At 33.5% G+C, this 229,876-nt stretch overlaps 17 protein-coding genes and 1 long non-coding RNA gene across 30 annotated transcripts; 10 read left to right on the top strand and 8 right to left on the bottom strand.

The window, feature by feature from the left end:
• Window positions 1-1,184: 1,184 nt before the first annotated feature.
• LOC105343258 (F-box only protein 28) lies at window positions 1,185-4,755 on the bottom strand. The gene is made up of 4 exons (XM_011450555.4): window positions 4,567-4,755; window positions 3,976-4,224; window positions 3,567-3,777; window positions 1,185-3,257 (listed from the first exon to the last, which is right to left on the bottom strand). Exons 1-4 carry the CDS (start codon window positions 4,723-4,725, stop codon window positions 2,725-2,727), a joined length of 1,152 nt encoding a protein of 383 aa, XP_011448857.2. The 5' UTR covers window positions 4,726-4,755; the 3' UTR covers window positions 1,185-2,724.
• Window positions 4,756-8,777: 4,022 nt separating this feature from the next.
• Window positions 8,778-20,756, top strand: LOC105343256 (thioredoxin-related transmembrane protein 1). 2 transcript variants are annotated; one of them, XM_011450552.4, is made up of 8 exons: window positions 8,778-8,930; window positions 13,002-13,117; window positions 14,776-14,821; window positions 16,409-16,537; window positions 16,721-16,766; window positions 16,960-17,061; window positions 17,662-17,760; window positions 17,931-20,756. In XM_011450552.4, exons 1-8 carry the CDS (start codon window positions 8,809-8,811, stop codon window positions 18,045-18,047), a joined length of 777 nt encoding a protein of 258 aa, XP_011448854.2. In that variant the 5' UTR covers window positions 8,778-8,808; the 3' UTR covers window positions 18,048-20,756. The 2 variants fall into 2 exon arrangements, with proteins under 2 accessions (XP_011448854.2, XP_011448855.2); XM_011450553.4 differs by lacking the exon at window positions 14,776-14,821 and adding an exon at window positions 14,265-14,310.
• A 73-nt stretch (window positions 20,757-20,829) lies between these two features.
• Window positions 20,830-29,844, top strand: LOC105343255 (uncharacterized). Its single transcript, XM_066086536.1, has 7 exons — window positions 20,830-20,968; window positions 21,875-23,460; window positions 23,899-24,018; window positions 24,297-24,732; window positions 25,090-25,332; window positions 28,082-28,224; window positions 28,607-29,844. Exons 2-7 carry the CDS (start codon window positions 21,894-21,896, stop codon window positions 28,678-28,680), a joined length of 2,583 nt encoding a protein of 860 aa, XP_065942608.1. The 5' UTR covers window positions 20,830-20,968; window positions 21,875-21,893; the 3' UTR covers window positions 28,681-29,844.
• Window position 29,845: 1 nt separating this feature from the next.
• On the bottom strand, window positions 29,846-32,051 carry LOC109620589 (tripartite motif-containing protein 3). The gene is made up of 2 exons (XM_020073338.3): window positions 31,799-32,051; window positions 29,846-31,550 (listed from the first exon to the last, which is right to left on the bottom strand). Exon 2 carries the CDS (start codon window positions 31,544-31,546, stop codon window positions 29,861-29,863), a length of 1,686 nt encoding a protein of 561 aa, XP_019928897.3. The 5' UTR covers window positions 31,547-31,550; window positions 31,799-32,051; the 3' UTR covers window positions 29,846-29,860.
• Window positions 32,052-35,085: 3,034 nt separating this feature from the next.
• Window positions 35,086-49,686, top strand: LOC105343269 (lysophosphatidylserine lipase ABHD12). 3 transcript variants are annotated; one of them, XM_034470092.2, is made up of 12 exons: window positions 35,086-35,176; window positions 44,083-44,212; window positions 44,364-44,475; window positions 44,588-44,704; window positions 45,226-45,302; window positions 45,774-45,903; window positions 46,523-46,560; window positions 46,684-46,763; window positions 47,107-47,189; window positions 47,288-47,366; window positions 47,999-48,126; window positions 48,687-49,686. In XM_034470092.2, exons 1-12 carry the CDS (start codon window positions 35,108-35,110, stop codon window positions 48,712-48,714), a joined length of 1,071 nt encoding a protein of 356 aa, XP_034325983.2. In that variant the 5' UTR covers window positions 35,086-35,107; the 3' UTR covers window positions 48,715-49,686. The 3 variants fall into 3 exon arrangements, with proteins under 3 accessions (XP_034325983.2, XP_034325984.2, XP_065944847.1); XM_034470093.2 differs by lacking the exon at window positions 35,086-35,176 and adding an exon at window positions 41,814-41,946; XM_066088775.1 differs by lacking the exon at window positions 35,086-35,176 and adding an exon at window positions 42,306-42,458.
• Window positions 49,687-49,865: 179 nt separating this feature from the next.
• On the top strand, window positions 49,866-56,830 carry LOC105347679 (lysophosphatidylserine lipase ABHD12). Its single transcript, XM_034470095.2, has 12 exons — window positions 49,866-50,044; window positions 50,725-50,855; window positions 51,117-51,222; window positions 51,412-51,519; window positions 51,934-52,010; window positions 52,503-52,632; window positions 53,115-53,152; window positions 53,393-53,472; window positions 53,627-53,709; window positions 54,351-54,429; window positions 54,738-54,865; window positions 55,121-56,830. The coding sequence occupies exons 1-12, from the start codon at window positions 49,941-49,943 to the stop codon at window positions 55,149-55,151; spliced, it is 1,095 nt and encodes a 364-aa protein (XP_034325986.1). The 5' UTR covers window positions 49,866-49,940; the 3' UTR covers window positions 55,152-56,830.
• A 1,219-nt stretch (window positions 56,831-58,049) lies between these two features.
• Window positions 58,050-74,425, bottom strand: LOC105347677 (bromo adjacent homology domain-containing 1 protein). 2 transcript variants are annotated; one of them, XM_011456845.4, is made up of 6 exons: window positions 74,266-74,425; window positions 66,182-67,577; window positions 64,223-64,722; window positions 62,210-62,375; window positions 61,655-61,823; window positions 58,050-61,240 (listed from the first exon to the last, which is right to left on the bottom strand). In XM_011456845.4, the coding sequence occupies exons 1-6, from the start codon at window positions 74,329-74,331 to the stop codon at window positions 61,060-61,062; spliced, it is 2,478 nt and encodes an 825-aa protein (XP_011455147.3). In that variant the 5' UTR covers window positions 74,332-74,425; the 3' UTR covers window positions 58,050-61,059. The 2 variants fall into 2 exon arrangements, with proteins under 2 accessions (XP_011455147.3, XP_034325982.2); XM_034470091.2 differs by lacking the exon at window positions 74,266-74,425 and adding an exon at window positions 67,666-67,713.
• A 2,930-nt stretch (window positions 74,426-77,355) lies between these two features.
• On the top strand, window positions 77,356-92,091 carry LOC105347675 (adenylyltransferase and sulfurtransferase MOCS3). Its single transcript, XM_011456841.4, has 12 exons — window positions 77,356-77,570; window positions 79,006-79,126; window positions 79,657-79,749; window positions 80,117-80,237; window positions 82,636-82,710; window positions 83,280-83,397; window positions 84,526-84,634; window positions 86,482-86,544; window positions 88,219-88,382; window positions 88,954-89,001; window positions 89,953-90,052; window positions 90,717-92,091. The coding sequence occupies exons 1-12, from the start codon at window positions 77,493-77,495 to the stop codon at window positions 90,965-90,967; spliced, it is 1,341 nt and encodes a 446-aa protein (XP_011455143.3). The 5' UTR covers window positions 77,356-77,492; the 3' UTR covers window positions 90,968-92,091.
• Window positions 90,994-93,356, bottom strand: LOC105347676 (uncharacterized). Its single transcript, XR_010715028.1, has 4 exons — window positions 93,317-93,356; window positions 92,570-92,682; window positions 91,841-92,080; window positions 90,994-91,262 (listed from the first exon to the last, which is right to left on the bottom strand). It is a non-coding gene; the product is annotated as an uncharacterized lncRNA (long non-coding RNA).
• A 678-nt stretch (window positions 93,357-94,034) lies between these two features.
• LOC105347674 (uncharacterized transmembrane protein DDB_G0289901) lies at window positions 94,035-95,841 on the bottom strand. The gene is made up of 3 exons (XM_011456840.4): window positions 95,690-95,841; window positions 94,264-95,322; window positions 94,035-94,140 (listed from the first exon to the last, which is right to left on the bottom strand). The coding sequence occupies exons 1-3, from the start codon at window positions 95,730-95,732 to the stop codon at window positions 94,127-94,129; spliced, it is 1,116 nt and encodes a 371-aa protein (XP_011455142.2). The 5' UTR covers window positions 95,733-95,841; the 3' UTR covers window positions 94,035-94,126.
• Window positions 95,842-108,707: 12,866 nt separating this feature from the next.
• Window positions 108,708-113,225, bottom strand: LOC105338975 (uncharacterized). Its single transcript, XM_011444331.4, has 2 exons — window positions 113,075-113,225; window positions 108,708-110,776 (listed from the first exon to the last, which is right to left on the bottom strand). Exon 2 carries the CDS (start codon window positions 110,759-110,761, stop codon window positions 109,127-109,129), a length of 1,635 nt encoding a protein of 544 aa, XP_011442633.3. The 5' UTR covers window positions 110,762-110,776; window positions 113,075-113,225; the 3' UTR covers window positions 108,708-109,126.
• Window positions 113,226-115,430: 2,205 nt separating this feature from the next.
• LOC105338991 (circularly permutated Ras protein 1) lies at window positions 115,431-128,393 on the top strand. 3 transcript variants are annotated; one of them, XM_011444360.4, is made up of 16 exons: window positions 115,431-115,548; window positions 116,011-116,133; window positions 116,564-116,749; window positions 117,421-117,603; window positions 118,023-118,182; window positions 118,693-119,086; window positions 119,566-119,804; window positions 121,246-121,333; window positions 121,552-121,758; window positions 122,093-122,288; window positions 123,422-123,667; window positions 124,247-124,363; window positions 125,041-125,136; window positions 125,813-125,904; window positions 126,014-126,137; window positions 127,073-128,393. In XM_011444360.4, exons 2-16 carry the CDS (start codon window positions 116,017-116,019, stop codon window positions 127,250-127,252), a joined length of 2,625 nt encoding a protein of 874 aa, XP_011442662.3. In that variant the 5' UTR covers window positions 115,431-115,548; window positions 116,011-116,016; the 3' UTR covers window positions 127,253-128,393. The 3 variants fall into 3 exon arrangements, with proteins under 3 accessions (XP_011442662.3, XP_065944940.1, XP_011442652.3); XM_066088868.1 differs by having other exon boundaries at window positions 115,456-115,548; window positions 115,987-116,133; window positions 118,023-118,174; window positions 118,694-119,086; XM_011444350.4 differs by having other exon boundaries at window positions 115,456-115,548; window positions 115,987-116,133.
• Window positions 128,394-129,221: 828 nt separating this feature from the next.
• On the bottom strand, window positions 129,222-146,537 carry LOC105339012 (codanin-1). The gene is made up of 26 exons (XM_011444393.4): window positions 146,355-146,537; window positions 145,284-146,062; window positions 144,712-145,038; window positions 144,232-144,416; window positions 143,957-144,055; window positions 143,641-143,719; window positions 143,085-143,205; window positions 142,763-142,875; window positions 142,324-142,489; window positions 141,938-142,035; window positions 141,576-141,735; window positions 141,397-141,453; window positions 141,073-141,216; window positions 140,488-140,654; window positions 140,085-140,160; window positions 139,869-139,964; window positions 139,656-139,710; window positions 139,257-139,384; window positions 138,852-139,052; window positions 134,963-135,045; window positions 134,353-134,498; window positions 132,868-133,160; window positions 132,575-132,638; window positions 130,703-130,848; window positions 130,350-130,457; window positions 129,222-130,041 (listed from the first exon to the last, which is right to left on the bottom strand). Exons 1-26 carry the CDS (start codon window positions 146,454-146,456, stop codon window positions 129,586-129,588), a joined length of 4,449 nt encoding a protein of 1,482 aa, XP_011442695.3. The 5' UTR covers window positions 146,457-146,537; the 3' UTR covers window positions 129,222-129,585.
• Window positions 135,233-136,590, top strand: LOC136276556 (uncharacterized). Its single transcript, XM_066088867.1, has 2 exons — window positions 135,233-135,799; window positions 136,073-136,590. The coding sequence occupies exons 1-2, from the start codon at window positions 135,706-135,708 to the stop codon at window positions 136,375-136,377; spliced, it is 399 nt and encodes a 132-aa protein (XP_065944939.1). The 5' UTR covers window positions 135,233-135,705; the 3' UTR covers window positions 136,378-136,590.
• A 202-nt stretch (window positions 146,538-146,739) lies between the features above and the next one.
• Window positions 146,740-155,718, top strand: LOC105324260 (nuclear nucleic acid-binding protein C1D). Its single transcript, XM_034470098.2, has 5 exons — window positions 146,740-147,013; window positions 150,188-150,254; window positions 152,118-152,173; window positions 152,565-152,745; window positions 154,000-155,718. Exons 1-5 carry the CDS (start codon window positions 146,828-146,830, stop codon window positions 154,074-154,076), a joined length of 567 nt encoding a protein of 188 aa, XP_034325989.2. The 5' UTR covers window positions 146,740-146,827; the 3' UTR covers window positions 154,077-155,718.
• Window positions 155,719-156,160: 442 nt separating this feature from the next.
• Window positions 156,161-167,458, bottom strand: LOC105324261 (cilia- and flagella-associated protein 36). Its single transcript, XM_034470097.2, has 8 exons — window positions 167,301-167,458; window positions 165,503-165,567; window positions 164,841-164,951; window positions 160,925-161,166; window positions 160,545-160,701; window positions 160,045-160,185; window positions 157,453-157,695; window positions 156,161-157,145 (listed from the first exon to the last, which is right to left on the bottom strand). Exons 1-8 carry the CDS (start codon window positions 167,401-167,403, stop codon window positions 156,861-156,863), a joined length of 1,347 nt encoding a protein of 448 aa, XP_034325988.2. The 5' UTR covers window positions 167,404-167,458; the 3' UTR covers window positions 156,161-156,860.
• Window positions 167,459-168,296: 838 nt separating this feature from the next.
• On the top strand, window positions 168,297-204,443 carry LOC105342606 (protein unc-79 homolog). Of its 7 annotated transcripts, none has more exons than XM_066086640.1 (51): window positions 168,297-168,452; window positions 170,238-170,358; window positions 170,987-171,147; window positions 171,496-171,666; window positions 171,970-172,056; window positions 172,469-172,524; window positions 172,904-173,033; window positions 173,315-173,379; window positions 173,972-174,130; window positions 174,611-174,825; window positions 175,077-175,257; window positions 176,044-176,110; window positions 176,854-176,891; window positions 177,005-177,108; window positions 177,425-177,512; window positions 177,585-177,673; window positions 177,782-177,911; window positions 178,154-178,456; window positions 178,647-178,944; window positions 179,110-179,228; window positions 179,484-179,632; window positions 179,781-179,938; window positions 180,513-180,694; window positions 180,997-181,177; window positions 184,876-185,049; window positions 187,096-187,137; window positions 189,617-189,730; window positions 190,171-190,292; window positions 191,577-191,630; window positions 193,846-193,928; window positions 194,243-194,285; window positions 194,542-194,724; window positions 194,968-195,112; window positions 195,418-195,710; window positions 195,869-196,319; window positions 196,435-196,588; window positions 196,789-197,022; window positions 197,301-197,339; window positions 197,558-197,673; window positions 197,767-197,852; window positions 198,022-198,261; window positions 198,428-198,538; window positions 198,644-198,748; window positions 199,523-199,702; window positions 200,114-200,289; window positions 200,476-200,665; window positions 201,243-201,293; window positions 201,983-202,123; window positions 202,493-202,513; window positions 202,887-203,009; window positions 203,330-204,443. In XM_066086640.1, exons 1-51 carry the CDS (start codon window positions 168,431-168,433, stop codon window positions 203,501-203,503), a joined length of 7,119 nt encoding a protein of 2,372 aa, XP_065942712.1. In that variant the 5' UTR covers window positions 168,297-168,430; the 3' UTR covers window positions 203,504-204,443. The 7 variants fall into 7 exon arrangements, with proteins under 7 accessions (XP_065942712.1, XP_065942710.1, XP_065942709.1 ...); XM_066086638.1 differs by having other exon boundaries at window positions 180,997-181,198; window positions 194,968-195,106; XM_066086637.1 differs by having other exon boundaries at window positions 180,997-181,198.
• A 17,303-nt stretch (window positions 204,444-221,746) lies between these two features.
• On the top strand, window positions 221,747-223,393 carry LOC136276345 (uncharacterized). Its single transcript, XM_066088214.1, has one exon. It carries the CDS (start codon window positions 221,747-221,749, stop codon window positions 223,391-223,393), a length of 1,647 nt encoding a protein of 548 aa, XP_065944286.1.
• The last annotated feature ends 6,483 nt before the right edge of the window (window positions 223,394-229,876 follow it).

Raw genomic sequence — 229,876 nt, 5'->3', positions numbered from 1 at the left:
CGCCAGAGTTAAATATAGTCTCGTTCAACTCGACGCTCGGCTGTCTCCGTAAATCCTTGTCGGAGATTTACGGTGTCAGCCGAGCGTTTGGTTGAACGAGACTAGAGTTCAATATTGCTTGGATCCATACAATTTTCGAGAAATATTTCAATCACTAATACATAGTTTGAATGAATTAATTTTATCTTTAAATATTATTTAACATTATTCATATGGGGGTTTTCTCGACATTCTTGTCGAAAAAGTCCAAAAATTCATATTATAAAAATGTATGTACTTCAAATTAGAAAATACATGTACTTGTCATGCAAAATAACATATCATTGATTTTAAAATAAATAAACATCGACAAAATCAACTCCCGTCAGTTCTTCAGTACTTTGATTTGATTTGTCATTTTGCTGACTAACAGCAAAAACAGGCATAAGACGTGCAACATCTTGTATTCTTTAACCCCAAATATATCACCTGCCTGGATCTTGTTTAATAGAGAACAAAAGTTAATTTTTTTATGTATTCTTCAATGGCATGCCAAAAAAATGTCTGACTTATAAAAGAGACTCAAGTGCACAAAAAAACAAGATTTAAAGGGTGACCAAGGATGGAGAAAATAAACAGACTACCTTCCTTTCAATCATTGAAAGGAAATTTCTGACCCCCATGAGTGAGAATGGCGATTGAATAATTTAATTGCCAGAGCAAGATAAAGTTATCACATTTATACTTGTTTGATGTTCCAAAGTATCTGATGTTTTTCCTGGTTTTTTGAACGATTTTGATATTTTATTATAATATTTATGGAGGCATCTACCTAAACTGTGAAATTTCTAGCAAGTAACCATGCCTTTAGTTTTTCTCAAATATATATGGGAGTAGAGATGACGATTTTCCAGGATTTAATACATTTTCACTATATGGCCTATTGGCCAAACTCAAGGACCTGAATCCCAGGCCCAGGGGTCATGATTTTCACAATTTTGATAGAGGGATTCATGGACATCATAATCATGCATTTACATGTAGTTTTCCTCCACACACTCCTTACATAATCCTGTAGATGTTCAGTACTTAGTTTGCCTCGTATGATAGGTAAGAAAATCTTAAAAGTAAATGCGTATATTATTGTACATGACCAATGTAATACCCCCTCCCCACTTCTCCCAGTAACTCAGCTGACCCAAAAATCAAAACAACTCAAATAATTTTATTTCACATTTGCAATTTGGCAACATACAAGTACACAAAATTATACATTCTTAAAAACTAAAATGCAAGAAATCAATTGATAATTAACTGCAAAAGACACAAAATGGGGAACTACTTATTTAGTTTTTTAGTACACACATTATTAAATATTCAAATGCATTGCTACTGTAATGTTTTAATCAATCAACCAAAACTATGTACATGTGACATGCCTTTAAACACATGTATCTTAATAATGTCTTAATAATGTCACTATCTGGGGCCAAAAAAAATATATTCTGATCAATATCAAATGAACTAAAGTTACTGTTAAAAATGTGTACATTAATACTTCTAGGAAAAATAATATCATAATGTATTAAATAATGGGAAAATGAATTGACAATAGAATATAAACTGATCTACATGTACTTTAACAACCTACATCAACAAATACATGTACATGAATTTGCAATGATGAAAGGGTAAATCAAGATATATACTATGGAGTGGATGGGTTGATCATCAGCTATCTATTCTTCTGTTCTAAGTTATCATTTATCAAAACAAAAAGAATGAAGCTCAACAAGACTAATACAAAAACAAAAAACACACACACATATTATACTGTAGATTCCTTATTTTACGCAAGTTCAGTGTATTTAATTCCATGATTCAGCCGTTTTTTATTAAATTGCAAGAATATTAAATCCTGAGCGCCACGTTTTTGTTAAAATTTCATATAGATCACAAATGCTGAACAATAAAAGCGAGATTTAAAAATCTGCAATGCTTCTGCCAATTTTACGAGGGTATTAATTCCACAGTACCACGTAAGACTACAATATGAGAACAATTGCATATAAATGTACGTGTAAGACTTATAAACAAATAAATGAGTTACTTTGATTAACAAAATATCTAAATCAACAACAACAAATGCTTCATTCTTACGTATTAAACATGCTTCCCTTTAAATTATTCATTTATCACATACTATGCCACAGTAGCACACGAATAAGTACAAGTTTTGGCAATTTCCATCAGGCCTCTTCTTGTCTTTGAAATCTTCAAAATTTGTCCATTTCACACACTCTATCTACCAAATGTTTACTTTTACAACAAATTACAAAACAGCAGGCAGTTTACATGCTTTCAAGGTCTGTACTATATGATGCTGAAGAATACATATTGTTTATCCTATAATGCAATCACAGCGAACATTTTTTTTTCTATCACCACATGACATTTAAAATAAAGATTTAAAAAATCATAAACAGACATTTTTATTTGTACTAATTGAAATGACAAACCTTTAACACAGTTTTTATCAACGATTTTCTGAAAGTCTATTATGCATTCATGCACACAGATTCTGCATCAGAATGTTCATTTTAGTCAAATTTATAGAGAAGTAAAAACTAGAAAGTTTCACTCCACAGATAAAACGCTTTGGTGAAAAAAAGATATATATGTACGTTATATAAATTTGATTCTAGTATACAATATTCATCCTCTTTTCAATCTATCTCACTCTATTCAAAATTTTCTCTGTTTCTTACACAATTCACCACTTCCATCCCGTAGAGATCTCCTTTTCAGCGAGTCTCTTTTTTCCTTACTCTCCAATCCCAGTTCATCAATACTGCTATTAGTGCATGCCGCCAGGATCGATGCATTCGAGGACTGTGAACTCAAACAGCTGTCACTATCACCTTTAAGTCTAGTCAGCTCCGAGTACACATCCGCAAACTTCTGATCGAATTCCAGAATCTTTTTGCTCAGATCACTAATTGTCTGGCTCTGTTCCGATATCAGCGCATGCTGACTGTGCAGCTTCTGCTCATGTTCCATTACAGTTTTGCCCTGGATCTGTAACTTCCTCTCCAACTCCACCACTTTTTTGCGCTGTTCCACACTGCGAACTTTTGTGTCTGTGAGCTCTTTTCTCTGTTGTTGTAAATTCGCTTGAAGTCCTCTAACTTGGTTTGTTAGTCTTGACAGTTCATGCCTCACAGAGTTTCCTCTAAATGCCCCAGCATCATTTATTGTGACCACTTTCACAGACGGACCTATAAAAAAAAAGACAAGCTATTTCATATGTTTGTTTTTTATAACTGGTATATCATATATTAAAATTTAATTTCTTTTTGAACTAAAAAAATCAGAATAACAATCACTATCATAAGACTGTTGCAGATGAAAGTACACAAAAATATAACTTGGAAAATATATACATGTATATCAATCATCTCTAAATCATTATATTAAGGATACACAGCAACCAAATAACATCATGATCATGCAATTTAATCAATGATATAATCAGAAAGTACTCTCTCTAACAAAAAAAAATAATAAAATAAAATCTATTACATTACCTGGACTTTGTTCTCTGCTTGAACAATCAGAAAATGGATATGGAAGTGTGACAGCAGGCATTTTAGTCTTAAGTGATGGAGCAATTTTTTCCTCAAAATGCTCCATGGCCATTGAAGAAATGTCTCTAAGTTCTTGTAAAAATTCGTGGGCTCTAGGGGGTTGTTGAGGGTATTTCAATGTGTTTAGAATTCTCAGCAATTCATCAAGAACCTGTTGAAAAATTTTCAGTAAACATGTATTTAAGATTATCCGATTATGTCCCTCTGATTTTGTTTACATTTCAATAAATCTTTTCTTCTTCGAACCCCTCTCTAAAAAACTTATATTCAAGCATATTTTCAAAGAAAATCACAAAGTTTTACCAACTGAAATTTCTGTTCTTGTATGAGCAAAAATATGCCATTTTACCTTGCCAGGAATGAAACAACAAAGACCCATGTCAATGTATCTCATATAAGTCATTCCAAGTAGAGATAACCGTGTTTCAATGGCAGACAAAATGTCAACATGTCGAGCTAAAGGATGATTCCGCCTTTCTGATTCTCGCCTTGGTAGCTGACTTTTCACCTGCTTCTGTATCTGAGCATGAAGTTTGTCTATCTTTGAGAATCCAGAGTTCAAGAGTTGCTCACAACATTTGTTGAAAATCTGGCAAACCTGGAATATTGAAGATTGATTCACTTTTAGGAAAAACAAATTTGGCTATTTAATTCTTTCTTTTTTGTTACACATCTCTAATCATTGCCAACCATTAGCTGACAATAACCATATTCTTTTCCAGAGAGAGAGAGAGATCGAGAGCATAAATTCCAGTTAAAAATTAAATCAACAAAATAAACTCCTCTAAAAATGAATTTGAGTTAGTTTTATTAGGCTGTACCATAACCTTTCCTCCTGTCATAAACTATAAAGTCATATAAAAGTGACATTAGATTTAGCGATATGTTGATCAGCTGTTGGCAAAATGTCAATCACCAGGAAGTTTATATGGAGACTTACGCCGCGTATTTCTGCCAAATCGTTGTAAGACAGCGAGGTTAGAATTTTCTCAATTATTTCCTCTGGTAACTGCGTCAAAATAATGACTTGTTTCTCGTTTTCCTCTACGCGTTCCATTTTCTCCTCATATGTTTCATCTGAAAAGAGGTTGGATGCCATTTTGACGGAACTAAAACCCGCAAAGGGTATAAGTAGTAGGCAATTTTGAAGAATAAAATGCAGAAAAATCGCCTTCATCGACTTGAACATTTAAATTTTAGTTATATAAATATTAACTAGATTAAGCATAAGATGATTTAGTTTTTATAAATATTTGTGATGGAATTACTGAATATTGTAAGAAAAGTATAACGTGTTAGTAAAGGCCTAATGTAAAAATTCTTTTTTATAATCATTTTTTAAACTGGTCATACTAATTACTTTATTCATGGAATTTAAAGAGCAAAAACAATATCAAGAGATAAAAGCAATTTGTAACATTTTATCAAATAACTTTAACATATTTTTGTTAAAACAAGTTGAAATATTTAGATCGGGATAGTTGTTCCTTTTAATCTAAACCCATTGCAGTAGGAAAGGAAGGAATGCTGGTGAACCCGGCACCTGGTAAACCCGGCACCTGGTAAACTCGGCACCGAGAATAGTGAACTCGGCATCCAGTAAACTCGGCACCTGGTAAACTTGGCACCTGGTAAACTCGGCATCTGGTGAATTCGGCATTTGCATAGTATTCATTTATCTCTTTGTTTCTAGACACACATTTTTTAAAAAAAATTGATTACACAATGTATACGACTGTATCTTTATCATGGAAATGTCTGTTTATGAAGAAAGATGAGTTTTTCAATGTAACTTATTACTTACGACCACATTACGAAATAATTCACTTGCTACTGGCTTAACATATATTTTGAATTGATATAATTTATGTAAGAATTTATCTTTCTAAATATGAAAATTTTATGAACATTTGCACATTTGGTTGTTATATGACCAGTTTAGTTTCATCTTGGCGCGATGTTCTTCACATTCGAGAATATCAGAGGCGCTCCCAAGCTAATTACGGTCGGAGAAAATAGGCCTAGTTAAAAGATGAATTGAGACAATTAATCCATATAACCATATTGCTAAATGTAGTAAAAATACTTACAATAATTACTATAGGCAGAAATAATTAAAGGAGACAGATTGAATATCAGAAATGATTATTTTGTGGTTTTTTAAATCATTTACTTATCATGTCCTTAATTTCTTGCATTGTAGGATGTTTACTACATTTATTTTACCATTAAAGAGCAAATTTTTCACTTGCCACTGAAATTATTGATACTGTGTGAACTATAATATTGCTTGTAGCTGTATATTCAATTAACTCTTTTTGCAATTTTGTCTAATTTAATTCATTAAAATCCTTTCAAGAACAACAACGATTATTATATTCTTAGCTACATCCATCTTTTTATTCATTATGAACATAGGCCCAACGAATAACAAAAACAGTAATAGCAATTTTGATTAAAAAAACTAAATAAAACAAAACAAGATATTTTATTTTATAAGTTAAAGACATTTTTACATTACAAGATGAACATTTCACGAAGGGGGGCACAGCTGTCGATATCACGATATCTGAACGAATCACATGTTCAAAGCTGGTGGTCCATAAATAGAAGCACAGCCAGTTAACAGTTCACTCGCATTGATCGATCTTTCACAGTAGTTGTTCCAAAGCTTGAAGACACGACCTTCCACCTGTAATGTCCTCTTCCTTTGGAACCTCTGCATCTTCCCTTCAGATACCATCTTCATCTGCACTGTGATGTTTGTCGCTTCCCGATGCAGAACAAGAAGAAGATGGTAAAAGGGACCGATCCCCTGGTGACAACACTGGTGTTTAGGCGGTTGTGCCACCCCCCCCCCCCCCCACATCATTGTTCGTCCGGATGGACGTCATGAACACACTCCAGTGATGGATCTTGAAGATTGAAGAACGGATCCACGTCCTGTAGACATAGTCCATCACTGGAGCAAGAACCTCTGGTGCACGCCCATCCAGACGTAGGAAGGTCTCTCAAACTACAATTGCATGAAAATATAAATACTTTTATTTCTAATTTATATTCAAGATACTGGCAGATTTGAATAGTCACAAATCTAATTATTTTTGTTGAAAACATTTTGCTTATTTTTATTTATTTTATATATCTAGTTCATCCTTGCATACATGTAATACTACATGTAATATTAGATAACATTAACTTTCTTAAAATTACTACATTTATCAAATATCTACATACTGGTGTAATTTTAGCCTGAATGTCATTACACTTGCTAAAATTCTATACATACAACTATATATATATACACTATAAATGTGATTATTTAGAAAGAAAGAAGCATTTGTACACTTGTTTTTAAGGAAGACACAAAAAAATTATATAAAACTATACTTATGATATGAACTGCCAGTTTTTCTTTCAGGGAAAATATCCAATCATGGAAATCATTTGCAGGCAATTAAAGGATATGTTGTTTGGTACTTACGTTGGATAACTTGTAAAATGCTTTTTCAGGTGTAAACAGAATTCAATATGGTATCTTATTGTTACAGTACATTTTCAGGAATTTAAACAATAGCCTTTGTGAATTTACATTTTAACTTAATGCCACATTCTATATGTGTTTTCATTTATAATTATCAGAGAGAGAGAGAGGGGGTGGTGGGGGGGGGGGGGGGAGGGAGAGAGAGCAAGAGTTCAAAGCAGTCTTGCTTTAATCAGAGATAAAATACATTCTTAGAATTTATACTTTGACAAGTGTTTTTGTGTTGCAGCACAAGTATCAAGACAAAGGTTAACTTCCTAGATAGAAGATTGAGAATCAGTTGTTTTCAACATATTTTCATTGATTGTTGAATAGTTTTGAAATTTCATGTATTTTTCCAAAAGTGTAATTGATTGTAGAAAGTTAATACAATGTATTACAAGACGTGTAAATTCAGTAGCATTGAAAGTTGGGTTATACAGTGTAAATTTATATATTTTCCTATTTTTAGTGATCTTAAACTAGTTATATTGCATAGTGCCTTGATCATATAATTAAAATATTTAAATATTTTATAAATACTCAATAAATAGTAAGAATCTATTGGTGATGTCTTAATAAGTCTCATATTAATCGTACATGTAGATATGGGAATCAAGTATAAACTTTATATTTAAAATTGTATATATTTAAAGTATATAAACTCTTTTTTATTTAATATACTCTATTTTAATAAATGTCATCTATTTAAAAATAATCAATTGATGTGGTGCCTTGATCATAAAATTAAAATATTTCATAAATATTCCATAAATAGTCAGAGTCTAATGGTAATATCTTAATTAGTTTCATAATTATGCATGTAGATATTATTTTATAGGGGATTCAAGTGAACTTTATAAATCTACAAACAATTAATATATGCATAGTTATTATATATTTACTTTCTTTTCAAATTTGTTATTTTAAATCTATGTGTTTATAATGTAAAAAATATATTTTACTTACCACCCGTTGCTGTTGTCTTCTTGAAGAAAAGCAAGAAAAGGTGACATTGGGAAGCCCATGTGTTGACAGGGTCTCTTCATTAACCTCCTCATAATTAGTATCTCACCCCTTCTATGTGTACGGGTAATACACCGTCTAATAGCACCTGGTAGCCCCTTCCATGTATACTAGGAATACCCCGCTGTCATCTTGTTGTTTTAGCAATTTAAACAAGGTACACACTGGATAACACATGCTTAAGTACAGTACCTTTGATGTTGTGTATACGTAATTATATTACTGTTCTATATAGGAAATAAATATGTTTACAAATTTACCTTATTTCTTCGTTTTTATATTTAGTTATTATATTAATCATGTATATCCTCTTTATAGTTAGTTGTTTTTAACTGCTTTTATTCACGGAATACGTGAAATTTTTATTTGTCACAATTGCATCATGGTTTTGTGTTTCTTTGTTGTTGTTTTTTATATCTGAGTTATGATAACAAAAAAAATTTCTTCTATGTTTATTTAAAGTTATGATAAGAAAAAAATATCGAGGTGCCGAGTTCACCAGATTCCTGATGCCGAGTTTACCAGGTGCCGAGTTTACCAGGTGCCGACTTCACTATTTACGCAGGTGCCAAATTCACCAGGTGCCGAGTTCACTTGTTACCAAAGGAAGCGCGAGCACACGAATCAGGAAAAATGTTTCACGTTTTGTTTGTTTCTGTTACAATCCTGTTCTTCTCACAAACACAGTGTAAACCAATTGAAGTGACGGAAGATAATTGGTCCGATGTTCTCGAAGGAGAGTGGATGTTGGAATTGTAAGTCTGTGTAATGGATTTGTTGAACTTGTTGAAACCCATGAACACAAGAACACGTCATAGATAATTGTCAAGAATGTTTTTTTTTTTTTTATATATATATATTTTGACAGTTGTTCTTAGCCATTTAACAACATTTCTGTACAGTACCGATATTTCAAAACAGGGACGTATAAACATACAGAAAAGCAACTCTCGCAGTTTTCTAGTCGTTTCGGCCTTTCCCCCGTTCGACGCAAGATATGTTCGGACCCTAGTAGTTTCGGCCCTAGTCGTTTCGGCCTATGTTTATTATATATGTTTTGTTAAAGAGACATTACCTCTATTTTCGGATGTTTTATATATTATAAACAATGTGGGGTCCTGTGAGATTATCAAACAATTTCACCTTGTGGAATCCCACATAAAGGGGGCCGTGATCGTGTAACACGGGGGCCATGATTTTGAAGCAGTGAAAGTAGGTCATCAAGTATTCACAGACTTATTACATTTAATTAAAACCAAAAGTATCGCACAGAAGACAGATTATTGATAAACTACCTCTTGTAACATGGCCGGGAGTTGAGATATCTCTGGAAAAGCTCAAACTCAAAACAATATGCAGGTGGGGAAGGCGCCACATATTATTTTCAGGGTATTTAATTAAAAATTTCGAATCCCACCGCAGAACTTCCAAGTTTTTTTCATCCAAAATCATTCCATGTGAATAGAGAATCTACATTTATAAAAGAAAACCAACTCACGTGTGAATTGAGGAGTATTTGATCGAAAACCCGATGTGGTGTAGGGGGCTTTGATCGTGTAGCGAATTTCTTAAGAGATTTTCTACTGATTCACCACTTTACTTGCCTCAAACATTTTCCTAAACACCCTAACCAACCTCGGAAAGTGAATTTTGTTAAATTCATGTCAGGATCAAGAGTCACCATCTTTGATAACAAAAAAAAACGAATGCTGGAGAAAATGTACCCAGGAGAAAACGTACCCAGGAGAAAACGTACCCAATTTATAGGGTACGTTTTCTCCAGGAGGAGAAAACGTACCCGGGTACGTTTTCTCCAAGAGAAAATGTACCTTATGGAAATAATAAATAATGGTTTTCATAGATATTCTTAAATGAAATAAAATATACAATGAACATTTGTATCATTTGTTGCTTTAGATTTTAAATGCATAGTCACCATTAAATGAGAGTCAACATCTTCCTAGGTTTATATCTTTAATAATAAGGATGACTGATACCTGAAATATATATATACATAGTACATTAGTAAATGATTAGTTATCTCCTCCCCCGGGGACAAGTTTTTTTGTATACGAAAAAAAAAAACTTAAACAAATAAAGTCAAGTCTATTAGAAAATAAATCTTCAGGAATGTTCTGTTAAAGTCTTCCGGACGCGAACAAGATTAAACGTATGATGTCCTTTCACAATTTTAAACGCAAAGTCTCTAGATTCACTTATTAATGTCTATGCATAATTCATTAATCAGTTCCTGATTCATCAATGTTATGTTCTGTTGTGTTGCGGCGGGGCGGTCTTCGTGGTGTCAATAGTTCCTTTTCTCCAGCTTTATTGTGTGGCTGAAGACGGGATAGAGCACGTGGTATCCTAGACTTAGAAGGTACATCTGGTTCAGGGGTGTGGTGGAATGACTGGTCCAAATCTATTTGTGTAGGCTGTTGAATTGTCTGAGTCTGAGTCGCCTGTTTTTGAGTGGGGACTATAATAGGTGCCTCATTCAATGCAGCTGGTTGACTTAAGATTCTTGTTGGTGATAAAGACGCTGGAATCTTGGGCACTTGTGGCTGTGTCGTCTTGGATGTAGTTGGAGAGCTCAAGATCACTTCTTGATGTTGAACTGCAGTTGGTGCCATCAAAGTACCTTGTGTTTGGTTGGTTTGAAAAGGAGTGAACTTTCGTAAGTGTTGGCGGTTGCGGATAGTTACTCGGCCTGTGCCATCTACACGTATAACATACTGGTGGTATTGGCGTACTTCAACAACTGTTCCTGTACGTTCCCATCTCCTGGGATGGTTGCCTACCAAGTTTTGAATGTATACATGATCTCCAACCTGTAGTGTTGGCAGGTGATGAGTGTGTTCATTCCACCGTTCATGTTCCCTTGAATGACGTTTGGCAAGAGCCATCTCTCGATGAGACATTAACTCAGTCCATGTTTCATGTGGAGAATATCTACCCATCAGTATGGGAATGGCATCACGAATGGGTCGTCCAAACAGAATCAATGCTGGTGATGCTTTTGTCTCTGGGTCAATCGAATTTCTGTACATCAGTAAAGCTCTCTGGAATTTGTCAACATCCAGAGATCCAACAGCAGAAATGTTGTCCACCAGCATGCGTTTTACTGTCTTTACCGCAATCTCAGCCCTGCAGTTAGCGTGTGGGTTTGCAATTGATGAAAGTCTATGACGAACTCCCCAGGCTTTTAAAAACTCTTGAGTCTTCCCTGCTGTAAACTGTGGACCTCCATCAGACGTCAACTCCTCTGGGATGCCAAATGTCACGAAAGTCTCACGAAGTCTCTTGACAAGTCCTTCTGCACCTGATTCAGACTTGTATACCATTGGCCAGTTTGAATACCTGTCAACAATAACTACATAGTCATTACTGTTATATGTGAAGTAGTCGCTGCAAATCATCTGGAATGGATAATCTGGAGGTGTTATGTCAGATGGTGGCTGCATAGGGTTTGACTTGGCCATCTGATGGCAGTGAACACACTGGTCTCTCACCCTGGCAATATCTACTGTGATCTCAGGCCAATATACAGAGTCCATAGCCCTTGCACGCATAGCGCTGACTCCTTGGTGGGCTGCGTGTAAAGCATCGAGTACTGGTGCAAGAGCTTGGTTTGGGCTTATAAACCAAGGAGCATATGCATTTGCCATGGCAAGACAAATGAAACCTTTTCGTGCTCTTTTGAAACCATCCACAACATTCTGCTGGACAAATGAATTAGATGAAGTATTTCACAAATCTAAAGAGATCATTATTCAGGAGATGAAGGACGGTGTTCGAGAGTAAAGTTGAAAACCGAAAACCGAAAGGGACAAAATGAGATGATAACGTGAATTAAGTTATTAACACACCAAGTATCAGTCATAAATGAGAGTCAACATCTTCCTAGGTTTATATCTTTAATAATAAGGATGACTGATACCTGAAATATATATATACACAGTACATTAGTAAATGATTAGTTAACCATGGTCACGTATACTTAGATTATTAAGACAATAATTTGTAACATACACATACACGAACGTGGCCTGAGCAGTTTAATTAGTCGACAATTAATCCGCCATAAACGAAACCGTTAAATAATTAGTTTTTATTGCAATCTCATTTGGAGAACTAAATGATGAGTATCTCCAGAAGTCGATATCGCGTTTTTTAAAACATTTTTTTGAAAATTATCTATAAAACAAAGTTGCTTAATAAAACCAAGTCCAAGTCTTTTAAATATTTGTTTGATTCATATATATGGAAAATACTACGAGATGTAACATTCAACAGTCAAAATTATAAAGTATTAAATTTATTTATCTATGAATTTCTTACATTTTTGTATATTTATTATGCAAAATAGTATTTAAAAGTATTAAAAACTATTAAGTAGTATAATTATGATTTTCATAGGGTACGTTTTCTCCTGGAGAAAACAAACCCTAGAGTTTGGGTACGTTTTCTCCTGGGTACGTTTTCTCCTGATACCAAAAAACCCACACCAATACACTTTACTGGACTGGTGAAAGTGTTTCAGAGATACCCAGAGGCAAGTAAAGTAATGACATCTTAACTGAAATATCTCGGAAATATTCGGCAATAAAATATTATAAATTCCTGATATAGTTTAGTTTGTCCCAAACAGTGGGCAACCTTTTTGTGTGCAATAAATATATACAGTATATTGTATGAATTAAACTATATTTACAGCTCCTTGGTCCATCAACCCAAATTTCCCATGGAGATACAATTCTGCAGCTAACAGCCTAACAATCATTGTTGAATGAAGATGTGCTTTTCAATTTATTTTTATTTCCTAGTATGGCTCCTTGGTGTCCAGCTTGCAGAGGATTTGTAGAAACATGGGACAAATTTTCTGACTGGAGTAAAGATTTGGATATTAAAGTAGGAGTAGTGGATGTAACAGAAAACCCAGGCCAGTATTTGATTGTTGTTTATCAGGTTTGACACAGCCCGACCGTTTGGAGGTTTTACTTGAATATGGTGGTAAATTGCCTGTATGGTACCCGTTCTTTGCCAAACAAACATGATTAAAAAATTGAGCACCTGATGTACATCTTTGAAAATCATTATTTATCATTCAATGGCTCTAATGAGTGTAAATTTGTTTTTCACATAATTGAATGAAAGTGATCAAAAGTAGAGAATCTCAAGAAAGAGGCTATGCCTGATTTAAAATTAAGTCAGTCCTTTTGAGAAAAAAATTGGATTGATAATTTGGAAGTTTACAGATGTATACACATTTTATCTTTTTTGAATGCCTTGGTGCAAAAATTAATCCATCAGATTTTTTAAAAAGGAAGATTAATTTATGAAGTACACATGCCTTGTTAATTGACATGATGCACTTTTTTCCTAAAAAAATGAAACTTAAATGAAGGGTACCTTGCAGGAGATTGTCCACCAACAAGGATTAAAACATCACATTGGTGAGCTGTGCCCAACCTGTGAATACTTTGAAAAAGTTGGACACGTACCTTTTCCTTTCAGTGATGTAACTCCCATAAGTTGAGTTTGCGCACAGGAAATTTACACATTTAAAATTATTTAAAAAGGGTTTTGATTTAAGAAGTAAATTTAAGATTATATTATAGAAATATAGAGTTATTGCATTAATTGAATTAATGCACAAGATTTTTCTGCTTTTTGGTCAGTAGAAAATATGTTTGACATTGGTTAATGGTCATCAAATGGGAGATTAATCTCTGAAAAGGAGGGTATGTCCAACCTATTGTGTGCAGAGTCAGTTTGGAAAACAAAAAATGGGTCGATTAAACAAATTCTCTCCTAAGTTGAAATGCTACTGTCATATCAATTTGTAATAGATATCAATAGAGACAATAAATAGCTTCAGTTGCTATTTGAAGAATTTATCTGATTTTGTAAAAAGCAAATGTCTCCAAGGCAATATTTATCAAATGCATTTATAAATCTTTCTGTTTTGACTCAAATTGGAATGGAAAAATTCTAAAAGATATGAAGTAGAACTTTTGAACTGGTCTACAAGTGAGAACAAAAGGAGTGTCTTTAAGAGTGGAGGAAATCTCTCGCTTCAATTACAGGTTTGCTTGGAAGATTTTTGACTGCATCTTTACCGTCAATTTACCAGTAAGTTTGGATAGGTAGTGAGTGCAATAATGAGGTTTAATTTACATATATTGTACCTTTTTCTTTCATTACTTTTGACTTTTTTGTGCCGTTTTACATATTTTTGTGGCTTTTATTAATAATTTTGACATGAGTATCAAATCAGAAGTAGAAAAAAAAACCCATACATTCCATTAGAATTGAATGTAATTTTGATCAAGATTTTAAGCTGTTCTTCATTTGATAGTCATGTCAGCAATGCATTTAATTTTACAATATATGGAAGCCTTTAAAACATTATTCTACAAAACATGAAGATAATTATATACCTACTTGTCAGGTGTGGAAAAATATATCTTCATGAAATGTATATGTTTACAAAGGTTTGCATTTCATGCTTACACTAATCTGTATGTCTTGCCAGGAACAATGTGCATGTGACACTGTTCTATGTTCAACATTTTGACCTTTGCCCTCTATTTTTAGGTCTCAGTGGGAGATTCCTGGTTTCATCCCTCCCTTCTCTATATCAGTAAGTCAACATCTGTCCTGTGCTCCAAATTGCATGAAAATTGTTTACCATAGAAGTTCTCTATGCCCCCAAAGAGTATTAATATTGTGAAATTTAAAGTACTTCTTTCTGTGTATTTTCTCGTTAGATGAATAACAGGACCGGTACTTTTCAACACTTTCACATTTTAAACAGTAAAAGGTTTTGATATCTCTTAGCTGGATATGACCTAAGCTAACACTAAGATAACACACATTTTCACTTTTGGACTTTGTAGTAGCTAATCTTCCTGTATAAAGTACAATTAGTGGATTATCTTCTTACTCTATAAAGTACACTTGTTTTTAATTTATACTATTTTATCATCATTATAAAAATTGGTCTCTTTTTTTAAGATTAAAAAAAATGAGGGCAAAGGTCAACAAATCACTCTTTCTTTCTATTTGTTTGTTCTGTGTGGACTAGCTGTTTCTGGTTTTTGCTTAAATACAAAAGTAGTAGGCAATCAACATACCTGTATTTCATTTTATAGATGCTTAAATAATAAAACAAATGTATTTAAGGTAACTCCATACTCTTAAAACTATCTGATGAAAGTTGAAAAACAGAACTGATTTCAATTTAATAGACTTAAATTTCATCAATTATTAGAAAAAATATACATGTCATCACACTTTTTGAGATGTCAGATAAACATGAACTAAAGCATGATTTAGCATCAGAAAACCGTATTTTTTTGTTTAAAGTGAAATATTTGTAGGCAGAAACTTGTTTATCTAGTTTAATTTTATTGTCTACGGTGTCAGAAAGGTATAACCACAAACATATTTTAAAATTAATTGTTGGGATGAGAAAAATTATAGCATTTAGACATACAACTAAGAGAAAGGTCAGAAAAAGAGTTATTTCCCCTTAGCAAAGATAAAATATATAAAAATTTAATATTTAGGATGAAATCAAGCTGCGAAAATATCTTGAACTTAACAGTAATTCTAGTTACTTCCATGTGATTCTATTCACATAAAATATATAAAACTATCTTGCACAAATTTTTAAGAATTCAAAGTTTTACGATAAAGTATGACATCACAGAACACTGGATCTACTTTAACTGTAATCTTATTGTATGCACTGTCAAAAAGCAGTAGATATACATGTATTCAATGAGTATTTGTATAGATTATATACCAACCAGCAGCATATATCATTGTACAAAATTGTTGATGAGTCAAAGTCCAAGTCCATTGTTCCCTTAGAATATATATGTTTTTCTTACTTTGAAGATTGTACACTAAAAGGATATTTACACAACAATACCTAAGCCAGTACAATATATACAGCGTAGCGCTTCTAATATGTTTTAATGATCTAATATTAATATCTAACTATATATTATAACGTAATCTCGTCGTAAAATAAGTCTAAAAAGTACAACATAAACATGTATTAGTAATTTTTATTATCAAATGTAAAATGCCATGTTTTATGATCAGTGTATACTAATTAAAAATAAAACAAACCTTTCATATTATAGAAAAATTGATTATATTTGTGTCAGATTTCACATTGAATTCCACAACTAGCATCCCCCTCTTTCTTTCTCTGTAGCATTAAGAATGGGCAGTTCCGTCAGTACAAGGGCGGGAGAAAAGAAACAGAACTGGTCAGTTTTGTAGACGACAAGAAATGGGAGGAGTTGGACCCCATCCCATGGTACTTCTCCCCAGCTTCTGTGCAGTAAGTACATTTCAGTTTGTTTTCTAACCTTCTTTGAATTGTTTCTTTTTATGCATTATAAAGATTATTGCCTCTTTATATTACATTCAAATGTTACTGATCCACTAAATGTATATTTCCTGACATTATGCTAATGTTATGTGATGTTACAGTGTAATACAGCAGATAGCTTCTCTCTTTCAGAATGGCTGCTCTGGGTCAGTTCTTCAAAGCTGCAATGGCTGTCAGGGTAAGGTTTAATGGCTTTCTACTGATACAAATACAGGTAGTTGATATTGATACATGTACTTCTTATGGATCATGTAACTGGAAAAATGTAATGATTTAGCAACGTGGGCATTTAAAAAGAAATATTTTAGAGTGAACAGAGATCCACAATTGTTTGTGTGGTTATTGTGACATGTACGTGTTTCTCTTTGCAGGATATTTACAATATGATGACGAAAGAGTATGGGATACCTGAATGGGCCTGTTATGTCATCTTTGCCATAGCAACCATTCTACTTGGACTCATTCTTGGTTTGGTAAGCATTTATGTGGGATATTTAGTTTTACCTACAAAGAAAGTACAGAATTTTATTAAGTATTTTTATCACCCCCAAAGACCAAAGATTTGGGACTTATTGTAATGCTTTAGTCCTTTCTGTCATTCAGTCTACCAAAGGTGGAATGCTAAACTAAAATCCTGTCCTAAGGGCATTCTTAGAGTGTCTATTTTGAAATATTGTTTCATTATTCAGACAACTTTATGCTGTTTCTTATCAATTCAGTTTAATTTTTAAGTATTTTTTCTCCATAAAATAGAGAAGTTCAATAAAAACTTTTATCCATTTTTCCATTAACAAAATTCACCAATGTTCATGTGGCTCCTATTAATTATATAATGAATACATAATTGTAAAAGGTCTACTTGGTTTGGATAACACATTACATACATGTAGATATAAAGGGTTCACACTGGCTCAAAAAATAAAAAAGATCTACTAAACTAGCAGTTTTTCTTGGGGTAGATAAGAGTTTTTGAATATAATTAGATATTTGATTGACCATGTAATAACATTGCATTCTTTGAATGACCCACAAGAAGTGATTATTACTTGACTTATTTTTATGTACACTTTCAGTTAATTGTGCTCTGCTGCGACATGATGCTCCCATCCAAATATGTCCCAAATCCCAAAGAGAAACTCCAGCCAAGGCCCCCAGCAGAAGGGGTGCAAAAGGTAAAGTTTCTCCTGATCAAGACAAGAGATGCATAATTATACAAATATATTGATGTACATAAAAGTGCATTCCAAGGTCCTTGTATTTAGAGGGTAATAAAATTCTTCAAGTAGCAAAATAACCCTGTGAATAAATTTGATTATATTCCCTCCTTGTTTCTTCTTTTCAGGAGGATGAAGATGCTGATGGAGAGGAATCGGAAACAGACATTATTGATGACACAAAAACTACAGAGAAAGATGGCGACTCCAAACCAAGAAGAAGGAGAGTGAAGAAAGCAGATTGAGCATTAGAGACATTAGATTATTTTAAATTGTGACACTGGTCTTTATTTTGAAAGGAGTTTGTATGTGTTTAGAAGGCAGGGAGGGAGGATGGGGTTCTAGTAATTTGCGATTGCTTTGAACTTCTTGTGTGAGGACTGAAATGTGTGTAATGCATTTGTATGTGATGATTTTATCGTTTTACTTCATATTCTACAAGTTCCAGATAGTCAAATTTCTGTGTTTTAGGAAAAAAGATTTACAGTGTAGCAGTCGAAATTTTAGGGTCATTTCATTGATATTTTAATTTCTGTTTATTTTTTTTTTAATGAGTGAGTGTGCCAAACATGAAACAGTGTTGATTTTAAATGCATGTTACACCCCTGCGAATGTTATTGTCATTTAAATTTTAGACCACGTGCTTTTATTTGACCCTTTCAGTTTCGCAGTAAAAATGGTACCTCGTGTTTATAGTCTAGTTCATAGAATCTATAGGTACTATAGTAGTCAGATATTAAATCTAGAGGTTTATTGATTTTAAACTTTATCTTTATTAATTGGTGAATAAAATGTGTTCTAGAAATAAATGTGACAATACAAAAAATAGTTTTTGTCAGCTGTTCCAACAATTAACATGCTAAGTAGAGATCCCCCCTAAGGATTAATTTTCGATCCGCGCCTGACCTAGTAATAGCATCAATAGGAAAACAGACTATACAATTTTATGCAGAATGTTCCTTGAAAATGACTCGATATACTAAGTTTTTATGCAAAACAGACATCCATTATTTTTTTTAAAACATGGTATTGCACACCACAAGCATCAAACATGGATATGATTTTATTAAGGCACGCAATGTTTATATTTTCAACCACACAACACGTGGTTGAACACGAACGATAACTCTGTTCTAAATATTAACGTTTAATATAAAAAAACCCTAAATGGTGAAATAAGACGAACTTATTAAAAGAATTTCATGTTTTAACATAAACCAAAGTAGGATACGATATGAAAAACGACCAGTACTTACGTATTTTGAGAATATAATCCGAACACTTATACTTCCGCTCGAAATTTCACAGGAACTGAACAAATCTTGGTGAAGTCTCGTGAACTTTCATTCGAGCACCTCTGGATTTATTACATACTTAGCAACGATGAAGAAAACATTCCGAACACATTCGCAGGGGTGTGTTAACTTGTAGTAAGTTGGCTCAATACATGCTACCATGTGTATTTTAAAAGCAGATATGAGAAGACTTAATTGAATCAGTTTTCTGTGGGTTTTTTTTTTTTAACTTCTAGACACTTTACATGTATTTGTGCTGCTGAATATTTTAGTTCACTTCCATCTTTTAATTTATTATTAAAATACACAATTTATAGAAAAGAAAAATTGACATCATCTTTCAATTATTTAACAGGTTATTTTATAAATGCATACATGCATTTGTGTACAATTGTAGCCATATTTTTGAAAATGTGTAAAATGTGTGTGTAAAATATAGAGTGTTTGTATTTTGGTTTTGACTAACTTGGGGTTTTTTTCCATCCTGGTATATGTCTATGTTCTTGTTTAAAAGGGTTTTTTCAGGCAAGGATGACTGTAATTGTTTTCAATTGGGAAATATTATAAGAAACATAGGCATTGTAAAGATAATAAAACAATTTATCGATTGGCTCAGACAAGATCAATTGCAGAAGAAGAGAAGGAAAGGTCATTGGTTATTGTATTGTTTCTCTATGGAAGTCCAATGTTAATTAAGTCTAATTGAATTTTTATTTTAAAAATACTTGATAGATTGAAGTGGTTTCTGTTTGATTTTTTTGCATTGATTTACCCTGCTATTTTCTTATTGCATAAGGTCATTTTTTTATTTTGATGATTTAGCGAAAGAAATACCAAAATACAAATCTTTTTTAATAAAACATTAATGAAAGATGTCTTTTTGGATAAAATATTAATGAAAGAAATACCAAAATACAAATCTTTTTGAATAAAACATTAATAAAACATTGCTCAATGGCTGGAGAAGAATGTTGTTTTTAATAAGATATCCCACTTTATCAAATTATAGTTCAACTTAAATTCAAATGGTTCATAGTTTTTTTTCATTTGACTGTGATATCACAATTACCGTACATGTAGGCATACATATATGAATTTAATAGTTTTATTCCATCTTAGAAATGTACTCGTTTTACTAGTATGAATTCATGAATAACCATTCCTTTGAGTGTTCTGCTACTGTTTATACATGAAGAAAATTTTTAAAAGGTGATCATGAACATATGTATTGTGTCATAAATATACTGTTAGTATATACGTCCCTGATGACTTCTTTAAGAAATATTTTACATTTTTTCCTACATTCTACCAGAGGCATAGATAACAATGTTAATTATGTCTCTGATTCTGCAATTAAGATTTATTTTCTTTTATTTCCATGGAGTTAGATTATTAAACTGAAGTGGATTAATTTTTATGTTCAACTGATACAGCATATGCCAACCAAATAAGCTTGTCATTTTTAACAATGGGAAATATTGTACATAGATATTTAATGCATTTTATACTAATTAACATGTCATTGTGTACCTGTAAATACAATTAAACAATTCATTTTGTTTTCAGTTCTTTATTAATTTTTTTTAGATGAAACAAATAACAAGCATTAACAATTTTTTTTTATTTTTTTCTATGCAAGATTCAATAAAATTACGAAGTTTCGTGTCTTTAAAAGTGTCGTATTTTGAGAAATCCCCCAGTAAAAAATGATCTTCTGTGATTGGAGGAGGAAACGGTACTATATGCAAGTTTTTACGCAGTGAATATGGTGAAGATGGTACAAAATCGGATGTCACAAGTTTGGAATCAAATAGAATTATTTAAATGATTTATACAAGTATCACTTTGATTGCTCCCATGCGAATTCAGATGTAAGTGTGTCCAGAGACATATCTCTGGTGTGTTTGAATACCAATCAAGGTTTCCGTTTATATCGATCTCGACATAACTTTGGTCAAGTGATCTATATATATTGCATGGTGTATGCTAATGAGATATAATTGCATATAGTTCATCATCAAATACACGTGCTGCTGACGATAATTAGGCATTATGAACGGTAATTACACCAATGAATTGCAGACAGTGGTGTAACGCTGTTTAAAAGAGTTGCGACCCTTGATCAAGACGGTTGATACAAGAAAGGAATTGTTGTTATAAAACTTGAGATAAATACTGTACCTTTTTCTCAAAACAGAGGGTCTTCAAAAGAATTTGAAGGATTACCTGGAAGCTAACTTTACAGTTCTGTTTGTGTTAAAAAGTTGCAATATATGGCGCACAATTTTTTTTGTCGAACAGATTAAATTCATTTCCACACAAATTATGTGGAAAAAAATTAGTACTGTACTGCTGAATTCTTTACGCAATTTGCTATTGATATCGTCACTTTACTTACCCTAGACTTTCTCTTAAACGAGCTAACTGACCTCTGAAAAGTGTCACAAAAAATGGCTGGGTTCCATATAATTGTAATTGTAATAGCTTGCCTGCTCATACCTTAAAAATTCTTTCACTGGATGCCTGCAAACAAGAAATTATATTGGTGCGGCCTTTCTGTTGTATGATGATTGTTCATGTTATGTAGCATATTGTTAAAACCTTTCTGTTTTAAACACAATGTTAAGAGGTTTAATTATAGTGGTAATTTGAATATCGTCCTTCTATCGGTGCATACTTAGTTACTGACAGTATCAGTAAATCTGTTCTGATATGTTTTAATCAGGGACGACCAGTTATTGTTAGATACCTGGTAATGATATTTTCCTCATTTTCAGGTATGGCTGCTAGATCACAATGGAAGAATCAGTAAAAAACGGCCCATCATCTGCCAAAAAAGCCAAAGTGGAGAAAGAAGGCAATGGATCCGCCGATGAAAACAGCCATGAGAGTGGAGGGTTTGCTCTGTCTGCTGAGGAGGAAAAAAACAATGATTTATTTGACCAAGATACGGAACCCTATGTTATAGAAAGCTGTGAATCCAATGAGAATTTATTTGGTGGAGGAGATGTGGGTCCAACTAACAAAGATGCTGACAGTTCGGTCAGAGAGAGAGCAGAGACACCTGTGGTGGAGCTGGAAGAGAAGGAAGAGAGGGATTCACCATCCAAGGTGAAGAAGATTGAGTCTGTTCTACAGGATGCAAAGTTGATAACGAACATTGTGGATGGTATTGATGTGGAAATGGTGTATGAGAAACTGAAGTCTCAAAGAGGAAATCCTAATAGAGTGGACTTAGTGATTAATGAAGTTCTAGAGGATGTTGAAAAGATGAAGAAGGGAAGAGTTGGAGCAGATTTGAAGGAAGAGGCAGCTTTTGTAGAGGATTTAGTGAAAGTGATTGACAAAGCCACTGCCAATTTATCAAAACTGCCAATGACAGCTGGAGAAATACAGCAGATGTTGAAAGAACATAAAGCCAGGGTGGACAGGGTGGATTATGTGGTCAGTCAGATATTGGTCAAGCATTATAAACGATCAACCAATCAGAAAGAAGAATACATAGATGACATGATGAAGGTATTGTCAAGCGTGCCCTCAGCTGACCCTGGGAAGATTTATGAGCTCATAGAGAAAAACTGTCGCGATACTGATCGAGTTCAAAAAGTCATCGATCATCTTCAAAATAATCATGGTCCATCAGGTTCTTTGAGAAAAGAATCGTCCCTTCCAACAGATCCAAAATATTTGGAAGATCCCCTTTACAGGGACATGAGAATCGTTTGTAAAGTGTTACCTGAAAAGGAGCCAACTGAAATATATGAATTTCTGGCAGCTCATCATGACAAGAAAAATCGTCTCCAAGTTGTGATCGAGGAACTTATGAAATCAGGAACAGACTCACAAAGTTTTCTGGAAAGTGTAGATGCAAATTCACCATCTATTTCAGATGTTATGAGAATTGGGACAAATGGCTCGTTGCCCAAAAATATCCAAGAAGAGGTGGATGAGTTGATGGAAATATTTCCAGATTGTGATCCCAATTATCTGTATGATAAATTAGAGGAGCACACCAATGATAAAGAGAGATTAAAAAATATTGCCATGGAGTTGTTTGAATACAAAAACTACCCCAAATTGAAAGACACTTTAGAAGAGAGGAAAAGACAGGCAAAACATAATCAGATACAGCATCTACAGTTTGAGATGGAGTCCTTTCTAGTTCGATTCCCGGATCCCATGGGCACGTTTTCAAAAGCTGACAAAGAAATGACCCCGTCCTACAAAGATCATGCAATGCAGCAGCTAAGGAGAGAGTATAGGCAGCTCAAAAAATCCTACATCACAAAAGTCCTCGAAACACATAATTATCATTATCACCTCAGCAAAAGAGAGATTGAACAAGACATAGTAAATATTACTGGTGAGTGCACTATTTCCTCATGTCTTTCTGCCATTTTGATATGCAAGTTTTTCAAAAATTTAAAACCTGATTTGATCAGTTGATCAACGTCTTTGGTTAAGGAAATCATAATTGTTTTGATTTACCGAAAATTGCATTGATTTAGTGTTTTACACATCTGTTGATTCCTAATTAAATGGGAGGTGTTAATATTCGTCCAAAATCGAGAGAAACACCAATCGCAGATTTTGAAATCTGGCTTTAATATTTCTCTAGAAGGTGTAAACTATATGAAATTATACCAAACTTTGATGCTCTTGATTTGATATTCCTCATGATTTGACACCAAATGCCGGAACTCTGTACTCGCTTTAAATAAGGAATCTACTGTACAATAGTGTTACAAACATACGTGTATGACCATTGATTGTTATTTAATTGTTTTGATTTTCATTACAGCAAACTCTAGGAAGCTCAGAAAGCAGCCACTCAGTGAGGAGGAGTGTCAGTTACCCAGGGAGCCCGATGAGTTCTTCTACTACGAGAAGCTCTTCTCCGAAAATGAGGAGGAAATCAAAAGTAACAATTGAATTTATAACTAAACCCTACTGGAAAAATGGTTTACGCTGTTGTAAAGTACCATTTTTAGGAGTCGAGCTATAAGGTAGTGATCATTGCATAAAAAATACATAACTGGCTTTAGCAGGTTACGTAAATTTTTTCTGCAATTCGCCACCTTCATATCCTGCATGAATCATAAAAGAAAGCATTTTATTGTTTAAATAAGGGCATTTAACAAGGATAATACAGTATGGTGAAATATAAATAGTAATGATGGCTATTTGCTGTGGTTTTAGGGTACCTGCATGACAAGAAGCAGGTCTATGAACTTCGTCTCCAAGAGGCCCGGGACAATGGAGAACTCATGGAGTGTCAGTGCTGCTTTGATGAGGAGTGCCTCTTCGAAGACATGGCCGCCTGTCCTGAGGGACATCTGTTCTGTAAGACCTGCATCCGAAGATCGTCCGAAGTCGTGATTGGTGAAGGAAAGACTGACTTCAAATGTCTAAATGGATCCTGTTCGGAGAAGTTTTCACTTGCCATTCTACAGCACGTGCTACCAACCAATGTCTTTTCCATTGTGTTGAAGAAGATGCAGGAGGAGGAGATCAAGATGGCGGATATCCCAGATTTAGTGTCCTGTCCTTTCTGTAGTTTTGCCACTATAATGCCGGATCAAAACGATAAAGTGTTCAAATGTTTGAATCCAGATTGTCTAAAGGAGTCTTGCAGGTAAATTTTCTTTGATTGATGAAGCTTTCTGGGACTTTAAATACTGTCTATGCATCTGCTTAATAAAATACAGTTATAGAGAATATAGATTTAAGATTTGTTTATAATATTTTATATCTGGATTACATCAATTGATCTCTTTTACAAATTCAACTTTGATCAATTTATCTAAAGTCTGTCACAAAGATGTGCTGTTTTGAACTACATGTATTAAGATTCTGAAATTTAAATGCTCATAATAAATTTATGAATCATCTTAGAATGCGATTTTGAATGAAATAAATTTTTATGGGAAAAAACCTAAGAAGATTTGTATGGTAAAATTGAGATACAATTGAATATTGGTTTAATTTCCAGATTGTGTAAAGAACCAAATCATGTTCCTTTGCGCTGCGATGAAGTGGAAAAACAAGGGGAGACAAACATGAGGACCTACATCGAGGCGCGACTGACAGAAGCCATGATTCGCCGCTGTCACCGATGTCAGAAAGCCTTTGTAAAGGAGTTCGGCTGTAACAAGATGACCTGTACGTGTGGGGCCAGCAGTTGTTATGTGTGCAGAGCAGAGGATATTGACTATAACCACTTTGGAGATTCTAAGTAGGTGTTAATATTTAGTATATTAAACTATGAATATAGTACCAGTGTTGTATAGCAGTTTTTCCCCCATAGTAGCTTTTCCCCCCGGAAAACCTACTATATAGTGGCCTTTCCCCCAGGGGGGAAAAGCTACTATATAGTAGCTTTTCCCCCATAGTAGGGTTTCTCCCTCACGTTTTTGGTTCAGATTTTATAAAAAATATTTATGGAAATCCAGTAAGGAATAAAATCAATGTATCTACACTCCCAGTTGCATACATGTATATCTGCATTCATCTGTACAGGTTAAGTTTCGTTTTTTCCGATTTATTATTTTTATAGACAATGCTGAAAGTTGAACATGTGTGTAATGGAATTACACATAGAACTTAATTTAGGTAATTTATTGAAAAAAAGTTTTACAAGTTATACACTTATATGCGTAATTCTGTGTTCTGAAATTGTATTAAAGGAGAATGTTTTAAGAATTTCTTGATAAATCTATCAGACTGTTTGTCTGTTTGTGAAAATTTCATCCAGGCTAAACCTCTGTTTTAGAGAAATTTTGTTTCCGATGTTTCAGAGCCCGATTTTATTAAAATCCTATTAAAATAATTATAGTGCATATTCTTTAGGGTCCAATGTCTCATAAACTAGAGATAACCATATCACCATATTTTTATAGTGGCAGTGGTTTACCACTTGAAGATGACTCTGAAAATTTCAGCCCTCAGGGTAGGGGCCCTTGATGTTTCAGGGCCCGATGTTTAAAACCCCATTATAATGATTGAATAGTGTTCTATAAGTGGGGACCCGAATCTCAAATTCTAGAGATGACCAATTAACCATATTTTCACAGTGATAGTGGTATACCACGAGTAGATGACACCGAAAATTTAAGCCCCCATGCAGGGTAGGAGCCTTTGTTGTTTTCGAGCCCGATGTTTGAAATCGAATTATAAAGAATTTTTTAGGGCCCCATATCTCAAAAACTATAGATGACCACATGAACATATTTTTACGGTCATTTAAAAGTAAAAACATCATTTAAAAATAATTAAAATACACAATTACTTATATATTTCTTTATCAAAATGATTGAAAATTACGTTTAATTCTGCTGCTTTTTTTTAAATTCACGAACAAATTTTTTTTAAAAAGGTACGCGGGTAAAATTCATTATTCTTCAAAACATTTAATAAATTCATAAGATGACTAATGATATAATAAATAATTAGATAAATAAATCAATGAATTTTTATTCATAAAAGGAGAAACCGAAAATCAAAAATAAATAACCAACCTAAGCGCATATACGACTTTTTTACTTGTTAGTTGATTAGAAGAACAAGCTTATATTTAAAAAAAAAGGTCAGCTCATCACAATATATGTGTTGGTTGTTTTGGGGGTTTTTTTTGTTTTGTTTTTTTAATTACCCTTGTTTAATTGTTCGAAGAAATAATATGGTACACAAGTAAATCTTTATTGCAAAAATATGAAACAAATTATTATAGTATAATTTTTTTAGGTAATTGAATCGTATATCTTGATTTATATGGCATCGTTTTCAAAATTGTATATTTATAAATCACGTTGCAAACTTAAAAGTGAAAAAATTAGCAAATAGTGAGTGACAATATAAACATAAAGTTATTCAGGCTCCATTTCACATTTTCCAAAGTAACCAGCAAAGATACCGACATTGTTCTGGTTGTGAAGATATTTCATTGCTTTTTTTTAAATGTTTACATCATAATATCTCGCGTTTCGTAGAAATGTGCTTAAAATATGAATATGCGTAACTTTAAAACGAAATGGTAAACATTAACTTTACACATGCTGTTAATACATAATTAAAAAACCCCTTACCCATTATTTAGAACCCCATAAATCAAAGTAAAACTAATACATTTCAGTTTCTCATCATATCATTGCATCCTGTCTCCCGTTTGATCATTAGAAGAAGAAATGTATAATTGTTTTTAAGATCGTCAATTCTAACGGTATTAATTAGGCGTATTTTCACTCAAATGTGTTCTCACGTGTTCATAACGTCGAAGTCAAAACTGAAGATAAGCATCGATTAGATGAAAAAGATTCGAGGTATTCTGAAATTCGTGTAAAAGGTGTTCAAAAAAGCGGTGAGAACAGGTAAATAAACGATGATGACACATGCATGTTATGAAGGCGCATAAAAACCATGTATTTTATTCTATGTATTAATAAATGTCATAATTATCCTTTTTTGTGAGAAATTAATATCTTATCAGTTACTGCAAATTATTGTCACGAATTGTCCGCCATAAACATAGCCGGAAAGTAAAAATGGGGGAAAATCCACTATATAGTAGGTCTTCCGTGGGGGTAATCTGGCTATAAAAAGGGGGAAAGCCCACTATATAGTCAGCTTTCCGTGGGGGAAAAACTGCTATATAGCCATTTTTCCTAGGGGAAGAACTGCTATATAGCCATTTTTCCGGGGGGAAAGATGGCTAGGGGGAAAAGGCACTACCGGTATATAACACCGGTACATGTTCAAGTTTAATGAAGGTAAAGATAAAAAGATGTAATTCAATATGGATGTACATGTTGTATATAATCTAGTCAAACAAATTCCATCCAAATTAAATCTTTGGTAGAATTATCTCTGTGAGCTGCATTTGATTTGGTTACTAGTACTTTTTACTAAATTTTGGATGGATTCTCAAAAATAGTTTTATAAAATTGAAAAGCAGTTAATGGCTTTTTTGTAAAAAAAAAAAATTTCAGCTGTAACGAGGGTGACATGAATAAACTGCACAGGGAAGAGATGCTACAGGCAGCCACCGAGGCCAGGGATAAGTATCTACAGGACCACCCAGAGGCAGCCGAAATCAACCTCAAGTATGACCCCCTGCAGCACATCCAAGAGTGTAAGTACACGGACAGGGCATTCTCAAAATGGTGCAAAATTTCATTTGATTCCTCGTTTTAATATTTCTTTTTAGGAGGTTGGTTGATAAACAGAGTACCTATCAGACTTTTACATTTACCTATATCTTTAACTATAGCCCTTTGTCTCACGGAGATTAAATATAGTCTACAAATGGTCTTAATCATTTTGCCCTCTTAAACTGCATCACGAGATTGATTTAGACAGTCATGTTATATGTGGTAAATAGAACTGTTCCCCAGGGACGAACATCATATCCTGTCTCTTAAGAGATAGGTTGGTTTTTGTGCTGAGGCGATACAAAAACCATTGTTTGATCTTTGTGAATCTTTTATCATATCAAACTTCTTCATCTCTTTCAGTTGAAGGTTTGCAAGAAGGTGGTGATGATGGTCAGGATGAAGAGTATGATGAAGAAGATGATGAAGATTATTAGCATCATCAACAGTTTGATGCAGATTTTACTCCTCAGAATCTGTGACACAATATATTGATATTTAGATTTTTCATATTTGAAAAGCAGTTTGTGTTGTAATAGTATTTATAGTTATCACATGTATTTCATACATGGTCATGTTTGTTAATGTTTTTTTCATGCTCTTTGAATTTTCTTCCTAGATGTTTGAGCGGTATTATCAATTTACTTTATTTCTTGCTGAACTAGAAAGCAATGAGCTTTGTTACGATTCATGTATCATACCGGTTCTTTTTTTTTTTAACTGCTGATATTTTGATGACTTGTCCCTTTTTGATTATGCACAAATTTTATTTAATTTGAATGTGCAATAAACCATATTTTTGTTTCTATAGAAAATAAAAGTTTTCTTTTATATTCTAGATATTGGACACATCTTGGTTCTCATACATGTATTTGAAATTCATTTATTGGGATACCAGTTATTACATAGACCGGTACTTTTTATTTTTACATACATGTTATTGTAATGTACATGCTGTAAAGTTGTAAACTGATGTTAATTTTTTATTTTATGCCAAAGGCTAAGAAAAATTTTTTTTTTATACCCACTACCAATTCATCCAGCCTTTACTATCAAACCAGTTTACAGGTGAAAATTGTCTTATAAATGTTTGTTTAACCCTTTATCTATATATATCTTTATATATTTGTTTTAAGTGTTTGCTTTAAAGGAGAGTGAGTTGCAAAATCCTTGTACCTTATGTCATAAGCTAACATTTGTGATAGTGCATATTAATAAGATCACCACTTTATCATCTGTCAATAAGATGAGAAATGACATCAGACAATGATAACATATCAGTTTAATGAGTCGAAAATCACGTGATCATGCATTATTATACCGGTACACGTGGCTCAACAGTATGCACATTGCAGCCATGTAAACTGGTATTGATTTATAATGGCAATATAATAGCTGTTGGAATTTATGAAGAGATTCTTTTGAATCTCGCTGCTTTGTTTTTCATGGTCAAAAGTATCAGTTTCTTTTTTTATCAGCATTTTCATGAGATCTCAATCATTTTAGTTAGGCAATTAATAAGTTAAAGATATTCAGAGAATAACACATGCACTGTTTTCAACATTTTTTTGTACTAGAAAAATAAATATAAATGAATATTAGTCTGCGATCGATCATTTATTTCATATACTGAATCACTTTCACTTTGCCACTATAGAATTCAGCAACAAACAGTTTGTCGCTTTTATCCAGAGAAATTCCGTATGGGTTTTCTATTCTGCAGTTGTCTATACAACGGAGAAAGCTTCCGGTTGGAGCGATCACGTGGATACAGTTGTTATGGTGATCAGCTGTCAGGATCTGGTGTTTGCTGTCTGTGGTAATGCCTCTGGGCTTGAAAGGTCTAGTTTGAGAGGAAGCAGCATGGCCAGTGTATCTAAATCGAACTTTTCCAAGATGGCTGACCACCACAACAGCCCCGGCTCCCCAATCAGCCACACAAATATCAGAGTTCTTGTTTTCAGTGATGTATTTGATTTTGTTGTTTGCTGAATATATTGGTTTGCCTTCGTCGTCGAATTGAATCGTTTGCTTCTCCGTGGAACCCGTGTAACGGGTTACTTTGGACTGTGTTTCGGCGTCATTGTACATGGTAACCATGATGTCACCCGACGATGTTATGCAGAGATTTAGAGGTTTCCAGTTTTGCAATTTGATCAGTTCTTCGATATATCCATCTGTGAACTTGTTCACTGTTCTGTTTTTGACATCGGTATAGAACAATTCGTTTGTTTTTGCAATAGCTACATCGCAAGCCATTTCTCCCGACTTGGTCCTAAAACTCTTTAATAACGAACCCTTTCTATCGATATTTTTCATTTCACAATTCCAATTTGAAACCCAAAATTCTTCTTCACGAGAGCAAGAGACATTGCGTAGGAAATCGTACCCCGTTTCTACGATACCTTCAACTTTAGGTTCCTCCAAAAGACATTGCTCTGAGAGGACTTCCAGAGGTTTAGATGGTGGCTTACTGCATTTGGGTGCATGTGTGGATTCTACGGCGGTTATAGAGGGCGGAGTAAGACTACAGAACAACTTTCGAAGTTCTCTTCTCTGAACCTTCAATGGTGTGAAAATTGGAAATGTACTTTTGAGCGTCGGTGGAAGCTTTTTGAATTCTGCTAATTTCCCTTCATAATCCAGGGACTTGGATACGTCTCCAGAACTCAGCACTTCTTTGATTTCTTCGATAGCCGAATTGAGGTCATCTATCAGTTTTGTGATACTCTGCAAGTGGGTTTTCAAAACCGTCCTTTGCTTGTTTTTCATCTTTTTGATGTCGGATTTAAGTTTATCTACCATGCAATCGACTTCTTCATGCCAAACTTTTCGCTGTTTATCCACGGCTACGTTAATTTTTCTATACCCTTTCTCCAAATTTGAAATCCGTTTTTCAATTTCGGCAGTCTCGTTTTCGTAAGAGGTGGTCATTTTCTGCAAGCACTCCATTTCATTGGCAATGTTTTCTTTCTTGACGTCCACGAGTTCCAAGATGCTCCGGAAAGCGTGGTGCGCATGCTCCTCAGAATCCACGCAGCTTGGACAGACGGGGCAGTTGCAGTCTATGCAGTCCTTGTCGCAGGTCTCGCCGGAATGTTTAGGACAGGGAGGGTACATTAGAGGAGACTTCTTCTGATCGACCGTCACAATATCATGTGGCGTCGTCTCGTCAGAAATGTGCTCACCAACGCATTCCTTGCAGAGTTGGACGGAACACAATTTACAATTCGCTTTTATTGTCCGCTCTTTGCAAAGATCACATTGTACGGATTCCTCCTGAACTTTTGCGGCGTCGTCCATTCTCCTGAAAGAAGAATTTTTTATCCGTTTTTGAAATAAAATATTTCTTAGATGATTGTTCCAATTCTAATTTGCAAAATTTATGTGACAACCAAATTACTTAAGGGATCGTATTTATTTTTTTTTACCTGCTGTCAAGTTAAAAAAAAAATTTGGCAACTGCTTATCACATTTTACTACAGGGTATATAAAATAGTTTATAATTGAACGATTGGGCTGTAAAAGAAAAAGTTATAGCCACAGTGATACTACCTTGAAACGATCCTGAAAAAGTTCACCGAAGATAGATTTCAAGCTCATCCGTTCATACCCCGGTATATTGTAATACCTTTTTTTTTCACCTACATATTTATACTTATAATCTCACTCTAATCATATCATCCTATTTATTTAATGCAATTGTCAGTCAAGGTTCTCCCAACCTTCAATGAATAATGTAGCCTGAAATGAACTTTCACTGCGATTTCTGATCCGGCATTGTCATGTGGTGACGATATCGTCTGCTGATGCATACTCACTAGCCCCAGATGTCGCACGGTTCACTGTGCTGTGTGTTACATGTACGTACGAGTGATCGATATATTGGAGAGGATATTGGCCGATTTCTGGAGCCGAATTACGAATAAAATGTTTAATAAAGTGTATTTGAAGATCACATGACGATTAAACAATTGACTAGCAATTCTTAACTAGGATTAATACCATCGTAATAGGGAGTTGAAGGACCGAAAGACTGATTGGAGTGAAAGTGGTGTAACCTAAAGTAGAATATAGACATATTATGTACGAGTCCAACTTATCATAAGGTTAATGATCAAAGTTGGGTTTTTTTCAGCTATTACAAATAAGAGAGGAAAGTATATGCTTGCATTATCTCAAGCCACGGTCCGGAGTCTGCAAACTGGATAGTCCTTTAATTTTCTCTTTTAGTCTAAATGTCAAACCAGCTGCAGATGTATGGTCGTGGTTTGCGGCCATAGGGTACATGTGTAGTTTTCGAAATTAAATCTTGATCCAGTTGCTATCATCAAAAAGAGATCCCGTATGAGTATACAAACCAGGCACGTAGCATCGTTTTTGAAAGTTTGGGGGGGGGGCAGACTCATCCCAGAATAAAAAGGAAACGTTACTTTTCAAATCCAGAAAATCCTAATACGTGGGGGGGGGGGGGGGGGGGGGTACATGGTCCCATAAAAGTGGCCCCCCTGATGCTACTAGCCTGCAAGCTAGCTCAAATTCACATCGACAATTAACAGTGGAAGGAATAAATTAACGGTGTCGCCGGTTCGGGTAGCGACGATAGATGTGCATGTAATACTGAATTGAATTTTTATCATGCATGACATTATCTTACACTATCTATTACTTCTTAATAATGGACCAATTCATACATGCAAGTTCGCACTGCATAGGCGTCGGAACCGGGACGCTAGGGGGGAGCTTTGCCCCCCCCCCCACTTTTTTTTTGCAAAGTTAGACCTAACCATTAGGCATATAGCATCATAGAGGTTCAGCACCCCCATACTTTTTTAAAGTTTTATTAAGATTTATTAAAAGATTTATTAAAAGCTGAAATGCGAACATAAAATAAGATGAATTTCAATGAGCATTGCTCCATGCATCGTCGCAAACCAATTCTACTGTCACCTCCCATCTGGCGGATAGGAGGGAGCTATGCAGACACCGGACCCTAGCTTAAGACGATTTGCTTTGTTAAAAATTTCACCTGCTCCGCTTTTTATTCCTCCTTGAGCACCATGGTGAGTACAAAAGCCCATTATGCTCATTTTCGTAGGTAAAAAAATATATCTTTTTTCACGAATAAACGCGAAACTTTCGCGATATAACGCGTAACCTTCGGGAATAAACGCAAACGCGAAGTTTCGCGTTATATCGCGAAAGTAACGCGTTTATTCACAAAAGTTTCGCGTAATATTGCGAAAGTAACGCGTTTATTCGCAAAAGTAACGCGTTTATTTGCAAAAGTTTCGCGTTTATTCGCGAAAAAAATATTTTTATTTACCTACGAAAATGAGCTCAATGGGCTTTCGTAGGCATTAGCTATACCTCGACGAGATATTCGTTGTGACTACTTTTTAGCTCACCCAGACGAAGTTGGGAGAGCTAATGCTATACCCCCGGCGTCGGCGTCAGGACCTGGTTAAATTTTTTGTTGCAGGTTCTGTATCTAAGTTATTACTTATCCTGTCTTCACCAAACGCATCTGGACCTACTTATGGACTTGAAAGACTTGGATGCTGAGTCTGGACAATGAGTTCCAAATGCTATAGGAGGTAAAGGTTTTTGGAGCAGGTGCCCTTTGAAAGCCATTTCTAAGTTACAACTGGTTCTAACTTCACAAAACTTTCATGGATGGTGAGTCTTATGATACTGAAGCACCTGAAAGACTTGAATGCTCAATCTGAGCCTTACGTTTCGGATGCTGAATGATGTTAAGTTGCTTAAGCTGGTTAAAGGTTTTAGATCAGGTGCCCTCTGATGATTATATCTTAGTTATTACTGGTCCTATCTTCACCAAACTTGGATGGATGTGAGTCTTATAATACTTATGCAATGCTGAATCTGAGCCATAGGTTGCGGATGCTGGATGAGGTAAATGGGATTAAGCTGGTTAAAGTTTTTAGAACAGGTGGCATTTGATAGACAAAGTTATTATTGGTTCAATCTTTATCAAATTTGAATTGATGAATATTGTATCCTATGATATCATACAATATTGCCTCATATGAAATATTGTATCATGTGATAACATACGATGTTGTGTAATATTATTTTGTATTATTTAGTATATTATTTTATATTATGAAATTGTATCATATGATATTGTAAAATGTAATATTGTGTTATATAATAATAATGATAATAATATCTATATAGCGCTTTATCTTAAAAAAACAACAACGCTAAAGCGCTTTATACAGAGTACGTCAAAAATACATACTGTGGAATCATAAGATTTCGTGGTGGCTCAATTTTCGTGGAATTCGTGGGTACCTCTCATCCACGAATTAACATCCTACACGGATTGATAAATTGGGTAATAAAATCATATTTCCTTTTGAAGGTATAAGAAAATACACGAAATTACCTCCTCACGAATCTGTAAAATCTAAGCAATCCACGAAAATTGACCCCCATAAATGTTAATGATTCCACAGTAATAAAACAGGACTAGTTTACATAATACCGCTTAAAGAAACCACATTAAATGGATTAAAATTAATTAAGATCAGGACTCCAACTCTAAAAAAGTAGAAAACATGACCGCAACCACCACTTAAAGCATTTTAGTTGTGCTTTAAAAACATTCAAACTGATAACTGTTCGAAGTCCCACTGTAAGCTGATTCCACAGTGTTGGTGCCACCCTGTCAAATCGACGATCGCCGTAGGTTTCTGCTCGGACTCGCGGCACTACTAGTTGGTTTGCCGACTCCGAGCGAAGTGACCTAGCAGGTTTGTGTTCGCAAACTTAGTTTATATTGCTCTCTATACTCTCTATACATCACAGGAAGTGCAAATCAAACAGGATGGGCTAAATATGTTCATGCTTGCTTGTCCTGGTAATAAGACGTGCAGCAGTGTTCTGAACCCTCTGGAGTTTCATTATGTAGGTGCTATTAATGTTGTACAAGATGCTCGGTAAGTGGACGGGAAATTTTTGGTCCCAACACTGAGCCTTGGGGCACTCCAATATCAAGCGGAACCAATTGATATACGTTGCGTTCTTTCACTCATGTAAGATTTGATCCACAAAAGGGCATTATCCGTACGCGTTATACCAAAGGTAGGCTCCAATAGTTTGTGCAGGATGTTATGTCCAGTACATCAAAAGCTGCCGATAAATCCAACATAACAAGAACTGCGCAACTGTTATTGTCCAGCGCAACAGCAATGTCATGATGAACACGAAGAAGGGCTGTTTCAGTGGAATGCTGTTTTTTATATGCAGATTGAAGATTATCATTAAGATGGTTTTGTTTTAAATGACCATCAATTCGAATGGCAATAACTTTTTCCAAAACTTTAGATATGAACGGCAAATTAGAGACAGGTCGGTAATTTTTGAAATTTTCTTTTGAAATTTCTTTATCCAAACCGGATTTTTTGAGCAAAGACTTGACAACTGCCTCCTTGAAACTCGATGGAACAGAACACTCAGATATCGATTTGTTGATGATGTCAGTAATATGAGGTACCAACACTGAGATTTCACAATCTCTAAGTAGATTGGTTGCTAACGGGTCTAAACAACATGCTTTTTGATGCCGAATTTGATAAAAAAAAATTCAAGACTTCCTCACAGGATGTAGGATCAAAATTTGCCAAGAATTGACCATCAAACGGTTTATCAAATGCCATGACATCAGTTTTTCCGTCTCTGCTTTCACTGACCAGCTTAGTTCGTATGTCATTGATTTTATAGCTGAAATATGATCCAAAGTCATTTGCTAATTCCAAATCAGATGTGCAGTCAGGAAGAATTGGAACACTGGATTCCCCAAGTAGTGAATTTGCAATTTTGAAGAGTTTCTCTTGATTTTTACCACAGGAAATTATTTTAGTCAAAAACAAGAGGCCCATGGGCCACATCGCTCACCTGAGGAACAATAGGTATGATAAAATCAGCTCAATGGAGTCATAATACAAACAATCTGGACAATGTACAATAATACATGTAGATCCTGTATAAATAAAATCCATTTTCCCCCCTGGATATTCTTATGTTTATAATCATTAGTCCCTTTTCTAACAGGATGATTTTATAGTCATATCACATGTTGAATATTGCAGTCCTCAAAAAGATCCTTTACAATTGTTTATATATGGGATATTAAGCTACATCAAACTCTGAACCTTCTCGTGAGGCCGAAGAATTGTCCTGGAGCCAAAGTCTTAACAATTAAAAAGAATCATCTGGCTGATTAGTTTACTATTTACTCTAAATATTCCTATGTAAAACTTTAACCCCCCCCCCTCAATGTGGCCTCACCCTACCCCCAGGGATCATGAATTTCACAACTTTGAATCTACACTACCTGAGGATGCTTCCACACAAGTTTCAGCTTTCCTGGCTGATTAGTTTCTGAGAAGAAGATTTTTAAAGATTTACTCTATATATTCCAATGTAAAACTTCGACCCCCCATTGTGGCTCGCCCTACCCCTGAGGGTCATGATTTTCACAACTTTGAATCTACACTGCCTGAGGATGCTTCCACACAAGTTTCAGCTTTCCTGGCTGATTAGTTTCTGAGAAGAAGATTTTTAAAGATTTACTCTATATATTCCTATGTAAAACTTCGACCCCCCATTGTGGCTCGCCCTACCCCTGAGGGTCATGATTTTCACAACTTTGAATCTACACTGCCTGAGGATGCTTCCACACAAGTTTCAGCTTTCCTGGCTGATTAGTTTCTGAGAAGAAGATTTTTAAAGAGGCATTGTCCACACAAGTTTCAGCTTTCCTGGCTGATTAGTTTCTGAGAAGAAGATTTTTAAAGATTTACTCTATATATTCCTATGTAAAACTTCGACCCCCATTGTGGCCCCACCCTACCCCCGGGGGTCATGATTTTCACAACTTTGAATCTACACTACCTGAGGATGCTTCCACACAAGTTTCAGCTTTCCTGGCTGATTAGTTTCTGAGAAGAAGATTTTTAAAGATTTACTCTATATATTCCTATGTAAAACTTCGACCCCCCATTGTGGCTCGCCCTACCCCTGAGGGTCATGATTTTCACAACTTTGAATCTACACTGCCTGAGGATGCTTCCACACAAGTTTCAGCTTTCCTGGCTGATTAGTTTCTGAGAAGAAGATTTTTAAAGAGGCATTGTCCACACAAGTTTCAGCTTTCCTGGCTGATTAGTTTCTGAGAAGAAGATTTTTAAAGATTTACTCTATATATTCCTATGTAAAACTTCGACCCCCATTGTGGCCCCACCCTACCCCCGGGGGTCATGATTTTCACAACTTTGAATCTACACTACCTGAGGATGCTTCCACACAAGTTTCAGCTTTCCTGGCTGATTAGTTTCTGAGAAGAAGATTTTTAAAGATTTACTCTATATATTCCTATGTAAAACTTCGACCCCCATTGTGGCCCCACCCTATTCCCGGGGGTCATGATTTTCACAAATTTGAATCTACACTACCTGAGGATGCTTCCACACAAGTTTCAGCTTTCCTGGCTGATTAGTTTCTGAGAAGAAGATTTTTATAGATTTACTCAATATATTCCTATGTAAAACTTCGACACCCCATTGTGGCCCCACCCTACCCCCGGGGGTCATGAATTTCACAACTTTGAATCTACACTGCCTGAGGATGCTTCCACACAAGTTTCAGCTTTCCTGGCTTTCTGGTTCTTGAGAAGAAGATTTTTGAAAATTTCTCGAAATTTTTCATTAATTTCTAATTATCTCCCCTTGAAAACGAGTGTGGCCCTTAATTTTCACAACTTTGAATACCCTTTGCCTAAGGATGATTTGTGCCAAGTTTGGTTGAAATTGGCCCTGTAGTTCTTGAGAAGATGTTGAAAATGTGAAAAGTTTACGGACAGACAGACAGACGGACGGACGACAGACAAAATGTGATCAGAATAGCTCACTTGAGCTTTCAGCTCAGGTGAGCTAACCAGTCTTGTTTGCTTTTGAGAAGCAGTTTTGTGCTATCCGAGCATTTCTCTTTGTAAATTGAATAATGCACTGACTCTTTCAGCTTTTCTTTTCTCGCGCTTTGCATGGCGTAGGTCTAGGGAGTACCACTTCGTGTTTGGTCTTATTATTATTTCCTTTCTTAATGGAGGCGCATGTGTGTCGACAACATCCCGCATGATAGAATTATAGTTTTCCACGTGGTCTTCAAGTGGTATGTTATTTGAATTCAAGAAACTTAGCGATTTATTGAGTTCGAAACTTAAATACTCTGTATTAACTTTGCGAAATTGTCGGCAACTTAGTTCTTTCTTAGGTTTCTCTGGTATTGAGACATTCAAAACAGAACAGATGACCTTGTGATCTCCGGACATCGAAAATCGCAAAATAAAAGATCCTTCACTACCGGCTAAGATACCAGGTTGGTGTTAGACTCTCTGGTAATAAGCAAATCCAGTGTATGACCCTTGTTGTGGGTTGCGTCAACAACATGTTGTTTTAAACCAAACTCATCAAGAGAATTTAAGAACCTCCGCGTATCCACATTGCTCAGATTGTCGACGTGGATGTTGAAATCGCCTGTGATGAGAAGTTCTTCTGATGTTACAACTAATGTTGCTAAATGTTGAGAAAACTCCTCAATGAACCTGGACATGCTTAATGATGGGGGTCTATGTACTACAGACATTCTGAATTTATAATTATATATGTGAGTACACGACACATCCGATGTGCTCAAATTGAACATTCTCACAGGATTGTTTTTCTTCGACTATTTTCAGATTTAGTCTTGTTATGAGAGCTACACCTCCTCCTTTACGACCTCGTCTGGGTTTGTGATACACTTTGTAGCCGTCGGGGGTCAGTTCGTACAACACTATTTGGTCTGTATCGGTACCAAGCCAAGTCTCCGGTTATGACCATTATATCTACATCATTTGAAGTCTGAAATTGAGACGGTCTTATTTCTCACAGATCTGCAATTTAGGGTAAATAAACTCGATCAATACATCCCTATCTTTTGGTGGTGTCAGACTATTTATGCCTCATGATGATATGTGCATACGTTTTGTTGATATAAGTGGAGAAATGTGTTGGAAATTGTCGACTATTTTCACTTACTAGTACTGTAAATGTTTGACTGATCAAAATCTTGATTTTCTTTGCTGCTCGGTGTTTCACTTGTGTTGGAATTGGAAGAACGTTATATGGTTTGACAGTACTTGTTTCAGAAGGTACAGGACTACGAGAAATCAAAACAAGGTTTTCTAGAATAACACCGAGTTGTTGTTTTGATGATTTGAACTGCTTGACACAGGCTGTATTGATACGTCTGATGAATCTACGACCCGCTTTAGTGCCTCTTCGCATCCGAAAATGATTCTTGCGCTCTACCCCAGGTACTCAGGCGCGTGTTCAACAAAGCAGGTGCACTCGAGCACTTGCCAAAATACCTGCAACACAAATTCTGACATGCGCTCGTGGGCACTCAGTTTGCTGAACACACATCAATTGTTGCCCTTTACTATTTTGAATGTCATTTTTCGTAAACAGTTTTAGCTCTCCTGAGCTGAAAGCTCAAGTGAGCTTTTCTGATCACTTTTTGTCCGGCGTCCGTCTGTAAACTTTTTACATTTTCTACTTCTTCTCCTGAACCACTTGGCCAATTTCAACCAAACCTGGCACAAAGAATCATTGGGTAAAGGGGATTCAAGTTTGTTAAAATAAAGGGACACCCCTATTTTAAGGGGAGATAATTAGGATTTATTTAAAATAACTAAAAGATGGGGCCACAATTGGGGGGGGGTCGAAGTTTTACATAGGAGTATATAGAGTTACTCTTTAAAAGTCTTTTTCTCAAAAACCATTTGGCCAGAAAAGCTGAAACTTGTGTGGAAGCATCCTCAGATGGTGTAGATTCAAGTTTCTTTAAATCATGGTCCCCGTGGGTAAGGTGGGCCCACTATGGGGGGGGGGGGGGGGTCAAAGTTTTACATAGGAGTATATAGAGTTCAAAAAAGCTGAAACTTGTGTGGAAGCATCCTCAGTGTAGATTCAAGTTTGATCAAATCATGGTCCCTTGGGGGCAAGGTGGGGCCACAATGGGGGTCAAATTTTTATATAGGAATATAAAGAGAAATTTTATTTTAAATCTTCTACTCAGAACCTGACTAGCCAGAAAGGTTGTTACTTGTGTAAAGTATCATCAGGTAGGGTAGATTAAAGTTTGGTCAAACTATGATCCCCAGGGGTAGGGTAGGGGCACAATGGGGACCGGTAAAATCTTTACAAAGGAATATATTGAGAAAAATCTTTTTCTATAAAAAAAAATTCTTAGAAAAGGTGCAACATTAGTGAAAGCAACCTTGGATAGTGTAGATTCAAATTCGTCCAAATCATATTTTTCGGGAGTAGGATGGAGCCACATGGGGTGGAGGGTCAATTTTACCAAAAAAAAGTTTAAATTCACCAAAATTCAAATGTTATAATATATGGTTTAACTTATATGCACGCATTTTGACATATTTTTGATTCTTTAAAATTGTTTAAACTTTGACCTCTGGACAATTCTTGGGCTTCACAAGTTTGATGTAGGTTTATATCCCATTTGATTTAGATCTTCTTGAGAACTGTGATGCTCAATATGTGAAATGACTATACTGTGACAAAAGGGATCAATGGTAAACAGAATATCCAGGGAAAATTTGATTTTTTTATATACAGGATCTGTTAGACAACATTGTCCATATTTTTTTAGCATATTTTCCCGTAAAGCTGATTTAATAATATCTCTATTGTTGCTCAGGTGAGCAGTGTGGCCCATAGGCCTCTTGTTATGTATCAATAACATGACGTAACAATGCACAATGCACTGGCGAGAAATGGAACATATATTTTTCATTATTAAATCATTTAAAAACCATTTTAGAAAAACACAAGATGTGATTGAACAATATATTGATAAATGCATATTCATTTACAATTTTTATACATTTCTAAATATTCACAGAACACAGTGATGTAATGATTTATAAACAATGATGACAATGTGTCTACTGTATAATTTTACTTCAGTGGCCAGCACATTTTAAGCACGAGAGTCACCACTATAGAAACATTTCACACACATTTCCCATTCTGTTGAAGAAATCCAATTTGATTTGAGAGTTCTGTACTGTAGTAAAATGAGTACATGAATTTCAGTCCAGAGTTCCTTCAAGAAATAAATAGCAATCTCTTGTATCAAGTATACAATCCAGATCCTTTCTCTGTAGTGTCTTCCTTTTACTTTGTAATGTGCTGTGAACGGCATCCTTCGACAATTCCCATATAAACAATTCTGTGGCTTTAGCTATAGTGATCACTGCTTCTTGGCTTGCTAACGTCACATCAGGGTCACTTTTCATGATCGATTTAATTCTGCTCAACGGCAGCTTCATCAACTTCTCACTATCCTGGTTAGAATTTTTCTCTTTTGTTTTCACAATTTTCTCAGATGAGTTTTCCTTATCATCAGTTTGAGATTCCATTTCTTCCACTCCCGCCATTTTTATCCTACTTTCACTTTAGATTGAAATTAGAGTAATCTTCCTTTGACCGCTCTTCACTAGGGATAATTTCAAAACATAAAATTAAAGTGAATTTCTCGAATCCGGCTTTGTTTCTGCGCGAAGTATCTATCGAAATTATTTTACACAAGTTGATGTAAAAATTGCAAAGGTAAGGGGAGACTTTTATTTATCAATGTTTTCTCTCTTTACTCTAATGCGATCTATATCGCTTGACATATAAAAATGGGTGTTCAATGTTCATGTCAGGTATACCGATGCCGTAGCTTTGCTGCATACATCACATGACAACGACAGTTGGCATATGTAAATTGCCTAAAATTAAGTGACCTCTCAGGAAAGGTGTTTGTTAACATATACAGTGTTCATAATATAAACACGTCTAAACATCTATAAACTGATAAAAGGCTACTTGGTGGAATTGCCTGTTGTTTCCCTCCCCATGCAGATTCTATCATCTAATGAGTAATGCATGTAATTTACATGATTTATGATTAGCTTATATGAAGCACATAAAAAATATTTTTGTAGTAGTTATGAACTGCATCATTGTTCATCATCAGCGCTGGTCTGCTTGGCCATGACTGTACGTCATATTCCTTGGGACAGTAATTCCTGGGGACCCCCCTTGTTAAATGATAATCTCTAAAATCAACATCCAAGGTACTTACTCTAACAGGATTTCTTTAACTTTCAACTTCCAGGGGTTGAGCAAAAAATATTGATGTGTGAAGGATCATTCTCTGGAATAATTTACCTAACCTGTGAAAAGTCACTCAATTGACAGTAAATTATTTGATTATGAAAGATATTATTAACATTTGTAAATGTTATACTTTCATGTTAAAGACTGAAATCTGATTGGTTAAGACGCAGTTCATAATCCGTTCTATATCCCTCAGCGTTAGCAACGCACTTAGCACGGGTAACATTATATAAATATTGCCTGTTTGGGAGGGTAACAGTTGAAATTGACACCCCGAGAAAACCATTGTCAACCGACGCAAAGCGGAGGTTGACAATGGTTTTCGAGGGGTGTCAATTTCAACTGTTATCCTCCCAAACAGGCACTATTTATTTTGTTATACTGAATGTCTTAATTTTTAAGAAAATTTTACAGTACTGTTTTTATATAGGAATAACGTGAATTCTACAGCGAACCGTACGCACATAATTTTCGCGCATGTAACAATTTTTAATGTTACCCGTTGCTAAGTGCGTTGCTAACACTGAGGGTAATAGAACGGATTATGAATTGCGTCTTAACCAATCAGATTTCAGTATTTAACATGAAAGTATAACAATAAAAAATGTTACATGCGCGAAAATTATTCGCGTACGGTTCGCTGAAGAATTCACGTTATTCCTATATAAAAGCAGTAAAATTTTCTTAAAAATTAATACATTCAGTATAACAAAATAAATAGTCCCTGTATGGGAGGATAACAGTTGAAATTGACACCCCTCGAAAACCATTGTCAACCTCCGCTTCGCGTCGGTTGACAATTGTTTTCTCGGGGTGTCAATTTCAACTGTTACCTTCCCAAACAGGCACTATTTATATAATATATGTCAACTAAGTGAAAAATTTGCAGTTTGGGATAAAAAATGAATATCTTAAAACTTTGAACTCGGAACTTGGATTTGAACTCGGGATGTACAGATCGATCACCAGCCAAGCTGACACTTAATCCACCTGGCTTATGATGGCATAAGTTACATGTTAATTGCCATCAATAAAATCTCTTTGATAAAACGATCTGTTGTTTAAATCAGAGATCAGCCATTTTGTGATGATGTTAATCCACCTGAAAGGGAAAAGATCAAAGCCTGAACATCTGTTTCTTTAATGTTTATTGTACTGAGTGATTATATCTCAGATCCTTATAGAGATATCCCAATTATTTTTTGCCCCTCCCCGTCTAATATGTGTTGAAATGATTCTTATATACTATATATATTATACCGGATAATTACATATATATGTTTATCCAGATGCCTCAACATCTTGCATAGTAAACGTATCTTTATACATATAGATATATGGGATTGTTAATGGTATAAAATCATAATTTAACTACAGAAATATATGGAAATTCGGTGAAGTTTAGGGCAATTAGTCTTGCCATTGTCCAAGTCTCTGTCATGTTTAATTTAACTTTCCCTCTTATATGCAGATATTAATGACTGCCAGCCTGATCCTTGTCAAAACAACGGCACATGTACAGACCTGGTCAACTTTTATTTGAAGACATGCTGTAACCTTGATTGTGTACTTTTTTTAAAGATCAGAGTGATGGACCTCTGGGCGGTGTTTGGGTGGACCGGGGGAGGGTTGTGTGCATTGTATGTACTGCTGCCCTTCTTGGTGAGATTTTATCCATGGATTGCTCATCGGATAGTTTTCCTTCACTTTGGTAAGCCATACCCTTTCTCTTTCTCTCTCTCTCATCTCTCTCCCTCTCTCTCTCTCTGAATTTTCAAATTATCTGTCTGTCAGTGAGGAGTATTTTTCTCATTTCTGAGTTAATTCTAGCCATGAATGATGTGTAATATGACATATTTCAGTGGAGCACCCAAAAGTTGTCTTCAAGGACCTGAAGAAGCCAGAGAGTTTTGGTTTGAAGAATACAAGGAATTTCTACCTTGATGTTGATGATGAGAGTACAATTGGAGTTTGGTAAACTATTGATACACCTTGTATGAGATTGAACCCCTTTTAAAAAAAAATTTAAAAAAATCTTTTTGATTATCAATGTTAATTAGGAATATTTTGTATACCTGAATTGCAGGCACACCTTACCTGGAAATGCAGGAGATCAAATTGATGATAATGATGAATTCTGGGAAAAGAAACTACAAGAAGGACAACCCATAATTTTGTATCTTCATGGAAACTCATCTTCTAGGTAGAGTAGCTTCTGGTTACGATATTTTAAAAGCCTTTGCACAACGGTATCTTTAGCTAGCAAGTGATGTTGTAAGAATAAGATTTCTTACAATCTACTGTAGATTCGTAGTTAAACATGATAAATTAATATCCGTGTAAAATCGCAAAAGGCACATCTCGCAGATTTTAACATCTTCTTTTTTTTTGCGGACATATGTAAACTAAATTAAATTATGCTAATAATTCCGTGTTTCCGAATTTATATTCTCGCAATTTGATGCAAACCGGTTGAATCGCGTAATAAAGCACTCGCCAGAATAAGGAATCTACAGTAATTGAAATTGGATGTTTTGCTGTCTGCATCAACTTAGTACCATTTTCTGTTCACTGACAGTAAATGTGCAGCCAGTTGTGTCCAGTGTTCAAAGGCATTTAGTGATCAACATTTTGCAGTGTTCACATGTAGAACATTTTAATTATAATTGTACAAAAAGAACTTTTATTCAAAAGAACTTTCATGAAGTATTTTTATCATTGCAGAGCACAACCACATAGAGTAGAACTCTTGAAGCTACTTAGCAAGCTTAACTACCACGTACTGGCCTTAGACTATAGAGGTACAGTATGAATGAATAATTTATAAATCATGAGTATAATGAAATTTGAATGCATTTAGTTTTAACTTACTTATCAAATGCCCTTTTAGAAATTTCTTCTTCAAAAAATGATCAACTAATTTCGCAGTCTGTTTGCTGCTAATTTCTATTGTATCCATGGTGCATGTCAGGATCGAGATTATGGTTTAATTCAGTCTTTTAGAGTGTTGTTAGTTACCTGGCAATCAACAATTTACGTTATCAAAGATATATATACCACAGTACAAATCGAGTGACTGCATATGTCACTAGCCTTATTTGCTATTTATCAGTTTTGAAAAATGTGAATTAATAATTTATTGATACATTTTAAGCCATCTGAAGTTTTAGCAAGAAATCCAAAATGTACATGTACAATGTATGTATTATTCATATGAAAGCCTGAAAATAATATTATTAAGGTTATAAGCAGATGACATATTTGTTTTATAGGTTTTGGAGATTCCACTGGGTTTCCCTCAGAGGATGGCTGTGTTGCAGATTCTTACTTCCTGTACAAATGGGTCAGGAAACGATCTGCCCAAGTTCCTGTCATAATATGGGGTCACTCCCTAGGAACTGGGTAAGTTGAATACCATAGTTTGAGGCACTCCCATTTGTTCATTGGATTATCCTGATTATACCATCTTTTCCTGTTGGTTGTTACTCCAATAACTTGACAAAATTACCACAAATTTCTGGACTCAAAATAAAAAAATCATGCATTGCCTGTTTCCAATGGAAGAATTAAGTTGTGAAACATAGAAAATGACACCAATCTGACTAGAATAATTCAAGCAATACTGTGGAATCATTCAAATTCCTGGGGACCAATTTTCGTGGATTGTGGGTTTTTTGCTTATTCGTTGGGATGTAGATTCGTAGATATGTCAGTTTTTATTTTCTGTAGGACTAAGATAACTCTTTATAAATTTGTTTCCGTCAAGGATGTAAATTCGTGGGTAAGGGATACCCACGAGTACCATGAAAATTGAGCCACCACGAACTCTAATGATTCCACAGTAATTAAATCATTGGAGCATATACATGTAGGTCGGGGACACTTAGGTAAAAATATTTTCAACCAGTTGTCCAAAATTTTTCTTTAGTTTTAAAAAAATTTTGAATTAAACACTCACAATCGTCCATTCAAATGCAGAGGACACACTTGAAAAACTTATTAATATTGATTTGTTTTTCAGAATTGGGACTAAATTGACCAAGCAACTTTGTGATAATGGTGGGTTGCAATTTTTATTATTCGTTTCATTTCTTGACTTGCTTGAAAGAGAAAGTGGTTAAGAATCTTTCTTTGTTAATTAATAGTAATAGAATTTTTTATTGATTTTATTTTATTGTGTAGGTGAGCCTCCAGATGGACTCGTACTACAAGCACCATTCACAAATCTGAAGCATGTATCAAAATTGCATCCTTTTGCTGCTGTGAGTATTGATTAAAAAATTGGCTATTGTAAAGATCTACCTCTATTCTCTTCCTTCTCAAGTGAAGGACTTTTACCTTTTACTGATATGATATATACTCTCTCTCTCTTTCTCTCTCTCTCTCATAAACATATTTAGTTTTGTAGATGAAAGTGTCTCAGTTCATTCTCAGTTCCACCCAAAACTTGTCAAATGTTGAATATTCCTATTAACAAGTTACCAGGTAATATGGGGTATTAATATCCATACAAAACTGCTGCAGGGAATTGATTTCTCCCATAAAATAAGGCATTTACAGTTGATGTGCATTGCACGTTCATGATTTACAATGTTTCTTTTCCAGTTATTTAGATTTCTTCCTTGGTTTGACTGGGCCATAGTCAGTGCCTTGGATAGAATAGGTCTTCATTTCAAAACAGATGAACAGTAAGTTTTACAGACTCTTCCCTGATATTGTGAAGAAAATTTAGACCTTGGTACTCTTGCAATGATTGTTATTTTTACATGTATTTGTTTATTTATAGCATAGCCAGTGTTACAGTCCCTATTCTGCTCCTCCATGCGGAAGATGATTTTACCGTTCCCCATGAACTCGGTGAACTGGTAAGTACTAGGGCATTTCAGATACTGTAGATTCCTTATTTTATGCGAGTACCAGTACTTAGTTCCATGATTTAACCATCGTGCATCAAATCACAATCAAATAAAATCAAGAATGAAAAATATTTATCACAGTTTCATATTCTTTACATCTGTCCTAAAAATAAAAGCGAGATATTAAAATCTGCAAGATATACTTTGCAATTTTACGCGAACATTAATTGCTCGAGTTCAATTAGGAATCCGAATCTTAAGAATTTTAAGAACAAACTGTATGTTGTAGCCAGGTTTTTCTTTTTTAAACACAAAACATGTAGATTTTTAGTGTCAGATAGAGCATACACTAATCCTAAGCACTTGCTGGTAAATGCTTCTACCAGTTTCAAGAATTTGGTGTATAAATTGATGTTCATCAATATTTATTATAATTAGTAGCTGTAGGTGTGTAGTTCTCAAGGAAAAATTGGAATGACAGAGAGTAGATTATCTTATAAATATGTTATATAAGGAAGACAGTTTTTAAGAAAGGGGGAGGACCCAGAACACGCAGAGAGTCTATCTGGTTAAATAAAAATTTTAAAATTAAAAGATATTTTTGATAGTGTTTGTAAATAATTTTTCTTTATTTGTAATAGCTTCATGCAGAAGCCAAGAGAGTTCGTGACATTACCAGCGGCAATATCCATTTTGTGTCCTTTGACAAGAAGCACAAATATGGTCACAATAACATGTACAGGAGTCCAGAGCTGCCACAGCATATTATGTAAGTACTGACCAGTGAGGTATTAAATAATTTGAAGGTTGGATATTTTTGTTGTCCAGGATGTTATCAACAAGAATTCTGGAAGGTTGAAAATCATGGCAAAATGTTTCTCTCAAAATTTTTAGCCCACCAAATCATAGTTGGGGGTAAGCTTATGCTATACCGGTACCTTCTGCCTCTGTCTCCAGTTTAAGTTTTTTGAGTCATAAAATAGTCATAAATAGAGAAATCCTTAAGAATCTTCTCAAAAAACCATTTGGCCAGAAAGGCTTAAAGTTGTATGGAAGCATCCTTAGTGTAGATTCAATTTAGTTAAGATTATGATCCCCAGGGGTAGATCCACTCTCCATAATTCTTCAGATAATTGGTATTTGATACCATAAAGCAGATTCGACAGAGTTTTATGGCTATTGTTGCTCTGGTGAGTGAGATGTGGCCCATGGGCCTCTTGTTATTTAAAGTAGACATACATTATTCAGTATTAAAAATTTTTGGCTGCTTTAAAGGCAGGCAATTATTAAGTTTCTAAATGACTTTATAAAGGATTATCTTTTTTTCAGAAATTTTGTGGCCTCTTTAAAGAGATGATGATTTCCAAGGATAAATTTATTAAATCCATCCATCAAAAGAAAGAAAGAAAAAGAAGATGATTACTGCTCAATAAAATTATTTGAGTGCTGTCTCTGGATAAGTCATACATGACATATATAAATGTTGTCATTTTCAGTGCATTAAAGGGACATGGTCTCAATTTTGGTCAACAATTTTTTTTTAAATGTTGGTTGCTCATTAGAAATGCATTACTAATTTAAAGCACTGCATATACAATAAACTTGAAAATATAAAATTTGGCAAAAATCGTGACCATACCCCTTAAGAGGGCTGGGTGGATGTGGCCATTTTTAGACTGTCTTGATCTCCTCTAGAAGAAGAGCTATATATACATGTATAAATTAAGATATAGGAAAATACTCAAATTTAAAAGATAAAAATTTATGGATTTCTTTTATGACTGAATAATAGTTTAAAACTTAACAAATTATATCTTAGAATTTAAGATAGAACTGATGGTTAGTTTTGTAGACCACCCAGCCTCCTTAAGCTTTCAACATTTTTATCTTTCTCAGTGCCATCAAATTCTTTGGAATATCTTTTCATCATAATTAAGCTTTTTAGCTAAGCCTTCTCTTTGCTAGCTTAACTTTATGATTTTTTTTAAAGGTATATAGTGCCACATGACATATGATTTCCCCACTCATTATTTTCATTGTTGGTCTATAAAGCAAAAAGCAACTTGGCTCTTGTGTAAAAAAAAATATATTTTATATGCTTAAGGATTTTAAATAGAAATATTTCATTATGTGTTAAACTGAAGTGTTATATGTCTGAAGTCTTACAAATCATCTGAAGTGTAATATACTATAAAAGCCAATCTTTGGTTTCTGTGATGCATATTTGAATGATTTAATTTTTTATTTATTTACACATGGTATAATGTGAATAGACATTTTGATGAACATTTTGTGTATTTTGCTACAATAAAAATATTTTGACAAAGAATTACACTGTTATTGACATTTGTAAGGTTATAATGGAAAGCTGAGTCATCGTATTTATTTAAATTTGTAATAAAAGTTGTTTAAAATAATAAGGATTTCTGACGACTGTATTATGTTTAATACGAATGTGTTTAGGAACAACTTTAAACCTAACCCTTTTTATGAACAAACTAATAAAAATTGTGACTTCCGGTGAAAACTTGGGAGTCCAAAGTCCAAATAAACAAAGCAGACAGATAGTTATACTATTAAAAGATGAATGAAAATATTGCTTCCGAACAATATCAAGGTGCGCCCAGTGTACCAGAGGAGACCACCAAGTCGCCGCAAAAGTTAAGAGCCGGAAAAACTTCGGAGAGGTAAAGTTTTTCTTTCTATAAAATCCACATCATCATGATCATGGCACATGCAAAGAAAATCATTGTATCCTTGTTTATGGATACAACCTTTAGCTATGTCATTTTATTTTGATTTTAATTTTATTCTTTTTAAATTGACAAGTTTGCAATAACATGTCCTGGAGTCATAAGCATGATCAGCATGCAACATTAGGTACAAACTTACCCCCCCCCCCACCCCCTCATAATTGTAATCAACAAACAAACAAACAACATATAATAGTTTGTATGTAATTGGGGGATCAAATCAAACTAGAACACCCAAATTTTTTTTCAGATCAGGAGCTACAGACCTGCAGCTAATTTATGTGGATGATCATGAATAATGCATTGTCAGCAACAATGATAATCTTAATATAAAAAATGGGTGTTGGAATGAAAAATAAAAAATAATGTAAACATCATAACAACAAGGAATAAAGAAACAAGATACAATAATATGTATGAACTTGGGGATCAAATCAAACTATAACACCCCCCCCCCCCACACACACACACACAAAGATGTCAGGTGCTCATAGTCTAGCACTGAACAATGGTCTATGAAGACTGATGTCCGATTCTAGTTCACTTTACACATACCATCAAAATATTTAGCACTGCTTTTGCGTTTATTAAAAATTATATTTTGATCTTTTCAGACCTGTATTTGATGCTGTAGTTAAAACAACTAAATACCTGGTTCTCTCGCTATTCCTCATCTATGTCGTGTTCCCCTCAGTTATGAAAATTTATCCCCGAATTCAGGAAAAACTCATCTTCCTTAATTTTGGTAAGCATTAATATTGATTAGCTGGAGTATTTGATTGTTTTCAATAAACTTGTAGAACTCAGCTCTATTGAAATCAGTATTATTCATAAATCAAAATATTTTCTTAAAAATGAATACATTATGAATTCAGTTTGATCATAGCATTGTTTTTCACAAATAACAATTAACAGTAACGTTGTATTATTCACACATAGAAATGTTACATGCAACTGCGATTAGTACATACGGCTTATTTGTGATGTATCGTTATTAAACTTTTAGTGTGTTGGCCACCATTTATGGATGTTACTAAACCAGATGAACTAGGACTAACTGGAGTTAGGAATTTTTACCTTGATGTAGATGAAGAGATTACAATAGGAGCATGGTAAATTGCAGTGTATTTTGATATGTCTTGATGAAATTAGTTTTATAATATGCATACACTTATCAGTTTTGACATTCATCTTTTCAAACAGTTGAATCATTGTAAGAGTAATTAAACATGTATATTTTTTTTAATTTTCATTCTCATATAAACCTAAAAAATATAAATTGGATGGTGTTTTTTTTTCAGGCATCTTCTTCCAAAATCTTTAATTAGAAATGAAACACTGGATTTTGAATCAAAATTAAGCAGTGGTCATCCCATCTTTTTATACCTGCATGGATCTACAGGAACAAGGTTCGTTAGCTTTAGCTGCAAACATTTTATGGCTTTGTCATGTTCTGAATTAATGCCTATTTTTTTCAGTTTCCTCTTTTATGGCCAATGATTAGAGGAAAGGGTAGGCTGTAATATAAATATGCAATCATAACACTTTCCACACACTACTTGTCACAAGCACTCCTTTGCACTTTAGTTGACTTTCCAATTGCTATTACTAGATTACTGGGTAAAATTTGACTCAATATTGATATAAAGCATGAAAAAAAATATACATGTGATGTACAAGATATCATTTCTTGAAAAAAATTGAAATACTGTATGTCATGTATAGTGTTTAATAGAACTTTAAAGAAAAATCTATTTTAGCTGTGATATTATTCCTACATCTTGTTTGTGATATTTTCACAAGGATTGATTTGTTGTTTGTAGAGGCGGCTGGCACAGAGTTCAGTTAATGAAGTTACTGACATCCCTGGATTTTCATGTTGTTACCATAGATTATAGAGGTAAGGTATATGAAATACAAAGGAGCCGTTATTAGTTATTGTTATACTTTCATGTTTAATACTGAAATCTGATTGGTTAAGACGCAGTTAATAATATTTTATATTACCCTCAGCGTTAGCAACGCACTTGGCAACGGGTAACATCAAAAAATGTTACATGCGCGAAAATTATGCGCGTACGGTTCGCTGTAGAATTCACGTTATTCCTATATAAAAGCAGTAAAATTTTCTTAAAAATTTTAAAAAAGACATTCAGTATAACAGAATAAAGAGTGCCTGTTTGGGAGGATAACAGTTGAAATTGACACCCCGAGAAAACCATTGTCAACCGACGCTTCGCGTCGGTTGACAATGGTTTTCTCGGGGTGTCAATTTCAACTGTTACCCTCCCAAACAGGCACTATTTATATATTACCAAATAAATTCAGAGTGAAACAGATATTTGTGTACTTAACATGAATTTTTTTTTAAAAATCTTTGAACATTTTTTAGGATATGCTGATTCAACTGGTCATCCCTCGGAAGATGGAGTGGTGGATGATAGCCATTTCATGTACCGATGGATCAAAGAGAGAAGTGGGGCCTCTCAAGTGGTGCTGTGGGGACATTCTTTAGGAGCTGCGTATGTTATCTGTCATTGATTTAGTTGTAGTTTTAAAAGATAATATTAGAAGGGGAAGGGAATTGGACAGTTTAACCATAAGATGAGTGGGTTATACTTAAATCAAAGTCTTTTGAGTTGTTGCTACTTGTAATGTTGTATACAAGTAGCTGCATTAAAAGACTTTGATTTTTTTTACTGTAAACCAACTTCATTTGAACATAACAGTCCCCTTTTACTTATATCTGTTTGTGAAAAGAGAAGGGATATCAATCTAATTATTTAATCAGACTGAAGAGCACTTTATCATCAGGAATATGTCTCCTGTGTTTGGGTTTACAGTTTATAGCAAGATTGCTTGGATATTTTTTATTTTAAACTGCACTCTTTTAAGTCGGTCTTTATACATTGTAATAAGGCTTTGTTTTCGTATGTCTATACTAAAATTTGTATTTCGAGGATTTCATCATTGATCAAGCAGTTATCAATCACATCTTTTTCAGAATTACAACCAAGTTAGCTAAACGTTTATGTGAAGAAGGTATGAACCTTAACATTGTGATCAAAGGGAGAAAACTCATTATTTTCTTAAAATAAATTTGGTTTCAATATTTTTGTTTATCATTATTGGAATGATAAAGGATATACAGAAGGAGATAGACAGTATGTTTTATAAATTACATTATGAAAAAATTAACGATGAAAAAAATGACTTGGTTAACAAAAAAAACAGATTTAATATGCAGAATCTCTAAATCATTCTTTATGTTATTTTCTTAAGGAGTTGACCCACATGGAGTTATATTAGAGTCTCCCTTCAACAACATTAGAGATGCTGCCCTCAGCCATCCATTTGCAGCAGTGAGTTTGATAGCCAATGAGTACAGATAATGTTCAATATGATTTCAATTTACATTAAATACAGAACTTCAAGTTGGGCAAATAGCTAAAAGTATTTTCATGTACATGAAAACCTGAAGTTTATTTGTGTATTTTATATGCGTTTTTTTTCCAGCCATTTCAGCATATACCTTTCTATAAAAAGCTCATTTTGGATTCTGTTGCTCAAAACAATGTGTTCTTTACAAGCGATGAAAAGTAAGTAATAATTATGGTATGGTACATGTACTAACTTTCTGACAATTTTTATTAATCAGATATTTTGCATGCTTAGATTTCATTACCACATCTTAAATCAACTAAAGATACTTATATCAGTACATGTATAAGAATTAAGTCCAAAGGGGGCAATATGAGATGGTACATGTATATGAAAAATGGTAAAGTTTATCATATTTATTACTGCTGGATAACATACTCCATTTTAACACACAAATAAAATGGGATTATGAGTTGGAACACACATATAAAATGGGATTATGAGTTGGAACACACATATAAAATGGGATTATGAGTTGGAACACACATATAAAATGGGATTATGAGTTTGAACCAGTAGACTAGTTTATATTATAAACATGAATAAAACAGGACATACGGCAGTTTTAAAAGCAAAAGTTTTTTGAGGAGTGTGAATTGAATTTCATACACATATCCATGAATAATGCTGTTAAGTCTTTAAAATAGTACCATGCAGTAATACCAATTTCTTTATGAATATATAATACCAAGTAACTTTGAGTTACATGCTTTATCAAACCCTTTATGTACTACAGTAATGAAGTGTCAGATTTACAAGGAGTTAAATGTGCTATAAATATACTCAATTTTCACAACAGCATTGCTGCAGTAAAATCCCCAGTGATAATAATGCACGCAGAAGATGATTTAGTTATTCCTTACGATCTTGGACTAAAAGTAAGTACTGCTATTTTAGTTCATTACCATGTACACTGCATGTAGTTCCAGAAATTGCTTATCCATCTGGTTCAAAAATTAGATATATAATTATCATGAACATAGTCAATTTAATTTTTAAAATTCAAGTACATGTGCATGTACCTGTATATACGCATTAAAAATGAAAGTATATGTGTATCATTTTAACTGAACTTTTAGCAGAGTATATTAGCATTAACATTTTTGTCAGCAGTACCATGTAAAACCAATGTGAAACACAACGTTTTATTCTATACTCTCTCACATTTTGAACTTTGTGATTCCAGTTGTATAAATCTGCCCAGCAGAACAGGCCTAAGGGCAGTGGTCCTCTCCAGTTTGTGCCCCTCAAAGCCTCCTTTGGATATGGACATAAACATATATTTCAAGCTCCAGAATTACCAGAAATTATAAAGTGAGTACATGTATTATAATAGTTTGAACTAAAGATAGAGATACACCTGCTGACAGCCCATTCTATGATCAACACTCTTCTTTTGAGAGAGAGAGAGAGAGAGAGAGAGAGAGAGAGAGAGAGAGAGAGAGAGAGAGTATTCAAATGGGCTAAATAATTGTCAGTAAAAAAAAGTATTTGAACTTTGTAGAGTACTGGTATATTTCTCATCAATACAGTAGTTTGATTTTCACAGGTCTTTTTTTCTCTTTTCAGGAATTTTTTAGGGACATGCAAGAGGAAATGATCTTGTAAATCTCTCACATTCATGCTTATATTCCAGCAACTTTGTCTGTCTCTGCTGAACAATCAGAAGTCAATAATAAGTATCAATCTCTTTTAAAGTTTATTTTAAGACTTTTTAAAATGATATTCAAAGATCTGACATTCCTACTTGAAGTTTGTTCAGGGACATGTTTTACCAATGTATTAAATGACGTGATTATTTACAGTGTATTTTGTATCTTCAACTTTTTAGGAGGGCAAATTTTTATATATGAGTTCAATTGCAAACTGTTCACCATTGTCTTTCATGTTTTGGGTTTAGTTGAGTGCTGTTTAATTGCATGGGTGTAAAAAAGATCTGATTGTGTATGTCATTAATACATGTACTGTAAACATGGCTATTTCTGCTTGATGTCAATTACAACAATTTACACTGTAATGGAAACAAAATGATTTCAAGTTTTATTTTATCATTTACCGGTAATATATGGAAATTTCTCGATCTCTTTTTCTCTCTGTTCTTATGATATACTGGTGATTTACATGTAGGTAATACACAGGTGAATACATGCAGTAATGTATGTAAATTCTTTGTATATTTGTGTTAACTGCCATGTACATGAAGATGATTGTTTTTAAAAGTTTGTTTAGAAGTATGTGTATATTCAAGAGTATTTGTTTTTGGTGTGAGTTAATGATTTAGGTATCCAATGTAGATTTTTGTTTGATTTTTGCCATCTTCTTGTATATTTACATTTCTCAATCTGGTCACCCAACCAAACATTTACTTCAATTACCAACTAGTTATCATTAGCTATTAGTATTTTGATCAGTTTGTTGTTTAGAGGATTTTAGTACATTTTGTGGTCATAGATTGAAGATTTTTTTTTATTAGAATAATTATTAATGCTAATATACATGTAAATGTATAATTTTGTATCATATTTTGTTTTTAGTGTTTTCTTTATTTTTCATTATCTGGCTCTTTGATTATTTTCTTATCTTTTATCAATTTGCTAAGGATGCATCAAAGACAATATTTGACAAGTGAATGCATTAAAAACAGTAATATACATATATATCTGTTTCAGTAGTACATGTATTTTCAGGTGACCTGAAACACTCATATATCAAGAGCTCGGTTCTCAAAATGAACTTGAAATCAACATCATTGTACATGTACCAGTAATGTTGAACTGCAATATTCAAATAAAGACTGAATCTAGTTGACAATCATTTATACATTTGGTGTATTGAGGATTGTCCTATCCCATTTGTTTTAAGAATCAAAGTCCAGATAACTATTGTTTTTTTAAGAAGAAAATCTCTCCAATCTCTCTTCTTCTTTTTTTTTTTTTACATACATGCATGCATCAAAATAGTATAGGTTTGCATGATATACATCTGTTTTTTATGTCTGATTTTGTTTAGTTTATTCCTGTGTTTTTATTTTATTATACAGATAATATAGACTTGCAGAGATCTGTTGGTGGATAGTTACATATACTTTGTTAATCTACATGTATACCCCTTTTTATGTGTTATGTTGTGTACAGCAAAAAAAGAAATGTGATATTTGTTAGAAGTTTATTATTTCTTGTTTGTGTATACATGTGTATGAAAAAATTAATATTTGTTCCATGATCAATGCAAAATTCTTAATAAGTCATTTTTGAGTCAACAATAAAATATCCTACAGATTCTTTTTTTTTTTTATTGGAAGAAAGTACTTACATGTACTCATGTATGTCTTAGAAATGAGAAAAAAAATCTTGTATTGAACCCCTGATTTTAATGACTCTGAATTGCCAATGTAATTTCAAGGGTGAAAAATGAAAAATTAAAATAGTACATGGTCATTGTGTAAATATGCTTACCTATAGTTTTAAGATGAATGCATAAAGCAGGCTATAAAAATGTGTATATAATAAAAATAGGATTGTTGTTATGTCCCCTTTGAAGAAAAGGACAATCTAATTTACAAATGGTGGTGATTTGGCAGAACAGATTGTCCATTCAATAACTTGTTAGTCACTTGCTTGAAGATATCATAAAATGGGATGATCACTAAGATATTCAGGTCAAAAGGTCACTTAACATTCATCCACATGCTGGATGATTATCAAATATACCAGAATGCTATGATTAGGGGAATGCCCCTATTGATGCTAAGCCAATCTAAGGTCAAAGGGTTTCAGGAAGCTACCCATGCCACATATTGACCTTAAAGTGCTAGCAGGCCATTCTTTCAAGTTTGTCCAATTTACTTATAGAGTAAGTTTACTATCTGAAACTAGTGCATATTTTAAAACACTTTAGGAAGGCATGCATGTACATGCACCAGATTTACAGTGTTCATTTTGAAGGAAATCAGCTTGAACTTGGCATATGAAATACAGTGTAGTTAAATTCTTAAGTTTGATCAGGTACAGTACATTTTCTTTCACACAAAATTCTATTTTTGTTAAGTTAATAGACTTTTATGCACAAAAAAAATGTACTTGACCAAATGTATAGTTCATAGGTATGTAGGTGGTCAAACCTAATGAGAAAACAAAAGTAGAAAAAGACGATTTTCTTTCACTTATTTATTGTTTAAAGAATTTTCCCAACAAGGACACGATTAAATTCTACCTCAGCACTTTATTGTACAGTATGGCAATTATACATTTATGTGATCTCATCATCTAAAACCTAGGACCTGTCTCTCGTACGCTAATTGACTCTTGTACTTTATCCTCAAAAATGTTCAGAATTTTGTTTTCCCATTTGTGCATATAATTTATGAAAATTAACATGCTAGACTAGCAATGGGTTTACAGTGATAATCTCAGCTTAAAAATACAAGTACTTCACTGTACCTGTCATCTTTCACTTTCAAAATCCCTGATCAGAGAACTGATTCTTCACAGAAAAAATGTACAGACTGATATCGATTTGCTGGCTATGAGAATACTATTACATGTAATTGATGTGCAGAATTTTCAATGTCATGTAGTAAAAGGATTCCTCTTAGTAATTACCGGTAGTTCATATACGTACCTAATCTTACAAGAATGAAAACAATTGGTTGTTGATAACTCTGGTATAATATCAATGTGTTAATTCCTTTGAAATAGCATTGGATAATTATATGATCATTATAATCCATAGGTGACGATGTCACCTTTATATCCATGATTTTGTGTGTAAAAATTGATTACCGTAAGAAATAAAAATTTCCTATTTCTTTTCACATTTTAATAAAGCATCAAATACTCACAAAAAAATTGTGAGTCTCAAACTAATAATAATGTTCTTTGTATTAAAAATTAAAAGTTTTATAAAAGACAAGAACATGGGTTTTGTAGCAAAAGCTACAAATGTTAGCTGTTAACTGTCATTACTAAAAATCAAAATTCCGTACAGTTCATTGCAAACAAATAATTTTGTTTCCTTGTGTAATTTTGGGAATCAAGTACACATGATTTTCAAAAAAGCCTCCACAAAATACATTACAATTCTACATGACTTTCATCTTAACAAATATCAACAACAGTTTTATATTGCACATAAAATTTTCTTTAACCCACATTACAATATTTACATGCAAAAAAACCCTAATGAACAAGGAATGAATTTGGATGAATTAGTATTACATGTATTCTACCAAACCCAGTCAGCAAACTTTGTATGCATGTGCACGAACTAGATTCAAGTACAAATGAACCTCTTAATAAACTACACATTCTATCAGAGTAAATTGTGATTTTACATTGTAAATCATTTTTATAATGGAATGGACAAATTGAAGTCTTCATCATTCCACCCCTCAACAATCACACAGCTTTGAAAGACAAACAACTCTTCATTGTTGAACAAATAACAACAGAACCATACAAGAACAGCAACATCTCCATCTCTCTCTCTCTCTCTCTCTCTCTCTCTCTCTCTCTCTCTCTCTCTCTCTCATGGGACATTTATATCACATAAAAGATCTTATTCTCCTCATAACAAAAAAACAAGTTTGACAAGGGAGTAACATTGACTGCACACTGCATACACAAACATTTTAGCAGCTCTATAACACAAAACAAAGACTAGATAAAGTAGGAATGCAAGTAACTATTGCCCAAGCTACTAGTAAGGCACAAAACACATTAACATTTTACAAACTGCCTATAAAGCTTATAAAAATTTCAACATTTGGACTTTGTTAAAATGGATTTTTTAGTCATATTTAATGACTTCCAAGAACAGAATTAACAGCCTAAGAGCTCTAACAAGAGGAATGGTGACCTTAAAATCAAATGTAAATAAGTTTAAAAAAAAATAATTTAAAGATGAAACAAACATGTAAAGAATAAATCCAAAACTTTTAATGTATCTTTGAAAGTAGTTTCTATGACATTAATTTATGCCTACCATAAATGCAGTTTGTAAAAGGGTTCACAGTATCTTGAAACATGTTGCACATATTTTTTCTATTTTCAAATATTACTGAAAGATTACATTAATTAGGGATATACAATAATATAAAATTGTACTTTCTTTCCTTTAAAAAATATTTACTTTGGTATTAAAATAATTCCTCCTCTTAATGTAATATAAAAGAATATGCATCATAATTAAAATACATTCTAAACTGCAATTTCTTTGATTAATTTAGAAAAGAAGCCACCAAATCTATCACGTTGCATCCAGTAATACCAGACATACCACACGTATATGCAAACCCAACACATGTTAAAAGTTGGCAACAGATGCTTCCAGAGCAGTATGCACATACAGGACAGAAATATAAGGAAACTGAAAAGAAGTTTAAATGTGAAGAGCGGTACATGTTTTTGATAATTATCTATATATATTCTATATACCGGTACATGTACCAGGTAAATATATATGTATGAAAAAAGTTTTTATGCAGATGTGGCAATGACTACTGACCTGGAATTCTATTAATCTAAACAATTATCAAAACCTTTCAAATGAAAATCTCCATAAACACCCAGCTAAGTTTGAAAAAACCAAAACAAGAATTGATATGATCTTTTAAACTCTAAATTCTTGCTTTTCATCGTCCCACTGTAATTAAATTTTACTATAACACAGAAAATCTAGAACATAGCTATAATCTGTTAAATTGATATAATCTTTTAAACTCTAAATACTTGCTTTTCAGCTTCCTAATGTAGTTTAATTTTACTTTAACACAAAAAATCTAGAACATAGCTATAATCTGTTTTCAAAGGACGGATAGACAGATATAGACAGAGACAAATAGGTAAATGCTTCTGGAAGTTTAACAACAAAGGCAAAAGGGGAATTCTCACTCTCATATACACAATCATGCAAATGTACCATAACGCCGCCATTTACCAATAACACAATGAGTAAGGATCCAGTTTACATTACATATTCAATATATTCTTATGGAGATATAAAATGATTACATGGACTAGATCAATTATACTGAGTAACTCTTCGATTGATAAAAGCAAGATATAACACGAGCCCTTTGCAAATAATCAAAACAAAAATTCAACAAACATAATGCATGCTCAGTTTCTGTAATACACACTTATCACAGGCATTATGAATCAATATTTAAAAAATCAGTAAGACTTCTAAAACATTTTCTTCATAAATGAAAGAAATGAATTGATTTGATACATTAGTTTTCAAAATAAAAATTAATACAAATTTTCTCATAATCTATCCATGTTCTCATACATTACCATACTTAATCAAATTGCTTACAGATAAAAAAAACCCAATGAAAATGTATATATACAATGTACCAGTAGATAAACATTTTTTTTTTAGACAGGAATTTCAAGACACCATCAAATTGTTTGAAAAATTATCATGATAAATGCACCATCAATGTATCATGGAATTTTGACTTAAAAAACCCCAAAAGCATGCTCAAAATAACTTTTCAGCCAATGCTAGGATGGATTTTTCAGTATGCGCTTCAACTTAAAGTCATACACTTGACGACACAGGAACACAACACTGGTGTCAGCATCGTCGGCGGGTAGTCGACTAGATCGCAGGTACTCCACAGCTGGCACCACCTTAGATCGAGGAAGTTGATCAGCCTCTTTGCGTAGTCGTTCAGCTCGAAACCTACAGAATAACAATAACTGGTAAATCAAAAATTGAAACTTTATCTCATATCTACAAAATTCTAAATGATGCAAATATAACTCTATAAATAATAAAGTAGTTACTGCTACATTGTATTTATTATCATTTGATGATGTCAATTTAAACAACTTTACTCCAGAGACATAAATATAACTGTTGTTATAATAGAATCATTAATAGTTCCTCCTCAGACAGAAGATGCATTTATGAGGAACACTAAACATCGCAGAAGGCTGACTTCAAAGCCACTGTGCACATTGTACAGAGCTTCACATACACCCCCACACAAAACTGCTAGCTGACACATCACACTATTGTTATCCTCACTTCCCTGCTCATCCTGATCTCTTTATCAGATGATTACTAAATTAAATGTGGCTCTCCTGTTCTCACCTGCAGTATTCATTGTAGGTCAAAACGTAACCCTTGTCATCTATACAAGCCACACTGTTCTCGTCTCGATGTTTCGAGGCGAACAATTCACATGTGGCATGCTGGCTCTTCCTGCCTCCTTCTGTGTGTTCTGGGTGATAGTACCACAATAAACTCATCATCATATCACCTGTAAAACATCAAATGTCTGTTACTTTTCACAGAATGTATCAAAATTAGACACTGCATTAAAGCTGTCACTTATGGCAATTTATGACAAATATCTTATATATGGACTGATAAATTCAATGTATCTGCAACATTTCTGAAAATTTAGGAGTTAAACATTTTTAGATGGCAAACACATAGCAGGGTGTGTTATTAAATATCATTACCATTGATAGAACTTTCAGTTTCCGAGAAGCAAACATGTATTTCGACTACATGAGAATTAGTAAAAACTTGTATACCTTATTATGGATAAATTAAATAACACTCTTGATATACATGTAGTTATATAACCACCGCTATTCCTGTTACTCAGATCAATTAAGTCACTACAAATTAGTTTCTCACCATCTTGGGGATGCTTCCAGAACTGGGTGACTTTGGCCACAAAAGGTATGTCCGTTTTCTTTGGACCTGACCTTAATATTACACAATCCCTGACCTGAATGATGTCTCCATCATCCGAGTGTTTTATTGCTTGGAAACATTGAGCTTCAAAGGAAATCCCCAGAGACTGCAAATAAGAAGAAAAAAATCGTTAGTTATGCATCAAAGAGAAAAAATAGTGTTTTCTTCCTTTAAAAAAAAATATGGTATATATTTTTCATGATTAAGTGTGAACACTGTAAATGAAAAATAAAAGATGAGGCTCAAAGAGATGCCATCTTATAACGCATAGTGATGTATCTTAGACCCATTCTGGACAGAAATGTCATAACCAATGGCTGGGTGCTATGTTGCTGAATTTTAATCAGATAACTATCACTGAGCCATTGAATTTATAGAAATGGTCCTATTTCTAATACATAACAGGTAGTTTCTAACCCCCCACCCCACTGGTTTTGTCCCTAAACTCTCAATGCCCCAGACAAAAATAACATTCAATCAACAACAACAACAAAACAGGTAGAGAAATGATTAGCATGACAAATACATGTATGCTGTTTTTCTCAATTTTACCAATAGTTGCTAGTTTTCAAAAGACCCCCCCCCCCCCCCCCCATATAGAAAATATTGTGCAAGGCCTTGGTAATCTATGAAACAAAAAAGTTCAGGCTGTAATTTACAGTCATAAGCCCCACGTACATGATTGTATAATCTACCAATTTCTTACCCTAGGGTAGCAGATCTTGTCATACACATTCAGTGACTCTTTACAATTACCGTAGTTCTTGAATCATCATATTAATTTAGATACATATGTATATTGCATACATGTGCTAAATATTCCAAAGATGAATCACTAACAAGATATGCTAACAAACCCATCAATTAAGTTACTGTGAGCCAAATTTTGTATTATATATGTGATTTTCTATTTGCAAATAGATGGTTAATCAAGAACTAGTTCACAACAATTAATTACCATGAGCAAGTATAGTCCTTTTATTTTATTTTCAGAAAAGAACATTGGTTTGTGATAATAAATTTCTGTGAGCAGATCTTGCCTTGTGAATAACTATTGCAAAGGAATAATAAGTTATTTGAAGTACTTATACAAGTATATTCCGCTCATTTTCGGTATCATTTTTTCCTGTCTCTGAGAATTAATTATAAGTGCTAAAAAGCTCAATAACAATAATCTATTTTCAACAGTTACAACGGTGATATGGCAGCAAAATCAGTCAGATTCTTTTTCTTGATCTTTTAAATTAATATATACACTGTAGTTTCATAAATACATACATGTAATTGTTGGCATCAATTTTGGAAAAAAAATTCAATGAGATTTTAAGACTTTTCTTACTTTGTTGAGCATTTAAATTCACAGATCACATAAATATAATTAAATGAAAATCTTTGTTTCGGAATTAATATTGAGGAAACTACAGTATTCCGGTTTAAGAATTAAAATGTGATACTTTTCCAAAGCAAAATGCACATCATAATACCTACTGACTTTACAAATGGAGATTGCACAAAAGTTATACACTTCTCTAGCACTCCCCCTTCCATTTTATTATATGATATTCTTGTAAGATGAAATACTTTTCTATCTATTTGCTGCACATAATTCATTTACTTTTCATATAACAGTACATGTATTAACATTACAAATTTTAAACTCAATGGTGAATTTAACCTATTCTTTGAGATCATTATCTGAGTATATAACAGTAATCCCAAACTCTAAAATGACATTTTTACACTTTAATAAGGCCGGGATCATGATCTTAAACAGAAAACACTAAATTAATTTTGGAAAATGACAATCATCTGCTGCAGCATTTCAATCTAAAGGAAATATGGAAGGATTTGGTTTTTAAAGATTAAGTGATTGAAAATACAAGCTCACACATAGAACCACTTTGTGCTCTAATGTACCTCAATTACACAATTTTCAAGTGCCTCTTCACTTACATAGCTGTATATCTTCTTGTTCTCCATAGGCCCATGTAGATTCCATCCATGCACAAAAATTGTTCTGGGAATTTTCGTTTCCTTTTTAGATGAAGTGCTTTTCTTTCTCTCCTTAGTGGCTGTAGGAGACTTGACTTTTGACTCGGTAGAAGATCTTTTTTGTACTTCACTCTTAGACGATTTTTTCTTGGGTTTAGCGACATCTTTTCCACTTGCTGATTTTGATTTGATTTTAGTGACTTGGGAATCCGAACTCTTTTTTCTGATTTTTTCTGCTTTGTTTGTTTTTATGATTTCAGACTGTGGCACAACAGGAAACTCCTCAACCCCGACATCGATAATCTCATCGACAACCTTGGCATCAGGGTCCTCAACATGTTTGTCTTCAATGTGCTGAATACTTATTGGCGGATGTGATAAGATGCAGTGATCTCTGGCAGGCAGTGGCTGATGGGAAATGTTTGTATTGGGCTGGGAGTAGTACAAACACTGTGGACAGGCTGAAAAACCAAAGACACAACACCCTTTTGTCAGAAAATGATTTATCAATCATGATTTGTAAAGGAGTAAATGAATTAGAAGCTTTCTGGGTACACAATCTAGCCTGATTTATTGAATTATTCTATGCTTTAATTGGGCAGTCTCGGGTTCAGTGACAGACATGCACTTGATCCGATCTAATGAGCCCAAATGAATATAAAATCAATACCAATGTGAAATGAGACCATAAATGCTTGGACAGGAATATCAATTGAGATATCACAATATTGTTTTATATCATATTCACTCATTAAGGCTACCAGTTATTCATTTTTTTCTCTTTTGATATAGACTCTTGTAGACTGTAAGGCTTAAACCACTTTATGAAAGCTTAAATATTTGATAACCTTGATATAATATCTCTCAAACACCTTGTAATTTGTTGGTCCAGGCATAAAATCACAGTTGAAAATTAATATGAAATCAATGTAATTGAAAGACAAGTGAAAAGCTGTCAATGTGACAGCAAACCGGATTTTCTTTTATGTGAACTGTTTCCATAATCCATGTCAACCCATATCCAGTGAAATTGTGTACCCTATATGCAATATTTTGCCAAAAAATGACTAAGTTCAAAAGCTGGTACTTTTTTCATAAATTATTAGAAATCAAAATCCTAGCAATATGCACACCTCTGATATATGTACAATTGATCTGCAAAAGAACAACTTCCTATCTTGAAAACTGTAGGAGGAGTTATCCGTACAATGAGGGTACCCTATATGCAATATTTTGCCAAAAAATGACTAAGTTCAAAAGCTGGTATTTTTTTCATAAATTATCGGAAATCAAAATCCTAGCAATATGCACACCTCTGATATATGTACAATTGATCTGCAAAAGAACAACTTCCTATCTTGAAAACTGTAGGAGGAGTTATCCGTACAATGAGGGTACCCTTTTGGCAGCCGCCCGCCCGCCATTTTCACCATTTTAATAGCCAGATTTTCCCTTCGGAAAACCCGGTTAAAAATAAAGGAAAACTATTACTCATTTCCTAATTTAAGGAAGCATGCAATAAAATATACATGAAAAAATAATGCATGGATTAATTCATATATATCTTTAAATCATTTTTTAATAGAATTCACATTCTGCTGAGTATACGCTATATATATGGAACATAAAGAAATATTAATAGTAAATTTTCTTAGCAAAATATCAGTATGCTGTAAAGCAGTTGTGTATATCTATACAAATTTTCAGATATGATTACAAATTCTTGAAAAATTTCCACTTTAACTATGTCAAAAAAACTTCCATGCAGCACATACCATTAAATATTTACCAAAATCTTTATTCCCATTACAGTAAATGAAATCAAGGAGGAAAAAAACATGCAATCACATCTTTATCAGGACTAATTCATGAAATATAATTTTTTCATTGAATGACAAGTAAACGAATTTCAAGACTTACTACAATGGGGTAGAGTGGATGTTCCTGGATAAGGCAGTGGATAGGATCCCCCATAAGCTGGTGGGTAAGGCATCACAGCGGACAGGTTCATAGAACTCAGACTCCCCATCCCACTGAGAGCGTACGTTTGACAGCTGGGCATCAGTCCAGCCGCCTGGGCACACTGGGGACATCGATGTGACGATATGGCAGGGTGCTGCACCATAGAGTTCACGTAAGTAGCACTGTCTATGTGCTGCAGATGAGACAGTGAATATCCAGAGGTGGTCATGTCCATGTTGATGCACGGTTTCACATCCTCCGCCGAGTCGGAGTTGCTGTTTGATCTGGGTATGCTGTCACTGTGGGGCATATCTTTGCTGTTCCAGTAGATAGAACTCTGGTGCTGGCAGGACAAGGGCTGGTAACAAGTGGCACACGTAGATCCTGAACAACAGCGCTTCCTCTTGGGAATCACAATTTCATCAGTTCTTGCCGATTTTTTTGTGTCAATTCTCTTTTTTCTAGGCTTGCTAGGATCTAGAGAATTTTTCTCACTTTCATTTTTAGTTTTCATAGTTTTCTTGGCCTTTTCAAGTTTCTTTTTAGCTTTCAATTTGAGCATTTTCTTATTTAACAGTGAAGATTTTGCTTTCAGAAGTTTCTTGCTGTCTTTTTCCTTCTCACTTTTAAGTGATTTTAAACTTGTCAAATTCTTATTCTTCTGCAATTTCTTTGCAATTTTCCTCTCAACATTCTTTGCTTTTTTGACAACTTTAGGTAAACTTGGACTTTCTTTTTCCTCAACAGGTAGATCAGCTTGGGAAGACCTTCGTTTTTTGGGAGATTTAGGAGCTGGTGGTTCTTTCTCAAATAAAATATTCACCATGGCCATTGCATTTAAGCTGGCCTCTCTTCTTACTCTACGACCCGGCATTGGAGTAGGTTCAGAGTTCTTTCGTTTTCTATGTTTTGGAGAGGTTTTACCTGCTTTTTGGGGGCTGATCTCCTTTTTGGGAGACTTTCTTTCATTTTTCTCCACACTTTCTTGCCTTCTCACTTTCTCCTTTTTAGTCTTTTTACCAGAAGACTCCTTGTCACTCTCAGTCTTTACATTTTTATCTGCTTTTTTGGGCGATTTGGATGCTGATGCCTTGAACCTGTCTGATGAATTGCCAGGTTTTACATAATCAAACAGTTGATCAGTAGAATTCAGAGCATTAGTCGAGTCATTGATCTTCTCTGGAGACCTGCTGCCAGTCACACTATGATATACAGAGTCAGAACTCAAAGAATGGAGAAACGCAGATTCCTTGTAAGTGATTACGTTTTCTGTTGACAGTCTAGAGCCAATGTTATGAAGTCTTTTGTATTCTTCAACTGAGAGACCAGACGGTTTGTCTTTTTCCTTTTCCTCCTACAAGAGACAAATTACATTAAATATAATGTCATTACCTTTCGCTTCTTTGAAGATTTTGAGTGCTTAATTAAAATCAGTGAATTACCATGCACTCATGATTTTCTGCACTCCACTGCATTTTATTAACAACTTGTTTAAAAATATTTAAAAGAAAAGGGTAATTCGACATTGAGATGAACAAGAGGCCCATGGGCCACATCGCTCACCTGAGGAACAATAGGTATAATAAAATCAGCTTAATGGAGTCATAATACAAACTATCTGGACAATGTACAATAATACATGTTGATCCTGTATAAATAAAATCCATTTTCCCCTGGATATTCTTATGTTTATAATCATTAGTCCCTTTTCTAACAGGACGATTTTATAGTCATATCATATGTTGAGTATTGCAGTTCTCAAAAAGATCCTTAACAATTGTTTATATATGGGATATAAACGTACATAAACTCTGAACCTTCTTGTGAGGCCAAAGAATTGTCCTGGGGCCAAAGTCTTAACAATTATAAAGAATCATCTGGCTGATTAGTTTCTGAGAAGAAGATTTTTAAAGATTTACCATATATATTCCTTTGTTAAACTTTGACCCCCCATTGTGGCCCCATCCTACCCCTGGGGATCATGATTTTCACAACTATGAATTTATACTAACTGAGGATGCTTCCACACAAGTTTCAGCTTTCCTGGCTGATTAGTTTCTGAAAGGAAGATTTTTAAAGATTAACTTTATATATTCCTATGTTAAAATTCGACACCCCATTGTGGCCCCACCCTACCCCCGGGGGTCATGATTTTCACAACTTTGAATCTACACTACCTGAGGATGCTTCCACATAAGTTTCAGCTTTACTGGCTGATTAGTTTCTGAGAGGAAGATTTTTAAAGATTTACTCTATATATTCCTATGTAAAACTTCGATCCCCCATTGTGGCCCCACCCTGCCCCCGGGGGTCATGATTTTCACAACTTTGAATCTACACTACCTGAGGATGCTTTCACACAGGTTTCAGCTTTCCTGGCTGATTAGTTTCTGAGAGGAAGATTTTAAAAGATTTACTCTATATATTCCTATGTAAAACTTCGACCACCCATTGTGGCCCCACCCTACCCCCGGGGATCATGATTTTCACAACTTTGAATCTACACTACCTGAGGATGCTTCCATACAAGTTTCAGCTTTACTGGTCTTATGGTTCATGAGAAGAAGATTTTCAAAGATTTACTCTGTATATTCCTATGTAAAACTTCGACACCCCATTGTGGCCCCATCCTACCCCCGGGGGTCATGATTTTCACAACTTTGAATCTACACTACCTAAGGATGCTTCCATACAAGTTTCAGCTTTACTGGTCTTATGGTTCATGAGAAGAAAATTTTTAAAGATTTACTCTATATATTCCTATGTTAAATTTCGACCCTCCATTGTGGCCCCACCCTACCCTCGGGGGTCATGATTTTCACAAATTAGAATCTACACTACCTGAGGATGCTTCCACACAAGTTTCAGCTTTCCTGGTCTTATGGTTCATGAGAAGAAGATTTTCAAAGATTTACTCTGTATATTCCTATGTAAAACTTCGACCCCCCATGGTGGCCCCACCCTACCCCCGGGGGTCATGATTTTCACAAATTAGAATCTACACTACCTGATGATGCTTCCACACAAGTTTCAGCTTTCCTGGTCTTATGGTTCATGAGAAGAAGATTTTTAAAGATTTACTCTATATATTCCTATGTTAAATTTCGACCCCCCCATTGTGGCCCCACCCTACCCCCGGGGGTCATGATTTTCACAAATTAGAATCTACACTACCTGATGATGCTTCCACACAAGTTTCAGCTTTCCTGGTCTTATGGTTCATGAGAAGAAGATTTTTGAAAATTTCTCGAAAATTTTCATAAATTCCTTATTATCTCCCTTTGCAAAAGGGCGTGATCCTTAATTTTCACAAATTTAAATCCCCTTAGGCTAAGGATGCTTTGTGCCAAGTTTGGTTGAAATTGGCCCAGTGGTTCTTGAGAAGATGTTGAAAATGTGAAAAGTTTACAGACAGACGGACAGACGGACAGACGGACAGACGGACGGACAGACAGACAGACAGACGGACGACAGACAAAATGTGATCAGAATAGCTCACTTGAGCTTTCAGCTCGGTGAGCTAATAAAAAAGCACAAATCAGAGCTCCAATTCAGTTGAAGAATAGTTTCATTCTTAGTCATAATCCTGACAGGAAATCAAATAATATTGAGAAAAAAGGGACAGATACAATCATATACTTGTAGGTGAAAACCTATGACAGGTAACAAGTTAAAATTTTGCATTTTGATAAAGCACAAAATTCAAAATTAACCATTTCATATACTGAGGTTGAGTACTGTATTATAAAGAGTTTTAAAATAACTCGTGTAACCCAGCGATACTCAATACATGTAGGATCCTCATTTTGTTCCTAAACTGTCACATTACTAGACACGTCTTACACATCCTTGTTCTGTATGTACTTTAACATATACAGTAAATATCCTCTCACTACACAAATCTCACAGGAGTGCACATTTAGCATATAAACCGCCAATAAAAATCTTAGAGGTTTCAATCACAAAATGTGTTGCAGTTTAAAAAATAAAAGGTGAGCATGACAATCGGGGTTAGGCAGTGAAAACAGCTGTTCAGTCTTTGTTTATCTCTCTAAATTATGCAACTACATTCGTATTAAACAAAGCTGCAATTCATTACTTGTAGAATGAATGTAGGTATAGATATAAAACTGTATATCCCACAACATATATATTTTTTCCTGAATCCTATTGGTGCTTACAAGTCTAAATAACTTTTCAAAAACAAAGCACTTGAAATGAACTAATTCTGTAACACAAAACTAAAATAAAGCAAAAACACTCAATGCATGGTTGTTATGGATCAATTAATACAAAGTTACTTTGCGATGAATTTTACATGAATACGCCAACTGTTAATTTAATAATAATATTCACGTAACTCATCTTGAGCAATATGATATTAGCAAAAACACTCACTGGTATTAAAGATTCATAAAAATAAAAAGTTTCAAAGGATTGGCATCTCCCATGTCTGTGTTAAAAACACATTAAAAACAACTACCGTACACACAAACATGCAATCATCAAGGAATATGTGCATGTTTCTATGTCCAAATATTTTTTATCAATTCAATTAAATAGACCTCTGATATCTTAGAACTACACTTAATTGCTACAAAATCTCTTTTAACATTGAAATAACAACACTGATTCACCCAAGTCTGTGAAATTCACATAAAAATCTAATTTTTTTTATACGTGTACCACCCTATTGGCCTATATAATGATAGAACTTGTTGAAAAGATCAAAATAATTCAATACCTGGGGATAAAAACCAGCTAGTACCGCTTATTTCATATGATTTTGCTAGAGATGTTATGTATGATTTCTGACCTTGAGAATGACCATGCCTGTTCTATTTCATAATTAAAATTGAACCTCATCATTTATTTAAAGGCAACAGCTTGTAAAATCATCACAGATTTCAAATTACATCAAGAGTAAATATATCAGAGAGTACGCTATATAGAAACATTACCCATAATCTGAGAACACCAAATTTTTAAAGGACACCAGGTATGTGACTTAGGGTAAACACAATGACTTGTTTAAAGCCTTGACAATAAATCAAGTTTCATTTTCCTTGTTAACAGTACGCTCTCTGTGTTGAATTACGGCTAAATCTTCACATTACCTGACAAAATTTTTCAAAAAATATATATATTTTTTTGAAAATGAAATACCTAACAATCCAATGAAGAGAGTGAAAATAAAGCACCTGTTGTGTTAAAGCACCACTTCCTAGTAAATCACTCAGTCCATCAAACAGAGCACTGATTAAACTTCTTCCTGTTTTGCCAACTCCTGGATGAGGTCACAATAATAAGAGAAGGAAGAACTGAATGTGAGCAGTGTTCTTTACTTGAGAGAACTGTGGGACGTGATAACTGATGAAGCTTATGGCTCTGTTGGTAATGAAAGCCTAGAACCAATAGGATTGGTAGCCCAGCTCTCATTGAATAAAATCAATATCTGTCATCCGCCTCAGCAGCAGTTTCGTGGCTAAGACAATACTGTATATATTCATTGCTGCATTATCTAATACATTGTACACACATGCTGCATGTAGGTGGAAGTCATTCAAGCATTTTATTGGCAAGAAACAAGATGTATGGTATTTATTAGACTGCGCATGTACTTTATTTGGATTCTAAGGTATTTTTTGGACAGTGAAAGTATTTGAAAAAAATCAAAGTTTATAAAAGGACCAAAAGATTTTAGAAGTAAAATGATAAAAAGATGTTTCTTCCTGAACAAATGTCAGTCATGATATTTTGACTGTCAAATTGTCATTTTAAAATGTGTGCATCTTAATTCTATTAACTCATACTGACCATGAGAAAATGCATAAACAGGTCTCTTCAGCCTTGCATGATATGCACCAACCAATTCTTTATTTACTTCTCAAGATCACAATATGTATTAAATCAATTAATAGCTGTTTATCAGTTAAAAATTTAATCCATTTCTGAAAAAATAAATACCTTGCCATATTTCTTTACCAAAAAGAAAAAAATTACTTTTTTTTCCTTTCATTAAAAAATTTAAAGGGCAAAAAAAAAAAAAACCACAACAGATAAAACAAAAATTGTTGCATAATTCTGCTAAATAAATTGCTCCAAAGAGCTGAGAAATATCAAAGGATAAAATTAATCCAAATTCCTTTAACAAATAACTACAGAACTTGCTATGAATTACATGTACAATCAATAAGACCAGAGGTGTCCCTTTGAGGCATAAGGGTTACACAGTTCAACATTGTGCCAGTATCAATGAGCTTGAACAGAAATATCTATGCAGGTTTGATTAAAATGATGTTTATATTTCACTCTAAAATCTCTTGGTTGTTATAAATGTGTTTTGGCAACTCGTCTGTGATTTGACACTTTATCATGTCAATCATTTTAGAATCTACAATTTTTTCTACATCTAAAATCTTGTAGAAGGGAAATCTCAACCAAAAAAGTCTTCAGCTGAAACCAAGTTCCTGAAATAAGGACCTAGAGCTCCATTACATTAATTCAATGGTGAAAAAAACGTGACATTAAAGAAAATATAAACATATTGAGTACAAAACCGCCACCAAAATTTCAAAATCACTCAACTCAGACCTCAACTTAAATCCTCAAAAGAGAAATGCATAAATATGAGGTCAATACTCAGACTTGAGACATGACTTTAGGAAAGTTGGTGATGCTGGAGCCAGGTATACAAAACAGCATTTGTGAACTAAACCACTTCTGTTAATTAAAACTATCATAAGAAATAAGCAAGCATATTAAGACTGTGGAATCATTTCATATATATTTCAAATCTTAAATGTAACTGTAACAACAGCAGGAGGTGAAGCCCTTCTTCATAATGCATGGTAATAATTACATGACTCACTGTCACAAAATATTAATACATGTACTTTTGTGTACTGTAGATATGGTAATTCATGTTGGGTAACATGCTCTTTAACAATGTTCTCACAGAGAGAGAGAGAGAGAGAGAGAGAGAGAGAGAGAGAGAGAGAGAGAGAGCGAGAGCAAAGTCATGATAAACAGCGGAACAATACATATTTTAAAATAATACATGAATTTTAGAGAATACTTAGGAAGATATAGATCATTTAGGGATTTGGAAAACATAACAAAAGATGAACAAAATAATGCATTATTCAGATACATTCTGAGAAAAAAGAGAAATATCTACAATCATGTCATGTCATAGTTGGTCTTTAACTGATAAATAAATCTACTTCTTCCTACTTGAAACCTTATATAAAACTAATGACTTCCCTTTTTTATGTGGAAAATCCACTTTTAAATTATAGAAGGTAAATCCAATATCATTTTCCTCCTTAAAATTTCTGACACAGTATCAATAATTAACATTATATAAATAATTTGCCCAAGGTAAAAATATATATTTCCCTGAATTTGATCATTAAAATATCAGTCATTCTCTGAAAATCATAAATACTGTTTCAATAAAATCTTTATAGCATTCAATGGCATTCAAAAGAGGTCGAGGTCATTAAAGACCACACTATTATATATAGAGAGGTTTAGTATAAATACGTATCTTAATGACATTTCTGTATGCTTTTGCTAGGCCTATATAAAAATCAACATGTCAATTTGTCATCATAGAAACATGATAAACTGATAGTATAGTCACTAAAAAAGATAAGAACAAGACAAAAATTTGCATATTACAAGTACCTTTAGGTGCAAATGTAGTCATTAGCGACACGCTAAACTGCACGCACGTGCTGTGAATACACACTGACACCAGAAGGGTAACGCTACAGTCTATTTCACGCCGTTTTCAATATCGCAAAAAGTGAATAAATTGTTTCCATTGCAAAAGTGTGCTTCTTTAAACTCTGAACGGGGCAATAAACAGGCTATTTACCACTAAAGTATATTGCAACGATAAAACCCCACACAGGATGTAAACAAACCAAGCATCGCTAGTCTATCTGTAACGCCCTTCATTAAATGCAATTTAAAAAGAATCCAAAATATGTTCAGCTATACCTTGCTTTGTATAAAAGTAATTTGTTACTTACTTCTTCTTTGGAATCCTTGATAAGTGTTGTTTTATCATTTCCTTCACTCTCCACGTAAGTCGCCATTGATTTATCTAAGGTTGCACTAATGACCCGTAAAGTGTCTACTCGTCACATTTGCAAGTTCTTTTTATAGAATTAGCCGATTGTGTATTTTTAGATCTTACTAAATATAAAAATAATTAATGTGCATTGCAAAACAAACCAATCATCTAAATAAAATTCATTTTAAAAAGCATTTCTTTTTTTAAATAAGATAATTGATAGATTTTTTTATAAGTTTTTTAAAATTGACGCCATATGAATAATATTCAAGGTTCAGATAATGACCTAAATCAGCACTTGTCTTTTTAATATTTGAAAATATAGTTAATGTTATTTAAAACGTAGTTAAAACAAAAAATTATATTTAATTTGAAAATCCAGCTATATACACTTTCTTTAAAAGCGTAAACTCCTGCAAGTATATATTAATGTAAATTGCACAGGACACTTAACACTTATGACAACTGATGTGACAAACACACACACACACACACACACACACACACACACACACACACACACACACACACACACACACACACACACACACACACACACACACACACACACACACACACACACACACACACACACACACACACACACTATTGTATCGATGAATCATTTTGCATATGGTTAGTAATGTGGTCCTGGTCATTCTTTGCTATTATTTCATTTATTATTTGTTATACTCAATCTTAAAAAAAATATTTTTTTAAATACATATATATATATATATGCCCCATGAAGGCCCTTGATTAGTGAATAAACATAGTTACTTTAAACATAGACATATAACGAATGCTTTAATCACGTAACAATTGTCTATTAATTAAGATCAACAGAAGTTGTGTTGCAGCTTACAAGTACATGCACCATTCGTTCCATCCTGCTACCATGATATATAAGTTTAAAATACATGAATGTCTATATAGGTTCGCGTTGCTTATCAAAATTTTAATATTATACCATGTATCAATACCGGTATGCCACTGCATGGGTTGTAAATAAAATAGCAAATAAAAATATATATACTCCGCCAAATTTTATAAATCCAGTTGATAAAGTATCAGCAGGCTTTTTGGTACATATTGAAATATCGGTTCTAAACTTATATATATATTCATGTAAATATAGGTCTCTGGGGTCGCAGTTCTACTTAGATAATTTTTTCAAGCAAACGCAATATACCGGTAAAAGTTTTCATTCTTCTTTAAAATCGAGAATATAGTCCCTTTTTCCTCTTATTCTAAGTGCTAGCTGCATATCTTTGGGTAAAATTGTGACTCTTTTCCCATGCAAGGCGCAGAGGTTCGTGTCCGCCAAAACGTTGACAATAAAATCTTCACAAGCCTCCTGAAATATGAGATTAAAATAAAAGATGTGAATTGAAAAAAAAAATGAATTCTCTATCAAAACGTTTTAGGTTCACCACTAATCTTTAAATCTATGTTCGTTTTAATATTTTCTTGATGTATACTTAATGGACTGCCTTTGGTTAAACAATGACACTAATTGACTTTCTAAATATTTTCCGTCTCTTGAAAAGATTTTTAAAGCAAAGTTCATCTATAATGAAAACCATTATATTCCAAACTACATTTCAATCTCGCATATTGCAGAAACAAAGAGGTCGTACTAAGTCACAATTTCTTTTGTAAAATGCGGTGCAAATGAGAGAGAACTCATATGACAAAATCAAATTATAATCTCAGAAGTTTTAATTTTAATTTTTTCACGTGAATGAATATAACAGTACATGTACATGCATTTCCGGAACTTTTTAAAAAATCCTCAAAAGAGTTATTGAGTACTTATGATAGATCATAATGCGTACATTTAAGGAATAGGGCTTTATGATAGATTTGATAACGTCCCGACCAAAATTATCACCTCATAATATTCAAAGAATGATTTCTTATTATATACTTATTTATACAATTTTCAGTAGTGATAAGTATGCGAACCCCAATTGCGCCCCCAACCATACGTCATTTGTGTTGGACTGTTACAATGAATGAATAATGTAAATATTGTCGTATAAAATACAAAAACAAAATACATTGCGTGGATTATTTCGTAATAGGCCGAAGCTATACTAATGGGTTTATGCATTTTTTTTTTACGCTACCTTCATTCCCGAATGAATTGTTTAAATTGAATTTTAAATAGTCTTTAGATGAAAACAAGCATATATATCAATGAAATGTTCATGAATAGTCATCTGAAATTTTACAAGCTTAGGCTTTTAGGTCTACTTCGCTAAGCAGGGATTGGAGTGGATCAAACACTACACTTACGTTAGCTCTTTGTAAAGTTGTATCATTGTACACACTACTATAAATGATCACAAAAAGATGTACACATTTATAATTTTACAAAAAACTTAAACACTCACCTAAAAAAAAACCATAAGTCGGTCAAATCCACATACTGTCGCGGATATTTATAATGTTAGGCCTACCTGTAAAGCAAATCAGGAAGGAGTTTTTTCCGCCGGATAAATTTCTCAGATTTAAGTCCATATTCTTTACACTGAGACTCACATTCTACTCTGGGGGTGGGAGGGGGGGGGGGTAGCCAATGTAAACAAAACTATCAAATATGTACATACTGTGAAACGTATATGTTGAATATGTTATACATGTAGGGAGGGGGGGGGGCGAATCTTAAGAGTTTTTTATAATTTGTGCCCAATCCATAATACAATAAAATATGTTGAACAGTTCAGATCAAATACCTGTAAAGCATGTAATGCCGATGTCTGAAATCTTATTCCCTCAAACCGTTCATTCGTGAGAGATTTAACAATCCTCTGAAAAGAAAGTTTTGGGATCAGCAAGTTGGTTGTTCTCTGGTACCTCCTGATTTCCAAGAGAGCACTTGAGCTCGGTCTCCAATTCCGTGGTTCTTTTATCCCTCCAGTTACCTTAGACTGCAGTTGAAGCTTATGTAAGGCGTTAAAAGTTTTAGAGATATTAACAATTGTATTTCCTTTAGGTGCCAGATGATTAGGTTTTCTTTGAACTTGCTTCATACGTGCCATTTGGAGAACACATTTATCGTCTGCAAGACGTAAACAAAAAGTAGAACTCTTCTTTATCGGAGGGCCGAAGAAGATTCATTTCCGTGATAAACAACGTGCACGATGTCAGACAGTTTATAGCATCTTCGGTATTGTAATGGAGAAAGAAATACAGTCTTTGAGATTGCAACTTGAACAAATAGATCAAGAAAACAAGAGATTAAGAGACCTTTTGGTAAACTTGTCTAAAGATAACTCTGTAGTGAAGTCAACTTATGTGCAATGCAATTATTCTTACAATGCTCCTATATAGACATGATAGAGGAAACTCGAATTTTGATTCTTGTGAGACCTCGAGCCGTTTTAACAAGAGCTTGAACTATGGACAGTACGTGACAAACTCCAGTTTTATGAACGGGGGGTCTGCTCATGGTAATATGTCCAGTCATTGGCTAATAGACATGGGTATATTGAACTCCCCGCAATGACACTCGTCTGCCTTTATAGAGGGCTGTATATTTCATTGAAACCGCATCAATTTACACAACAGAGCAGAAACTGAGGAAAAATATTCCGTTTTTACAGTCTATGAATATAAATGAGCTTCTCTTCAGGAATTAGAAAAAAGGAAGTCATTATTTGTTAGCTAGTTTTGATGAGCAAACTAGATAGTAACATCCCACTAAAGTCCAAGTTATTGTTGAAACGGCTTTATTTATATGGGCGAAGGTCTTGATATTAATGAGGTCAAATTTCAACGGACTTTACTTTTTGTTTACATTCTCTCAGGAAATTTTGATACTGTGAGAGACTAGCAATCAACTGCATGCATGACCATCACATTTCGCGCCCTCTCCCTAAATGTTCTTTGGCCTACAAAATCGTCCCAGGCTCTTCCACTGGCAGGAGTTAACCTGTCAGTTCAAGAGGGGTTGGCACAGTACCAAATGGTTGAAACAAGTATTTGATTTGCATGTGATATCATTGGTTAATAGTTCCATGTTAATATGATGCAAAAGCATTATACATGCAATAAAACATGATATTAAGTAGGATATATCGCACTGTTTTGTTAATTTCCAACACAGCAAGGAATGAATCAACTTTACTCTTAGTAAACTTCCTATTAAAGTATTTACGTATTTAAAAAAAAATGTGGTTTGGATCATCTTGTAGCTTTATAAATGTTTTAATCTTAAGGAAAATGCATAACAATTATGTTTTTAGTAATCTACTTGTTATTAAAGATTTACATGAAGCTGTCTCTCAGACTCTGCATAGTAAACAGAGTAGTGCAAGGCGCAGTGTGTGCGCAAATAGTAAAATTTGCCAGATGCCTCATACTCACACAACTGTGAACGGCTTTAATTATTCTAGAATAGGATTTGAACCTGGGTCCCTTGAATCTCTAGTCAAGTGCTTTACCAACTAAGCTATCAGTTGCTGGTATTCTAACTAGTCTGACCAACACATTTTAATTGTATTGGTTATAAATTCCCTCAAATTGAAGTTAAGCAGACTGTAAATGTAGATACTTTTAGGAATACAATATCTCTCAGCAGGCTATCGTTTGTCCTGTAGGATGATCGGCAACTTTGCCAACCTGTTTACTACATAACTGTTACACATGATTATATTCAAGTTATCACCAAGCAGGTTTCCTCTTGTAGAAAATTCAAGATACTGACCCACATGTAGTTAATGATAAATTGGAACCAAGGTCTTCACTATCAAATGCAGAAATAGGGAGATACAGCAGACAGTTGATTCTTCCAGAAATCGGAGTACAAGGTATGTGGACCGAATCCTGGTGGTTTCACTCAAAGTACATCACGGTATGCAAGGTATACTTTGGTTACTTGTTTACACTGAGTGGTTTTGCTGCAAATGTTTGTTTATGGTTGTTTGGTCAGTGAAGTGATTAGATTAATGATTACAAATGTTAACTTTATTGACCTTAACGATTTGCTAATCTTTACCAAATTATTTTTATGTAAATGATGAATATATTATTAGGTTTTACAACTGTGGAGGCTTTCATTACTGATTTATAATTCAAGCACTTTTTATATCCCTGTCCAAAGGAGAGGGAGTATACTGTTTTTACCCTTGTATGTCTGTCTGTCTGCCCGGACCATTTCTGTTGCATTTTTTCTCCGCCACATGAAGTGGCAGAGGTATACCATATATCATATACCCGGTATATGGGATTCATTTTTGTACCAATCAGACATCAACTTCCTGTCAAATAACGATTTCAAAATATTTCATATACATGTATAATGATACATTTTGAAAATATGAATTTAAACTAATTTAAGGGCAGCTGAAGTTGGCTAACACATCTGTATTGGTGGTTGGTGCTGGGGGCCTAGGTTGTCCTGCTGGGATATATTTGGCAGCAGCTGGAGTAGGTAAGCAGTTTCCTGGTATGGAATGGTTGAGCAGTACCAGTATTCAGATTCAAATCTTTAGGAAACATCTTCTACATTGACTGTTCTGATAAGGACTTAAATATTTGAAATAAAGAAGGAAGCAAGCAATTACACATTGTTTACATGTATACAGAAATTCTAAGTCTGTTTTATAAGCTTAGTAACAAATGTATTTTGCAGTAAAAAGTTCTTCACTAATTTAGAGTTGGAGTCTTATTATTCTTTGCCAAGACAGTTATAACATCATCTCAATTGTATTTTAATTTTTTTTTTCAATCTGATTACTGGGTAATAATATAATTGTTTAATGAAATAAGGCTCTTTTATTGATAATTTTGGTTTCCAGGTAGAATAGGTTTCATAGACTATGACGCAGTAGAACTGTCCAACCTCCATCGCCAGATTCTTCACTCGGAGGGAAAAGTGGGCGTGGCAAAATCTTCTTCAGCAGCCTCTGCTTGCAGTCAGTAAGTGATTCTTAATTACAACAACAAAACACTTGTCCACTCCTAATTGAAAGTTGATTGGAAAACACTTCAGAAAGGGGCAATACTGTGGTTTCATCAGTTTTCGTTGAATACCAATTTTCCTGAATTTTATTGTTGAGTTGATCCATGAAATCAATTGTTCATTAAAGCGAATATTTTATGTTATTGATCAATTTCCAATTGACAGTACATTTGAAAGTCACAAATAGTTGTACATGTATGTGTATGCCAATTTTGAGTTTATCATCTCAAAAATAAAGCCAAACAATTATATATATATAAAGGATGTGAAATAAAGTTCCTAGTAAATTGGCAAAAAATAAATTTCGGAAATTTCTCTTTTCAGTGTACATGTACTTAATCTTCGATATATGTACTCTTATAAAATCCCTTTTCTTTCCCAAGAAAAAACAATAACATGGGAGATATAAATCATTATTTATGGTAGAGGTACACTGTTTACATTCAATCTCTTTTAGCTCCACCCCACATTTTAAAGCCTTTAAAATATACGAGTGCAATTAGGTACATTTTTCTCCATCAATTGGTCAATGTAACTTCTCAAAATCTATCTATATATAAAAGGAGAAAAATGTACCTCACTGCGCTCATATGTAACTACATGTATTATAAAATGCTGAAGTCCATTGGGTCTTCCCCATTACAAACTGATGTTGTTTATCTGGTGTGAACTCCCTTAACCTTTCATGTAACTCATCTGTGCCACACTTGTCATGTGACATAGATTTCAGTAAGTGTGTTCGACATGACTTGATATGCCATTTACATTCATTTATGAAAATACATTATCTGTAATTTTTTTTATCAACAGATTTCATTTTTGATCCTTAAGCTTCCCCCCCTCCCCAACTGGTAAGAATTTGGTGATACTGGTAAATAAAGTCATGTACGTGATAGTATGTAATGTTAAAAACTCTTTTCCGCTCTGCTCAATTCCTTCATATACATATCATCTGTTGTACCAAGATCTACCCATTCAATTTATTTTTATTCATTGGAAGGGCAGGATCATATCCCAGAACGAATTTCGTTGTTACAGGGTGTACAAAATCATCAGTAATGCATCAATCATTACAATAAAAACGATCAACACTATCAACACTTAAGCAGGATGTGTCATATTCATTCACTTTTGTTTTAATATGATCAAAAGATTGGTAGTTTTTATACAATTTATTGTTAGTTTTATACAATTTATTGTATAAAAAGGGGTTGCTATTATATGTTTAAGGGATATCATCCTTTAAACAGAGTTTGATGATTTGATCCGCGAGGCATAAAACCCCTGATACTGTGATATGAGCAAAACTTAATGGACATGTGTCTTTTAAATACAGATCAGTTTGTTGTGAAATATTAAAGAAAAAAATAAAGCAAGTTAATTGAGACTCACCAAAAATAGATTGCAGATAATTAATTATAAATACAAATACAACAGTTACTACCCTTAACACAACTGATGACTATATTTTTAGAGTTACTGTCCTTTGTACAGTGCTTCCAAAAGTTAAAATAACTATTCTTGTTGCATTTTAGATTTGTTCAAACATCTACTGCTTTTTTGGGAATATGACATTTTTAGTAGTTACCTGTAATTCTACATTAAAAAAAAAGAAAGAAAATTAACTTTTAATTAGTTATTAATGAGGGTATGTATCAATTTATTCTCATAGAATTTTCAGATCACCTTTCAGTTTCTTTTGAAATTAGTATCAATTATGCATTATCATATTGCTCTATGTCAATCCCTTTGCAGTAGAGTTTATGGAGCTGCACTATAAAAAAATCATACAAATTTCTCTGGTGAAAACATGCATACTTTACTGTTAGTTAATCTTTCTTGAATTTCAAAACAAATATTGGTTTTAATTAGCAGTCATACTAAGAACACAAACACATTATTTTGTAGTATTAAACACATTCAGTATTGACACCCCAATTGATTTAATCCAAAGTTAGCACTCAACTACATAAAACATCAAATGACCAATTGCATCATTTGCAAACATAAAAAAGGAGTGGGGGTTTCTTAATGTGAAAATGTCTAAAAACCTTTTATATATATACATGTACCTTGTTTGTGCAATAATCATAAATAAACACGTACACCAGAATTTGACTTTTATGTCGGAATTGTTATTATGTTAACACTGCGTTTATTCTTGCAAGGGTCAATTAAATCATGGCGCTGTTTAATTAAGGTAATGACAGTCAAACCTGTTTACTCCCACAGAAAACTGAATAACCCACTTAAGACCCACCATAAAGAGATGACTGTTTTAATATACTTCTAGCCGTAAATGTAACTGTCATTCATTGTGCATCCATTCTCATTGCTGTTGTTGTTGTTGTGCAGGTTGAACTCTCATGTGCAATGTGTTCCGCACCACGTACAACTTGACAGCTCAAACGCACTGCAGATCATTAAGAAGTATCCTTTGTACTCATTTATATGACGTACATCTCATACCCTTGGACCAAAATGCCTGCAAGAAATATGGGAACCAACGGAAACCTGTTCCCTTGGATTGTCATAACTGTTACTCTATAAGTAAACAGGAGAGAAGTGTGAAATGTGTCAGTTATATATGCATGTTAATCTGCTATTCATATAATCATGACAAAAGGTGACACTGATAAATCTATCAATATACATGTATGTTTAATAACTACATTTATCAAATACACATGCATTTCTCTGCATAAACTTAATAATTCATATTTGGTTTTCTTGCAATTGCTTGGAAGGTATTGAATTAACAAGAGTAATTGAAAAATTATTATTAAAAGAACACATTTGGGTATTTACATTGTGTACTAATTTTTCATACAGCACAAATAAAAAATGCATTGCATATAACACCAGCTTATTTTAATGTTCAAACTACAGTTTAGGTTTACATTAGTTTGAACATTGTTTGATTTCTTTTATTCAATGCAGTTAAGTCATGGTTTGTACAATGAAATGTTATAAATTGAGTTTTCCTTAATGATTTTAAGTTATGATATTGTTTTGGATGCCAGTGATAATGTAGCCACACGCTACCTGCTAAATGATGCTTGCATTCTATCCCAGAAACCTCTGGTGTCAGGAAGTGCTCTTAGGTTTGAAGGGCAGGTATGGTATAGTATATGATTATATGAAACCAAACTTCTTTCAATGTACAGTATATGTAATAATGATAGTCAAAGTTTTAGCTGACAAAATTTTGCAGGAAGCCTTTTTGTCAAATATATGAGGGAATATTTATATATATTATCTTATTTTTGTTGTACAATTACAATGACTTGTCTTACTATAACAGATCATTATCAATAGATTTCTGTCATGTCATTGCGTTCTTTCCATAGATCAATCCTCTCGTATTTTCGTTTGAGTGTGATGTCACCGTAACTCGTACATAGATCAATTATTTCCTGAAATGATTGCGATCATCCATTCAGTGAAGTATTCAATATGTCAGCCTACAGGACGGTGGTGTCTTCCGTCTCTGTGTGGTAAAATGGTGTGAGTTTTACGACTGTGAATATTTGCTGTAATGCTTCTTATTCATCATTAATAGGCAGGTGTGCACCACAGTGATATATAAACCTTTATTGTGACCAAAAATAGTCGGTTTACATAAATCAAAGATTTAACCACTTTGGTACTTGAGCGCTAGCTCCTGTACAAGGATCATTCACTCTCTTAAACTTTGGGTAGAAATATTTATACATACTCCCAGTACCCATACATGTATGGACTATAAGCATCCGTAAGCAATTTCAAAGTTTACTTTTCTTCATATTTAATACACACACAAAAATTGTTTTGATACTCATGGAATAGGTCACATTTTTGTAGAACAGTAGATGTTTTAAGGAGGGTACTGTAGATTTCTTATTTTAAGCGAGTACATCAACTTCTGCGAATCAACCTTTTTGCAACTATTGGGGAGAATATAAAATCACGAATGCCAAATTTTTTATCCTAGTTTTAGTTTTCCTCTCTCAGAAAAATAGAAGTGAGATTATAAAAGACGCGAAATGTGCTTCTTGCAATTTTACGGGGATATTTATTCCTTGCTTTTGATTAGGAATTTACAGCATTTTTTTACTTTTATTGTTCAATTGCAAGATATTACACATTCCAACAAAATATACAAATAAGTAGGAAAAGGTTATGTTGTAGAAGAAAATACATGTATTTTTAATTTGGTGAAAATTTTAAGCAAGACATTTCATATTTTTTATTCATCTTCCACAGTTGACAGTGTATGGTTATAAAGATGGACCCTGCTACAGATGTCTGTACCCCAAACCCCCTCCCCCAGAGACTGTCACCAACTGCTCTGATGGGGGTGTGCTGGGAGTCAGTAAGTTTAAATTGTCAGATATATGTACAATTGTATCAGTGCTGGAGAGTTGAATTCCCCGATTGATTCCTCTATGCAATCAGATGTAGAAAAATTTGGAGGCCGATAAATTTTTTTGTGCCTGCGTAATATAATCATCAAATATTCCTTGAAAGATACATTAATAAATTGCAGCGATTATAAACTTACCGGTAGTTTAACAAACTACCAATAACTTTAAAAATATTGTTACAACTATCGTTACATGTACATGTAACTTCTTAGATAAGGCTACACCAATACAATTTCTTGTTCATCGCAGATCCAGAGAAAATCAGGCGAGCAATTAAATAATAAAATTATTATTTTTTGTTGCCAAAATTTTTACATAAATACTTAGATCTGTGCAACGGTCATATTTTTTCTTCTTCTTTCTGATTAATAAATTAAAACTATCTGAAAAATAAAGCGGAAATACAACAGAAAACAGTGCAGAATTTCCTGGATGCGAGAAATTAAAAATAATATTATTCATAGAAGTTTTATTTAAATTTGAGCGCGCGGGTTCCGATGAACAAGAAATTATATTGGTGTGGCCCAAGACCATATTTTTTTCTTAGTTTGTTTTATCTAATGAAGTCTTTTCCCCCAAATCAAATTTTATTGCTGATTTTATTAATACATGTACATGTAAATATGATGGGTTTGTTTAATTCATTCATCTGACTCCACAGACTGAATTTTGTATACTGTTTTCAAATTCTAGAATTTAGGTCAGTCAATCTTGAAAAACAACTACCCTGATAATAAAAAAAGTGGCATTAAAACAGTTTTTGGTTTCATTTAGGAGTTACGATTTTCAGAAAATCTTGTCAAAGCATGCACAAAATATATTTACCTTTAGATACTTATTACATATATGTATAAATTATGCCAGCTAATGTAAATCTAATGTTATGGTCAATGACCGGTTGCCCGAAATAGTAGTGTTATGTGTATTTTAGAGCATTTCTTGCATAGAAATGTAATACTGTACAGGCATTAATTAACATACTGGCCAAAGTCACAAGGACTTTCAACTTGGCTAATACTTGGATATGCCATGACTAAATGCCCTTTTAGGAGTATTTATTCTATGTGTCTCTGAACACCAGAGGATAGTTTATATTTTGATTTTTTTTTCATTTCAAATCATGTATACACATGACAGTATATACATATACATGTAATGTGTTTTTACCTATTAAATGAAAATAATTAAGATAAACATGAATATCATTCATAATGTTTAAACCAATTGTTGCTTATAAAATCTTATAGTTGAAATGTATGGACAACTTATTTGTCAATGCAAGTACCGGTATTCTTTATTTCATCTGCATAGTTTCTGTGATTAAAAAACAACTTATTATCCGAATATCAAGTAATGTACTGTATGTCTGATTTGTTCAGTTAGAATTGTTTGTACCCTCCCATAAAGTAAGAAAATAGCTACAAGAAAAAAGATATTTCAGCAAGCCTAGATTTTATCAGGAACTATATATGTCCATAATCCTGATTTAACCATGACTGATAAAGTGTGATATTCAATCTTTTCAATAATGATGCATTATAGCAAAAGGTACATTTCAATATATGAAGATATGATATTAAATTATTAAGTAAATGGAAATGTAGTGACACATACAATACCTTTCTCTTTGATACAAACACTCCATTTTTAGTCACAGAAGAAAACCAAACTAATAATATTATTAATAGTGATTGTTGACATTTTTTCCTGAAACTTGAAATTCTTTATATCAAATGGTATTTGGAATGGACACAGATTCCACTAGCCCATCATTTCTCTGTACTTTTTGTTTCAGTTCCTGGGATCATTGGAAGTATGCAAGCCTTAGAAGCCATCAAAATAGCCTGTGGAATGGAATGTATCCTTTTTTTTCAAATCACAAATGAAATAATGATGAACATGGCATACAAGTAGATAAAAACTTTCCAAATGCTTTGAAAACATTAATCTAATCTACCACGGAAAATTCGTAGAATATCTTTAACAAAAGTAAATTAATATTGTATTAAAAAATATATATTGGAGCACATGGCTCATTGGTCATGGGTATTAGGCCTGTAACTGAAAGGTCGCGGGTTCAAACCCTGCCGTGTCACTTGATGTTGTGTGTTATGCACTTAGACAAGGCACTTTATTTACATTAATTGTCTCAGTCCACCCAGCTGAAAATGGGTACCTGCCAGCTTACGCTGGGGGTTAACCTGTGATGGACTGGTACGTGTTTCATCCAGGGGAAGTCAATGACTGCCATGGGCTTAGAACCATGAAAATTGGGGTTAAGCACTGGCCTTATGCACCTTCATGGCACAGAGAAGGATAAAACTTAAAAATACATGCATGCTGTCCTCTTGTTAGTAAAAACATGTAGCTACAACAAGAGATCTGTTAATTACCAACTCCAGGGTAGATGTGTGTTAAAATCAATTCCATGGTTTAAAATTTCATGATTTTCTCAAAAAGTACTAATCGCCATTGTTTTAATTTCATGCTGCAAGAAAAAAATAAAAGCTTTGAAATGTTTTTGAAAAATATGGGTTTTTTTTTTTTAAAAACAACCTGTAATAGTATTTACAAGAATTTTGCTGAAAAATATGATAAATAATGAACAACATCATGATTATATACCAATCTTTAGTATTTTAGAACCAATACATAATTCATTTTCAGACATTAAAGAGTATAAATAGAATCCAAATACAAATGTACTAACTTTAATAATTTGCTTTCTACCTCTGGGAACATGTCTGATGCGGTACTTAAGCTTGTCAAAATTCTCCCGTATGAAATATTGTTTAACATGGCATGCCCTAATTATGGGTACTGTGACATTTACAACCCATTAACCTGCCTGGTGTCAAAATGAGCCTTTCTAGTGTCAAAAGGGATGTACAAAAATCTGTTTTAACTGTCGTGCTTATCACGCAAAATAAATAGGATTATAAATGTCAATACATATTTTCTGTTTTTGAAAATTTCATTTGTATGAAAAAAAATATTTTTGAATTTTTAATTCTTTTTCCAGAGATGTAGAAAAAATGAAGTTGTATTGCTAAGTAGAACTCAAAATAAAACATAGGTTCAGGTAATTGCATTACATGCATCCCAGTATACATGTACATGTTATATTTATTATCCATAATTATAACAAGTACAGTTGTTCAATCCCGAATCATTAATACAGCAATTCACTTCAAGTGGTAATTTGTGCCAATCCAGCTAACTTTAAATCTCAATTGATCAAATGAGATGGTCATTTTGGGCCATCACCTTGAATATTGCCCAGTACTCTCTCTCTCTCTCTCTCTCTCTCTCTCTCTCTCTCATCACAAATCAGCTGATCAGATTTTGTGCTTAAATTAAATTTGCAGCATACATGTAAATACATCTAGAAAGCTTTTTTTTGCACGAGTTGAATATATACTGTTGGTGTAAAAACTGGTGCACATTACTCACACTGAAACAGTCATTATTTTTGTGTCACAAAAAAACCAGACCAAAGAACAAAAAATATTGATTTCCTTACAATTTTTAGCCTCCTTTTGCCAAAAAATGCTCTTGTTTGACGGACAAGAAGGGACATTTAGGACAATCAAATTGCGGCCAAAACAGCCAAACTGCATTGTTTGTGGGCAGCGGCCAGAAATTACAGAGTTGATTGACTACCAGCAGTTCTGTGGTTCCCGACCCGATGATAAGGTAGTTTGTCACCTTTAATACTGCTGTAAGAGGTACTTGTCTGATACTAGAGGTATAAATAAGTATCAACCACAGACTAGACCAGGACTCGCTTGAGGAGTTGGTGCTGAAAAATCGGAGTGATTAAAGATGACAAACTCAGTTTGCTTTTTTAATTTAATGGTGTAGCTAAGTAGAATTTGCAAGATGATGGCTATGATCAGCAAGCTCACAATATGACAAATAATTTAAGCTGCATATAAAATTATCTTGTGTAAAAATTATAAGTCTTTTATTAATATATTGTTGCTATAACTTCTTCTTTTTTTTATTTGTATTTTCAACTTCTACTGAATTAAGAAAAAAACAATTAGCAATAGTCTAAACTATTTTCTTTACACATTGATAATAATTCACATTGATAGCATACACATACTTCGAGCAATTTTTCCTCACTATTGGAGAAAAAAAATATAAAAACCAATTCGCATTCATAGTCATATTTTGGATGATTCTATCTGTTTAGATTATTTTTTAATTGGCAGCTAAAAACTGTTTGAATAAAAGACTGGCAATGTTTGATTTTTTGTAGGAAAAGTCATTGAGTGTTTTGGGACGTGAAGACAGGATAAGTGTTCAGGTAATGTAAATACATGTACTTAGTAAATCAAAGGAGAACAATTAGAAGCTTGTACAATCCATGTACTAACTCACAACTAGGGAACAATTGACTCTTGCATATGCGTTCATGTATTGCTTTGACCTTCAGGCAAATTTCAGTCATTGCGGAGAACTAATATGTAAACAACTGGTGACATATGCAGTTACGTTTTACTATTAGTGGTATATGTATAAATCTATTGAAGTAAATATACTGCTAATACTATCAAAGGACTTTTGCATGTAAAAGTAAACAGCGTTTGCTGGCTTAAGTCAGACTATTATTTTTTTTGTCGGTATAATTGGCTAGAACAAATCTTTTTTTCCCAGTCGTCTTTTTAGCATCCCTAACACTATTACACGACTGATTTTCACCAATTATTAGAGGGCTGTTATGTGAAACAAACAAAAAAACCCAAAACAATCCATTCCTTTACACCAAATACGTAAAAACCCAGCCTATCGCAGATATCTCCTATTGAACAAAACACCTTTTTGAGTTATTTTATTGGGTTGTGGTGGGAGGGAAAAGAGATAAATTGTAAATCAGCTCATTAAGGCTGCCAACTGATGCCACATTAGACGTGTTGTGTTTCACTCTGTAAAAGGACAAGCCTGGTAGTGCAATTCTTACCTTTTCCTACAAAAGACCAGTAGAATAGTAGAGCAAAACAAAACAACTGTATCTTACTGTTCCACAATCATCAATGTGGTCTCTGTAATATAAAGTCAACGAAATTTTTCTTTAAGATGTTCTTGCATAACGGTTGTTGGTGGTTATAATTACTACAAGGGCATTTTACCATTTGCCTCCAGTTCACAGTAGAAGTTGAATTTTTTTGAAAAGGAAAAACACCATTGAAAAAAAACATGAAAGAGGTATTTTTAAATTCTTGGCTTTGTTAAAAATACTGTTATTTTTTTTTTTCAGGAATACAAAGAGGTTTTGGACATTGGACAAAAGCATGTGCTTGTTGACGTGAGAATGCCAGTAGAAATGGAGATTTGTCAGCTACCTGCTGAAGTTTATAGTATCCTAATGTCCAAGTCTTTGAAGTTTGCTAAAAATACTCAGGGTCTTGAAATGTTTGACATGTTAACTCAAGGTTGTTTGTTTTTAGTACATTTTATTTAATGATGTAGAGCATTTGTTTTTATTGTTAGGTTACATATGAAAGGCAAAGTATCTTATAGGAATTAGGTATATAGAATCAGTGATATGAGAAGATATTGGGAAGGGGAAGGAGAGATGTTTAAATAAATGTTCATCTTTACTTCTGAAAGAAGAATTTAGAATAACACAAGTGAAAACATAGAGGTCAGATTTGCACAATGTTTGTAACAAAGGTCAAACTATTTGCCGTAGTGAATTTGAGACAAATCAGCAAATTTATTTAGAGACACATTTTTATTAATAAATGTATTGGGAAAAATCATCACTGCTTAAATACGTTATAGGAAATGATTTTATCTGACAAGTTGTGTGTTTTCTCTCAAAGCCTTGGCAAGATTAAAGGAAAAAACCCATTGTAAGTCATCTTCGCTAGCCAAGGGTTTACGTAAACCCTTGGCTAGCGAAGATGATTGTAAGTGTAATAAAAATTATCTCTGGTTCATTGTATCTATATATGCAACATTTTTGTATTCTTCGAAAATCTAATAATGTTAAGGAAAATAAACTTAACCCCCTCTTAGATTTGCCTGTCAACTGTATAGACAGAGAGGACCGTTTAGCTAGCCTGAGGGATCACATAGTGTCTAAATCAGCAGGGGGAGAGAACCAGCCTTTCCCAGTATATGTGGTGTGTAGAAGAGGAAATGACTCACAAATTGCTGTCCAAAAACTCAAGAACCACATCAAATCCGAGTCCATCAAGTTCAAAGACATTAACGGGGGCTTGTATGCCTGGGCTAAGCATATAGACACCAAATTTCCTGTATATTGACAGATCATTATATAAAAAACCACCAATTATGTATGTAAATTTTGTTGTTTTATTTATTCCTTATAGGTTATCCATACATGATTGACAAAAAATATTGATATAAATATATGGCATGATGATTTTCATTGATAGTCACATTGCACACTGATTAGAAATTTCCACACCAATGCAATATCGGCAGAGTTTAAATTCAGGCGAGAGACTGATGATATCAGGTGTATCACATGGTCCTTTAGGCAGTGCCATTTAATTCAAGAGGATTTCTGGTGATCTTAGGCATCAAAGAGAGAAAAACCTGTAAAAATGAATAAAACGTGTCACAATATTGAGACAAGCTTATAAGTCTGCTGATATTGAATTTTATTTTAGAGAATTTAGAAAAATGATATTAGATCATCAAAGAGAGAAAAAACTGTAGAAATGAATAAAACGTGTCATAATTGAGACAAGTTATGAAATAAGTCTGCTGATATTAAACGCCATTTTAGAAAATTTAGAAAAATGATATTTGATTCATTGATGAATAATATTTACTACTTTATGAATATGAGCATTGCAAAGATTTGTTTTAAAACATTTAAATTCTGTTAATTTTAAACCACGTGGCACGTGGATGAGACTATGTTAATAATGTTTATGTGATATGTGTTAAATGGGTTTTTTTCTAAACAAAGATATAAACACAGATGCTAGTTGCTAAAGGTAATACAAAAGTACAATATAATACAGTTCACAAACGATTATCAAACAAACAAGTGTTATAGATGTTATATAAACCAATGGTATTGCGTCGGTTGTACGACGTCATTTATGTCATTATTAAAACACGAGACAATTTGCGACGATGTTAAGACAAGGAAGGTTAGTAGTCACCATATGGATTTAAGAAGTAAGGGCTATTGAACCCTCTGTACCCTCCGCTTCCCCTGCCACCCCAAAAATTTCCAAAGGATCCGCCTCCGCCAAACGAGTTGAATCGTCTTTGATTGGCTTGTTGCTGTTCAATGATGTCACCGGCGTCGCCTGCTTCTGAACCCCCGAATCCTCCCAAACTACTCATTAGCCAGCTACTTAGTCCTCTGTTGTAGTTGTTTAAGCCCATTCCGGAATTACCTGTGTTTAAACGATATAAATCGATTTGCAATAATTCTAAGTTTCGGAAAGCTTTTGATGTCGTGTGAATATTCTTTTTGTAAGGAAAACTTAAACCATGGGCTATTAATGATTGACGCACAGATCTACCCCGAAAAATTTAATATGATTAACTAATTTCATTAATTTAAAAACAATGATGAATAATATAATCTTTGGACATTTTTTGACTTAAACAACAACTTTCAAATTCTACGATTGTGTAGCTTTACATATAAATTTGGTAATTTTAATTTTTTTTTTATAAAATTATTCCGATATCAGATTAATAATCATTATAGATTTAGATAATATATATTAAGTTTGATACCAAAAAACATTTAACTCGCAAGATATCTTTGCTTAAAACATGTAAATACCCGTATGATCTTAATACATAATGCGTTCCATGTTTACTCATTTGATTTATATAATTTTTAAAAAAAAATATTTTTGTTTAATTTTTTTTACCTCTGAATAAAAAGAAAGCTGACGAGAAGTTGGCGAACGTCAACAGTAATACTAGGATTGCTAGCCTGGTCATCTTGAAAAAACTTCTGGGAATTGGTGCCTCCTAGTCCTTACTGCAAAGTTTAAATAGTGAGAGAAAAAAACCCGGATATTAATCGAATGTGTTCACGAAAGATTCACAGTATTTCCCATGGGCTTCATTTTTTTTTTAGTGTTTTCTTAACACTGAAAAAAATTACCCCTTATGAGAAGAATTTGTTGCGGCTTGATATTCCGATTAGACTGGTCGAATTTTTGCCATCTTTGCTAGCCAAGGGTTTTCGGTTTATGGGGATCAAAGTGGACCGAAAACCCTTGGCTAGCGAAGATGAATTTTTGCAGACACTTTTTGGAATTTTATTTTTCCGAAGATTGGGGTTTTTCTCTACTTTCCGAAAGAGGAATGAAATGAGCAAGTGAAAAAATAAAATATTTACTTATATATAAAAATTGAAACATTCCTTCCTTGAATTTTTGTGAATCTAGCGCCTGGTGAATACAATATTATATAAACAGCAGCATGATTTAAACGATTCTCAATATATTTCAATTTGAAATCGGTATTTTTTTTTAAAAGTTACTTGCATTTTACTAAGAATTGAAAAAAGGTTACTAGAAATAAATTCAATACATTAATAAGGGGACAATGACTATACGTGAATTAATATTTATCATTGATACATTAGTAAGTAAACTGGGCGGTCTTACCTGTTAGCGTCCGTCGAATGAAGTAAACTGTGCAACAAAATAGAGTAAATAAATAGGGACGGCCCTTAATGTTCGGAAGCCTCGGCTTACATTAGAGGACCATTAGAAAGTTGACGTAGAGGTCACATTCGGTGAACCACAGAACGCAATTAGCTGCAAGAGAGCTGGCCGAAAGTGCAACATTTTCTTGTTCAATTATCTAGTACAACTTTTGCATGGTTATTAAACGCTAAGTCTCATTAACACACCTGGTAGACATGCATATAAAATCTTAATTATTATAAGTACCGAGTGTTTTGGGGAATGTACGCATTGGTTAACAATTCTTGTGTTTTGTTAAATTGCCAAAAACTGCATACTTGCATACATCAAAGAATGGCAATGCTTGCCACTGAACATGAGATCTCGTGGTTTTATTTTATAGATGGCGAAAAAAGGGTGATGGATTTTGCATTGTATTCTTTTATAATATTTAAAAGGAGTGTGCTATTCTGCAATCCTACCAGAACCCCGGATATACTGTGAAAATTTTGTAAACTGAACTGTAGGCATTTATCAACTCGGGAATCAAAAGCTCAGCGTAACTGCATGAAAAGTAATTCGTTTAAGGAACTTCTTTGTTGTACTCCAACGAGAATTCAAAACTCTCTCTCTCTCTCTCTCTCTCTTTTAAAACTACTGTTTCAGATTTATATATCAAAAATCAAAACACAATGTCTTACGTTAGACACATTTTTATTAACAAATAATAAATAACAAAGACTTCATTTTGAAGACTATGGTGATGGCATCGGGACACATTCTTGTGGTTTAGTAACCGTAACCTATAAATAAGAAGACATAAAAAGAGTTAAGAAATAAAACATTGAATAACTAAAAGATTTAATTAAAAACCTATTATAAGTATTTAATGACATAGGTAGAAAGTAAGATGAAAGAATATATACCTCTGAATTTTTTGAAGAAGACTGGCCTCATGTATCTGATCTTCTTGATGGGAATTGGTCTCATGTTCTTGTATGAGCGTTTTCCGTATCTGCCGTAAGAACGCTTCTTGTAGCCCCCGAATTTAGGCCTGTAGATGACCATGGGTCTGCGGTAGTATCCACCTCCCATCTTTCCGTATCCCTTTCCGTATCCCTTCATGTATCCATCATATCCTCCGCTCTTTCCACCGATTCCACTACCGATTCCGCCGCTTACGCTGGCTCCAGCGCTAGCTCCAACCGAGACCTGAGCGCCGAAGGATCCTCCAACGCCGACTCCAGCATTGATTCCTCCGATGGGCCCACCGGCTCCTCCGCCAATGATGGTGGTATCGTCGAAGTTTCCGGAAATGCTGCCAGGGTTTCCGATGATGGTGGTGTCGTCGAAAGATCCGCTGATGGCGCCCAAGTTTCCGCCTCCGTTGATGATGGTGCTGTCGTCGAAGTTTCCGTTGATGCTGTTGATGTTTCCGCCTCCGTTGATGATGGTGGTGTCATCGAAACTACCGCCGATGTTGTTGAAAGAACCACCATTATTGATAATGGTGGCATCGTCGAAAGATCCCGAGATGGAACCGCCTCCGAGATTATCGACGAATCCTCCTCTAATACCGAAACCACCGACGGACAGGTCGTGGTCATGACCTCCAATGATTCCGCCATCGTGGTGGTCGAACCCGTGACCAAAGTCGTGGTGACCTCCGTTTCCGTTATCGATGAGTCCACCACTGAATCCAGCATTTACGTGTCCGCTAACTCCGACGTTCATGTTGAGATCAACCTGTGAGGAACCAACTCCGATGGCACCTCCCTTGGACCCATGGTGATCAATGATGCCACCTCCTTGGTGGTGGTCGATGATGCCACCTCCTTGGTGGTGGTCGATGATGCCACCTCCTTGATGGTGGTCAATGATGCCACCTTTCCCCCAGTTCTGATCATGGATCCCAGCTTGATTTGCGGCCGCTCCACCGATGGCTATCACGAGACAAAGGGCTAGCGCTTTCTGCATTTTGGTACCTGTAGATAGAAAGTTTTAATTAGATATAAGAAATCTATTTTACACAAAATGGCTATAGTTTGTTGCAATTACGAGATTAGCAAATCCTTGCTAACTAGTTGCTCAGTTTTGACCTTAGGCGATGATCGAAAATGTTGTAAACATAATCGCATGCTTGTTATACCGATCAATTGTAGATTTATACATTTTAATAAGTTTAAAATTCAAACCAAAAAAAATAATAAAAATAGAAATTTTTCTTTAAGAAACATTCTCAAAAATATTGCAATAAACTATTTTCGAAATATTCAGCTTTCTTCGGTAGAGAAGTGCTATATTTTGCCACCATCCCAAAAGACAGGGGTGTTTGCAGAGAAGACGACTTACTTGTTAGGAGTCCTTGGTTTGACACACTTTCAACTTTGCACATGCAGCCTTATATAGGTCTCCTGCAGTCTGGGTGAGTGGATGCTTTGTCATTCTGGGGGCGTGAAGTCCTGTCATGTTAAGTAACAGTTTCTTTGTCCGGGACCCGCCATTTACGTAACCCACCATGTTTAATGTCCGAAACCAGACAGATGGTTCATTGTATTGATGCAGTCTGGTGTGTTTATTGTATGTGACCCTCCTGCATAACACAATAGCAGACACATTCGGAGAGCACATTTGTCTTCAAATTTTGAACCTTTTTTGACACGTGTCCTTGCGACTAAGAAACGTCACGCGATGAAAACAGTGACGGGCACTTTCTGTGTTTTTTGCTGCAACGAAAAAAAAAACATTGTCGGTTTTGGAACCGTTGCAGCGACCATCAAGTTTTATATTTGCAAAAGTATGTTATTACGCGGATACTCAATTCTGTTTTTTCGAAGGAAATTTTAAAGTTTTCAAAAAGGGATTTTGACACGTAATTAGGTAGTTTGTAGTTTTAAGTTGTAGTTAATTTTTTCAATTGATATTCCGTTATTACAATCCTGATGATTATGGTTGCATATCTATGTTATGACATTTGCAAGTATCGTGATGTTTCGTAGAAAACTGACAGTTTTGTTTTAAACAAAAAAAAAAAATCAGTCCTTGATGTTATTCATGGTTCACAAGGAAAGATTATCCTGATTATAATAATTGCATATTCATTTTTCACATTTCAAAAGTTTGGTGATCTTCCTTAAAAAGAAAGGTTTATGTTTTTTTACCGGAATATTCTATTGGGTGCATGCATGACGTGCGTGCCAAATCATGACTCTAAAACAAAATAGATAATCCATACTGTTTTCTAGGTTTTCATTAATTTACTAGTACTAGTATAATATAATTCGCTTATACATGTATTTAAATAGCCATGTTTGAACTGTATTATTATATAAATAGTGCCTGTTTGGGAGGGTAACAGTTGAAATTGACACCCCGAGAAAACCATTGTCAACCGACGCGAAGCGGAGGTTGACAATGGTTTTCGAGGGGTGTCAATTTCAACTGTTATCCTCCCAAACAGGCACTATTTATTTTGTTATACTGAATGTCTTTTTTAAAAATTTTAAGAAAATTTTACTGCTTTTATATAGGAATAACGTGAATTCTACAGCGAACCGTACGCGCATAATTTTCGCGCATGTAACATTTTTTAATGTTACCCGTTGCCAAGTGCATTGCTAACGCTGAGGGTAATAGTAAATATTATTAACTGCGTCTTAACCAATCAGATTTCAGTATTTAACATGAAAGTATAACAATTCTTATTAGTATATAATTAATATGTTAATTCAAATGTATGGTGATCACATGTTAAGTTCAATTATGTATAATGAAGGGATATTGAACAATTTTGAATCATTTTAAACTAGTTAAATATGTATTGCTAGATAACAATAAAAGCGTAATAAACCAAATTCACATGACTGACAACATATACGAAGCCAGTCATTTTGCACCTTAATTTTTAAAAAAAGTTATCTCCCTGTGATGAAAAAAAGAAAATTTTAATTTCGTCAAAATATCTGCGGTAAATGATTCATTTTATTTCATATTTTGATAAAGAGAAAGTTTATGTATGCATTAACCAAGAGAGTTTTACGAATTTTAAGTTACTTTTTACAATACATGTATCTTTAAAATAAAACATACGTTGCCAATAGACTCAAGTTCAATGCAAAATTCAAGGTGTACTTGATTGGACCATCATCAAAATTTTAAAAACTCCTTTGGTGGAGTATTTTTATTTGATAACACCTTCAAAATGATATCATATTTAAGAATATAGGCCCATTCATTTATTAGGTACAAAATGTGGTCGTTATACAATTGCAATACCTGAAATATAAAGAGAGGAACTATAGTAAGTTTCCAATCACACATTGAACATTTGTTAATAAAATTTTTTGGTAAAATTAATAAAAAGCAGTACATGTAATTTGGTTTAAAAATTGGTTAACAAATAGCAAGCATTCTGAAGGTATTGCATAAGCAATGGGTAAGGCTAACAAAAATTTTGGGACAAAGATTTCATCATTTCCATTCCTTCTTGGTTGAAAGTTCTTCTCTTTAGTTGACCAAAGACACTCACAGTCACATTTTCTTGAAAGCTCAAAGAAAGTGGTTAATTGTTGGTATTAATATAAATGTATACCAGAGCAAAGTTCTATTTTCAAAAATTGACAGCACCCACCCACCCTTTCCTAGTTTGGAATTAAATGATTGTCACCTTCCTTTATGTAAACTTATTGTTAAAAGAACGACATACACTTCAAACAACACGGTCGGAAATCTGCATATTGGCCGTGGTTCGCGACGATGGTCAAACAAATACCGCCCGTTAACATCATTTTACCAGCAACTTTTTTTTTTTATAGAAGTCATGATTATCATCTGACAGCAAAGTAAATAAACAGTTGTCATATTTTTTCCTGACAAGTCGTCTCCAGTGATTATCATCAACTTAACAATAATTTTCGTAAACTTGCCAGATGTTAGCTACTATAGTATATAGTGGATGAAAAAAAATTACAATGTGTCCGATACAGATACAAAAACTAAACAGACACCCTTTTTGTGGGTGTGTTTGGGGAACATTGGACATTTATGACGCATTCGCCAACTTTCTGCATTTGCGTGGTCTTGAAAGTCTACCATGGACCCTCGTTACTTTTGAGTTAATTAACAATTTCGTGAATGAGATTTAAACTCCGCAAAATCGCCACCTACCCTTACCTCTATGCACGATTCTCTATACTTAAAGCAATAGGAGCATCTGCTTCTCTATAAATTTTACCATTTAAGTGACAAAATTAGTGAAGATTTTGTAAGACAAGGCATCTGAAACTTCAATTTAAGAAGATGGGGGAATAAGAAAGCACAAATGCCCATTTGGTAAAGTCGTTAAATGCAATTTTTAATTTAATTTAATTAAATCTATTTGATAATGTTATTACACAAGTGTGCACAAGCATTATTTCTATTTCTATTTAGTTTTGAATCTTTCAAAAAAACGATGCGAAAAAATATTATTGGTTTAAGTTGTGGTGGTATCGAACCCAAAACCTAAAAAGCCTAGTTATATATATAAGGTCAATTTATTTATGTATAGAGCTCTGCGCATTTCATACACAACAGAGTGCGTTGTTCAAACGATACGTGCGACTTTGGCCACAAATTTGATTTGAACATATTTTATTGTGTGAATAACACAAAAGGATTGGAAACAAGTTCTTACAAGTTCCTCTCCTAATGATAATACATACAATATATACAATTGTCATAGTACATGTAATATTACATCTTACCTATAGTTATTGACTTTATAATAATTAAATTCATAGACATACATTTACAAAGTATAATTGCAAATATATAGTAGATAACGTTGATATACAGTATAGAAAGCAAAAGCAAAAAGGAATTTAATTATTAAATCTTCCAGACTCTTTAATGAACTTTTGAACTGCTGAAAAAATAAAGCAGTTTGTATTGTAAGACAAATTGTCACTACCCCAAAGAAGCAAATGTGAGTTAATTAAAATTGTTTCTTCAAGCCTATTAAAAAGTAATTCAAAAAGATTGTTTCATGCATTTACATAATTCTTGCATACAAAGAAAAAGTGATTAACATCCTCCTTTTGACCACAAATACAATTGGGTGGTTCAATAATGTTTCTTCTATACAGATCATAATTCAAAATACAGTTGTGTCACAACTTGGTATGTAAAATATTAATAGTGCGTTTACCAAATGAAAAATATGTTGGAGGTTGAGGAATACTTTCAGTAATGTTTTTCTTGAATATGTTGAGAGACGTTGCTTCCCTAACTTCTAATTTGAGAGAATTCCATTTCCGAATGGTGTCAGGTACAAAAGGTTTTTTGTAAAGTTCTAATCTGCTGATTGGAACACTATAATTTTTGCTATTTCTTGTGTGATATATTGAGACATTTTTTGTTACGGGAGGAATAATGTTGCTCAAGTACTCAGGTACTTGATTTGTATGAATTATAAACATGGTTATTAATTTAGCATTATTTCGTCGACTGATCAGAGATTCCAAGCCAGTTTCTGTGTAGAGAGATTCTGTAGATGCTAAAATGGGTAAACCAGTAACAATCCTTGCAGCACTTAAATGAACTTTTTCTAATCTCTCCATGTCAAACATATTGCAACCGTCCCATACTACAGAAGCATATTCAAGAACTGGTCTAATAAACGTGATATACATTTTTGATAAATCAGTTCTACGTAGAGTAAACTTAAGTTTTCTCAAAAGTCCTAATTTTTTGTATGCACTGTTTACTATATTATTAATATATTGAGACCAACTTAAATCATTAGAAAAAAGTAAACCAAGATGCCTGTGGGTTGAAACATAGTCCAGTTGACATCCTTGAAAAAATAACTTAGGAAATTCTTCTACATGTTTCTTAGTGAAAAAAAAACAGCTTTTGTTTTAGACGGATTAAATTTCAACAACCACTTGTCAGACCAATCGCTGAGAATTTTCAGGTCATGGTTCAATACAATTTCAATGTTTTTAGTATATAAATCACAATGCTGTAATGAATTATCATCAGCATAAAGTCTACAAAATTATAACATATTCGTTGCTACATCATTAATGTAAATAAGAAATAAAAGTGGTCCTCATACTGACCCTTGTGGAACACCAGCATTGATACATAACGTTGATGATAACTTGTTTTTGTACATTACCCTTTGTGTTCTATCACTTAAGCAACTGTTACACCATTGTAAAAGATGCCCACTTATACCATAAGTTTGAAGTTTAAAAATTAGGGCTTCTTGCCACACCCTGTCAAAAGCTTTAGACAAATCACAAAAAATCATACAACACATTTTCCCATCTTCTATACTTTTGACAATGCTATGATATGTTTCGAATAGTTGGAATACCGTGGAATGGCCAGGCAAAAAAACTGCCTGGTATTTATAGAATAAATTATTTTCGTGAAAGATATTGTAAACGTGCTTAAAAATTATCCTTTCCATAATTTTGCTGACGCAGCTTAGCAGGGACACCGGTCTGTAGTTACTTGCAACAGATGGATCATCTTTCTTAAAGAGTGGTAAAACATGAGCTATTTTCCAATAATTTGGAAATGAATTTTCAACAAGTGATTTGTTAAAAAGCAAACATTAAGGTTTTGAAATGGAAAATTTTGTATATTTCAACATTCTATGACTTATTTCCCCAATGAATTTTAAATGTAAAGTTCCTATCGCAAATTTTCCGTGAAGTTGCGGTTAGCCCAGTAGCATGCCAATCGGCTTTCTACTAAAAATACTACCCAACTTTCACGAACGTATCTTGTATTTGATTTGTATTGTAACTGTAAATTGTAATATAAAAGTTCTTAAAATCCATATGGTGAATTCAGGGGAAAGCTCAATTCGTTACACTCGCTCAAGTTTACGCTGAATAAAAAAAACTCCAAAACGAAACAAAAGTTCAACAAGTTGTATTTAAGTTGGTAAATAAACGGTACATGGGATTCCAATGAAAACCGATTCTCGGAGTTCCGAGTGAACAACTTAATAACGTGCGGAGATTCGAGCACGGATAGTCCGATATAATTATGTGCACAAAATCGACACTAACGTGTGGAAATCCAGCACAGCTAGCCCGATATCACACACACTCCACTAACGTGCAGGGTTCCAGCACAGTTAGCCCAACATAACACACTCAATGCTAACGTGTAGGGTTCCTGCACAGTTAGCCCAACCATTCTCTTCCAGATCTTAAACCATTCTCCCTTTTACACACTTTTTTTTGACAGGCATTGCTTTTTTGACAAAGGAATAGTAATGTCATGCCAGAAAAGTAAACATTCACACATATAGCTGTTACGATAATATTACACTTCTATTGTCCAACAATTATTTAATTTGCCTGGAGATTAACTTAAGAAGATATCAAAGACTAGTTTCAAGAGGATTTACATTTTTGTCAAATGAAAGCATCTCCGTTTGTATGTTTGGTTATTTCCTTTTTTTGTGTTACAAACTAAATTGCGTAATAAATCTGAGAGAAAAAAAATTAAACTTAAGTTCTCATAGCAGCTTGTAAATTTTAAATTGATAACCGATTGTTATAGATAAGTTTAGAAATCTTCGATTTTAAACTTTTAATGTAACACTTATATTATCAGGGCCAATAGCCTAATTAACGGGCAAGATTGATATAATGTCAAGAACTTCTTGAACCTCTATGTGAATATCTGAATTTTTTTTATTACACATATAGTATAAATTTGGTAATGTGCGATTCGCAGATTCAATATTTGAAATTGATGAAAAAATATTTGTTCAAAGTTTCTATTTTATCAATATCTAAAAAAGCTAGTGTAGGTTGTCCATTTTCAAAGAATTGCAATGGAGGTATTTCAGTTGTTGCTTTAACTTTGAGTAAATCTTTCATCAACTTCCAATATATTTTACCATTCCTACTACTGTCATGCAATGCAGATTCGATATTATCGTAATAATTAGTTATAGCGTATTTTTTCATATTATTTACTTTGTTGCGAACGTGTCGGAATTTTGTCCAGTCGGCATCATTATTGGTTCTTAAAGCTTTGTTTCGTAAGCGGTCCCTAATCCTCATAGTTTTACGAAGCAGCGAGTCGTACCACGGTTTATCGCGGGGGCGTATAATTATAGTTTTTTCGGGTACACATTCACGAACATATGCCATAAATGTTGAAGTAAACTGTGCAACTGCCGCATCAATATTTGGAGCGCTGGTAATATCCCAATCGCAGTTGGAGATTAGAGAGTTTAATTTTTCAAAATCTGCATCTTTATATACCCAAATATCACGCTCGTATGCACGATTAAGTTCAATGTCGATGGAGAAGGAAATATAAATAGCCTTGTGGTCGCTAATGCCGGACGAGTCTATGTTAAGTCAATGAGTGTGCTCAAAGTGTTTGTGACACGGGTGGGTTCATTGATATTGTTAACAAAGTTTCCTTTGGACATAATATCGTGAATTACATGAGTTTGTGGAATACTTAACAAATCAACATTAAGATCGCCCATTATAATGATATTGTCTGTGATTTCCCCGACCTTTTCAATGCTCCAAGAAAGACTGGTCCAAAAATTTCCGTCAGCATTTGGGGGTCGATACACGCAGCATAGAAAATAACTACAGGTATGGCTTTCAATTTCTATCCATATGCTTTCATTACACATGTTACATGTTGTTTCGAATTCAGGACGCCTTATCCTCGTAATAAATCTGATAAATATATCATTATCCCTCCCCCAAAACAATTTCTGTCCTTGCGATAAATAGTGTTAAATCCATCTAACATTAAGCTTTCGTTAGTAACATTACAATCTAGATGTGTTTCGGTAAAACAAAGTATATCAAAATCATGTACTATTTTATTAAGATTCGCGACTTTGTTTCTAATACTGCGAATGTTCAGGTCCCGGGTTGACTTCAATATCACCGCAGAGAAGTAAAAGAAACATGAAAAAATGTAGATAGAAATTATAAACGACAATGTAACGGAGTGTTTCATAGCTAATGCAAAAAGACCAATACTTGGAAACATAAAGATTTTAGAAAAAAAAAAATGAGAAACCAAAAAAATTGACCATAACACTTCTGCATACACATCTGCGTGAAAAATAGAAGTTACCGATTGCAGCACGGTATTGTTCTAATGAATTACCCATTGTCAGTGATTAACTGTTTGATAACAATAGGGGGGAAAAGATGGCTGCAATCTGTATAATGTGTCGTATATGGGTAATGAATAAGACCAAAAACAGGAAGATACACCACTAGTAGTAAACTTACAGCTAAATGAAGGTATCCAGATGAAAATGACGATACCTCAATATGACAATTGAAAAAATATTGTTCAACAAAAGAGATAAACAAAACGTAGGGGTGAAAGTAATAGCATAAAAAATGTATGTGCACAATGACAAAACAAAAGGTAAATAACAATATACAAGGGTAGTTAAATAACGAATAAACGTACTGCGTTAGAATGTAGTAAATATGAAAGAAAATAAAAAAAAATTGTGTTATATAAAACAGGTGGTGTAATGAAAAATCAAAAACACCGAAAATAAATGTACAAAAGACCGGATTGATTGCTCCTCAGAAAGGAGAAAACAAAAAGTGTACTGGACGGTTCCTACTGACCAGTACAATGCTAAATATTGCATGACTATGAGAATAAAGTAATGCAACATAGTGTAAACAAGGAATAAGGAATCATTCTTTGAATATTATGAGGTGATAATTTTGGTCGGGACGTGATCAAATCCAATAAAGCCCGAAGGGCATTATGATAGGTTTGATCACGCCCCGACCGAAATTATCACCTCATAATATTATATAAATAGTGCCTGTTTGGGAGGGTAACAGTTGAAATTGACACCCCGAGAAAACCATTGTCAACCGACGCGAAGCGGAGGTTGACAATGGTTTTCGAGGGGTGTCAATTTCAACTGTTATCCTCCCAAACAGGCACTATTTATTTTGTTATACTGAATTCTACAGCGAACCGTACGCGCATAATTTTCGCGCATGTAACATTTTTTAATGTTACCCGTTGCCAAGTGCGTTGCTAACGCTGAGGGTAATAGTAAATATTATTAACTGCGTCTTAACCAATCAGATTTCAGTATTTAACATGAAAGTATAACAATCAAAGAATGGTTCCTTATTACTTATATCTATATAATTTTAAACCCTCGTACGATTAAATATCTAAATATATATAAGCAAACCCCGCTGGTGCCTCAATTTGGCTTTATGAGTTATATAGTACAAAATCGATACGTAGTGTTATCACAGGCAAAGACACTGGAATATGTAAATATACAAGAATATATACACTTCGTTCAGTTAAGTGAGTTATCGATCGTAGAATCACAGATAGGTGTAGAAGACACAAATTTACGGACGTGTATTATTTTTCTTATTAAAACGTTCAATTGTAGGGATACAAAATAATATTTCGAATGTATAGTAGGTCACCTTTTCACATTTTGGTTGTCTAAAATAATAAAGCTTTCCATTATACGTTATTTAGACCATGACAGAAATATGGAACACAGACCTGTTTTATAAGAGAAAAAACATTGAAATTCTAAAAGATGGCACTGTTTGGAGAATTTGATACGCATACGCCAGTTAAAATCAAAATATTTCAAGTATCAAAAATATTCAAGGGTTGCAAATCGCTGTATTAGATATAAATTTTTTGAGTGATTTTTTAAATATAATTATAAGATTGGTTGATAATTAAATCTTTCAGTATTTTTTCGTCCTTAGTTAGGCATTTTACACGCCTTCATCAACCACCTTCTTTACATTGTTGCCATCACGTACAAGAAATAACGATATAGGCCTATACTAGTATTCCATTATGCAGAATGTTTTATTACTAGAAAAATTAACGATTTTTTTTAAATTTTAATTTCGTGTTTACACCCATTCACTAAATTCACAGCGTATAAAGAATTCTTTACACCGAACAATTTTTTTTTACAATTTACAATGCCACAATTTCAATTTACTGGATGTTTGTAAATACAAAATTAAACAATATTGTAATATAAACTATATCATCTGCATACACGCTATAAATCACACAAAACATACACGATCAGGTGTAAATATATGCCAATAATCCGACTTTTATCAATATCATCGGAAATTGATAATTTAACGGAAACTACAGTTTTGGACGCCTCTGTCTGATGGTTACTATTCAATTCCTAGAGCGACCAGCACGCTCAGTGACTGATTAAGTTTTCCTATACTTAAAAGATTTGGATGGTTGTGACAATTTAATATTATAAACTTCAGAAGAGAAGTTATGTTTAAGGAAAAATAAAAATATTCAAGGTCTGAAGCTAAAATATATAATTTTTTTCCTTACTCAATTATTAACGTTTATAGCGAAAGAAAACGCTTCAATTTTGTTAATTTTACACTATATCACGAGGAGAAGGAATACATGAATTAGCAAATTCAAATTTTAAGGCTTCTGTACTTAATGACAGTTTATGACTAAAATTATCATGTCATGTTCAAACTTTTTAGGCATATCTGATGGTTAATTTTGTTGACCATCCACTCTCCTATGTAGATCTATGGGTTATACATGTATGTTGACCATTCAGCCTCCTTAAATGATGGGCATCTTCCATTTTTTAACAGTAAATACTAGTATGCTAATACTCCATGAAGCCAAGGCCAGGTTAATTTACTGACAATCAATGACAAAAAGTTCGACATGTAAGATTTTTTTTCATAGATTCTTAAATTGTAAATTGTAAAAAAAAAATTCAAAGCGCGTCGATATGGTCGATATTTACGCACTTAAAAATGTTCTGTGGGGTTTGGTTAAAATTCTTGAGACTTTACGAAATAATAGATGATTATTTTAACCTAGTTCGTGAAATGTTAACCCATGATATTTTACCTAACCTGGATTTAAGCAAAAGCGGCCTATAAAGGCAACGAGTATTTTTGCACTGCTCGCTACCTTCATTATGAAATACCCACATGAATCGCCAAAAGCATTTAATAAATTGAGTGTATTAGTAAATATTTTGAAGTTCTACCTGTGTATTTACACCCACTGCATGAGTATTTTTTATTACTTTAGTATAAAAAAACCCGATTGGGATCCATAGCTCTCAGGAAACTGACAGGACTGAAATATACATGATCCAGTTCTAGGCAGCTTATCGATCGATCGAAACTTATAACAACCTAAAAACTTACTGCACAGACTCAAGTTCCCTTACATAGAAAATCGCAATTTCTTCCATCTAACGTACTGATGCACATTAAGAATATTAAGTTTGTAGAAATTACTCTTTATGGTTAATTCAATGATTAATGAAATGAAAAATGTCAATATTTCCAATAATTTGTATTGTTGGACACTCTTCGATGTTTTAACCGGGTTTTCCAAAGGAAAATCCGGTAATTGAAATGGCGGGCGGGCGGTCGCTTGCCAAAAGGGTACCCTTATTGCACGGATAACTCCTCCTACAATTTTCAAGACAGGAAGGTGTTCTTTTGCAGATCTATTGTACATTCATACATGGGTATATCAGAGCTCTGCATATTGGTAGGCTTTTCAATTCTGATAATTTATGGAAAAAAAATACCAGCTGTTTAATTTAGTCATTTTTGGCAAAATATTGCATATAGGATACCCCTTATTGCACGGATAACTTCTCCTACAGTTTTCAAGACAGGATATCCTGTCTTGAAGACTGTAGGAGAAGTTATCCGTGCAATATGTTGTTCTTTTGCGGATCAACTGTACATATATCGGAGGTGTGCATGTTGGCAGAATTTTGATTTCTAATAATTTATTTTGAAAATACCAGCTGTTAAACTAAGGTTTTTTTTAAGGCAAAAATATTACATTTAGAGCACCCCATTTCTCTGGATAGGTAGTGTTCATCAGCTCTTGGTGGACAAATGGGTTATGGATACTGTTCACATAAAAGAAAACCCGGTTTGTTGTCACATTGACAGCTTTTCTCTTGTTTTCATTTATGAGAATGAAGTCCATTGTCATTGACAAACGACCAGTTTGAAATACCCTCATGAATCAACAAAGAAAGCATGTAATTGTTTAACTATATACATGCGTTTGAATATTTAATTGTATAATTTGAAGACAGATTTTAACGTATGTAGCTTGACAAAAAAAAACCCCCAAATATTTCGGTATAAATAGCATTAATGGTCTCAGTCATGAAAAATGTTGATTATAAACTCATAACGCATTTCGAAATTTTTTTTTCATTAAAGTGCTTTGACTTGTCCATTTAAAAGATATTTTTAAAGTAAGTAGAAGTGCGATCTTTGGGTGTTTTATTTTCGAAGTTCGTAATTTTGCGAAGAGCGTTACTACAATGGTATCATATGCACCGAATACACAGAATAATTAAATAAAGGGACAGAACAAGGGACAGTCCCAGAAAAAAACCATAACATCAAAATCATGCAAATTAGCATATCTATTTTTTTTCTTTATATTAACTACGAAGTTTCTTGAATTATATTCAGTTGTTTTAGACCAATGTCAGTTGTAAATTAAAAATAAACGCATAACTTGTAAAGTCCACTTGGGAAAATTCCAAGAAAAATAATCGAATTATAATTTCCTTTTGATATTAACTACACAGTTTCATAAAATTCTATATCATTATCCAATAATTGCCAAACTTGTAAGCTTCAAAATAGGAAAAGTATTTTGCAATTATATAGAGGATTTACGCCGAGAAATTGTTTTAGTGCTTTGATAGTCAAATTCTAAGTTCAAAATATTGGAATAAAAAAGACAAAATTTCATAAAATTCTTTGAACCGTTTCAGGTGACAAAAAAAATTGACCACCTGACTAGGAAATGCATTTCGGTAGACCTCCAGGAATACGATATACATGTACCTACCTACATGTATTTGTTTCCCTCAACCCGTTCCAGACAGAATACCTAGTACCGTCCAAATCTACGGTCAGAAATCTTAAGAAGATTGGTGAATAAGGCGTGGAAAATGCCCACATGAGGAATGATTAGATACTGCAAAATTAAAATCATTATATCTGCAGATAATTAAAAAAAACACAATGTATATTTAACGTAACATCGGTTTGTAACCCTTAAATATTTTAAATACTTGAAATAGGTTGATTTAAACTGGCGTATGCGTGTCAAAACCTCCAAATAGTGTCATTTTTAGAACTTCAATGACATTTCTTCTGTTGTGAATGAAAAGGGCTCAGTGGTTAGAGCACCAGACATTAGGTAGTTTTATAGAACTTGGGTTTTTATGTTGTGGGTTCGATACCACCAAAACTTTAGGATATAATTTTTTTCTTATCTTTTTTCAAACTGAATATAGTTAGAGATTACCCTTTTGTAAGCTTGTATTATAACATATCAAATATATTTAATTGAAAAAAATGTTAAATTTGAAATTGTATTTTACGACTAAACCAAATGGGCAGTTGCGCCATCTTATTCCCCCATCTTCTTTGATAAAATCATAAAATCAAAACAAAATTGTCATTAGCAATAGAGATTAATGAAATATGATTAATTATTCATACTGTATATAAAACAATTATTTTCGCATTGAAATATTAAAACCAAGTGGCGAAATTGAATAGTGTTTTTTATTAATCTAATATATGTATAATGCATATAATGCAATATGGTTTAGCAAATTGTGCAAGAAGTCCAAACAAGTCATCCTTTTCCAATACCCAATGTTATTATTGTAAAAGATTGATAAATAACACTCGCAGGTCTTCACTCTTCTAAGTACTTGATTCTTTTGGCGATTCCAGTCAGATTCTCTCCCACCATCATCTCACCGTGACCAAGGATACACACGCCGCGTGGTTTTTTTATTCCTCCGTCGGGAATAATGCACCTCAGGAATCGCCCGTCTCTGTCCAGCATATAAATCTTGTCTCCTATGTATTCAGTAGCGATGACGTGACCGACAGAATCAGTGGTTACCGTAGAAGATCTAACACCAGAATATGAGTACCGGAATATGCCCAATCTATCGACAGCAATGACTGCTTTTCTCTGCCAGTCAGTTACAATGATGTCCCCGTTGACATTCTCAGTGATGTAATACGCCGATTTGTACAGTGGTTGACACTGCGAGTCGTACTGGATTTCCTGGAGCACGGTACCGGTACTGCTGTATCGGACGACTTTGTTCTGACCGTCTTTACGGAGACAGACCAGTAGTTCACCGGACGCCGCGCTTGTGACGCCACGTGGCACCCAGTCCCCAGTAGTGAACATCGTCACCACAGTGTCGGTGTCAGATATCATTCTCACGGCTTTACCTCCACTGTACACTACTTGTTTGTTGTACATACATAAGTACCCGCCTAGGGCAGTAATGCTGACGGTGTGGTGGAGATGTCCCTGGATATCGAACAACTTCAGTTCTTTGCTATGTCCTCCCACCCACACTTTGTTATCGTCGGTAACGGCCATGTCATACAGACGATTTTTATTCTCTTCATTAGCAGGGAACCCAGTGTCTATAACAGATGTAACTGTCGGTACCTCTAATATTCTTCTACCCGGTAAATCGTTTTCTTTGAAATCATTTTCCATGAGCGAAGTTTTCTTTTCCTGCATTTTATCAACGTACCCGAAATAAGTTTGCAAATAATTTGCATCTATTTTACATTCATAGAATGTAGGAAATAAATACTGAGTGTACTCGCTCAATGTTTCTTGTTTTTCAATCACTGGTAAAAAAGTCTGCATTTCTGTGACGTTCTTTGATTTCTGTAATTTTGTTGTTTTCACGTTCATTTCATCCACTTTTCCAATCAATTCCTTAAACTTTTCCTGTTGTTTTTGCAGTACAGCCTCGTGTTCCTTTTGCATGTCATCCAGTTCTTGGTGAAGTGTCTTCACGGTCTCCTCGATCTGTTTGTGCCACTCTTCTCCTCGCGCTTTAACTTCATCTTTCCTTAGTTGGTAAATCGAGGATATCGAGGACAACAGCTTCGTCGTGTGCTCCATAATTCTTTCTAACTCATGTTTAGATGACTGAAGTCGATCATTTTCCTTCGCGATAACTTTTAAAAGTTCCTCAATTTTATCGGAAAGCTCGGACATTTCATGCGATTTGTGTTTGATAGAAACGCAAAGCATGCATATTGGCGCTTCGCAAGTTTTGCAGTATGCGGAACAATCGTTTTGGGGATGGGAATCACAGTAGCATGTGTCGTCATCATCCTTGCTGGTGTAATCTACAATGTCGTGGCCGTTTTTAGATTTCACACGTAGATGTTTTGCGATACAGGTTTCACAGAGATTGACCCCGCATCGTCTGCAGAAAAACGAGACTGGTTGCTGACACAGGTTACATTCCACGAGATCCTGGGCTTCATCTCTAGTTGCCATCATTAGAGACTGTACATCCTGTAAACATTGATGTCCAAAATGTCAATATTTTATAATCTCATAAAGAACTATATATGATATTAGTCAAATTTGGCCCCCAAAATCCGCTATTTTTAAAATTATTTAGGTACATTAATTTGTTGTGTTATTTTATAAAAGAGTTTACATGAAATATGATTTTCACCTATTTATTTGATTTATATGCGCTCACTGGCAGTATATGACATCAGAAGTGACGCTATTTTTATAATTCAATCAAAATCAACCAAAAATTGACATTTTTCTTATCTTTTTTCGAATGGGAAATATAGAGCGACTCTTTGAACAAGAACGATCTTGTTGTCACTTATAAGTATTGGAAAGATACATCTTTGGTGAAAATATTTTGTTTGTTCAAGTAGTCTCTCAATGTTTCCTTAAAGAAAAACTGCCTCAAAACAAGTCGTTTTATGCTAAAAATGAGAAAATGGCGGGAAAAGGTAAACTTTATGATGTCATATTTTTAAATTGTGGGCACCAAATTCAAAATGAAAATTATGAAAAAACTTCAAATGTATATGTGTACAAATAAAATAAAGAATTACAGTAAAATGACAACGTTCATTTGAGGGGGCCATTTTAGGCTCAAACCATATATAGTCCTTTGTTCGAATACATACATGAAAATGAAGACGACCGATCGACGAATGATATCAAATCTATATTTACATATCAAATAATTCATATATATTCGTACAAATACTTGTTTCGTTTTGTTTTGTAAACATTAGTTCTCCAAGACTCTTTTTTGGATACATGACTGTTTGGTATTTTTTCAAGAGCAACTAAAAACAATCGTGCAAGTTGCAAACAAGATATATTAGACCTTCAATGTTGTTTTTAATAAATGCATGTTTAATTACTTATACACAATGTCAAGATTGTCTGGAAATTTTTTTTCTGTCCATAAATAAAATAATGTCCTGGTGTAAGAGAGATAACTCCTGTCCATTACATGAACTTTAATTTACCTAAGAGATTGCATACCAGGCACGTAGCCCCCTTTATCGCAGCAGAATTGTTTTTAAACCAAACGTCTAAAGTATTTGATGAATTACCCCCCCCCCCCCTTCCCCGCCCTGATTAGTAATTTGAGATTTATAACCAAGTTAATGCACTTTGGAAAGTTTTTTTCAAACTGCGTTATGGCTGTACAACAACATTTTTTTTTTTATTATCGAGAAACTATTTTAGTATAGTATGATGATTAACACTAGTGAATCTCATTTACCGTATTTAAGAACGGGGTGGGGGTGGGGGGGTGGGGGTGGGGGCTAACCAATGATACTGGTCAATTTACCAGTGCATCATTTAATTGATTACAGGAAGAAGGTCATCTACCCCTCATCTTTCCTTCCAAAACATATAATATTCAGCAATTTGAAGCAAATGTATAAGAACGGAAACAGAAATAAGCTAAATTAGGTACAGTGATATTGAAAAAAAAACGAGCTGGCCAAACATTAATTTCACCAATGGTATGTTAAAGAATCTGGAAGTCATGAAGTGATTCATCATAAGCACTCTTTCTAAATTATAATCAAACAAATCACTGCATTATAAAAAAGTTACATTGACAACCATTAAATCATAACTAAAAAATAAGCATTATGTTATAGGGCTTTTTTCTTTCGCACTGATGTTCTAAAAGATCATATCAAAGATATCAAGGCACTTTGTTTACTTTTTTTTTTTTCCAAAGCGCGTTGATCTGGTCCTAAGATTTCTGCACTTCGAAAATATTTTTCAAAGTGCGTTGTAACATACATGTAACATACGTGTCTGAATGATATCAAGGATATCAACGCACTTTGAAAAAAAAACAAAGCGCGTTGAACTGGTCCCAAAATTAACGCACTTTTATTTTTTTTTTAAGTGCGTTATTTTTTTAAAGAGCTTTAACATACGTGCCTAAATACCTCGTCTAAGATACCTTTAACAAGATGTCAGTAGGACAAAGGTAACAACATATAATGCGCAGCCGCTATCAGAATGCATGTCATGTCATGTTTGAATAAGAAAAATGCTCAGGATTGGTTGAAAAAAAACTTCTCATGTATAACTGATTATCTTTTTTCATCAACAAAATCAGATGATTTTGCCATGATATGATTTGAAAATATCGTTTGTATACATATACATCTATCAGATTTAATATCACATGTACTTTTCTGGCAAAATGTATATACTGTGTACACTGTGTTCAGAACATTTGAACATTTTAATTTTCTCTCAAAACTATGTCTGAATGTTATAGTTTAGATAAAAATTACTTACAAAATGCACATCAATTCCAAAATAATCGAAATTCGTTTCTCATAAGATAATACACGGAAAAGGGTCAACTTTCGGTTTGACAACGATCCTGACACACCGACTGCGCCATCCGGGTATACGAGGCGCGCTCGTAATCAATGACACCCAACCAGTCTAGCCTTGTTATTGGGTAACAAGTAGTACAAGAAAGCATATTGACGCAAGCGTCAAATGGGCCGCAAAAATATAATTGTTGTATGAATCATTGATTGTTTACATAAAAACACACCACAAAGAAGAAGAGTTGGTTGTACTAATTTTTATGGTAAATTTTAATATACTTTCAGCAACTTGTTTTGAAGTAAGTTTAAGAAATATTTTATTCAAAAATATACATATAAGTATATAAATGAATCTGGATTGAACAGCAAGCAATACTAGCCTATATTAGTTCTCTCCATCTGAGATTGAAGTTTAACATTTTACTATTATCATAAAGAATCGATTTCGTTACTGAAAGCATTTCTAACGGAAATTGTATGATCATTGCCATAGTATGAAGTAATGGAGAACACACTGCATGATTTGTACATTACTCTAATACAAAGTTCAACAAATCATTTTTCTCTTGGAGATTATGAATTTCAAACGGTTAACCATTTTGGGTTTTTTGTTGTTGCATAGTATTGAATGAAAACTTAATGCATTAATTTAATATATGATTTCAAGGGACCTCATAATAAAATAAAAATGGATAAGTTCAAATTTTCCAGTCAATTCAAATTTTCATTTCTGTCATATTCTTGCGTAAATAAATGATATAAAATTAAAATAAATGTCATTTCAGGATATTTTCTACCACATTTTCTATGGAAATATAATAAATACACACGCAAAGTCATTTTATTTGACACGGCACATAGAAATTCAAATACATCATTTACATAAAATTTAATGACATTCAGGTCTTTAGTATTTCAGGTCTTTAGTATGTCCCGCATACAGATGCATTGTTTTTGAAAAGAATGAAAAACTCCGAAATTTTCCGAATAGATTATAGTCTCGATAAAAACGCGCCAAATACGACAATCTACTAAGTATGACCTACTTTTCATTTATGAGTAAAACAAAAAATATGTGATATTTTCTAAAAGGCATAAAACATATTTCTACCTGCAAATTTACTTTAAATTCATAAAATTAAGCATAATATTAATTCTATTAAAAAAGAACTGTCCCGCAGAAACGCAGTAACAATATTTAAATGTGTATCAAATAACGGACCGCCTTCCGGCGGCCCGTAAAGGCGTAATAAACCAGGCACGCAGCAAAGGGGCGTTTCGCAACACCCCCCTCCTTTCCGAATTCAATTCACCCAACCCGCCAACTTTACCTAGAAAAAAAATCTAATCTGTAAATAGTTGTTTAGGAAACGTGTAACAGTCTGTGGGAATATTAGTGTTCCGACTTTAGGCTAGTTAATCTTGCCCTAGTTTTATCTCTGTTCCCTATCTCCGTCGGTGTTTAATTGCCCCCCCCCCCCCCAAATGTGGGATTGGTAACAATACTGTTACACAATAAATTGATCGTAAAAAATGTCAGATAAAATTGACTAAACCATTCTCAATGTACACCACTACATTATTATAAAAAACACCCAGTCTGACAGATCGTCTTGATTGAGTCTGACGTCATCATGATTATTTCGTGCATTCCGTGATTTTTCAGATCACATAAAGAATGTAATGCAGTTCCTGTGTTATTTTTCCCTAAAGGAGTTGATCATAAAATGGAAAAATCAAAGTTACAGAATTGAATGTAATTTTTTTTTTTGGCGTGCATCGTTGTAATAATCAGTGAACAATTTTATCTGCAAAGTTGGTACTACCTTTTATAAGACCGACCGTGAAATAAATTTTGAAAATGGTTATATATACAGGCAGATTTCACGCTTTATAAAAGGGGAATCTCATTGTTGTGAAAAACTGCCAACTTGAAACAAAATTTTGCAGAGGAAAACTGCAATTTCCAATTTTTGTTTCTATAAGATACATATTTAAAAAAAATCTGATTTTTGGAAAAAATCATTTAAGATAGTTCTGCCGTGTACGTCAGGGGGATCATACAATCCGGCAAAAAAATACCACGTGGAGATGCATGATATAGTAAATAATATTACAATATATAAAGATGCCATGGCTTGTCTAGGCGCAACTCACACGCAGTAGAAAACACTTTAGTATTTTCACAGAACTTAAGAACCTCTAACAACTTCATTTTATTATTTGAACGAGGAATTTTAAATTGATACAGTGTTTTCAAATCATCATTTTCTCTCGTATTGATCCGTGCTCCTGTAAAATCATTGTAATTTATATTTTTAGATTGATTATTTATATCAACCAATCAGCACGCGTGTTTATCTATAAAGTTATATATATACAGACGGTGGGGAAAACCAGCTTTCATAGAAACGAGAGATCTTCTTGTTACAGGTAAGACATGTTTATGTCATATGTAACCTATGTTTTGAATATATAAAACAATATGCCTTAATTAAGGTACATTGATTCAAATTATATGTCAAGTCTTAATTGTGCAAATAAAAGCCGCCTCTACAGTAATGCCTTTCGGAACAATTTTGACAACTTACAAGTATATTGAATTGTAATACTTATTTATAGAAGTTATTGGTCAATAATCAGAGTTGCAACAGCATATGCAATCAAACGTTAGATGACCTTGTGGTATAGCGCAATAAAATAATGGAATATTTTTTTTTTTAGATATTCCAAAGGCCTGTATAAATGTAGTAGTTAAATTGATAATCGATTGGGCAAGGGAGGTAATTCTAGTACTTTCACTACATACTGATAACATTACAGACTGTACCCTTAATTATTGATAACTGATATTATAACTATAATTTGCAGTTCAGCTGACATTCGTAATTAAAGGTAAATATGGAATTTGGTGGAGATCTCATTTATGTTGGCAAAACAGAGGAAGATGAAATCCCTGAGGAGGATGATATTGAGGAACAAATTGAGGAGTCAAGTCCTCAGAATGGAGATGAGGAGGTTTGTTATTATTAATATTGTTCTACAATGATGAATAAATATGATAAATTTCTCTCTGAAACACTTCTGAGATTGTACTAGCTAGGTGACAAACAATCATGTATGTATACATTCATTTCAAACTTATATATAATTGATTTTACATGCTTATAATATAATTATTATAATCTTTCTGCAGACTCTTTTGATTTATCTCTGAAAAACATCCATATAATTATTGGATCACTCTATGCTATTGTTAGAGGTTCTAATCTTTGCTAGCCAATTATGGTATTTTTTGGTCCAGTCTGCTCCCAATTTTTGGAGATTCAAAACCCTTAAATTGGCTAGCAAAAATGTTGGCCAGGTGGGAATTGAGAATTTCAGAATGTGGGCTAAGTGGGTTTAAACTGCAGCTCTTTTAAGGTTTTCATTTGATTCTGGTTTACAGACATGTTGCCTTGACATTTTGGACACTGCCGGCCAGGAAGAGTATTCCTCCTTGAGAGATGCCTATATGAGATCAGGAGATGGGTTTTTCATTGTGTACAGCATCGTCTCGCGAGCTTCCTTTGATGAAGCTGTCGCCATTTTTAGCCTTGTTCAGAATTTGGCTAACTCGGAAAACTCAGCTGCAGTAATTAGTTTAGGATTTTACTTAGAACCATTTAAACATATGACCTTGGACTTTCGGTATAGGAACGTATTAATAACAATCTAGACTATTTCTTGCATCAAAACAAGTTACTAGTAATAATGATGCGCATTGGTTTTGAGCAAAATATATATACAATTGTATATATATAACTTGTGTATATAGTATGCTCAAAATTTATGGATATCAAAGAGCCATGGCTGGCTGGCCAGCAATGAAAAAAAGGCCTTTGTCATACTGCTGTTTGACCCTACTGTACCCAAAGTCCAAGGTTCTAATTATATTCAGTGACTAGTGAATATCATGAATACACTAGTAAACTTATGTAATATATATATATATATATATATATATATATATATATATATATATATATATATATATATATATATATATATATATATATATATATATATATATATATATATATATATATATATATATATATACACATATTAAAAGAATTTTTTTAAAAATTATCTATTGCATTTAATTTTTTTAAAAATAATATCTAAGGGGTATATAGATTGGAAATGGATCACTGTAAAAGTTACATCTGCAATCTAGCAAGATTAATTCTTAAAATTAATTTTTTTTATTAAAATTCTTAATTGAGTGGTAATTTTGAATACATTCATGCATATCAATGGCAGATTCTCTGTGGAAACAAATGCGACTTGGAGGACCAGCGAGTGGTGACATATGAGGAGGGGCAGCAGGTGGCTGATAAGCTGGGCATTCCTTTCTGTGAGACATCCGCAAAAACTGGCACCAGGGTCAAGGAAGCGTTTGAAAAACTGGTGTTAGAAATTCCAACCCACAAATCTACTCAAAAAGTAAGATCACTGATTATCTTTAGTCCTCTTATGTTCATTCTTACCTAAATACAATGTATTCTTAATTTTTTATGATCTCGCAGAGGACATCTGAAACTGATAAATTTGTAATTAGTTCTATCATAGAGACTCTTGGGAATTTGACCTTGCATCCATATCCTAAGGAGCACAAATACATTGTATTTTCATAAGGGCAAAATAATTATATTATTCAGCTTTTGAAAATTCATGCAAAACTGTTGATCAAGTTGAATATACTACCGTATTCTTTTTTCATGACAGGTTCATTGTGAACCAATCAAGATCAAATAAAGATTTGTGTAATCTCTTTACAAAATATCAACAATGATATTATTAATGTGATACATTGATTTTTGTATAACACAAAGTCATTTTGAAAATTATTCTATTTTTCGCAGATAGTAATGCTTGGATCAGGCGCAGTGGGTAAATCAGCTCTGACCATCAGATACGTTTCTGACCAGTTTGTTGATAACTATGACCCAACCATAGAGGATTCTTACCGTAAAATGATAACAGTGAAAGGAAAGAAACGAGCAGCAGGAAAAGGAAATCTAGGTACTTAAAAAACATGATCCGTATAAAAAAGTTAAAGCATTTTTGAAAAGAAGAAATTTTAAAAAAAACTGACAATGTAAGAATGTTTATCTTTACCTAAATTAGCTGCTTTTGTGAAAGATGTAGTCTGTTTCTGATAGTCACATCTGGTATTCTTATTAAGTTTTTGAAATTATGTACCGTAAGTTGCATTTATCAACAAATTTTTATGTTGATTTATACCGTATATTCATTTTTTTTCCTGTGTCACAACATTTACACAAATGAAGGAAATGAGAATTAACCATTTTTTTTTTATAGGCGTCAGTCATTTTTTACGATTCAGAAAGTTTCTAATAGCTACTGATACCAGATAAAATTTCTGCATATTGTAAATTTTGCAATGTAAAAGTGATCACGAGAAAAGCTAAAAATTAGATCATTGAAAAAATTAAAGGATATAAACCATAATATGATGCAAACTATAAAAAAGACTAGTTTCTTAATAGTTTAAAATGATTTGGGTTTTAGGTGCAGGTAACTCGGGAAGTTTGAATAGCTCCAGAAGACAATCGAGAGTCCGGAGCTTCATGTCGTCCCTGAGTGGAATATTTACCTGGGGAAGGTCATGGAGACGGAGGTCAACCACTACGGACGACTTACCTGTCCAACAACAGCAGCAGCAACAAAGGGGGATCCCAAACAGGCGAGCCTCGGCTCCTCCCAGGAGGACTCATGCTAAGAACTGTACCAAAAACATCAAGTGCAAGAAAACAGACACCAATGTTATCTTGGTTTCCATGAAAGACCTTGACCAGATGGATAACGTTGCTACCGGCGATCCCGTGTACTGTGATAAATGCCAAGTCGTGCTGTCCTGTGTTTCAGATACAAAGCAAGATGGAGACAAATTGCTCTGGAAATGGTAGCTATAATATATTATTACTGTAAATTCCTAATTAAACACAAGGAATTAATATTTGCATAAAATCACCATGCAAACTCATTCCTAGCAGATTTTCATATCATGCTTTTATGTTTTTGACAGTGGAGAACTACTGTAAATCAACTTTTATTTGCGATGACTTTATTTGCAATTTTATTATTTACTAATTAAATAAACAGGTTTGCATTGACTACAAGGTATTTTTCGTGATTAAAATGTATATTATCTGGAAAATAATATACATGTATCAGAAACATTTCAGGACTGGTTTTGATAAGAAACATACAAAGGGGCTCTTTTCAACCTCACAAAAATTTCTCGCATTGGATTAAAAATTGGTTTACAGCATATCAAATTACAACAAAAATTGGCGCATGCTATTTTTAAAAATATTCTCGCTATACCATTTTGAAAATTGTGTACTATGCTAATAATATTTTTAATACTGCATTATTTAGCGAGTTTTGTGGGCATGAAAATGTCTCCACTGAAGTAAGAGAAGAGGAAATCCCCAAAGCAGACACCATTGATTATGCACTTTCAGCTCCGGAACCTCAAGAAGAACAAGTTGCCATGGGAGCAGAAGCTGAGAAAACGGAGGCTACGAAACCAGCTACAACAGGAAGTGGATATGTTGTATACTGTCTGGACATTAGTGGATCTATGGGAGGCACCACTCAACTCCCAGAGTTACAGGGTGAGTGGGATATCATATACATAGACATCTGTAGAACTGAAAACAAAACAAGAGATGTTTGTGAAACACTTATGCCCCCTCCCTTGGAAACATCCAGAAAGAAAATGAATGTAAACTTCAAATATTTGGAATTTTTCTAAGTTCAAGGGGCATAACTCTGTTGGATATTGCTCTATCATACTCAAAATCAAACTTGACCTAGATATTATTTTAATAAACCTGCATACCAAATTTCATATTAATATGTGCACCCTCTGCGAAGAAAATAAGCGGAAACTGCAAATAACTCTATTTTTTTAAGTCCAAGGGCCATAACTCTGTCGAAAATTGCTCGATCTGGACCTAGATATTATCATGATAAACCTGTCTACCAAATTTCATTTCAATATGTTTATCCTATGCGAAGAAAATGAGCGGAAACTGCAAATAACTCGAATTTTTCTAAGTCCAAGGGCCATAACTCTGTCGAAAATTGCACGATCCAACCCAATATCGAACTTGACCTAGATATTATCAAGATAAACCTGTATAACAAATTTCATTTCAATATGTTTATCCTATGCGAAGAAAATGAGAGGAAACTGCAAATAACTCAAATTTTTCTAAGTCCAAGGACCATAACTCTGTCGAAAATTGCTTGATCGTACCCAATATCGAACTTGACCTGAAATTATCATGATAAACCTGTATACCAAATTTCATTTCAATATGTCTATCCTTTGCAAAGAAAATGTTATCATTTTTAACTCAACTGAACCACAATTGTTTGTATGAAAGGCAGTGCTCTGTTAATATATGATTTTTTTAACATTTATGATGTCAAGAGCTTTAAAATAAGCCTCCATTTTGGCTCAACTCCAAACACCCTTAGGTCATGATTTGGACAAAGTGAATTTTTCATACTGAAGAAAGCTGAATGAATTTTATTCAAAAGAAATCGTACAAGAGAGCAGGCACATTCGTTTTAAAACTGTATTTTCAAACACCGACACCAGATTTAGTAGTACGAATTATGAAGAATACCCTGTTGAAAACCAACTCAAGATTCTTTAAATAGTGAGAAGATTAAAGAAAATGGGATCCGTACAGTGGGAGTTGTGAGGAATATTCTCATCCAACTGATGTTGTCATTGATAAAAAAGGATGTCATTTGGACACACTCTTTTTGTTGTTGTGTTTTTATAAACAATCCTTAATTTGTCAAAAACTAATGAATGTTTGTGAAATTTGTTGAATGAAAAATTACATGATATACAGTTAGATAACTTTTGATCAGAATCAGAAAATCTCACTCGGAGTAAATTAAATACTTATAATATATGAAAGAAAACTAATTTAATTGCTCATGGAGTAAATGAAAAAATATCTGTACAGTACAGTAATCTATAAGTCAATGATATGTTAAATACATTAAATATTTCAATTACATGTATTTTAATAGCCGAGTGGAAGAGACAAAGAGATGGAAATCTTGCTTCTGGAGGTGACCAAGTGACAAGACTTCAGGCTATACAAGAGGCCCTGAGAAGGTTAGTAATGAAACAATTTTTTTTTTTTAATAATTTTATCATTTTGGAGAATTGAATAATGAAAAATGTAAATTTATTCAAAACATGATACATCATGCACTTTGAATTTTAAAAAAAAGGGAGTTTGAGAGTTGTCATTTCGTAATAACATGTATCAATAACACTGTGCATAATTTTCAGTACGTTGCATAGGTATTTTGGTTAAACTTTTTCTTCAGACAAATTGAGCGTCTCCACCTAGAAAATCCAGAGCGGCGAGTAATTTTCATCACGTTTGAGTCGGCAGTGGAAGTTTACGGGGACTGCACAAGTGACACCATACAAGAAGTTCCTAGCAATATCCACAATGAGTTTGATCCCCTACTCTCATATGGCGAGAAATATTCAAGGGAGCACCACATCAAACCTCTCAGCGAGTCTTATGAGTAATTACAATTACCGTATATAGCCCAGTAAAATTCTTACCAAATTTATTCGAGAATTGCATTAGAGTATGGCTTTCAAGACACAAAGAATGATATCAAATATGTTATCTTAAAAACAAAAATTAGTATATATGTAGAAATCTGCAAAGCAATCAAGCTCAAATGCTAAAGAAAAAAAAAAGAAAGTTTTTCATTTTATTTTAAATAGATGCTCATAAAATATATTCCCAGTAGGTTAAAATTTATGGAGAGAGATTTTGAAACATCAAATTAATTGTTACATGCATGTGTTACCAAAATTAAAACTATTAATATTGTTTTTTTCTTTAACCAGTAAAATGAAAACCATAATTGACATGTTGAGGCCCAAAGGATGTACAAGTCTTGGGCCCGCCCTCTCTGTTGCCATGGGAATTGTCAATGGTTCAGTGGGATCTGAAATAGTCTTGTGCACTGATGGGGCCCCCAATGGGGGCATAGGAAGCCTGAGCAGCTGTGGAGTTGAGTCAGGCAACCACTTCTATATAAAGGTAGGCAATGTGCTAATTCTTTTGAATTTATAGAAATCCAATACGGCAAAAAGAAAAGCATGTATTGATTTTAAAAAGTTTCCACTTTATCAAATATTAAACCCCTTTTCCTTGTATATTTAAGAAATAAACAACGTTATTTAGTGAACATGGCGTTATGAATAGCAACTGCTCTGCTGGCATATTTTCCATGATGCGCTAGCGCGCATCATGGAAAATATGCCAGCAGAGCAGTTGCTATTCATAACGCCATCTTCACTAAATAATCCTTGTTTATTACTTATATTTGCATTTTACCACTCGCAAATACCATGTATTAGCGTAGACCTTGACAGCTATTGCATCAAAATAAACATTCAGACTGTATAAATGTATCTTTTTAATCCACATAAATTTGTAAACAGAATCAATGGTTTGTTATAACAGTAATTCCTTTAAAATGTTATTATAAGACATGTTATAATTAAATAGGCCTACATCAATTTTTATGGAGTTGGAGAAAAACACATGATGTTTGGTATAGTGGTTAAAATCTATAACGTCATGGAAAAGTATATGACGTCATACCTTTAAGACGTCATAGTATACAGACAGAGCAATTGCGATTATAGAAAAATAATTGCAGTTCCTCCGTATGGACTTACAGTGGGAAAGAACAATGGATATGCAAATATAGTTCTCTAACTCCTACTTTCATGTGGATAATTACTATGAGATACAAACTTTTAAACTTAATATATATATAAACATGTTATTACCATAACTGATTTTGAGAAAACAGCTTTGGAACACAGGAACCTGGTGTTATATATTTTTCTCATGGTAAAAAATATATACCCTCTATCTAATAATACATTCCACAATTTTCATTCCACTCTGCTCCCCATAGATGTTAATATGGAGAGCGGAATGGACCAAACACCCTTGGGATTCCAAAGATGGAATAATTCAGGCATGAGTTACATGTACATGTATTAAATAAATGAAAACAAGAATTCAGCAAATTGGTGTAAGTTTAGAACAGGATGTATATAAACAAGACGACTGGCCATGGGTTTCCTTCAATGGCATTTCACTATTCATTACATGTATTAACTTACCTGTATATAATATTGTCTCTCTCCACTTGGAAGGCAGGAGAATATGCCAAAGAGAAGAATATAACCATCTCTATCCTAGCCGTGGAGGGAGAGAGGACAGGACTAGAGAAGGTCAGCAAGTGTGCTGAGATTTCTGGGGGAACCATCAATGTGCTCAACCCCTTGGAGATATCTCGCCAGCTTCGACTCATCTCACAGAATTACATCATTGCTACCTATGTGACTATTACACTCTTTCTCCATCCTGAGCTGGAAGTTGATGATCCCAGGTTTCCAAAGGTATGTTAATTCTTTTATAATTCATGTTTAAATGGAAAGAAAAATAATTAATTTTCTGCAAGTGAAACTGAAGGCAAAATTTGCAAAAATGAATAAAACTGTAGAGAAAAATAACATTTGGCAATAGAGAATTCCTGTATAAGAAAGACTTAGTAGAAACTTGCATTGGTTTTCCTGGAGATCTCTTCCTTTTGCAAATCTTTATTGGCATAGAAATATAATTTTTGTCCCTCAATCTTGCTTGTAAGCAGTATCAAATTTTTGAGGAACACAAATATTATCTCGTAATACTTCTGGATTTTATTTTTACACTTCATTGGTAATCAGATACTTCATTAATAATAATGTAATACACCTAGACATTAAAGTCAATTTTACTATGTTTTTGTAGTAAACGTTATCAAACTACATTTTGAATAGCTGAAACATTCAGAAAAAAAACATTACCTTTATATTTTTCCCCCCGCTTTATAATACTGACTTTACTTTGAACTTTCCCAAAATGTTGTTTATGTAGTATAAATATGAATTTCCTCTTACACAGCAAATGCAATATTTTAATAAGGGTACATTTTGCAGGGAAGCAGTAAGATAGTGAAGGAAATCGGCAGTGCTACAAAAGATACAGACATGACGTTCGTGTATAAATTGAAAAATCCTGGAAAAAAATTGGACATTGAAAAAATACCATTTCAAGTAAGGAGGATTTTTAAGATTGTAAAAAATAATAATTATGGTACTGCATAACATACATGTTAGTCAATAAGATTTTTTTAAGTTCTTCCACTTGTTACTTTCTGAAAGACAAAATAACAAGTACACATACACCCAGCTGGCAAAGTAATAAATGCCAAGAGGAAGTGAATGAACAAATTGGAGCAATTTTACATGATATAATTTATGTATATTATAATAAGCAATCGTCTAAAAAAAAACCAAGATTTTGTAATTTTTAAAGCATGTTTTACTGTGCTGGTTTATTACACCTAATAAACATGATTAATTATACCGTAACTACAATTACATTTATACCTGGGTGTAAGCAATCCAGGTACCTGGCAAATGTTTCAATATACTGTAAACCAATATTATTCTTGACGACTTTATTTCGCGAATCCCCGAGATGTCAACCAGTTTGTGATGATTAATTTTTGCGACCTATCCTTATCCACACCTGTTTATTTTTTTTATTACAACTGTATGGCAAATATACTGTTCCACAGCAAGAAATATTTGCGACAATGAGGCTTTCCCGAACCTTGCAAAAATTTCTCGCATGCGAATAAAAAGTTGGTTTACAGCTCTCTCTCATATCTCTCTCTCTCTTAGATGCATCAAATACCTGGTACTTATTAAGTTGGTTTTCCCTACAGGTTCAGGTTTCTTATACATTAAAAGATGGCAGAAAAATGCTGAGAACTATCAGCAAATCTTTATCAACCACAGATAGCAGAGAGGCCATGGAAGAGGTATATATAAACCAATCAGCTGGGTATACCTGCAGATACCCACTGGCCATTATCATTTATTTACAAAGTGGCACTATGTCAATGTTAATGCATGCATCAGTTTTACATGAAAATTATTTCATATTGCAGAGAATTTGGAAAAAGCAAATTGTACAAACAATATTGATTTAGACAGATTAATACCCATGATAATTCTGTTTATGTGTGCTCATTCAATGGTCTCATTTTTACTATTCATTGTGAGAGACAGATGAACAGACAACATGTACCCCAGTAAACTTTGTTTGCGGGGGTATAACAACTTGTTTTCCAAGATCAGTATGGACTTATTCTGTACATAAATTCAGTTGAAAGTCGAAGCAAATTTGTGATGTAAAATAAGTTATCTGAAGATGATATTGTGATACATGTACCGTGTACCCCTTTTTTTTGCATGTCACAAAATTTGCGAAAATAGGGAATATGTGTGTAGCATTTTTAATTTGCGCCAGTCACTTTTTGCTATTTAAAAAGTTTCTTTAGAATATAATTTCTGCGTATTCAATATTTTGTGATTTAAAAGATGTTGCTAAAAAAGCGAAAATTAGATCATCACGAAAATTACCGGATATACGGTATGTTATCATGATGTGTGGTTTATCGAGTTTTAAATTCAATTTGAAATCTTCGTTTGTAGGCCATGAATGTAAGTGTGGTCGGAACAGCAGCAGTACAGAAAACCGCTTATCTGGCCAGCAAAGGCGACCTGGAAAATGCCCGCTCACACTTGTAAGTCAAAAGATTTGCCATGCACAAGTCGATCAACTTACCTAATTATGTATTACAGTTAAATTGAAAGGTAACTAATTATTACAATATTTGTCATCTTTTTTGTCAGATTATCCAATAAACTCATGATTTCCAAAGGCTCACGAAATCTTAAACAAAAAGAGGACAAAGTGGCCTTTATGGAGGAGAGCAAAACATTGTCTAGCGTCGTAAACAAGCTTCACAAGGAAAGGGTTAGTATTAAAGCCGGTCTTAAAGCCGACAGAAATTCTTAAAAGCATTTGATCTCCATTATAATAGTTCCAATCACTCTACTGCCATTGGGGTTATAATTACTGGTCAAGAAAGATAGGGTCGGTAATCGGAGATAAAAGGGAAATAATGCTTATTTATGAATTCATGTTGGGTTTAAGGAGACCCTTTGAACACTATTGAGAAAGATTTTACTAACGTTGGAAAAACTGTATACCATTAAGGTGTGTATATTGAGGTTTTCCTTATCTATTTCAACATGTGCTTTTTTCAAACCTCATTCTGTAGGTTGTCCAATATTTTTGTCTAAACGGAAATTATTTCATGGGTAAATGATTTTCTTATCATTCAAATTTCGGCATGTGGTATATTTATTCTGGCCTGGTCCATTATTACAATCCTGGCCACGGCACCAAATGTAACCTATCCTGTTACAATTACATTGGGTCACGAGATAAAAAGATTAAAGAACCTGATGTATTTAATTCATTGATAGTCAACCTTCTTTTATCAAAGCCCAGCCTTGATGAAAAAACTCTCTTAAACACTTGATCCTTCAAACATAGACAATGTATATATATAAGAGGCTCAAAGGCCATAATGCTCACCTGAGCACCAATTGCAAAATTTTTTTATCAACTCAGCCTTAATGTATGAATAAAAAATATCCTGAAAATTACTTAAAAGCTTTTGGCAGCAAAACAAACTTTAATTCCTTTCACCCAAGAATGCTATGGGCCAATTTTGATTTAAATGTTGCCCAGTTGTTTGTGAGAAGAAGTGGAAAAAGTAAAAAGTTTGCAGAGGGACACTGGACAACAATGTTCGTTTGAGCTTTTAGCTCAGATGAGCCAAAAAAAGATACCGGTACATGTACTAGGAACTATAAGATATCTCTTTTCTGCTTGATTCACAGAAAGGCTCCAGTTTGAGGGCTTGTGGTTTTTCTGATCTTGACACAACCGTTCTACATCAGAATGCGGCACAGTCATCAAGCAAATTATATGGAGCGTCTCGTAAGATGGAGTTGATGAGAAAACGCACGGAAACAAACCAGGCAGTATCTGCTGCTTATTATGGTATTCAACAAATGTAATCAATTTTGGCTCTGTTATTTCGCCTGGCTGGTAAATTAATTGTATACAAAGACTACTAGCTAAAGTGCATTATAACAGGAAAAAACTGTCTCCCCAACATGTTATTAAACCAATAATCGTACTTGTGCATGAATATGGGATATGTATTGTGAATATCATACATTGTATAGTAAATGTATTGAGCTTAAACATTTCTTCTGATTTGTCACAATTGACACACATGTATATATTGCACAAGAACATCAAACACATTTCCGGTACAACTGTGTATTACATTGGGAAAACCAAACCCACAAACTAATCACATGTGAAATTGTAATTAATACTTTTAGCTACATCATGTCAAACAAAATGCTAGCCATGACTCGGATATGGAAACTCACATGTATTGTCTTTTGTTTTTAGTACATGTAATTATATAAATTGACTTCATTTTATGGGTCAAATCCAATTCATGTAATAATATTACTTTTACATGACACATGAAATATTTTTATATTATTTTGTTACTTATTTATTACATTTTATGGACCAATTACATAGTTTGATTCACATATTTTTTTGTCATCCTTATAGACATGATATACCAATGAAATTTAAATATCGAGCACATAGCTGCAGTTTTATTTTATTTTATTTGTATCATCTCGAGTAATTAATCAATATTGTATTACTACTGTATGTTGTAATGTACATGTATTAAATGACTTGACTTGACTCAACTGGACTTACAAGATGCTATTTTTTATACCAATAACAAAAATATTTTCAAATGTCTTGCATGATCCAATACCTGTATCCTATTAGATTGTAAATGTACTTCTTGTATATTTTTAACTCATCTTGACAGCTGTACATTATTTTTATATACTGTATGCAAAAATAGTGCTTTTAAATTATTTAATGCTTTTACATTTTAGTCCTGTTATCTGTACTTTTTACTTACTAGTATTTTTTTTTTTAAGCATTCATTTAGAAATATTTTTAGCCAGGTCAATGCTTTTAGTGATTACTGGTAAGTTTATATTTGTTACAATACTGCAAGCAGATTTGTTTAATATACATGTATACTGTTAGACATTAACAATAGAGTTAATAGTGTGTTGGTTGTACATGTTTAAATAAAACAGTTGAATTATTTGTTTTGTTTCAATTATTGATGGATATTACATACTAAATGAAATTATACTGACCAGTCATTGATGATTTCATCAACATTTTACAACCCCTACAAATGAAATTTATTTTTTAGGGGAATGGATGTGGGGTTTCCAACCATTTTGGATTAAATCAACATACCTGTCTGTTTGTCAGTAAACATCATGGTTTTGTCTTAATATCAGTCTCAAAACTGTTTGACTGCTTTATCTCTTACAACTGGTGCTCAGATGTCTGTTTTAAATTAAGACTTTTTTCTGCAAAAATTAGGTTTTAAGTTTCTCTACCTGGCTATGTGATTCATTCAAACAACAAGAGACCACCCAGCCATTAAATTCATCTAAGAAAGTGTTAAGCCTGAATTACCAGCCAACATTTCCGCAGCGATGATTTCATTGGCTAAAAGACAGGACACTGAGAGGTGACCCCTCATTGCCAGTCATTGGATGTTATTATATCTTTTATGGTAAAGCATAGCAAAGCAGTTTTAATTTACAAGTCTAATTTTGATAAGATTGCACTAAGTATAGCTCTTAGTTTCAAATTCCCTTACCAATGTAAATGCAATACATGCGTATTTGAATTTGCTTTCTTCGACAGATTTTTAAATCTACCGTAGGTACATTAATATGAACATCAAATGATTCATGTTTTGCCTATAATTCAAGTTTTTTTTCTTCTTTCGGGTGCATTTTTTTGGTAATGCATTCACTAAGGTCAACCATAGTGCAATTATCTTTTTATCTGTATTAATATACCTCTACAAAATATGCACATTCTTAAAAAAAAAAATCTCTTTAAACCATGTTCCTGAAGAGATATTTATTAACATTTTCACAAGGGAAAAATTAAGATCACTAACAATGATTTCATACAAATAAATGCCTCTCCATTGAACTTACTGTGTTGAAAAAATAATTTTGAAATTTGACCTATAAAGTACATGTTACAAATAAGTTCACGTAGATACAATGTATATGTTTAAGCGATGTTAATTGCTGTGACTGTAATTTATAAGTGGTTTATGGTATCCATTGAACAAAGTCGATAGGTCAACAAAGATGCAGCATTACCAATAACACAGGATTTTTTTAAGCAGTGAAATAGACTAGACTCTTCACTGTCATAATGAAAGACTTCCGCAATCACAGGCTCTAATCCAACAAAGAGATTATTATTTGGGCACTGAAACATCAAGGTCTTGCATAGAAACAGACAAGCCATCAAGTTTCACATGAATGCCGTCCATTCGTTCGCAACAATTGTTTGAACATTTGTTCATCTCAGAACACAATTTCTTATTCTTGTGCAAACACTCCACCGAGTTGGATTCTGAATTACTTGGTCTGTCCTTACCATGGACTTTATCAGTTTCACTGGAATTATCAGATCTCGAATCCAAGCGAATCGGACTGTGGTCCGTTACAGACCCACCTGACTCGTGTCCTGGTGGGGAATCTAACTTAAGAGTCTGAAGTATAAGATGTGACACTTGGGCCTCCGCTCCACAAACTTGGTAGATCCACTCCAGAACATCTCCCAACTCGCACTCGTCTGTACAATGATCTGGATCGGTTTCCAGCTTTTCCACAATGTGACAAAGACAGACTGCCAAGTTTTCTACGTTGTCCTGAAAATAACAATGAAGGTGTTACAGGCTTATGTTCTACACCTTATTCATTTCAGTGACATCATTGCTTAGTTTGCCCGAGATAGTTGGATTTCAAAACTACAGCTAATTTAGGCATAATTATACATTAAGCTTGTGATCAAATTCTACATGAGTTCCTGATAGAACTTTTAAACAATTTTTCCTAAAAAAATCATTTTAAAATGTTTTTCAAAATTACTTTTAAAACAGTGGCTTATGGTCAATTTTCTGCATTTTTCTTTGAAAAATATATCATACATGTAGCATACACTGATATTTCTTAATACCTGAGTTCCAGACAGTACATTTAAACAGCTCTGCTGCAGATCACTGGTGCTCAGTAACGAAAGTCTAAGGAACATCAAAAGCAGCTCCTCAAAGTTCATCCAGGCAAACTGGAAAGAGAGATTAACTTATTTTTTTTTTTTCATAATTACATACCAATAATTTTTAAATAAAAGGAATTTAAATATTTTGGACGGTAATTCAACATGCATAGCACTGATACATGAACTCAACTTATATAAGCACTTGAACTTTACATACCTTTCCATACTTATGCAATTATGGTAAGTGTATGTTGTACACGTTGAAAAATTTGAATGTATTAAAAAAAAAGAAATCTGAATAGCAGTGATACCTTTGGCTTTGGAGAATCCTCAAGCAATTTGAGGGTGTAACTATTGACAGCTGAGGAGAATGGAATGGCGGATTTCAAGGAGCCCGTCCACAGCACCTCAAACTCATCCAAATCTTCAACTGTCCAATCCTCAGGAAAATAACACACTGGAAGATAACAATAAACCCCTTTATAACCATTTAGTTTTCAGTATGAAGTATTTGTAGGATTGTATGATTCAAGAGTCATTTGTTAAAACTTTTCCTTTAAAATGCTTAACATAAAATCTATAATATTTGTCCTTCTAAACAACATGTCATTCAATCTCAAAATCATCTATATACATGTATAGGCTATAGGTACAGTTCAAAACATAATTTTATTGTACAGGTATTCATCCAGCAATGAAATAATCTTTTAATGTTGAGATGTGCAGGAAAGGACTATATTTGGTATATCTGCCCCCAATTTTAACCAATTTTTAAATAGTGTCTAATAAAAATCAAATCTCCATAAATCATAAATCATTTTCCAGAGGATGCCTATCACTCTCATCTTGATTTTAGTCATCATTACTCATTTGCAGTTTATCTATGACGTCACCTAAATGACCCTATTCCCGCAATTTTGCAAACGAATGAAAATATTGTCATTTTTTCTTTGTATTTTGCATTCGGAAGTATAGAGCACAGGTCTGCTCAAGTACGATTTTACCGTATGTTTTTCTTCCTATAATTATACATATCATACTAAAAAATGGTACTTGAGCAAGCCTGCGCTCGATGTTTCCCAGTCGAAAAAGCATCGGAAAACACCCATATTTTGCTACAAAACATCAATTTATCGAAATAAGACAATTTTCATGACGTCATTTCTACATTATGATGTCACAGTGGTTATAACCTTTTACACACCTATTTTTAATCTGATTTCAACTATCTGCCACCTTATTTTAAAAGCTTTTTAAAAAGCTTAAATTTTGGGGGCATAAAATGCATAATACCGCACATAGTCCTATTTTTGCATTTAAATAAACATGTTTCTTCAGTTTTTCAAACTATACCAGTTTAATGTAAACAAGAGATGTTTGTAAAACACTTATGCTCCCCCCTCCCTTGGAGACCTCTGTAAAGAGAATGAATGGAAAGTGCAAATAAATGGAATTTTTTTCCTGGAATTCCAAGGGGCAAATCTCTGTTGGAAATGCTCGATCGTACCCAAAATCAAACTTGACCTAGATATAATTATGATAAATCTATATATCAAATATTGTTTGAGTAAGAGCTACCCCTGCAAAGAAAATGAACGGAAACTACAAAAAGGAATTTCTCTAAGTCCAAGGGACATAACTCTGTTGAAAATTGCTCAATTGTACCCAAAATCGAACTTAATCAACCTAGATATTGTTATGATAAATCTGTATACCAAATTTCATTCAGTATGTGCAATCTCTGTGAAGAAAATGAACAAAATCTTGGTGGACCAACCGACCGACAGAGATAAACGGACAACAGCAAAGCAATATGCCCTCCCTTCTTCAAAATGGGGCATATTAATTTTCAAAGGAGAACTATTGACAAATCAATACAGTTTAGGTTGTAAGATTTAATACCTACATACATATATGCTTCATCTCCAGCCATTTAAACATATTATGTATATAAAGTACTTATTCTGAATTGATAATTTATCAAGACATGCACTACAATGTACCAGGTACATGTACATACATGAACCTTGCACAGAAAATATTTAACTTACTATATACTCACTTTATTCTTTTCATGACTTTAAGCACATATTACTTTTCAAAAGCGTTTCTTCTAACAACTGCCAAAAAGATTATAACTATTAAAGACAAATTTCAAAATAATAAAAATATTGAAGTCTTACTTAATGAAAGACAGAGGTCAAGAATAAGTTGGCCAAAAGATCTGAAGATTCCTGGAAGCCAGTCCTGTAACAGAAAAAAAAACCCATGAACAAACAAATACAGAATGGAAAACGTTGGAAGATTTGTGACAGACAGTTCTGTTAAAAGATGAAAAGAAATGCATGTAGGCTACCTGTACAGATGTAAAAACAAAATGAAAAACATTGGGAGATTATAGACAGTCCTGAGCAGTCAATCATGTAATAAAATGAAATAATGTATCAAAATTAATGTGAAATTTCTCTGAACTTACCTGTCTTTTCTCTAAAATGGTTTTTGTCTCCACCAAGAGGTTCTTCACAGCTATTTTTTCAGGGCTGACGTTTTTAAGTATGACCAACTTCACCATATCTTTGATGTCAATAAGTACATCAGAGGGAAACCTGGTGCTATCATCATGCTCCTTGGCAATGACCTCAAAACCAGATTCAACCGGATTCCCTGACACAGAAATCTCTGCTGGGCCGCTGACAGAACGAGTCTGGTTGAGTAGCTGGGATTTCAATATCCTGTCCAACTCCAGAGAGAGCTCTGACTGGAACATTTCTAGAGCAAGAAGAAACAAACGATTTTCCTAAGTTTCAGAATAATTCAGTAAGGTGTTATGAATTGCAATTTCACACCAAATAATACCACTCAGTAATGATTTATTTAATCCAATAAAGTTATTCAGTTCTGAAGCATAATTTGCATGCTCTAAGGGTGTTTTACAGGTGTGACAAGATGAACAACATTAAACCAGCTAAAAATCAAACTGACTTGCTAAAACAAGATACATATACTGAATGTGAATTAAAATGAAATTGTTTAGAACTTTTTCCGCTCAACAAACTTGAATCTGTTTTTAAGAACATTGTCAGTGACTATACTCTGTCCCGAGTTTTTGCTTCCACCACTTTTTGCATGATATTTCAATAATAGTAAATACCTTTGTGCTCAAACTAAGTTCATCCACTAATATAAAAAATGTCCAGATTATCTGTTTTGAATAGCCCCCTCTACCGCTTCAGGTTTCAATACACATCCCGAAATTGAAAGTCTACGGAGATTTTGCATTGCAACAGCCATTAAAATAAGCCCGGATGATAACGTTAAAGAATTGCGCGATGTATTCCGAGCGTATTCCGAATGGAGAAAAGATGTAAACATTCCCCATTATAAATCTCCGTTAGGAATCTGTTTTCGTTCCTGTGAGTTTTTTTGAGTGGAAAGGGATAATTGTTCAATGAAGATATCTTGGATATATTCCCTTTTAATGATTTCAACTGTATTTCTTTCACAGGTATGTGTAATTTTATTAAAAATCATCAAAAAGCGATGGAAGCAATAACTTGGGACAGACTATAAATGTATAAGCAAAAAATTGGAAAAGTTAATACATATGTATTTCTCTCCGTACATTGAACTGTATGTATTGTACTTAGGCCAAAATAATATTACTGTTTGTTTGGAATTGCCTCCCGCCTCATTGAAATACGCCCTGTTGATAAAATTTTATTTGCAAAAGAATAAAGAACTTTGAGGACTGAGTTGAGTGATTTGAAAATTTTGGTGACGGCGGTTTACTTCTCTGTTTTTTTAAAATCATGCTTTTTTTGTACCATTGAATTAATATGAAGATCTTAATTTTTTACCAATTTTTAATTTGTTAAACTTCAAGTTTGAAAAAAAAAAAAATTCCTTCCCTAGAAACCCCCAGGCGGCATTTCTTAAAACATTTCTTAAAGGCTGGCCTTACGGACAGTGATGTGTTTATTGATCCATGAGTGGACTTTTTCCTGGGACAGGCGAGTTGAGATTTCTGTTGCGGTCTGTTTCACGGACTCTGACTGTTCGTCCGGCAGTAGCAACAGTACCAGGGCTTTGATCCTACCCTCACAGTAGCTTTTAAAATAGAACACATGCGCAAAATAAGTTGATGTTTTTACTTTATGACATACATTTTCCCTGATTTTTTTTTTTAAAAAGGTCCGTATGTTACATGTTACAAAGATGGCCAAACAATTGGCCCAAGCCAACATTATAATATATATATTATTATATTATATAATAATTAAACTTTATAATGGTTTTAATTTAAGTTTATTTATTCCTTAAGCCAAATGGCTCATCAGATACAAAGAATACATAATATATATACAATGTAAGACATAATATGTAGCAATAAACATATTAAATGCATCAAAGTATTGACTATTTTTCTATTACCCCATTATAACAAATAACTCATAACAAATGTGATCTCAAACTTCAAATATAAACATGTATATAATTAACATACATTACTAGGTAATTTTTAAAACATTAAATTTCAATATGCACAGTAGCACACACACGCAAATTATTACCTGCCCACATCTTTAGCCACCACTGCCTTGGCTTGGGCGACATGATCCTGTGCAATCTTTAATATATCATGTTGCAACTTATCCTTGAAAAAAAATGGGAAAAAAATACAAAATATGAAAAAATGATTTACAACTATTTTTAGCTACAACAACTTTGTATTTTTTGTAAATATACACAACAAATTAACATTAAATATCTCTAGCATATGATATCTGTAGTACCCCCCTCCCAACCCCCCCCCCCAAAAAAAAAAATCACTGTATAAATTATGTGTACTTAGTTATCCAGTGAAATCTATTTTTTTTCATCTCATTTCATAATACACTATATTGACAATACTATCATATAAAATACAACAAAATCCTACATTGAAGACACCATTGAGTAATTGTTGTTTCATAATAGCAAAAAAAAATTGAAATCACACAGATCAATGAATTACAAAGATCTTAATCTGATGCCCTTTTTACACCTAAGAACCAATTACTCAGACCTCTGCTTGAAAAAGGTGTCAAAGCCCACACGCTTTACAAGGACAGTGGACAAGTCCATAATTATCCCAATTACATCATAATTATGATCCCTAAATCCCTGGAACATCAAAGACACAATGTTCTGTGATCTGCATAACTAATCCCCAGTGATCTGAATTAATTGGTTCATGGCTTGGTTTAGAGTAAAAGTTGGGAGGTATAAATGAAATGGCAACCACCAGGACAACCACTCTTGGTAGTTGTCTACAATGGGGGAGGACAAACAACTGATAGCCTGTGCCATTGAAATGAATGACCTTCTTATAAAACACAAGAAACTTGAGCAGCAGCTTTCCTGTATAGGTCTGTATAACAAAAATGATTTGTTCCCCTACAGAATAAGCATATTTCAAATAAAAACATTTAGAATAAAACTTTGTATTTCAAATCTAAAAAGCAAAATCAATCAGTTACATGTATGTTTCTACATGCTCATCTGTCAAAGTTACCAGTTACATGATATACAATAAATTTAGCTAAAAATAATGAATTACTTTTCTTTACCCTCTACCTCTCCCTTACGCTTTATCTCTGTATTCAATGTATGAAATACCTTATTTGCAACTTAAATTACAGAGGCCTACATGGAAAATTTGTCAGCCAGAATATTTGCCACGCATCTCCAAGAACAAGAGGCCCTACATATTAACTACCTTCACAGAAAGTCTGCTGCAAGCTCCATAAGGAGGGTCTATCAGACCCTCAAAGACAACACCAGCAGACAGATTCAGACCCTGTCCCACAGAATAATGTGTATTCTACAGCCGGGGATCCCGACCGCTGTGGAGGATCCCATAGAGGTGTTGACAAGCCTGACAGATCGTGATGATTTGGTGCAGGAACTAACACAGACATTTTGCACTTTAAAACGTAGTTCTTGACGAACTCAAATTCGCCTGACTTTTGGTCTCTTTCAGACTGTGTTGGATAATTATTGAACTTGTAATATATTGTAAATCTCAAACACTTGCTAGTGGTTGACAAATAGTGCTATTTGAATTAAGAAAAAAATGTACAACTCTTTTGATTATTCTTTGAAATCCATATTTTCATATAATGCAATAACTATGAAAATATTATTGCAGCATTATCTTTATGGATACATACATCAATAAAATATTTAATATTTACTTAGCTTTGTTCTGTTTCCCTTTTGCAACAATTAAAAGAATTCATCAGATATAATTTTTATTCACTGCAGGAACATTAAAATAGAGTGCAAATCTTGATTTCTCTAGATACAATGAATAAAACAAGAGGCCCATGGGCCACATCGCTCACCTGAACAACAGTTCCTTGTAACATTTTATTTCATAGCATATGTTTTTTTCTATTTTAAACTTTGAACCCCTTTCTGGGGCCCCAGTATTAGTCCGGGGTTTATGGTTGGCTTTAACAACTACACTATTTGAGGATCCTTGCATTGTAATCTCACAAACTGTAGCATTGTAGTTCTCAAGAAGAAATTTTTTAAACATTTTCCATATATATTTCTATGTTAAACTTTGAACCCCACTTGGGGCCTCAGTATTGGTCTGGGGGTCTTAGGGCCCAAGTATTAGTCCGGGAGTCACAATTTTACCAATTTAGAATCTACAATAGCCAATTATGCTTGCATAGCAATCTCACAAACTGTTGCACTGTAGTTCTTGAGAACAAGATTTTTAAACATGTTCCCTATATATTTCTATGTTAATTTTGAACCCCTTCTTGGGCCCTAATATTAGTCTGGGGGTCACGGCTTCCACTATTTAGAAACTTTACAATTTGAGAATGCTTGCATAGTAATCTCGCAAATTGAAGCATTGTAGTTCTCCTCCATAAGATTTTTAAACATGTTCCCTCCTATCTTTCTATGTGAAACATTGAACCCCTTCTCCTGGAGCCCCAGTATTAGATCGCTTTTATAATTTAACGTTTTCACTATTTGAGGATCCATGTAAAGTAATCTCACAAAGTATGACACTGTAGTTCTCGAAAAGATTTTTTTAAACGTTTCCTATATATTTCTATGTTAAACTTTGAACCCCTCTTGATGCCCAAGTATTAGTCCGAGGGTCATGATTTTAACACTTTAGAATCTACAATTGCCAAGGATGTATGCATAGTAATATCCCAAACTGTTGCATTGTAGTTCTTGAGAAGAAGATTTAACTTTGAACCCCGCCTGGGGGCCCAGTTTTTGTCCGGGGGTCACAATTTTAACATATAGAATTTTCACTATACATACAAGCTTTTGTATAAATATTGGAATTTCTGGTGCAGTGGTTCTTGATATGAAGATTTTTAAACAATTTTCCTACATATTTCTATGTTTAAGTTGTAGCCCGGACCGCCTGGGGCCCCAGTTTTGGTCCAGGGGTCACGATTTTTACAATTTAGAATCTTCACTATATATACAAGCTTTTGTGTAAATGTTGGCATTTCTGGTGCAGTGGTTTTTGAGAAAGAAATTTTAAACATTTATCCTATGGATTTTCATGTTAAACTTTGAACCCCGCCTGGGGCCTTAGTTTTGGTCCGGGGGTCACAATTTTTACAATTTAGAATTTTCACTATATATAAAAGCTTTTGTATGAATATTGGCTTTTCTGGTGCAGTGGTTCGTGATATGAAGATTTTTAAACATTTATCCTATGGATTTCTGTTAAACTTTAAACCCCCGCCTGGGGCCTTAGTTTTGGTCCGGGAGTCGTGATTTTTATAATTTAGAATCTTCACTATATATACAAGCTTTTGTGTAAATATTGGCATATCTGGTGCAGTGGGTCTTGAGAAGATGATTTTTAAACATTTTTCCATTGTATTTCCATGTTAAATTTTGAACCCCGCCTGGGGCCCCAGTTTTGATCCGGGGGTCGCGATTTTTACAATTTAGAATCTTCACTATATATACAAGCTTTTGTGTAAATATTGGCATTTCAGGTGCAGTGGTTCTTGAGAAGAAGATTTTTAAAGACATGCACCCTATTTTCACTGTTTCGTAATTATCTCCCCTTTAAAAAGGGTTGTTCCCTTTATTTTAACAATTTAGAATCCCCTTTTCATAAGTATGCTTTGTACCAAGTTTGGTTAAATTGGGTCCAGAGGTTTTTGAGAAGAAGTCAAAAATGTGAAAAGTTTACAGACGGACGGACAGACAGACGGACGGACGGACGGACGACGGACAACGGGTGATCAGAAAAGCTCACTTGAACCTTCGGTTCAGGTGAGCTAAAAAACCCCAAACTTTAATATAAATCAACCACTATGGGCTGTTTGGTTTCTGAAGAGAGTTCTTAAATGCCATAAATGTTAAACAACATAAATTGTACACAGAGCCCAGTAATAACACTATTAAGTACACCCAGCCTACCTTGGCTTTCCCACTAGGGGACCCGCCAGCCTGGGACATGAGGTGGGTGTTCAGCGCCTCTCGACTCTGGGTGAGGAGAGTCTGTAACGAGGACGTGCGGAACTTCTTGATGAAGTTGGAGGCGGTCCTCTCTGCCACAAAGTCCACACATCTTCGTAGAGAGGCCGGGTGGTTGTGGAAAAAATTCTCCTCCAATTGTAGCTAAAAAACCAAATAAACAACCTTGAAACTTGCCAAACAACCTCCATATTATCATGAAATAGTCTTAATTATGGAAAATGTCATGACAATAGATCTCATTTCCTTTAATACTTTCTTAGATACATTTGTACAGTACATAAACATTTCCATGAATTGAATTACAAATTATTATCTATTTTCAACAAACTCCTTATTCAATGGTACCTGGATTTGAACATCTGATGGTTTATGAACACTTGTGTCTTCTGCAGAGATGGGAGTGATTTTTCTGATGGTTGAAGTTTTACTGCTGCTTCCCACTGCAAACTCTGTCAACAGGGTCCTTAGCTCCACTGTGCAAGCAATAGACATACATTATATACATGTACATGTTAAGATACATCAACTCTTTGACAAGGGAGATAACTTTCACTAGGATAAATAGTTTTTTTCCCTACATCTTCATCATTACTTTGGCAGTAATATCTATATAGTTTCATAAATATGACAGCTTTAGTCATATGGTTTCCAAAATCTTACATTCGAATAAAAAATCACAAGAACATTATACATGTAAATCTTAAAGATAATTTTAAGGATGTGAGATTCTGACCAAACACATACGTAAGTATGGGCAACAGGAGTAATACACACTCTGGTCCACAAATCCAATGCTATCCTGAATTAGAGATGTCAGAAGTTAAATTTCAATAATTTAGGTAGCAAGTCTTAAAGTGAAAGAACATGGTATACGTGTACAAAAGATTAAGGCAGTTAGAATAAAGCAATCAAACGTTGAAAAAGATACAGGAAATTGGATTAAAAGTATCAAATTACCAAGTGAGTTGTGGATTTCTGTTTGACGGATGACACAATCTCGAAAACATGAACAGGAATCTCAACAAAGAAGAAGCCCTCTGGTATAACAGATATCTGGAAAAAACAATAAAGCAGATTTATATACATTTTTGAAATCATTAATGATAAAATAAAAACATAAACCCAAATCCAAGATACACTCTGCTTTACAAATAATAAAATTTAAGAACTTGCATCTAACAACCAGCTAATCATTGTCACAATGAGCAGGTAGCCATAACTGCCTCGGTCCAAGTCTCTCCAACAAGCTCTAAAATTAAACAGGAAATTGTCACAAATATAACTATGAATGCACAACTACAGTTTTTTAAACCAAACTTTTCAAAGTATGTATATTGATTGTATTCTTATTACTAGTACATGTATCTGAAAGGAAAAAGTAAATTTTTATTATTTAAAAATAAAAACATGAGATATTCCCCGTTTCAATATCTGAGAAACGGAACATTTAAACAAATGTACAATATTCATTTATAACACCATTCTACGCATAAATTTCAAATGAACACAAACTGCCAGGTACATTTGTATGACTGGCATGTAATAAATCTGTACCCTTTCACAACCTCGTTTTTACCTGTGAATGACCAACAATAAATACAGTGTCAGCTGGAAATGGTCAATTTTGGGAGCCACCACATCCATCATGCTGAGGAATTCCACCACCCAGGGAACAGTGAGGGTCAGACGACTGAGGGTCAGGGCCTCTTTGATGCACTCCACCAGGTCCAGGTATGGCAAGTGCTAACAAAGTACAGTAAAACCCGGTTATAGCCAACACACTTATAATAAATTGACTCTTACAGCAAAGTCATTTTATTTCCCTTAGACTTTATTACATGTTGATAAATTGACGGATATAACAAATTATGTTTATAACGAAGTAAAATTGCCCATCCCCAGCACTTTGTTATAATCGTGTTTTACTGTATTCAAGTATGAGATAGGTTAACAGAAATTACATGCAGAATTATGACATATCCAGATCATTTACATGTACGTGCGATACATAAACATGTTTGGTCTTCTGTTCATCTTGCAACATTCTTATCTATTTGACAAACCCCTCTGTACCCAAATATCAATACAGAGACTCAACAGTTAATCCTATCTTAATAAAGCACGTGTGTTTCTTTTGTGAAAGAGGAAAGTAATGGCTTACATTTTTCCTGATCGACAAATATGTTGCTTCCATTTCATCTGGCAATTTCATGGTTGTTCGATATGGTAGGAAAGTTATAAAGCCGAGAAACTTTCCCAAAAGTCTCAGTGTGAATAAATTGGAAATAAAGACTTCTTTTAGTTCCTGTACAAAAGTTAAACAAAACAAGATTAAAAATGGATTCCAAAGTTACTGCAGAATATTGGTTTCTGAACACTGTATCTAAAATTCAAAAGTTTTGGAATACAAACACTTGAATTTGATGAAATTGTCTTAAAAGAGAACAATACTGGTCAATATGTCATGCCTAATTTCTATGCTTACATCATCAGAATCTTCATTTCCTGTTTCTTCTTCAGATATAAAGTTAAGAGAGTTCAACTGGAAAAGTAAAGTGTTCAATCATTAATCAACATACAGCAGAAAGGCTTTGTTCATGTTCATGTCAAACCACAACTGCTGACTTATGAAAACCAATGAAACTCAAAACAACATTAACAGACCTCTAAGATTTTGGAAGCAAAGGTATCACTCAGGTGCTGATTGAAAATAGTGCTGGAGGCGGCAATGATAAAGTCATGGAAGAATTCCTGACACCCTGGGAATGCAGGTACAGGGCAGGGTCCACCGAAACTCAGAGGCTTGAAAAATCTCTCCTGTAATCTGAAATGTCATGAGATAATCTAAATGAACTACATATATTGAAAGAAATTATTAAAAATGTACATATGCATATAGCATATACAATGAACTAGAAATGCCATGAGAAAATTCACATCAACTAGCTGTAATTAAGTTACTATACATGTATGCATATAACATTTGTATAATGAACATTTACTTAAACATGGTGCTGACACCTTACTTTTTAAATTTTTCTGGATTGGAGCGCTTTAACTGATTTAACAAGGCAATGTTTTCATCTCCAGTTTCAACCATCACACTGCTATCCCCTTTACACATCTGACAAAAAATAATAAAATAAAACGTAAGAGAGACTGGATGAGCAAAGAATTTGCTTTCAGTTTGTACACTTATAATCTCCAACCTCTTCCCTAAAGGCCAATAGCAAACAATTACTGACATTCATTAAAACAAGACCTTTAAAAAATTATTTGATTGCCATTTCCTGATTGGATGATGAAAAAGTACCAGGCCAAAGATATTTTTACTAACAATGAGAGAATTTTTTTTTTTATTACAATGAGGGGAAACAAACAATGATTTTTCTAAAGGTGGCCAAATTCTTACAGCAATAAGCTGGGACTGGAACAGCCTGGCAAAGTGAAGGTGATTGGAGAGTTCTGTTTTGGCGCTGACCAGAGCCCGAATCCTGTCTCCCAGGGCTTCACTGATGGACCAGCCAGGGGTCATGTGTTGTCGCTCCCATAAACGAAGAATCTCGTAAAACCCATCCCTGTTCAATAGGTTTCATAAATACAGAGAACAAAAAGGTTTAAGGTAGAGAATTAGCAGTGAAGTTATGAAGAAATTAGCTCAATAACTTGATTTAAACTTTATATTCACATCTTTAAGATTAAAAGATTATGTTTTATGCTATGTAAGACTAAGTTTGTTTGTTTTTTTTAGTGATAAATTGAGCAGAATTATATTGAAATAAAAAGAATCTAATAAATCATTGAAAAAAGTTTTAATAACTAATATAGTTTTAGTTTTACAAATTAAATACCTTTGTCTTTTAAATAAGTGAAATGTTCTGTCATCTGGGAAGTTTTTCCTGTTGTCTGTTTCTGCTTGGAATGAAACACTTCCAATTGGAGACTTTGGGTATACAGGACCAACCTGTCAAATACACACAAATGCACATTGTATATGTGTAGTTTCACATGAATTACAGTTGAAGGGTTAGTACAACTATTATAAAATAAATGACTGTATGGAATACTTTCTCATTTCCTCTGTTTTGTATCCTCCACTTCAAGCAAGATGATTTCCATTTTTAAAAAACCATCATTTTTTTTTTAAAAATAAATTTCAGGGACCTGTGTTACCTGTTGATTCTTGCTGTCTAAAATGTCCGACAACCAACTGTTCAGATCTGGAGAGAATTGCGTGATTCTTGTGTTCTCTGACAAAAGCCTTAGGGTTCCTTTATCAAGGCACTGTAGCAGCCTACAGAATAAAACAATCTTTCACTTTGTGAAGATGAGGCATAAAATTCCCTTCATTTTCTTTTAAAGATGCACCCTCCCTCCATCTCCTACATTGCATGCTAAATTCCTGTCACTTTGTGTATTTAGTGTGATTTGCCATTTGATGTAAAACAGAATAATAACGAACTGTAATTTACAGTGTATCTCATTATTTAAAATTAATTCAAGTCTTTTAAATAGATGTAATAGTTAAGAACACTATAAAGTGATGGAAAACTTAAGTTTGTATCTATTTTGCCCAGTCATAAAAGTTTTAGATTTTTCTTGTGTAAAAATGGCATGAAATCTGTTTTGAAAATGAACCAAATAAACTTAATAATTTTCTCAACAATTACAAGGTACATGTATATTTGTGATAAATTACATATTATAATGTCATGCTGCATGTCATTACCTCTTTTGTTGCGTCATAACACTAACAGCAAAAAAGACAGCATTATGAACAGTGGAAAAGAAATTGTTTTCCAGCACATCTGAAAATAGCACATCGAAGCCATTAATTAAATAACGTTCTTGTATTACATTGTACATTAAATTCTATAAATTTTTATTAGATAATACAATATGTGTATGAATGACATTTATACCTCCATTCATATTTAAAACACAGAACCTATAAGATAGTTTAAAAGAACATACCTATATGTATGTGTACTAACAACAAAACCTTGGTGTTCACTCTTCTATCAAGTTTTGCTTGTGTTTCTTACCTTCACCACACACAGCTATAAGCTCCATGTCAATACTGCGTGAGGTTAACAACTGCATCAGAAAGTACAACTCCATAGTCAGATTGGGAAATAAATTTTCTATAGATGAAAAAAAGTCCAATTATCATTCATTCTCGAACATTTTTGTGACACTGTAATCTTAAAATTTTTAACTTAACTTTTAAACCAAATATACATTACTTTTTTCCAACATAGATTTTAAATTTCTAAATTTTTTTTATAACTAGCATCTGAATATTCTCGTTTTTACTTACCACTGAGACAGGCTGAGTACAGATGTACCAACTTATCCAATTCAATTCGGTGTGTGACCTCAGCTATGTCGGCCACGACTATGTCTACAGTGCTCACAGAGCGATCCAGTAACTTGGTAGGTGTATTACAGGACGGAAAGTCCAGGCCCTCAGATTTGTTTTGAAGACGCTTGGCTTTCTCTCTCCTAAAAATAAAAGTTGTCATTTGAAGCAAAAGGCACTAAAATAAATAACAGAGGAACATTCACTTATGAAACTAAATTCTTTGGAATATTCACACTCATCATCTAATTGCAATAACATCAATAAAGGCAAAAAGCTTGGTAAGATCATATCATCAAAATATTTTTTGACCAATTTATTCTTGCTCTAAAATGGGAGCTTTGCTGAAATAATTTGTATTTAATAAGTGAAACATGTCCTGCACATTTTTACAAGCACCATCCACCAATAATTTCTCTCATATTGCAGTACATTAACCTGAGTAACTCTCTTTCCTCCTCCAGGTGACTTGAGTCACCACCAGGATTGCTTTCCTTGTTTTCTGTAGATTCTTGTTCTATGAAGGCATTTGTCTGTCTGCGAAAAGGCTTCCCCGAGACAGGGGTAGGGTTGATTCTTCTTGAGGGAGCGTTATTTGACTCTGTGGACCCCTCTTGTTGACCAGCACTCACGGTGGTGAAGCTAATTCTACGAGACTTTGTGATAGGATTAGATTTCAGTGCTCGAGGAGTGTTGTCAAAGTTTGGGGAATTTCTCAAAATCATATTTGTTAGATTGCCCTTATCCCCTGCAAGGTCATGCATTCTATGAAAAAAGAAGTAAATGACATGATTAACATGCTAGATAATTTTGAATAAAAATGTCATACATCATTTGAAGAAATTCATAGCATAAATGACAATGCAATATAAAGCATTCTGATCAGTGATGTAAACATGTAAAGTTCATCAAAAGGTTCATGTTCATCTTAAATCTATGGCAAGACAGTCTGCTCACAGGATAGTAATTATATAAATGTTAGAAAATACTGAACATCATTTCATTCTAACCTCGGTGTGACTGGTTTACCATCTCCCCCAACAGGTGGAAACTCATCTGTACTACCCAAGCTAAACACGGGGGCTGTCTGAATAAAATTTCTATAGTCAGATTCAACTGAATGACGCTTCTTGTGGCCAGACTTTACTTGAGTGGCAATAGGCAAAGGAGTATTGTCAGTGCACCTCTCATTTTTTCTGCCAGAAGAAAAAGGAGAATTCTTCTTCTTCCCTGAAGAGTTTGATACTTCTGGGGACACTATGAACTCTCCAAGACTGAATCTATGTCTTGATCTGCCATCTTGATTACTTTTGCTTCCACTATGTGGAGTATTGCTTTTACTACCCCTAGATTTATGGTCCTTCTCCACTGAATTCCATCCTGCAGGGAAGTTCTGGCTTTTAACAGATTCCCCTATGCACACAGCTCCTGCTTTTCTGTCTCCTTTCCCTCCGTTATCTTGATTTGAAGGTGTTTTCAAAGTGGGTGTTCTAAACTCAGTTGATGTGTTAGGGGAGAAAAATGAGCCACTGGTTGGTTTTATGTCATCAATTCCATCGCCAGGGCTTGCACCAAAAAGCTGAACTCTCTTTGATGATGACGAGGAACTTTTATTTTCGTCGACACATTTCTTTATCTTCTGAGCTGAAGGGGTTTTAGCAGGTGATGGTGTTGTTGACTTTGAGTTTTGTAGAAGATGTATTGTTTGATCCCGTAGATAATTCAAGAAAAAAGGAATGAATTCTTGATGCAAATGGTTGAACTCAGTCAGTTGAATTGGAATATTCTCCTAAAATATAACAAAAGTATATCGATTTACATTTTCAATATACTAAACATAAGGTTAAACAATCTTGCAAAACTAAAGATTTATTTTATCGATTACATCAGTATTAAATGTACTCTGTAAATAAGGGTATGGCAAATTTAAGTGTATATTACACCATAGCCCACCCTATTTTCTTCTGAAAAATGGAAAGGCATAGCCTACAATACATCTTGGATGTAGGCTATGCCTGTTAACTTCTCTATAGAGAATATAGCCCACCCCATTCCCATATCCCAATAACTTAAGTACGTGCCTTCTGTGTAACAATCTCATTAGTTGGGTTTCTTTTCAAAAATGACACCAGGGTGTCCACTGGAAGCTCTCCACTCAAAATATACTCTAATATTGATGCCATATTGCGTTAAACAAGAGAATGTTTTCATTTGTATTCCCGCCATCACATCTCCATGTGGAAATTTCCGGTTGGCAGTTTTTAGACAACTTGTTCTGTAATTGAAAATGCCTTAAAATACATTTATTGATCTGATATATATTATTATAAGGTTTTTTATAACAATATTTTCAAATAATGAAACTCTATTCTGTCAACGGAGAATTAAGATGTTTTTTTTCATTTTCTTTAAACTATTTTCCCGGAATTTCAATCAGTTCATTATTCATATTCACAGTGCGCCCATAGCTTCCGTTTTATTTTTCACACGAGGATATTGACTTGTTATTTGTATTTGGTACTTCTTCGTCTCTTGAAATGGGTGACTGATATGTATGAATATATATAGGAGGAACATTAACAGTTTTTTTAAAGAGAGCGCTATGGCAACAAACAAAAAAACTGCGAACATCCCAGATGAAATAAAAGAAAAATTAGCGTCTTTGGACACAGCACTTGCACAGATAGAAACTGTTTTTCAGCCTTTGCTAAGAACCAGTCAATCTGAGCTCTATGAAAAGGTGAGGTTTATACTAGAAAGAATTCATGAATCTTCTGAAATTTTTATGATTTGTTCATAGGGAAGAACCTTGTCCGATCTATTTTACATGAACAGGTTGGGCACAACCTCCCGTTTGGTGGTTTGAGTCCCATTTGGTGGTTAAATGCCCAAATGGTATACCTGCTTTACCTACCAAATGGGACTCATTTTTCATTCATCGCGGATGACGTTTTTCTGAAGAAAAAGCGCATCGTGTTTACCATCATACTTGCCAACCTCCAACATGTGAAAATCTGGTCATGACCAGATTTGGAAAGTAAAAAATCTGGTCATAGCGCGTAACGACATTCACGACATATTTACCATGCACTTCATAGGTATATACAATAGAAATATGTTTAATAACTTATGTGTAATACTTTATTGCAAAGAAGCATTTTAACTAACAGTTGCTGATTTTGAATTTTGTAAAGTGATCTGACCCAGGAAATGGTAGGTTGTGTTCAGTTAAAAAAAAATGCAAAAAGAGTTTCTGCTACATAAACCTTGCCTTTGAACTCTGTAAATGATGGCATGAAAGTTGTAAGTGACTTGGAAAACTTTTGTGTATTAAAAAGCATTCTATACATGATTTAGCGTTTTTGAATGTCAGATCATTTTGGGCACACAATCCAATATTCAAATGTGCGTTACATAGAACACAAAAGCCTCGTTTTGTACACGATTACTTTGTTTTACCTATGGGGATTCATTTTCCAAGATATGTTGATAGGTACAAAAATATCGTTTTCTTTTTGTTGGTTTTGATTCCGCTGGCCCTGATGAAGACCTTTTCTTATTGAAAGCCATCACATTTAATGATTTAAACTTTCGGTTAGTCAAAACAACTCACGATAATAATTACACTTAATGTGTCTGTTCTTGCCATCGGCATTGTTTACGCGTTACGTAAATCCAAGCTCAGCTTGGGTTCATAACTGGAAGTCACACGCGCAACGTAATTTACGAACCAAATCCAGAAATAAGGAGATTTTCGGGTTGTTCGACAAAAATCGGGTGAAAAGCATGACCCGCCGGGTCATAAAAAATAATCGGGTGAAGGGTCGAAAAATCGGGTGTGACCCGACGAAATCGGGTCAGTTGGCAAGTATGCCGGGGCTAGTACTCTGACATGTTTTCTTCATTATAATACACTTGTTTAAAAAATTCTATGTGTCGATTTTTCCGCACGGGCGTTTAGAAAAAGATCAAAATGTTATGCATCCCGGAAGTCGCGTATAAACAAAGTGTTTCTGTCTCCAAAAAGATCAATTTTATTTAAAAAAAATGACATGGCCTCATTCTTTTGATTCCTATCATCCGGGCAAATGAAAAACAATTGCAGCCAATCAAAAGAATGATTTGTAGGTGCACGCCATCACCTAATTTTAATATGGGGGCATGTTCGCGCAATAAAATAATTTTCACTAAAAAGTACTTTAAATCTAAAATATCGAAAATTTTTAACTCTAAACTAAATAATGACTTAAAACCTTGTACCTTTGGTATTTTTTTAACAACCTGACTGACTTTAATAGCAGCATTTTACTAAATTAAAAGCAAGTTTAGGCCTCCATACCTAAATTAAACATTCGACGTACGTCAGTATTTAGATGACTGTTTTCATTGGCTCCAATTGTTTTTCACTTGCCGGATGATAGGAATTAAAAGTAAAGAGTTCGAGGAATGAGGCCATGTCATGTTTTAAATAAAGTCGATCGTTTTGGAGACAGAAACACTTTGTTTATACGCGACTTCCGGGATATATAACATTTCGATCTTTTTCTAAACACCCGTGCGGAAAAATCGACACATAATTTTTTTTTTAACGAGTGTATTATAATGAAGAAAACATGTCAGAGTACTAGCCCCGGTGGTAAACACGATGCGCTTTTTCTTCAGAAAACGTCATCCGCGATGAACGAAAAATGAGTCCCATTTGGTAGATAAAGCAGGTATACCATTTGGGCATTTAACCACCAAATGGGACTCAAACCACCAAACGGGGGGTTGTGCCCAACCTGATGAAGTATTTTAATATAATTTAAAATTATGCTTATCATGATGAATATTTAAAAAAAACACCCAAAGCAGGTGTTATTTTATGTATTGTATATGTTTTATGATGTGACCATTTGTGCAGGTTCAGCAGGAACTACAGATACATGTATCATGCCCATTATCAGCAAATATAGACCAAAACTGACTTGCTCCTATCCAAAACATCATGCCTTAACCGAATAAAATAACCCCGACCTATCCCAGAGTTTGCAAATAGGTCCATAACCTTCATTCCAGCTTGCTTCCACTCCATTACCAACTTCTCCAAAGTCAACTTGAATCAGAATGTAGAAAATTATGGAGCTAAAATATTTGGATAACTCGAATAATACTTTGCAACAACTTTTTGTTCTTTTGTTCCTTGTTATTTGAGAGTTTTTTTTTTCTTGCTACAATCTTTGTTTTCTATTTATACTATATGAATTAATTAAAGTGATATCATTACACTTATATTGATATGACAATAAATTTCCTTATCTTTAAGAACCTGTAACAGAATTAGGAAAAATGTTTATCACCTGAAAAATTGCAGTTTACAATGAAACAGTGCAGAACATGTAAATGTATCTCAAAGAAAATACTGATTCTTTACCCACTTTAATATTTTACCCCAGGTTAAGGTTAAATAGGTCTTATACAGCTGACTGTCAAAGTCTGCGTTTCTTCACTTTCTTGGTAAAAACAACGAAAAAGACATGTAAAAAAGACCAATCTTGGTTTTGCTCTACTTGCAAAGCCTTTGTGATGCTCAAAACAAGGAAAAAGGTGTTATGTCACTGTTACAATTAAAATTCAGAATGAAAGGTCAGCCTTTTTGGCATGGGACTACTGGGAGTGAAGAAATTCTAGGATGTAGCTAAAAACATATCTTGATGGATGGGGTTTCAGCTTATTCTTTTTCCACATACATCATTAAAACTCACTAATCTTGCCTTCGTGAGTTGCCATTACAAGAGTTGTTGAAAGGGGTTGGATCATCGTCAGATACCAACGGGTGATTGCGTCTGGGGCTGGATAGGTGTCACCCTAATCTTCAACTTAGCTTTATGGTTTGAAACAGATTGAAAATGAAAAAAACTTTGTTATTTTTTAGCTTGATGCAATGGATAAAGCAAAGTTAGAGTTGGCGGGGGTTTACACGATCAACTCATTATTCTGGAGTGAGTACAAGCATGTTTTATTTTCATCATCATTGTAATTTTTTTAAAAACTTTTTATCGTTTTTAGCTTACCTGAGCCAAAGGCTCAAGTGAGCTTTTCTGATCACAATTTGTCCGTTGTCTGTCGTTGTCAGCATTGTCGTCGTTGTAAACTTTTCACATTTTCATCTTCTTCTCAAGAACCACTGAGCAGATTTCAACCAAATTTGGCACAAAGCACCACTAGGTGAAGGGGATTCAAGTTTGTTCAAATGAAGGGCCACGCCCTCTCTAAAGGGGAGATAATTAAGAATTATTGAAAATTTGTTGGTATTTTTCAAAAATCTTCTTCTAAAAAACTATTCGGCCTGAAAAGCTTAAACTTGTATGGAGGCATCCTCAGGTAGTGTAGATTCAAGTTTGTTCAAATCATGGTCCCTGGGAGTAGGGTCTGGCCACAATTGGGGGATAAAGTTTTACATAGGAATATATAGAGAAAATCTTTAAAAATCTTTTTCTCAAAAACTATTAGGCCAGGAAAGCTCAAATTTGAGTGGAAGCATCCTCAGATAGTGTAGATTCAAGTTTGTTCAAATCATGGTCCCCGGGGATTGGGTGGGACCACAATGGGGGATAAATTTTTATACAGGAATATATAGAGAAAATCTTAAAAAATATTCTTTTAAAAACTATTAGGCCAAGAAAGCTCAAATTTGAGTGGAAGCATCCTCAGATAGTGTAGATTCAAGTTTGTTCAAATCATGGTCCCCGGGGGTAGGGTCTGGCCACAATTGGGGGATCAAGTTTTACATAGGAATATATAGAGAAAATCTTTAAAAATCTTTTTCTCAAAAACTATTAGGCCAGGAAAGCTCAAATTTGAGTGGAAGCATCCTCAGATGGTGTAGATTCAAGTTTGTTCAAATCAGGGTCCCCGAGGATAGGGTGGGGCCACAATTTGGGGATAAATTTTTATACAGGAATATATAGAGAAAATCTAAAAAAAATCTTTTAAAAGCTATTTGGCCAAGAAAGCTCAAATTGGCGTGTTACTATCCTCAGATAATGTAGATTCAATTTTATTCAAATCATTGTCCCTGAGGGTAGGGCGGGGCCACAATGGGGGATAGATTTTTATATACAGAGAAAATCTTTAAAAATCTTCTTCTCAAAACTTATAGGCCAGGAAAGCCCAAAATTGAGTGGAAGCATCCCCAGATCGCATAGATTCTAGATCAATAATAGTCCAGGGGTAGGGTGAGGCCACAATGGGGGATGAATTTTTACATAGGAATATACCGGTATAGAGAAAATCTTTTAAAATCTTCTTTTTAAAGACTATTTGGCCAGAAAAGCTTAAACTTGTGTACAGGCATCCTCAGGTAGTGTAAATTCAAGTTTGCAAAATCATAGTCCCTAGTGGTAGGGCGGGGCCGTGATGGCGGTTTGAATTTTTACATAGGATTATATAGAAAAATCTTTAAAAATATTCTGGGAAAGTTTTTGGTCCAAAACTCAGTACTTAGTGTGAAAGCACAAGTTATGCAGATTTAAGTTTGATGAAACCATGATTCCCTAGAGAAAAGTTGGGCCACGAAATGGGGGGGGGGGTATATAGGAATAGAGAAAAATCTTCTTACAGGTACAACAACAAAAGGGGCTTGATATTCATCCCAAAAAAAGAGGTGGATAAAAATTGGCAGATTTTTTAATCTATTTTAGCAAGATCTACTTAGTTGTCAAGATATTTTGATACTGTAAAGCTAATTTGATCAGAATTTAGGCAATTGTTGCTCAGGTGAGCGATGTGGCCCCTGGGCCTCTTGTTTGAGTAAGTTTCAACAGCAAATGCATATTCATAATGAGATTTGATTTCCTTTTCAGCATACCTGAACATTTGTGGAGTAAACCCCAAAGAACATGGAGTTAAACAAGAATTGGTAACTTCCATTTATTTTGTAGGCATAAATCTTGCAAGGTTATACCATGTTTGATTGCAACTACATATTGAGGTTCAATTGAAAAAATACTGTTTATATCCTAGTAAATGTGTTCATTTTCATTAAATATATCAGAAATAAATTAACCTCGTAATTCTTAACTTTTATGTCAATCAAACTCAATATTGAATTGCCACTGTTTGAAATTAGCACAGCGACTATTAAGGAAATCTGACTTAGTATAACTTTGTTTCATTTCATAAGTGCACATGAAATAGCAATTTAACTTTGACATTTTCTAGTTTAGTTTTGCAAATTTGTCAACTTCATCACATATATATCAAAACGCAGTTGTGTTTTTACGAGCAGTTCATTAAAAAAATTATTGCAGGACAGAATTAAGAGTTACATGGATCGAGCCAAAAACATACAGGACTTGGCTAAGGCTCCAAAAATTGACAAAGCAGCATCCAAGAGGTTTGTAAAGAGTGCTTTGTGGAAGGCTGCCCAAAAACAGGCCAGTGAAGCAGACAAACAAGGGGAGACCACTCCTAGCACAGATAAAACTGAAGGTATACAAAATAGTTTTAAAAACTACAGATACCTTTTTTGTCATGAATCATGCATAACTTTTGAATTTTCAAAAATACATGGGATGGTAGCATTTAAAGCTATACACGCTATAATTTGCGTCAATTTTGAATAAAGGAGAAAATGTATGTGTTTGATAACTAATAAAAGTTACCTTTATGCTGTTAATTATAATGCTCAATACGAACACGTAACAAATATATCAAATATTAAACAATAAAAAATATTTATTTTCCTGCCAGGAAAGTAATGCCTCCACGTGAATATCAATCTATCACGTGATATCGACAGCTTAATTTAGTCTATCATACCAAAACTGGTGAAGGGTCAACATCTTCATAATTGTGATAGTTTCACAAAGGAAAGGATATTTTCAGTAAAGCATAAATTTGTCCGATATACGAGTACAAACAAAAGAAAAAAATACAAGCCTGTGAGAAGATATGAATACTTCCTTTAAAAAAATGACGTAGACCTGTGTTTTTCCCCTATGTGCTATTTATAGATCCTATAAGTGTTAATGCAGAAGTAAGGGTATTGTGAATGACAAACGTATTTTACTCATTATACATGTATGTATTTCAAATTAACAACTGTTAAGCATATTAAAAATCAAGTTGGTTATTTAATTAGGCAAACAATAACGACCACCTAGTTCTCCGCGGACATGCGCAATGAGGTCGGTTTCGCTCTTCCTTCATCAATATTCATGAAAAGGTATATTTTCCTGGCAGGAAAATAAACAATTAAAAATCCATATCTTTGTAACGAGATGGAATTCACCATTGTAATTTACAGATTAAGGATAACTTTTATAAGTAGACAAACACATGCGTTTTCACTGTCATTCAAAATTGACGTAAATTATAGCGTGTATAGCTTTAATTATTAGTTTATTAATCCACGTCATCAAAATTCCAGGCTATATATTGTTTTTATGTCTGTCTAAAATAGCATTAGTCAAATTATGACCATCTTAGCTTGACTATATATTCAAGGTTAAAGGAAAAAAAAACTACCAGTAAATTGATAAATATCATGGTCATTTAGATGTGTATGGTTAAATTAGTGTCATACAATAATGCTGTGCTATAAAGCAATGATTAACACTAAATTCATTTTCCAACCAATAGATGTCGCTTTCTCTTATTCATTGTGACTATATAGAACAGGAGCATAAACAATTTTTTTTAAAGTTAATTTTGTGCCATTATTAAACTTTTTTATTTTTTCAGCCCCATCAACTTCGAAAGCTGACACAGAAGATTCAAAGAATACAGAACCACCGTCAAAAAAGAGGAGAAAAAGATAACCCGATCATCTAAATGTACTTTTGTTTTATTTATATTAAATTCCACGCTGTTGGAGTCGGAAAAAAGACCTCAGAGTATATTCATTTACATTTTAATTTGAAGAAAAACTGAAGTCAGCAAAGAGCTATTGCAATTTTTGTAGAATTATTTCTTATGGTACATGTATACATTCATTCTGTCATCTTAAATTAGCTCTTAGTTTAAAGAAACTAGTGAGGTAAGAATGCAATGATTCGCCTTTTGACATATTAAGATTCGAGAAAATACTTGAAAGCTTATAATACAATGTACATGTACTGGTAAAGATGTGTTTCCATACAGTACTTGAAGATAAGTTGTATCGAGTGCAGTTTGATTTAACAATAACTTTCAAATTTGCTATTCTAAAGCATACAAGTGTATTGAACTAAGTTTTTAGTATTTAAAAATATAAACACGTGATTATGTTAATGTTTTTATTTTTATTATACAAATGAATTGTAATGACTGACTCAATAAACATCTGTTATTACTAGTTTAACTGTATCATTACCTGGTTGTTGATAAGCTTGCACACTTTAAAGGGACACTAATTTTAATCAAATACAACCTGTAACTGGATCATTTAGTCAATACATGTTCAATGTATATATATTTCATATCAGTTATTTAAAATAAACAAAAGAGACGGTCAAATCGCATAGCTTCATTCCTACAGGAAGGTCTTTTAACCACATGTAATTTTTAAAGAACATTGACAATCAAGATGGCGCAAATGCCCATTGGATTAATAATGAATTTTAACCAACACAAAGAAAAAAATACATGTAGGTCCAAGTGTTGATGGTACGTATCAAACTACTGACCAAGCTAAAATGCCTTTTGAATAGGGGACACATATTATGATAATAACAACTAAGAAAATCTCTTATTTCTTTCTTTATCACAGAAATTTCAGAATTTCACCATAAAATACAATAAGTGAAGAAAAAAAATCAACCAAAAAACAAAGAAAAATCACAATTCCGATACATGAACATACTGTACAAAAATCACATTGGCTTTACCTTAATGATAAATAAATGTACGGCGAACTTAATACAGCTGTATGTTTGTAAAAATTCTTGAACATTGAAACATTTTTTGGTTGTTGAGTAAAAACTCAAGATACATCTTTTTGGACGGTGTAACTTCAAGGTAATAACTATAATGCGCAACAAAGAAATTCCGACACTTCATACGTTTGGTACAAAATGATTACCAGTATAAGAGAATCTGTGTAAGAATCTAGCTGTTGTCATGGTGATTAAATTATCTCACCTGAACTCCATTTTGAAAAAAAATAAACTTCGATTAAAACCATGCACAGCATAGACCAACCATTGAGCAAAAAAAAAAAAAAGATTAAAATGAACTAAAAAATAAAAGATGAACATTTCATACCACCTGTAACAACCTTAATATCACATTCAACATTCTTGCTCCTGAAAACAAAAGAAACAAAACAAAGCACCATCTTAATCATACAAACTGAAAATTAAGACTATGGAATTGTGGGATGGACATTCATAACATATACATGTATCTTGTAATGGTGATCTCTTTTTTCTGTACATAATGCACTGTACTACCAAGTTTACAATGAAAAAAAAAAATAGAAAAGAAAGCTATAATGCAACAAATGCTCAAAAATGACCCAACATGAAATCTCATCAACAAATGTGTAATTGTATGGATATTTATAAAATATGTTTTTCATGGAGAAAATGTGTTCAAACTGTTGGTGCATTTTTGGAGAACAATGTAACCAATTCAGATGATAGAGCAATTGTTTTAATGCACAGTACCCTTTTGATTAACGTGAATCTTTGTGATATAGGCAAAGTAAGGAAACAATTTTTTTGAGGAATGATAAAGGCTATAATTTTAAGAATCAATAAAAAAAAAATATATTAAATAATCATAACAGTCAAATCTCTTTCTACAAGGTGTAAATATTTATGAGACAGCTAGGGACTACAATTTTGGAGATTAAATATCCAAAATTTAGAGGAATTTAATCACGATAGAATAGATGAATTTCTGGTGTCTGTAAATGTTAATCGAGACAAAAATTAAAGGGCTAGGTCCCCATAAATATAATAATCTCACAATAAAATGGATTCTTAGAAAGACTCACTTTAACAAATTTAAATTTTTTACAAAACATGCATGTACATGTAGCGCATTATAAAGAAGGTAATGAAATCAATACAATGTAATATCAATCGATTGCTTGATATTTACTCGAATATTGAGTAAGTTAGACATAATTAAACACTTGCACAGAAAATTCCCAAACTGAAAACGAGTGAGCATAAACATTTTTTCATATAAATTAAGCTTATATATTGCAGATTAAATAGGCGCAAGCTGTAAAACAATTAAATTTTAACTCTTTTAAAAAACTCTAATATATGTTTTAAGCAGCAAAATATTTTAAGCAAATATAATCTTCCATCATTCTAAACCCATTACCCGGTATTCATCAAAATCTTGGATCAAATTTGATATTTTGAATTATAAACAAACATCCAATGAAGTTTAACATTGCACCACAACTTGAATGAAAGTGACCTGAACGTGATGAAAAATGCAAATTGCATGGTAAAAATAATCAAACTACAATAAAACATTGAAGTCCCTTTTCATACTAATCCACACTTATTCTCTATCAAACCACATGCAAAATTTTAGAATGGTAATAACATAAGAATCTCAGGTGCATGTCTCAATCAAACGCATTTAAATCATAATTCTCTCTATTATTTTCCTAACATCTCTGCTTTTAGACGATCTGCAATAGCTTTTCTCATGGCCATCTTTTTCTCCTCCTCAGGACTGAGTTTATCGGATTCATTAGACGGTCCCTCCTGCATTGCAGATTTTGCCATGCGAGCGGACATTGGACGTTTTGGCTGGGATTTCTCTGCTGCTAACAACTGCTTTTCTCTTTCTTTCTTCTTCATTTCTAGCAGTTTATCCCTTTGTTGCTTTAAATATTCCTGCCTCTTTTTCAGTTCATCTGGATTCATGTTTGACATGGCAGCCTAAATTGTTGATAGAAAGTAATATGTACAATTTCATTACATCAAACATTATGTATGTTCTATGATTTTGTAATCTAAGCGTCTCAATTGGCTTTAATCAGCCAGAGTTGTTGAGAGAACAAGACATATGCAGAACAAAAACACAGTCTGCTTCACTGAGAGGGAGAACTGGGAGAATTTTATCTACATGTATTAAATGCAGAATTACATTATTCTAAAGAGAGATATCATTAAAACTCTCTCTCTCTCTCTCTCTCTCTCTCTCTCTCTCTCTCTCTCTCTCTCTCTCTCTCTCACAGAAACTTACAGCTGCTGCCTGCAGGGCGGGAGATGAGGACTTATTCTGTGACGTGTCGGTGTCTGACTGCTTCAGCCAGTTTGCGGCAGCCTCTGCGCTGGAGATCTGAGGCTTCTGTTGACCCACAGACGGTAGTTTCTGGGAGGCGATGGCAGCCGTCACACTAGCTGTGGGGACAGGTTCTGCTGGTTTTGGGGTGGGAGCTGCAATAGGAGCTGCAGCAGCAGGTGCTGGGGTCACAGATATACTTGGCTGTCAAAAGAGAACAAAACTTTATTATTGTTTAGTTAACAGTATAAATCTTGATTCTTAATTATCAAATGCTTTATTAATTCTCTAAGTTTTATGCAGATGCGTAGAATGGAAATTGAATTCATTTTTGAATTCATTTGATGCTAATGGTTTGTAAACAGTGAAGGATGCTAATAACTAACAATTTCTGTGGTCTCCATCACTCCAAAAGTGAGAATTTTAATTTTTTTTTTATCTTATTTAATTTTTGACTTGATACATTCAGATGGAGATTATCAAAGTTATCCAAAATAAATAAAAATTAAAACATTCTTATGACAAAATATTACATAACTCGTTTTTTTATGATCCTTCTTTCACTTAAAATTTTACGCAAAAAATAAAAAAAAATAGACCTTTACTTGTATATCATTGTAATTCCCAGCATATTTCCTGATACACAAGCACCTAAAGCAATCTCCTGCACATAATAACATAACAATAATCACTCCTATACATATCCTCAGTAGTTACATGTACACATTGATGTACCCCACTGCATTACTTTGTCCAAGTGATAACTAGGTGATAAAAACCCTCATCAAAAGTTATGTATCATACCTGAAAACATGAAGTGAACCTGCTGAGTAACTATTTATTTTTAGTACTCATCTACATGAAAAGGGCCCTATAATTGTAGGGCCAATTTCACACTTTCCCAACAGATAACATTTTGATCACACTTGTGTACATGCTGAACTTTAATGTACATGTATCAACATTTCTATATAAAGTCTTGATCATCTTTATATAATGACTGCTATGATGGATAAATAGTTCCAATGGATAAATACCTGTAGCTGACCAGTACATGCATTATTCTTTGGTTCTGAGCGCTATATTTCTGACCTATGTCAATAAACATGGAGTCTGACTCGTCAGCCACAGAGCTTTTCTCTACCACAGAGCCCGGTGATACAGGTAAATTTTCATAATTTTTGTCTCAAACTTGTTTTTCATTGAGATTCATGAGATTTTGCCATAAATCTGTGTAACATGAAATGTACGTGGTACACCAAGCTACTCGCATTTCTCTGCTTTTAAAATGATTTTGTGTTCTGTCTTTTGACAATTACCTGCACCAGTCAGGTGACATAACTCTTCATTTTTTGTGGCAATATTCAATGAACAGAATATGATTTTACATTTTAAATATACAATTACTGATACAAAAAGATCATTCCAACATGAGTTTTTCCTAAACTTCCTTAAATTCACAAAGAAATGCTGGATTTCTGTATTTACCGGTATTTATGTTAATTCAGCTCACCTCAAAAAATAGACAAATTGGGAGACTGTATCCTGCCAAGAAATCAGGGAGTACATTGTACTCCTTTTTAAGACTTAATGCATGATACTAGATCCAGTTTACATTATTATACTTAAAATTTGGAGCATCATTTTTATTAAGGAATATATTAGTATCATCTAATGAAAAATATGTTACACATTAAAGTAACAAATGGCAAATAGGGAATGTTGTAAATATATATCCAAATAGGAATTCACAACAGAGCTCTTTCTTATCATAGTTAGGAAAAATATCTGATTCTAAAAAAACCTCAAGTGCATATTATTCAATCCATCTGCTGACTGATTATTCCAAGAATGCACTGAACCCAGTCTTCTGTGAAAGCAATAGGAGACTTGCCGCTGATTTGAGGAGACTTATCACTGACTTGAGGAGACGAATTGCTGACCTCTGGTCTATGGGTACTTAATGAGACTTACTGCTGACTTGAGGAGACTTACTACTGGCATGAAGTCTGTGGGTGTTAATTAAAGGACACTATTAAGTACTGATTTGATGTCTATGGGTGCTAAAGGAGACTTACTGCTGACTTAAGGTCTGTGGGTGCTATGGAGACTTACCGCTGACTTGATGTCTGCGGTTGCTATAGGAGACTTACCGCTGACTTGATGTCTGCGGTTGCTATAGGAGATTTACTGCTGACTTGATGTCTGTGAGTGCTATAGGAGACTTACCGCTGACTTGAGTCTGTGGGTGCTATAGGAGACTTACTGCTGCTATAGGAAACTTACCGCTGACTTGATGTCTGTGGGTGCTATAGGAGACTTACCGCTGACTTGATGTGTGCAGGTGCTACAGGAGACTTACCACTGACTTGAGTCTGTGGGTGCTATAGGAGACTTACTGCTGCTATAGGAAACTTACCGCTGACTTGATGTCTGTGGGTGCTATAGGAGACTTACCGCTGACTTGATGTGTGCAGGTGCTACAGGAGACTTACCACTGACTTGATGTCTGTGGGTGCTACAGGAGAATTACTGATGCTATAGGAGACTTACCGCTGACTTGAGGTCTACGGGTGGTTTTGATGGTGGTGGTTTAGTGTTCCCAGCTGGTGGTTTGCTGGCGTTCGCAGCTGGTGGTTTGCTGGCGGTACTGGTTTGTGGAGTTTGTGAGCCCAGAGACAATCCAAACAAAGCCTAAATGATATTTCATTGAAAGTCAGACTAAAATCTTGTTGCAATTATGCAAAACATTTGTATTCATAAACCTTTCATTAGTAAAAGTTTGCAATTATGACAGCATTTGATGATTGTGGATTTCTTTTAACAAAAAATAAACTTTACTTATAGATCATATACAAGTACTCCAATAAATATGTATATGTACATGCACAAGAACCAATATTCAAGTAAAGTTTATTTAAACCAATATTAGTATGTATTGTCTTTGCCCAAAGCAAGAGGACAAACCAACAGATTTTACTTAAATTTATACAGATCTTCATAAAATCTGGAAATTAAGTGATAATTAAGATCTCATCTTGCTGTTTTCTGACCTCATCCAGTTTGGCTTTCTCTTTAGTTTTTTCCTCCTCCAGGCGGGAGTGCTCCACTTGGGAGATCTGGATCAGGCTTTCCATTTCCTTCTTCTCTGTAGCCTCTTCTTGGGTCTTCTTCTTTTTCTGCTCCTCTTCATACTCTCTTTTAGACTGTCTGCAGTAGAATTTTTTTTCATTTCAAAATGACTCGATGCACTGTACTTATAAAAAAAAATTTCATCTGCAACACTGTATTGATGCCACAGTTTCTTCCCCCACCTTTTTAAAGGCTTTTTTCTTGACAAAGACAATTTTCAAAAAAGAAATTGTGACATAAATTTAGCCTTTATTTCTAAGTTCTTGTCTAATACCCTGCCTTTAAACAAAAATGTTCTTACTCTAAGACAGCTTTTAGGATTTCATCCTCATTCTGTGCTCCATATTGCTCTTTTGGTGCGGGGGCGGCTGCAGGGGGTGGGGAGGTGGGCTCTGATTTTCCATCCTTCAAACTCTCTGGGAGGGCCCCCTGCATCTGCATAATCATTGCCAGTGCTTGCTGCTGTAGTTCAATGTTCTTCTGGACCATCAGTCTCACAAAGATCCCATAATCCTCTGCAGCAAAGAACTGCTCGAACAAGCTCTGTCAAGGGAAACAATTCAGTAAAAATATTTCATGTTTTAACGCAATGATGACAGTTTTTTTTTCAAATATGTAAGACTTCATTTTGATAGTAATTTTTATAAAGTTTATTTAAATATCAATTATTTTCACACTAGACATCAGTGAGATGGTGATCATCTCAAAGGGCCTTGCTTTTAGATATGCAGGATGAAAGGGCCTTGTTAAGGACTGTGTATATGTGTACATAAAGACCATTTATTACTTACTTCATGGTCACTGCACAGACTTCATTCTTATGCGCTAGCTGACATTGGTTGAAGTATGAACAGAATAGAACAATGGATAGAGAATGAACATGACCTCTTGCTCAAAGCAAGCCTTTGACATTGACCTTTGATTATTAACACTCCTTGTGTACAGCATGAATAAGATGGGACCAAGGCTAGAGAGAATTTGATCACAGCAATGATTGCGCATAGAAAATGACATCTGACCTGACCTAAAAACTTATTTCAAGGCCACTGCAAGTCATTTACTCAAAAGCACTCTATGGATTAAGGGGAGAGAAATTGGCTCCAGACAAGGATTTTATTTACAATTACATATTGTAATATGTTTGACCTTGACTTTTGACATACAAAATTGATTTTAGGTCAGTGAAGGTCACATACTGCATTAAATCAATAGTAAATCAAGAGTGCATTTAAGTCAGAAAGTATGCTCTTGTTAAGTGTTTTTTGACAAATGGATGGACAGAATTAACACTGTTGGGCACCCACAGAATGGGGACCCTAATAAATAATATGCTTTCCCTTATATGGAATGATATAGTTGTAAATTATTTAAACATAACACATGTGGCTTAATGTCATGTGTTTTAATTTTTATCATTTCTTTTTTTGGGGGGAAGAAATCACTTCACATGTGCAAAATTACCACAGTGACAAACTGCACAGTGCAAACTTTTGGAAGAATGGTTATTTTTCAACATTTTCAATCTTCACTTTTGAGATTTCAGAAATTAAGTAACTAATTTTGATTAATCTCATTAAGTTCTGAAATCATACAGACCTCATATGAAATAATTAGAAAACTGAACAGATAAAATGTTAAAATTTAAAAAAAAAACGAGATTTTATTTCTCTTAATCAATTTTGCATAAATATCACACTGAAGATTCTTAAGGTTTTAATAATGACTTTGTGTGTGATTTTTGGTGTGATAATGCATGAACAACTGTGCCTCACTTACTCTCCAATACTCCAACTCCCCCTGCATACAAATAAATTAACAAATCAAAATTTTACCAAATGGATGGGCAGTAAACTCATTTTGTAGTAATCTGTGTACAAAAGTCAATGAATTTTTACACTCAACAGATTAAAATGTAACTATCTTTAAAGTTTGGGTTTAAACAGCATTTTTTCTCTTTAAATAAACAATTTTGGCATAGCTTTGTTACAGAGATAATTTGGACATTTCTGTATCATGACAGTTTCTCTGGAGATGAACAATAAAATTTAAGCTATTTAATACAAGTATCACTTTATTATACACGTTTTCTTTCACTTTATATATTTATCTTGATGTCCAACAGCTTAATGCATTAGGTTACTGCATCAAATATTGACTTGTACACCACATGCCTGGGCTTTTTTATTTTATACCTCGATCTACGTGAATTTTTAAAATCCACCTTTAAACTGTCAAATATTGTAAAACCTGAAATTGTTAAAGTGGGGACTATATTTCAAATGCAATGTTTTCTCTTCCACTCTCTCTCATATCTCAGGGTGTCCAAAACACTTTAAAAAGACAATGTTTTAAATTTTGTCACGACAATAATGGAAGCATGCAAGAGTACACTTTGGTCTTTTAAAATAATACACATGTATCTTAAATTAGTTTTCCATGATCTGGTTATCATCAAGAAAATCAATGCTTTCAGGATTTCAAACTGACAAAACCTGTACATATATGTATAAACACAGTTTTGGTGACTTACTGCCTGTTACATGTATGTTTGACCTAACATGACAGTCAAAGATGTTTGTCTGACAGACAACACAATTATGGTCTACTGACTGATGGACTAATCATTAAAGGAGAAATAACATTCAGGGGATTATACATGTATCAAAGATTCTTATCTGCTTCAGTTAATCAAAAGTCCTATCATCATCCTGTGACATATACATGTAATTATATTTACCGGTATATACCGTACTACTAAAGGCCAAAATAAAAATCAAATTAGCAGACCATCCTTTTAGTCATATTAAGAACATATGAATATCGATCGATCTCCATTGAAATAGAATGACTTAGTTATTAACCAATTTTTTAAGAGAAACACTAACTGCTGTTCGTACTTTTACCAGCTTAAAACATATTATTTAGTTTTGGAAAGGACTGCGAACGATAGCAATGTGTAGCCGCCTAACTAAAAGTCATTTTTTGAAAGTTGTCAAATTAAAGTTAATTTTTTATAATAATGTAAACATTTATGTATATTTTCATTTAATATAAATGATTTGGTCAAACAAAGAGAGATAACTTTGTATTTATGGTTAAAATAGCTCATTTCATAATAGAAAATAACGGAAAACGGAAATGTTTTTTAAAACATCCCCCCCCCGAAACAAAAATTCTTTTTGAGGGGTTTTAATAATTGTTATTTGGCATATTTTTACCAAAGGGTTTGTTGTTTCACGGGGTGAACATATGTCTACAGACCACAATACGTACATTCCAAAAAAAGAATTTTGCTTTGTAAATTTTTGAAAACTAATTGACAGATATGAATTAATATGAAATTTTACTTTAATATATATCGTAAATATGTTATTATTATGTTTTTATGCACATATTGGCCGCTAAATAATATTTTCCGCACTCATAGAGACCGATTTCAATGAAATTTTTTTTAGACCCCGTGTTAGCAAAACTTTTGTTTATAAATGAATAATTTGATTACAAATTTTATTTTGAAATAAATTGATTAGGATTTGATTATAGTAGAAAACTTAGTTTTTGAATATCTGACAGGAATTCCAAAATATTTGGATGTAAAATGTAGGCGGGAAACGGGCGTTAGCGTTCGCAGTTCTTGACTGTGTTTGTATTTCAGTCCAGGCCTTTAAGAAAGAAATCAATACCAAAGATTATAGGTATGTGTCAAATAATTCTCTCAATATAGGCTAAAGGTAGCAGTTAAATATACAATACATAATTAATGTCTTCCACATGGGAAATGGTGAATCAAATCTCCATCACTTGATAATAATCATCTTCATTATTTCTCTCTGAGCATGCACTCTCTTGATTGCTTTTTCAGATAATTCTCCAATGACCTTGTAATACATGTATATGATATTCATTACCTGCATTTTCACATGTTAGAAAATATTTATTCTTGGGGACCATTTAAAATGCAGTCCATCAGAACAGTTAATCGATCTCTCTAGTTTACATATATGAGGTAACAAAACAATTTTTAATCTTGATTTCTAACTCTTTCTATGTCGGTTAAATCATAAACTGCATTGACATTCTCGGCTCTTTTATTATTAAATAACCTCAAAAAAAGATTTAAAAAGCTGCTGTACATATCACAAGCATATATAAAATGATCAGTTAAGGTGATCAAATTTCAACATACTTTTACGTTATTGCAAAATACAAATATTTACCTGAAACATTTCCTTGATGTCCTGCTTTTTATTCATGTCATTGAGAGCTGTAATGATTTGATCATGGCTAATTCCAGTGTCTTTCATGAAAGCATCTAGCAATTTCTGAATCTGAAATAAAGCAGTTTTCAATTTACATACTGAATATTTCATTTCTGTATTTTCATTTGTTATCAATCAAAAGGTAATGATAGCAATAGTTGCATTGAAATATGTATACCCGCGGTATTTTTATTACCTGGTAATATTTTTACATCTACTGAGTATGATTACCTTTATTTCTAATGGAAACTTATTGCAATTCATAGCTCTGTAAAAACTGACGGTACGGAAATTTACACTCCCCATTTATTGATATATCGATACCTACAGCTACCTAGGAAAAATCACGGACTACACGAAATAATCAAGATGATGTATAATAAACAATAAAATGCTTTGTTTGATGATCGATTCATGTGGTATATGAATCAAGGTAACAATCATTGCAAAAATAATTTACAAAGTGGGTTATATATTTTTTCTGCAAATTAAGCAGCAATGTCACCTTCACATCCCATACGAGTCAGCAAAGAAAGCATTTTATTGTTTAAATACTACTTAGATACACTTTTCTGTTTCACAGGCTGATTTTTGGTATGGATATATGAATAATGACTTACAACGGCTTTGTACTCTTTATGAACTTTTTTGTATTCATCACTATCTTCAATGCTTGGATCAAATACTGTAAAAAAAAATATCATAGAAATGTATACTGTCTAGTAATACTGCTGTCACAATCTTAATCAAACATGAATTCGTAGATTATCATCCTATATCTGAATCTTTGCCTTCAAAACAATCATTGACAATTTCTTAATTATTTTGAGAGAGGGTTAACATACATGAAAGAAGCAAGGCATATGCATGTTTTAAATATTTCTTACAATTTTTAATGTGCATGCAAGGCAGTGAAACATATCATATACAACTGAAAACAATCTAATTCAAATTCGATCCTTCAGGTGCTCATGTTTGATTTGAAGACTAGTAGCCATCAAGGCGCATCAGCTCCAAAAACCTTCATCTCCTTTAACATCTAAAAGCTATTGCTAAGATTCAGCATCCTAGCCTGTCAAGTGCATCAGTATCACAAGGTGCATCATTTAAAGGGCACCTGCTCCCAAAATCTTAACCTGCTCCATCATCTAAAACCTAAGGCTCAGATTCAGCAACTGAGCCTGTCAAGTGCATAAATTATAATCATAACTCATAAGATGATCCGAACAATCCATTTAAGTTTGATGAAGATAGGACCAGTAATAAAACAGATATGGCCATCAAATATTACCTGCTCCAAAAACCTTAACCTCCTTTAGCATCTGAAATTAATGGCCCAGATTCAGCATCAAAGTCTTTTCAGTTCATAAGTTGGCCAAGATGCATCATCCATGCAAGTTTGGTGAAGACAGGACAAACAATAACTTATATACAGGAACTGATCCCGAAACCCAAAACTTTAACCATGCAAGGATGGGTGCTAACGCTGGAGGTTTAGCATATAATTAAGCTTCCCTGACTTTATCTTGGTAAAAGTAAGTTTTAAGTTATCATATAATTCAAAATAGGGTGTACATGTGTGTGTGTGTGGGGGGGGGGGGGGGGGGGGGGACTGAATATCCGAAAAAAACTTAATGATTTAAACTGCATGTAGATGTTTCACTAAACCGAAACATCATATAAAAAGTTCATGTATCTTTTTTTTAGGGGATCGATGTTTTAGACCCAGCAGATTGCTGACTTGAATACAAATGAATAAAGCTTTCCCCCAAAAGTGGTAACTGTAAACCAATTTTTCTTCCTGATGAATTTTTGTTGCAAATTACTGGAGTTAAAATGCATGGTTTACAGCAAATAATTTTTGCAATTAAGATGTAGATTATATAATTTAACAGAGTCATTTCATGATGACGTGTTTGTGGCAAAAAATATGAAACATGACTCTAGCGGACCATGTAAAATTCTTGCAGGTGAACAAAAGTTGGTTTACAGTAAACATTTGATAAGTTATGAAATTAAAATAACATGTAATCAATATATGCAAGCCCTGTCATCGTTCTATATGTAAGTTTAACCACAGAAATATGAAAAATAAGGTTAATATGAATTCAATTAAACATTTCCAACTTAAAAAACTAACTCTTCATGAATTTTTTTTTTAATTCAGCCCCAATCAATTTTTAAGACACATTAATCAATTGCTCGCAAAAATCAGTAAATGTGCTTGAATGACATTACCCCATAACTATCAAAGGCCATAATTAATTACTTCCTAGATAACTGATAAGGCTTATTACAAAGTAAAAGAGAAAATCGATTTCGATCGGCGGGCACTGGCCTGCATCGACATGTCTCGCGAATGTTTGAATTCAAACAATAAAATATATGCGTTAAACAAATGGACAGAAAATATCTTACTTAAACACTTTGCCTCCATAAAAGTCAAGACTGGAACCTGGAAAAACGGGTTTCCCAAGAAACACAGCAATTCATCATAAACATAGTCACCTCGCTTCGCCATCTTGTTATAAAATGACGCCAAGTCTCGCGTTTCTAGGGATTTTGTTCGGATTTCCTTTTGATTTTTCCTTGCAGGTGCGAAAATTATTGTTAGCTTGTACAAAGTTTAAGTCGATTTGCCTATGATTATTTTCATCACCGAATAATAAATTATCTTATTTTTTGTTTCAATCCGATTGTCAGACCCTCTGAGAGGCTTTAGTTAGAAACCCCATGATTCTAAAAGACCCAGCAGCTCTTGATTTCAACTGATGCACGGTTCTGAAAATAAAAAAAAAACTATCCAAATGCCGCAATCAAGTTTTATGATGTTTATCAAATCTCTAGGAAACAATATGAGTTTAAAACTTTTGTTTGTTTCAACAATTTTACATTTCAAATCTGAAAAATAAATTATACTAAGGCACCCAAGATGGTGGGGGGGGGGGGGGGGTATGTATTTTGGAAACAATTTATAATTTTTTTTTATTTATTAAAATGAATATGAACGTATCTTGAACGACCCCACCTCCTCATTTAGGGGGACAAGTTCACATTTACCAGAGGTATTCACATACAGAAAATAATAATAAAGAAGATACATTGCGCGTTTTCAAGATCTCTCACTGGCCAATATAACAGCGCTGCAGTTTTACGTTACGTGTTATAAAAAATATTGATGAGTTCGTGATACAATTAAAGAATTTGGATATTCTTACAATATACCTGTGCATCACAGTTATACTATATGTACCATATCTGACGGTATACACTTTTATATTTAAACTATGTTACGCATTTTTAAACACTATATATATATATAAAGCTTATCTTACGCATCCAATATTCCCGAGGAACGATTTCGGGGTACACCGCTAAACTCAGTTACAGCAGCAATCATCCGTAACTTCTCTGGATTTTTCAATAGGAAAGTCAACGGGATAATAATGAGATGAAAGATTGTTTATCGTAAATCGAATGCTTTTCAGTTTAAAAATGCTAGAAACTTGGCACATATCATCATAAGTTTGGAGCAGAAAAAAACAAAGATGACGACTCGTGCAGCAACATGTAAGTCAGTAGCATTTTGTAAAATTGTCTGACGCAGACGATCGAGAGATATCATTGCATAACAAAGTTCCATTTTAGGAATGCCGAAAGTACAGCTTTTTGTGATTTATTTATGTTTAGATTATGCTTAGCATATTCAGATTTATTGCACGGATATTGCGCGTGTTAAGTTAGATCAAATGACTTTGAATTTAGTTATTTATGAGTATAGATTTCTGAAAAAAGAAGGTTTCAAATTGATAATTTAAACTATACATATGTACATTAATTAACTGTACAGAGGCCTATACTTCGGTAGAGTTACATGATGATACATAGAATATTATGTTTATAGATTTTTTTTACACTCTTAAAAGTTTAACCCCCCCCCCCCCCCCCCCCTTTGGCAAAGCACTATATAGCTGTATATGCAGCACATTTTCTCGAATTGTTCAATATTGCTTAATACTACAGGGTTCAAACAGTATTTTGTTCTCTTTAGAATATTTCTTTTACTTAAACTCTTCTATATTGTCTCTTTCCTCGTCAGGTTGATTCAATTCAATTTATTGATGAAAACCAAATGTGGCGCCGCGCAACACATGAATTAGCCTCAATTAACACAACAAAGTTAAATTGCTTTGATTTTGCTTTTCAAATTAATGCATACAAGCATGAAAGTATCCATTGATAACATTTTTGAAAAAGTGTGCAAGATGTTCTTCTGAATGAAAAAAAGCTGTAAACCAACGTTTATTGATCACGCCGACTTTATTTTGCGATTTCCTGGTGCTAAACTGGATTGCGACTAATTTTCGCGACCAAGCCTTTTCCAGACCCTTGTGATAAGAATCAAATGACAAGGACTGGTTCGCGTCAAGAAGTATTCGCAACAACAAGCTAGGCTCTCGCAAACCTCGTGAAAAATTCTCGCACACGAATAAAAGTTGCAGGTTTACAGTAATTTTCCATTATAATCTTCAAGGGAATGTTGTGTTTTTGTTCTGGTGATCCAAATTCTCTGGAATTGAAAGAGGTGATAATGTTAATGAAAAGTAAAATCTGAGTTTTTTTCTGTTACATCAATTTCTTTTGGTCATGTTTGATATGCAAAAAAAATCAATAAAAAATGACAGAAACAGTAAGTCTGAAAAGGCTTTAGGACAGTTTTATGCCATTCAATATACACTGTATTTATTTTGCAATGCCATGGTGTGGTTATAAATTATATTAATATGCTTTGTGAAGCATTCTTTTAGGAAAATGCAATGACATACTGTTGATTCCTTGTTTTACACGAGTAGGTACTTAAATCTGTGATTCAGCTGTTTTGTATCAAATTCCTAAAAGAACTGTCTGAAAAATAAAATCGAGATTTTAAAATCCGGGAAAATTGTTTCTCAGTATTTTGCGTGGATATTTATTCCTCATTTTAATAAGGAATCTGCAGTACCGTAGTTTGTTTATGCCAGACATCACTTTATCAAGTATACTACCCTGGTAAGCTTAGAATGTTACAGCTAGAAGGAAAATCTGTATCTTTGCTAGCCAAGCGTTTTCGGTCCACTCTGTTCCCCACATACAGAGGAAAGGTGCGGATCAGAAAGCCTTGATTTGGGAAGATGGTAACACTGTGACTTTAATAACTAACTATGCAACTGTTACATATGCCGTGATAATCCCAATGTTTATTTAATGGTAAATATAGAGTGCAAATTGATCATTTGCATTTTCAAATAAATGCATGTTAGTAATTTTATCTTTTGTAAGATAGTGATTATATATTGGTTTATTTAATATTTTCAGTTAATTCCAAAATAAAGAATCTTAAAGATTACAGATTTCGAATATTGAACAACTTAACTCCACAACCAAGTGGAATTGAAATAGAAAATACATTGAAATATTTTTCTCAGACTCTAAGAAGGTAAGAAAAAAATTATATATACAGTATTCAGAAAATAAGAGAGTTAAAAATATAGTAAAATTACAAAGGGGCAGAGGAAGGGATATGCAACTGACCTCTAGTTTTTTAGTGTTTGATTTTCTGGCAGAATTTGATATCACTATAAACTTGGACCATTTTAGAGTAAAACTTATTATTATACTCTCATGTTAAATACTGAAATCTGATTGGTTTAGACGCAGTTGATAATTCATTCTATTACCCTCATAGTTACCTCAACGGGTAACACTATATAAAAAATGAATGTAAAAAAATAAATACTAATGTAAAATTTTCTCTAATATTAAGACATTCAGTATAATAAAATAAATAGTGCATGCTTGGGAGGGTATCTGTTGAAATTGACACCCCTCGAAAACCATTGTCAACCTCCGCTTTGTGTCGGTTGACAATGGTTTTCTCGGGGTGTCAATTTCAACTGTTACCCTCCCAAACAGGCACTATTTATATAATGTTATATTTATGTAATATTTACTATATCTGCTGCTGATTTGATGAAAAAGGGGATCATGTTCTTATTCATCAGAGAACAATTAATCACAGAGTCCATATTAGTATTTAATTCATGAAAATTTTTCTTTTCCTGAAGTGTACTGAAAGATGTCCCTAACATCCCAGCAGAGAGCTATGGACCAAGGCAGAGAGACAGTGTACGACAGTCTGTGTTTCCTAACCTGAATTATACTGGGCTGTATTATGCCATCCTAAACATGATAGACATTGTCCCTACAATGCAAATGAAACAGATAGGTACTGTATTGTTATACATTATATGAGAGAAAGAGAGAGAGAGAGAGAGTAATACCAGTAGTTATAATGTGGTAAACATATACTTATAATGTTAAAGGGAGAATCAAAGTTTATGTTAATAAAAGTTGAAATGATCAAATAATGTGTACTTAGTAAAATTTCAAATAGAATAATTTCGGTAGAACCTGACAATTTTAATAAAACCTAGCTTCTTCGTTGAACACTGCATAGTGAACTGAATTGCTTAGCTGCTGGATTGCAGTTGATATTCCTGGATGCAAATTTGCACATCATAGCATGTGTGATCACACAAATTTAACTATGAATGTATTTAAAACATTTTTACAGAAATAGGGGAGTATGTTTTGAAAGTGCTGGGATGTCTTGTTCCATTCCTGGAGCATGACCTACTGGATTCCCTCCCTTACACTGTGGCCTCTACACTGGCCATCTTCCCTCCCACTCTTCACAAGGACACCATCGATCTACTCTGTAGCAATATGCTGCCCATGACTCTAGGTAAGCTAAAATTTGTATACAAGTATACAGAGGAAAATATTTTTGTTTGGTTTAGGTGTTTGTAGTTATTACAGTGAGAATTGAGAGTAGCTGAACTTCATGTTACGTCCTTTTGATTTACCAGTATATAACACAATGACTATGTGGGGTTTTTATTGCATGGTTACAAGATTAATGTGCAGGATTCAATTTTCTATTGCATCCTTTCGGTCAGTAAATCAGTAACATATATTATAATGCAATTTACCAGTACACAGAAAATGCAGCAAAGGAATTGCATCTCATTCATATTTTTTTAATCAGGTTATGATGGCTGTTTTGAGCCATCTTATGCCAGTGAATCTGCAGCAGCCATTATTACAATGGTCCTACAGCATACTGATAATGGATGTAAGCTTTTCTTGTCAGTACTAAAGCATATCTTGCCTCATTTATGCAGTTTTTGAAAGTATATTTCAAAAGTAAAGCATGAGCTAGTATCAATAGGTTGTCTTTAATACTGTGGTTTCATCAATATTAGTTGAATACCAATTTTCGTGGACTTCGTTGTTAAGTTTATCCATGAAAATAAATGTTCATTGAAGTGCAATTTCTTCAACATTTTGTATTGTAAGGATCATTGGCCACGAATTTACGTATCCTTGAAACTGTATTTTTCACTTTAACCACGAAAATTGATACCCTTGAATGAAACCACAGTAAACAGATTACAAAGTTATGCACAGTAATTTAAAAGTTTTAAATAATCTTGGTAGGTAAGTTCTAATGTATTTCATTGACCTAATATATTTTATATTAAAAGCCTTCCACTCCCAGATTCTGGAGTGTTTCATGAGCATCAAAAGAGATCTGATTAAGGTACAGGTATTTGCATGCAACATTATCAATATCAATACATTTATATAGTATAATTTTACTATAATGTGAATTTTTTATGCCAGAGTTCAAGTATGTTGACCAGTACAATAGATAATGTGTTGAAGATTACTTATCCCCTGATATCTATTTTTGCAGTCTACCCAAACTTGATTTTTTAGATAAAACAACATTTTCAGTTTATAATGTACATGTACAATGTATGTAAAAAAGCTATTAATGGACATCTAAGAATTTATAAGTATAAAAATGTGAATGAGCAATTATAGTAAGACCATATTTTCCTTTAATAGTATTAGATCTACCGATGTGTTGATATTTCATACACATTGGTACATTATGTGTTTCTGTTGTTGTACAGGACATCCTGAGCATCGTGGCTTATGGTCCTTTCACTGCCAGGGCCCCTGCGGCTAACCTTTTGTTTTATTACTGGCCCCAGCTCAACCCTGCACTGACTGATAGGAGAGGCATACACTACAAGTATACAGGTACACACAAGAATAACGACTTCACTCTTGTATTGTGTCAATCACCATAGAAACTCATATGTTTTAATATCTTATAGAGAAATATTTTTACCACGTGTTATTTTGCCCATTCTTGCTTGTGTAAGAATTTGATTAAACTTCATTTTAAATTTTGCTTGAAATGAAGACTGTACTTATAATTTACGATGCTGTTTAGAGTATCAAACTCTGAATTAATTAGTCATAGAACTTGTATTCATGTTAATAGAATTTCAGCTTTCGGCCTCTTCTGTATATTCTAGCATGGCCCCCAGTACTGTGTCAGAGACAAGGATGTGTTAATTCAGGGAACTGTCAGGCCGTCAAGGTAGGCATTTTGTCACAATAGATAAAGATAAACTTTTTACATCAATTCATCATAAAGAATTACATCATATTCCTTCCACTGATTGAAGAAAATGTGAAAGAGGACAAGGTTATGTTTCTCAGACTTTTCCTGTCAAACTGCCACCATAAATTACATCAATCCCATCATTAAATGAAGAAATTAAATGAAGAATATGTAAAAAGACAACACATTTATGATACTGTTTTATATTGAGTAAGATACTCATCCTTTAGATTTAGATTTGTCATTAATAATTACATCCTTTTCTCCAATACCGGTAAATGAAGAAAATTTAAAGATAGAACAATTCTATGGTATTGTTGCAACTTCATGTTTTTATCCTAATTATAAATTGTTATAATGTACAATACATGCACCAGTATGCGCATGTTTTAGATCAGGGATGGGGTAATGGTAATTGAGTGTAATTAATTACAAATATTAATGTAATTGAAAGTAATGTGTAATTGACCATATTTCCAATTACATGTAATGGTGTTTAAATAATTACTTTCAAAAAAGGCATGTAATTCAATTACTTATCAATTGCACATTGGTGTATAAACTTTAGATGTGTCTGAATCCGGCCCTTGCCATCCACTCTGGAGACAAACCTCCCCCTCTCTACATCTGTAGTGATTGCGCTGATGAACTGAGGAAGGAACACAGTGAATACATCACTGACATCTTGCTGCCAATGTCTCACGTGTCCACAGTGTGTGAAAATAAGGTCAGATTTCTGTTTGCACAAATACAGGAACTCACATCAGACTGTATAATATGTACATTAATTTGGCATCTGGAAAGTTTGGGAAATTTCTTTCATAAATAGAGTTAAGATAAAAGAATTTGTAGATTTGTAAAATTTTTATGTTTCAACTAAACGTGATGAAATTGGAATTTTGGATGCTTAACATTTCTTAAAGTCACTGTGGAAAATTTTTGATTTTTCAAAGAAGGCCAACTTTTGCTGCATGTCAAATTACGGTATCTGATATAGGATACATGTATTTTCATGTAAATGTAAAGTTTTAACATAGTTTTCATAAGATAACAAATATATCTTCTATTACATCTTAAAAGACTCGATATCATTCTGCACAATCACATACAAACTGTAGTTGATGCATGGACATTAATCACAAAATAAGAAGTAACATGTGGTCACTAGGACACTCTTTGTTAATCAAACATGTACAAATCTTAACAGAACTGCAAGTCTGAGGACAACCTTGCCATCTGTACTTGCTTCTCCATTGAGTGTGCCAGCTACAATGGAAACCGACCAATCAGATACTGTGAGGACTGCGACAACCAGCGCCACAAGACCCAGAAGGGTGAGCTGCACATCTATCACCGCAGTATACCAGATATTTGGGACTGTAACATGGAAGTCCAAAGATACTTAACGGATGGCATCGTCAGGTCAGTAAAAGAATGCACAAGTTTTGATGAGAGGAATATTTTGGAAGATATGCCCCTTAATTGAATTACCGGGTAGTTTGTGTATTTAATGCATATGTACCTGGTTTGTTCATTATGTGTATCATTGTCAAGTAATGTACAGTTATTTATTTTTGTTGTTAATTTGATCAGTGTGAGAATTTGTTGCTTTATGATTATGTTTTCAAGTAAGTAACTCATTGCAAAAAAAATACATGTTATGTTCTACACAGTTTGCTGAAAGAGGCTCAGCCAATAGAATCCAAGCGGCTGTTGGAGATGGGAGAAGAGTACCAGCAAACAACCGCAGAGGAGGACCAGCTACAGTTGATTGAGGATGAGAGGAAGTTGCTAAGTCGATATGGAATCTGGCTGCTAGTGGAACTGTGCACTCCCAGAGATGATATCCCCATTGTATGCTCATATATTTCTAACTCAGATTGTCTTCTGTGCAGATCAGTGTTGTTTTTTTTTAGAGTGAAGGTTTCCTACGCTGTATGTTGCTTGATTTTTGGTAAAGCTGAACTGGTAGTAATGTTGCATGTATTTTGGCTATGCTATTTTTATCTGATTTGTTTTATGCATGATGAAAATTTTTATTTGTCTTTATTTACCATCTTCAAGTATATACATGTATTATGAACCATTAATGCTCCAAGACCAATCTGTATGCTAGCTGATTTATTTGCTGCTCTAAGTAAGACAAAAGCAAAAGAAAATGCTTCAGTTAAGGAACACCTTGTAGAAAATTGATTAAAATAAAGACTTAATGCATCCACATGCACATATATTATATGGTAATATCAGGGTAATATCAGGTTAGCAACAAATGCTATATATTAGCTATATAGTACTCTCCATTCTCTCCAAGTGGTAGTACGTGTACTAACAATTTTAAGTTGCAGATTTCCTACTGTATATCTCTTTGATTGTGTAGACTATCTTTTGTATATGTATGTATTCTGTATTGTGCTGGTACTTGTAAATAGTTGTAACCCTCTCTTTCAGTCTGCATGATCATGATGTTAATGAAAAATCTATGTTTGAGATGTGAAGCATGTTGGGTTGAGAAAAAGGTAAAAGGGAGAGGTATAAATTGTTTGAACATTTATGATTCCTTTATTAATTATATCTTCATTGAGTAAGATTGAGTTGTTTTAAGTTACTACTGTAACAATACACAGTTCATTTGTTTGATAGGAGGTTCTAGGCCGACTGTTAGGAATGCTGTTCCAGTGGTTCGATGCGACTGCTTATCTGCCTGATGGTAAGTATAACCTCCTTATACAATAGTCATAATTATATGTTTTATATGTGTTTTATACATGTAATCAGCACTGAAACATATACTGTAGATTCCTAATTAAACGTGAGGAATTAATATCCGTGTAAAATCAAGAGAAGCACACCTCCGGATTTTAAAATTTTGCTTTTGTTTTTCACACATGTCAACTAAATGAAACTATGATGAAAATTCAGCGTTTACGATTTTATATTCCCACGATTTGATGCAAAACGGTTGAATCGCGCAATCAAGTACTTGCAAAAATTAAGGAATCTACAGGATATGTTTCTTGGTACTTATACATGTACTCGATACTTCTTTGTGTACATGCATTTGGAATTTTAAGTCATTTTTGGTACTTTTACAAAAGCCTGAACTTCTACTTATGTATTGCAGAATTTTACATGTCCTTGGTTTTTACTACATGTATACTTGTACATTTGTTTAGTAATTGAACATGCAGTTTAACTTCTACATATATTTGGTACTTCATATGTATTTTGTACATCGATGTGTATTTGGAAACTCTACATGACTGTATTTTAACATGAAGTTCATAATATAAGTACTTCTGCTTGTCTTTGATTTGAGGTTTTACCTCTCAATATTGACATAAACATTTACTAGTAAAAGTATACATGTTTATCATATATATGTTAATTAACATATTTTCAGATGATTTTTCAAAACTACATACTCTCAGACTAAAGTTATCTTATTTTCAGACAATGTTGGAAATGCTTTGGAGAGACTGAAGAATGAAGTAAGTTGAAACTATAAAGTCAGTGAGATGGAAAATTATATGATGAACAAAGACTTTGCCCTAGTGTTAGAACATACTTGTACATGTATAGATATGGGTATTCTGTATTCCAGTATGTCTGTGACTGGCTGGATGAGGTGGCCAAGACCCACTTTGAGGTCATCGTGTCCTGTTTGCTGCCACACCCTGCAGAGTATGCCAGGGTGGGGGGATTCTGGTCAGTCTCAATTGCTTTTTCTTCTCTCTTTTAGGGACAAATAATGCTATAATGCATATGGTTTGATAGTTTTTGAGCATAAGTGCATTTAATTCAATGCTGATCAACTTTTACAGTGAAAACCTCATGGATTAAATTTGAATTAAGCACCTTAAATACCATAATTCTTTCATGAAAAACAACGAAATTTGCATCTAACATACAGTAGAAATGATACCGGTATATGACTGACTGTTAAAGAAGCAACTTAATATAAACTAAAGACTCTGTCGAACAAATTTAAAGGTTTGCTCAATCATTAAATGTCTTTTTTCAGGGACACCTTGTGTTCCAGGACAGTCCAGATTAAGGAAGGCCTGAACTGTTTCTTCTGTCTGGTGCCGTATGATGTCATCACTTTTGAGGTAAGGAAATGGCATGTATTCAGCACCATTCACTTGTAATGAACATGTTAATTGGTTGAATTTTGCCTACAGATTTGGGACTATGTGATGCCATACTGGTTGGAGGCCATCAGAACAGAGGTTCCATCCGAGGACCTTCACCACCTCAAGGTCTTGTTAAAGTAAGTATTTGAATAAACTACATTATTATGGCTATTCATGATATTGAAACAATGTAACCTGGTTGCCAGGCAGTACATTGAAAAGAGGGTGTACTTTCTCTTTTGTAGTAAATCTTTTGACATGGATTTATGTCCCTTGCCCTTTGGGACCGACTCGGACAAGATGTACCACTTTATCTCGGAGAGGTTTGATGACAACAGTGCATATGTTCAAGAGCAAGCTTTACAATGGCTACAGGTTTGTAACCTCAGTATTAACCAGCCTTTGAATGCAACTAAAGTCTTCAGTGGATAACTGAATAAGTTTTGTTTTACATAGTACATGTAATTTTATAATTCTACATACATGTATCTTGTTATTTTCCTGCTTGTACATATATCTGTATTTTATTTTTTTTCATTTTCTGAAATTTTAATGAATTTTTTCCTATATTTCTAAATACTTTTCAATGGAGATAAATACTTCTTACTATCTTACAGATATTGTCAACACTGGATATCTACTTACCAATACACATGCTGCTGAGCATGTTTATCTCAGGGGTACAAAACATGACAGAACTCTTAAAACAACAGAAGACAGCAGAGCCACAGTCCACTACAGAGGACCCCAAGCCTGCCCAGCATCAGTCCATCCCTCGTCACTCCCCAGAGGAGGAGTGCCCCCCTCCCCTCAGTCCAGTCAAGACCAATGTCATCGTGGAGGCTTTTGAGATTTATGACCGTGAAACAGAACTGGTGCTGCCGTGTTACATCATGATGCTGGACCTGATTTTGAAACAGGTTTACTATCAACCCTTATATTTTTTTAATGTACATGTTCGGGTAGATTAAAAGCTGGATTTTTAATTACAGTTCTCAAATTGTTACACCTATCACAGTAATTAATGGTACTTCAATTTATTGAAAGTTTTTGTGTACGTGATGCACTGTGAATACATGTACATGTATATGAAATATGAATATTTTTCAGTTGGAGCTGCAGAACTTTCCTAAATACCTAGGTCTGTACAACGAGACAAGTCGACAAATCATGCAGCTTCTAAGCCTGATGCTAGGGACTCCCTGGGATGGCACACACATCTGTTCGGACGAGCAGCAGGCCAACAGCTGTATGTTCTGTCAGAACACCGCCCTATGGCACCAGGTCACCTCTCAGGTCATGCAGAACTTCTGTCCCCTCAGTCAGGTCAAGATCCCCACCAAGGAAATCCCACGGGTCGATGAATCCAAGAGGATGTCTGCTACGCCCACTTGCATGTCTAGGAAAGGTGTGATAGAGAAAATAAATTTGTATGAGTAATCATGTGTTCAAAGACTGATCAAGTGCTCAGAGATAACCCAGTAACTGGCCATCATCTTACAGTTTTAAATTCATTTTAATACATGTATAGAAAAAATGTCGGACAGTTATTTTGTATAATTGTACTATTTAGGCTCAATGACATCGAATGACGACCCAGAAAGTACAGCAGAGGAGAGAGAGAAGGAAGTTCCAGGGTTTGAGATGACTAACATGCCGCTACATCTGCAGCTCTATCATTCATTCTTACAGGTACATATGGAATCAATTCTTTATAGTACACTTAATTATGAAATTTCGGATGTTACACATGGTATAGATTCTCTGTTCAATTTTAGGTGTTTACATGTATGGTTACATGTCATGTTATGTTTAATTATGTTTATTTATTGAAGGAAGTAATGATGTAAAAGAGATGTACCTGTAAACTAAATTCAAATGACTTTAAAGTACATGTATAAACATTTTGTGAGGCAGCTCATTTTTTTCACTCTCTTAAATACATAGGAACTAGGAACTATCACAGACACAGATGCAGCTTTTGCACTGTTGACCTCCATGAAGTATCTCATTCTGAATGGGGAGTGTTTAAACTACACTGTGACACAGTTCCCTGACTACGTCAAATTCTCACTCAGCAAGTACTTGATTCCAAAGTAAGTACATCAAGTCAATTTTGCTTTTAAATTATGTTCAACCTTAATCATCTACATTTCTTTGCTGTTTTGTTGTACATGTATTATGTACGTGTACTAAGTGCAGTGATAATAAGAAATTTATATACATGTGTTGATGTTGATTCAGCCTGTGGAAGCTGCTGAAGGCCAAACAGTCCCAGCTGGCCTATGTGGCCGTCCCCCTCATGCTACACTGCCTCACTCTCCCCACCGGCTCTGACATCTTCTGGAAGCTGGTGGAAGAGGACTTCACCAACGAGGAGTGGAAGATCCGATTTGCTGCTGGTAATGCTATGTGTGATAACCTTGAAGCTCTGTAAATGTATCTCTTTTCATATAAAGCTGTACGTGTTCTCTATTTAATGTTCGAGGTTGAAAGCAGCTTCTGCTTACTGTAGATGTCTTATTTGACGCAAGTTCTTAATTCAGTGATTGAACGGTTTAGCATCAGATCACAAGAATATAAAATCACGAATGCTGAATTTTAATCATAATTCCAAATAGTTTACATCTGTCCGAAAAATTAAAGCGAGATTTTAAAATCTGTAAGATGTGCTTCTCTTGATTTTATGCGGATATTAATTCCCTATGTTTAATTAGGAATATACAGTAATTAAGATATAAATAGGTAAACATAGAAATGAGCCAAATTAAATCTAGGCTAACTTGTAACAGAATTTCCTTCAAATATAGAGGATCTTTTTAAATCTAATGAAGTATTACATCCGTACATACTAGTGAATCTTATAGTTATAGGTTAGGATAAGATTGGGTGTTAATGATTTTAGACAAGAAGCTATTTTCACTAAAACAACAGTGTCTGGAATGTTATATAAATGAAACAAGTTCTGCTTCACAGTGGAAAAGGTGACAGTGCTGGCAAGGTTCCTGGAGACGGATGGACTACAGAACAATCAGGTTATCCAGACCGCCCTGGCACATGCCTTCTGTCTCCTGATTGGCTCAGTAGAGGACATCAACGCAGCTGTGGCACAGAGGGCCACCCAGTACCTAGAGACCATCAAATATGCTGCCATCAAGGTCTTTTTTTTTTGTAGTATTTTTGTTGCAGTACACCATAATTCATTTTCATTGGAAATAAAAATGAAAGGCCTTTTTTATAAGGTCAATTAAGTCATGTACCATTAACACATTTCAATTTTACATTCTTTTTTATTATTTTGTTGAAGAAAAATATTGATGTTGATACATGTTACAAAGTTATCTCACATCTTGATATGCATGTAAAAATTAGTAATGTTTCATGCTATTGTCTTAACTAAAAAAAAAGCCTAACCTATACTTCCGCTGCCTCTCTGATAAAATATCTATTCATATTTCAGTGTCTATGTAAATGCCTAGAGTTCCAGTTTGACCATGTGATCAGTGACAGGATCATGATCCTTCAGAGGCTGCATCTCATGTCCAACATCCTGAAGGATCAGGACATCCTGAACTGGGAGTTCTTCCTTGCTCGGTTTGATGCCCTCTCCCTGGAGGCGCAGATAGATCTGGAAAACAGTGGTGAAATAGCTTGTCTTACAGGTTATAATGATTACAACAAATTCCCAGGAAATGGTCTGGTTTCAAAGTTTGTAGTGCTCACTGATGACGTGCTGTTTTTCTTCTAAATGGTGTGCCTTCTTTTCTGGAAATCTTGTATCCATTTAGAATGTAAAACAAAAACAAAAAAAGAATTTAGTCTTTGGTGTTTGGCTGTTTTTATTGAACATTCTGAAATCTTCAAATCTTCAAGGAATGAGTTTCGATGTCTAATGGTGAATGAATAGAAATACTAATATGAACTTCAAGTTAATTTGCATGATGACCAAATAACAACATTAACTTTTATTACTAATCTGAGTATAATTTCTGTATTGATGCTGATGAAGGAACCCACAATTTGGATGGAATGTTTAAATCTGCTTTAAAATACACAGTCATTGAATATTTTGTTAACTTTGCTAAAGCTTTACTGATTTTCCATTAATTTAATTTTGCATCTACTTACTTATTTACATGCATGTGCATTGCAAGATTACTTATTCACCATAATGATAATACACCGGTATTATTTCTGCACTAAGTTCAAATTAATAGTCATACATGCACATATGCACATGTATTTTTAGAAAAATCGAATGTAAGAAATGTAGAAATCAAAATTATAAGCTTGTGCACTGCACTTCAGTTAACTACTAGTCAGGTATACACCTAAGATTTGAAGTTTTCAGAATGTCCAAAACACTGCACATATATCCATTTCTTGTGATTTGTTGTGGTTAGGTGAAATCTCAACACTGATTCTTTTGGCCTGATGGTTCTGTTATAGTAAAAAAATATTGTCGACTTCAGGAGTTATTGACTCCATCAAGAATACAAAATCTTTATTCACTAAATTAAAGATATTGTAGACAAGAGATGTGTTCTGAGATAATAAAAAAAAAGAAGGAAAAATAACTATCTTAACATCTTTAAAAGAAGTACATTAGAGTATGTACAACATGTACAAATTAAGCTCAAAGTAATGCTATTGTCTTAAAGTTATTGTCTGTTCTTAACTCTATATGTAAATAAGAAATAAACAGCAACTGAAGTTAAAAAGTTCACCAGGATATAAACTTGGTTGGTCATGTGATCAAATCCTGTGAAGCCCGCAGGGCTTCAAAGGAGATTTTATCTGGAATTTGTGCTGTAATCATTGTGATGTCATGAAAAAGTTCACACAGAATTCTTTTTGCTCTTCTGTATAACTTCAAAGATAAAATATTTGCAAATGTAAATATATTGAAATCAAAGAATTGAAGTATTGTATTAAGGCATTTTAGAAAGTAAAGCATGTTTGTCCTTCTAAAATTATGTTACAAACATTAATTTTCTCTTAAGATGGTGCAGGAATAGATTGAGGCTTCCTAATACATAAAACATGTACCTTGTTTATATAGAGGTTTAGAATATAAAGAACAGACTGAGATTGAATATTACTAAAAGCTAAAGTATATATTTATGCAAAAGTCATGTAAATAAAGTCAGTGTTGAGATTTCATTTATTATATGAGTTAATATATAATTATAAAACATAAACTATTTTGTGATATTACAGTTTATTTTATGTTGCAGCAGATAGTTAATCTGAAAAGTTGGAACAAATAATCAATGATAATGTTAATTTATAAATGCTACAAACTAACAACAATAATATTCAATATAAAAAAACCTGATGACATTTGAAATCAGTGGGGCATAGATGCTGTGTGCTGTAGCATGAATTTAAAGTATACTCAGTCTGGTAGATAATCTAATGATCTTTTGCTGATGGTAGAATTTGAAACTCTTTATAGCTTGCCTAGTGTTGTTTTTAGTTGTTAAACTATGAAACTGTATCATCTCCGTAGCTTATATTCTTATCCAATGATCTAAGACTTGTGTATGAATTTTCTGATCAAAATTTGGACCCTGAATCTGTATACCCCCATTTCTTTATAGTTACAAAATGGAGAGAATTAATGGGGAGGAGGAATATTGTTAGGTATTCTCTAAAAGGGTTTTATAATACAAAATGATTAATGTTGCAATCTTTAATAATAACGGTACTGGTATTTGGAATGCACATTCTGGTAAGAAGGCAAAACTTTTCAGATATGTTATTAGTTTCACAACAATTGCCACCTGCATATACTGTAGAGGCAAAATTTTGATCATGTTACTTCGAAAGTTTCTGTGATTTACCTTTTCAAGCTGCGCATTTTACAATGAAATGGTTACTATCTGATTTTTTAAAAAAAATATATTAATTGCAAGCTTGGGATTGAACTCAATCCATGTGCTTATTGGATAAACAATATATACATGGATACTCTCAATTTTGAGGTATAAGATTCCTTATGCCCATTGAATGTAGATGTACAAGGCCTATTTTTCAGTTTAGGGAGATTTGTAGATATATACATGTATTTATAAAGACTGGTGAGCAGTGTGGTGGTTTGCTTTTAGAATTTGATGTTCCTGATGACTGAATCATAACACCAGGTCATGCACACAATGACGCTCAATCCTCTCTTAATTCTGATAACCAAATTTCAGAAGAGTTTATTTCGCATTGTTTTGAAATTAAAGTACCGGTATTGGGTATATCTATAGGTCATCCTTGAAGATCTCTATCTACTAATGTAAAGAGGAAGAATTCATCTAAATATCATAATTTCTTAATATTTTGACACACATTATATTTATAGACTTAAAAGTTTCAATTCAACCTTTTAGTTTTATAACTTCAGTTCTTATTTCATACGTTTTCTTGAATTCCTGTAATGTTCAACTTAGACCCCATCTATTTTCTTTGCATGGTGAATGAATTGATTGCATGTTCTTTGTTTTTCCTTGTACAAAAATACATTAGACTATGTATAGTTATTATAAGAAGTCTTAGTTTGGACCTTGATTTTACATTACCGTATTTATCCAATGTTTTCAATGTTTTATGCAAAACTTTTATTCTTATTTTTTCAAACCCATTAATTATAATTTTGAAATGTTCCTTTAAAATCCACTCATTTGTTTCTTGAATTTTTCCATACATGGCTCAAGTAAATGTTTATTTTTTAAAAGTCCCGAGTCATTTTTCTGTACACTATGATATGTTGTTAGAGTATGCTCCCTTTACTGATCCCAATCATTTAATGAAAGATTAATAAATAACATAAAAAAAATCATTGCATGAAGACTGTTTGAAATGGTTATGTGATTAATCTAATATCGCTAACCAGAAATGTTAATTTTTACACTAGTTAATAATTCTGGAGTAACTCTCATAGAGACCAAAAATTTTGAAATTTACAAATTTATTTATAAAGACATAGATGTAATTTTTTGCTGTTGAAATGTTGCCTGCAAATAGACAAATTTTTATGTATGCAGCAGCTCTTTTAAATGCAGATAAATTATCGATGTTTTTTTCCTATGGATGTTTGTAAAAAAAAAAATGAAATGATTAAAAGAAATATGTAAGTGCCTAGATCAGCTTAATATCTCCAAGATTTTAGGATATAGATATATTTGATATCTATATATAATGTTATATCACACATATTTCCAAAATAACATATCAAAATTATGGCATGTCCATTAGTTTTATAACCATCAGAAAAAGCCTAACATAGCCTCTAAAATTTGTGAAAATTAATATTTTATTAAAATAATAATTATAGATGTACAACTTTCAGATCTGACCAGCAGCGACAGGGACAGTGAGCACTTCCTGAGGAAGTTGAACCGAGCCAGGTTTGCCTTGGCCCGGACGGACAGCATTAGGTCCGTCAGTAGCAGTGCAAAGCCACCCTATAGGAGAGCTGTGTCGGTACCCATGCACTTACTGACGAAGACTACTCCACCAAAAGGTACTCATAATACTGGTACTAATGATCAAAAACTGCTTGCAAAGTGCTTCAAAATTACTACTGTAACAGCGAAAACACTTATTTCTTCTTTGTTGTAAGCTGGTAACCTGATGAAAAAGATGTACACCTGAATGCATTATACTTTTCAGTATATAGCTTTATTAAATATAAACCAATGATTTTTTGATAATGAACTTCATTTGAAATATATTATTTATGATATACGTAATTAATTTTATTGGTATCTGAATATTATGCAAAAGAAGTAAGGAGAATGAAATGACATACTGGTAAAGTCTGTTTTAGAGCAGTCCAGGGGATTAGTAGTGGATTTACTTCATTATGTCTGTAATTTGTTTCATCTGTATAGTGAATATATACCGATAATAATAATTATGGTGTATTGCAATAGACATGTTTTCTTTCACATGCCTACTATTTGTGCATACTGAAGCGTGGAAATAAATACCTTCTTTGGAAACCTAATTAAAATAATCGAATGGTAAATTAAATAATTTATGTGGAAATGAATTCAATCAAACAATTATATTTATTGGTATTGCTAAGTTTAAAAACTTTAAAACAATTTATTGTACCGTAAATGATGTAAATTTTGTTATACATGTATTACCTCTAAGGGACTGAAAGTCAATTTGTTATATCTGTAAATTTGTTTTAAACAAGTTTATTATAATTGTAAACTATTGCAAGACTTTGTCAAGAAATTTGCCCAGGAATTCCACAAAACTTATCTTAATCCGAGAATTTGCTTTATCCATGTAAGTATATGTACTAGCTAAAAAAGTTTTACTTTACTAGCTAGTGTATTCCAGCTGGCATTTTGGGCAAGCTTGCAACTATTTTGATATACTACAGTACGTATCTCTAAGATACATTCTTTGGCAGCTAGTACACATGTATATTTAATTTGACCAGTTCTGTGTACAAAAAACGTATTCAAATGGGAAATGTCCAATCAGGTTTTTTAAAAATGTAGAAAAAATCAATGTTATATTCACCTAGTAAGTCATGTGCAGGTAAAAATGAATATGAAGTTTTATATTTTTTTTATTGTTGGATATCAGTCGTTCAGAGAGTACATTTCATATTTGCTATGATTGGTTATCAGTATTCCTGTCGTCCAATAAATTATCTCATTTCTTAATGTGTTTGAATATGCCCTCAAACAAAAAGGTGATGAGGTTTTTTTTTCACTTGAAAACACTAATTTTATCGATCGATGCAGAATCATAAATTAAAAAACAGATGTGGGCATGTATACCAGTTATAATTGTGAAGTTTAATTGTTTTCCTGTTTTATATTAACAATTAATATACTTACATTAAATACCATGTGTGTATTAGAATACTTAATAGCTAAATCTGTGTCAAATACTAACCGGTAAAGAGTTGTTCAAGTTCCCGATCATTTTGTATTGATTGCAGTTACTACTCATATGAATACCATACTGTATACAGGGTAATTTTCGCCCCGTGATATTTTCTCCTTTCTTCACTTGAAAATGGTTTCGCCCTGTCTCAAATTCGCCCAGACATACTGTGGATTCATTAGAATTCGTGGTGGCTCAATTTTCATGGTTTTCGTGGGTAGCCCTCCCCCATGAATTTACGTCCTCCACAAAAACAAGTTTTGAAAGAGTTATTAAAACTGAAAAACCAGTACATCCACGAAATTACATCCCCACGAAGAAGCAAAAAACCAACAATCCACGAAAATTGGCCCCCACAAATTTAAATGATTAAACAGTAGTTGTTTTTGAAGATGGATTTTTTAAGACATTGGAATTCACCCAGTCTTGAATTTGCTTAAATTCGATCGCCCTCTGATAACAAGGGCAAAAGACGCAAAAATTAAATGGGTACGAATATTTCCCTGTATACAGTATGTACAGCATATACTTTCATTACATAATTATCTTATTATTGAAGAGGAAATATGTTACAGCTATACGTGTAATTGTTTATTAGTTTAGAATGATCCTTGTTTTCTTACTTTATTTCCAAGACTTGTGACCTTATTTGCAGAGACTCGTAGTAAATGGAAGCTGCTTATGTATAAGGTCCTCCGTAAGTTTAACACCCTGCAGTTTTTTTTTTTACTAAAGCTTTTGGTTATGTCCAAATTTTTATAGCTTTACAAAAATTTGACCAAGAAAATTCTCATCCACACAACTGCATGATTTGTCTTTCCAGTGCAGGCATACTTTCCAAAGTATTTTACTATGTGTGTTACAGTATTTGTAAAATGTTTGATACATGTAGCATGTTTACCATGATCTTTCCATTTCTGTGGAACAGTGTTTTGATCACTACTGCAATTGCAGCAATGATAGTTGCAGTTAGATATTGATTCCGATTTTTTTTCATGGAGATTCATTCATAATTTGTCAATTTTTTTTTTTACTCATACATGCTGAGTTAACACTGATGCATGAAAGTATAAAACAAAACTTCTGTTGAAATACAATTTTTTTTAAAGATTTTTGTCTGGGTCTTCTGTGCCCCACCTATTTTCACATATACTGCTGTGTTTTAACTGAACAGTTCTTAGGCAGACAGTACAAGCTTATTATTATTAAACATACAATCCAATAACTTAAGGTTAGAATGAGTAAGAAATTTTGAATTTGAGGAATACCTACATGTTGTGTTGGTTTTGTTTATCCCTTCCTGTCATCAAAGCTTTTTAATCTACAAGTATACTCTTAAACTGACAAGGTAAATAAAATATCTCTGAAATTCAAACTTCAGTTCATATCGCTTTGTTATTTCACCTTTTCTGATCAGGAATTTACTGTTGAACATGCAGATCTTGCTTATTTTTTAAAAATATTTGACTCCCTTCAAACAAGACATTACAGAGATATTCAGTTTTTGGGAGTTGATTTTGATCAACTCTCCTATGCAGTTACTCTGGCAAACCAAAAGTGAAACAGTGTTTGGACCTAAGCACAAAACATCACCGCTGACAAGACGTAGTTCTTGAAAAAAAAAAAAAAATCGGTGTAATGTATGCTGGAGCATTGTTTTTCAAGGAAACTTATCTATAAACACTTTGAAAATAGTCAGATTTTATATAATACGAACAATTTAGATATTTTTGTAGTCTCATGTATTCCTACGCCAGAGTTTAATGAGTTTAATACAGTCTTGTTCAACCAAACGCCCGGCTGTCTCCGTAAATCTCCGACAAGCAGAGAGGCTCTCATGCTTGGCTGAGATTAACGGAGAAAGCTGAGCGTATAGTTGAACGAGACTGTATTAAGAGTTCGATGTCAATAGTGCTTGAATCCATACAATTTTTAGAATTGTTTCGATTACTAATACATAGTTTGAAATCTATCTTTAAATATTACACATGATTCATATGGAGTTTCTTGAAATTCTTGCCGGAAAAGTTTAATAATTTATATTATAAAAAAGTGCGTAATTCAAAACAGACTAGAAATTTTTAGTAATTAGATAAGTTGATTTTTAAATAAATGATAATTGATAAAATCAACTCCAGTCAGTACTTCAGTACTTTGATTACCGTTTAATTTTGTTGTCTTGAGACCCATTTCCATGACAATCATCAAATTAATCATACTAGGCAGGCCATGACACATAACAAGTACCGGTAAATGACATTGATTGCTATATAGGTAAAAGGTGAAGGGAATAATGTCATTTGAGAGTCATTATCTATCGATCGATCAATCTATCTATCTGTCTATCTATCTATCTATCTATCTATCTATCTATCTATCTATCTATCTATCTATCTATCTTTCATTGGGTAAAATATTGTCCAATGAATATCTGAGGAACTAGGTGACACTTTTTTTAAAACACATTTATCAAAAACACATATACTTCTTGATGTAAATATGATTCAAGCACTTCAGTTCAACCTATGAGAGAATCTAATATTTATATTACATGTAAAACTCTTCATCTAAAGTAGAAAGTAGTTCAAATGAGTAGTATTCAGTAGAAAAGATGAACCCTGTAGCCTCATATGGTACATGTAGGCTATGTAGTTTTGATACTTTGCTGGTGTGCTCAGATGATATTAAGTTTGAACAAGAGTGCTATCTTGGTTATGTTCCTGATGAACTGTTCTAGAACAGTAGAGTTTGAGTTGAACTTGCTTGACTTGAGTGTCTGTGCTGATAATATAAACTGGTCAGCCAAAAGTTTGGGCTTGGTTCGAAATCATTCAAAGAGAACCCAGCTGGTGTGTTGTGTGTTAGCTTTGATTTTGCCAAGTTCTGTGCATATGTTTTCAGTTAAGTAAGAGGCATACCTATTCATGTACTTAAATCAATTACATGTACAGTGTATTATCCAATGTAGTACCTCTTTTAATTACTTTATTCTTTTAACACTGTGTTTCATATAGCTTTTTTTGGTGTCAACTTTGTGTCTTATTTATTCATGTATCTTTGTTTCCTCGCATTCATTTACCGTTGTTTTGGTTTCTCGCATTTACCTTATGCACAGAGTTGTTTCGTTGCCAGGTGGATATGCCTTTTGAAACTTACAAAATACCTCTATGTTTCAGTGGAACAAGCCAAGGAAAAGGCCTGCATAAGACAGCAGTCTGCCCCTCACTTTAACTTGGGCAGACGTATGACCACCAGGATGCAGTTTGGGGCATTTAGCAACATCTTTCCAGGTTTGAGACCCGGCCACTATTTTCTATGTTGATGATGCTTGGTAGTTTATCTGATTTCCAGTTTGACTAAGCTGGCAATAATCAAACATAAAATAAATCTGTTGACCTTTATTGTCAAGTAATTTCCTGAATAAATTTGGCGATAGAAATAAGGTTTATCTTCGTCAAATCAAAGAGATATTTTTATAATTTGAAATGTTGATTTTACAGCATGTTAAAAGATGATACAGTGATAATTCATTACTGTGATTAAACTTGATTTTTCTTAGGGTTGCTATTTTTGAATGGAATTTAAGGGCTTTATCCCAACCACAAAAAATTGGTTTATATTAATTTGTTGTTTTTAAAGTCATCGATTCATAAATAAAATAAAACAAAGTTCAAATTTTGTGCATGCAGTAAAAAAAACCCTGTTATTCAGTAAGTTCATTGATTTACAGGAGGGAATATCAAAGAGTTTACAGATGAGGAAAGTAATTTTACAGCCCTGCTACAGAAGGCTATGGACATGGAGGGAGTAGATAGGGACACAGTGTATCAACTGGTGGCTCTGTTGATGAGGGTAGGTGGTGCTATTATTTACTGTTTACAATTCTTTCTGCTAATATGAAATGGAAGAGATGTTGGTTCTTAGAATCTGCAACATGTGAGATTTAAAGTTTTACAGCTTTTACAGTATACGAGGGTTGTCCCAAAATAATGTACACAGGACACCTAATTTATAATTTGTTCACTGCAATTTCATAAAACTTCTATGTTTTCTTCAATGACCCATTGGCAAACAATACTGAAAAATTCAAATCTGTACTTTTAAAATATTTATTTCTCAAGGAAATAAATATTTATTAACAACACGTTTTGTCAGGCGACGCAATGTGCGACGTCAAAAATTTCCAGTTTTACGTTGTTGCTAAACCCTCCACATCGTTTTACGATAACATTTACGTTTTATTTCCGAAAATGTCTTAGAAAAAATATCTTTGAACATGTACCCTGAGTGCACATTCAACATATTTCTAGTTTTGTTTTTGTTTTTTCATATTTTTTAAGTACAAACGATCTGTCGGCTCTAAACTTGTCCTGTATTACTTGTTGTTCAACGTCCGTCTTACCGAAATGTGTCGTTCTGCATTTTGACGCGTACGTCCATTTATATCGTTAGGGGTTTCTTTTTTTTCACTTATTGTCATCATACTTGTTTAAATATTTTCAATGTTGTTTAACTACTTATTCACAAAACGCATTTCTAATTGATTTTGTTAATTTCATTTACTTTTAAAGCCGCTAAGGATTTTTTTCATGGTTTATACAAAATTGTATCAGTTACTGCTGCGCCGCCTTAAACGCTGACATCGTCATTTTATTACGAGTTAACTTTTCAACTTGTCACAAAATGCGCTATATAATATTTAAAAATTTTGTTATAGCCAAAACATTTTCTGAGTCACTAATAGAATTATTATCAAATATCAATGTATGTTTTATTTGAATTTTTTCATTCAAAAAGTACTTTTCCTCGCAATTTTCATTTCATTATGTTGATTTTAACTTTTTGTTTTTGACATTGCGCTGCATGTCGAATTTCTGATCTAGCATGCTTTCATTTCACTAATTTAATCTCAAACAATACTTGATTTTAAAACATTATTTGAATGCAAATATCTTGAACCCTTTTTGGCACAAATTTCATCTTCCTTTGTCGTCGGTTAACTAAATAACGCCACTTGTCTACGCTATTTTGGGACAACCCTCGTAATTGTAGTTAGCTTTACAGGAAAGTTTACTGCTTTTTAACCTTGTGTTCTTGTTTATTTATTGTTGTATTTTATTATCTATATTTTTTCAGTTCATGGTTACAGTAAAACAAGATGATGATAGAAAGAAAGACAACAGAATTCAGGTGAGTCTACATGAAAATCTACATGAAAAAGTAATAATTAACATCAGGACACTGTTTAAAGTGTACAGTAAATTTTTATCTCAAATTTTTTCTTAAATATTTTGGAGAAATTTGGTCTCTCCATCTGGTATGTCTGGCATGAACCTTAGTTACCAACTGATATCTCTAAAAATCATTCACCTTATGGATCAAAACATTACCTGATGATTTCATTATTGGATTTGGGAACAAAATGTCAAAGGTTACATTCATGCATTTTGTCAGTTAACTTTGTATGAGCTATTGCATAGAACATTCTATTACAACTCTCTATGACTTAAAAAAAACCTGAACTGATTTTAGGCCTAATTAAGGCTTCAGACGTCAAGATAGAAGAGTTTTCTATATGTTGTGTGAAATGGGTTCCAGAGAATATTTTTAATTACCCGGTAAAATGTGTCCTTTGAGCCTTTGGAATGAAACAATGGGATTCTGAGTTTCTCTGTGACTTGAAAGAAACCTTGTGGTAGTTAAGGTGAAAGGTCAAGGTTAAATTTTCTTTTTAATAAAATAGGAATTTTAAAAGGCATTTGCAAAGTTTTTCTTAATTTGGAATTTTCAGTTTATTATGTTTAAAGCTTCATGTTTCATACAGATAATGTAACTGCCTGTCAGTGAATTCTTTTAATATTTGCATAGTATTATGTCTCCCCTTTCAAAGGGGAGACATTGTTTTTGTCGACTTTCTTCTTCTTCTTCTTTTTCTTCTTCATCCAAATTTGTCCAGGCCGTAACTTAAATACCCTTTGACATTAAGACTTCAAACTTGGAACATAGGTAGATGGTATTGACCTTGACCTATTTTGTTCTTCAAGGTCAAGCTTCTCATAGAAAATATTGTCTGGACCATAACACAAGACTCCTTTAACATACAGACTTTTAACTTGTACCATAGATAAATGGTATATAACCTAGTTGAACCTTACCAAATTTTTTGACCTTGACCTAGAATTTTTATTTCAAGGTCATATTAGAATAAACTTCATTGTTCAACTCCTGAATATACTTTGACAGAAGGACTTCAAACTTTAAACGATAATAATACACTTAGGTGTACTATTGAATAATATTTGACCTTGACCTTGTTTTACTCAAGGTCAAAGTAAGAAGAAAAAACAAATTTGTCTGGGTCATAACTTAAATACCCTTTGACATTAAGACTTCAAACTTGGAACATATGTAGATGGTATTGAGAAGGAGTGCACGCCACCAAAAGTTTTGACCTTGACCTAATTTGTTCTTCAAGGTCAAGCTTTTCATAAAAAATATTGTCTGGACCATAACACAAGACTCCTTTAACATACAGACTTTTAACTTGTATCATAGATAGATAGTATATAACCTAGTTGAACCTTACCAAAATGTTTGACCTTGACGTAGAATTCTTATTTCAAGGTCATATTAGAAAAAACTTCATTGTTCAACTCCTGAATATACTTTGACAGAAGGACTTCAAACTTTAAACAAAGAACAATAATAATACACTTAGGTGTACTATTGAATAATATTTGACCTTGACCTTGTTCTACTCAAGGTCAAAGTAAGAAGAAAAAACAAATTTGTCTGGGTCATAACTTAAATACCCTTTGACATTAAGACTTCAAACTTGGAACATATGTAGATGGTATTGAGAAGGAGTGCACGCCACCAAAAGTTTTGACCTTGACCTAATTTGTTCTTCAAGGTCAAGCTTTTCATAAAAATATTGTCTCGACCATAACACAAGACTCCTTTAACATACAGACTTTTAACTTGTATCATAGGTAGATGGTATATAACCTAGTTGAACCTTACCAAAATGTTTGACCTTGACGTAGAATTCTTATTTCAAGGTCATATTAGAAAAAACTTCATTGTTCAACTCCTGAATATACTTTGACAGAAGGACTTCAAACTTTAAACAAAGAACAATAATAATACACTAAGGTGTACTTTTGATTTATATATGACCTTGACCATGTTTTACTCAGGTCAAATTAAGAAAAAGATAATAAAATGTTGTCTAGGTCTGGGTAACATATAGCTGTCATCATTCTTTTTCAATTGTTAAATTTGCCCAATATTACAATCCTTGGGGAGAAGGGGAGACATGTGTTTTTTTGTAAAAAATAAAAAACAATACCCACTAGTTTTTATTGTGCTTCTTGAAAGTTTGAAATTTTCTTGAAACTTGTAGAACATTGTGCTCAGACATCTTAATGTTCTCCTGGGGTACAACCAGACAGAGAAATCCTTCAGTGTGCCACCACACAAACTCAGGTACGAATTCTTACCAAGTGTTCTAATTATAGCAGTTCATTTTAATACAATGTCATGTATTGTATGCTTTTAGTAAAACACAGACAAAGCAAACATTCCTGTAATGAAACAAGCTTTATAGCAAAGTTGGTTTTATTCCATTTATCTTAAAGATGTATTGTGAACTTATTGGAACTTATAAAGAATTTCACCGATAACAAATCAAAATCACAGGTCCATATGCTTTGCTATTACCATGATTACTCTACTGTGTATGTTATTTTAGATTTATACATACATGTACATATATATTATCATTTGAAAACTTATTCCAGATCCTCTGCTGTATTTAATGCATTCTTGAGTGGAGTTCCATTTGTAAGTGTTCTATTTATTTTAACTTTGAAATTTTACCATATTAGGGCAAATTCATAAATTCATTAAAAATTGTTTTTCATATGCTTGAACATGGTGTCCATTTTAGACTTTCTGAAATATGTACTAAAACAACATTTGATAAGCATTTTTCTAAGATAGACAGTATATTAAAATAAACCATGATGGTCAATATCTTTCAAGTTTATTTTAATTGGAGTGCCAGAAAGGGTAACCTTAGATTGTAATGTTTATCTAGGTTCTGGACCGTAACTTGGAGCTGGGGAACCAGATCCTCCCAATCACTCTCTTGTTGCTACAGTACGGCCCCTCCCCCCAGAGGTATGCCAGTGACTACCAGCCCCCAAACTACACCCTGTGGTACCTGGAGCCCCACACCCGCATCTCCTGGCTGACCACTCTACTGGTCATACTTTACAAGGTGAGTGGGTGTGTATTACAGATGACCAATGTTCAAAGGGACTGACAAAACCATATGTTTATTATTCAAGTTTTATGGATGCCTCTATAGATGAAAGTCTCTATTATTGTAATAGAGAGTACCCTTTTATCAGTCAAATTAAAAAAAAATAGTGTGCATCTTAATGCATCATCAAATTATCTTGCGTAGTAATTTTTAACTTCTGATATAAATATTTATACATGGAGATCTTGATGTTGACAGTACCAGTTTTACACTTCCCCTGTGTCTGCCATCATCCAGACTCTGGTAAGAGTCGTCATCAATACAATAGACGCCCAGCATCATCGCTGTAAGAAACATGAGGATGGATTTCTGCCACCAAGTCCCTCAATGCTTAGAAGTAAAGGTTAATAAATGTACTGATGCATAATGCTTTTGTACTACTGCTTGTTCATGTGCAATTGCAAGTTTTCAACCAAACAGCTACAGAAGGCTTTCCTGATGTGATTTGAATAAAAAAAATTGTAACAGGACAAAACCCTAGCTATTTTAAATGGTAAAAATGTTCCTGCATGAGGTCATTCCAACCTCAGTCCTTTTGAATAAAAACATAAATGTACATGATTGTTCAATTGATATCATCACTTTGAAAAAATTACCAGTTGTTAGATTTGTTGTATCTAAATTCTGAAATTTATTGTGTTATTTCAGATTCGACAAAAGTAAATGACCTTGAGAACATCCAGGAGACAGACACACCTCCACAGAGTCCAAAGGTGAAGGACACAGTAGAGGTGAACCTGATGTCACCCCCGGAGTACAGCACTGTCCAGTACAAAGCAAACAACACAGACAATGTGTCTCCTTCAGAGGAAGGCCAGGGACAGGAAGTGGTGGAAACCCCCAGAAGACCCTCCAAGCAAAGGAAACCCCCAAGAAGAATCATTGAATACACAGAGCCTGAGACTGAGAAGGGCTTTAAAGGAAGAAAACAGTCACCAAGGGTAATTTATTTTTGATTTTAGATTTTCTAGGTTCAAAATAGTTTCATCATGTATCAAGTATTTTTGATTGGCAATGTAAGAACTTATGTTATGCTACGTATCATTAAGATAAAGTGATGGGATGTACCGTAGATATATTCAATTTGATGGATTTGTAGAGAGCAGCAGAGATTAGAAGGGTTCAGCCAAACTTGCCAACTTCTGAAAGATCCACCTCTCCTGCACGAATTGAGACAACCCACACCCCAGAGGTGAAAGCAGAGGAAATTCCATCAGTAGATACAATCATGGCCAAACAGCTGAAAGAATTCAGTGAGAAGGAAGACAGGTCAAAGGTCAAGGATACCTACAACGCTGGCCCACAGGTGTCCCAAGTGTCCCAAATGACAGACGCTAGTAAAGTGACCATGTTCAGTAGCAGTGTGACAGATGCCTCCAGCACGCTGACAGGCCTGACCAGTACAACCGAGCGGAGCAATGATATGACATCAGAGGTGGAGAGTGGAGCAGAAGACAGTGAGAAGCAGACGACATCCGACACTGATGGAGAAAAGTACACAGGGGGAGCCACTGACTCCGGGGATGCTGACACACAGGAGGAAGGAAAAGGTGAGGAAACCAATCACAAGGCTCCTCTTTGTATTGTATCTTAAAATGCTAATTGTGTCAAGATGTATTGCTTTACATGTTGTCCACAGTTTGTATGGTTTGTAAAATTTTGCAGATCTGTTACACACAGCAAGCCTGCTGAAGGGAACCCAGCCAAGGTTCAGGGCTAGGAAACCCAGAAAGACTGGATTAATTACTGTAGAACTACAAAAAGCTTTCCCAGAACTTAATGAACAGTTGCAAGAGGAAGCTGCTGTAAAACCTGGAGGGTGAGTTTTAATCCAATTTTTATAAAAATGGTATGCTCAAGTATTATACTTTGCATGGTAATGCATAATTTGATCAAATGTGCCAACACACCGAGGAGAAAACATGTAAGAATTATTTATAGTTTACTCATTTTCTGACTTATTTTATGTAATATTATTAAATGAATTGTTGAAAGTTTGGTATCGTTTTTAATTCTCAGGAAAAGAGCAAGAAAGAGTGAACTGCTGTCCAAACAGAAAGCTACCAAGAAAGCCTCCTCTTCGAGATATGGAGAAAACATCATGGTGGAGCGCTGTCCAGAATGCAATGCTGTCCTAGAACAGTATGACGAGGATACGATTGGCTACTGCGTTATCGTCTTGGCAACCTTCATACACAGAGAGCCTGCTTTAGCCACACCTCTATTGTTAGAAACTCTGCAGTGTGTTTCTAGGTGAAGTCTCATGTCACATAACAAAGCATGATTAGAATTTAATTTACTGTGGAATCATTAAACTTCGTGGGGGCCAATTTTCGTGAATTGCTTAAATTTTTACAGGTTCGAGGGGACGTTATTTTTTGTATTTTCCCTAGTTTATTAGTTTGTGGGGGTGTTTATTTGTGGATGAGAGGTAGCCACGAATTCCACGAAAATTGAGCCACCACGAAATCTAATGATTCCACAGTATTTGAAAATCAACATGACTTTGAGATTCCTCTTTTTTTTTTTAGAATTGCATCAAGCAGTCCATATGTGTGGCAGGTGGACAGGTAAAAAAAATCGCAACATTTTCACTGTTTTAATAGTGTACTCTGATAGAGTAATCTTTCTCAAAGGATCTTGTATTTTACTTATGCTCTGTGCTGCAAATTGCATGTTGGTTTTCTTCTGAATCAGTGAAATGACTTTGGCCTTCTGATGATCAATATTTTTGTGATAAATTATTTTTGAAGTAAGGAGACTAATACTACTACTTGAATATTTCTAGCAATGTCATGGTCCCTGGAAACAGTGTCAGCATTGCCCGACAGTTCATCAGGTGTGTCCTGCATCAACTGGCTCCTAACGGAATCTTCCCAATGCTGTTTCAAAGCAACTTTGATGGTAATTAAGACTCCCTCAGAAATGTACTGTAACATTATCTTCTATGATATGATTCATTTCTCAGACTATTACTGTATAATTTATGTTTTGCAGATGTAAACTTCTTTAAGACAATGGCGGCTGCATTGGCAGATTTTACAGAGCTGCCTTGCCATGCCCCCATTCAGCTGCTTCTAGAGGTTTGTACACTGTAACTCTACGACATACATGCAATCACAGCCACTCTTTCTATTATGAATTCCCATGTTCTTTTTCCCCAATCAAAATACCTTTTCAAGACTTGTAAACTTGAAAATGAGACTGGGTGAATATTATCATTTGTAGTAAATGAAGGTTTTAATTCTCTAGGGTTTGAACAACAAAAAGAGCCTACCATCAGATACAATAATCTTGCTCCTCAACAACTTGGCCGATTACATGAACTGCATCTCACTGGAAACTTCAGCTCCCATGTGGAACAGCATTGTGGGTAGTTTTGAGATCTTTTTTAGGAAGCTGTATACTGTTCTGACTACACCGTTTGATCCTTCCTCTCTCCTGAAGATCATGATCTCCATCTTGAAAGTATCTGGGATCAATAACTCTAGGGTAAATATTAATTGAGTTTTATGGTAATTTTCTTTTTTATTTACCAATTTTTTTGTTTGTTTACAAGATTTTCTGGCTGTTAATCACTTTTCACTTCAGCTGCACTTCCACCTGAGTTAGGAGAGGTTTAATGATATTGTATATGCATTACTAAATCACTTTGCAGTCAATTTTGGACCCATTCTCCAAACTCCTGAGTTTTACCATCCTGAATTGTTCCTTCAAACTGCAGCAGGTTCTGGATATTTGCTCTCTCTGCAACAGAGTTTTTGCCAAGGTAGGAACACATTTTTGGTTTAACAAATAATTTAGTAAGATACATATTATATATAAAGAGCATGTATATCATCGGTAAATTCACTATTTTGGTTTTGTTACACAGGAGAGAGACAAGTTGTTCCTGACCAGAACTGTGATCTTTGAGCTTGTGCAGGCCCTCAAATTCAAACACAGCTTGCCTGATGAAAATTTTCTCCTCTTGGTCCAGGTAAGAAAACAGAGCTCCATTTGTACTCTCATACAGATCACTTACAGTTATTTACTTTAAGGTATTCAATGTATAATGGGGGGATATTGAACAATTTTGAATCATTTTAAACTAGTTAAATATTTATTGCTATATAACTATCAAAGTGAAATGAACTAAATTCACATGACAGACAACATATAAGGAGCCGGTAATTTTGCACCTAAATTTTTTTTAAAAAGTTATCTCCCCTTGATGAAAAAAAAGAAAATTTTAACTTTGTCAAAATATCTGCGGTAAATGATTCATTTTATTTCATATTTTAATAAAGAGAAAGTTTATGCATGTATTACCCAAGAAAGTTTTGCGAATTTTAAGTTACTTTTTACAATATCTTAAGAAAACATACGTTGACTTCAATGCAAAATTCCAGGTGTAAATAGTTGGACCATAATCAAAATTTTGAAAATTCCTTTGGTGGAGTATTTTTATTTGATAACACATTCAAAATGATATCATGATTAAGAATTAAGAATATCGGACCATTCATTTATTAGGTACAAAATGTGGTCGTTATACATTGAATACCTTAAAAGATATTTGATTATTACATTTACTGAGTTTATGACAGCTTTGCTGCTAACATAATGAAATATTACCCTTAGTTAGAATTAGATTTTATGTCATTATGCACAAAAGTGTTTTATTGTTTTAGTTTATGTTTCACTCACATATCATGTTTGCCCCATTTCAATGCACACTGCCTGTATTGTACAAATACTTGTGTTGATGTAGTTTGTGGTGCTGGATGCGGGAAGCACCCTGGGCTCTACTAACATTGTGAGTGAGATGCTGATGCTGTACAACCTCCAGAGTCAGATGTTGATCAGTACGTGTGCTGCTGAGTGTATGAGGGACCACCTACACGAGTGTACAGAGTTTGTGGCAGATCTTCACACTCTCACCAAAATCAAGGCAGGTGTTTTAACAGGGAAACTTTTGAAAAAGATGTTTTTATTTCATCAATAGGAGCAGATTAAAATATGACATTGTTTATTTCAAAGCATTTATTTTATAAAGGTATACTTAGGAATCATCAGAATTCATGACTGTCCAAATTTATAGGTTTGGTGGATACCCCTCACCTACGAATAATTATTCACTACAATTATGAAGCACAGTCTTTAATCATTTAAAATTTAAGCAAATCCACAAAATCACATCCATGCAAAAATTAAAAAAATTGATATACCATGAAACTTTTAATGATTCCACATTATACCTGGTAACTATTTTCTCTCAATATACCTCTATAAACATGCCTTATTAAAACTCTATGTCCTGGCTGAAATCCTCAATGTGAAATTGTTTGAAAATCTATAACAGAACAATATGAAGGGAGGAAGCAGTAGTCTGAATGAAGACACTCTGGGAAATCAGCTGAAGTCTGGGATAGCCCAGTTTGTTGCCCTGGAGATCACCCGGGGCAATGGCAGAGACAACAGGGCAATATCTCGATACTTGCCCTGGCTATACCACCCTCCCTCTACAGTGCAACAGGGGTAAGGTTATTTTATATACAGATAAATATCATATATGGAAATTAAATGCTATCAATCATTATGTTAACAAATTATTGTCATATATAATATTTGGTTTTTTTTATCATATAGATATATCTGTACTCACTTTAGCTTAATACTTTAAATAATATCAATTCACAAACTTGTTTTGTTTTACTATTGTAGACCGAAAGAATTCACAGACTGTATTGGTCACATTCGACTTCTATCTTGGCTTTTGATTGGTTCCCTGACACATACAGGAATGACAGAAGGAACTGCCCCAATTTCCTGTCAGCCAATCCCATTGGATGCCAGCTCCTATATTGCTGAACATGTATTGGTTATCATGACTGGGTTTGATGAAAGGTCAAAGGTTAATATGATTAAATTGTTTTCAGAAGTTTGGATGTACATTATTTATTTATTTATTTTTTTACATTTTACACTTTTTTATCACCATTCATATATAAGTTCTGAGCGTGGTTAATTTTTTAAATCTCAATTTTTTTTCACTGTTTTATTTTAAGGACATGAAGGTATGAATGATATTGTATTTTTGTAGTCAATTAAATGTATTGCACCATTTCTTACAAATTTTTTCTTAAAACACTGTATTAAATATGAAGATTCTGTACTTGTACCTGAAACATTTTCCCCCCTTTCTCCTTTTCCACCTTTGCTTCATTTTGGAAAGCAAATTAAAAGCTCAGTGTGGTACCAATATATTTCGACGATATTTTTCAGTAAATAAGGTTTCATTTCTTAATATTTGCCAAATAATAGCTAGGTTCATATGAAACTATATTAATTTCAAAAATTCAAAAATGTCTTACTTGTTGTTTTCTCTTAGAACAATTACATGAATCTTTTAAATGTAGTTTAGTTCTATGAGAATTGTGAATAAATTGATATAATTATAGTTTGTTGATATTGTTCTCATTTGATTTCAGGATTCAGTTTTACATATGAGTTCCCTGTTCCATGCTTTCATCCTTTGTCAGGTAAATGATGTAAAATTAATTGATACATGTATTTGTTATTGGCATTTTTATTTGTGAAAAAGTTAAGAGTTTCTTTTCCTTTTCCTAAATATATTTTCCTTTTATTTTGACATAATTTGACATGGCTGCCTGCATGCTTATTTTTCTTTCTGTATGTCAGTGAAAGCTTTATGAATACATGTACTATTATTAACCAAGATCATATTGTTTTGTTTACTCGTATTGCTTTTTAGAACATATGTAATTAGCAGATTTGTGAAAAATCACTTTGACTGTGCTATAGTAATATAATGTGAAATGTTTTATTCATTTATTCACCTGTCTATTTATTTGAATCAACATGCAGTACGTGTCACATATTCCCTACTGTAGAAATAGTTGGATATAACTCTCTTTTTAATCTGTGCTTTTATATCAAAACAGCATGAACATTTTTTTGCACAGGTAACAAATGAATGTCAGAATTTTATTTTAACAGTAATTGATCTTTAGTGACTACATTTGGGATATCTGTTTTAATAGACATCATTTATATCACACCAATATTTGATCATTTAGTCAGTCTTCTTATACCATGCATCCTGTAGATATCTGTTATGTCAACCTCTGTGCAAATTGTAAATGATGTTTTTAAGAAATAGAATATTTCACAGTAAACATGACTGATTTGTGTCCCTATGTATCTATAGTTGTGGACCATGTACTGTGAGTCGACAGCGGCCCAGTACCCCATGGACAGTGAGAACCACAAGCTGGCCTCCACCATGGTGATGGATTTCTGGGGGCGGGTCACCCCCGGGATACTACAGATGTTGAACACCCCCAAGGAGGTACGTGTCACTGACCAACTCTGTGGTACAGAAATGTATTTGTCCAAGAAGTTATCGTACAGAGTTGTAGCATAAGAATATTTGGGAAAGCATATGCAAATAAAAAAATTAATTAGAATTGTCTCAAGGATTATATAATACACAAGTGTACAGCTACTGATAAATAAATGTATCTTAATTTAGCCATTATAATCCAGTTACAGACCAACATTTTCTCCAAATAATGTACACATACAATTTCATTGAAGCTATTGTTGCAGGTTTTCAGTACTGTAGGTGTTTGATAATTGCAGTTTAATAACCAATGTTTAACATTTGTGCTATAAATCATACCTTGCTCTTTCCTTCATTGCACCATGGGGTTTATAGCATGAGAGACCACAAAGACAGGTTTGTGCTGTGTCTATATAAATATTTATTTTATTTTGCCCTTTCAAAATGCATGATGATCAATAGACATTATGTCATTACATATTATGTGGTCTTTTTGGATTTTTGGTGGTCTAGCTTAGAATGTCAGTTGTGATCCACATTTTCCCTGCAGTTGTAAAGTAAAACCTGGGTGTTTTTTAAAATATTGTTTTTTTTTACTAGCTAGATATTCCCTGTTGGCATTTCAGCAAAGTTTTTCAAAAACCAAACATTTTGTTTTCATTAATCAATAAGCACCATGCTTTTCTGTTGAATCTGTGCTGGCTAATAGTTTTTGAAAAGCTATGGTGTATGGTGTTTTCAATTTATGACTATTACCCTATGTTTACAGTTAGCAGAGATGGTCAATCTCCATTTCTTGAGTTTGATGGAGGCCCTAAGGGAGTGTAATTCTTCTGTCCTTGCCAAACTTTACCCCATGTGGACCTCAATTCTCTTTACCTACCACTCACAGGTAAAATTATGAAAATAACAAAACAAAACCAAAGTAAAATTCCTTCACATAAACAAGCTCCTTTCTGGTTAATTGTATTTTATTTGTAAGTTCAGTCTGTCTCAAAATTGTATCCATCTGCATGTAAATGGTTGCAATATACATGTACTTACTTGTATTATAGTTTTTAAGTGTATTTAGTCAGACAAAATTTGAGTATGGAACAAGGCTGTATGAATCGTTACATGTAATTATTTGAAATCAAGGAACTTTATTCATTTATTTTCATTGAAATGCTTATTTATAACTGACTATTCATACACTTTGTTATCATTCTACAGCTGCCCGGCCACCTACAAGTCAGACTCCAGACAGTGGAGAATTGGAAGCCACCAAGCACCTCCAAGGACCAGGCCTCCTTCAGCATCCTCCTGACCTGGTTGAAGCGGATACAGTTCAAACTAGGGCAGGTGGAGGTCCAGTCATCGGCCGCCACTCAGTTCTACTCTGTGTAAAAATAACTAAATGGGGGATTTGAGGCTGGGTTTTAGAACTTTGTCAAATGTATCAGAACACATGAATGTATTAACAATTTGATATGTACAGTTGTTTAGGATTGTTTTTCATATCGAGATGTATAACTTGGAGATACATGTATGTAACAAAGATTCAAGAATGATAAATTGTTAGGATGAGACATTAAGATTTTAAAGACAGTAATGTTTGTTAATATATATATATATATACAATTTTTTGTTAGTGTCAATTAGAGATGTTCAAATACAAATTAGACACTTTCTCCTCGAAAAGAAAATGTTTTCTTGTTCCCAAATATAAATTTATACGATGCATCATGTAATTATGACTTGTCAAAGGTTATTTGTTTGGGTTTTTTTTGGTGGTGTGTTTTTTGTTTGTTTTACTTTTATTTTTAATAAAGTAAATAATATTTAAAAACATGCCAAATACAATAGAATGTTGTGCAATATTTTTTATTAATATGATATTGTAATATCGTATTTTTGTATAAACAGTTGTTTAAGATCATTGTTTTTCATTTTGGAATGTTTTACTTATAATTAAGACTTTGCCAAAATGATCCAAGAAAAATAACTCGTCAGGGTGGAACACAGAGATAGTTTGATAATGTCAAACTATTGTTTATATTAGATATAAATTGACACATGTTTTTCGAACAGAATTTTTTAAAAAATTTTCTATGGATGAATATAATTATATATTGCATTTGCATATGGCACATAAAACATTTGTTATCATAAAATAAGCATTGCCAAAAGTGTTAAAAGTGGCGAAAATTTATTTTGAATTGATCAAGTGCAATAATATTATTTTTTTTTAATACGTGGTTGCGCAATATTTTTGATTGTATTCTTTTTTGTGCATTTGTTGTTTTATTGAAATGCATCTTTTAAAAGAATAAAAAATACAATTAGTGTTTCTGCAATCTATTTTTTCAGATCCTTTACGCTTTGACGTCATCATATGTCTTTGTAAGGATCAACACAGCGACAATTTATAAAACAGTCTGACCCTGAATAATCTAATTATTTATTCAGATTGATGTTTACAGCAAGTTTATCATTTTAAAATTTAAAAATGTCTTTCCATCCCTCTTAACCCTGGCGATAAATGTCTTAGAAACAGTTTGTACCTCCGGTACTAAGTTTTACAAATGACCCGGAATCGTCGGAAGCCACAGATTTAGTGTACATTCAACTTCCACAAATGGAAATGACACAAAACGCGGGGCTTGCGACGATAAGGAAATATGCAACTTTTATTTCCTGAATTAATGCATAGTTTAATTATTATTATGACAAACTAATCCCTCAACAAAAAAAGACATTTTCAAATTTTGATCATCAAAATAATACTATTTATAAACTTACAATGCTGAATATTTTAAGAATATTTTAGAGTCTTCGCCTAAAAATATTTGTTCTCTAAATATTGCAATCATTATGCAAAGACCCGCTATTACTTGCTGTATGGTTGATGACGGAAATATTTTAAACACCAAACATTATTTTGTGTTAATTTCTAATAATTTCTATTTTCAAAGGTGGTTCCTCATCTTAAAAAACTTTTAAATCCCTTCACTCAAGAAAGAAATTGAGATTCTCTGACTACCTGTCATTTGCTATCAGTAAATGACAGTTGAACATTTTTTTATATAATTTTTTACTTTTCCATTTGCCACTATAAACCAAAACTTTGCACAAGAGTGACCAAAGGCAAGCTCATTGTCTGATAAGGCAAGCTAAACCTTTTTGAAATTAAAAAAAAAAATTAGCAAAGGAAAATGCAAATTATTGTAGAAGTGGAACACTGTAAATATAAAATGCCGATCACTGATAATATTCATATATAATACAAATTCTTGTAAAATGATTCGATGTTATTTCAGAATTGCTAGACCCCATGCCATGACTTCATGCTTCAACTACCCCCCCCCCTTTCATTTTAAAATAATTCTGTCAATTTTTCTGAATTTACTATTCGCAGTTAGAAAACTGCAATCTATATACATAATAAAGAATATTTAGAGCACATTATGAATTATATTTAAGACACTAACTGGGATTATCTCACTGACTTACATAAGTTATCACAGCTGTAGTTTTACACGGAACTTGAATACTTACCAAATTGTATTAAAGTTATTGAATTAAAAGTTTATTAAAGTTTTTGAAATTAAAAAACTCAATTTTGCTGAATTTTATCGCCTCCGAAGGTCTTGTATTTTGAAAGAAACCATTAACTTAAAATTAAATTTAGACAAGAAATATTTTACGAGTTTTAAAGGGGCATGGTCACGATTTTGGTCAAAAATTATTTTTCCGATTTTTAGACGGGGTCACGTGACCCCGTCTATTGGTTTACAGTCAGCCGAAGTCTCAAACCGGAAGGCACACGTAGAACACATGAATTCAGTCTACGCGTAAGAAAATAGTGCAGAAAGTCTTCATGCCTTTCAGTAAATATGTATCATAAAAACACGCATTAAATCTTTTTAAGTCCTCTGTGTATAAACAAAATTCTATTTAGAAAATAAACAAATAGTTTTATTGATCAAGATATTCTTGCTCGGGTTCAAATGTGGAATGAGTTTCGTAACTGAATGCACAGCGCCGTTGACGATTCAGTTGGTGTACGAGCTCATTAATCAATAAAAGAGGTTGATGGTGGAATCGAAATTAATGTTCCCAAACGTAATGTGCCATTTTCGAAAAGTTGTGAATTTTATTTTGACAATCTTTCACCTGAATACTACCAAACTTCATGTGCAAACCGAAGTTAAAATCGGGACGTGTTATACACAGATGTTTTACAAATTAAATAGGTGTTTCATTGGCTTCCAGTCTACTTGCGGTATGACTTGCGGTTCGTCTCTAAAGGAATTTTGTACAGAGAAATAAAAACAAGTCTGAATTTGCCTTCTCGTTCGTTGGCTCTTTATTTGATTAAACTGAATTTAAATTTTTAACAATGCATTGTAAGCAAAATCTATAATATAATATAATTTTGGAAGACTTATACATCATATAATATATACAATCTAATCGATTGAAGAACCAAGTTAAATGTTAATGTTCATGTTTTCCGGCTTAGTTGGAATCAGGCTTGGGGTGAATTACATTGTAAAATAATGCATTACATTACCATTACTTCATGAATTAAGGCATTAAATTACCATTACCATTACTTAATTTTTTTGAAGTAATGCATTACATTGCCATTACATGAGTAAAGTAATGCATTACCATTACTTTGTGAAAAGTCGATAAGTTTTAAAAAAGTAATTTTAAAACTAAATAAAGAGTTTTTGTAAATATTTCATAAATAAAACATGCTTAAAATATTTACGGGTTCATGTTCAGTTTCACTATCATGTTCAAATTTAATGACTTATATAAGATTGCTGTTGCACTTGTAGTTTTCAAAGTAAGGTTTGTCCCGTAAAATTTACACGCTAATGGCGGAGTTGACAATCTCTGTTATTTATGTCTCTGATTTTCGGAGTATGATTTTTAATGAAAGGAACGGTTATATCGTAATTCATGTAGGTGATGCATGTGTTTACACAAAAAAGTAGTAAGTGGCGAACGGATTTATTTTTACCTATCATTTTTGCATAAATCGCAAATGAAGAAAATCGTGTCAGATAAGTCGGTCTTAAAAATCAAAATGGCGACCGTGACAAATTTTTTTATTGTCAAAGTTCTTGGAATCTTATTGTAAAAAAATATTTCTAACGTCAGGTGCCTGTGTTTGTTATCGGTATACAAATGTTCACTTTGTTTGTTAATTCAGCAGTTTTAGAGTTTTCGGGGTTTTCATAAAACTTTTATTACGGATACCGTCCGACTTGTGGATTTTCTCTTGGATCAAAAAATTGAATAAATCTAATGATTAAAATTATCTACTTTGATATAGTTGTTTGATTTTCCCTGTTAGTAGTAATTTTTAGAAATTTTCCTTGGGGTCTTATTTTACATAATATACCGTTGTGTCAATTTTCTACAATTATGAAGGCCGGGATTGAGTAAAATTTAGACAAAGTATCAGACAATTGCAAAAAAAAAAGCCGAATTAACATAGATTGTAACAACTAATTCAAACTCATAAATTTTGGAAACATATTCGAGGAAATCCAGGACACTTACAAATTCAAACTTTCAAGATCCCGTCTTTCAGTACTCTCAGTACTTTGATTATATTTACGATGCTTCGGAAAGGCATTTTTAATAGGCAACTGAAGTTTGATTGTCATTTGTGGAGTTATAAGCGAGTTACAGAGCTTGAAATTCTTCGTTATGTAAACAAAGCGTTTGTTTACATTTTGAACGTTGAAGTAAAACTTTCAGTTTTTAACTTAAAACGAATGTGTTAAACGTTAGGAACTGTTTAGCCATGCCTAAAATAAATAAAAAGATAGACAAATAAGCTGTAAAAAGATTTTTACTGGTATATTGAACCTTTGTAAACAAAAACAGGGCACGAGCCTTGTTTACATGACGAAGAATTGTGAGCCCTTTATCTTGCTTATAACTCTACGAATTACTCTCAAATTTTATTTTATTATTAGAAATACCTTACTGAAGCATTGAAAACGACAGAAATCGAAAAATAAAATTTGACCAAAATCGTGACCATCGTCTTTATGCTGTTGTAATTCAGAAATGTTAAATTCATGATCTACCTTAATTCTAAAAAATTATTAAAGGGAGCACTAATTTTGAAAAATAGAAATATCTTTTGTTTGTAAAAAAAAAAAGGGGGGGGGGGTGAAAATTAACTTCATTTTTTGCCAACTCTGGAGTTGGCACATTCAGACCTTCATTTTTAAAGTAATCTAATATAAAATGAAATGCATGCAACATGTGTATTGATTGTTTCTAGTACTTTGTACCGCCGACGCCGTACTATCTTTATATGGACTACACACCCCTGCGAATGTGTTCGGATTGTTTTCTTTATTGTTGCTAAGTATGTAATAAATCCAGAGGTGCTCGAATGAAAGTTCACAAGACTTCACCGAGATTTGTTCAGTTCCTATGAAATTTCGAGCGGAAGTATAAGTGTTCGGATAATATTCTCAAAATATGTAAGTACTGGTCGTTTTTTATATCATTTAAGATTTTTGTCTTATTTCACCATCTAGCGGTTATTTACATTAAACGATAATATTCAGAACAGAGTTATCGTTCGTGTTCATCCACGTGTATATAGAGTGGTTGAAAATATAACATTGGGTTGCTTAATAAAATCATAGCCATGTTTGATGCGTGTGGTGTGCAATACCATGTTCTTAGAAAAATAATGGGTGTCTGTTTTGCATAAAAACTTATAATTAGCATATCGAGCCATTTTCAGGGAGCATTCTGCATAAAATAGCATAGTCTGTTTCACTATTGATGCTATTACTAGGTCAGGCGCGGATCGAAAATTAATCCTCAGGGGGGATCTCTACAAGCATGTTAATTGCTGCAACAGCAGATAAAAACTATTTTTGTATTGACGCATTTATTTCTAGAATGCATTTTATCCACCAATTAATAAAGATAAAGTTAAAAATGAAAAAACCTCTAGATTTTATATTTGACTACAAGTACCTTAGATTCTATGGAATAGACTATAAACACGAGGCATAATTTTTACTGCGAAACTGAAAGGTTCAAATAAAATCACGTAGTCTAAAATTTAAATGACAATAACATTCCCAGGGGTGTACAGTCAGTGTAGGGTATCGTTTACATTAAATGAGCTCCAGGGGTTATCTTGTTACATGTTGCGGTAAACGACCTGTTTATTAAGGAGGTAGTTGTACGGGTAATATTTTAATGTGAGTATATCATAAAAACAGTTCAATACTAATCATACGTTTGTATTTATCCTTGAAAATTTTCTCACGCGTGCTTTAAATGACGATAAAATGAAATAACTTACACGTACAGTCGTTTTACCGGTAACGAATATTTGCCAGTATCGAATAATTTTTAGAAAAATTATTGGTGAAAGACGAAGTTAAGGTTTTAAAAAATCCTAGCTAGGTAATTATAATATGGAAATAAATATTCTATCAGTGTGTGAAGTTGTTTGACATTTGCACGATTATTTACCTAATTGTTTACAAATTAAAAAGGTGACCCAGATAGGAGCTGCCGGTGTAACGAAGAATTTTGACCCGGGTTGAAAATTGACCCAGGGGTCATTTTTCCACGTTGAATATTGAGACCAAAGGTGTTGAATAAAGACCCTAATCTGTTGAAAATTGACCCGCATCGTGGAATTTTGATCATGAAACCGGTTCAAAATTCAACAGCAAAGAAGCACAATTTAACGAATCAATATTTTAATATGAGTTTGTTTTATTAAAAATTATCAGTTTTTAAATATTTATTCTTCAGATTTACATGTATACATATTTCAGCGGGAGGGGGGGGGGGGTTAAAAATGAGACTTAAATGATTATTTTTTGAATTTACATATTATCCCTTTAAATATGTAATAAGTATTTTATTCATTATAAACTTTTCGCGTATAATTGCTGTTTTGTGTGATATCTATACATTTTTTTAAAAATATGTTTTTAAGAATATTTGTATACATGGTTACACGTTAAACTATTCAATTCAATAAAACTTTTTTTTTAAATTCGCTGGAGAAGTGTACAAATATAAATAATTTTAAAAATTACAATACCTAATATTGTTTAATTTTGATTTTACGTTCTCCCAGTAAATTGAAACTTTGACATTGTTCATTGTAAATTTTCTGGGTGGGTGTAAATACAAAATTTACAGTATGTCCTATTGAGATTTTTTTGTTTGCACCCACTCTGAGTTTGTTAAAACTGTAACTATCTGAATATTGTATTCACACCCATCCAGCAAATAACAGTTTACATAATGATGATATGCTAACATGTACTCTTTCATGAACATGCTGTAGTAACTATATCTTGAAAGCTGATACTTTTTTAGTGTTTTATTTGTTCCTTTAGGATAACCTCTAATGTAACTAAATATCATCAAATCGCTAATTTTTCTTGGCATAAATGGAATAAATGGAATCTGTAGCTAGCTAGCAACCTAATTTTTGTACAGGATGACAATAAAAAAATTTGCTTTGATAGTTTCTAAATTGCTTTGATCACAAAAAATTAACATAAATTTACTTACAGTAATTGTTTTCGTCAATAAATTGGTAAATTATATTTTTTGAATAGAAATATGTATTAGAATTAAGATCATACAGCAGCGTTGGAGGAGATGGTTGACCCTCCTATCACAGCAACCTACATTACTAATTTAATTTAAACGTGTTTTATTGAACGGAATGTTCAAATTAATTATTGAATGGATTGGATAACAGTCATATCCTTTGTAAACCCTTTCAAGAAAAAATTATCTATGGTCATAAGAATATCGTATTACAAGTTTATAGAATATTATTGATATTATGTATACACGTAATATCAATAATATTTTGTAAACTTGTCTTATATACATAAGACAGGGGATACTTGAATATTAAATAATAATCTGAATATTTATCATATACATGTATGATTGTATGACATATTGTTGGTAGACATGGTCACTCACACCTACAATAACAAACCTATCACCTTCATTTATACTTGCAGAGCTACAAACATAAGAATGAGATTTTCATGATCCAGCCCATTTGAAAAGAACAGTAAATAAAGGGAACTATATATTAAATAAATATACATGTATTATATTTGAATAGGTTTAAACAGTGTAACTTAAGAGAATCAAAAACGTATGGGGGCTCTAATATAAATATAAACATGGGAAACAATCTTATCTTTATGAAAAATCAGAACTACCATAAAGTATATAGTTCATATAAAAAGGTACACTTATGTCAATAAGTTGTTTAAAAAGTTCGTCTCTTTGTTAAGTGTATCTTGGCCATCCAGGGAAAACAATAACATTTCCTTCAGATTCAGACCCACGGTATAAACATCGACTCTCAAGAGTTAAAAAAAATCCTTAAATAAATAAGCGTTACTAGCTTTATTCCGTAATTGACATTAAAAAAAATATTCCCTATTTCCTTAACTGAAATGTTTGTAAGCTCTAGGTATATTTTGTTTTTTAAGTTTTGACTTAACGAAAGATAAAGTTGATGAAATTTTCTTTTTTGCGTGAAGATTATTCCATAATTTACATGTAGACGGAGCAAAGTTATTGTAATAAGAATATAGTGGTAGATAGTAAAAAAAGCTCATTAGACCTAAGATTATATGCATGTGCAGTTAGAAATTATGATTGAATTCAATCTAACATATCTTGTGGTGCTAAACCATTTATAATCTTGTAGAATATAATTAGTCTATGTTTATCCCTTCGAGATTGTAAGGTTAAGCTCACTATATAATATGATTTTAAAAGAATTAGCTCTGATCCCGGTCACTGTCATAGTTGCTTCAATTTGTACATGTTTAAGCAATTCGAATTTTTCCTTGATACAGCTGCTCCACAAAACATCGCCATATTCCAATCTAGGTCTGATAAATGCCGAATTTTAACAAGTGTTTATCTATCAATCGTATGCTTGAGTAATCTTAGTAAATTTAACTGTTTACATGCCTTTTCATGTATACCATTAATATAATTAGATTAACCATCATCCGACTGTATATTAAGGTGCAAACCTACTTTTTTTTTAAATTGATAACATTTTTGCTGTAGAGGGTATATGTTTTAAATTTTGAGAAAATATATTACGTCAGTTGCCTGTGTTTCTAATTTATAGTTGAATAATGGGAAAACTCAAAATAATAGAAATAAATTGCATTTTTAAAAAAGAACTATGACTCTGCATATGCAGAAATTTGGATGATGCTTCAATAAAGTTAATCTGACTAGTTTATGAAAAATTATTGTTAAGTTATAAAAACAAATTAAAAACGTGTAAATATGTATATGCTGTGTTTCTCCTTTAAATCCATTCATTACTTTCCAAATGAAAGCTGAATACTATGATACTAGTAAATAACAACACATTGTGTGGAATTAGCAACGACACGCTGCAGCTATTTAATATTTGGCATATTAAATGTACACACACATAATTATGGCATAAAGTTGGATCACATGATTTATTTATTTTAATAAAACAATTCTGAAAATTTAAACTTTCCGCTGTACGTGTCGTCCTAAACTGGTATTTAACACCTGAGTAATTCTTTATATAGCCTTGCTAATAAACCGGTTCTTAAGAACCAGGTGACACAAACAGGTATTCGAATGAAAACCTTATATATCCGGATAATTAATTCATTATTATACCAAGTAGAAATTGATTTCTGTCTAATTCGTCCCTCAAACGAAAGAAATCATATATATATGTATAATACAGTATATATAAAAAGGGATAAATATATGACAACCATTCAATTATTATTTTGTCAGGGAAATATTCTGACTTCTTCAAATTAAGCATATTAGGTATCTGACATTATATCCTTTTGTCCTAATATAAATATATATACCCTTTACCCCCCCCCCCCCCCAAAAAAAAGTATAGAAGTTATATATTTTCAATTATAAGAAAAATATACAACGTCAGGTGCCTGTCGAATAAAGCTCTGTTAAATTGCCTGAAAAGTGACGATAACGGGCAATACATTTATTAGATATGTTTATCAGAGATTATGACAAGTTTAAACTTTAAATTCTATCAAACAAGGGAATGAAAACACATTCTATGTCAAAAAGTATTCTAGCCCTACTCGCCTGTTCCATTCCGAAGCAAACGGTCGTCTTCTTAGCTTTATTTACATAGCTTGTAATAATAAATGGATATCATATTTTCAGTCTCAAAATTAAATGATTAATCGGACATATCAACCTAAAAGAGATTATCCACGTCCGCATATGTATCGGACAGTATGAACATTTTTTAAACTGAAACTTTCAAATATGTGCATGATTGTACATTTAAACCATGTAGAGTACGTAAGTTCTAGTTCAGACCAAAACTCTGAGGTTGGGGTCAATTCTCAACAGGATCAATTTTCAACGTGTCGAGGTCATCAGAGTTTAGAAAAATCTTTTTCATACCGTTGAAAAATGACCCCGGGTATAAATTTCACGATTTTGGTCTCAATATTCAACGTTGAAAAATGACCCCCCGGGTCAATATTCAACGTTGAAAAATGACCCCCGGGTCAATTTTCAACCCGGGTCAATATTCTTCGTTACACCGGAAGTGCAAGGCAGAAAAAACGAAAGTATGAAAATAATTAAGCCTAAATATGAAAATAAGTTTGTTATCGACCCCTATTTGGTGGATAAATAGTAATTATAATCCATTTAATAAGATATTGTATCATATTGAATAAAAATGGAGCTTTCAATGAAATAAGACGGTGTAAAAGTAGTCCGGGACTTATGTCCCGGACATATGTCCAGCGATGTCCCAATTTCATATTTCGCGTATAACTTATTTTCCTGTTATTTTTTGTAAATATATAATGTAAATATCATTTAACAAAATGATGGCCAAATATTTTAAACCCGGGACGGAACAAAACCGGACACGTTTACCCGGGATAAACCTTTTATTTCCGAAAATGATATTTTTTGACGGAAATGTTGAATTATCTAAGTATTTAAACTTAAATAGCAATGATAAAATAAACAAGTTTCCAAATTCAACAATGTAATTCGCTTGATATCGCCAAAATGTGTAACCCGGGCTCGCTACGTACCCATTTTAGTCACCCGAAAAAGGAAAATGTGTAATTAATATTGAAAAACTCATTCTGTGATAATAAAAATTTCAGCGAAGACAAAACAAGTTGTAATAAAGTATTCCTGCAAATTTCGTGCAGAACAAATGAGTATTGTTTAAGAAAACAACAAAAACCCGGTTATCAGTTTCGAAAATCCCGGCCCGGCCCGGGTTTCGCTACCCATTTTAGTCACACTCCAAATAGAACCACTTGTAGTTTTACTAGTTTCGGTTCACTGCGATAGAAGCATTATTTCATTTTGGCTGGATATATTGATAGATATACGGGCAAAACAAAGGCAAATGACAATTACTTATCATCAGTTACTATTATAGAGTGTTTTCATGAAAATTCAATTTCATAAAGTTACGCAAATTAAAACTGTTTAATGGACTTCCAATTTAACGGGAAAACGGTATTATAAAAATTATGATCATATTATTTGTTTAAATGACATGTTCCCACAATTATTTTTCTTTCTTCCTTTATAAGTCTATTAACATGTACCTCTAGTACATTTTTGAAATTAATTCACCCCAAAATATTCGGTCAGAAGTAATAGAGGGCACTTGATTCGATACTGGAAAACGAATTTGAAACTATAAAAAAATAGTTTGGAGGGGGTGTTGAAATTACTATCTCCGTAATTCATCCTTTATATTTTCGGAAGTTTAATATTACATTTTAGAAGGACAAAGAAATGTGATTTAAACAAAAAATAAAAACGTTTGGAATTCCGATAATAATAGTCGCTTGCACGACGAAACCGCATACTGATTCGTTACCGGTAAAACGACTGTATATTATTACTTATTGGTTAATTACTGACTCACTACGGAAATATATTGGGTTGATCAATCTCATAGAGGGCGAGGCGAAGCCAATATATTTCCGAAGTGAGTCAGTAATTAACCTAATAAGTGTTTTGTTTTCCTGAGGACTATCAAGCGACATATTTATTCACAAATAGCGATGATCTACGCTAAGCCATGTAAAAGATGCCTAACATCTCGTTATATTTAACTCATTTAAACTCTTCTAAATTTTCAATCTCACCTTTCAAATACCGTACTCTTTAAAAATCTTAGCTTCACCCATGTTTACTTACAATGTTTTGTTGCTATTCAATTTTAAATCAGGGGTTTTCCTTGCTTAGTTTTGTGTCCGTTTACCGGACCCATTCCCAATCCAAAAATTACTGATATTTTCCCAAATCCAGATCCATTTTTCCCAATCAAGTGTCAATAGTTTTAAATATCAGAACATGTTCTGCTGGTATGTAAAATGCAACTTAAACAGCTTTTTTTCTTCATATTTGTTTATTACTGAGCATGAATAATGGACCAACTACACCCCTGCGAATGTTATTGTCATTTAAATTTTAGACCACGTGATTTTATTTGACCCCTTTAGTTTAGATTGTTAACAGTTAGTTACTTCTCTCGTTGACATACGGCAGGAAATGACGCAAATAAAGAAAAATTCATACACAATGAGGATTGTGTGATAATTAACGAACAATAATCATGAAAGAATAATTGTTGTAATAATATAAGCAATATTCATTGGTTAATGAATTGTCAATCGAAGAATTATACATGTATATATCTTTATGGAAAAAGACTAAGGGGGCAGGTAACGTAGGAATATGAATATATACTTCTTATTTACATTTCTTGGGGAAAGTGATTTAAAAAAAATCAGTCTGTGTCAGTTTTGTTTTCTTCTACGTAATACATAACATGAACATCAATATTCTTAACATTTGTTGTAATGTTGTTTTGTGATCATGAATAGACTTTATTCTTTTAGAGCAAATTTGTGAAGAGTACCTGACTATAGTAAATCTTAATAGATAATAAACACTGATCGATTATAATAAGACAAGATTGTTTCTAAAAGCGTTGATAAGAGGTTAGGGCCCATGTTAGGGGTTTATATCCCGCTTGATTTTGATCACACGATCTTTATTGTATCCAAAGTTACCAATGCTCATACAAACTATTGAAGCATTAATCATCTTGATATTAACTAAACTTACTAAAGTATGCCGAGGATAAAGTAAAATATATTTTTTGTACGAGTACTCTCAGTACTTTGACGATTTTCCTTATTGGCCATTAACCTCTACTTGCGTAATGGCTGCTGTCAGTGCCTACTAACTTCAACTTGGTTATAATGCCTAATTGTGGAGTAAACTTTTCATAATATTGGTTTCATCATTAATTCTGGGTGATGAACTAGTATACCCAGCAGTTTGTATTGAGGAAATCCTCAATGCAAATATAATTCATGAACAATATGATGAATATAGAAGATGCGACGGCGAAGCGCGAAAATGCGAAGACGAAAGTGCTAAGTTGCGAAGGCGAAGAAGTGATACTACTATCGCTTCTTCGCCTTTGCAACTTTGCACTGTCGCCATCGAATCTTCGCGCTTTCGCCTTTTTAGCTCACCGAGACGAAGTCAATGGGAGCATATGCTATACCCCCGGTGTCGGCGTTCGGAGCTGGTTAAAGTTTTAGTTGCAGCTCCTGTATCTAAGCTATTACTTGTCCTCTCTTCACCAAAATTACATGGATGATGCATCTGGACCTACTGAATCTGGTTCCTAACTTTCAGATGCTGGAGGAGGTTAAGGTGTTTGGAGCAGGTTAAAGTTTTTGTTGCAGGTGCCCTTTAATAGCGATATCTAAGTTACTGCTGGTCTGTACTTCACCAAACTTGCATGGATGCCAGGTTTCGGATGTTGGAGGAGGTTAAGATTTTAAGAGCTGGTTAAAGTTTTTGAAACAGGTGCCCTCTGATGATGATATCTTAGTTGTTACTTGTCCTAACTTCATCAGACTTCCATGGATGTCTTATGATACTGATGCACCTGACAGGCTTGAATGCTGAGTGTGAGCCATAGGTTTCGGATGCTGGATAATGTTAAGTTTTTTTGGAACAGGTTACATGTTTAATAGATAATACATGTAGTACTATTTTAAACTTGTATAGCTGATTAAACTGTAATATGAATGAATCGCAGATGTAACTTCAGATGCAGAGCTTGATCTCCCTTATTAAGGATGTTCAAAATATATATCTTAGTTAATTCAGGTCCTGACTTCAGCTAACCTGAATGGATGGTGTGTCTTATGATACAGATGCACCTGACAGGCATGGATGCTGAATCAGAGCCATAGGTTAGATATGCTGGAGGAGGTAAAAGTTTTAATTGCTGGTGCCCTCTGATGATGATATCTTAGTTATTACATGTCCTAACATCACCAATCTTGCATGGATGGTGCGTCTTATGATACTGATGCACCTGACAGGCTTGAATGCTGAATCAGAGCCATAGGTTTATGAATCTTGATGAGGTTTATTTTTTTGGAACAGGTCACATGTTTTATAGATGATAGCTTGCATAGTTAATTTAACTATATTATAAATGAAACGCAGAGGTTGCTTTAGATGCAGAGCCTGATCTCCATTATCAAAGATGCTAGAGAAATCTCCTACCTCACTCAAACCTGCTTGATAGATAGATGTGGTTGTTGTTAAATGACGTAACGTGATTCCTATGATATACTAGTAGTATTGTATGATTTGAAACACTATTGTTTAATAAGATACAATATAATACCATATGTTATATTGTAAATCGTTATATGATACGATAAAATATTGTATCAATTTTTTGGATATGTTATGATATGATGTTGTATCATGATATTGTTATGTATAGTATTGGTTATTATGATACAATATTGTATAATATTATATTGTATTAATTTTTAATTATTTAATCACATGATACTATTACATATGATATTGCATTATATAATATTTCATCCTACGATATTACATTGTATATTCTATGATATTGTATCATACAGCATTGTATAATATGATGTTGGTTTCTGTAATATAGAATTATACAACATGAAATTGTATATATGATATTGAAATATTATAAAATATCGTATCATACGATATTGTATAATATGATATTTGTTTTTGTGATATATTATCATATCACATGAAATTGTATTTTATGATATTCAAATATATATTATTGTATCATACGATACAATATGTATCATATGATTGTATTATATAATATTTTACTTTATCCCATGATATTGTATCATTTATGTGATACGTTGCATCAAATTATATTGTATTATATGATATAATATCATGTTATGTATCAAATATGAAACAGTATCATACAATACTATAATATACTCTAATATTTACATTCACTTTCTTTCCCTCTATTAAATTGCATTGGTTGATTTGAGTGATATTTACGCACAACACAGAAGACCTAATCACCAAATCTGGTATTTAGTATTCCTTCAGTATTTCTCGAAGAACAAGAACTGACTCTTCTCGCGACTTCAAACCGGATAACGACCTGATACTATACTATACGCTGATAAATATTTCATTGATGTAAATATATTTTGACAGTTAAATGAATTCAATTGATTAATTTCTTAGTTTACCAAGAGTAAATTCATTAAATTACAGAAAGAAAAATAAAATTGTGTTATTAGAATTTAAAACGCTGTGCACTATTTTTGGCAGCGTATTTCGGCTGTTCCAGTGGCCATTCCGATAATTTCACATTACTCGTTGAATAAGACAGAGCTTTTTAAAAAGAAAATCATATTTACGGGAAGGAAATACATGTTTAAAAAACGTAAATATAAGCATTGATTCATTTTTTTTTTGAAAGATGAGGTCTTATAGTTGCAACGATGAGTGCAAACAAATTTTCATAACGCGCTAGGACGCGTTATACAATTTGTATGCACACACCGTTGCAGTTATGAGACCACATCTTTCAAAAAATAATGATTCAATGCTTAATTATACAATATAATATCATGTGTTTTAATGTTATGATGTATTATTGCAATATGATATTGTTTCATATAATACTATATTGTATTATGTTTTATGATATTCTATTATTTGATCAAATACAGTTATAATGTATAACACATTACAATGCCATATCATACGTTACAATATCATATCACAATTTTTTGCGGTATTTTATGGTAATATATGATATATATTGTAAGTTTGATAGGATGCAATTTTAATTTTATAGTATTGTATTGATTAACACATAAACATATGATTATCATACAATTTTTTAACAGATAATATACGATACAAAACACAATCCATGAATATCCAAGATCATAAAGGATGGGTTTCATATAATATGATAAAGGTGGTCTCATAAAGGTGATGCCTCATAAAGGTGATACCTCGTCTCGGTGAGCTTTGTAATCTGTGATTACCTATGTTTTATAATTGCGGAGCTCTCCATCGTTTAAAGGGTTCCGAGGCATATTTTGGATTTTTTTTTTTATTAAATTAATAAAAATAAATTATCCAGGGGGATAGGGTCCGGACTCCCTCTCCCGTTTTACTGGGTAAAATTAATAATATTGAATTTTCCGGGGGGGGGGCGGACATCCTCTCCCCCTCTAGATCCATGCATGAGCAAGGGGTGTCGCATAATGAAATTAGAAGGTCCACGGTAAACAGACGGCTGGTAAGTGACAGGAGTCTAGAAGTGCATATGTACACATTGTGGCGGACATTAAATTTTGTGTGGAGTAGATAATGCTCAGGCATAGCCAGCACTGGTAAACATATATTTTACATGTACACATTAAAATATTTATAAACATTCATAGTAAGCGCGAAGGCCTAGCGCATGCGTACCAATCATAGCATGGATTAATCGGAAAACCTTGGCGAGTACGGTGCCTGTATTAAAATCTATGTAATCGACCGAGACTTGCTGAATGCAATCAAAAAAGGCGAAGGCGAAAGTGCGAAGATGCGAAGGCCAGAGTGCAAGTTGGGAAGGAGCGATAGTAGTATCGCTCCTACGCTTTCGCACATTCGCACTTTCGGCATCGCATCTTCGCACTTTTGCTCTTTCGCTTTCGCACTATCGCCTTTGCAACTTAGGTCGAAGTGGCCCTATCGGAACACCATAGATATATGTAAATGTAATTGTTAAGATGACAACCATACCCCGATGCAATACGTCAATATCTTGTTATAACGGAAGGATTTTTATTTTCTAAGATATACCCCTTCTTTTACTTTAAGTTTATTTGAATATGAATTATAATTTCTGTTACTTTCTGTAAACTGCAGCAGTAAAAATAACAATAGTGTAAAGACTATTTCACATATAATAAAAAAATATACTGAAAAACTTTAATCTACAAGGGAGTCATTATTCTACAGGGGTCACTTTTCTTCATGTGGAGTGTGCTCATTTTTATGAAAATGACACTTATTTTTCAGGCTAATGGGTCATTTTTCTACGTAGAATAATGACCGGGGGGTCATTATTCTACGTAGAAAAATGACCCCCGGTCATTATTTTACGGGGGTCATTATTCTTCATTACACCGGTCGCGAGAAGTGAAAGAATTCGATTCCTCCGGGAATAGTGAAAATAGTGTTAAAATTGTGAAATATGTATGTGAAAATTATTGTTTCATGTCAGTTGAATCATAAATTTTGTACCGCCAAAATTTTAGGATATGTGAATGATTAAAGTACTTCGATGTTGATCTACACAGGAGCCAGTGTCACAACTGTGAGTGAAGAATTCGCAGACCAGGGTATTATTTAAAAATCTGAAAAAATATGAAGGGGATTCACTAGTATCCTCACTACAACCAGAATGGGCTGTGTGTGTGTGTGTGTGTGTGGGTGGGTGGGTGCGTGCGTGTGTGAATTTGTTTAAGTTTTTTTATTAAATTTTTTAAGCTTTTGCTCCTCCAAAACGGCGCCAGATGACCAAGCATTGTCATTAATAAATAAAATGATTAATATGCTACAATGACATGGCATATAATCTTGAAGATTGAACCTAGTGTGGGAGGTAGTGTTGTTCTTGTGCCAAAAAAAGGATATACTACAAATACACAGTACTTGTATCTGCATAAAATTCGTAAAAAATACAATAAATATTTTTTTTTTACAATTCATGAAAAGAATAGCTTTAAAAATTTTCTTTTTACAATTCATGCAAACAAATTTCACGCTGTTATCAATTTTGACACATTCAGATATATTTGGTTTGACATTACATGTGTGCACCTCGTGTTTTAATTGAGCCTGTGAACTTTGTCCTGCATTATCTTGTAAAATATTGCAACGTGGGTATCGTTCATTTTATCAGTTGTAGATGTAATCTCTGGACTTTATGGAGGATATCCATATGATCTGTTAAGAAAACAGGTAGTTATTTAAGTAGAATTTCAACCTATTCATGTAGTTGATAATTATTTTGTATTAACTATTCTTGCATATATCGAAAGACGACAAACTAAAAGAATTAATGTGCAAATTCATGTAAAGTAATATAAATAAAATATTCTGTAAATTTGAAATTTTAAAGGCTGACCAAAGTTTCTGAGGATGGCATCTCAAGTTAAGGCCCAAGATCTAGTTGAATGTGATCTCTGTCAGCAAGCAGTCTCGTTTTTCTGCAGACGATGCGGGGTCAATCTCTGTGACCCCTGTGTCACCATACATCTACGCGTGAAATCTAAAAATGGCCATGACATTGTAGATTTCATTAGCAAGGAGGATGACGACACATGTTTCTGTGATTTCCATCCCAAATATGATTGTTCCGCATACTGTAAAACGTGCAATGTTCCAATTTGCTTTCTTTGTGTTTCTATCAAACACAAACCGCACGAAATGTCCGAACTTTCCGATAAAATTGAAGAACTTTTAAAAGTTATCACGATGGAAAATGATCGACTCCAGTCATCTAGAAATGAATTAGAAAGAATTTTGGAACACACGACGAAAGTGCTTAACTCGTTACCATCGTATTACAAACAGAGAAAAGACGATGTTACAACTCGGGGAGAAGAGTGGCACCAACATATCGAGACTATCGTGAAGAAACTTCACCAGGAACTGGATGATATGCAAGAGGAACACGGGACTTTACTGCAAAAACAAAAGAATGAATTTGAAGAAATTATAGGAAAATTAGATGAAATTAATGGGAAAGCAATCAAATTACAAAAATCAAAAAATGTCACAGAAATGCAGACATTTGTACCAGTGATTCAGGAACAGAAAAATTTGAGTGATTTCTCGCAATTTTTGTTTCCAAATTTCTATAAATGTGATATAGATAAAAATTATCTGCAAACAAGTTTTGGATTCGTTGAAAAAATGCAGGAAAAGAAAATCTTTCTCTTTGAGCATCAATTTAAAGAAAAAGAACTATCGCGTAGAACAATATTAGATGTACCAACAGTTACCTCTATTATAGACACTGGGTTTCCTGCTGATGAAGAATATGAAAATCGTCTGTATGACATGGCTATTACCGACGATAACAAAGTGTGGATGGGAGGAGAGAGCAGAGAACTGAAGTTGTTTGATCTCCAGGGAAACATCCTCCAAACCATCAGTATTACAGACATAGGCTCGAATTTGACTATGTACAACAAGCAAGTAGTGTATACCGATACACCAAATCAAGCCGTTAAAATGATATCTGACACTCACACTGTGGGGACGATGTTCACTACTGGCGAATGGACACCATACGGTGTCACAAGCACCGCGTCTGGAGATTTACTGGTCTGTCTTTATACATGCGATCAATCAAAAGTCGTCCGATACAGCTGCACTGGTACCGTGCTCCAGGAAATTCAGTACGACTCCCAGTGCCAACCTCTGTACCAACAACCGGCTTACATCACTGAGCATATAAATGGGGACATTATTGTAACGGATTTTAGCATAAAAGCAGTTATTGCTGTAGATAGATTAGGCATATTCCGGTACTCATATTTTGGAAATGACAGTGATTTCTTTGCCTGTTCAGTAACAACTGATTCATTCGGACATGTTATTACAACAGATTTTATGGGTAATAAAATTCACATCCTGGACAAAGATGGCCTTTTCCTCAAGTCCATCATTCCTGAAGGAGGAATTACGAACCCGCGTGGACTGTGTATTCTTGATCACGGTGAAATGATGGTGGGAGAGTGTCTGACAGGAATCGCCAAAGGAATCAAATACTTAGAATGAAAACACATTCGTTATCAGAAATGTTTCGATTTGGATTTTAATTATGATAAAACAAAAAGTGAACCGATGAAAATAAGATGAACACTAGTGGAGACATGAAATATTCAATAATTAGCCTATTGAAAGATGTCAGAATAATAATGGCAGTGAATGAAATGAAATGAGATAAAAAGATTTAAAAAATGAATATAATACAGGCTCTTCTATAAAATAGTATAACCATTATATGTGTATTACCTTAAACGCATTTTAAAATAGTTCAATCATAGGGCAAAGTTTGACTTTTATCATAGTTACATAGTCCTTTAATCCGTGGGAACTTAAGCTATATCAAGTGATCCGTATGCACATCACAATAACCAGCTTACTTCTTTACGGAATATGTTCAATAGAGTATCATTTATCAAGAGGTTTTTCTCTCTCTTATTTTCATTAAATTGATACCATGAGAAAAGTTAAACTATATCTATCAGAAATGGCATACTTTTGTCTACATTTTCCAGAAAACAAATTTATTTATTTGATGAAATCAACATCATGAAATTCTTAACGATATATTTCTTTTTTATTTTATTTTTGATTTAATATGTGCAATGTAGATATTATATAATTACTAAGTAGTGTGTTTATTTAATTGAAGAGAAAGTACAGATGTATTTGCATTTCTTCGTTTTGTAATAGGGTGCATTTTATGATAATAAGTACATTCATGCATTATTCATATTTCATCTTTAACATCATCATCTAATCATCATCATCATTCTACATTTCATCTGTATTTTACATGTACATATTTAGAAACAGACTACTATCCCTATAACTCCCCGTCTTTTGTGCACATATCAAGTAACCATTATTTAATTGTCCATTCTAGTGGCTTCTGATATTTTATAACCTTAAGTCATTTCACCTGTATTGTCACTTTCATACATGTGGACAGGAGCAGGTGGTTTATTACAGCCATTTGTATGGTTTAACTGAGTAGTCTTTGTGACAGACCAAGGCTAGGCTCAATTTGAGAAAGACCTGTTTTCTACAAGTGACAGTTTACCTAATTTATTTATAAGTCCAACATTTTGGAAGCAGTCAGTTATAGTAAGTGTTCTAGTTTTGGTATTCTTGAACTTTATTAAATAATTTAATAGATAATAATGATATTTCCTGTTAATTGTTACATTTAGCTAATTCTACTTTTTGAGGTTATTATATCTTGTTTATGAATTAATATATTTTATAAAGTATCCCAATAAGCCCTAGTTTTGATATATAAGCTATATTAATTTATTTTTATATATGCGAAAGGTTAGTTATTGTTACCATATTTAAAACTTGTAGTTAGAGAGTACGATTACCAGAATATTCAGCAGCTAAGCATGTGCTTGTGAAACCTTGTTCCTTAAACAGGTATTCGTGGCAAAGTTATATTTTGATGTTTAAAATATGTATCTTGATGTAATGTAATTTAAGAATGAGATACATTGAAAGTTTATGTTTTTATTTAATTAGATATTGGTATTGATAATGATATAAAGCATATTTCTATATTTTTGTAAATTGTGTTCACCAGTAAATCTTATTGACCCTGAAATTATAATGCATTATAATCAGAATTTTCCTTCTTTACTAGTAGTTTGATTAGTGTACTCTGATCAGTAATGTATTTCATGAATATACATTTGAATATGATTGTATTTTTATGCTAAAACTTATTGTAAGTATGACTATTTTATGCTGACATCTATTAATTATTTTACAGAGTTTAACCCTTTAATCCCTATATCTGAATAAATGAAAAACCCTGGTGAACTTTTTTTTTTTATCTTTGAGACAACCCACTATCACAGTTTGATCATAATATAAATTTAAAGAGGATGTGCGGCCATCTTGTACATTTGAGGATAAGAATGTAAACTTTTCTTGAACTGGCTTGTTTCTGTCCAAAACTGGCCAAAACTGTTGCCAAAATATATAAAAGCAACAAATGTGAAGTCCTACATATCATTTTGTTTGAAAAGTATGCATACAAGAACAGGACAATGCTTTTTAATCACTCAAAGCAGCTGTCGAACTGCGCAGCTACAGACTTATTTTGAAGATTTAAAAATCTGAAAAAATATGATGTGGGTTCAATGGTGTCCTCTCTAAAACCATTTGTTGAGAAAAAGTTTGAATATTGCTCACTTAAATGGTTACTTTGATTTATGTCTGAACTTCAATTTCTTTGCTCACATTTAAAAAATATTGCATATGAGGACTTATATCAACCTATTTAAATACCCCATTGTCAATGTTCAAAAGAGAGGTACGTCCTATTGAATTAGAAGCAGTGAGTACCGGTTTTTTTCACGTGATACCCCATACTTGGGACAACATTAGTAGAATGCGCGTTGATATTTTCTTCAGGAACAATCATCAGAACGCTTAACGGACAAAATACTACATGTACATGCTGCAAAGCTTGTGCTTCTGCGTTTGTATATTTGTGCATTTCTACTACCGTGGCTATTAATGTATGTTAAAAATGTACAGTTACCTGTATTTATTTCTAGTGCACAATGATAAAGTCACCAATACACATTTGTGCACTTTTTTCTTACCAAAATCTGTTTGTACTTGTATGCGTATGTTTGTTAGTCGTATGATACTGATCATTTTTGAAGCAACGATTGATCAACTAAAACAACAGTATTTTTCAATGTGAGCATGGAACAAAGTTAATAGTACGTAATCTTTCCTTTATTACCTTCCAAGGTAAAAATCAAGATGTACAAACATTCCGACAAGCAATTAAGTATTGTGAATAAAACAGACATATACCACGTGCTTTTTTGAATCTTAAACACGTTGTAGACCGTCATGCATTGCAACTCATTTACTGGATTGGAGAATCAGTTTGAGGAAAATACTGTCACGTGTTAAATAATGCTATTTATATAAGGTAGTGTACCCGACCTGTTCCACCTTTATTAATAATCAGTTAAACAAGTAAATAATACATCCGTTCATTGTACTTAGTACGTTTATAGCTTCATAAACTAAAGAAAGAATGCATACATTGATCAGGTTATTCTGAAATATTTATGTCGCGTTTTATTGCATATTTACATCCACCAGGTATGATTCCTTCTATTTCTTACGAAAATTGATTGTACACTCATACATGTAGTACTGTAAAATCTGACAGGAATGAAATCTACACGCCTCGGTTATCGATTGGTCGTAACCTTCAGCACCACTGACTGCACGAGATAATCATGCTAATATCTGATTCAAATTCCTGTAGAAGACATTTGGCTGGGTTTTTTGTTCTAACGCACTGATGCATATGAACAATATTCTAGTTAATATTACTTTTTACGGTCAATTTATTAATTTGTTAAAAGGAAGATGTACATATTAACACTAAAATGCTGTCTTTAATGATTCATACAGGTAATGAAGGTAGCGATAAAAAATTACATAACAAATAACGCGGGTTATGTATTTTTTTGCTATGTCGCCACCTTCATATCCCTCATGAATCACACACACACACACAAAACATTTTATTGTTTAAATATAAACTCGTCGTTTAATTAATACGGTGATTACGGGTGTATGAAATGTTTAATTTCCCTTTAAGACCCTATAATTTTTTGTGCAATTTGTCAAATACACCGAAAATCAATATTTATCTCAGTAACACGGAACTATATAATTAAACGTTTAGTCATTACAACTTTTGATTGTATAATCATACAACTTTTGAATGGATCATTTTAGCAAGGACAACGGACGTTGAACGTATCATTTCTCTCCGAGGGTGTGTTGTTAAAATTGAATTAGCAGCTACAGGAATGAATTATAGGATTTTTTGCAAATATGAAATTAATAGATAATAGGCTATTTTTCTGATATTGCATTATTCCGATAGCACACGCCGTTTTAGTTTGTTAAGTATCCAAATCTCAAAGTTTGCATCCCCCCCAAAAAAAAATTTGCATAAAAATGGCTAAAAATTCTTCAAATGACAATGTCTGTTAAAAAAGAGATTATTGATAAAAAAGCTACTATATATTTCTACTTTTAGCCAAAAATTATGAGATTAATATTTTCTTAAGATTGGTTATAAGGAGCATTTCTTATTTCAATGACCGTCTGCTGTCCAGGTAAACAATTTTGAATGCATCACACGGCACTTGAATGAAATGATTCAAAGCGGCTGTACGACGTGTATACACCGATCTCAAACTTTGAACCTCTTCTGAGATTCATCTATTATCTCATAGTTGGGAGAACTGATAATAAAGAATTATATGAAGCTCGCATATTTGTATTTTCATAAAATTGAGCATTGCATTTCTGAAGAACACAATTTTTAGATCTTTGCCTTTGTAAAAATTCAAATACCATCAATATGGCTCATTCTACTCTCGAAAATCGTAAAAGGAACCCACTAGTATTGCTTTTTTGCGCATTTGATCGTAAATGGTAATTAATTATTCAGGCAATAAAAGAGAGTAGTTCTTCAATTTCATTGTCTTGACCTTTCAGTAACGCTAGGATTTTACCTGTAGATGTGTACTTCTTTAAACGGTATCTAATCGATCAAATTATAATGTAAACTTGTCTAGTTGCTGGATATTTTAATACCGAAAGAGTTGAGTGCTGACTTGCCTATACATGTATATATGCATTAGACCTTTGGATTATAAACACAAAGCTGTCATGGTTGACAATTTCTACTTGTTGATGTAGGTATCACACCGGTAATTGTTTTAACTATATAGCACTTAATAGAAGGGGAAAAAATCTTTAAAATCAGTTTGTATTTCTCATGACAAAATATTCGGAGGAAATGTTATTTGTTACCTATCTCATCAGCTAACACAATAAAAAGGCCAAGCGATACGGCATTTTCTCAAAATATCTAGCTCCAAACAGGTCTACCCTGAAAACCGCGTGTATTCCATTTGTATGTAAACAGACTGCACACTCCCCAGGAAGCTGCTGCATGTGCCCTGAAAGAAGTAGTCCCTATGAAAAAAGAAAATCATCTAACAAAATACATGAAATATCCTATTCAGTGGTAAACAAAAATTTAAAACTGGGTAAAGGAAAATGTAAAAATGTAGTAAAGGAAAAAAATAATTCTGAAGTATATATGGAACTACAAATGATTAAGTTCATTTTTATTGGTCGATTACCGGTGTGATACCTGTAGCTATGGACTACGGACCTGTACACTCTGTCCCATTCTATATCTCGTTAAAGGCGACGTGCAAAGTTCGAAATAATGTGTCGAAGTTATCTTCTTATATGTGGTCGATAAACAGGTCGTATAAAACTATACAGGTAATGGTTTGTAATTGAAACAGTTATTATACTACTGATATCTATTTAACTAATCAAAATTATTGTTATTTTTATGTAGTCTTCTTGTTTAAATAACATTTGTAAATCAATACCAGAAGTTAATTCTTTATATGATCTACGTTCTTTAATCATACCATGAAAAATAAAACAAATTCCATGTGTGCGTGTGTGCGTTAAAGATATATATATATATATATATATATATATATATATATATATATATATTTAAGAAATGAACTCAATGTCTACCCAAGTTATACTCGTATAACCTGGGTTGGGGCAATTTACGCTTTATAATCCGCGAAGCGGATTATAAAAAAGCGTAAATTGCTCCAACCCAGGTTATACGAGTATAACTTGGGTAGATATTGAGTTCATTCCTTATAATTTAATTTTCTGGAATTTGCTGTACAAATTGAGTCCGTTTTACTTTTAAAAATGATATAAATCTGTTCAAAATTCAAACGTAACGTCGAGTGAATTAGTACGTTGGTGCATTGTGACGTGTCTTGTGACGTGCAAACCAGGTTATACAAATTTAACTAAATTTTTCTATCCAATCAAATGCCGCGTTACAACCAGAATTAAATTATATATATATATATGTAATTGGATGTTCGCAGATTGCACACAGGCTTCAATAATGGCATCTAAAAACGAAGCCCAGCATTTCGTGGAATGTGACCTGTGTCAGCAACCAGTCTTGTTTTTCTGCAGACGATGCAGGGTCAATCTCTGTGTTCTCTGTGTCCCCATACATCTACGTGTGAATTCGAAAAACGGCCACGACGTTGTAGATTTCGCCAGCAAAGATAACAGCGACAGATGCCTTTATGATTTCAATCCTAAAAAATACTGTAAATCTTGTGATGCTCCCATATGCATTTCATGTGTTTCCATCAAACACAAATCGCACGATATATCTGAGTTGTCCGAAAAAATTAAAGAGTATTTGAAAGTCATTGCAAAGGAAAATGATCGACTTCAGTCATCCAAACATGAATCAAAAAGAATTCTGGATCACACGACGAAGATGTTGTCCTCTATATCCTCGATTTACAAACTGAGAAAAGACGAAGTTTCAGCGCGGGGAGAAGAGTGGCACAAACAGATCGAGAATACCGTGAA

This window comes from Magallana gigas, chromosome 6, assembly GCF_963853765.1.
Source record: "Magallana gigas chromosome 6, xbMagGiga1.1, whole genome shotgun sequence".
Taxonomy (NCBI): domain Eukaryota; kingdom Metazoa; phylum Mollusca; class Bivalvia; order Ostreida; family Ostreidae; genus Magallana; species Magallana gigas.
This window is presented reverse-complemented; position numbering and strand designations above follow the sequence as displayed.

What these genes read in the sequence shown, in the direction of transcription:
- LOC105342606 (XM_066086637.1), top strand. Translation starts at nt 168,431, where the DNA reads ATGACGACTCGTGCAGCAACAT. An exon ending in TACTGGTCATACTTTACAAG is followed by an intron (nt 194,725 to 194,967) that starts GTGAGTGGGTGT and finishes TGATGTTGACAG; the next exon opens with TACCAGTTTTACACTTCCCC. An exon ending in GCAACAGAGTTTTTGCCAAG is followed by an intron (nt 198,539 to 198,643) that starts GTAGGAACACAT and finishes TTTGTTACACAG; the next exon opens with GAGAGAGACAAGTTGTTCCT.
- LOC105338991 (XM_011444360.4), top strand. Translation starts at nt 116,017, where the DNA reads ATGGAATTTGGTGGAGATCTCATTTATGTTGGCAAAACAGAGGAAGAT. An exon ending in ATACAAGAGGCCCTGAGAAG is followed by an intron (nt 121,334 to 121,551) that starts GTTAGTAATGAA and finishes CTTTTTCTTCAG; the next exon opens with ACAAATTGAGCGTCTCCACC. An exon ending in GCAACCACTTCTATATAAAG is followed by an intron (nt 122,289 to 123,421) that starts GTAGGCAATGTG and finishes TCCACTTGGAAG; the next exon opens with GCAGGAGAATATGCCAAAGA.
- LOC105347675 (XM_011456841.4), top strand. Translation starts at nt 77,493, where the DNA reads ATGGAGAAAGAAATACAGTCTTTGAGATTGCAACTTGAACAAATAGAT. An exon ending in AGAGATTAAGAGACCTTTTG is followed by an intron (nt 77,571 to 79,005) that starts GTAAACTTGTCT and finishes TTCCTCTTGTAG; the next exon opens with AAAATTCAAGATACTGACCC. An exon ending in CTCTTAGGTTTGAAGGGCAG is followed by an intron (nt 83,398 to 84,525) that starts GTATGGTATAGT and finishes CATCTTCCACAG; the next exon opens with TTGACAGTGTATGGTTATAA.
- LOC136276556 (XM_066088867.1), top strand. Translation starts at nt 135,706, where the DNA reads ATGGGGGAGGACAAACAACTGATAGCCTGTGCCATTGAAATGAATGAC. An exon ending in GCAGCAGCTTTCCTGTATAG is followed by an intron (nt 135,800 to 136,072) that starts GTCTGTATAACA and finishes CTTAAATTACAG; the next exon opens with AGGCCTACATGGAAAATTTG.
- LOC105338975 (XM_011444331.4), bottom strand. Translation starts at nt 110,761, where the DNA reads ATGATGGCAACTAGAGATGAAGCCCAGGATCTCGTGGAATGTAACCTG.
- LOC105347677 (XM_011456845.4), bottom strand. Translation starts at nt 74,331, where the DNA reads ATGGCGACTTACGTGGAGAGTGAAGGAAATGATAAAACAACACTTATC. An exon ending in TCAAGGATTCCAAAGAAGAA is followed by an intron (nt 67,578 to 74,265) that starts GTAAGTAACAAA and finishes TGTCTCTTGTAG; the next exon opens with GAGGAAAAGGAAAAAGACAA. An exon ending in ACCTACAATGAATACTGCAG is followed by an intron (nt 61,241 to 61,654) that starts GTGAGAACAGGA and finishes GTTATTCTGTAG; the next exon opens with GTTTCGAGCTGAACGACTAC.
- LOC105347679 (XM_034470095.2), top strand. Translation starts at nt 49,941, where the DNA reads ATGAATGAAAATATTGCTTCCGAACAATATCAAGGTGCGCCCAGTGTA. An exon ending in TTCTTTACAAGCGATGAAAA is followed by an intron (nt 53,710 to 54,350) that starts GTAAGTAATAAT and finishes TTTTCACAACAG; the next exon opens with CATTGCTGCAGTAAAATCCC. An exon ending in GAATTACCAGAAATTATAAA is followed by an intron (nt 54,866 to 55,120) that starts GTGAGTACATGT and finishes TTCTCTTTTCAG; the next exon opens with GAATTTTTTAGGGACATGCA.
- LOC105343256 (XM_011450552.4), top strand. Translation starts at nt 8,809, where the DNA reads ATGTTTCACGTTTTGTTTGTTTCTGTTACAATCCTGTTCTTCTCACAA. An exon ending in TCCCTCCCTTCTCTATATCA is followed by an intron (nt 14,822 to 16,408) that starts GTAAGTCAACAT and finishes CTTTCTCTGTAG; the next exon opens with CATTAAGAATGGGCAGTTCC. An exon ending in TTCTCCCCAGCTTCTGTGCA is followed by an intron (nt 16,538 to 16,720) that starts GTAAGTACATTT and finishes TCTCTCTTTCAG; the next exon opens with AATGGCTGCTCTGGGTCAGT.
- LOC136276345 (XM_066088214.1), top strand. Translation starts at nt 221,747, where the DNA reads ATGGCATCTCAAGTTAAGGCCCAAGATCTAGTTGAATGTGATCTCTGT.
- LOC105343269 (XM_034470092.2), top strand. Translation starts at nt 35,108, where the DNA reads ATGTTCATGCTTGCTTGTCCTGGTAATAAGACGTGCAGCAGTGTTCTG. An exon ending in GATAGTTTTCCTTCACTTTG is followed by an intron (nt 44,213 to 44,363) that starts GTAAGCCATACC and finishes GACATATTTCAG; the next exon opens with TGGAGCACCCAAAAGTTGTC. An exon ending in ACTGGCCTTAGACTATAGAG is followed by an intron (nt 45,303 to 45,773) that starts GTACAGTATGAA and finishes TTTGTTTTATAG; the next exon opens with GTTTTGGAGATTCCACTGGG.
- LOC105324261 (XM_034470097.2), bottom strand. Translation starts at nt 167,403, where the DNA reads ATGGCGAAGCGAGGTGACTATGTTTATGATGAATTGCTGTGTTTCTTG. An exon ending in ATCCTAAAAGCTGTCTTAGA is followed by an intron (nt 160,702 to 160,924) that starts GTAAGAACATTT and finishes ATTCTACTGCAG; the next exon opens with ACAGTCTAAAAGAGAGTATG. An exon ending in CCGTAGACCTCAAGTCAGCG is followed by an intron (nt 157,696 to 160,044) that starts GTAAGTCTCCTA and finishes CTCTTTTGACAG; the next exon opens with CCAAGTATATCTGTGACCCC.
- LOC105343255 (XM_066086536.1), top strand. Translation starts at nt 21,894, where the DNA reads ATGGAAGAATCAGTAAAAAACGGCCCATCATCTGCCAAAAAAGCCAAA. An exon ending in AGACATAGTAAATATTACTG is followed by an intron (nt 23,461 to 23,898) that starts GTGAGTGCACTA and finishes TTTTCATTACAG; the next exon opens with CAAACTCTAGGAAGCTCAGA. An exon ending in AACCACTTTGGAGATTCTAA is followed by an intron (nt 25,333 to 28,081) that starts GTAGGTGTTAAT and finishes AAAAAATTTCAG; the next exon opens with CTGTAACGAGGGTGACATGA.
- LOC105339012 (XM_011444393.4), bottom strand. Translation starts at nt 146,456, where the DNA reads ATGGCATCAATATTAGAGTATATTTTGAGTGGAGAGCTTCCAGTGGAC. An exon ending in GAGGAAAGAGAGTTACTCAG is followed by an intron (nt 144,417 to 144,711) that starts GTTAATGTACTG and finishes TTTTATTTTTAG; the next exon opens with GAGAGAGAAAGCCAAGCGTC. An exon ending in TTATTGTTGGTCATTCACAG is followed by an intron (nt 140,161 to 140,487) that starts GTAAAAACGAGG and finishes GTTTAATTTTAG; the next exon opens with AGCTTGTTGGAGAGACTTGG.
- LOC109620589 (XM_020073338.3), bottom strand. Translation starts at nt 31,546, where the DNA reads ATGGACGACGCCGCAAAAGTTCAGGAGGAATCCGTACAATGTGATCTT.
- LOC105347674 (XM_011456840.4), bottom strand. Translation starts at nt 95,732, where the DNA reads ATGTGCAAAGTTGAAAGTGTGTCAAACCAAGGACTCCTAACAA. An exon ending in AAACCAAGGACTCCTAACAA is followed by an intron (nt 95,323 to 95,689) that starts GTAAGTCGTCTT and finishes TTCTATCTACAG; the next exon opens with GTACCAAAATGCAGAAAGCG.
- LOC105343258 (XM_011450555.4), bottom strand. Translation starts at nt 4,725, where the DNA reads ATGGCATCCAACCTCTTTTCAGATGAAACATATGAGGAGAAAATGGAA. An exon ending in GTTGTTTCATTCCTGGCAAG is followed by an intron (nt 3,778 to 3,975) that starts GTAAAATGGCAT and finishes ATTTTTCAACAG; the next exon opens with GTTCTTGATGAATTGCTGAG. An exon ending in AAGCAGAGAACAAAGTCCAG is followed by an intron (nt 3,258 to 3,566) that starts GTAATGTAATAG and finishes TTTTTTTTATAG; the next exon opens with GTCCGTCTGTGAAAGTGGTC.
- LOC105324260 (XM_034470098.2), top strand. Translation starts at nt 146,828, where the DNA reads ATGAATATATATAGGAGGAACATTAACAGTTTTTTTAAAGAGAGCGCT. An exon ending in AATCTGAGCTCTATGAAAAG is followed by an intron (nt 147,014 to 150,187) that starts GTGAGGTTTATA and finishes GTTATTTTTTAG; the next exon opens with CTTGATGCAATGGATAAAGC. An exon ending in GATCAACTCATTATTCTGGA is followed by an intron (nt 150,255 to 152,117) that starts GTGAGTACAAGC and finishes TTTCCTTTTCAG; the next exon opens with CATACCTGAACATTTGTGGA.